The sequence below is a fragment of the Schistocerca nitens genome, chromosome 2 (assembly GCF_023898315.1).
Source record: "Schistocerca nitens isolate TAMUIC-IGC-003100 chromosome 2, iqSchNite1.1, whole genome shotgun sequence".
NCBI classification, from domain to species: domain Eukaryota; kingdom Metazoa; phylum Arthropoda; class Insecta; order Orthoptera; family Acrididae; genus Schistocerca; species Schistocerca nitens.
In genome coordinates, this window is record NC_064615.1 from 297,322,427 (window position 1) to 297,610,784 (window position 288,358).

General features: G+C 43.7%; 1 protein-coding gene, 1 non-coding gene and 2 pseudogenes across 2 annotated transcripts; 2 read left to right on the forward strand and 2 right to left on the reverse strand.

Annotated features, from left to right (window-relative positions):
• Positions 1-27,675: 27,675 nt before the first annotated feature.
• Positions 27,676-27,750, forward strand: Trnat-ugu (transfer RNA threonine (anticodon UGU)). Its single transcript has one exon. It is a non-coding gene; the product is annotated as a tRNA-Thr (tRNA).
• A 57,054-nt stretch (positions 27,751-84,804) lies between these two features.
• Positions 84,805-239,896, reverse strand: LOC126234374 (cysteine-rich protein 1-like). Its single transcript, XM_049943062.1, has 3 exons — positions 239,739-239,896; positions 96,982-97,134; positions 84,805-85,197 (listed from the first exon to the last, which is right to left on the reverse strand). The coding sequence occupies exons 1-3, from the start codon at positions 239,776-239,778 to the stop codon at positions 85,154-85,156; spliced, it is 237 nt and encodes a 78-aa protein (XP_049799019.1). The 5' UTR covers positions 239,779-239,896; the 3' UTR covers positions 84,805-85,153.
• LOC126237861 (5S ribosomal RNA) lies at positions 230,477-230,594 on the reverse strand (annotated as a pseudogene).
• On the forward strand, positions 235,776-235,893 carry LOC126238690 (5S ribosomal RNA; annotated as a pseudogene).
• Positions 239,897-288,358: the final 48,462 nt, after the last annotated feature.

A 288,358-nucleotide genomic window follows, 5' to 3' on the forward strand; every position in this document is an offset into this window, starting at 1 on the left:
CAGAGACAGCAAAGGACTTGGAAGAGCAGTTGAACGGAACGGACAGTGTCTTGATAGGAGGGTATAAGATGAACATCAACAAAAGCAAAACGAGGATAATGGAATGTAGTCGAATTAAGTCGGGTGATGCAGAGGAAATTAGATTAGTAAATGAGACACTTAAAGTAGTAAAGGAGTTTTGCAATTTGGGGAGCAAAATAACTGATGATGGTCGAAGTAGAGAGGATATAAAATGTAAACTGGCAATGGCAAGGAAAGCGTTTCTGAAGAAGAGAAATTTGTTAACATCGAGTATAGATTTAAATGTCAGGAAGTCGTTTCTGAAAGTATTTGTATGGAGTGTAGCCATGTATGGAAGTGAAACGTGGACAATAAATAGTTTAGACAAGAAGAGAATAGAAACTTTCGAAATGTGGTGCTACAGAAGAATGCTGAAGATTAAATGGGTAGATCACATAACTAATGAGGAGATATTGAATAGAATTGGGGAGAAGAGGAGCTTGTGGCACAACTTAACTAGAAGAAGGGATCGGTTGGTAGGACATATCCTGAGGCATCAAGGGATCACAAATTTAGCATTGGAGGGCAGTGTGGAGGGTAAAAATCGTAGAGGGAGACCAAGAGATGAATACACTAAGCAGATTCAGAAGGATGTAGGTTGCAGTAGGTACTGGGAGATGAAGGAGCTTGCACAGGATAGAGTAGCATGGAGAGTTGCATAAAACCAGTCTCAGGACTGAAGACCACAACAACAACAACAACAACATGTGAAATATGAAATAAATGGGACACTCTTAGGGACAATGTGTAGGATATGTGTTACGTAAAAGATGGAGTGCTTTTGTACTGTATGGAGGTTTACTGTGGGAAGCGTAAAAGATGGTTTGGGTTTTTGGCGCGCTTTCCTGTAGCAGCCTCGGATGACGACTGCCGAATTATGACGGCTTTGGTACAAGTTGTTGAGCTGTGTCACGTTCGTTCAAACGACGCCAAGAAGGAGTAATTAGTCCATACTTCAAGAATCTTGTACGACGTACCATGGGTAGTTTAGCCCCCATTACAATCCATCACGTCCAACGACTACAGCCAACATGTTACGAACAGTATAACTAGAATTGCAGACGCGTGAACCGTTAATTCAAAATTAACTTTTTTTTTAATAATTGTTGTGCTAAACATAAAATTTGGTTCACTCTGTTATTTTGTTCCAAATCATTCACCTATGTAGGGTCGTTTCGTGGTATATGATTACTCCGAGTAAATCTGTTACAAAAACATTTGAAGTGCTTTATTCAGTATCTACAAGCATTAATTTTCATCTTCGAATAAATGTCTGAAAATAATGTTGTGGACTAACTTTTAAAGTCCACGTAAAAGTACTGTATGATTTACGCAGTAGAAGCGCTGAAGCGAAATTTTGCTTAGGTACCGAAGTAGATGTTTTCAGACCAATTTAACGATTTTAATATTCTTACAGGGTTGTAGCCTATCCCCGATGTCATTATATCAGTGTATTGAGCAAGCAGTAAAGGAACCAAAAGAAAAAATCGGAGTAGGAATTAAAATCCATGAAGAAGAAATAAAAACTTTGAGCCGGCCGAAGTGGCCGAGCGGTTCTAGGCGCTACAGTCTGGAGCCGCGCGACCGCTACGGTCGCAGGTTCGAATCCTGCCTCGGGCATGGATGGGTGTGATGTCCTTAGTTTAGTTCGGTTTAAGTAGTTCTAAGTTCTAGCGGACTGATGACCTCAGAAGTTAAGTCCCATAGTGCTCAGAGCCATTTGAACCATTTTAAAAACTTTGAGGTTCGCCGATGACATTGTAATTCTGTCAGAGACAGCAAAGGACTGGGAAGAGCACTTGAACGGAATGGACAGTGTCTTGAAAGGAGGATATAAGATGAACATCAACAAAACCCGCGGCCTCTCCCGCCGCAGGTTCGAGTCCTCCCTGGGGCAAGGGTGTGTGTGTCGTTCTTAGCATAAGTTAGTTTAAGTAGTGTGTAAATCTAGGGACCGATGATCTTAGCAGTTTGGTCCCTTAAAAATTCACACACATTTGGACACTGGAACATCAACAAAAGCAAAACGAGGATAATGAAATCTAGTCGAACTATGTCGAGTGATGCTGAGAGAATTAGATTAGGAAATGAGACATTTAAAGTAGTAAATGCGTTTTGCTATTTCGGGAGCAAAATAACTCATGATGGCTGAAGTACAGAGGATAAAAATGTAGACTAGCAATAGCAAGAAAAGCGTTTCTGCAGAAGAGAAATGTGTTAATTTCGAACATAGATTTAGATATTAGGAAGTCTTTTCTGAAAGCATTTGATGGAAGTGAAAGATGGAAGATAAACGGTTTAGGCAAGAAGAGATTGGAAGCTTTTGAAATGTAGTGCTACAGAAGAGTGCTGAATATTATATGGGTAGGTTACGTAACCGATGAGGAGGTACTGAATAGAATTGAGGAGAAAGGAAATTTGCGGTACAACCTGACTAAAAGAAGTGATCGGTTTGTAGGACACATTCTGAGGCATCAAGGGATCACAAATTTAGTACAGGAGGGAGACAAAGAGATGAATACAGTAAGCAGATCCAGAAGGATGTAGGTTTGCACTATTTATTCGGAGATGAAGAGGATAGAGCAGTTCGGAAAGCTGTATCCAACCAGTCTTCGGACTGAAGACCACATCAACAACAGGAAGAAACCTGTAAGATAAGCACTGTTCAAGTAAAACATTCAATATGGAAATGGTCGGATAATTTCAAATAACTCTATGTAGCACTCAAAAGAATATATAGTTACAGCCGAACATTATTATCTGAGCAGGTCTTTAGGCCTCATTCAAAACTTCGCTGTCACTGATGTATTTCCCTGTTATTTCCAAACAGTTGTACTGTTGCTTCCCCCTCGGCGTGTGTGGGAATAACGCCATTACGGGCACGGAGTCGGAGGAACTGATCGGTGACAATGAAAAAGATGTATTTATTTTATTTAAAAAGTAATCCTTCTACATTTCCTTCCTGGCAGAATGGAGAGGTTCAGTAACTAACAGTGACTAAAGCTCCCGAAATGCGGAAGTTGATAGGGCTCTGGATATAGGAGGTGGGGTGGTGAGCCCTCTGGAGCAGACATTCTGTTGGCTCGTGTTACTGTTTTCTGGCATTGCAGAGTCATTCTGCTATTACGGCAAGCTTAGAAAAATTCGCAGTCGTATTTCACTCAGCGGGCGTAAAGTTTTGATCAGCATTTTTCCGATTTTTCCCGCAGATGGGCATGTGAAGGCTTTGAATTAGGTCGTGAAGCCATTAGCTATCCGAAGTAGTTGACTAAGACACGGTATTCACGGTATTCACGGTATTCACGAGGCATATTTATTGTTAACATATTTCATTCCTTTCTGTGGAGATTTGAGGTGTTTTAATTTTGGTGAGACTCTCGAGCTATTGTGACTCTGTGATATGTTATTGTGATTCGTCTTTGTGGAGATTATTGCAAGGCACCAGTTGGAGGCGCTGTATGTGGCTGTTAATGGCGTACTTTTTACAGTCAACTTCTCGAATTTCTGAATCTTTTTGCAGTGAATTGAGATTACTACAGGGCATATAACGTTACTAGAAGGAGTTGTAATGGTTTTGATCCTGTTTTGACACATAAAGGGAAGCTGAACAACTTTAGTAAAACGGATTTACCAGTTGTGTGAGGAAGCTATTCATCTGCATCAACATTTACACCTGAACTTCGTAAGCCACCCTACAGTGTGCGGTGGAGAGTACTTCCGGTATCACGAGATTAACCCCCCACCCCCTCACTGCTCCATTCACGAATGGCACTTGAGCAGAATCACCTATATTCTAATATACCACACGTATTTACAAATCTTAATTTTCAATTATGAAAGAATTAACCAAATGGGATAGTTCTCGTATATTGGCTCCAGTTTTGAACAGCACTAGAGAATAGGTGGCGAAATATTAGTTTTCACGTATCAGTTACTTGAAAAATTAACAAATTTATCTTTGGCTTCACTTTGATGACGTATTTCATTGTAGTTCCATTCCCTGGGACAGATTGAAATTGCGCTTGGGTTCCGTAAAAGTTCAATACGTTCTTTGTTTTGTAAAGTGGTAGGACAATTTTTGCCACCTAACATAATTTTTATGTCAAGAAATCGATTGTACACATCAAGCCAATGATGAATTTGATACCCCACAAGCCATACATTGCTTAGAGTCACGTTATTTGCATAGTACAGAAAGTAATTAATTCAAGCGTGGCTCACATGAATCGGTACTAATAAAATGTATCTAATTTGCATGTTGATAGACAAGTAGCATTTCCGTAGCAGTGGCCTGAAGTGTAAGCGAGGCTTACCAGCGGACCTGGACACAGCAACATGGAACTCAATTTAGGAAGGCCATAAACCAATTAACTCTACCCCCGGGAGATCAATAAGGTGCGCGACACGTGGACCACACCTGGTATTTTTGGCAGACACAACCCCACAACAATGAGTCACCGTTGGGTGAGTCGTCTGACTCACACCTGTGCTAAAGTAAACGTTTTAAAGCAGCAGGGGATCCATTTGATTGGTCTCAAAGGGGAACACAGTCTTTCGATTTACTCGGAAACGTAATATCGCAGAAAGTGCGTCATCAGTTTGACATAAACAACATTCACGTGACACTCACATGTACAGGACGTGAGACCCCCACTGGCTCTGCGGAATCCTTTTAACTTAAGAAAACAATCAGGAACACAGCGGGAGGCCATTTTTGAGATGCAGAGAAAATGACAACAGTGTGAAACACTGGTATTTTCGTAAACATTCGAAAGTCATTTAGTAGATAACGTCGGTAGCACCGAGATGCTATTCGCTGAAGATGCTGCTGGCTTTAAGAAGGTTGCAAAGTTAGTGCTGAAACGCAGGAAGATCTGCAGAAGATCAAGTATTGATGCAGGGCCTGGAACTTGACCCTGTAAGTAACTGAATGTGACATATTGTGTATGAAAACGGTCGGAGAGTCCCAACACTGTTAGATTACGGTATTGGTGACAAATCTTTGTAAAGAAATACATCCCCCCCCCCCCCATAGGTACCTAGAATGGGCTGACCACAGAAATCAAATAGTAGGAAAAGTAGATGCCAGGCTGCGGTTCTTTGGGGGAATCTTGAGGAAACGTAATTTGTACACCAAAGAAGTGGCGTCCAAAGCACTTGTTGGACCAGTTCTTGAGTACTACTCATTATTAATCCTCACCACGTAGGATTAATAGAAGAGAGAGAGAACATCCGATGAAGAGCAGCAATTTTCGTCGCGGGATCGTTTGGTGGGCGCGAGAGCGTTACAGAGGTGCTCACCAGACTCCAGTGGCAGACGTTACAAGAGATGCGTTGTTGAAAATACGGGACCATATGTACCAAAAACATTCGGACAACGTACTACTACTCCCAAACACATCTCGCGAAATCAGCACAACGAGGAAGTCTGAGAAATTACACGTCATAGTATAATGGAACTCGCCAGTGCACCTTTTCCTTCGTCATGTATTTCAGAATCCGACACACTTTAGTCCACAACACGATCCAATTGGATCAAAAGTGTAACTCTGCATTTTCTGACTTTGATGGCATACTTACAATTATTGTACATTTTTCTTTCATAAACAGGTGAAATTAACATAAAACTTATTTTCATGAAACTGAATTATTTTTCACACTCCCAATTCAATTCGAAATTATAATCACATTTGAAATTATTAATACTGTTATATTATTTATTCTGAGTAATGATTTTACAGTATTTGTAAACGAACTGTGTATTAACGTCTTTTCGTGTAAAATCGATGTTGTATATAGTCGACATACTGTGATATCATTCAATATCTTTCTTCTTCTTAATGTATTTTGCCAGTTGTTGGAGAAAAAGTCGGTTGTGAGCAATTGTTATGTGAAGTCGTATGTTGGCAATGGAGGAAATATTTTGCTAACAACGAAGAATCTTGAGAATAAATTCGTCGTGTTCCGCAGATTTCAAATAAGTGTTAATATTTTACCACTACGAAGCTCTAACGTATTCGTCCGGTTTGGTATGACCTGTCTTTACCACTTACCATGCACGGATAGCTCTGACAAGTTCCGAGTGCCTGTGATCCCAGGGCTTGCCAGGTAAGGAGATCCCGAGCACAGTGACGTTTAGACATCAGAATAATAGTTTTTATACGTGACCTAAAATATGTCAATGAGGAAAAGGTAACCTGTAACAAACGAACTATTAACTGTAATAAATATTTTTATTATCATAATCACCATACACAGTGCATTCAGGCTGCATATTTGGCGATGAATCCCATAAAACTAACGCAGGAAAATCTTAATGAACCAAACTTAGAGCAAGATAAACACATGAAAATTTACCCAAAACAATTCTTACACTCGCGTAATCTCAAGAGCAAAATAAATACTAATGTAACTTCAAGCTCACTGGACACAAGAAAATTAGAGCACTTTCCCGCAAAAGGCAAAGATCCCGAGTTCGAGTCTCGGTCTGGCACATAGTTTTAATCTGCTGCAGAGCGAAAATCTCATTCTGGAGTGCGTCGTTGTCTACAGCGTTATGGAGGAACGGAAAGAGCTGAGTTTCGCAAGATTTCTGTCTGTTGATTTTTCTAAAGGAGATTTCCGTTTTCCAAAAAGTCGTGATTTGAAAGGCAACCCTTGTGAGACTATTTAATTGACTGAGAATGTAGGCAAAATGTAGTGTACTAACAACATTATTTTCCCAAAACGGACATAAATTATGCTAAACAAGTTACTGATTGACTACCACAAACAACTAACAGTTGGTGTAAGAGTAGAATGGACAAGGATCCTGGGTGGCAGAAGTGAGAGAAGTACTCTGGCTCTAAAAATGTGGATAACGCAATCTGAATTGATCTGCCGCTGAGCAGACTATGATTGATCAAATCTATTGTAGTTTCTCTACATAGGTGCAGCTGAGAGCAAGTAGCGATTGAGATCTGTACACCCTCACAATGCAGGAGTGGCAGCACGTTACCCTGTTTGCTTCGTGGGGACTACGTGACTTGCAGCTGGCGAGAAGTGCGTGACTGTGGCGAGACGTGGAGGTGACATGTGTGAATCGACCATGGCCACGAAAGAATTGCAAAAATCTCACGATCTAGCGATGAGGCAGACGGATCGTAATTCACTACCAGAGTCCACGGTAGATGCCAGTGTGTGACACACCCGTTCACTGGTCATACCAAGGATCAATTTGGCTCACTTATATGACAGAGCACACAAGGATACCAAGCGTCAAGACTGGTAAACCAAAAACGAAGAAGTGTGCCCTCGGCAAACAAGTAGTTTAAGACCTTTGAAGTCAGTAAGAACTTCACCACAGGCTCCCCAGTTTAAACAACTCACAAGTGATGTCAGTCTCAGGACAGGTCCCAAGTACCAACCACACATGCCAGAGGTTCAACCAGAAGTGCTTACCGGACCAAAGTCCTGCACCCAAATGCTTCGCACCTCTCCAGAAAAAATATCCGTTTTCCTGCAAAGTGCACAAACGACACGCCCTTCACACCGTTTTGAGCCGATCACAGAGCTCTAGAGGCGCTAAATCTCCCCTCCCACATGACAGCACAAACTCATGTCGAACCAGATCAAGAGTTAAGAAATCTACATCTCTGAGAAACAAGAGAAACTGTCAATTACTGGCTTTTTTAAGTTTTTGCAGAGGGGAAAGATGATGTTTTTCCGAAGTCGTGTCTCTTCCCATGGCAACAAGTGAACAGATACAATCTCAAATATCTTTATCTAAATCGCCTGTGCCTTGGAGCTTGTTAGTTCTAGCTATGAGGAGTAATAAAGATCTCCAAACGTTTCTCAGATGCCAGAAGTGGTTCACTGGCCTATTTGCACTATTGGCAAACACAAAAACAGGTGAATTTTCATTACATGTGGCTGTGCACACAATGCCCAGTTTATGACTCCACTGTGTAAACGCTTTCCTTCAGACTGTTGGTCCCAGACCAGGCTTCAGCTGGCGCCACAGCAGGTAGCTTGGCATTGTTCTGCTAGAGACCTGTCTCGACAAGGGGCTGCCCTGTTTGCCCTGTATGGCTGTGGACCTGTCCGGCAAGATTTACTGTCGGATGGGCTAGCCGCCAATTGCATTCAACTCCCAACATGCTGTTTCTACGAACTAGAACCAATAAAATACCCCATGCTTTTAGCGCCCTACCAGATTCCATCAACGTCTGCTCAGGCCGTTAACTTTCTAGAGACTCACTCATGGTGTGTCAGGTTGTAATGAAATTTTTAATTAATTTTTCATATGCGAAAAATAGGTGAGAGAGTAACTCATCCTCTCTCAAATTCTTCAGCATAAAACAATTCCATAATTCTACAACAGAATGATGCCAACGATATAGGTCTATAATTGTGTGCATGGTCCTGCGTTCCTTCTTGAAAACGGGAATGACCTGCACTTTTTTCCAGTCGCTTGGTACCCTTCGTTGTTCCAGAGATCTACGATAAACTGCTGCTAGAAAAGGTGCAAGCTCTTTCTCGTAATCTTTTTAAAATCTTATGGGTGTCTCATCTGGTCCTGTTGCCTTTCCACTTCTAAGCAATTGTAGTTGTTTTTCTACTCCGCGATCTGTTGTCTTAATATCTGCCATTTCAAAATCGCACAATGACTGAAAAGCAGAATTATGTTAAGATCTTCCACGGTAAAACAATTTCGGAATTTGGCCTTTTCATTGATATTTTCTGTTTCAGTGACTGTACGGTCACTGAGTGAGTGAATAGATGATTTCGAACCATTTACTCATTTTCTATAAGACCAAAACGTCTTAGGGTTTTAGCCATATCGACTGATAAAATACTACTTTCAAAGTCATTGAATGCCTCTCTCATTGCTCTCCTTGCGCTCATTTTCGTTTCGTTTAACTTTTGTTCGACTGGTAGGTTTTGACTTCTCTTGAATCTGTATGAAGCTCTCTATGTTTACGTAGAAGTTTTCTAACGCGGCTGTTAAACTACGGTTGGTCTTTCCCATCCATTAAGGCCTTACTCAGAACATACTTGTCAAACTATGAAATATCCTTTTGAATTTTTTCCATGTCTGCTCCACGTCTTCGTTCTCAGCACACAGTATTTTATGTTTATTACTGAGATACTCTTCAGTCTGCAGCCCATCACTCTTGCTAAGCAAGCTGCTGATGTATCTTCGATTTAGCCAGTACTTTTGGCAATTGATCCTCGTCTTCTTCAAATTTTCACATTTACATTTGTTAAGCAGGATGTGATTGCTCTCCCGTCCTCACACTTTCTAATCGTCTTTTAAAATTTCATCCAGTTCAATTTCTTTCCAAATTTCAATTACATCCAGTTATTGCCTTTCTTCTCGGACTCCTCTCAGGAAGCATTCGTTTTTCACTCTGTCTACCAATTTCATTTGTTTATCCTTCTAATTATACCCCTTAACATTCAGTAACGATATCCAAGTCAAACCGCAACTGACGTCAGATATTATTTGCAATCATTTACATGTTCATACTCTGAAAGATTTCAGTCTTCGGAACTCTCCAGATATCTGGTTTACACATTTTATGTTTCTCTACAAAGACGGCAAGATAATACGCAGGAAGACTACTCTGTTAGTGGTTTTCAATTAGACGTCGCAGCGGGAAAGCCTGCGCCAGTGTTTACAGACAACCACCCGTACCAAACTGATGAGCGGGTAATCTACACTGAATGCAGGAGGCGCTGCATGCTACAAGATGAGAACGTCAGACACTACTGGACATCCTAAGCTATCTGGCCGAGCTATTAATCTGTTTCAGGTTACTTGGTTATTTTACTTATGGGAGATGTGATTCGAAATTAGGGGTCCTAATGTATAAAAGACGACGACTAGAACCTATCGTTTATTGCTTGTGTAGCCCTTGTATAATTAATAAAATAAATTAGCTGTCTGGTCTGATATTATTGGCCTGTTAGCGGATACTAGAGATCTTACGTGCAAATTTGACCACTCATCGTGCAGACACCGTTCCCCTACCTTACCACAGGTACTTCTGCTGGCAGAATAAGTGACATAATTGGGGGCTTCGGTGAAGCTACAGACAAATAACAGATAAACAATACATTATAGGAATCTATGTACACTGGTGTACAAAACTTAAGGACGAAAGCAAATTTCGCGTGATGCGTCACCGCCAAGAAAAATAGCTCGCTGAAACTTGGACCATATGTAGAAAGAACTGCTACAGTCTAGAACAGAAGGTAGCTGAAAGAAATACCCCATGAGACGAACAAAAATGAAATTTTTATTCAAAGACAATAATTACAGTGAAGTCACTGCCGTTCATGATTGTCCTCTGGACATTACAAAAGGCGGGACATGTTTCTTAACAGGGTATGTGATCACTGCAGCCGGTCGAGGTGGCCGAGCGGTTCTAGGCGCTACAGTCTGGAACCGCGCAACCTCTACGGTCGCAGGTTCGAATCCTGCTTCGGGCATGGATGTGTGTGATGTCCTTAGGTTAGTTAGGTTTAAGTAGTTCTAAGTTCTAGGGGACTGATGACCTTACGAGTTAAGTCCCATAGTGCTCAGAGCCATTTGAACCATTTCATCACTGCAGACAACAATGTGTGCATTGGACTGTGCCACCATGCCACAAGGTTGGTAAGAAATTCACGTGGTAGGTCGTTCTACTCCTTCACCAGCGCGGTTGTCAATTGCTGGATGGTGTTTAGTTGATGTGAACGTGTCCATCACGCCTCTGAATGCATCCCACACGTGCTCGACAGATTTTAAGTCTGGGGAATGGGCAGACCAGTTCTTTCGCTGAATATTCTCAATATCCTATCGTTCCAAGAGCGTCTCCACGTGCGCTGTTCGATGCAGCCTTGCATTGTCATCCATAAAAATGAAGTCAGATCCGAACGCACCCCTAAAAGATGCACATTGGAAAGCAGTACAGTGTCACAGTAAAGTTTATCTTTGTGTGTACCATGCTGACAGATTTGGAGGTCAGTACGCCCATGCAACATTATGCCTCTCCAAACCACACCGTCCGGACCACCAAAACGTCCATGATCGACAATGCTGGACGTAACTTCATATTGCGAGAGGAGGAAAGACTCAGTGCAGCCAGGAACATTTTAAACATTACTGTACGCAGCTTGCCGTGCCTCTTCGCCATACTTCCGCCAGTCCGTCAGTACAATGTTTGTGATCACCGTTTCTGGATTTGGTCGTTAACGTTACATACGTCAACCAGACCATTCACATCATAACTTGTAAGTGGCGTGAATAAAAGGACGCTATGTGCAAGAAGCATGAAGCGCCCTTTGAATGTATCCTGATAGCTAAAAGAGCCACGCACACTTTGAATAAGAAAATGCTATTTGACACTGAAATCAATATAAAAGATAGGGTCGCCACCAACTCTAGCCACACGACAAAGAAGAGGTAGCACTGAGTCGGAAAATTACTTAATTTATTAATAAGAAGAACTCACAAAAGAACATTCATTGTAAAGTCATTGATAAAGAATGGGATGTAGTTATTAATATGATCCAGGCATTCTTCCCGTGAATCAAATATTGAGTAAAGTAAAGAGGGCGTGAACACCATGCGTAAGTGCAGCCTGCAGCAAGATTCGTGAAAACACGATCTATTCCAGAGCATTTGTTTCAGATAAAAAAAAGGGACACTAATCACTACACCTGTGCACATGGAAACGCTATAGGTGGGCCAACAAGGAAACTACAAGGTAAATGGCGAAGGTAACGGCGACGTAACATCGGTACACAAAATAAGATTGAAGGCAAAATTATTTATTCCTTAAAACATTGATGTAGTGCATCTATAGACTGCTGTTGCATGCTAACTATGTACAATTGCTTGTGAAATACTACACGTTTCATAACAGACTCGCGTGCCCACTCGGTCCGCGGAGACAATTTCTATGGACCGTGGCCAAAATTTAATCACATGAGACAAAGAAAATTCACAAATACACAAAAATTACCAAGATCCGGAAAAGATTAGAAGCATACACACACAGTTGTAGGCACATAAACATTCACACTGAACCGAAGGCACTTCAACATATGCAACTCCTTTGTGCTGCGTTCCTCTCACGGATAAAAGTCAAGACTGCATTGGGAATCAAACTGAAAGTCTACAAAAGCCTTGCATTCCCTGCTGCAACCCAGCAAATAAATCTTTATAAGACGAAATTCGAGACCAAAAGCTAAAAGCTCCCCTCTCTATGTGACAACGCGCCACGCGGTCAGTCCAACTCACCCTTCCTCGACTGGAGCACAGCTGTGTACGCTTCCCGTACCGGCGGCAGACTTCCTCCCGCTTCTCCAGCCTCTTCCACGCTCCGCGTGGACCGGAAAACCCCCGGATGCCATTTCCGCCACCAACCTAACGCAGGTGGATTTCTCACAAGTAGCGGAAACCTCTTTGCCGACTTGACCACTACGAGAGTTGGCAATGAAAGTTGGCTACAGGACCCTTTCATCACCCCAAACGTCCCGGAGAAGACTTGCCGCGAATTTTCTCGCCATGCTAGGAGATTCGCCAACAGCTTCGAAACAAACATACCCTACCGAGTAACAATTGCAACAGTAAACAGCAGCACAAAGGAGTTGATTAAACTCTTATATCCAAGTGAGCTTTATCTGACCTTAGTCAATAATTGTGACCTCATGCGGTCCGCAAAGCAAACAGAACAAATTAAATTAAGCGTGATATACTAAGCTAACATCATGTCATCTGACCTACTACGACCACAACCATGAGATATTATTTTAAAATTGCTTTAACCAACTATCAAAAGTTAACATAGAGACATAGGTGAACAGGTACATAATATATATAAATATGTAAACAAATACAATGATGCAAAATCATTATCACGAACCAAAGCAGTATCATCTGGTGCTGACATATATAAAAACATGCAAGTGAAAGTGCAAAATACAATATTCACAACAAATACAGTGATACAAAATCATTAATGAACCCAATGGTATGACAGCTGGTAAATAATCACCTATGGAAAATAAGACATGAGTACAAAAACACATCCAGAAATCAACTCGTTGACACGCTGTCATTTTTCAGTTTCGCCACATGGTTGTTTCACTGGGTATTCTCTTTAGGTGCTGGGGTGGGCGTCTCTTCTAAAGGCGACTTGGAGGATAAGCTACTAGGGGACCACAACACTGAACTGGGGAGTTCGCAGCGGCGTTGATTGTAACGTCCGTTGTAACCCAGGTTGTTCATCCTAGACAGCACCCCGCTACGTTGCCTCGTGCCCGTTTCCACCCTCTGCGTCCATACTGTGGGATGGTTCGGCGTTGCAGATTTGCAGGACATCGCCACTTGTGGGCCCTGCCTCATCATCGAGAAGGCGGCTTGGCGGTCGTCGTCCGTGTGTTGTGGAGGAATGTGTTTTACCGACACACGCCCCCGTCTCCTGTCGTGTCAATGGGGAGACACGCGCTCTTCTGCGTCGCATCGAGGTCGACGTAAACTCGTGCGGGTGTCCGGCTTGAGACCCGCTTATCACCTCTTTGCACCGTCTCAGCTGATGCGTCAGTGGTGGGACCCGCGTCCCTCCGGGCAGTGGGCGTTACCTCACCGCAGCAGCCGTCTGGACTAGCGGCGCTCAGGGATCGGCGGCCTCGCCTGGTATGCGTCATACGAGGGCAGTTCAATAAGTAATGCAACACTTTTTTTTTTCTCGGCCAATTTTGGTTGAAAAAACCGGAAATTTCTTGTGGAATGTTTTCAAACATTCCCGCTTTGTCTCGTATAGTTTCATTGACTTCCGACAGGTGGCAGCGCTGTACGGAGCTGTTAAAATGGCGTCTGTAACGGATGTGCGTTGCAAACAACGGGCAGTGATCGAGTTTCTTTTGGCGGAAAACCAGGGCATCTCAGATATTCATAGGCGCTTGCAGAATGTCTACGGTGATCTGGCAGTGGACAAAAGCACGGTGAGTCGTTGGGCAAAGCGTGTGTCATCATCGCCGCAAGGTCAAGCAAGACTGTCTGATCTCCCGCGTGCGGGCCGGCCGTGCACAGCTGTGACTCCTGCAATGGCGGAGCGTGCAAACACACTCGTTCGAGATGATCGACGGATCACCATCAAACAACTCAGTGCTCAACTTGACATCTCTGTTGGTAGTGCTGTCACAATTGTTCACCAGTTGGGATATTCAAAGGTTTGTTCCTGCTGGGTCCCTCGTTGTCTAACCGAACACCATAAAGAGCAAAGGAGAACCATCTGTGCGGAATTGCTTGCTCGTCATGTGGCTGAGGGTGACAATTTCTTGTCAAAGATTGTTACAGGCGATGAAACATGGGTTCATCACTTCGAACCTGAAACAAAACGGCAATCAATGGAGTGGCGCCACACCCACTCCCCTACCAAGAAAAAGTTTAAAGCCATACCCTCAGCCAGTAAAGTCATGGTTACAGTCTTCTGGGACGCTGAAGGGGTTATTCTGTTCGATGTCCTTCCCCATGGTCAAACGATCAACTCTGAAGTGTATTGTGCTACTCTTCAGAAATTGAAGAAACGACTTCAGCGTGTTCATAGGCACAAAAATCTGAACGAACTTCTCCTTCTTCATGACAACGCAAGACCTCACACAAGTCTTCGCACCCGAGAGGAGCTCACAAAACTTCAGTGGACTGTTCTTCCTCATGCACCCTACAGCCCCGATCTCGCACCGTCGGATTTCCATATGTTTGGCCCAATGAAGGACGCAATCCGTGGGAGGCACTACGCGGATGATGTAGAAGTTATTGATGCAGTACGACGTTGGCTCCGACATCGACCAGTGGAATGGTACCGTGCAGGCATACAGGCCCTCATTTCAAGGTGGCGTAAGGCCGTAGCATTGAATGGAGATTACGTTGAAAAATAGTGTTGTGTAGCTAAAAGATTGGGGAATAACCTGGTGTATTTCAATGCTGAATAAAACAACCCCTGTTTCAGAAAAAAATGTGTTGCATTACTTATTGAACTGCCCTCGTACTTTCCCTTTCGCTTGTCAGATGACTAGCGCATGGGGTGGAACGCCGGCCATCAGCTGGCGCTGCCGTGGTGACACGCCTGCGGGCTCCGGTGTGAGCCTGCGCCTGGGGGAAGACCAGCATCCCCTCCCCTCTGACGGGGAAACAGCTGTGACCGCTCGCCGCATCACTGCTTCGCCGTTGATACCAGGGTTCGGCAACGCCTGCCGGTGGACAAGCCCTGTGCTTTCTGATGCGGAGGCTCCCTAGGCGGCCTTGCACCCACTTAAGAACTGCGCTCACAGGGATCGTTACAAAATATCATGTGTACAGATTACCACAAAATCTTCGGAGTTTCTCACTCCTGATCAATACATGGAATAGTGCCCAAAATTAACTTGACAAAAAGGGCCTTCTTAACATTACTAATAAAAAACAATGAAGAAAATTAAATAACCAATATTCAAACAAACAAAAAATCCTTTTTATAAAATATAGTTCCAGCATTACATCTGCTGTCAATCATTCAGGGTAGATCTTGTACAAGGTTTGGTCAGGATTTGGATAGGATTTGGCGCCGCTGCTAGCTACAGACACAAAACTCTACCTGCTCCTAACTACGCTCTCACACACAATCTACACAGCTCGTACTAGTCACCATCACCATATAGCCCGACTACAATTCCCACATATAAACAAAATATTCCTTTCAACACCAATACCCATATCGTTGTTCATTGACTGCTCCTCCAAGGTTTGCAGAACATGTTTGCTGATCTGTGAAAAATTTCCGAGACTTCTTTTCTATGGACATTGCATAATAAAAGTTATGATTAATGAGACACAGAAGGTTCATTCAAGTCACATCTGGAATGGTAAATGTTCCAACATCTATTCATCAGACTAATGCAAAAGGTCAGTGGGCATAAAAATGAAAATAAAAATCATCCTATCCTATTAGCAAACACATAAACACTTCGTCCTATAAGTACATAAAAAAATACTGTCAAAAGAAATCCATTGTCCAGGGCCATGAGTACCCAACTTACTGCTATCATAAGATACTCATAATGATTACACACTTACTCACCACATGTCCCCAGGGGTCCTCACCTACCGTCATGTTATTTTAGCTTGGAGGTAGTCGCATTGATTCTCTATTAAATATCAAGCTGCTTGAGTTTATAAGCTGTTTCCATATACATCTTCTGGGGTTTCACACCCTGGTGTCCTCAACCGTACCTAGTAGTATGTGACGGCAAGTTACACTTTCCAAATATCTTATAAGATGGCAACTCTGAAAATCAAACACTATTAATCTCCCTTCATACACAAGTCCTTCACCCACAAGTCACCAAGTTGCTTCATTAACATCGCAGTACATTTGAAAAATCTCACTGAATCATGCTCACCTAAGGGGAATAAGAACACTAAAACTGTAATTTATCATCAAGAATTACCTTACGACCATTGACTCGCCACGCCAACACACCCGATACCTTTTTAGTCATCAAAGAACGAAAGCCATCTTACTGTAATAGGAAACGCTTCATATGAGCCTCATAATCATTCACATTCAGATGTTTTGAAACTGCACAACACTACTCCTTTCTGCAGACAAGAAGAAATAACTAGACACATATTGGGGGACCCTTTACAATACACAGAAAATATACACTTTAATTTTAACCACACCAGTGTGAATCAAAACATAGGAAAATATGCACTGTAATTTTACTCACAAAAGAATGAGTGCGAAAAAGCATATGGGCAATACGTCATTCCGACCTCCGAGGGGCAAGATCTTCTGCTTCTTATTCAATGTAAGGTTTTACGTTGGAGATGTGGTGCAGGCCCTTCGATTTTCGAGAGCGGAGTGTTTCTACTTCAAGCGCATTCGGATGTGGAATCCGCTTGATTCTGTACGGCCCGTTGAATAAGAAGAAGAACTTCTTTGACAACCCAGCCCGTTTATTAGAGAGCTTGTGCGAGCGTACAAGTACTTTCTGGCCCACGTGAAAAGTTATATTCCGCACCTTCTTTTTGTAGGTTCTTATCCGAGCCTCGGCGGCACTCTTTATATTTTTCAGGGCAAGCTCCACAATTGCAGATCTTAGTAACCTGGGTTCTACTGGCCAGGGAACCACCTCTTTTATTTTACTCGGAGGCTCCTTGTTTTTCAGGACCAGAATCGGTGGCAACGTCGTCGAGGAATTTGGCAACTCATTTAGTATGTTCTGGAAACCGGCTAGTTTCGTGTCCCACGTCCGGTGGTCACGGTGGCAGTATAACCTACACAATTTTCCAATCTCCTTCATCCACCTTTCACAAGGATTTGCTGAAGGGCAAAAAGGGAGATAAAGATCGGTTTCACTCGCTTTCTCCGAAGCATATGCTCCCAGTGACGGGACCTGAATTGTGGCCCGTTGTCCGAAATCACACGCTTCACAGTGCCAACCTCCCGTAAGAAGTGATTTGCGAACGCGGCAGCTACTGCCTTCCCGGTGGCCCTACGCAGCGGGGTGAGGCAGACGAATTTTGACGTCAGCTCTACTGCCACAAAAATGTACGCAAATCCGTTCCTAGAACGCACTAGCGGACCGAATAGATCTACTGCTGCGAGATCCCTGAGTTTATTGGGAACGATCGGGTGTATTGGTGCGGCAAACGACACAGTGGGCGGCTTGGCTTGCTGACAGGGCTTGCATACCCTAATTACTTTACGTATACGCCAAAGCATATTATTAAAGTAACAGGTTTCCCGCAGCTTCTCCAAGCATTTCCTCGCACCAAAGTGACCGTAGCTCAAATGCACGTACCACACGAGCTTGTTCACCAGTTCCTCCGGAATCGCTAACAGCCACCTGGAGTCATCCAGAGCTCGCCTCTTAATTAGGATGCCATTCCGGATAATATAATACTGCCTGATGGCCGCGTGGTATTTATCATGCCATTTCTCTTTGATGTCACGCAAGACTTCGTCCTTGTCTTGTTTTGTTTGCATAAGCCCTTGCTCTCGCTCGAGAGCTATTATCGCCTGGCTGAGGGTTTCTACCTGCGCGCTAAGGTAGACCGGGCACTTAGCCGCAGTGTCCTCTATTCGGGACACAAGAGCCACGTGGTCACTCTGGCATTGTTCTGCTAACGCGCGGAGATCCCTGGCGGAATTTCGTCCTACTCGGGACTCAAGAGCCGCTTGTTCACTCTGGCATTGTTCTGCTAGTATACGTATATTCCCAGCGAACCTTTCTTCTTGCTCCATCACCTGCTTGCTAATGACTTGGTGCCCCTCTTCTAAGGCGGAGATGCGTTGGTCAATGTTCGCCAGTTTCTCCCCAACACCCTGTACTATTTCACTAGTCAATCTTTTATTCGCTTCCTCGATATGCCTCCAATTTCCTTCTGCTTGTTTTTTATTCACTTCCTCGATATGTCTCCTACTACTGTCTAGTAATTGTCGTAGCATAGCCTGTAATGAATTTGCATCTATCGAATGATTCGAAATCACTATGGCGGGCTCAGGATGGACAACACTTGTACTTGCGTTTTCCGCGTTTCGTTCCTGGTTCGTCCTTGTTCAGGGTTATTGTCTGGCAGGTTTTTCCGATCGCGGCTCCCTGAACAGCTACGCGTCTCCATCATAAGGATAGTTACTCCGTGCTCCAAAATACAACAAGAATAATGCCAAAGTCTCCTAATGGACTCACAGTCCCCACAAAGCACCCAAGATTTACTATATGACACCGATACACGCCACAGGACAAGAGTCAACCCACACTTGTAACACAATTGATTACTAAATCACAATATCTATACAGTAATACGTATACAAGATAAAACATGTAAGAAAATGCACACCTATATCATAAATTCACGTAAATTCTGTATCACAGAAAGACAATATACCAATTAGCACATCCAACCGAAAATAACTAATCCTCACTGCGCATCAGAAGATCTCTGGTTTACCGAAATCCGTGAGCAGGGTAAGCCATGTGTAAGTGGCGTGAATAAAAGGACGCTATGTGCAAGAAGCATGAAGCGCCCTTTGAATGTATCCTGATAGCTAAAAGAGCCACGCGCACTTTGAATAAGAAAATGCTATTTGACACTGAAATCAATATAAAAGATAGGGTCGCCACCAACTCTAGCCACACGACAAAGAAGAGGTAGCACTGAGTCGGAAAACTACTTAATTTATTAATAAGAAGAACTCACAAAAGAACATTCATTGTAAAGTCATTGATAAAGAATGGGATGTAGTTATTAATATGATCCAGGCATTCTTCCCGTGAATCAAATATTGAGTAAAGTAAAGAGGGCGTGAACACCATGCGTAAGTGCAGCCTGCAGCAAGATTCGTGAAAACACGATCTATTCCAGAGCATTTGTTTCAGATAAAAAAAAGGGACACTAATCACTACACCTGTGCACATGGAAACGCTATAGGTGGGCCAACAAGGAAACTACAAGGTAAATGGCGAAGGTAACGGCGACGTAACATCGGTACACAAAATAAGATTGAAGGCAAAATTATTTATTCCTTAAAACATTGATGTAGTGCATCTATAGACTGCTGTTGCATGCTAACTATGTACAATTGCTTGTGAAATACTACACGTTTCATAACAGACTCGCGTGCCCACTCGGTCCGCGGAGACAATTTCTATGGACCGTGGCCAAAATTTAATCACATGAGACAAAGAAAATTCACAAATACACAAAAATTACCAAGATCCGGAAAAGATTAGAAGCATACACACACAGTTGTAGGCACATAAACATTCACACTGAACCGAAGGCACTTCAACATATGCAACTCCTTTGTGCTGCGTTCCTCTCACGGATAAAAGTCAAGACTGCATTGGGAATCAAACTGAAAGTCTACAAAAGCCTTGCATTCCCTGCTGCAACCCAGCAAATAAATCTTTATAAGACGAAATTCGAGACCAAAAGCTAAAAGTTCCCCTCTCTATGTGACAACGCGCCACGCGGTCAGTCCAACTCACCCTTCTTCGACTGGAGCACAGCTGTGTACGCTTCCCGTACCGGCGGCAGACTGCCTCCCGCTTCTCCAGCCTCTTCCACGCTCCGCGTGGACCGGAAAACCCCCGGATGCCATTTCCGCCACCAACCTAACGCAGGTGGATTTCTCACAAGTAGCGGAAACCTCTTAGCCGACTTGACCACTACGAGAGTTGGCAATGAAAGGTGGCTACAGGACCCTTTCAAACTTTAGTATAGCTCAGCAAACCTGAAGGTGTACTAAGAACTAAATCGGTAGTACCACAATAAACGTGTAAAATATAGATGAGGTGGGTTTCATTAATCATTAAAATTTCGTCAGAACATATATCTATTGGGAAATTAAGTGTGATGTTGATTACTCTATAGAACTTTCTAGATCGAAAGCTGCAAGGACATTGTTACGAACGCTGAAATCAAATAGGACTACAGTGTCAACAGCAGATTTAAATTGCGTAGAAAATGGAGAAAATGTTATATGAATCTCATAAGAAAAGCGAATAAATTATGACCTGTTACGAAACAGACGAACAAGTTAATGATCTAACGCTACCAGTGCGGAGCGGAGCAGAAAAGTTAAAAATATGAAGGAGAACAAAGCGTCTGGTTTTGGAGGAATATCCATAGAGCTACTGAACAGTTCCTCTGTAGTGAATTGCTTGCAGTTGTCTTTGACTACTGGTTGAACGTAAACGACATGTCCGTGAAAAATAAATTAACCTTTCTAAGTTTGAAAAGTGGCAAGCCATTCCTCCCGTCTCTTCGTTTATTTGCCGGCCGCTGTGGCCGAGCGGTTCTAGGCGCTTCAGTCTGCAACCGTGCGACCGCTACGGCCGCAGGCTCGAATCCTGCCTCGGGCATGGATGTGTGTGATGTCCTTAGGTTGGTTAGGTTTAATTAGTTCTAAGTTCTAGGGGACTGATGACCTGAGATGTTAAGTCCCATAGTGCTCAGAGCCATTTGAACCATTTATCTTCGTTTATTTGTGAGTAATAATAATCCGACTGGACGGGAGTTGAGTTAGTTTATATGGATTAATGAGATTACGGTGATTATATGCACTGGTTTCGTTTCCTATTTTAAACATTCTTGAATCTAAAATGGTACTGGGTGTGTCAATTACTTTTCTTGAATGAAGTTTAGAACTGAGGAGCACTGCGTGTGGCGACGCGGGTTGTTCTCTCACTATACTTTAAAACAATCTGTCCACCTGCCTGGATTGGCTTCAGGTTGTCTGCCCCTTCACTCTGGATGGTAGATACTGGTTTAGCCGTGAAATGGAGCGTTGGCAAAAGTTTGACTGGATACCTACCACGCAAAGGCCACATCATTTCAGTCCATGGGCAGTAGCTGAAAGTTAGTTAAACTACCTTTGTTCATTTTGAAAAAATGTCTAAAACTTCCTTTTAGTTGGTTTACTGTCTCTAAAACAAGGAAAATGGCTATTAAATCCGTATTTAATATCCCGTCATTACTGACCTTCTGAGTAACAAGTTCTCTCCCAAAAGCAGCCAGAAGATATTTAGTCCGACCCGATATTTTAAACGTCCTAATCAGTCACTGACCCACGACTGCTTGCGAGTTGACACACTCAGTCGTTCAGTAGACTTCTTGTACAGAAGTTCTCGTCATACTATCTCGTAATCTGCACGAGACACGCCACGTCGAGTTTATGTGCGATTTGAAATGCTCACAAGCGAAATCTCCTAAAATAAACCACTCACAAAGCTCAATCTTTCACAAAATACTCAACACTGTAGTGGCTTTTCGTCAACGACACGAGAAGCGATCAAACGTGTGAATTTATTCATTGTGGTACAAATTTGATCAGCGTGGCTTAACATGGTTTTTACTAGAAGACGGGTTCCGAGCGACTCTGTCGAGTCGTAGATCCGAGGCAGGAAGCCCTGATCAAACGCGGGGGAAATGTTGAATTCCTATTGGCTAGTATGTTAAGCAGCCAATCAGATCATCTCAAGCACTTCTATATTCGCGGTATTTCTAATGTCAGCCAATCAACTTATTTAGACTAGAAATCTCGTAATTCCGAAACCAGAACAAATGTAATGAAAACAAAATACGATTCCTTTTCATAAAATAAATTACTAATAAATTTAATAATAAACGCCCCTTGTGGCTGCCTTTTACAGAATCAGTCTCACCCTGACATACATCACAAAGTCCAATATTGCTCAACAACTTTCTCACGCATACATTTACATTGTTTTCATAAAATACTACATTTTCACTTTACGTATGTCCTACATTCACTCTCTCACTCTCTCCAAAACACTTGCACAACCAAAGCACAATGAAATAATAGTTTTTCAAAGCACTTTTTATTATGTCAGATATCTGTAGTAATGAAACTAAAGAGCAGAAAAATTGGATTATACGAACCTACACTCTTGGTTGTAGTTTCATTTCATAACACAGATGAATTTCCTAATTCGGTTTCACAATGCCAGAACAGTTGTTACGTGTTATAGGTGAAAAATTCATATCTCCGAAAATATTGCAGTTACTGATTTGAAATTTTAACAGTATCGTTGCGTTATCCATAGAATTTGGTATACTAAGTGTGAAAAAGATCGATTAATATTTGATAGTACTTCTTCAGATTCATAGAGAGTACGTGTAACGCATTGCACGCAGCGTTAGGCAAGCACACGGCTCGCTCGGCCCAGTAGCCAGCGTCAGCCGTGCCAGGGTGAGAACCAAAATCTGTTCTCCTGCCGGCTCTATGGCAAGCTACGGTTTCTATGTAAGATTACAGCCGGCCGCGGTGGTCTCGCGGTTCTAGGCGCGCAGTCCGGAACCGTGCGACTGCTACGGTCGCAGGTTCGAATCCTGCCTCGGGCATGGATGTGTGTGATGTCCTTAGGTTAGTTAGGTTTAAGTAGTTCTTAGTTCAAGGGGACTGATGACCACAGCAGTTGAGTCCCATAGTGCTCAGAGCCATTTTTGTAAGATTACAGCTCGTAATAATTTGCTACGCTACATGCGAATAAGAGAGAGGTGTTGTGTAGCGAGGCGGTGAAATGACCCTCAGTGAGCCGAGAGAAAGCGGCGCTTCGCAGAACTGCGAGCGGGGGACCGGCAGGTACAGCTGCTCTCGTGTCGTCTTAGGGAAAGGCGCCTCGGCCAGTGTCATGCTAGTGCTGGCCTATCGTACAGTTTATTGCACATACACCCATTTGAATTCAATCAAGATGATGGAACTCTGCTAGCAGGAGGTAGGAGCTCAGACGGCGTTAAGGAAAATGCTTTCAGCAAGTAAACGTCTCCCAGTTTTCCAAAAAAGACATGGCAAAACAGTTCTGACACACTACAGACTCACGAGATGTCACTGAATTGTCGGTTAGCCTCAAACACAGTTTCTTTAGCTTTTCCCGAGATCTATAATGAAGCCTAGCTGCTGGCTAAGAGGGCAGTAACTGGTGAAATAAAAGTGATGTCAGGAGTACGTAACACATGGTAGGAAGTTGTTTTTTTTTTTTTTTTTTTTTTTTTTTTTTTTTTTTTTTTTTTTTAAAGAGGAGAGGAAACTGAGAAAATTGTCTGTTTTTGTTTCGCGTCGTATAGGCGGGATATTTTTTGAAATAGTTACATAATTGGTGGACCAGCATAGCTTTAGAGAGGATTGATGATAGAGTTTTTCTTGGCAGGAAGAAAGGAGCAGTCAGTTCTTTGCTGAGTTAGAAATAAAGAATTCGTCTCTGAGCTTGACACTGAACACTTCGCAGGCTGCACTCTCAACTGGAAGACCTGAATGGGGTCGAATGCATGAGTCCTCAGCAGAGCGGTCCTAGAGACAAACTTTATGGAAGTACGAAACATTGTTACCACTCTATTCGTATTATACTGAATATTATGGTGAGCATAGCTACCAGCCTTGGCACGTTAGAACAGTCAAGGCTTTGAAGTTCAGATTCACGACAGGGTTCACTGCCCTACGTTTGTCAGTGCATCCTCAAATTTATGGTTTCTTTGATTTCCTTTTCAGTTTGTAATCTCTACGTAGTCAGGTTGAGATAAATTTCACAAAGTCAGATACGAGATTATTACGCAAATCTGATGCCATCAAGTAACCTTCTCAACCAGTAGTTTTAGTTTTGTAATTTTCATGGTTAATTCTGTGATTGAAATTTAAGTATTTTCAAAATTGTTTTGGCTTTTTTTGTAATAGACTACAGAATTCATTTAATTCTTGTGTTTATCATCATATTTAATACTTTTCAGTGATAAAATACAAATCCCCCCTCCATAAGATTCACTGATAAGACCACAGTGTTTCGTAGCGTTAATCATTCCATTGCGTAGACTGCCTGTTGCCAACATTGGGTCTCAACGGCGTGTCTGTATCGCGATTAATTCTAATTCAGTTAAATTCACTTACACACGTATGGACTTTTGCAAGTTTAGCAGGTAAAAAAGGAAATAAACGAGTTTCCAATAACTATATGGGAGTAAGTGTTAAGTCCTCCGTTTATAGGCTGTATTGATGAATCATGAAAGAAAGACTAGAAACCATATAAAAGATTCGGAAGAGCAAAACGGGGTTTAGGGTGGAACACCAGCCAAAGGCTGCCTAAAACATCTAACAGAAAAAATAGCGCCATATGGTAGGGAGATGCATATAACATTTATTGAAATTCCGTACGGGAACAAAAAGTAATTTTTTTTAATGTTATGGTTGTTCTTTATTGGGTGCGGTGTAAGCATAACTTGGACTACCAGACGAAGTAAACTTTGTTACCCAATCAGTTTCAATCTCAAACCGACCAGCATCAGATTGTCTGCGTCAAATAACAAAATAAAACAGTCAACAGCGTACATGGATTGTAGGAAGTAACAAAATCTTCGTACATGAAACTGAAAATCCACACATTGAGACACGTGATCTTTTGTAAAGATTCGACGTACTTAGCTGAGTCCCACACATTTAATGGTACGCTTAGTATGAGTCCAAATGTCTAAAGAGGTAATGTATAAAAATATTTAGCATGAATTTTACATTCGAAACATTAGTATAAACTGAAATAAGATATGTGCATATGATAAGCTGCAATTTTTCCCGTCAACATAATGCGTACCATGTATGCATGAAAAGTTAACGTATGATGAACAAAAACCGACAGATTAACTTCACATTGCACATGTTTGCTCTCTGTACGTTATTTATACCCTTTTATTTACGCTGTGTTGTCACGTAGCACAAAGAATGGATACTACATGCACTTTTTAGTGTATGGTTGTTCTTCATTATGAATTTTCCGCCATTCCAATGGACTAAATTCCACAAATATTCCGTTTCCGTTTATGATGATATTTTTCTAATATTCGTCTTACCAGTGACTGCTTTGTTTTGAGATATTCGATGAAAGTCAAAAGTTATGACTTCGTTTTATGAGCGTGTTTATCGATGTTGCTATACTTACAGCATTCGACATACGTACCTGTTTTGATATCAGAGATAATGGCCGCAACGAACTTTCAACACTACCATAAAGTTTTCCTGCGACCACTATTACCGCTAGCAGCAGTGTGAGTCCGTAAATTCTCAGCAGTAAGGACGCACGCTTCAGCATAGAGAACGACACTAGTACACTACAGGGTTCCTTGGACTATTGTTTATTATACAGGTATCCATGCTATTTTTTTCGACCTCCAAACAATTTCTGCGCAATATAACCCGTTTTCTCCTTCACAGTAAAGCGACTATGAGACTTCGTTTGCACTTCCTGGGTGGAAGATAATTCATCTCGTCTTCATATTTCTAAGCGGGTGTATTACAAAAAGAGATAACTGGGAAAACAGAATTCTAAGTAACTTCTAAAGCAGACTGAAATATTATTCAGTTACTATGTTTAGGTAGTGTAGAAAGTTTGAGGCTCTGTATTGACGTCATAAATACAGGGCTATTACAAATGATTGAAGCGATTTCATAAATTCACTGTAGCTCCATTCAATGACATATGGTCACGATACACTACAGATACGTAGAAAAACTCATAAAGTTTTGTTCGCCTGAAGGCGCACTTCAGGTTTCTGCCGCCAGAGCGCTCGAGAGCGCAGTGAGACAAAATGGCGACAGGAGCCGAGAAAGCGTATGTCGTGCTTGAAATGCACTCACATCAGTCAGTCATAACAGTGCAACGGCACTTCAGGACGAAGTTCAACAAAGATCCACCAACTGCTAACTCCATTCGGCGATGGTATGCGCAGTTTAAAGCTTCTGGATGCCTCTGTAAGGGGAAATCAACGGGTCGGCCTGCAGTGAGCGAAGAAACGGTTGAACGCGTGCGGGCAAGTTTCACGCGTAGCCCGCGGAAGTCGACGAATAAAGCAAGCAGGGAGCTAAACGTACCACAGCCGACGGTTTGGAAAATCTTACGGAAAAGGCTAAAGCAGAAGCCTTACCGTTCACAATTGCTACAAGCCCTGACACCCGATGACAAAGTCAAACGCTTTTAATATTCGGCGCAGTTGCAACAGCTCATGGAAGAGGATGCGTTCAGTGCGAAACTTGTTTTCAGTGATGAAGCAACATTTTTTCTTAATGCTGAAGTGAACAGACACAATGTGCGAATCTGGGCGGTAGAGAATCCTCACGCATTCGTGCAGCAAATTCGCAATTCACCAAAAGTTAACATGTTTTGTGCAATCTCACGGTTTAAAGTTTATGGCCCCTTTTTCTTCTGTGAAAAAAATTTTACAGGACACGTGTATCTGGACATGCTGGAAAATTGGCTCATGCCACAACTGGAGACCGACACCGCCGACTTCATCTTTCAACAGGATGGTGCTCCACCGCACTTCCATCATGATGTTCGGCATTTCTTAAACAGGAGATTGGAAAACCGATGGATCGGTCGTGGTGGAGATCATGATCAGCAATTCATGTCATGGCTTCCACGCTCTCCCGACTTAACCCCATGCGATTTCTTTCTGTGGGGTTTTGTGAAAGATTCAGTGTTTAAACTTCCCCTACCAAGAAACGTGCCAGAACTGCGAGCTCGCATCAACGATGCTTTCGAACTCATTGATGGGGACATGCTGCGCCGAGTGTGGGAGGAACTTGATTATCGGCTTGATGTCTGCCGAATCACTAAAGGGGCACATATCGAACATTTGTGAATGCCTAAAAAAACTTTTTGAGTTTTTGTATGTGTGTGTAAAACATTGTGAAAATATCTCAAATAATAAATATATATGACGGTAGTACCTGTTCTCGAAAGAACACATACCGTGGATGACCATGCAGCTTTGCTAGAAATGAAATGATAATTAAATAGACACCCTAGCTGCAAACAGGCGTTGGTATACTTCACTGGGGACATGTTGAAAATGTGTGCCCCGACCTGGACTCGAACCCGGGATCTCCTGCCATTGACCTTCTTGTGTGAACGCACACGCTATGCCCGAACTCGTACGGGACTTGGTAGATTAATCTGCCACGAGTAATGAGTATGATGGGCAAACATCTATTAGGCGCACTACGAATGTAGTGGTGTGGACATGTTGGGAATGTGTATCTCACGGGGAGCGTGCAAGGGATAAGCCCCTGCAGACGCACTATCCTCTGTGCCCGCGGTGGCTCAGATGGATAGAGCGTCTGCCATGTAAGCAGGAGATCCCGGGTTCGAGTCCCGGTCGGGGCACACATTTTCAACATGTCCCCAGTGAAGTATACCAATGCCTGTTTGCAGCTAGGGTGTCTATTTAATTATCATTTCAAATAATAAAGTTATTGTAGAGCTGTGAAATGGCTTCAATCATTTGTAATAACCCTGTACAAGCTCACGAGGTGCTGCTGCTGACTGTTACCGCAATCGATGTACCAAAGAGAAGACACTGAAGAAGGATTGTTCAGCTGTCCTGTAGGGAATCCAGAAGATCGAAACACAGAAATGGGCAATCCCTGCGGGATCGAGGTTATGCGACCCTCTGAACCTGTGTGCGCTGCGGGTTGCGAGGAGACAGGCGTAAGCTGTCAGATGGAGTCGAGGCACGAGCATCATTTCGTTCATACAGGTTATAAGTACGTTCGTCGCATTAACACACACACACACACACACACACATTGACGAGAAAATGACAGGTAATTAGTGACGCAAATGGAGGAGACTACACATTCACTGTGGAAGTATAGAACCGTTCAGACGGATAGATCTCCTGAAGCCAAATTTCCCAGGTTTTCTCGACGTGGTCGTTATGCGAGATTTAACATGTTGCGTGGTTCTTCTTGGAACGTACACTCTCATTATTCCGTGGTGCACAAAGCCACTCTTGTACCATTTGCAACTGGAGTTGGATAAGCACCTCCGTAACACTCTCGCGCTTTCTAAACGATCCCATAGCGAATCGCACAGTTCCTCTTTGGACCTTTTCTATTAATCTTACCTAGTAAGTTCCTAGACTCACACGAAATTCGCAAGAATCTATTGAACCAGTCTTCCGTAAGCCACTTATGAGCTGCGTTCTTCTGACAAACATAATACAGGAATACCTGAACACGTCACCTGACAAAAGGAATCGATCAGCTGCCTTCGGAGGTTGGGCAAATGTACGATCCTTTCTATTGCTTCCTCGTTATCCGTCGTTCACTGTATATTTATGCCTTGTAGCTATTGTAGCTGATACTAAATAGGTTACATGAGTGATATTGGAGTCGAAATTCTAAGAATAGTAAGTTGGTGAATTAGATAGTCAATAGTTGTGAAAAATCCCATAGGATCGATAATGGTAAGCTATACTTATGGCATAAGTTTTAATGAATTGATTATTTATTCATTCATTAAAAAGACGATAAACGGAATGGTGGTCATCAAAAAGCGTGTAGATATATCGCCAAATAAACTGACTACAACAGAATATGTGCAGTAAAGTGCAGGCAGATTCCTTGAATCAAGTATTCATTGCAAATGCGAGTAAAATAATGTCTCACAGCACATTAACTGTTCATAAAGCAACTATTAAACCACGTGATAAAATCAGTAGATGGTTAAACAAATTATAAATTTCCTTAAGCATTAATAAAGTTTTTCAGGCTAGCCAGTAACAGTTGTCAGAAGTAGTAAATATATTTCTAAGTTCTATGCCTCTCACAGTACGACATTCGCAAAAGTTGCAGCTCTAACGGGGTGACAGATTATAAATTCAAACCCACAGTCTCTTTAACCAAGCCTCTTAAAGTGTCGAAAGGCTTCTTACCTCCCAGTTTCTATCGCAAATCAACACGTACAAGTTACCGTATCGACGTCCCAGAACAGAATGAACTTTAGCGCACCTGATAGCCGCCTTGTATGCTGTGAGCCCACCTTATTGCAATAAATTCAACAAACAATTCAAACTGGAAGTAGCTTGCACCTGAAATTATATACTGAGAGAAGCTCCCCTCTTCACCAGTACTTTCACAACCTCACGCATAACTTAAGCATAATAGCTCAATGATAAACAATATAAGAACATACAGTATTATCCTGCAACGTAATTGGCGTTTTAAGGCGGCAGATATATTGTGAGAACGATCGTCAGCTGAAATCAGTTTGCTGCTACCTAAGTACCAGAGGACGAGCACACAACCTTAGATCTGTTTACAGCTCGTTTGCTAACATGGGGGTTCGGTTGATCACTCTGTTAAAGAAGCATCAATTAGTTATATAAGGTCAGCTGTCAGTGAACAACACGTAAACGAATATGAAAATCATACTCCAAGGCAAAAAAAAGAGCGACGCACTACGAAGGAACTATCCGAATGGAACGGAGATCGACATGTGATGTCTATGTAGAGACAAACAAATGATTATAATTTCGCTATAATTGAATGATTTATTCAAGAGAAAAGGCTTCACAAATCGAGCAATTCAATAAAGAGATGGGCCGTCCGCTGTGGCCAAGCGGTTCTAGGTGCTTCAGTCTGGAAACGCGAGACAGCTACGGTCGCAGGTTCAAATCCTGCCTCGGGCATGGATGTGTGTAATGTCCTTAGGTTAGTTAGGTTTCAGTAGTTGTAAGTTCTAGGGGGCTGATGACCTCAGATGTTAAGTCCCATAGTGCTCAGAGCCATTTTTGAACAAAGCGATGGCCCTTATGCAAGCAGTCATTGTCTTAGAATTTATGAACAGAGTTGTTGGATGTCCTCCTGAGGAATATCGTGCCAATTATGTCGAATTGGCGCGTTAGAGCTTTAAAATCCCGAGCTGATTGGAAGGCTGTGCACATAATGCTCTAAACGTTCTTAATTGGGGAGAGATCCGGTGACGTTGCTGGCCAAGGTGGAATTTGCGAAGCACGAAGACGAGCAGCAGAAATCTCGCTGTTTGCGGGTGGGAATTATCTTGCTGAAATGTAAGTCCAGATAGCTTACCATGAAGAGCAACAAAAAAGGGCACAGAATGCCGGCAAGATACCGCTGGTCGTCGGAGCTCAGTTCGAAACGGGACTCACCACTGAAGATAATTCTACTCCAATCAATGATGTTCGGAAACGTGTCTGGAGTGGCCCCGACAACGGCGGGATACCAACATGACTGTCGCTACCATACGGCTCGACAGCCAGGAGTGATGGTCTGGGATGTCATTTCTTGTCGTAGTTAGGTTGACAACCGCTCTGGTTGTCGTCCGAAGCACAGCGGTACATCTATGATTTTCTAAGCCCCGTGTTGTTGCCCTTCATGGCAGGCCAGCCTAGGCTTATATTTCAGCAAGATAATGACCGCCCGTACACGGCGACAATTTCTAGGGCAGTCTTTGTGCTTTCTATGGCAGCCTTCGCGCTTTCCAAACTCTACACTGCCCAGCAAGGTCACCGTAGCTCTCCCCAATTGAGAACGTTTGGAGCATTATGGACAGCACGCATCTCGTGGTCGTGCGGTAGCGTTCTCGCTTCCCACGCCCGGGTTCCCGGGTTCGATTCCCGGCGGGGTCGGGGATTTTCTCTGCCTCGTGATGGCTGGGTGTTGTGTGCTGTCCTTAGGTTAGTTAGGTTTAAGTAGTTCTAAGTTCTAGGGGACTGATGACCATAGATGTTAAGTCCCATAGTGCTCAGAGCCATTTGAACCATTTGAAGCCATTATGGACATAGCCCAAAAATCAGCTCACGGTTTTGAAGAGCTTAGGCTCAAATTGGCCAGATTTTGGCATGATGTCCCTCAGGAGGACATCTGTAAGCTTTCTATAAAGGGAATAGCCTATATGTGGGAAAACTGAACACACTGATTTCGAAAACTTTCTACTCATGTAACGTGTATTTAGCTATCGTATTCTGTTACTGATTAAAACCGGCTGTTCGTTGGCCCTGCGTTGTACATGTGAACAGTATCGTGAAATAAAACTTTAGGAAATGAATCTAATTAAATGCCAAAAGAAACTAATTGAGTGCTAAATGAAAACTATATAACTACGACTTTGCTGCTGTAAACCTTTCTGGGTATAAGATAGTAGACCACGAAACTCTTCTCTTCCCAACGTTTCGTACAGAACTGCGCTGGACGTCTTCAGAGGCGTTGTTCCTGCGTTGAGTCTTGTAATGGACGTGCAACACCTCTGAAGATGTGCAGCGCAGTTCTGTCGAAACGTTAGGAACTGAGGAGTTTCGTGGACCACGACCTTATACCCCGAAAGGTGTATAACTAACACTCAGGGAGCCGTGCTGCGGCTCGCGTTGGTGCTGTTTCTGGGTTTCTGTCCTCTGTTGGAGGCCAAACCGTATGGTTTAGTTGACGTGGTTGCAGTTGTTTGTCTTCTTCTCGAGTTAACTGGCGCCACTTGGTTTCGCAAGTGTTACCTGTTCGCTAGTGTCAGCAGTGGTGGTTTTCGATATGTAGTAACTGTGGCCCTATCTATGGGGAGACGACGGTGGTTCTTCCGGGTCGTGTCAGTGAGCAGTTCGGTTGGGGACTTAGGAGGAGCCAGGTCCGCGCAGTGCCAAAACACATCGGGACCACTGGCAGCAGGCATGGACTGCCGGATCAGAGGCCTGTGGTCACAAAGGTGCACGACCTCGTCGTAAACCGGATCCAGCAAGTTTTAAGTTGAGTGCATTTGGATTCAAGTAGAGAAACCTCCACCATTGTGAGATCTTGCGATTCTCCAGTAACTTGGGTTCATGTTGCTCCTCGTAGTGTTGACGAGGTGAAGAGCAGTGAGCTGAGTGCTTGGGAAAGGTGGGTCTGATTAGCTTTCCTAGACTTCTCATTACTATTTACTGCGTTCATTTAGTAACTATTTGTTGAGTTGAACCAGCGGTATTTTTCCTGCCTCGTGGCCACTAACGCTCCAGTTACCTGCCCTGGGGATTAGTGTATGCAACGGCAGTGTACGTTTCCTCGCCTTGCCGTCAGGTGAGGTGTCTAGTTTTGACAGCTTTCTTGATTGTAGGTTGGTTGGCGATTCTTCTACTCTGGTGGTAGTGATTCCTTTCTCGTTCCGGACGCTCTAAGCACAGTATTCTGCAGGCGGAGTCCAGACCGCCGTTTCTGGCTTTGGTGTATTTTTACATCTTTTCATTTGGTCTATTGGACGTCAGGTAACCTCAGCAAGATTATCATTAGTCATTCATTAGACTGCCACTAGTCTGAGTTACCATCTTGTGAAGTGAATGCAACTCTTGGCTGCCTATCTCATCGCTCGCGAAAGTGTTTTTTTGCCAGACCCACCCAGAGGTCGATTCATGCTGCACCATCTGTGGCTGGCCCTTGTGTTTTATTATTGTATTTGCTGTTTTATTGTATGTTTCTAAATTTTTTATATAATTGGTGTTCTTGGCGTTAAAGGCCTTTAGCCATGACTGTGGTTACTTGCCTTAAAATTCTAATTGGGATCACATTAGCTTGTTTTTAAAACATTATTTGCCGTGTCTGTATTTTATGCTCATTTAGTAAATTGTAACGCACTGAAAGCACTATTAATTACGCAGTTGTTTATTCCTTCATTAATAATGTGTGATATATTTAATTATTGCTGAGTCTGGAATTATCGCTTCAAAATAAATGTGGGTAATTGCAAAATGTAGTCAACAGTAACTGAATCTTGCCTTTCTTGACTTCCAGATTTCACTCAGTACCGGTGTACATTATAACGTTGCGTGATATGAATTGCAATGTTTGACTTGGAATGTACACAAAGTAAATTATTGCTCTGCTTGGAAGAAAATAACTGAAATTACCAGTTTATGACTACCAATGTGCTTGCTAGGACGACACCTGACTATCCCGTTCGCACACTGTTTGCTCAAGAACGCAAGGTGGAGATCTGCTCTGAAATAAAACTGACTTACCTCTTTCTAAGCTTGCTGTCTTTCTCGAAAGCAAGTGCAATTCAGCAGATTCAGGAGCTAAAGATAAATAACCTACACTAAATCTGTTTGTCAGAAACGATATGCGACTTGGGTATGGCGAAGGGTGCAAGCCGGCCGAAGTGGCCGTGCGGTTAAAGGCGCTGCAGTCTGGAAACGCAAGACCGCTACGGTCGCAGGTTCGAATCCTGCCTCGGGTATGGATGTTTGTGATGTCCTTAGGTTAGTTCGGTTTAACTAGTTCTAAGTTCTAGGGGACTAATGACCTCAGCAGTTGAGTCCCATAGTGCTCAGAGCCATTTGAACCATTTTTTTTGAAGGGTGCAATTCATACACAACAAGAATCTCCACAACTTTATTATGAATCACGGAGGTTAGTTTATTCTAAAGAAAATAGTTCTTGAGAAATCAAATTTTAATTATTAATAAAAAACAGAATAACATAAGAAGACTCTCACAATTACAAAATTCTCTAATTACAAAAATAACAAACATACTTTTAAAATTCATCCAAAATCTTCTCCGTAAATATAAAGAACAAGGAAGTATCGCCTAATTAATTTTCCTCTCCATAATAAAGTATTCCAGATAGCTTCTGCCTGGCTCACAGAAAAGACATATCATTCTCTGAAAAACTCAACTGCAGGCAACTATGCCTCAAATAAGAATGCCCCAGCGGTGCCCTAGCAAGTCAACCACAGACAAAACTAACAAAGAGTCAAAGATCTTATTCACCAGTACAGCAGAAAACACGTGTTAGGGTTTAGATTTAAAAATGTGCAAAACAATGTTCTGAACGATGCTTTACATAAAAATACTGCCTTTGCACAGGGAGGAAACACACACACTATTTGGCGAGTTCTGTAGATTTTAGGTAAATACTGCATCACTCAAAATCAACGAAGATTTGCTTTAATGTCTCATATCATTAATCCTGCGGCTACCGAGTAAACACAATTGAAAGTAAAATGTTGCATCACTTAGCTCCAACGAAGATATTTTTAATGTCTGTTCTCATTAATCTTGTGGCTAAGAAAAGGAATGAAAGTAGCACAATACTTAAGTACGGCAACCGATGAGGTCGCTGACCCTGTAGTATCGAACTCATGGATGAACAACGCAACACATGGATGAGCAACGCAGATGATTATGAAGAATGTTTCCGGATTATTGGCAACCAGTAAGGCAATTGAATGTCCATCACCGATTACATTCTGACGATTTACAGTAAATGTGGAATCAAATATGAGCAGATTCAGGATGTAGGTTTCCACTGACGGCTCATACGTGCAGTTGGAGCCTAATAGATAACTTTGCTCTCAGCAGTACTATTTCCTTTAATTGTGTGAAAACTTAGTTAAATCCCTGGCAATTTCACTGAATTCCTTGTTTTGTACAATACAAAACAAAATGTGAACTGCTCATGCAGTATTGTTACTCTAAGAAATGACATTATTCCTAGCAAATAAGTGAAATAGTACAAGAGCATTTCATGAAAATGTAAAATGAAGCTTATGTACAAAAAAATGAATATTTGTAGATTACAATAGTCAATGTGATCAGAAAACATCCACTTACAGAAACAATTATGCAGTATTCTGTACCAGTTAACAAGAGAAGCAACTAACAAAATATCATTACCTTCTAGTTGAGACAAATGGCCACGAAAACCTACAAGAAGATCTAGTCTGCACACAGTACGAGATATTATGTTACAGACAATGTTTAGTTACTCAGAACTAACATCTAACATGTGAAACATAGGAACAGTGGAGAACTTACACGTACCTCTGCGCTAGGCTTTGCACGACGTGTCGCATCAGCACCATCTGGTGGCCGTCCGCGCGATTAACCAAATACTGCGACATTTTGCAAATAATTGCGTCAATTAATTATAACGAGTTTTTGAGCCCAAATTAAATACTGCGCTGGAAAGCGAAAATTTAATTACCGCCGCACTGATTCTGCATTTACCGCGGGGCCTCGCCGTCCCATTCTGGCTTTTTGGTCAGAGCTATCTTTGCCAAATATTAATATTTGCAATGACAGTATCGCGATTTTTTTATCGTAATCTGCAGCACGGCTCGCATAATCATTATAACAGGAATGAAGTGTGCTGATTTAAACGGACAGCTGGGGATGTAGCAACAAGGGCGTCAAATCCAGAGTGACCTTTCAAGACGCAAGTTATTGCAGATCTCGTGCTCTGAGCTCTTTACTCCATTGCAGCACCTTTAACACTGGCATGCTGTAAATTTGTCAGCAGCTGAGTTCGTTTCATATTATGTGAACTGTCACGTATGACAAAAACATTTTTCAGAACGTTTTCCAGTGAAAACAGGTATTACACAACCAACAAACTCAGTAAATTGAATAATGAATTGAAGTACCCTAAGCCGGGCCCTGTGGCCGAGCGGTTCTAGGCGCTTCAGTCCGGAACCGCGCTGCTGCAACGGTCGCAGGTTCGAATCCTGCCTCGGGCATGGATGTGTGTCATGTATTAAGGTTAGTTAGGTTTAAGTAGTTCTAAGTCTAGGACTCTGATGACCTCAGATGTTAAGTCCCACTGTGCTCAGAGCCGTTTGAACCATCCGAAGTACCCTAAACACTCCGTAGCCAATCACTGAAATTTTCTTTAATAAGTTGTTATTATCAGTGAAACCAGGGAACAAAGCTTATGCGAGGGTTGTCCAGAAAGTAATGCACCGCATTTTTTTCTTCAATACATCTTTATTGAACTTATTAAGAATTACACACACAAAAGCATGGTGTTCTTCCTGCACACCTATTTTTCCACGTAATCTCCATCCCGTTTTATGGCTTTCCTCCTGCGCGAAACAAGGGCGTGTATGCCCCGTCTGCACCAATCCTTGTCCTGGTGGCGGAGCCAGTGCTTCACTGTGTGAATCATCTCCTCATCGTCCTCAAAATGTCTTCCATGAATGGCATCCTTAAATGGCCCAAATAAGTGGAAGTCCGAGGGGGCTAGGTCAGGGTTGTAGGGTGGATGGGGTAACACTGTCCAACACTGTTTTGTGATGTGTTCAGCAGTCCTCAGATTAGTGTGAGCCGAGCGTTATCGTGTTGCAGCAAAACATCTCCTGGGTTGCTGTCGTGACGAAGTCGCCGAAATCGCTTCTTGTGTTTTGTTAATTAATGGCACCGCCTTTCGGCATCACATCATTGAGAAGCACACCTTCACAGTGATCATGACATCACCAGCGGAAGCAGTTGCTTTGAATTTTTTCTTCTGCGCGGAGTGGGAATGGCGCCATTCCATCGACTGTTGTTTTGTTTCGTACTCAAAACGGTGAACCCAGGTTTCATCACTTGTCACAGTCCGGGACAAGAAGGCGTCTCCCTCAGCTTCAAAACGTTGCAACAAATCAAGACACATTGTGCGATTTGTAATCCACCGTTACACACCGCGGAACCCATCTTGCACGCACTTTTAAATATCCAAGAGTGCAGGTGGTTGCATCCACATTTCCCTTGATGATTGATAGATGCAGCATGAGTAGTTACTCGAACTACTGACATACAGCAAGCGCCAATACTGCCAGCTAAATAAAAGATTCTAACTACTGAAGGCACTAACTATGGATAGGCATACTTACCAAATGAAAGATTTTGATAGAGAACAAACAATGTATTTACCTTAATAATATTCAAAAGTTATCATATATACACTCCTGGAAATGGAAAAAAGAACACATTGACACCGGTGTGTCAGACCCACCATACTTGCTCCGGACACTGCGAGAGGGCTGTACAAGCAATGATCACACGCACGGCACAGCGGACACACCAGGAACCGCGGTGTTGGCCGTCGAATGGCGCTAGCTGCGCAGCATTTGTGCACCGCCGCCGTCAGTGTCAGCCAGTTTGCCGTGGCATACGGAGCTCCATCGCAGTCTTTAACACTGGTAGCATGCCGCGACAGCGTGGACGTGAACCGTATGTGCAGTTGACGGACTTTGAGCGAGGGCGTATAGTGGGCATGCGGGAGGCCGGGTGGACGTACCGCCGAATTGCTCAACACGTGGAGCGTGAGGTCTCCACAGTACATCGATGTTGTCGCCAGTGATGGGCGGAAGGTGCACGTGCCCGTCGACCTGGGACCGGACCGCAGCGACGCACGGATGCACGCCAAGACCGTAGGATTCTACGCAGTGCCGTAGGGGACCGCACCGCCACTTCCCAGCAAATTAGGGACACTGTTGCTCCTGGAGTATCGGCGAGGACCATTCGCAACCGTCTCCATGAAGCTGGGCTACGGACCCGCACACCGTTAGGCCGTCTTCCGCTCACGCCCCAACATCGTGCAGCCCGCCTCCAGTGGTGTCGCGACAGGCGTGAATGGAGGGACGAATGGAGACGTGTCGTCTTCAGCGATGAGAGTCGCTTCTGCCTTGGTGCCAATGATGGTCGTATGCGTGTTTGGCGCCGTGCAGGTGAGCGCCACAATCAGGACTGCATACGACCGAGGCACACAGGGCCAACACCCGGCATCATGGTGTGGGGAGCGATCTCCTACACTGGCCGTACACCACTGGTGATCGTCGAGGGGACACTGAATAGTGCACGGTACATCCAAACCGTCATCGAACCCATCGTTCTACCATTCCTAGACCGGCAAGGGAACTTGCTGTTCCAACAGGACAATGCACGTCCGCATGTATCCCGTGCCACCCAACGTGCTCTAGAAGGTGTATGTCAACTAACCTGGCCAGCAAGATCTCCGGATCTGTCCCCCATTGAGCATGTTTGGGACTGGATGAAGCGTCGTCTCACGCGGTCTGCACGTTCAGCACGAACGCTGGTCCAACTGAGGCGCCAGGTGGAAATGGCATGGCAAGCCGTTCCACAGGACTACATCCAGCATCTCTACGATCGTCTCCATGGGAGAATAGCAGCCTGCATTGCTGCGAAAGGTGGATATACACTGTACTAGTGGCGACATTGTGCATGCTCTGTTGCCTGTGTCTATGTGCCTGTGGTTCTGTCAGTGTGATCATGTGATGTATCTGACCCCAGGAATGTGTCAATAAAGTTTCCCCTTCCTGGGACAATGAATTCACGGTGTTCTTATTTCAATTTCCAGGAGTATATATATATATATATATATATATATATATATATATATATATATATATCAGTAGTGATATACAGTATTACAAATTTACTCTTTCTGATGGACACACGCCCAGATCGTCCGCTCTCAAAATTCTGCCATCTCTCTCCCCACATCCACCACTGCTGGCGGCTCACCTCCAACTGCGCAACGCTACGCACTGTTCACATCCAACTGCCCAACACTACAATAGCAATATTCCAACAATGCAAATCAGTCCAGACTGCACACAGCACACTCAGTGATTTTCATACAGTTCACTACGTGGCGTTACCAACATTAAAACCTAAACAGCCTACTTACAAGCTGTGCAGTTACTAGTTTATTTTTGTAATTTCTTGCGTGTTTGAGTGCTTATTAGGCACAACCATTTATTTTAAATAACTGTGTAGCGTACGTTACCGACGTTGTTATCGATCCTCGTATCGTACAGGCTTTTGTTTGTTTTGGTTAGTGTAGCTCGGTGTCGGTTAGACCATCAGTGAGAGAGCACTTCGAATTCCTGCTGCTAATAAGCCGAATATACCGTTCGTTTCTTACATATTTTTACGAGCTTCAAAGAGGAGCGATTTCAGTAGTGGATAGGACCTGTAATTGCTGTGTCAGGTGCGAGTTGAGTTCGTGACCCTTCGCTCACAGCTCCAGGCTGTGTTGGCTCCTGTCACACAGCTTGAGGCTGCTGCCAAAGGGCATCACTATGCGGGGTCGGAGGCTAGGATGCGAGGGATGTTGAGCACGTCCCACGTGTCCCCCCGATCGTTCCACTGCTGTGGCCGCCACGTGTACTGCCTGCACTGAGGTTGACCCCTCACCCGTGGTCGAGTGGGAGATCATTCCAAAGTTTGGCACGCAGCGAAAGACTTTCCGAGGGGCCGATCGTAGGTCCTCCCCGGTTCGTTTGACGAACAGGTTTCGGGCGTTATCTGTGGCTGACGAAGTCTCTAACCCGGATGCATTCGTCCATCCTGTTCCAGAGGAAGCTTCTCGGCCCGCAAGATCTGGGCATTCACAGAGGATGGGTTTACTGGTAGTTGGGACATGACTATCAAGGAGGGGAAGGAAGCCAGTGTGCGCTCCGTGTGCATACCGGGGGGGGGGGGGGGGGGGAGTCATTCTGGATGTGGAAAGGGTACTTCCAGAAGCCATGAACAGTACAGGGTGCAGCCAACTGCAGGTGGTGTCTCGTGTCGGTACCAATGACAGGTGTCGCTTTGGATCGGAGGAGATTCTCTCTGGTTTCGGGCGGATAGCGGAAATGGTGAAGGCTGCCAGTCTTGCTGGCGAGATTAAGGCGGAGCTCATCATCTGCAGCATCGTCGATAGAACCGTCTGTGGTCCTTTGGTGAAGAGCCGAGTGGAGGGTCTGAATCAGAGGATAAGGCGGTTCTGTGACCGTGTAGGCTGCAGATTCCTCGACTTGCGCCATCGGGTGGCAGGTTTCCGGGTTCCGCTTAATAGGTCGAGAGTCCACTACATATAGGAAGAGGCTACATGGGTAGTGAGGGCTGTGTGGGACTGGGCGGTTTTTTAGGTTAGAGGGTCTCAGAAAACAACAGAGAGGGCGTCTGTCTAAAAGATGGCAGGTAGAACACAGTAAGGTAGTTGGAGAAACGATCGGTACTGTAAATCGTCGTAGCTGTGTTGGAAAAGACCCAGAGCTCCAAGCCCTAATAGAAAGCACTGAAGCTCAAATAGTTATAACTGGCTAAAGCAGGAAATAAATTCACCCGAAATTTTTTCAAACGACCTAACAGTGTTCAGAAAGGATAGATTAAATACAGTTGGTTCAAATTCAAATGGCTCTGAGCACTATGGGACTTAACATCTATGGTCATCAGTCCCCTAGAACTTAGAACTACTTAAACCTAACTAACCTAAGGACAGCACACAACACCCAGCCATCACGAGGCAGAGAAAATCCCTGACCCCGCCGGGAATCGAACCCGGGAACCCGGGCGTGGGAAGCGAGAACGCTACCGCACGACCACGAGATGCGGGCTACAGTTGGTAGTCTAGTATTTATTGCTGTCAGACGTAGTTTACCTTGTAGTGAAATTGAAGTATATACTTCCTGCGAAATAGTATGGGTAGGGGTTATACTTGACAATTGGAGTAAACCATTAATTGCATCGTTTTACCGACCCCCCCGATTCAGAAGATATGGTTGCTGAACAGTTAAAAAAAAATTTGAGTCTCATTTCAAATAGGTACCCCGCTCATACAGTTATAGTTGGTGGTGACTTCAATCTGCTCTCGATGTGCTGGAAAAATTATACGTTTAAAGCCGGCGGCAGACGTAAAACGTCATCCTAGATTGTACTGAATACTTTCTCAGAAAATTATTTTGAACAATTAGTGAAACGTCCCCTTCGAAAAATTAATGAATTACTGTGCTGATAAACGCCTTACGTTATTTGATTTTCAAACAGCTGAGCAAAACTGAACGTACTCAGACATTTCTCTCTTTACTTATTCTGATCATTACTAAACTGACACACGATATTTTTAGCGCAACGCAATCTGACTTTCAAAAATCCCTACAAAAGAATGGCCCTGACTAACAATAACCTATACCTTTCATGAATCACTTACCTCACAAAAATCTTCGTTACTCGAACTACTGCAATACAGCGTGTGCCAATACTGCCAGCTAAATAAAAGATTCTAACTACTGAAGGCACTAACTACTGATTGGCATAGTTAGCAAATGAAAGATTTTGATAGAGAACAAACAATTTATTTACCTTAATAGTGTTCAAAAGTCATAATATATATATCAGTTCATGACATACAGTCTTACAAATTTACTGTCTATGATGGACATACGTCCTGATCATCCGCTCTCAAAACTCCGCCATCTCTCTCCCTACATCCACCACTGCTGGCGGCTCACCTCCAACTGCGCAACGCTATGCGCTGTTAACAGCCAACTGCCCAACACTACAATGGCAAATTCCAACAATGCAAACCAGCCACAGACTGCACGCAGCACAGCCAGTGATTTTCATACAGAGCGTTACGTGGCATTACCAATATAAAAACCTAAACAGCTTACTTACATTAGTTCATGAGCACACTCGAAGAGTAAATGGTCGCGAAAGCATACTTGACCTCTTAGCAACAAATAACCCTCGACAAATAGTGAGTATCGTGACGAATACAGGGATTAGCGACCACAAGGTAGTTGCTGCTAGACTGAATATTGTAACACTCACAACCAACGAAAAGAAATGCAAGGTGTGCCTATTTAAAAAAATCTCTTAAAAATGCTCTTAACGCCATTTTAAGAGACAGTCTTCACTCCTTCCGATCTGATCATGCAAGCGTAGAAAAGATCTGAAATCATTTCAAAGAAATAGTATCGGCAGCAATTGAGAGATATTGTTCTGTTGTTGTTGTGGTCTTCAGTCCTGAGACTGGTTTGATGCAGCTCTCCATGCTACTCTATCCTGTGCAAGCTTCTTCATCTCCCAGTACCTACTGCAGCCTACATCCTTCTGAATCTGCTTAGTGTATTCATCTCTTGGTCTCCATCTACGATTTTTACCCTCCACGCTGCCCTCCAATACTAAACTGGTGATCCCTCGATGTCTCAGAATATGTCCTACCAACCGATCCCTTCTTCTAGTTAAGTTGTGCCACAAGCTCCTCTTCTCCCCAATTCTATTCAATACCTCCTCATTAGTTATGTGATCTACCCATTTAATCTTCAGTATTCTTCTGTAGCACCACATTTCGAAAGCTTCTATTCTCTTCTTGTCTAAACTATTTATTGTCCACGTTTCACTTCCATACATGGCTACACTCCATACAAATACTTTCAGAAACGAATTCCTGACATTTAAATCTATACTCGATGTTAACAAATTTTTCTTCTTCAGAAACGCTTTCCTTGCCATTGCCAGTTTACATTTTATATCCTCTCTACTTCGACCATCATCAGTTATTTTGCTCCCCAAATAGCAAAACTCCTTTACTACTTTAAGTGTCTCATTTCCTAATCTAATTCCCTCAGCATCACCCGACTTAATTCGACTACATTCCATTATCCTCGTTTTGCTTTTGTTGATGTTCATCTTATACCCTCCTATCAAGACACTGTCCATTCCGTTCACCTGCTCTTCCAAGTCCTTTGCTGTCTCTGACAGAATTACAATGTCATCGGCGAACCTCAAAGTTTTTATTTCTTCTCCATGGATTTTAATACCTACTCCGAACTTTTCTTTTCTTTCCTTTATTGCTTGCTGAATATACAGATTGAATAACATCGGGGATAGGCTACAACCCTGTCTCACTCCCTTCCCAAACACTGCTTCTCTTTCATACACCTCGACTCTTATAACTGCCATCTGCTTTCTGTACAAATTGTAAATAGCCTTTCGCTCCCTGTATTTTACCCCTGCCACCTTCAGAAATTGGAAGAGAGAAATGTACCATATAAATTAACAAGTGATGGTACTGATCCCCCATGGTACACAAAACGGGTCAGATCGCTGTTGCAGAAGCAACGAAAAAAGCATGCCAAATTTAAAAGAACGTAAAATCCCCAAGATTGGCAAAGTTTTGCAGAAGTTCGAAAGATAGCGGATACTTCAATGAGAGATGCTTATAATAATTTCCACAACGTAGCTCTGTCTCAGAATCTGGCAGAAAGGCCAAAGAGATTCTGGTCATACATGAAGCACGCCAGCGGCAAGACGCAATCAATACCGTCACTGCACGATAACGACGGTGAAGTCACAATTGCTAGTGCCACTGAAGCAGAGTTATTAAACACGGTTTTCCGAAATTCCTTCACCAAAGAAGACGAAGTAAGTATTCCTGAATTCCAATCAAGAACAACTGGCAAGATGAGAAACATAGAAGTAGATATCCTCGGTGTAGCAAAACAGCTTAAATCACTTAATAAAAGCAAGGCCTTCGGTCCAGATTGTATATCGGTCATGTGCCTTTGAGTGTATGCTGATACAATAGCTCCTTATTTAGCTATTATATACAACGGCTCGCTCACAGAAAGATCCGTACCTAACGACTGGAAAATTGCTCAAGTCACACCAATACCCAAAAAGGGAAGTAGGAGTAATCCGCATAATCACAGGCCCTTATCATTGACGTCGATTTGCAGTAAGGGTTTGGAACATATACTGTGCTCGAACTTTATGAAGTACCTCGAAGAAAACGATTTATTGACTCATAGTCAGCACGGATTCAGAAACTATCGTTCTTGTGAAATACAACTAGCTCTTTATATTCATGAAGTAACCAGTGCTATCGACAAGGTATGTCAAATTGAATCCATATTTTTAGATTTCCAGAAGGCTTTCGACACCGTTGCTTACAAGCATCTTCTAACCAAACTGCGTGCCTACGGAATATCGCCTCAGTTGAGCGACTGAATTCGTAATTTCCTGTCAGAAAGGTCACAGTTCGCAGTAATAGACGGAAAGTCATCGAGTAAAACAGAAGTAATATCCGGTATTCCCCAAGGAAGTGATATAGGCCCTCTATTGTTCCTGATCTATATTAACGACATAGGAGACAATCTGAGTAGCCGTCTTAGATTGTTTGCAAATGATGCTGTCATTTACCGTCTTGTAGTCATCAGATGACCAAAACGAATTGCAAAATGATTCAGATAAGATATCTGTATGGCGCGAAAAGTGGCAATTGACCCTGAATAGAGAAAAGTGTGAGGTTAATCACATGACTATTAAAAGAAATCCGTTAAATTTCTATTACACGATAAGTCACACAAATCTGAAGGCTGTAAATTCAACTAAATACTTAGGGATTACAATTACAAATAACCTAAACTGGAATGATCACATAGATAATGTTGCGGGTAGAGCAAACCAAAGACTGCGATTCATTGGCAGAACTCTTAGAAAGTGCAACAGATCTACTGAAGAGACTGCTTACATCACGCCTATCCGCCCTATTCCGGAGTATTGCTGTGCGGTGTGGGATCCGCATCAGGTGGGACTTGACGGATGACATCGAAAAAGTTCAGAGAAGGGCAGCTCGTTTTGTATTATCGCGAAATAGGGGAGATCGTGTCACAGACATGATACGTGAATTGAAGTGGTAATCATTAAAACAAAGGCTTTTTTCGTTGCGACGGGATCTTCTCATGAAATTCCAGTCACCAGTTTGCTCCTCCGCTTGCGAAAACGTTCTGTTGGCACCCACCTGTGTAGGGAGAAATGATCACCATGATAAAATAAGAGAAATCAGGGCTCGGACAGAAAAATTTAAGTGCTCGTATTTCCCGAGCGCCGTTCGAGAGTGGAACGGTAGAGAGACAACTTCAAGGTGGTGCATTGGACCCTCTGCCAGGCACTCTATTGTGAATAGCAGGGTAATCACGTAGATGTAGATGTAGCCAAACAATCACTGGCATGGCGACTGAAAGTTGTCACGCTTTTCCACAACACAAAAGTTCACGAGAAAATAAATGAATTAGAAAGCACTGAGTTTTCGGTTACTTATTCTGAAATACTAAATTTTGTAAATAAAGTTAAATGAAGTTGCAGGTTAAATAGATGACTGGCAGTAGCTGAAACTTTGTTACGTAAAAAAGTGACTTTCAGTAACCTCAGCGCAACGTAAGGCAAAATTTGGGAAAAGGCAAGCAATTTACTTAAATTATTGAAAGATTGAATCGAATTTACTTTAAGTGAATGAGAAAGTGATTTACTTTTAATATAAGAACAACAAAATACGTAACAAGCCATGAGAAATCCCTCGGTAAGCTAAATACAGAATAATTGAAATGCGCACTCTTAATTTGTGCTGTATCTTTAGTCATTAGTTTAGCCAGCGAAATTTAACGTTGCTTTAAGTAAGTGAAGTTAATGTTCAAAATTGCGAATTAGTTAAGCCTCTGTTCTGGAATACAAGAATGAACAGTTTCGGAAGCAGAAAATTTAGACTGAAACTGGTCATTACCATGAAACAAAACGGACAGAAAATAATTAATCAGTTTTCATACTTTTACGGTACTCGGTGATTCCATGGAAAGGAAAGGGATCCTCCTTGGTAATAATGTCTGAGGACAAGGAAAACACAGGTGTTCTATAAGTTTTATCCATTGTAGATTATTATTGAAGAAAGTTAGTTATTAAAGCTTGTGAAAGAAACGCCATTGGTTAATGCCTGTACAGTATTAGTTACACTTTGTCAGGTACCAGTCTAACGATGTTGGAACTATTGGGTAATGCCTGTACAGTATTAGTTACACTTCGTCACGTAACAGTCTAACGACGTTGTAACTATGTGGACGACGAAGAGTGTAGCCGACGACAATGATGAGCTGCTGCTGTTGCTGCTGCTGCTTATGGAGAACAACGAACTGTTTCCAGAGGCATGGATAATTATGATACAGGCAATAGAACTGCGTCTTCCTCCGTCTGTCCGCTCCGACCATGCTCTCCATACCCGCGGGTTAATAAAGTAGGTGCGCCCACATTGACGCGATCATACCTGCACACCACACTCTTTCATGACTAAACTGCTCTGCTTCCTCTCTGCTCGCTGCGCAACAGAGACTCTCCGTACGCAAAGATAAACAACAGCTTAGCTACGACCATTTCGTCGTTGTTATAGACACATTTAAATAATGTTCCCTTGGCTGTTACCCAGCAATTTACAATATTTACATTATAATTACAACGAATTATATAAATTCACAAATAAGTACACTATCACATCAATTACGTGTGAAATATAGTGTCTGTAGTGAAGTTTACAGATTCAGAATTAGCAGTATATTACAGTTTATCAGCAGATACTGACGGCGAAAAATTTTGTATGGTACAGAGCCAAAGAAACAGGTACACCTGTCTTATATCGTGAAGGGGCCCCGTGAGCACGCAGAAGAGCCTCAACACGACGTGGCGTGGACTCGACGAATGTCTGAAGTAGTGCTGGAGGGAATTGACACCACGAATCATTCAGGGTGTCCTTAATCCTCAAGACTACGAGGAGGTGGAGATTTCTTCTGAAAAGCACGTTGCAAGACATCCCAGATATGCTCAATAGCCGCGCGGGATTAGCCGAGCGGTCTTAGGCGCTGCAGTCATGGACTGTGCGGCTGGTCCCGGCGGAGGTTCGAGTCCTCCCTCGAGCATGGGTGTGTGTGTTCGTCCTTAGGATAATTTAGGTTAAGTAGTGTGTAAGCTTAGGGACTGATGACCTTAGCAGTTAAGTCCCATAAGATTTCACACACATTTGAACATTTTTATGCTCAATAATGTTCATGTATGGGGAGTTTGGTGGCCAGTGGAAGTGTTTAACCTCAGAAGAGTGCTCCGAGAGCCACTCTGTAGCAATTCTGGACGTGTGTTGTGTCGTATTGTCCTTCTGGAATTGCCCAAATCCGCCAGAATGCACAATAGACATGAATGGATGCAGGTGATCAGACAGGATGCTTACGTACGTGGTCACCTGTCAGAGTCGTATCTTGACTTATCAGGGGTCCCGTATCACTCCAACTGCACGCGCCCAACATTACAGAGCGTCCACGAGCTTGAACAATCCCCTGCTGAGATGCAGGATACAAGGATTCATGAGGTTGCCTCCATAGCCGTAGACGTCCATCCGCGCGATACAATTTGAAACGAGGCTCGTCCGACCAGGCAACATGTTCCTACTCATCAACAGTCCAACGTCGGTGTTGATGGGCCCAGGCGAGGCGTAAAACTTTGTGTCGTGCAGTCATCAAGGGTACACGAGTGGGCCTTCGGCTCCGAAAGCCCATATCGATAATGTTTCGTTGAATGATTCGCACGCTGACACTTGTTAATGGCCCGGCGTTGAAATCTGCAGCAATTTCTGGACGGGTTGCAGGTCTATCACGTTGAACGATTCTCTTCAGCCGTCTTTGGTCCCGTTCTTGTAGGATCTTCTTCCGGCCGCAGCGATGTCGGAGATTTGATGTTTTACTCGATTCTTGATATTCACTGTACACTCGTGAAATGGTCGTACGAGTAAATCCCCACTTCATCAATATCTCGAAGATGCTGTCCCTTCGCTCGTGCGCCGACTATAAAATCACGTTCAAACTGACTTAAATCTTGATAACCTGTCATTGTCAGCAGTAACCAATCTAAAACTGCGCCAGAGACTTGTTGTCTTACATAGACGATGACGACCGCAGCACCGTATTCTGGCTGTTTACGTATCTCTGTATTTGAATACGCAAGCCTATACCAGTTTCTTTTGCGCTTCAGAGTAAAAGCGCGTTGCAGCCACGCGAAGCAGATGCGCCCAGTCGTACAGAAGCTGTCCAGGATATTATTCTACGAGCACAATTTATTTTTTGTTTTCGTTTGTAATAGAAAATCAACAAAGTAAACACCCGGGTAATGCCGTCTTTGTCAGTTTTTCTATACGACGAGTCAGTTTTCAGCTTGAAATTACTGTTTTTTAACTCCAGTATTGTTGTAGTTACGCGGAATTCTTCGTCAGTGTATATGTACGCCTGATTCTGCTTAGCCGATTTATGAGTTCTCGATTTTTTTATTTTTATTTTTTTTTTTTTTTTTTTTGCACTCTCTGTGCCGCCTTTTGCATCGTCCACGTTTCACTCTGCGTGGATGAGACGCCCTGGCACTGCTGTGGAATCACTTTGCTTCATGGTAGTCGCCGTTGTTGCTGACGCTTCTGCTGTCTCCGCAGTTGTGACGTCACACGCCTCCTCAACCGCCGAAGCCGATGTTCGCAGTAGCCAGCCGGCAGTGTGTTAGCTGGCTCTGCTCTTCTGTTAGACGGAGCGCTAACGCTTCACAATCCGAGGCGCCGCGCCACAGGACACGAAGGCGGAACCAGAAAGAGCTCTCACACGCCTCTGATTATCACAGTATCATCCGCATGGACGAAACTCACTCACAGCAGTACTGGCGCCATCATACGCACTCTCTAACCGATCGCAAATGTTAGCGGATACCGTTTTCCACCACCAATGGGTAATACGACCGGAACGGACATTAACCCACTACCGATACGGCGGCCATCTTGAAGAACAACACGTTTTGGGCCACTTTCGGCAGACCATAGATTTAAACGTGAGTTAGGGAGAGGTGAAGAGACATTCTGCACAATGGCGTCAATAGAATCTTCCACGGCATTTGGCGTAACCAATTAATAATAGCAGTTATAGAAGGTGAGGACATGAAGAGAGAGCACTAGTTGAGAAGAGAGACACGATTTTAGCCTATTCCTGATGTTTTTCAAACTGTAAACTGAGCAAGTACTAAAAGAAACCAAAAAGAAATTTGGAAATGGAATTCAGGGAAAAGAAGTTAAAAAAAGCTTGAGATTTGCCGATGACACTGTAATTCTCTCACAGCGAGTAAAGAATTCCCTAGAGCAGTTGAATGCAATGGATTATGTCTTGAAAAAAGGATGTAGCGGTAATGAAATGTATTGGAACTAAATAAGGTGATGCTGATGGAATTAGTTTAGCAAATGAGACACTAAAAGTAAACGATGAGTTTCGTTACACACTCAGCAAAATGAATGATGGTGGCCGAAGTACTCAGGATATAAAATACAGGCTGTCCAATAGCAAAAAACGAATTTCGAAAAAAAAAACGAATTTGTTAACATCCAAGATAAATTTAAATGTTAGGAAGTCTTTTCTGAACATATCTGCCTGAAGTGTAACTTTATGGAACTAAAACGTGGACGATAAGCAGTTAAGACAAGAAGGGAATAGAAGCTTTTGAAATATATTGCTACAGCAGAATACAGAATATTTGATGGGTAGATCCAGTAACTAATGTAGCGGTATTGAATCTAACGGAGAAGGAAAAAAAATTATCGTATTCCTATACCAAAGGAGGAATTGGTTGAAGGGTCGCTCACTGAGACATCAAAGAGTTATCAATTTGATAGCAACGCAATGTGTGTGTGTGCGTGTGTGTGTGTTGGGGGAGGGAGCACAAAAGTTGCGGAGGAAGACGATGGTTTGTTTACAGTGAGCAGGTTGAAACAATGTAGGTTGGACTAATCATATTGCTGGAGTTAGAAACTTCTGTTGACTTTTCTTGCCGCCCTTGCGTATTTAATTAGGGATTTTAAATTCTGTCTTCTTAAAAATATAATTTATTTCATTTTTCTGTCAATACAAACATATTGAAACACGTATGTATCATCCTCCCTGGTGCTCAATTTCTGTAAATATACAATGCAAGGTTGATGGTTGTTTTTTTTCTACTTTAGGCACAAAACTGCAACATGTGAATTTTTTTATATTTTGTTTTGTTTGGACACCTTAATTTGTTGCTGAAACTACATTAAATGCGGAAGATGATTTGCACAGGTCGGTTTGTTTGTAAGCCTTTTATGGCTTGACAGTATGTGATCTCCATAGTAGTTGTTTAAAGAGTTATTAATTTTTAAATTCTGTTGCTGACTGTATTGATGGTGTATGTCCTCTGCTAAATATTTTCCGCCTTGTTGTAGTTCCCTATATCTTTGGTGAGATTCCTTTCCGTATTGTAATTACGTACACTGTTCTTCACATCTTTATGCTTCACTTTGACCTGGTATCACTCGTTTACACAAAATTCGATATGGAAAAGAATCAAATGGCTCTGAGCACTATGGGACGTAACATCTGAGGTCATTAGTCCCCTAGAACTACTTAAACCTAGCTAACCTAAGGGCATCACACACATCCATGCCCGAGGCAGGATTCGAACCTGCGACCGTAGCAGCAGCGCGGTTCCGGAACGATTTTTAACATAACGTACTTTCCAGTGAACAGACATTCTTTTGAGATTAAATTGACACCAGACAGAGAGGAAACGCTATTTACAGCCAATGTTGTCCGATAGTTCGGTTTTCAGAGAATATCGATGCCCCACTTCGAGAAGAAACTTTGCGCTGCGAGTAACTCGGCTACAAAGTTTGGGCTCCGGTTGTTTCCAGGAAGGAGTCGAGTTTCAGATAACTTCTGCAGTTTCATGTTTTCAGGTAATTCAGCTTCCTACTTGTGTGCGGCAACTCCCTGAAGTAACAGAAACCTGCAACAATCTAAAGCGATCCATCTCTGTAATACCTACTAGGGCGACATAGTACCAAACACGCCGAGATTGTATATTCAACTGCGAACGAACTTCTAAGGGATTTATTTTTCTTGACGAATTTCCTAGAGTACACGCATACATGAAACCCGCCTGTATCCTGGTGGATTCATCGAAAGCGTTAGAAACGGCGAATAAACGTGTGTGTGTGTGTGTGTGTGTGTGTGTGTGTGTGATTTTCATCTTGGTTTTTAGGGAAGGACATTGAGTCACGTTGAAATTTGTATACAGGGTTAACCAGACCTCCATTGACAACATTTCAGAGTTGGGAAGGTAGGAGACGAGGTACTGGCAGAAGTAAAGCTGTGAGTACCGGGCGTGAGTCGTGCTTCGGTAGCTCAGTTGGTAGAGCACCTGCCCGCGAAAGGCAAAGGTCCCGAGTTCGAGTCTCGGTCGGGCACACAGTCTTAATCTGCCAGGAAGTTTCATATCAGCGCACACTCCGCTGCAGAGTGAAAATCTCATTCTGGAAACATTTCAGAGGTTGTTCATGGATACATCCTGAGTATTTTACTATAAGGAACGCACGGCATCCGACAGTACGTTACAGAGTGATAATATGACTACGAATTTTTCGGTTTGTTCTGCAACAACCCACAGACGAATCACTGTGCTGTGACGTGGTTGCCGTCAGTGCGGGAACATCTCACTATTCCGTCGTTGTGCCGTTCTTCCACTGTTTTCAGTGAACCCACACACGAGCTGCATGTCGGCTAAGTCTTCAACAGTAAACCTGTCCTTAACGACCACTGTGTATCACTGTTAACGTACGGCTAACACTGTTGGACAAATAAAGCGCCACACAGGATCGACCAGTACTGAACGAAGATTTGAGGGCAATGAGGTACGAATGGCGTATTACTTCTGTCAATAGGAGGGGCCGTGGACGAACGAAAACAACACACACCGGATACGGTCGTTATGTGCACTGTTGTGCACTATTTTCAGCGCAATATAGGTGCAAAGCTAACTGGCTCAAGAAGCCAAACGAATTGCAGTAAGACTGTAACAAGCCGCTGCAGACCGTGGGTCCCTCATAACCAAAATATACACAAGATATTCTTGAACAAAATATGACAATTTGTCTGTGGAGTTCTGGTTCACCCTGTGCTTTTAACATTTACATCAGTACTCCTCTAATAGTTTAGTGCTCGGTCACCGCGACCTGTGTATAAAGAAACAATTTTCCGGATACGTTACCGGGTGGTCACATTCTTTTGCAGGACAACGGTAATGAATGCAACTAGCAACAGCAACCGAAACGTTGATTTGTAGCAGTGCTTCTCAAACTGTAGCGCGCGGCCCCAGGCTGGGGGGGGGGGGGGGGGGGGGGCGGTAAGGCAAAGAGGGCGGGACCAACACGAATGGCGTGTAAGGGGAGCGCATATATTAAAAAAACACTCTTAGTAACAAACAGTTACCTTTATCTTTCGTTTCGTTGATCTAGACTGAATTCCACCCGAGATGCCGTAACTACGGCGCGCTGTGCTCGTGTATCTCGACACCTCCTTATATAGTCTTCCAGACTTCGCAAGGAAGTCTTGACCGCAGCATGGAGACACACAAGAAGACACGAGTGCTCCATTATCTGGAGGAGGGGAGCGAGATATTCAAAGGCTAAAACGAGGATGTATGAACTATTTATTGCTAGGCTTCACGAAAACTACAATCAACAGTGAAGAACGTCCGTAATGTGTATATTTGTTTAACCATTTTAGCTGCTGACAGCATGAAGCCTAAGAAATAAGTTCAAATCAAATTGCTCTGAGCACTATGGGACTTATCATCTGAGGTCATCAGTCCCCTAGACTTAGAACTACTTAAACCTAACTAACCTAAGGACATCACACACGTCCCTGCCCGAGGCAGGATTCGAACCTGCGACCATAGCGATTGTGCGATTCCAGACTGAAGCGCCTAGGATCGTAAGAAATAAGTAAAATCAAAGTCTGAATTAACGGAAAGTTCAAAAGAAGTTGTCATGAAACCCAGAAGATCTTGGCTAAAACGACGAATATGACTGCTAAGATCCTTCTAGCCTCTGACCAGATTTTGCATAGGATTGCTAAATACAAGAAACCATACACGGTTCCAGAAACTCTGGTTTTACCAGCATCGATTCATATACCAGCAAAAATGTTTGGTGACTTATTTGCTCGACAGTTGAAGAATATTCCTGTGTCCAATGACTCATTGCGCAGAAGAATTTTAGACACGTCTGACGATTTATTCGAGCTTTAATCGATAAATTTGCCCACCACTGTTTTTATTTCAAGTGGACGAAGCGACTGACACTCATAAATATCCTCAGTTGATCGCTTATGTTCGTTTCGTTGGCGAGTTTAACATTCGAGAGGTATTGCTTTCCTGTGAGCCGATACTGAAAACAGCTTCAGCTCAAACCCTTTTTGACACGAGCAGTACATTTTTTAATTAAAACTGGATTTCATGGAACAGTTCATTGGAGCAGGCACAGATGAAGCGCACTCAGTGTCTGGAATTCATGGTGGATTGCAAGCGAAAGTTAAAGCTCTAGCTCCTTATGCAGTATGGACCCACTGCATGATACATCGGGAGGCTCTGAGCGCTAAAGAATTCAGCGTACCCTTCACGATGTACTGCAAACGGTTATAGAAACAGTTAACAGTGTTACGCAAATCTATAAATTCAAGGCTTTTTAAGTGCTATGTGAGAAGACGGATTCTGACACTGCTCTTTTATAGTACCTCTGATGCTCGATGGCGTTCAAGGGGCAAAGCACTTAAAAAATGTTTGAACTGAGAAATGAGGTATTCTGCTCCTTGAAGGAGAGAAGTCACTCTCTGGCAGACTGTTTCAGCAACGCAGATTTTCTATTGAAAATGGCTTACCTCACTGACGTTTTTGAGAAACTAAATATTCTTAACAGTTCATGGTAATGACGCAAATGTATTATCTTGAAATGAAAATGTGAAGTCGTGCTTAAAGAAATCAGAGCTGTGCAAAACCGACCGGAAGGTTGAATGCTGTATATGTTCCACACTCTTGCGGATAGCGCGATATGTCCAATGGAGATAAAAGCCTGCTCTCTTCATCATGTTTGCCCGCATCTCGTGGTCGTGCGGTAGCGTTCTCGCTTCCCACGCCCGGGTTCCCGGGTTCGATTCCCGGCGGGGTCAGGGATTTTCTCTGCCTCGTGATGGCTGGGTGTTGTGTGCTGTCCTTAGGTTAGTTAGGTTTAAGTAGTTCTAAGTTCTAGGGGACTGATGACCATAGCTGTTAAGTCCCATAGTGCTCAGAGCCATTTGAACCTTTTTTTTTTCTTCATCATGTTTATTTCAGTGACGATTCTAATAAATTTAGTTGTATTTCAGATCTATCCAAAACGCTTCAGGACCTTCAAGCCTAAAAATACGAGAGCAAGAACAACTTATTTATTTCACTTGTGATACTTCACTGAAGATTAAACTTAATGAAGTGTCTTTTTAGAGTTTTGGATACATATTTGTATTAGCGAGGAATTCCCAACGCTGAGAAAAAATGCGTTGAAGATCCTGATTCCTTTTGCAAGACTATACGTATACAAGCCTGGGTTTTCAGCTTTAATACTTATGAAGTCGAACTACCACGTAAAGTTAAGGAAAGAACTTTGAATCGCTGTTTCCGCTATTACACTACGTCCTGAGAAACTTTCTTCTCAAAAGCAAGCTTATCCGTCACCTTGAAATTTGTAATTTAAATTGTTAATGCTCTTGTAATCCTTGTTTGCTGTATTTTTAAATATTGATCATTTCATAGGTTTTGAATAAATGAAAATGTGATAAACAGTTTCTTCCGTATTTTCTTTATAATAATTCATGAAGTTTTGGTTTCTGTTCCGTAAAATCCTTCGAAATTGAATTTGTGGAACAGAGAATAATGCAAAAAACATATAAAGATGACTATTTCCGTTAGTAAAAAAGGCTGTTGGTGGGGGCGGGAGGCTGATAGTACTTTTCCTCGTGAAGGGGGGCCAGAGGAAAAAAGTCTGAGAACTATTGTGTAGGGTAAGATGCCGATGCAGTCAGCTACTGTAACGGTTCGCCTATGTCGATCATTCATACGCTTGTTTACCCCTCTAACGAATATCAAAAATAGGAGAATGTGCAAAGAAAACTTGCAGAGCGACAAGGTTAAGTCACAAGTGAGGAATAAAACATATATTAATTTGTTCTAAAAATGTTCTAGAAAGTACTGTTATGACAACACGCAGCAGGGGTGACAATGTACGGAACGCCAAAGAGCGTCGGGACCCCATTGCTGCTGCTCAGGAAGTGAAGTTACCCAGATGTAAAACGCCAGTCGTTGTCTTGTGTAACTTGCTGATTCACGTAATGCTTTATGTTGCACCAGTCCAGGTTATGATTTGAAGTTAATGTATAACTGATTTCACATTTAAAAGAATAGACAGGGAAATACGAGGCGATTTAGTTTGTGGTGTGTGCTATCGTCCAGTAGAAGATGCGTAAACGGTAATTAAAAGTAACACCAGAACTACGAAGTACAGTAAAACCGTATATTTGGAGTTGACTGAGAAGATCTCTGGTAGATGAATTGGTAGAGCGTCAGATTGTTGTGCGAAGGGTGTAAAGGACTAGAACTAAAACAGAATCACAATACGACAATAAATCAGTTCGCAAGCCAACAAAATAATTTAAAGAAAGAATTTTTGTGTACAGCAAACCAAACCACAGAGAAAAAAAAAAGAGTTTAGATAACAATACGGAAATTGTACCCATGAAACTTAAAGGTCTCTTCATCTGTACCAATGTGTTTGTTAACATACAAATAAAAGTTTGTTACGTTACAAAAAAAGTTCGAAACCCACTGATGGTGGTTCTTTTTAACAGATTACGCGTGAAATTGTTATATGGGAGAACATTCTCCTGCCATGTAAAAGGACGTTTCGGAGTTTGGAGCAATGCTATTTTGGCACTTTGCTTTCGCTTCGTTAGTTGAAAGTAGCAAACCTATAGCTTACATTTGTATAGATAGGTGTGGTGTTATCCATACAAATGTATAGTTTTGTAAACCTACAGTGTACAGGTATATAGATACGTGTGACGTTATCTGTATAAATGTATAGGTTTGCTACTCTCAACTAATTAAGCGAAAACAGAGTGCCAAAAGAACATTGGTACAAACTCCGAAACGTCCTTTTACATGGCAGAAAAATGTTCTCCCATACAACAATTTCACATGTAATCTATTAAAAAAAAGCCATCAGTGGGTTTCGAAGTCGTGACCTTTAGTTCAATGATCTGACGCTCCACGATCTTTTTCTTTTTTTTTAAATCTTATTTTGTTCGGTATTATTCGTTGCGGATGTCCCATGACACACGTTGAAGTTCATCGTTGATCCATTTACTCAGTTTTCTTATTACAGAGGGCAGATAACGATCTGACCGACCCCGCTGAGCTCACTGTTACGGTATTTCTATACTAAGTAGCTGAGGTGATACTTTTAATTGCTGTTTACGCATATTCTACTGGACGACAGCACACAGCACGAACTAAATCGCTGTTTTGACTGATTCTCTTCCGACACACAACATTTGTTACAGATCTGAGTGTCTGGCATCTGGAGGTTTGGGTGCAAGAGCTATAGCAATACCATCAAGCACTTAGAGCGGACAAAGCACTTTACAGAGGAAGAAGATATACAATTCCAGTGCACAAGCGTGCTTCTGCTTACTGAATACTTCTGGCACTTGGAGGTGGAAAGGGGAATCTGGGTAGCGGCCGCTACCGTAAGCCGTCCGATACTGCAGGACTCTCTCCTATTTAATCTTAATTCTATTTTTAAACATTTCACACTTGTAAACAGCTCCTGAACTATTGATTTCATCATCACAAAATTTTATTCTAAGCCAATTTTTACATCGTGGGCATGAATTTGTAATAAAAATGGGGGGTCGTCGTAGAATGCTGAAACGCCAGTGCATTCCTTAACTCTGGGGCAGGGAAAAGACATTGACAGCAGCAGTGGATGACAGAAGTCGTCTTTGTCTTGGAAAGCAACCTTATTTTGTTTACTAGTGCACCTAGCTGTCTACTAGTTCAGTGGTCCGAAAGCTAGCTTTACTCTCAAGCATCTCAGCAGAATCAGCTGAAGATCGTATGACATCTACATGCGTTCCATGGATAGCTTTCATTGTTATGCTCCTTGACGGTGGTGGGGACTGACATGAGATAATTTGCTACTTATAATCAACCCTCTTCTGATTGACAGAGTATCTCAGTTACATTGGAACATCTTTGCTTTCGCTGCTGCTGTTGCAGTACCGCCGCTGCTGCGAGTTAAACGAGGAGACAGACATTATAGGAAAAGTTCACAATTTGTTATAACTCTTGCTGTCTTCAGTCCGAAGACTAGTTCGATACAGCTCTCCATAGCACTCTATTCTGTTTTAATAACTAGCCTTGTAATAACGTTGAAGAACCTACTCCTACTTTCTTTATATTTCCTTCTCCAAGAACTAATCATTGTAATTGTTGATTACAAACTCTAATTCAGTCATGTGCTAACTGCAGTAAGCAGTTCAACGAATTAGTGGATTAATACAGTTGATAGATTCTTACATGCTACTTTACCCATTAAATACCGATCTCTTCCTATATGCGGAGGAAGTGCACTACCCTCACCTTGAGCGTCGGCAACGGAAGGGGGGCAGGGTGCCAGGGGGCAAGAGGGGGCACTTGCGCCCTCCTTGAATCCCGAGTACAGGCCTTTTATTCACCAGAAAATTATTGATAATGTCTATCAATTATTGTCTGCGACCCTACTAAACTGCGAATTTAACACTGCCGAGCACGACGTGAAATACTGTGGCTTTAGCAGTCACTAGATGTACGGTCTAGTCACATTAATGTGACCACCATCTAGTTCAACCTCAACGTCCAATAACCACTCATAGACGGCAGGTGGCGCCACTAGCAGTGGAGGATATATAAAGCACGAACAGTGCAGTCATTGTCGTAATGCGGGAAATTAGCGATTTATCTGACACCCAAAAGGACATGATCATTAGCAAAAGATGGTTAAAATGGCTCTGAGCACTATGGGACTTAACATCTATGGTCATCAGTCCCCTAGAACTTAGAACTACTTAAACCTAACTAACCTAAGGACATCACACAACACCCAGTCATCACGAGGCAGAGAAAATCCCTGACCCCGCCGGGAATCGAACCCGGGAAACCGGGCGTGGGAAGCGAGAACGCTACCGCACGACCACGAGCTGCGGACTGATCATTAGCCGGCCGCGGTGGTCTAGCGGTTCTGGCGCTGCAGTCCGGAACCGCAGGACTGCTACGGTCGCAGGTTCGAATCCTGCCTCAGGCATGGGTGTGTGTGATGTCCTTAGGTTAGTTAGGTTTAAGTAGTTCTAAGTTCTAGGGGACTTATGACCTAAGATGTTGAGTCCCATAGTGCTCAGAGCCATTTGAACCATTTGAACTGATCATTAGCTTTCAGCCCAAGGGTGGAAGCATTTCCGAAATGGTTAAGTTTGTATACTGTTCGTGTGCCTTCGTGGTTAAAATATACCGTGTATGGCAAAATGGCCCTAAACAAACCCGACGCCGAGAAAACGCTAAACAAACCCGACGCCGAGAAAACTGTTTTGCACTATGCACCGGAGATGCCAAGAGAGGACGGTGGTTGCAGAGATGTGCACGGGCGAATAGACATGCAACTGATGAACAAGTGGCTGCCCAGATGAGCCAACTGTGTCTCCTCGACGACTGTCGCTGCGTATGAGCCTCCTCAGCAGACGCCTGGTTCATGCACCCATGCTGATTACTGTTGTTCGCATCGACGACGAAGGCTGGAATTTGCACGCCAATACCGCAACTGAAAGACAGGTGGCCTTTTCAGATGAATCACGTTTTATGCTTCATCGGGCAAATAGCTAATGACGTGTACGACGTGAAAGATCTGAAAGGAATTGTCGGAAGGTTCCAGGGCCGCAGGCGGGAGCGTAAAGGTCTCAGGAATGTTTTCGTGGCATTTCTTGCATTATCTTGTCATTCTGTAAGGCACAGTGGGTCAACACAAAAATGCATCTATCCATGGGGACCATGTCCACCCCTACATGCAGCTTGCCTTGTCTTTGGATGATGTCACCTGCCAGCAGGACAATGCATGGTTCGAAGAGCACCAAAATGAGTTTACCGTAGTTCCCTGGCCACCAGACACGCCAGATGTAAACCCAGTCGAGAATCTGTGGGACCACCTCGATCGGGCTGTTCACGCCGTGGATCCTCGACCATGAAACCTGGCGCAGCTGGCCAGGACACTGGTTGTCGGCATCTCTGTCGGTACCTTCCAGAACCTCACTGAGTCTCTTCCCGCACGTCTCGCAGTGGTCCGTCCGAAACGTGATTATTCATGCTTTTGACAGATAGTCACATTAATGTGACCTGTCAGTGTACGGTATGGTTTACTACACTACTGGCCATTAAAAGTGCAACACCACAAAGATGACGTGCTACAGACGCGAAATTTAACCGACCGGAAGAAGATGCTGAGATATGCAAATGATTAGCTTGGCGCCGGTGGCGACACCTACAAAGTGCTGACATGAGGATCGTTTCCAACAGATTTCTCATACACAAACAGCACTTGACCGGCGTTGCCTGGTGAAACGTTATCGTGATGCCTCGTGTAAGTAGGAGAAATGCGTACCATCACGTTTCCGACTTTGATAAAGGTCGGATTGTAGCCTATCGCGATTGCGGTTTATCGTATCGCGACATTGCTGCTTGCGTTGGTCGAGATCCAATGACAGTTAGCAGAATATGGAGTCGGTGGGTTCAGGAGGGTAATACGGAACGCCGTGCTGGATCCCAACGGCCTCGTATCACTAACAGTCGAGATAGCAGGCATTTTATCCACATGGCTGTAACGGATCGTGCAGCCACGTCTCGATCCCTGATTCAACCGATGGGGACATTTGCAAGACAACAACCATCTGCACGAACAGTTCGATGACGTATGCAGCAGCATGGACTATCAGCTCGGAGACCATGGTTGCTGTTACCCTTGACGCTGCAGCACAGACAGGAGCGCCTGCGATGGTGTGTTCAACAACGAAACTGGGAGCACGAATGGCAAAACATCATTTTTTTGGATGAATCCAGGTTCTGTTTATAGCATCATGATTGTCGCATCCGTGTTTGGCGACATCGCGGTGAACGCACATTGGAAGCGTGTATTCGTCATCGCCATACTGGCATATCACCCGGCGTGGTGGTATGGGGTGCCACTGGTTACACGTCTCGGTCACCTCTTGTTCGCATTGACGGCACTTTGAACAGTGGACGTTACATTTCAGATGTGTTACGACCAGTGACTCTACGCTTCATTCGATCCCTGCGAAACGCTACATTTCAGCAGGATAATGCACGACCTGTACGGGCCTTTCTGGATACAGAAAATGTTCGACTGCTGCCCTGGTCAGCACATTCTTCAGATCTCTCACCAATTGAAAACGTCTGGTCAATGGTGGCCGAGCAACTGGCTCGTCACAATACGCCAGTCACTACTCTTGATGAACTGTGGTATCGTGTTGAAGCTGCAAGGGCAGCTGTACCTGTACACGCCATCCAAGCTCTGTTTGACTCAATGCCCAGGCGTATGAAGGCCGTTATTACGGCCAGAGGTTGTTGTTCTGGCTGCTGATTTCTCAGGATCTGTGCACCCAAATTGCGTGAAAATGTAATCACATGTCAGTTCTAGTATAATATATTTGTCCAATGAATACCCGTTTATGATCTGCATTTCTTTGGGTGTAGCAATTTTAATGGCCAGTAGTGTAGTTGGTCACCTCTACTGCTGCGTCTCTTTACCGACCAATATCTGGGTCACAAATGGCGGAGTTTACAAGAGTCTGTCTGGAGCGAGTTCATTTTGGATTTTTTTTTGGTTATGAGTTTCACGGGAAGTAATACCAATTCCTTGGTGCAGCGTCTGTTTGGCATCGTCCTGCAGTTAAGGTGGATGCGAACCTCTACAGAATACTGCCGAGGTGATGTCCTTAATCTTATCTTTTCTCTGTCACTTCCTCATAACGCCGGCCGGAGTGGCCAAGCGGTTCTAGGCGCTTTAGTCTGGAACCGCGCGACCGCTACGGTCGCAGGTTCGAATCCTGCCTCGGGCATGGATGTGTGTGATGTCCTTAGGTTAGTTAGGTTTAAGTAGTTCTAGGTTCTAGGGGACTGATGACCTCAGATGTTAAGTCCCATAGTGCTCAGAGCCATTTGAATCATTTTTTCCTCATAGCGCGCTTATCGATCTGCAACGAGGCACCAGTCCAACACCATGACGTGCGGATTCCCAGCACAACTTAAACATGTCAGCCTCATTCGTGCCTGTCATCTATCCCCAATATCATTACAGGGAATAGTAGAAGGCACGAAAATAAAGTAATAATAAATCCTGTAACGTGATCACATATGAAGCTCTGTAAGCAAAGGAACTATTGCAGATGGCATTAAAGCTGTGCTGTCTCAGAGTTTATTCGAACTACTCCACTTCGAGGACTAAGCGAACGCTGGAATCTGCACGACAATGCTGCAACTGAACGTCCACTGAGCGGCGACAGGTGGCATTTCCGATGAATCACGTTTCATGCTCCATAGGACAAATGGCCACTGACGTGTACGGCGTGAAAGGTCTGAAAGCAAACAACCTGTAGCAATGGTCGGAAGGTTTTATTTTTTTTATTATCCTTGTCTTTTATTTTTAAATTTTTTTAAAAATATCCAACAGTATTTTCTTACTCGTTCTAACTTGTTTTTCTATTTCACGTTTTTAATGTTCAGTTGCAACCTACGTTATAGGAAAATTATTAAATAGTTTTGTAATTATTTTCTAGCTTTATTTCATAACTGGTTGGGTACCAAGGGTATAATCATGAGCATGTTAATTCAGATTGTTGAATTGAAAAAGTGACACCCATATTCACTTTAATAAGACAAAATGAAGTACTTTGTATATACTGTTGAAGTTCACTTATGGTTTATGCATCAAAGTAATTTACATTAAAAATGCTAACCGGTTATCAATAATTTGAGATGCAATAAGTTTTGGGCGCTTCTTATCAAATTTAGTCCTTGGAGTACGTCATGTCTGAAGACTTACCGAGTTACTTACGTCAAAACTGGCAATTTGAGAGTCTTGGCCCCTCTGAGTAAAATTTTTGTGGACATCCATAATCATGATTTTTGACTGTACAGATGCAACAACTTTAGTAAGAACTAACTCTCCCATTCTGGTCCAAGGAGATGAAAAATTTATAAGATCACAGTAAGTAAGCCCCTACAGTGATGCTGATAACTGTTGTCCAAATGATGGATTTGATGAAGCCTCCCACACTACTCTATCCAGTTCGTGTCATCTACTCTCTGTACCGGAATATTCCTCCATTTGTAAATGCTTATGTTTTCAAGCCTTGCCCTCTATCTACGATTTTTTACCCTCCACCCTTCATTCCATTACCAAATTTTTCATTCCTGGATGTCACAGGATGTGTTTTATCAACCTAACCCCTCATTTGGTTACATTACGCAATTAATGCATTTCTAAAGCTACTGTTCTCCTCTTGTCTGTGGAAAAAAGCGTTATCTCATATTCCTTTTTCTTTCTTCACGCTTATCAACGAGGAAGACGAGGAGGAGGACCACGGGAAGATAATGATACAGGAGGGTTATATTTGTTGTTGTGGGACCAGAAACATTGAAGCTAACTTAATTTTTATTGAAATTTATACTGGTCTAGGGGTAGAGTCTTTAAGTAGTAATCATAACGTCCTCTGTCCCGGGTCTGAACCCCGCCACCGCTCAAATATTGAATAATAATCAGCATTGACGGCCGAGGACTGCCAGCATAAGAAGTAACCCTCATCCTGCCAACGGTCTTGTCAAACAGGGCGGAGGAGCGGAAAGAAGTCCACGGCTCTCTCTCGCCCTTTAGGTGGGAAACTACCCCTAAAGGCTCGAGAATCAGCAATGATAAATGACAAGAGCATACAGAAGGCAGTGGGAACCACTGCATTAAAGACACATAACAGTATCCACGGGACACGTGGCCTGTAAGTGAAAAAGTGTCATGATGACCTCTCCATTGGAAAAAAATTCCTGGATAATACTCCATTCGGATCTCCGGGACGGGACTGGCAGGAGGGGTGGGGGAGTGACCATGAGAAAAAAAACTGAATAACCAACGAAAGTATAATTTTCTACGAGTCGGAGCTTGGAATGTCAGAAGTTTGAATGTGATAGGGAAGATAAAAAGTGTGAAAATGGAGATGTAAAGGCTCAGTCTACACATAGGGGGTGAGTGAAGTGATATGGTAAAAGACATGGATTTCTGACCAGATGAGTATTGAACAATATCAACAGCAGCAGGAAATGATATAACAGGAGTAGGATTCAGGGTGGCTACACGAACTTGAAAAAAAAATCCCTTAGAATTTCTCATATGTCATCATTACAGAAATTAATAAGCAATGGCCGTTGCCTACAAGGGAATTGAACTTTTTATAGTATAAAAAATGTTTTAAGTGTTGATTCTACCTATAGTTTAGGGAAAAACAATGCTGTTATAGAAGGTTTACAACGAAGTGGTCAAAAATTGTTGATAAATGGTCACCCACTACTAAACCAAAAATATTAAATTGATAGAAATCTGTTTAAAATTAAAAATGTATATAGAACATAATACAATTTTCTGCAAAAAATCAAACATTTTAAGTAGACGGTGTACATCAAGTCCGGGAACACTTTCAATTATTTATTGCACAAGAATTAACCGTTGTACAGATGTCATACATATTGCATTTTGAAGAGAAACTCTGAACTTTTTTTTTTTTTTTTTTTTTACAAGCATTTGATATGCGAACCATGAGTGACCCGGTAGACGTCAATACAGTAATCGAATTCTTGCCATACCCGTCCCAGCATGGCATCGTCGACTGTGGCAGTCGCTTCCCGTATTCTCTGCCGGGGCTCTGCTGCATCACGTGGTAGAGGCGGTACATACACCAGATCTTTAATGTGTCCCCACAGAAAAAAGTCATACGGAGTGAGGTCTGGTGATCGGGGAGGCCATTTCGAACCCCACCACACAGAAAGCTCGCTCCGCACTTGAACTCGCCATGTTTGCGACTAGCGCTGACTATCGTCAAATTACCAAACTACGCTGTGGCGGTATAGATGAACAAAGCTTTCAGGGTTTCTCTTCAAAATGATGTATGATATCTGTACAATGTTTGGTTCTTGTGCAGTAAATAACTGAATGTGTCAAACGGTTCAAATGGCTCTGAGCACTATGGGACTTAACTTCTGAGGTCATTAGTCCCCTAGAATTTAGAACTACGTAAACCTAACTAACCCAAGGACATCACACACATCCATGCCCGAGGCAGGATTCAAACCTGCGACCGTAGCGGCCGCGCGGTTCCAGACTGCAGCGTCTAGAACCGCTCGGCCACTCAGGCCAGCTTGAATGTGTCCCCGGACTTTATGTACACCCTGTACTATCTCCAATAACAAATAATGTCTACTTACAAAGCAATTATAATTTAAAGTTTCATTAATATCGCTCCCAAGGATTTCTTGAAACATTCAAATCCTAACTCGAAACACATAAAATGTCTATTTAGAAATTGGTAGAGGAGCAATGGTTTGAATTTTTCAGATATTGTCACTGTTTATGAAACAAATATATTGTCACAATGCAATTATCGAATTTTTTTAAAGCCTTTGTTTGTTCTTCAAGTGCAAACACTTCTTTTGTAGCACTTACTAAAATTTTCAAATGCTTTGTTTCCAGTTCTTTCACTTCCAAGTCTTTCTCCCTTTTTTCCTAAAGTGCTCTGTTCTTCTTCAAGGTGTTGTTCTTTGAGTTGATTACGATATTCTACATAACGTGAGTGTACATGTCTTGTGCTGAATAAGGGATTTTGGAATATCCAAGTTGTCAGTGCCTCTTATATTGGACACAGCATCATATGTTTGTCTACGTGTAGCAGCTGATTTCTCCCTCATGTTTTCAAAGAGGCGTTCATCATCAACCAAAAAGCCCCTTTCAGTGGGAAAGACTGAAAACTAATTTCACGACAACCATCAAATTTTGATATTTATCACTAAGGGTACGCTGCCCGAAATGATCAGCTCTTTTTTTCAGAATGGCTGTATTCTTTAAAAGAATTGATGACATGTGGTAGAGAAGTCAGATCCTTGAATTCATGCATTACGTTATTTGCCGTGTTCCACTTCGGTGATTACATTCTGTGAGAATACAAAGCAGCTTATCAATACGTGATTTTGCCTAACATGTTTGACTCAATCAAATCTGGGTCAAGGTAGGCAATAGTAAGTGTCAACAAGTAGCTTAACGGTGACCTGTTATTAAGTTTCAAGACAAATGTTTGACGACTTGTTTTACATTCTTGTCGAAAATTTAGAATGTCGACAGTTTTCTTTAATTCTATACGGGTATCAAAACTTAGAATCATATTTTTCAGGTAACAGATTTCTTTCTTCTTTGGTAGCAGCTAACTTGATTGATGCGCTTTTTTCTAATATCTCTGGATTCATAAAATGTCCTGATACTGCTTTCACTGTAGATATACAAGTTATGTTGAGAAAAGGAGTTAACGGAGCATCTGTCTGGAACTGTGTTTGGAAAGTTCGATATCGCAGACTAAAGACTTGAAAAAAGCAAGCTTGGCAAATGTCAATAGTTCATTTACTCACCAACTTTCACTCTTTGGTTCATTCTTATCTTTCTTAAAACCCTCTAGAAATTTCTTTATGTTTGGTTTTATATCGATTGCTCTTTGAGCAAGTGAGGAAATCTCCAGCCATCAGATACACAATTTTTTTTAACAGTGGAACTTGAATAATGAGCATTAAATGCTCTGCTTGCTGGGGCATTCTTGAACAAGGTATACAAAACTCTCAAAAATAATGTAATGTCGCAATGTGCTGCCTTGATTACATCTTTGAAAGCGTTATGCATGTAATGAAGCCTACAGCTTCCAATATCTAGCAGTTTCAACGCTACTGAACGTGCTTTATATATTTTTTTTGAGAAACAGCAAATTCACATTTGGCCCTTCCATTGAAATCTGGAGTATCTTTCACTTTTGTCCCATCAATGAAAGATGACAAAATGTCAGATGCTCTGGAATGACCAATAAAACAGGAAATGACATATATTGTTGTTATCTCTCTTTCATCTTCATCTCAAATCTTGTATTTACATCAATTTGTGTGTATCACTCAGTTTTATTTAGTGATTCATCAAAACCAAGTACAGTATAACTGCCTTCTATCAGCAAGCCAAGCGACTGTTGATTAAAATAAGGCGCAATTCCGAACATAAGAGCATATCCTATCTTATCTCGCTCAAGTTGCATCTTCTTAGCTACAGTACTATCTTCGCATATTCTTAAGATTACAGCAACAGCCTTTTCAGTCTCCCAAAGTGACTTGTGTGTCATAACTGTTTAAACACATCAGAGACTTTCCGCCGTCGTTAAGTCTTCTTTTAACACAAATTCTGCAAGTCTGCACGGACGATTTGCTGTTGAAGGTAACAGAGATAGTTTAGATTCTGAAGACGTTGATACTGGAGTGTGTGACTCAGAAGTACTGCATGAGGAGAATAGCAGTTGACTTTTTTGGCTGAAAAACCACTTCAAACTGAGATGGCGTTCTCTTACCTACAGAACGTTGTATATGTTTTCTACCCTTCCTGTGGCTAAAAAGCGCCTAACGTCCCATATTACTTAAAGATATTTGGCTATAGCATTAACTGCAATAACTAAAGCAGGTTGACCAGGCACAGGTTCAAGTCAGTCCTTTAAATTTGTATGACTTTTACAAATATCTTGATAAAATGTCTTCAAATTAGACATTGTAGCATTAATAATCTGTAAAAGAAGAACAAAATACACTATTTTAAGACACACACACACACACAACACAACACACACACACACACACTACTTTACCGTATGTAAACTGCGTACACACTGTCACAGGAAACATATTAGTGCTCGAAACATGTTTCCTGTGAAATTTCGTGGCATGTTTCCATCTTTGTTTCTGGTTTCTGTCCACACTGGTGGAAATGATTTCTTGCAGTGTATTCCCATGGTCTATAACGCTGTTTGTCGTACAGTTTTCGTATCGTCTGCTGCGTTGTCTGTTGAGGAGGAACCTGTAATGATACGTTTTTGCAAACAAAGTAAGAGGCCTCGTCGTTGTCGGCGGACGAAAACATACTAGGAAAAAAATGTCAGGAATAACTTGCTACAGGAGCTGAATATGGAAGACGGCTCTGGTTTTCGTAACTTCACTTGTATGTCATCCACTGATTTTGATTTCCAAATAGTACCTGAAATTAAGGGGAGTATTGGTGGAAGGCCTTAAGGTTTGTGTAACGGTAACTGAATGAAAAACATCGTTAAACACACATATAATCAAATTTTTACTCAGTTGGTATGATTCCACAAAAATCATAAAAAATTACTTCCTCAAAGTATCGTTACTTTCCGGGATGCTCATGAATGTGACAGGGTAACGAACGTAGCAGCAATTCTCTGCAGAGCGTCTTTTTTGTGCTGTTCTTTTTCTGCTTGCTTCACACGTTCAACAATCATACCTCATCCTGGTATAGCGATATGTAACAACTCAACAGTCTTCTGCATTGACTATTCCATTTTTTCGGAAAAACTCACTAGAGCAAGCGAAAAAACAACACGGATCAGTTCTGCACACCAGACACAATGCGAGATATAAACATGCGCTAGTGCCGTGCAACGGTGAGCCATTGACATATATTAGCCACCTGAAAAATTGTTTCATTCGATCCGTACCGACACTGCTACGGATATTTGCCTCCGTATTTCAAAAAATGTTTCGAAACGATCTCCACCAGCAGCAACCGGAAATGTATTTTGAAAACATTTTTCAAGCTCAGTGTATGCGCAGTTTCAGAACTCATAATGACGAACCTTACCTACCAACCTCCCTTTCATTAACCGCAGAACAATAACGATCTTTTAACGTCAACAGTTAAAACAAACTTTTCCAAAAACATATTTAACCGCAAGCAGAGAACTTAGTAGTGGATAACCAACTAAACACTGAAAAAAAAAGAAAAGAAAAAAATGTAAAATAAGTTCAAATCATCATGAATGACATTTAAATACGAACTTTGAGATATGTGTCCGCGGATCTAGCTAGTTTCGTGTTTGTATAGAGTAGAATGCTTTATCAGTTTTAGTTTACATGAGACGCTTAATGCGTTTTATGTTGACTTCTGATCATACGTTGTGAACGCGTATTTGCAAAAGTTGGCTGTGAAAACATCACGTAAACACGTAATAAATGTTGTAATGAAAACAATATTTTGACCTTACCTTTCTTGTAATAACTGAAATTTGACAATTAAACTTAACCACTGGAGCATATTAACTCTATGAAAACAATTACTGAACAACACACTTGCTACGTGTCAAACAATGTTGCAACGCAAGTCTCTGTTCCCTTCGACCGCACATTGGTGCCAACATTGGCCAGAAGTTGGTGGGCTGTAAGACTTCACATTTTTTGAAATCAGCAAGTTTTAAATAAAGTATAAATCGTACACAAATACATCCATTAATTTATTTCTTGCTGGTAAAGTCCCATGAACTCAAGAACTCCTGTATCCCTGAGACGGTGATTTGAAGATTCCTATCTGGAAGTACAAGCGACGTACAACCAACCTCGGATTTCGAAACGAGAACCAAATCTACGTTGGCAACAATGAGTGGTCACCTTATCGATACTGGTTACAGCGCCCTTTGATGTTTAGTTGAATACTGACAAGAAACAGAGTTGTACCAAGATTGGGACAATATTCATATAAGTAGTACGCTTTGAAATATTAGATATTTTAAAATTTGTGGCTTATAAAGCTCACAGAAACTTAAATTACAATGCTAAGTTAAATTTCCTGACATTTTATGAAATTTCTGAAATTTCCTGATATTTCCCTGCTTTTTCGAGGTACAATGTAATTCCCTGAGAATTCCAGGTTTTCCAGAAGAATCGCCACACACGTTATAAATAGAAAGGTAGGGCAGAGACTGTGTTTCTGTGAACTGTTCACTGATAGGGTTGTTCTCATCAGAATCAATAGCAAACGAATACGGACAACGATAGTTCAGGTATACATGCTGACGTCGCAAGGTGACGATGAAGAGATAGAAGAAGTATATGAATATAGAGCGTGTGACACATACATAAAGGGAGATGAAAATCTAATAGTCATGGGTGACTGGAATGCAGTTGTAGGGGAAGGAGTAGAAGAAAGGGTTACAGGAGAATATGAGCTTGATGTTAGGAATGAGAAAGGAGAACGGCTAACTGAGTTCTGCAATAAATTTCAGCTGGCAATAGTGAATAGTCTGTTCAAAAACATAAGAGGAGTTATAGTTGGAAAAAGGCAGGGAGATACAGGAAGATTTGTTAGATTACGTCATTATCAGGCAGAGATTCCGAAATCAGATACTGGATTGTAAGGCGTATACAGGATCAGATATAGACTTAGATTACAATGTAGTAGTGATGAAGAGTAGGCTGACGTTTAAGAGATTAGTCAGGAAGAACCAATATGCAAAGAAGTGGGATACAGAAGTACGAAGGAATGACGAGATACGCTTGAAGTTCTCTAAAGTTATAGATACAGCAATAAGGAACATCTCAGTGGGTAGTGCAGCTGAAGAGTAATGGACATCTATAAAAAGGGCAATCACAAAAGGTGGAAAGAAAAACGCAGCTTCAAAGATGATAACTCCGGAGAAACCATGGGTAACAGAAGAAGTACTTCAGTTGATCGATGAAAGAAAGAAGTATAAAAATGTTCAGGGAAACACAGGAATACAGAAATACAAGTCGCTGTGTAATTAGATAAATAGGAACCGCAGGGAAGCTAAGACGAAATGGTTGCATGAAAAATGTTAAGAAATCGAAAAAGAAATGGTTATCAGAACGACTGACTCAGCATAGAGGGAAGTCAAAACAACTTTCGGTGAAATTAAAAGCAAGGGTGGTAACATTGGAAGTGCAACGGGAATTCCACAGTTAAATCCAGAGAAAAGAGCTGATAAGTGGGAAAAGAGTACATTGAAGATCTCTATGAGGGGGAAGATTTGTATGGTGTGATAGAAGAAGAAACAGAGGTTGATTTTGAAGCAATAGGGGTTCCAGTATACAGATCAGAATTTAAAACAGCTTTGGAAGACTTAAGATAAAATAAAGCAGAACGGATAGATAACATTCCAGCAGAATTTCTAAAATTTTTGGGGTAAGTGGCAACAGAACGACTATTCACATTGGTGTGTAGAATGTATGAGTCTGGCGATATACCATCCGCAAGACCTGACAAGTGCGAGAATAATCGCACAGTCAGCTTAACAGCTCATGCATCCAAGTTGCTGACAAAAATAATATACAGAGGAATGGAACAGAAAACTGAGGATGTGTTAGATGACGATCAGTTCAGCTTTAGGAAAGGTGTGTATGGAAATGAGCATCTGGCGTCATTGGCTGGGCGGCCCCTTACGGGCAGGTCCGGCCGCCTTGGTGCAGGTCTTATTACATTTGACGCCACATTGGGCGACCTGCGCGCCGGATGGGGATGAAATGATGATGAAGACAACACAACACCCAGTCCCTGAGCGGAAAAAATCCCCGACCCAGCCGGAAATCGAACTTGAGCCCCTTAGGATGGCAGTCTGTTACACTCACCATTCAGTAATGGGGGAGGACTTTAGGAAAGGTAAAGGCACGAGAGAGCCAGTTCTGACGTTGCAGTTGATAATGGAAGCAAGACTAAAGAAAAATCGAGACACGAAACTTCCTGGCAGATTAAAACTGTGTGCCGGACCGAGACTGGAACTCGTGACCTTTGCCTTTCGTGGGCAAGCTTGGGAGCTCAGATGGTAGAGCACTTGCCTGCTAAAGGCAAAGGTCCTGAGTTCGAGTCTCGGTCCGGCACACAGTTTTAATCTGCCAGTAAGTTTCAAATCAGCGCATAGTCCACTTCAGAGTGAAAATCTCATTCTGAAAATCAAGGCACGTTCATAGGATTTGTCAACCTGGAAAAAGCATTCGACAATGTCAAATGGCGCAGGAAGTTCGAAATTCTGAGAGAAGTAGGGGTAAGCTACAGGAGGAGGCTAGTAATATACAAAGTGTACAAGAGCCAAGAGGAAAGAATAAGGGTAGAACGTAAGGAATGATGCGCTCGGATTAAAAAGGGTGTACAACAGGGATGTAGTCTTTCACACCGACTGCTCAATCTATACATCAGAGACGTAATGAAAATAAAATAAAACTTCACAAGTGGAATTAAAATTCAAGGTGTAACGATATAAATGATAAGATTCGCTAATGCCATTGTTGTCCTCAGTGAAAGTGAAGAATTACATGATCTACTGAATGGAATGAGTAAAAAATATGGACTGAGAATAAATCGAAGAAGACAGAAGTAATGAGAAGTAGCAAAAATGAGAATTGCAAGAAGCTTAATATCAGGATTGATGGTCACTAAGCAGATGAAGTTAAGGAATTCCTCTACCTAGGCAGCTAAACAACCCATGAGGGTCGGAGTAAGGAGTATGTAAAAAGCGCACTAGCAATGCCAAAAAGGACATTCCTGGTCACGGGAAGCTACTAGTAACAAACATCGGCCTTAATTTGAGGAATGTACGGTTGGAGCAAAGCATTGTATGATGTAAAACATGAACTGTGGGAAAACTGGAACAAAAGAGAATCAAAGCATTTGAGATGTGATGCTACAGACGAATGTTGAAATTAGTTGGACTGACAAGGTAAGGAATGATGAGGTTTTCTTCAGAATTGGAGAGGAAAGCAATATGACGAAAACGCGGACAAGAGGAAGAGAGCAGGATCATAAGACATCTGGTAAGACATGGAGGAATGACTTCCACAGTACTGGAGGGAGTTGTAGAGGGCAAAAACTGCAAAGGAAGACAGAGATTGGAATACATCCAGCAAATAATGCAGGACATAGGTTGCGAGTGCTACTCTGAGATGAAGAAGTTGACACAGGAATTGAATTCGTGGCAGGCCGCACTAAACCAGTCAGAAGACTGAAAACAAAAAAAAGTTCACAACTTCTTTATATTACTAAGATTGTGACTGGAAAATGAATTGTCTCATGATTGTTCGTTCTTTACAGTTATCAAACTTACAAACGATGACGATGTCGATAAATATCTGGATGAAGATGAAATTGGTGAATTCATTAATGAACTTATTAGGCAAGCACTCAAGAATCAGAAAAAATACATTTGCTTTAGAATGATGTAATCTTTTTAGGATAAAATTGTTTTATGTAGATAATTTTTGTTTCGAGGCTTTTTGCGTCCATCAGAGAGAGATTTTGAGGATTATTCACTTTATACAATTCAAAATGACAGTTCATTAACAAAAAACTCGAAAACTACATACTATGACACTAAGTCCATGTTTATCACTTTGTAAGGTGGCGTGGTCTCCTGACCCTCATTTCTTGCATATTCCGACCTCACCATCGTATTCTGCTTATCAAGACGTTTCATCCGAGCCCAAACTCGATAGGGTAAAGTCAATTTTATACTTTTTCATTTAATCGATATGCAAATCCAACAAATAAATCGCAAGTGTGCACCGAGATTAAAAAGTCGAGGCTGGCGTACACAGACATTCAAGACACGATGGCCACAGGAGTTTTTGTTCGGCGGAGGCAACCAGCCCGCTGGAAAGTCCGTAGGAGGGTGAGTTAGCAAGCAGCTGTGCCAGCCGGCTGATCACCCACGGACCAAAACAGTTTTTGCCAGAGAAAAGGGATAATAGCCTGCATGTTCACCTTGAAAGCAAAACCCGTTGTATTGTTTGGGAGAGTACCAGCACACACATTTTTTTGACAGACCTAGTGCGAAAGTCAATCCAGATAGAACGAGATAGTTTTGTTATTTTTCAGCGGTGAACGGTGCAGGCAGCAGTCATCGCAGCTCACGGTATTGTGCGCTACAGGATAGGCGAGCCCTATCTTTCCTCCATTAGAAATAACATACTCCATTCACGTCACTCCATTACATTTCTCATGCGACAGCCTCGACCGTACTTAGAAAAATTCAATCGGATAATTATTCAAGTTGAATGGGTGTGGCTCTCAGCCATTCTGTCAAGTAAATAACATTCTTAAAGAAAAGGGATAACAGAGCTTTCCCACACTTTATATATAAATGTCATTAACAGGATTCCTATCCATAAGAGGTAACCTCCTATTCCGAAAAGAACCCAGAAATTTGTGTATCACTTTATAAATAAAAGTTTCATTTGATTTTTCTTAAATTTTGCAATAAATAATATTTTCTGTTCGTTTAATGTTTTTCTTACACTAACTAGCAATACTCCAGTACCCAAGTATCCCACTAGTTACGTAAGAAAATAGAATATTTTTGGGTCTTTCCTTACAGCGGACGACTCCAGAAGATATTTATAGCTGAAAGGTTTACAGGCATTTCTTTTTGGTACGTTAGGAGCGTCTGTCTGACTTCTGTAGTAGTGTGGGGTGGATGCAGGAGCCAAAGGGTACTTGTTGGATCAATCCATTGTGCAACTCGTCAACATACTGACAACTTGCAGTTAATCCCACATATCAAATTTTTGCATCCGAAGTTCAGCAGTATATACAGGGTTTCTCAAAAAGAATGATCTGACTTTGGGTGGTAATAATTACGAAACATGGAGTGCGTCGGCAAGAAATGCGTGAGTAGTAGGGAGTTGGGGGTGTCAGCACACTTTTGATATCAAATTGTTATGTAAATTAATTAAGTTGATCAATTAATAGCACACTTTTTATATCAAATTGATATGTAAGTTAATTAAATTGATCAATTAATAGCACACTTTTGATATCAAATTGATATGTAAATTAATTAAATTGATCAATTAATCACCCCCAACCCCGGATGACGCTGAGTTAATGCGACAGAAGCGCGTTTTGACCACTCGGTGGAAAAGGGAACACAGTGTCATAGCTCCGCCAACTGTGTACAGTCTGTAAAGCCAGCGCCAAACGAAGCATTCCCCTGCAACATTAGATAGTAGGAGAGATGGTACAGGCAGTTACAGTGGTGTTTCTTTGGGAAATTAGGAAGACTACACATCATACATGGCATGGAGAAAGGATGAAGGTTTTGCGACACATCTCCAAACTACATACAGATATCTGAAGGAGATTTGTGTCTCTCAGGGTGCATTCCTGTCTATCACCCAAATATATGTGGCGATCCTATTAAATATACAGCTATTTATCCATTGGAGCAGGTGCTTCGTGATCAAAGTCGCTTCCACAGGCCGGTGTAAAGTGCCGTCACCTGTACTGTAGGATTACCATATCCAACAATCAATCGCACTAGAGAGAACCTATATTGCTCCTTCGTATAGGTAAGAAAAGGGGTTCGCTACGCTTTCAACTACCTATTTTCATATAGGTAAGAAAAGGGGTGCACTAAGCTTTCAACTACCTAGTTTCTACTACTTTTCAAGGTCATCCAGCCACTCACTTTCACATCTGAAATACAGGCACATAGATCGATGCAAATACTCCAACACATGACCAGTTTCCATGGCTGTATACTGTAAATGCAAATATTTTGTATTCCCCCTTCGTAGTCTGATTTTTCCATTCAGAATGTTTAAATCCGCAAGTAAACCTGGCCTGCAAACAGCCGAATTTTAAAACAGCTATCTGGAGCGTCCTCTGGATGTGTGGGGTTATGCTACTTAATTTCCCTTTTGTGTTGTCTAGGACTGCCACCTGAAGGCATGGTGCATATCGCTAGTACCGCGGAGGATCCGCAGCTGTACGAGGGTCGGCAGAAAAGGGCGCCGGACACAATTGCTCTCTGTCTAGGACGGGTGGTGCGTGGGGGCTCCGTCGCCATACGAGGGTATTTCGGAAAGTAAAGATACACCGTACACCAGAGGAACAGAAGAATTTTGGCGAGCAAGTTGGCAACATTGGTGTTCACCTTGAACCGTTAGCTTTCTCCTCGCGGTCGTTCGGCAGTTGAACGTTGCTTCTCGTTGGAGTAGGTCGTGTTTAAAATGGCTGCGCCGATTCAGAATCCCGCCAAATGCGAAGTGCGCTCCGTCATACGTTTTCTTCGTGCAAAAGGTCAGCGACCAGCGGATTTTCACAAAGAAATTGTTTCTGCTTATGGGAACATTATGAATCGACAAAATGTAACGAAATGGTGTCGTCATTTCTCTGAAGGTAGGACCGATGTTCATGACGAACAAAGAACAGCTCGGCCATGATCTCTGATGCCCTTCTTCGGAGAACGGAGGAAGCAATTCGTGCGAATAGACGTCTCACATTGAAAGAATTGCTTCAGATCATACCGGACGTGTCAATGACAACTCTTTATGACTTTGTGACTGTCAAGTTAGGGTACAGGAAATTGTGTGCACTCTGGGCTCCAAAACTGTTAACGGAAGAACACAAAAAGAAAAGTATGGGCTTTGCACTCAACTTCCTTAATCGCTATGCTGAAGCAGGTGATGAGTTCCTTGATCACATTGTGACAGGTGACGAGACGTGGGTTTATCACCATATGCCTGAATCCAAGCAACAATCAATGCAATGGCGCCATTCGAATTCACCAAAAGCCAAGAAATGCAAAACGTCGATTTCAGCGAAGAAAATCATGGCTTCTGTTTTTTGGGACAGACAAGGCATTCTTCGGTTGGAATTTATGCCTCCTGGAACGACAATTAATGCTGCTGCATATTGCCAGACTTTGAAAGTAGGGCAATTCAAAACAAACGCAGGGGAATGCTGACAAGTGGAGTCCGCTTGCTTCATGACAACGCTCGGCTTCCCACAGCACTTGTAACCAAAGCACTACTCAAACAATTCAAATGGGACGTATTGAACCATCCGCCATACAGCCCGGACCTTGCGCCCACTGACTTCCATGTCTTCCGTCACCTGAAGTTACATCTTGGTGGAAAATCATTGCACGACGATGAAGAGATCAAAGATGAAGTTGAAATGTGGTTCCGACAGCAGGCTGCAACCTTCTATGACTGTGGAATACAAAAGCTTGTGCACCGACTTAACAAATGTTTGGATAACGGGAGTGATTATGTCGAAAAATAACAAATAATCCAGTTAGTAAGATGTAACTGGCGTTTTCTAAATAAATTTTCTGTTTAAGGACTGCGAGCCATTGTATCTTTACTTTTCGAAATGCCCTCGTATTTTAGACGAGAAAGTTGCTCTTGAGGCGGTCGTCCTTTTGTCTCCTATCGTTTAGTTGAATAAACACGCTACTGGTAGAGGAGCGTCGCCTTAAGGTGGCGGGCAGATGGTGGAAAGCCGAGTTTTGCTGGCCAACTGTACCATTCCTCGGATGGGCAGGGCTATGCTGCTTAATTTCCCTTTTGTGTTGTCTAGGACCACTGCCTTAAGGCAGCGACCAGATGGTGGAAAGCCGAGTGCGCCGAGCGACCACAGAGGGTGGCAGCAAAGTGCGGACAGCGGCATGCCCGCGCTGCGACGCGGCCGGTGGAGCAACTGGCCGTTTGAAGGAGGCTGTGTCCCCCATACGTGGATGAAGGGAGGGGAGGAGGGAGGGAGGAAAAGGGCCTCGATTTTCGGCACTTTGTGGACGCCTATTGAGGAGAACGCATGTTCAACTACCACTGCCTGTGGAGTCTTTTAGGATGACGATCCCCCCCCCCCCCCATTACTTGTGCTGCATTATGACCCATTCATTATGATTTCTGGTTTTTTCATGACAATTTTGAAGTATAATTAGAACTGTGACGCATTTTTTTACGTCAGTTGTGGTAGTGTGTATTGCCTTCGATTACCTGGGCTGCAGGATGGTTTTTGAACAGGAATCTGTAGCGAACTCTGATGTCGAACAGCGATAGATACTGTATGCTTACAGGTCATATATACTTTCTAAACTCCTCTCTGTCCAACAGCAGCATCTCGTCAGTTGAACGTATTTCCCACCAAAACAAATAAAGATAGTACCTTACACCCTAGCCTTTTTCCGCCAGCTTCTTGGTGTAGGGTAGACTTAGTGCGTCTTTCGCTAGTTTCGAGTGGTATTGCGAAATTTTTTTTTTCCAACAGGATAACACCAGTTGTACATAGGCCGTTCAAAAAGTTTTGCGCAGTCGTCTCTAATTTTTTTTTTTTTTTTTTTTGCAGGAGGAGACTGAAATTTTTTGTGAACATACTTGGATCATTTAGCTATAAGTTGGTATATAACAGAATCTTCTTTTATTTACAGGTGAGCCATAATGGACCGTGAAGTAGATGTCAGGTTGCAACAATGGTCGGTGATGGAGTTCCTCTTCAAGACCGGCAATGACTTCGCCACATCGATTCACTGGAAGTTGCTCCCTGTTTATGGGGAGAACACAGTGGATCGCAGCAGTATCCAGCGGTGGTTGCAGAGGTTTAAAGAAGGTGATTTCTCTCTACTGGAAAACCCACGATGTGGTAGACCACTGACGGCAGTGAGTGATCTGAATAAGGAGTCCATTGATCATATCATCCAAAATGACAGATGTTTGATGACACCACAGCTTGCTGAAATGACTCGTTTGTCATTGGGTAATGTGGTATCACTGGTACAGTCACTGGGGTACAAAAAAATCTTTGCACGTTGGGTGCCTAGATTATTGACAAGAGAAATGAAAACGATGAGGAAGATGTGTGTCAGGGTCTCATGAAGAACTTAACTGAGGAGTGGAAACAGTGTACTGACGGCGTCATTGCCCAGGATGAAACATAGTTGTTTTTGTACGAACCTGAGAGCAAAACCCAATCCATGAAGCGGCAGCATCCAGGTTCCCTCAGAAGAAGAAACCAAGACTTTCATGAACAGCAGGCCGAAAGGTGATGGCCTTCTTCGTCTGGGATCAGTGTGGTGTCATTTTCATTGACTTTTTGGAACCTGGCTCCACACTTAACTGGGATCGCTACTGTTTGTCATTGGACAAGCGGCGACGTGCCATCAAGGCCACAGCTTCAGGATGGGCTTAGACTACACCATCATGACAATGTCAAACCCCATACAGCCCTTTTGACGCAGGAAAAAATCAGGAAAATGGGTTGGAAAATTGTTCCTCTTCCTCACTACAATCCGGACTTGGCTGTCTGACTTTTACCTCTTTGGTCGTCTGAAGGCCCACCTGCACGGTAAAACATTTAATAGTGAGAAAGACCTTATTTCCTGTGCCAAGCGATGGTGTAAAAGTCAATGCCCTGAATTTTACCAAAGTGCATTTACATCGTGGAAAGAACGTTGGGCCAGATGCGTCACAGCTGATGGAGGCTACATTGAGCAGGCTCAATGTATACCTAAATGTTCCAAGTATGTTCACAAAAAATTTCATTCACCTGATGCACAAAATAAAAAAAATTTAGAGACGACTGTGTCAAATTTTTTGAACGCCCTTTGTATGATATCGTCAGTTTTTGCAGTACATTGCGCTTTTGTGCCTTCCTTGTGTAGCGCTATGCATATAGTTGTCTAATAAGGCCCGATCTTTGTGATTAATTACGTAATTAGAATCGATATTTGTGTCAGTTGCGCGACCAAAATAAGTAAAGTATACTAACCAAAAGTTCCTCTCCCGCATCTGGGCAGTTTCCATGTGTTGGGGGTGCACTTGGGCTTTCCATCCAGTGGAATCAATTCCAAGCGCCTCTGGTGGTTTAATTGCGTTGGGAGGGAGGGGGGGGGGTGCAATTGGGCTTTTCGTCCAAGAGGACCAGAGCTCGAGTCCCGGAAAGGGAACCGCCAATTTTAATTTCCCGCCAATTACCGGGTGGGGAATTTGCATGTCAATTTGATATCTATAAAAGTGTGCTGACACCCCCAACTCCCTACTACTTGCGTGTTGTTCGAATGTTTCAGAATATTGCCGTTAGATGTCAGACAATGCGTCTTCTCACTTTTTGGTCTGTCAAAAGTTAGATTACGTCCACTCAACAGAGGGCGTTTTGTGTGCTGCAGTTTCGATCCAGCGTGCTTTTCGTCGGAGTTTTGCTTTGATCCAGCTGCAGTCAAAAACGTTGGTGTCGCCAGTCCGATGAGTCAGAATGCTTATGCAAAGGTAAGAGTCCAGCCCGACTTCGCACTTCTGACGATATGGTAGAATGAATTCGGCAAAGGTTTGAGCAGTGACTGGGACTCCACCACACTGGCACAAGTTAAGTTAGTTTCTCAAATACACTCTGCCTCAACACTGAATAGCGAGCACGTTTTTGTCCTCCAAGATCGCCAGACGTGACCGCACGTGATTTTTTCTTGTAGTGATGTGTGAAGGAAAGTGTGTTCGTCTCTCCTTTACCTCATGACATAGAAGTGAAGAACAGAATAACAGAGCCATAACGTCTGTAGCAACAGACACATTATGTAAAATTGTTCAAGCTTCTGTTGGTGGACACACAGAGCATTTGTAACACCATAGCTAAAACTTTAAGATTTTGTGACTGGTTTGCAATTCATCCCATGTTTGTAGTACCTTTTTATCAATAAATGTGGAGTTCTGAAATCAGGTGGGTCTTTTTGAAACACCCAATGAAATAGCAATTCCAGTTTTAAAGATTGGTCATTTGTAAAAATCTCATGAACTACTGCTTCCAAGATCATAAATGTTTGTGCTTCATGCATGTAAGCATTACACAGAGAGAGAGAGAGATGAAATTCGACATAATAGTAGCAGAGCTGATATGCGGCATCACCTAGCAGCTAGCTGGGCATAGAGCAAGCGGAAGCAAGCGTGTAAGGAGTACAGTATGTGACATGTGAAGATATGAAATACAGAGATGTGCCGGTGTGTACAAAATTCATGATTCCATTTTACGCAATTCAGAGGCAAATCTCTTTGAATATGACGCTATTTTTACGCAATTACAATGAAGCTTACATGATTTGTTTTTCGAAATACAGTATATGTTTGAACTCGGCGTCATTTTCAAGTGATTCACAGCCTCTTTACAACGACCGCTAAAATACTAAGCTGTTGTTGGATGTTTCACTTTAATACTCGCTAAAATACTGCGCTGTTTTTGACTGAAGAGGAAAAGTGGGGAAAGGGCGAGGGAACTGATGTGACTTGTCATATGATGTTGATGATGATAATGATGATGATGATAATATTGATGCAGAAGAGGTCATTGATAAGTGGACGGGACTGGTAAGATTATGGATAGTGGAGCTATGGTGTTTCTAGAGCACAGTTTGCAGCCCTGCCTCTGCATATAGGCAAACCAAATCTTAAGTGATGTTTTCTCAAAGACTGGCCAAACATTCTGTTTGGTCCTGAGTTGCACAGGTTTCCTGCTTATATGGTTTGACAAAAAATATGTTAAACAAGAAATGCACATCTACAAAAACTAAAACTAAAACACTATACCACAGTGATAAGACCAGAAAGTTTATATGTATGTGAATGCTTTACAATGAATGAAAGATGGCTGCAATACATCTACACAGGGTAGAAAAATGAGATGTAATGCAAAGATCTAGGAATATATAGAGAAAATACCAGAAGAAATGGCAAATCAAAGATTAATCTTCTTAAGATACTTCTACTGAATGAATGAAAACTGTTTAATGGAACTAAAATTCCAGTATTTCTGGAATAAGAAATCAACAATTATAAAATTAAAAAATAACTAGAATGAAACAACACCAAAGAAACAGAAATAAGAGAAAGAAACTCCATGGTGAGAAGATGGAGTAGTACAGAAAATTAGGAAACTACAAAGAAAGAAGAGGCACTGAATTTGTCATGCGATCCTAGCCAATAAACACAAAAAAAGAAGAAGAAGAACACTATCACAATATCCACAGTTCTGCTTCTTCGTTGTCACATTTTGGGATTCAAACAGCACCCCCTTTGTTTAGGATAGCTGTAGTTCCAGAGTGGCCTGGTTGAGTCCTGTTTAAGTGGCCATCAATTCTTCCTGGGTATACGGGTATAATGGTGTCTTTGTAACCACTATGATAGAAACCTTCATTCGATTTCCATCTCTTGTTTCATGCTTCCTTCTGTAGAAAGGGCAGATGCTGCAACAGGGCATCATCTACATATATAGATATGCATGGAGTATTATGCAGCACAGTATGGACTGGAAATGTTTTTGAGAATATAAGAGCCTGAAGCTTGTTACTTTCTCTGACTGTAGCCTATTCTCATTTCAGATGTCTGCAAGGGCATAGAGCCGATGCATCTGTGTATGCCTCAGTGTCCCAGTTGTAATGTGCATTGACTCATTTAGATAGCCATCTACTTTAGTCGGTGTGCCTTATCTTGTACAGTACCGGTGAACAATATCCTGCAGCAGAGAAGACTATGAAAACAAGGAGGGTTGTGTAGTGGTGCTGAGATCTACTTATAGTTTAATTTAAATTGTGGTAATTCGAGCCTCCATTTGTAACATATATTGCCGCAGTACAGAAGACTATGGAAACCAGGAGTATTGTGTCGTGGTGCTGAGATCTACTTACAGTTTATTTTAAATGGCATTAATTCGAGCCTCCACTTACAACATATATTCCTAAATGCACAACTCCTTTGGATATACTTATGGTGTTTGGTTGTCCAGGGTTGATGGTCCACGGATTCATTTTTACGTTTAAGACAATCTTTAAACTTTATTAATGACAAAAAAGGCTTTACATAATGTTTATTTATCTTTCAGAATAAAAACAACAATACTAGTTACATGCATTAAGATACCTAGCTGTATTAGTGTTGCCAGCTTCATCCTGGGCAAAAAACATACAGCACCATCTTGAAAGAATATGAAGATATGTAGCTGTCAATTGTGTGCCATGACTCTCAGCACAACACTGCCCCGCACTCCCTCCCCAACCGCACAAATGCTTTGCTTTCCCTTCAAAAAAGGCTGCTTTTGTTAATTCTTGTTCCCTGTAATATCATTACCATGTCAAACAATCCCTACAACAAAATTGCGATGTGTCTTATAAATCAAATTAAGCTCAAGCAAATTTAACTTATGCTGACAGCTTATTATATAGATATTTCAGTGCATCCAAATGAAATTAGGAGTACCTTACAAATTGCTTGTATGAAAATTGTATTGCTAATATGCTCATTGAACGAGGTTGAATCATCAGAATAAGCCTATAAGAATCTCTAAAAGCAAACAATATGAAACATAAACAAGAACTATAAAAATAATAATAAAAGGATGTGGCTACTTCCCTTGCAGTTGTGTTTTCTTAGGACATGCATCCACATCACCATCACATCATAAAATAGACTAAAATTAAATACTATATGTTGTACTGGCAGTGTCACAAAACAGTCATATGCGTACAAGATCCATGTACCTTCCTGAAAGCTGCAGCCCACAGGGAAACACAGAACTAATGTGAATGAGCACTTCATGAATGTAATCATGAAATCTAGAGACAATGTCAAAGAATCAAAGATGTTTCTCTATGCCAGACAGTGTGGAAATTCAAATATTGTAGTGAACAAAAAGCTGTAAAGTCACTAAATAATTAACAGGTATTAAAAATATCTGAAAAGTTTCTGAAGAAGTTGCTTTTGTGACCTGTAAGAGCTGTTTAATGTTTTATGATTTCTCATGCTATGTACAGTAATCTCCAGTTGTTCCAGTAGATCAAGATTCTTGACTTTATCTTTTGCATGCAAAATTGAAAAATGCTGATCTGTTCCCACATGGGAAGGCTCATTTCATGAATATACATGACTAGGGCTGACTTCTCGAAATTTTTAAGGTGAAACACATCCCTATGTTCTTTCTACCTTAACTTAAAAGGACCTACTTTAGCCTGCATCGTTCATATTACAGGTGTATTGAATTTTGTAGACATCAGCCCTCTCATTTTTGTCAGATTCATGTTGTAAAGTTTTTCTTAGCTTAAACTGCAGTGTGTTGTTGGTCAGAAATATGGCATCAACTTTAAAAGATTTGAAAATATTAACTATTTTCGGAGAAAGATTACCGAAGTATGGAATTGTGACTCTAAGCATTCCACATGGCATTCTCCTTTACATTCATGTGCTGCTTCTTGGAAATTAATTTATTCATAGTGCTTTTGTGGTAAAGTTAGCTCTGGCTATCAGTTATATGATGTTTAGCTCTGTCATTCTATCTTGCTCATTCATCGGAAATTTAGATATTCTACAAATTAGACAGCAAAAGGCAGAGAGTTTTTGGCTATTTAGATGAACTGGTTTACTGTGCAGTATAGAGTACCGCTGACAAAATTTCAATTTCCAAGCTGCCTGGCATAGGTATACATCTTTGTTTATTTGGTACTGTATTCAGAGTTAAATTTTTCAGTACTCTATCTGGATTTCATGTTTACAGTCACAAACTACTCACTTGGATTATCTCTGTTTTTGCCTGCAGAATGTGGCTTTCAGGAAGATACATGGGCTGTTACAGTGACGTCAAGGAGAATTCAGTTTTCATCTATTTTATCAGTTGACAAAAGATGTGTATGTATACCTTAAGAGGACATGGCTACGAGGGATGTGCCCATGTTATTTTTATTACTATTTTTATTTTTCTTGTTTATGTTTTGCATTGGTCACTTTTAGAGACTGTTGTAAGGTTATTCTGATGATGGTTTGACCTTTGAAACACGTAAATTCTAGTTTTTTACATTATAAATAGATGGCTGAGCTGACATTCTAATATTAAAAATAACTAGAAAAATTACAATATAAAAATAAAATGTTATCATGATATATATGAAATGATGCACTCTGTCGTTAAGCAGCATCTGTGAAGCAATGGGCTGTGGACAACAACGTTTATGTAGTGGAGTGGCGTTCCCAAAGTCAGTGGAACACCCTTTGGGATATGTGTTAGAACAAAACTTCACTCCAGATCTCAGGGTCCAGAATTACTACCTTCACTGTTTTTCGTTCTTGAGGAAGAATAAGTCGCCACTCCTCCACAGACATTGAGACACCTCGTTCAAAGTGTCCCCAGCAGAGTTCAAACCACCATAAAATTCAAGGGTGGCCACATCCCATATTAGTGTCCACTAATAGGTGTCTGGAAACTTTTAATCTCAGAATGTATCAGCTTGGAAAATGACAACATCTTAAGCACTTACAGCACAATTCATTAAGTAGTATGATTTGTTACTATGTGTGCTGTTTTATGTAATGTGGGGTTGTTGTTGGTGACTGTGTTTCCAGTGTTTTGTTATTATTTGCATTATAATTTGGTTGCTCAATTTTTGTAACAAAGTTAATAGTGTACATGTTGTTTTGCAGCAACTTATATCATGGCACTTCATTATTCATGATTCAAGTCTGTCTTGAGTGTTAACTGTGCTGAATATATCAAATATGTCACCACTGCTTGTTTGGAATAGTGATGTTGATTTGCTCTTTATTGTAAGATTATGTTACTTTTGTGGAGTTACAAACAAATCAGAACATGGGCTGTTTTGTTTTTGTTGTATTTTATACTCTTCTGTAATGAATATGAACTCTTTTGCACTCTGATTATTCAGTAGCCACTTGGTCTATTTTTCTTTGTTACTAGTATATTAGGTATAAGATCCCATCCACATGTGCTACTCAGAACAAAAGTTTCTGCTGTTTTGGATACTCTTAATGTTAATATGATGTGTTCAATGTGGCTCAGGTGTATGTTCCCTAATGAAGCAGAAACTCGAGACCCTGTGGTAGGCCCCCCTGCAAATTCCCAGAAGTCATTGCTGAACTTACAGTAATTATGTTATTGCAGTGTTGTAAGCAAGTTCTCACTATTGGCATGAGCAAGATAGACAGTTGTCTTTCGAATTTTCCACCATGTCAAGAGACGTTACTGGTTTGCTCCAGAGCATGTGTTCTAGGTTCAAGAGGAGAAGTAAGTAGCGGGTACATCTATTTACATATTTTGCACACTGTGTTAATTACCATAATTGAGTACTCTGAATTCATATAGTATGATGCTCTGATATGTTTCCAAGTGCACAATACCAAAAGTCAAACTGCATATGAGGAAAATGGTAAGGGTAACAGAGGTTAGCAACCAAAAGTGACATATTATCGTAACATTTATTAAAAATAAGTTAATGATGGAAATCACATCTGAAAAACTTTCTCTACAGTAATTATGTTAAAAATGCTACTTAATTACATTATGTGTAACCAGTCACATATTCTTCAAAATCTTACTATAAAAATACATTCCTCCTTTAAATTTCAGGCAAAATATGAATCTCTTAATTAGTACCCAATTAACATGATGAATGTTTTTTATGTGAGTCGCGGGGCTGGCGGCCGAGGCTGTGCACAAGATGCAGTTTGTTCTAGAATCTAGAGTGTGAAGAGGTGCACACTGGAAGCCTCTGTGGTGGTGGAGCCGTCAGACCGGGGTCCCAGCGCCTACTTCTTGTAGACGTAGCTCTCAGCACCGCCGCGCCCGAAGCCTGCAACAGATCAGGGAAACACAGTGCTGGCGTTATTTTACTTCATACATACATTATGATTAAAAATAATAAACACTCTAAAACTGGCTATAAAATCAAGCGGAAAGTAACAGAAGAATATATGGCATTGGGAAGAGAACCTGAACGTGAGTGTAGACAAATAAATCAAGAAAGATGAAAATGACTTAGACAATGCTAAGAATTTTCAATCTGTACAAATAAAAATGTAAATCTTGGTTCGTTCAAAACCGGAAATCTCCGAATGTTCTTCACCTATTGCTTCGAAATTTTGACGCAGTGTAACATTGAAACACACGTGTTGTCGTAAATATGTAATATATAAAGGGGAAACATTATTACCAAGAATCTGAAAAGTTCTTGATCAATTTACTTCAAATATTGAAATGTTGTTAGCAAACAAGAAAGTTGTATTTTTGGCTTACTACCACAGAATTTCAATTTGCAGAAGGGGGAAATGAACACAGAAAGCGGAAAGGAGGAGAGAGGGGAGCAGAAGATCATGGAGAGATAGGGAGGGGAAGATGAGCATATAAAGGGAGGAAGAGGTGATGGAAGGGGAGAGAGAGGGAGCAAGAGGAGATGGAGAAAAATGGGGGAGGAGGTGATGGGTGCACAGAAGGCAAAAGAGTAGGCAGGAGGAGATGGAGAGAGAGGAGAGCGGAGAAGATGGCCAGAGAGAGGGAGAGGAAGAGATGGACAAAGGGAATGAGATTAGGATGTATATCCAGTTCCCCTACAGATTAGAATCGTGTGCTTTCCTTTTCTTTCTTTTCCATTTAACTACACTGAGCCACAGCAACACGTGGCTGGGAACAGCTAGTTAAAAAAAATGGTACAGCTAATTAGAACTTAAATGTCATAAGCTAAGGTCAATGGTTAGATTACAGCTAGTTTTAAAAAATATGGTGCAGCTGAGTAAAACATAAATGTCATAAGCTAGGGTCAGTGGCTAGATTATTACACCAGATTGGGGAAATAAGATCGAAACTGCACGCAATGCTTGTAGTAAGATATCGAAACGAAAACCACGGAAATATTAATAGAGATGAGGGAACATGGATCAACAAACGAAGATGAAAAACGAAAAACCTTGAGGAGATGCCACAGCAGAATATGGATTAACGGTAAACCAAAGGAAACAAAAATATTGAGCAGCAGCAAAAATAAGATGACTGACACAAACGTGACATCAAAATTGGGAATCAGTTGGTCGATGAAATGAAGGGATTCTTTCCGCTTGGGGGGACGAGGTAAAGCGAGCATAACAAGACCGGCACAGGCAAAGAAAGCGTTCCTCAGCGAAATAAGTCTTCTAACAAGTCTACTAATATCAAACATGGATCCCAATTTGAGGAAGGAATTTCTGAGAATGTACATCGGGAGCACAACACTGTATGAAAGTGAATCATCAACTGTGGGGAAATCCGCGCAAGTCATACACAACGTTTCCTATTGAAAGAGTCTGTCACGATCCCGTGAAATTATGCGGGTCGTGTGGACGTGAATCGGCCTTCCAGACAATACAGTTATGTTTAGCGTGGTCGAAAAATAGCTACCATGGCAAATGGCAACTTGGTAATGAGGACAGTCTATTTTTTGTTACACCTATATTCTTAGCATCCTTTAGAGAACTAGATATTATTTCACCTGTTATATAGAAACGTGTGACGTTCAAACACTCATGCCAGGCGGGACCATTCTGGAGTTCGATAGGCTCACAGTTCTACAATGGAGCGTCAACCAACCAGAAGGTAATAGTTGCCCTTAATTGGTCGTGCAACAATAAGGTCAACAGCTCTTAATTGACCCTCGTGCTTCTTGTTGGGAAAATAATTGTTCCTCAGCTAAAGGAGCAGTAAGTCAGACTTGCGGTGACGTCAGTCCACATTTACGAACAGTGCAGATCATTTCCACTTTTGACGGAGAACTTAAGACTTAGCCTTTGAGACGGACAATTGCTTACTGAAGGCTTTTCAGTGTGAGAAGAGTCTAGAACAAAAATCCGTACATCCATTATCCAAAATACGCTGTGTTACGTGTGCTTGGATTCAACCGTTGGCGAGGTCGGGAACGCAGCAATCAAAGCAGTTTTTTTTATTTCCTTTTTTCAACATCAAAATCTAAATATCCAGCATGTATGACAACTCATCCAGCGTCGCACTGAGACCTACTGCGCTACAGCACGTAATGGTTAATACGCTTTCTTTATTATCACGACATATCTGTTATAATAGCGATAATTATTACGAGCAGCTAAACAGTAATGGTTCACCCTTCAAAATGTAGATAATTACTAAAGTACTGCCCTCTTATTGTCAAAGTATTCAAGCTGTTAATGATATCGGAGTAAGATTCAGCCATTATCCTTTCATTTATTCCAGAATTACGAGTACATTCACTATTGTCTCTCTCTTTAGAGCACTACAAATATATGTCATATGAACAAAAGCGACCAATGAACGTGCTTAGGAAACTAAAACGAGAATTAAAGACGTAGATTTTTTTTTTAAAACATTAATTTGCTAAGACCTAAATATAGGAAGCAGTGATTACTAGTTTCAACCAGTTAAACGGTCATCTGATCAGCAGACAAACATGTAGTTTATACGTGAAGAGAATAGATAGGACACTTGCTCATTTCAGTGTTAAAGTCCTGAAGGAAGTGTCTACTTACAATCGTATTTGCAATGTACAGTCGTGCTCAAAAGTATCCGAACGACCTGAATTGCATTTCGCCTGATTCTAATGCAACCCACATAGCGCAGCTGTCTAGCAGGTCCTCTAAGCGCCCTTCGGTACAGTCGTCAGACTATTGAAAATGGTTCCAACAAGTCACCACTAGAAAACACTGCTCTGTATCGCAATAACTCAAGATGTAAAGTAATACCAAGGTACTACAAATATCAGGGAACATCTTATCACAGATAACACGGTTCTTCAGGCTTGTAAGTTCACATTTATTACAATAAGTGACATACATGAAATGTTACCACTCTCATTATTACGTCAGATAGGTAATTCACATAGTAAGTTCGTCGTATTCATGATTTCCTCTTCAAAATAACATAACGTACTTATTATTTAATACAAAAAACATTAAAAATTTAAGTTATTCACGAGCAGCTAGTTGAGAATATGTATGAACTTCAAATGACACGACGAACCGTCTCGTTCTGCATATGGATTCAAACCCAGGTCATACAGACTAAGCAACGACTTTCGTGACTGACGGAAACTAACAGTCATTCCTGACTAGGCATACAGAGAGTGGTATACCTCGATTTTAGACAGTATCAGTTAGCAAATATAATCTTTAAATTACATAACATAAACATTGTTAACGGACGCGAATTCCTACCCAGTATCTATTGTCCTTGTTAACGAACTACGAGAGATGTTAAATATTGCTTCTTCACAAGTAACTTTCTTGAAATGCCGTGAGGTAAAGCTTTGTGTTGGACAGGGATTCGAACCCAGAACCTAATTGGATTGTCATCGAAGCACAATCAACTGTGACGTATCGGATTTTCTCGGCAGTAGCTAGATGTTTTAACTGAAATGACGAGACGAAACATTAATTTTTTCTTTCCCAGGACTCCAACCTGGCACCTATCGCTGTTATGTGAGCATGTTTGAACTAGAAATAATATGACGAAGAGTTCAGTGCTGACTGGGAATCGAGCCCCACACATATCGTTAGTGTTGACGACGAATGAAAATACATTAAAAATCAAAATTATTACCCACCAGCAAATAGGTGTTCTCATGCTAGAGCTTGATAATACATAATGAAAGCTTTAGTGCTGGGCCAGGATTCGAATCCTTTCACGTGCAATATGTGGAGATGTTGAGGAATCTGCAGTTTTGAACAAACAACAAATTGCAGTCGAGCTGTATTGTCACGAAGGGATCAAATACCGCGTTAAGGGCGGTCTGGTTGCATTCCCAGATCAGAACCAATTTTATCGACATACAGAATCTCAAATAAAAGATGGAATAAGTGTCCTGTGACCCTACATAGCGCTTGTTTCGTCACTAGAAATAAATAACTAGTATAAGAAAGAGTTTCTACGTGTCGCGACTCCGGACTTTATTGTGGTTCAACCTAACGTCTACTTGGTAGAGAAGGAATATCATGTTTAACATGAATGTCAGACCACAATGCCATTATACTTTCTTCACTTGGCGTAGCCAGAAGAGAACAGAATCTGTCTCTCCTTATCAAAAATCATCAGCAGAAGTTGGAATCGAACCCAGACCAGAAGTGTATGAATTTAGCATCAATCCAAGAGACCACCAAATTCTCTTCTCTAAAACTCCTTTTTCTATCATAACAATGTTGCGCCACACTGGATGAGAATTCTGACACACAGACTCCCTGTAGTGGTTTGCAGCATGTTCAGCACATTCATTTACTTGGTTGACCGAATCGCCATGAACTAGCTGCCTCGGCTGCCCAGTGCATACATTCGACTCTATTTTGTAATCACCAAAATAAAATCACGTAACTGACACCTACACGGAACTGCCAACAGTGTAGGATGCAGAAATTTAAACAGGAAGTGTTCCTTTCGACTTGAGCTACACTATTGCGCTATCTGTTTGTTAAAAACGTCGTGCAGTGCAAAAGAAAAGCTGTAACTCTCTGTCTCTCAGAAGTCTAGATCCGGCCATATGCATTATCTCGCAGCACTGTGCAATGCGTGAGTTCTGGAGGTGTTCAAAGCTATGTGTCAGCTAGTAGCGTAATGGTATGCTTCGAGCGCTGTTGATACCACGTCGCGAGTTTGGCTACATTCACTGCTACATTTTTTACAACGCCATACTGCTGTCTGCTGAAGTTATCGATCTAATGGAACTTTGAACATAATTCCCTTCACTTCTCAACCCAAAATAGTCGCATGTGGTAAAAGGGCTAACTTCTGCGACATTTTGTTCTTTTCAGGTTTAATAGATGGCCAGGCTGCAGATGCATCTCGAAACTTTTGTATTATGTATGGGGGGAGGGCATCGTGCCAAAATACGTCAGAAAAGTATTTTCTACATTAGCTGTCGTGTGGCAGTGGCATTTTATTCTTCATAAAACCTTGTTTGACAGCTTTAACTCCAAACAAGTTTTCTACATGCATGTAGTCAATAAACTGCATGTACATTGTCAGACTGTTACAGATAACATCAGAGAATTCGCATATATCGTTGATGATTAATTTCTCTCTCATGTTAACTAATGTTTTAACAACATAAAAGAAACCGTACAAAACGTGTGCACTGTATTATAAGAAATGAAATAAAACTACCCACGATAACCTTACGACGAAAGTCTGTTTCAATAAAACTGAGTATCTGTACACAAGCGTGCCTCTGTCGGCACGAATTAGTAAAATAGTAATCACTTAGATTTCGATTGGGTCTGTGTTTGATTGGTATGCTGTGTCATACTCAAGTGGTATGCAAATGTGGCATTTCGTAAATAAAGTTATGTATTCCTAGAAACACAAAATTTGTTTGTCAGCAGCGGAAAGAGGCGTTACCTGTTGTGCAGCATTGTAAGTTTTTCACCATTGCACTATGAGCCGAAAGTATTTTCTTGCGATTTCCTTATCGATGTGTGATCTGACTGCTTGTAGCTCTTTCACGGAATGGATTAAAACGTCACAGTCAGCAAGACTGGAACCGCAAACCGTAACAGACGTTTTCTCTCAGGTTAGCACGTTTCCACAGAGCTAGGGAAGTGACATGCGTCTAGGTCTCCTCTTACGAGAGCAGTAGTGGCTAGAACTCACAAACCGCTATTTAAAGGGCGATATTAGATGCGATTTTCACTTGCAACAACTTTCCTGGGCTGAAAACCGTAAATTTATAATCATTTGTTACAGCTAAAGCGATATTAATAACTCAGATTAATCAATGGAAATGAGAGCAAAAATCAAGTGAACTTTGAGGCTTAATTCCGTGCACACCAGGAAGTAACTCGTCGATCACAGAGTTGCCAAATATACCTTGCCTTGTTGCCAAATCTCGGTTACATTACCAGCAGGAAGAAGACGAACCGATGTGATACTACAGTGTGTAATAATTTTGATTTTTAATGTATTTTCATTCGTTGTCAACACTAACGATATGTGTGGGGCTCGATTCCCAGTCAGCACTGAACTCTTCGTCATATTATTTCTAGTTCAAACATGCTCACATAACAGCGATAGGTGCCAGGTTGGAGTCCTGGGAAAGAAAAAATTAATGTTTCGTCTCGTCATTTCAGTTAAAACATCTAGCTACTGCCGAGAAAATCCGATACGTCACAGTTGATTGTGCTTCGATGACAATCCAATTAGGTTCTGGGTTCGAATCCCTGTCCAACACAAAGCTTTACCCCACGGCATTTCAAGAAAGTTACTTGTGAAGAAGCAATATTTAAGATCTCTCGTAGTTCGTTAACAAGGACAATAGATGCTGGGTAGGAATTCGCGTCCGTTAACAATGTTTATGTTATGTAATTTAAAGATTATATTTGCTAACTGATACTGTCTAAAATCGAGGTATACCACTCTCTGTATGCCTAGTCAGGAATGACTGTTAGTTTCCGTCAGTCACGAAAGTCGTTGCTTAGTCTGTATGACCTGGGTTTGAATCCATATGCAGAACGAGACGGTTCGTCGTGTCATTTGAAGTTCATACATATTCTCAACTAGCTGCTCGTGAATAACTTAAATTTTTAATGTTTTTTGTATTAAATAATAAGTACGTTATGCTATTTTGAAGAGGAAATCATGAATACGACGAACTTACTATGTGAATTACCTATCTGACGTAATAATGAGAGTGGTAACATTTCATGTATGTCACTTATTGTAATAAATGTGAACTTACAAGCCTGAAGAACCGTGTTATCTGTGATAAGATGTTCCCTGATATTTGTAGTACCTTGGTATTACTTTATATCTTGAGTTATTGCGATACAGAGCAGTGTTTTCTAGTGGTGACTTGTTGGAACCATTTTCAATAGTCTGACGACTGTACCGAAGGGCGATTAGAGGACCTGCTAGACAGCTGCGCTATGTGGGTTGCATTCGAATCAGGCGAAATGTAATTCAGGTCGTTCGGATACTTTTGAGCATGACTGTACATATGTGAAACATACTGTGCAAACATTTTTGTATCAAACTGAATGTAAGGTAAGTCATCATGTCCGGCACAATGTCGTCCAAAATTAACAAGATCAAGGCAGCAAAAACTCCAGCAACTGGAGGGGTCTATCAATTAATGAAATACGCAGCTGCAGAACAATAGCTTTGTCCAAACAAGGAGGAACAGACAAGTAATTATAAAATGAAAATCTTCGGAAGAAAGGTGACGTTGATTTCATGACAGCCTTTTGAGTATATTAGAGCATTTGAATTCGAGGAATACTGTGAACAGTTCCGCTGGCTCCACCGTAAACCTCGCGTAGAAACCATCAGAAATAAGGTACAAGAGCCCCCTACTAAGCCATGCAGATTGTCATTTTCCTCTGCTTCATGCGAGAGTAGAATAGGACAGAAAATCAACAATTTTGGTAGGAAGAAACCCTGTACTATGGTTTGTGGAGTTTACATAGGTTGTCCCAATCCGTAGAGCCAAAATAACGCGGACAGAGCACGCTAAGCCGATTATTTTGAACCAGTGGCAGAAATAAGTGTTTCAGGCATTAGGTCTTGAATGAACGATGCTTGCGAGACAGGCCAAAAGGACGAGAAAGATAATATGGAGAGCTAACTATAAGAAAGATTTGTGCAAAATGAATGTAGCATCAACTGAATGTTGACCAAAAGGAAAGGCGAAAACGAATATTTCGATCTTAATAAGAAAATTCGTCAATAGAACCGACTGACAAGTGCGGCGATTTTCTTGTGTGAGTGAGACGTGGGACAACCACTTGATGCCAGTAGCTAGACAGCAATAAAGGCAACTGGGTGGAAACCAATGGACGTACATACAAAAAAGCACAAAAACAATAACTGAAAAATGACATGGAAGTCTCCTAAAGAACTCTGACGAAAGAAAACACAGGTCTTAATAGACCTGGATGGCAAAACAGGAAAGTCATCTTTCGTCAGGACAGCACACCCGTCCACGGAGTTCCACAACAGTGAAGAAACACAGAGGCGTAAAGTAAGAATATGTGGGGACATTCACAGTATTCGACATTCTCTGACTTCCTTTTATCCTCACATCTACAGTAATTTGTGGACGGACAATATTTCGGGTCCAGTGAAATTGGAAATCTGTGGTAGGTTCCTATGGGACCAAACTGGTGAGGTCAACGTTCCGTGGGCTTACGCACTAGTTGATCTAACTTAAACTATCTTACGCTAAGGACAACACACACACCCATGCCCGAGGGAGGACTCGAACCTCCGAGGTGGGTGGGGGGGGGGGGGGGGCGGGAGCGTTGAACCGTTGAAAGTCGCACTAGACCGCGCGGTTACCCCGCGCCGCGGGTCCAGTAAAGAGCTTAGGTCATCTGTAGGTGGATGTTACATACTCATCCAGAATCACACTTCAATTGCGAAATCTCAATGATGGAAAAACATCACATTTGACCTACAATGGGGACACGTCGAAAAATAAAACAATTATTTTCATATATACAAACATGGGCATTAACTGAAGTTAACACTTATGTGTTCCGTAGTTCATATTCACGATAAACTTTAGGATGGGGAACGTGTCAACATAACAAAAGTATAATATTTATTTAAATATTTAAAAGAAGGTAAAAATGGCTACTATGCTACTTCGTTTATTGCGTGTTGAACTATCTGCATTGGCAGTTTGGATTGTCTGCTGTGGCTATTTCCGAGCACCTGTATTTGACTGTATTGTAATTGATTATGAATACGGATGGTTTGAAAATAGAGATAATGTACGAAACTAGTCACCACAAATAAATAAAGGATGCTTCTTAACGAAACTTTTGGAGATCTCCGACCATTTATTTCAACTTCACTAATATAGAATTTATGACTGACAGAATCAAATGTCTTGTTTAGGTCACATCAAGTCCCAACTGGTAATATTTTATCACTCAGAAACTTTATTGTGTGTTCATATATGTATAAACAGTTGACTCAGTAGAACGGCCCTTTTGAAATCCAAACTTTAATTGGCTAAATATCCCATTACCTTCTCAATTTTTTTTTTAGAAAATTATGTAAGGAGTGACACTAGATGGTAGTTATTAACATCTACGCATAATTTAACCTGTCTGAGAAAATACCCTGCATTAATGATGCATTACAGAAGTGACTAACAACATTACACATTATGGGGCCACAACTTTGTAGTGTCTTATTGGAGATGTTACCACGACGTAGAAACTTTATCGTAATAATCTTCCATATTTCAGATGGTGATGTGTGATTAATTTTTATTTCACTAGATGTCCTCTGTTTTCTTTATTAGTGTCCCGTTTTGCTTTCTCTTCTGAATTATTTGCATCAATTTTCCAACAGAGGGAAAAGAGAAAGTTAAAGTAGATTGGGGCGGCAATGAGAACGTGGTTACCGGCGGGAGGTGTGCCAGGATAATCCGTGCAGCTGTGTGAACCGCTGAGCCACGGTGATTTAGTGGCTAATGCGCTTGCCTCGTAAGCAGGCGACCCGGTTTCGATTCCCGGCCTTGCTACAAATTTACCCTCGTTGTCTCGATCTACGGGGTGAGGCGCTTAAATCTGAACAAATTTCAGTTCGAATTTCTCGCTATATCGTAATTCCGCCGGAGGTAGCGACTGGCTTTCTTGAAAGCCATAGGCATCTAGTGAACAGTCAAACTGGCAGAGATGTGACGGACAAGTGCGGAGTACAACCGAAGAGCCGCGATTATCGAAAGTCTTCACAGCCGGCCGCTGTAGCCGAGCGGTTCTAGGCGCTTCAATACGGAACCGTGCGCCTGCTACGGTCGCAGGTTCGAATCCTGCCTCGGGCATGGATGTGTGTGATGTCCTTAGGTTAGTTAGGTTTAAGTAGTTCTAAGTCTAGGGGACTGATGACCTCAGATGTTAAGTCCCATAGTGCTTAGAGCCATTTGAACCATTTTTCGAAAGTCTTCACTCTTGGCCTTCGCCCCCTCAAATAGTTAGATTTTTCGGGTACCCGAGATCAATTGTTTAAGATACTGTGGCCAAGTATAATACTTCGGAGAAATCTGGGGAAGGTTCCGCTAACCCCGTGAGGGAACCTCATTCGAGGAAACACGTGTCACGAACTGCGGTAGTCATCGAAATTGTCAGGCGCTGATTTCGGAAGACCCGGGTCAATAACTGAGGAAACTAGCGTCAGTATTGAATGTCAGCGAGCGAACAAGGCGTCGGTCGGCAGGGAAGGACTTAATACGAGTCATTTAGTCCAAAATGGGGATAACGCTGACGTGTTCTGATCAAAGGAGTTCTGGCCACCAAATAGCCTGCATTTAAACCCCCTCGACTACTATGTTTGGAGCGCAGTCGAAAGAACTACCGATAAGACGAGGCACCCTAATGTCGCACTTGTGCGGACCGCTATCGAAGCAGCATTCGCGAATATGGACGGCGCTGTTTTAAAGAGTGCGTGCGATCGCTTCAGGACAAGACTGGAGGCGTTTGTTAGGGCTCAAGGAGGTTACATCGAGTAATCTTAGTCCTCAAAGATACCACCACTTACATGTAAAAGGATTTTCATTTACATTTGTATTTTAATTGCAGGATGTATGTATGTATAGCCACCTCAATTGCACAAAATTATTGTCAAACTGGCCATGATTTGACAATAATTTTCTGCAACCGAGGTGGCTATACATACATCCTGTAATTAAAAAACGTACGGTTGTTGGATCTCAGCTAATAAAAATGTTTATCATTTGTATTTTGTTTTAATAAATTTGTTTTAAGTTTCTTCTGTCCGGATTTAAGCGCCGCACCCTGTATATACATGAAAAAATTAATTTATCCGTTGGTAGATAAATATGGGGTGTTGTCGGTGTAAAACCATGTAAATATTTAGAGATGGAGACGTTCATAGTAGATAGAGAGTAGGCCAGTGAGTGCGAGAGAGAGAGAGAGAGAGAGAGAGAGAGAGAGAGAGAGAGAGAGAGAGAGAGAGAGGGAGGGAGGGAGGGAGGGAGGCAGAGTATGTAAGTCCGCAGGATTTCGTGGCCCGCCCGGTTAGCCGATCGATCTAACGCACGGCTTTCCGGAGCAGGAAGGAGCGCATGGTCCCCAGCACGAATCCGCCCGGAGGAATTGTGTTGAGGTCCGGTGAGCCGGCCAGTCTGTGGATTACTTTACCACGCAAACATAGGGGTTACACTCGTCTGGTGTGAGACGTTCCCTGGGGAGGGGGGGGGGGTCCACCGGGGGCCGAACCGCACAATAACCCCGGGTTCGGTGTGGGGCGGCGGAGGCGTGAAGTGGACTGCGGTAGTCGTCGTGGGGTTGTGGACCACTGCGGCTGCGGGGGGGGACGGAGCCTCTCCGTCGTTTCTAGGTCGCCGGTTAACATACAACAACGTTAAACTCATCTGGGTTGTTAGACCGCGTCGTATTTCCTCTAAAATAATCGACGTCTCGACCCCTCTCCTGGGACCTTCTTCAGGATATTCCGGTGTTCTAGCAATAGTGGACACCGTAAGATCCTGAAGAGGATGCAAACAGAGGGGCCGAAACGTCGATTATTTTAGAGGCCTAACAACTCAGAAGATTGTAACTTTAGAGAGAGAGAGTAGTTGGTCAGTAGTGTTTTTTTGGCTCACCTGTGGGCCCGAAGAGCGCGTTGTAGCAGGGGTGGGTACAGTAGGGCTTTCCCTCGTGCTCGGCGTGGCTGCCCGGGGTCAGCGTCTTGTTGCACTTCTCGCAGCGCAGGCACGCCGAGTGCCAGTCCTTCCCCAGCGACGTCTTCCGCTCCGCTGCAACACACGCACAAAGCGCACGCACGTCAGTCATCAGCACGCAGCACACACAACGCATCACGCACCTCGCAGCGCTGCAATGCGGAAGGCGAGCCCTCCTCTGCACACACCGCGTGCATCTTAAGGACAGGCAGTGACAGCAGGTTCTTTATTTGAATCTGTTTCTACTTTTTAACTTTTTATTAGCATTGCTGCATACACCGTGCACAGAAAACGTGTAGCAAAGCTTTCAGAACACGTTGCTTCCATTATGCTGTATACATTTTTACACACACGCGCGCAAACGCGCATGAGCGCACATACCAATCTCCCACTCAGCTTTGTATTCTGTTTCACTTATTTCCAATCGATTTCGAATCCTTTTTATGGATCCACATTCACACTTACACGCCGTTATCGAAATTGCAAACACGAAAAGCGCAACACATTACTATGTCTAATACAACGTAGGAAACCAGTTGGCATTCAAAACAGCTTCCAGTCGTCTCGAAATGGATAAATACAGGTCCCGTACGGTTCTCAAGGGAATCGTACACCGTTCTTCCACCGAGCGAGATGGCGTAGTGGTTAGCAAAGTGGACTCGCATTCGGGAGGACGACGGTTCAAACCCGCGTGCGGCCATCCTGATTTAGGTCTTCTGTGATCTCCCTAAATCGCTTCAGGCAAATGACGGTATGGTTCTTTTGAAGGCCGACTTCCTTCCCCATTCTTCCATAATCCGATGGAACCGATGGCCTCGCTATTCGGTCCCCTTATCCCAAATGAGTTTTGCTATTTGGGGAGCAAAATAACTGATGATGGTCGAAGTAGAGAGGATATAAAATGTAGACGGACAATGGCAAGGAAAGCGTTTCTGAAGAAGAGAAATTTGTTAACATCAAGTATAGATTTAAGTGTCAGGAAATCGTTTCTGAAAGTATTTGTATCGAGTGTAGCCACGTATGGAAGTGAAACATGGACGATAAATAGTTTGGACAAGAAGAGAATAGAAGCTTTCGAAATGTGGTGCTACAGAAGAATGCTGAAGATTAGATGGGTAGACCACATAACTAATGAGGAGGTAATGAACAGAATTGGGGAGAGGAGAAATTTGTGGCACAACTTGAAGAAAGGATCGCTTGGTAGGATATATTCTGAGGCATCAAGGGATCACCAATTTAGTATGGGAGGGCAGCGTGGAGGTTAAAAATCGTAGAGGGAGACAAAGAGATGAATACACTAAACAGAATCAGATGGATGTAGGCTGCAGTAGGTACTGGGAGATGAAGAAGCTTGCACAGGATAGAGTAGCATGGAGAGCTGCATCAAACCAGTCTCTGGACTGAAGACCACAACAACAACAACATCCTAAATCAACCAACCAACCATTCTCCCTACAAAATAGAGGCAAGTTCGGATAAGATGAGGGAGGCGGGTAGCGATAATGCACACGTCTATCTGAAGTAGACCATAAAGGCTTAATAATACGCGTTCTGGTCACTGTGATGCTCAGGGAAGATGCGACGATTCATCCTCATGTACACAAAACCAGTCCTAGACGATGCGAGTTGTGTGAACAGGGGGCCTGTTGTCTTGGAACACAGCATCCTTACTCAGGAACATTTTTTTTTTTCCATAGGGTGGACCTGACCAGCCAAAAATATCACATAATGGTTCAAATGGCTCTGAGCACTATGGGACTCAACTGCTGTGGTCATCAGTCTCCTAGAACTTAGAACTACTAAAACCTAACTAACCTAAAGACATCACACACATCCATGCCCGAAGCAGGATTCGAATCTACGACCGTTGCGGTTGCACGGTTCCAGACTGAAGTCATCCGAAGACCAGTATCAGTTGCAAAGCGATTTAGAAAAGATTGCTGTATGGTGTGGCAGGTGGCAGTTGGCGCTAAATAACGAAAAGTGTGAGATGGTCCACATGAGTTCCAAAAGAAATCCGTTGGAATTCGATTACTCGATAAATAGTACAATTCTCAAGGCTGTCTATTCAACTAAGTACCTGGGTGTAAAAATTACGAACAACTTCAGTTGGAAAGACCACATAGATAATATTGTGGGGAAGGCGAGCCAAAGGTTACGTTTCATTGGCAGGACACTTAGAAGATGCAATAAAGTCCACTAAAGAGACAGCTTACACTACACTCGTTCGTCCTCTGTTAGAATATTGCTGCGCGGTGTGGGATTCTTACCAGGTGGGATTGACGGAGGACATCGAAAGGGTGCAAAAAAGGGCAGCTCGTTTTGTATTATCACGTAATAGGGGAGAGAGTGTGGCAGATATGATACGCGAGTTGGGATGGAAGTCATTAAAGCAAAGACGTTTCTCGTCGCGGCGAGATCTATTTACGAAATTTCAGTCACCAACTTTCTCTTCCGAATGCGAAAATATTTTGTTGAGCCCAACCTACATAGGTAGGAATGATCATCAAAATACAATAAGAGAAATCAGAGCTCGAACAGAAAGGTTTAGGTGTTCGTTTTCCCGCGCGCTGTTCAGGAGTGGAATGGTAGGGAGATAGTATAATTGTGGTGTGATGAACCCTCTGCCAAGCACTTAAATGTGAATTGCAGAGTAATCATGTAGATGTAGAACCGCCCGGCCACTACGGCCGGCCTATCACATAATCCTTGGCAGTAATGTGACCTTACAAAGTAACCACGGTGTCCTTCGAATACCACGACATGCCCAAATCGTCACCGAAACCCTCCAACACCCCCCCCCCCCCCCCAATATTTCAGTCTAGGGACATAAACTCGGAAAGAATTTGGAAACCGCGAAGGAAGACTAAGCCGACCAAATAACTTTCTTTCATTGCTCCATAGTACAGGTTTTATGGCTTTGAGTCCACGTTACGGGCATATGCATCAGTGATGAATGGTTTTGTAATTTCAGCTCGCCCTGCAGTGCGCTGCTTATGGAGCTCCCTTCGTGTTGTTTCTGCAATGACTTTTGCAGCTGTCGTCATCTTATTTTTCGCCAGAGTTCGCGGTGTAAACTTCGATAAGGTGCCTCTTGAAACACCAAATACTTCGGCTCTTTTGGTTATGGAAGAATCCACCATTACGAGCATCAACCATTTCCTACGTTCGAATGTATAAGGGGGCGATCAGTAAGTTTCCGTTAGAAGAGTGTACAGTACAGAATCGGAATGCCAATCAGGTATTCCTCACACCGACGCACTAGGTTGAAGAGGCGTGTTTGGTAGAACACCGTGCCTTGCTGCGTGAAGACGTCCATAACTGCCTGCTGGACATCCTCGTCCGACAGGAATCGTCGACATTTCAAGACCTTTTTTAAGGGACCGAAGGCGTAATAATCATATGGGGAGAGATCAGGACTATAAGGCGGGTGCTGGAGTGTCTTCCATTTGAGTTGGCGTAGCTTCTGCGTTACATCTGCGACACGGAGACGTGCGTTATCGTGAACAGTAGCATCCCTTGTCGGATACCATTCCTCAAGAGTGGTTTTCGACGGACATGCTGCCCGATACACTTTCTTCATTCTCCGAGGAATGTCTACCGGTGTTTGTTCTCCGGCAGCCAAGAAAAGAATAACGCAGCACATTGCTCCTGGTTGGACGCATGTGGCAATAACGTCGCCGTTGTTCGCGTTTGCGCGTGTACCGCACGCAAGTCGGAAAGACACGAATGCCACACTAATCCCTTAACTACATGTCGGTGCTTGTATACCCGCATCGAAGTCGCGCTACGTTGAATATACGCTGCAGCAATCCCTCAAACGGAAACTTTTGGATCGCCCTTTATTCTTGGGTCCGACAAAATGCACTCATAACTGCACAGAACACTGGTCTAACGACGACTGACACTTGCGGCAACGAACCAGTATTCAGGACACTGCATAGGTGGCGTTCGTGGTCAAATACAACAGCGCAGCTTGCAGGCTTGGCTTGCATCTGTATTTACGTTCAAGCATAAATTGCTCGCAACGTTCCCATATTTTTGCCCACCTCTGTACTTTCGAGTGTACAACATTTCCATGACTGTGCCTATGTGACTGAAGATAAAGTCATAAAACGCTTATTAATAGATGGCAAATAAAGTAAATAATAAGCACAGCTCAGTGGAGAATAGGCTGTGAACTCCATAACAGAAAAATTACAGAACACGTTTCACACAAAAATGTTGTTCCTGTTTTCGAAGCAAGGACTGGTTTGCTGCAGCTCACCATCTCCACCTCTGCATACCTACTGCAGCCTACATACATTTGAACTGCCATTGTAGTCAGGCCGTGGTCCTTCTATCCACTGTTTACCCCCCACCCCCACCCCCACGCTTCGCTCCATTACCGGATTAATTCATGCTTCGGGTTGCGTCCTTGAGAACCTACCAGATGTGGAATTATGAAATCGAAATTTGGTTGCAATAATTACACGTCTGTTGTTTGAAACTGATAAACAATATTTTATTCAAATTAGTCAGCGAGCCATTTTCGTACATTTTCATACGAACTGAAGCGTGGTTCAGCGACAGCGTGTCCGAGCGATGCAAACAGATGGTAATCGGACGGAACCAACTCTGGCGAATAAGTCGCATGCCCTAGTATTTCCCAACTGAACGCCTCGATCGTTTCCCAGATCCGTTTTGTTGGATGTGAGAGGGCGTTATCATGGAGCAATATGACTTTGTGCTGCCGTTACCGGTTTCACCAGGTTTCAGCAGCTCATAATAGATGACACCCTTCTGATCCCAACAAACACAGAGCGTTGTCTTCTTTCCGAAGCGATTTGGTCTTGCTGTGGATGTCGATGGTTTGCCTGGATTCACCCGGGATTTACGACGCTTAGCATTCATAAAATATATCCATTTTTGATCACCTGTCACTATTCGATTTGCTTGCTGTCTTTCATTCAGCTCATGCGGTACCCATTTTCCCACTCTTTGTACCTTTCCCATAGCTTTCAACGCACAGAAACGGCGTTCTGCGTCACATTCAATTGTTACGCGAGTGCCTGTTGAGGATCATCTTCATCCCATAAGGCCTGCAATTCATTGTCTTCGAACTTTTCGGTGGTTTCCCGCGCTCGTCGTATCTCACATCAAAATCACCACTTTTGAATTTTTTGAACCACTCGAAACACTGTGTTTTCCCATGGGCATGTTCGCCGAAAGCTTTGACAAGCATTCGACGCGATTCTGGAGCAGTCTACTTCAAATGATAACAGAAAACTAATGCTGCCCGCAAATCGTAGTTCGTAGGTGCAAAACTCGACATGTTTACAGGTTTGAAACAGATACCGATGTATGGAACTTGGGTTACTGTGCTGACATTCGTCGTCAGGCGTTACAGGAAGCAGATGGCGCTGCAGACGCCGTCTCACGGGGCCTACACTGACGACCAGCACCATCTATAGGGAAATCCCGGTTTCATACCTCTACATCTGGTATACCTTCTCTCTGTTTTTCTCCGCGAATCGATTTAGTATCTCTTCATCAGTTCCTCCACTTGCCTATCTTATCTTCAGCATTCTCCTGCAACACGATATTTCAACAATTCTTTTCTTGCCTGCACTGTTTATCATCAACGTATTTCTGATTTTAGGCGTCTTACCGAGGTTCCTTGGCCAAAATGCTTCCACTTTTAATATAGACCTCACGGAAGTAGATCGTGCCACAGGGCGTTAACGCTCGAAATACTTTGCTGAGCCCCGCGACCTGCGTTCAACGCCTACGGCCGGGTGACGCTTAGTTTTGAAAAGTCTGACACGCATCACAACAGTTTACTCGGTCCCGCTCAACATCATGTCTGCGTCTGTAAGCGGCGTGACTCACTCACATTCGCCTAATGTACCTGTCATATCGTCCACACACTGCTCAATCCAAATGCGATGAGGGATTTTTTTTAATAGAAGGGATGCTAAACATCTGGGTCCTAAAATAGTGAAAGACGGTTGTGGTTAAACCGTAAAACGTTAAAAGTTTCTACTATGACAAATACAAAACTCTTTGTCCTACATTCGAATCCACACAAACACGCACGAAAATAAAAACTTGAATTAAATACTTTCTTAAAACAAGAGCTGCAAACCTTGAAGACGGTATAGGAGCGACTAAATTACACTGCAGGCACACATCACCGGTTGTTCACCCCACTACACATTCTAGGTAGTACTCGGAATACACTAATAATTGCCTCATCATTATATATATATATATATATATATATATATATATATATATATATATATATATAAATAAAGAAGGTTGTTAGAAATAAATAGTATCAATGTGTCACTTACTGACTAGTCTGTGATTTAGCGAAACATCTACTAAAAATAAATACGAATTACTTTTCCTCATTTCAAAAATAAAATTGTTCAAAGAAAATTATGTTTCTTTATAAACATTAGTTAGGCGTTAATGTTGATATAATGATCCCCCCCCCCCCATTACCATATAAACATTAGGGGGCATATTAGCCAGTACCTGATTGCACTCAGGGGTAATGGCCTCAGAAAGACCGGGTTCAAATGGCTCTGTGCACTATCGGACTTAACTTATGAGGTCATCAGTCCCCTAGAACTTAGAACTACTGAAACCTAACTAACCTAAGGACATTACATTCATGCCCGAGGCAGGATTCGAACCTGCGACCGTAGCGGTCGCGCGGTTCCAGACTGTAGCGCCCAGAACCGCTCGGCCACCCCGGCCGGCAGAAACATCGGTAACCACTGGACTAAGGTTTACCCATTCGCCTGGATGTGTGTCCCAGACACCTGCATTCCATTTTCAGTACAATAAAAATGAAATCATTCTCTCCCTGATCCAAATGCTCGCTTTCCCGTCCCTCCCAGTAATTCACAACATACAACTCCCCTTTGCTCGTTGTGCAAGCCTCAGTTTTTGAATGGCTTTATTGTACTAAACTTTTCTCGATCTCCAGTCGCGTCAAGTGGATGAATATCCACGAGCTTTCGGCCAAGTCCTCCTGGGCCACTGTCAGGTGGTGACACTTGAGTGTTTTCCGCTGCCGTCTTTAGGCAGTGACGTGACTGGTGCCTACCCCAGCGCCGTATAAGGCAGCGTTTTCGTTGCGTGCGCCCATCACCCACTTCAGCCTTCCGATGGCCAGAAAAGCTGTGCTTAGCTGCAGGCCGCTGTCGTTATCGAGTGTGTTGTCAGAAATTCGATCGCTTCTTTTACAGTGCTGTCGCAGAAACTATCTGTCCGTTTCATTATGTAAGTCTTGTCGAATGTAATTCGGTTTCCATTTCCGGACCACGTTCCGCTACCTCTCATTTCTCGGGATAAGGTAGGCGCAAATGTCGACACATACAAAAGTTGGTAGAAATTCGCTCGTCCGTAAGAAGATCAATGCGCGAAGCGCACAACTTCCACCGTCATACCTTGACAATTCTGGTCATACGTAAAATCACCAGCCGGGTAGAAGCCTTCTATCCAGTCACTCGTTGAGCAGACTACTCATTCACGCAGGAAGATCGTACTACCATACCGTCGTTTGACTCACGCGCAGACTCCCTGGCGTAGAGAAGGAACTGGAAGAGCTGAAAGCAAATAAACTACCAGGTTCAGATGGACTTACACCTCGGTCTTACAGAGAATACTCTAACGCACTAGCCCCTTATTTAGCTTGCATTCATCGTCAACCTCTCGCCTAGAGCAAAGTCCCAAGCGACTGGACAAAGTGCAAGTGACTCCTCTAAATTTTTTTTTTTCGTCATCAGTCTACTGACTGGTTTCATGCGGCCCGCCACGAATTGCTTTCCTGTGCTAACCTCTTCATCTCAGAGTAGCACTTGCAAACCTACGTCTTCAGATGGTTCAAATGGCTCTGAGCACTATGAGACTTAACATCTATGGTCATCAGTCCCCTAGAACTTAGAATTACTTAAACCTAACTAACCTAAGAACATCAGACAACACCCAGTCATCACGAAGCAGAGAAAATCCCTGACCCCGCCGGGAATCGAACCCAGGATCCCGGGCGTGGGAAGCGAGAACGCCTACGTCCTCAATTATTTGCTTGACGTATTCCAATCTCTGTCTTCCTCTACAGTTTTTGCCCTATACAGCTCCCTCTAGTACCATAGAAGTCATTCCCTCATGTCTTAGCAGATGTCCTATCATTCTGTCCCTTCTCGTTATCAGTGTTTTCCACATATTCCTTTCCTCTCCGATTCTGCTTAGAACCTCCTCATTCCTTATCAGTCCACCTAATTTTCAACATTCGTCTATAGCACCACATCTCAAATGCTTCGATTCTCTTCTGTTCCGGTTTTCCCACAGTCCATATTTCACTACCATACAATGCTGTACTCCAGACGTACATTCTCAGAAATTTCTTCCTCAAATTAAGGGCGGTATTTGATATTAGTAGACTTCTCTTGGCCAGAAATGCCTTTTTTGCCATAGCGAGTCTGCTTTTGATGTCCTCCTTGCCCCGTCCGTCATTGGTTATTTTACTGCCTAGGTAGCAGAATTCCTTTAACTTCATTGACTTCGTGACCATCAATCCTGATGTTAAGTTTCTCGCTGTTCTCATTTCTACTACTTCTCATTACCTTCGTCTTTCTCCGATTTACTCTCAAACCATACTGTGTACTCATTAGACTGTTCATTCCGTTCAGCAGATCATTTAATTCTTCTTCACTTTCACTCAGGACAGCAATGTCATCAGCGAATCGTATCACTGATATCCTTTCACCTTGTATTTTAATTCCACTCCTAAAACTTTCTTTTATTTCCATCATTGCTTCCTCGATGTACAGATTGAAGAGTAGGGGCGAAAGGCTACAGCCTTGTCTTACACCCTTCTTAATACGAGCACTTCGTTCTTGATCGTCCACTCTTATTATTCCCTCTTGGTTGTTGTACATATTGTATACGACCCGTCTCTCCCTGTAGCTTACCCCTACTTTTTTCAGAATCTCGAACAGCTTGCACCATTTTATATTGTCGAACGCTTTTTCCAGGTCGACGAATCCTATGAACGTGTCTTGATTTTTCTTTAGCCTTGCTTCCACTATTAGCCGTAACGTCAGAATTGCCTCTCTCGTCCCTTTACTTTTCCTAAAGCCAAACTGATCGTCACCTAGCGCATTCTCAATTTTCTTTTCCATTCTTCTGTATATTATTCTTGTAAGCAGCTTCGGTGCATGAGCTGTTAAGCTGATTGTGCGATAATTCTCGCACTTGTCAGCTCTTGCCGTCTTCGGAATTGTGTGGATGATGCGTTTCTGAAAGTCAGATGGTATGTCGCCAGACTCATATATTCTACAAACCAACGTGAATAGTCGTTTTGTTGCCACTTCCCCCAATAATTTTAGAAATTCTGATGGAATGTTATCTATCCCTTCTGCCTTATTTGACTGTAAGTCCTCCAAAGCTCATTTAAATTCCGATTCTAATACTGGATCCCCTATCTCTTCTAAATCGACTCCTGTTTCTTCTTCTATCACATCAGACAAATCTTCACCGTCATAGAGGCTTTCAATGTATTCTTTCCACCTATCTGCTCTCTCCTCTGCATTTAACAGTGGAATTCCCGTTGCACTCCTAATGTTACCACCGTTGCTTTTAATGTCACCAAAGGTTGTTTTGACTTTCCTGTATGTTGAGTCTGTCCTTCCGACAGTCATATCTTTTTCGATGTCTTCACATTTTTCCTGCATCCATTTCGTCTTAGCTTCCCTGCACTTCCTATTTATTTCATTCCTCAGCGACTTTTATTTCTGTATTCCTGATTTTCCCGGAACATGTTTGTACTTCCTCCTTTCATCAATCAACTGAAGTATTTCTTCTGTTATCCATGGTTTCTTCGCAGCTGCCTTCTTTGTACCTATGTTTTCCTTCCCAACTTCTGTGATGGCCCTTTTCAGAGATGTCCATTCCTCTTCAACTGTACTGCCTACTGCGCTATTCCTTATTGCTGTATCTATAGCGTTAGAGAACTTCAAACGTATCTCGTCATTCCTTAGTACTTCCGTATCCCACTTCTTTGCGTATTGATTCTTCCTGACTAATGTCTTGAACTTCAGCCTACTCTTCATCACTACTATATTGTGATCTGAGTCTATATCTGCTCCTGGGTACGCCTTACAATCCAGTATCTGATTTCGGAATCTCTGTCTGACCATGATGTAATCTAATTGAAATCTTCCCGTATCTCCTGGCCTTTTCCAAGTATACCTCCTCCTCTTGTGATTCTTGAACAGGGTATTTGCTATTACTAGCTGAAACTTGTTACAGAACTCAATTAGTCTTTCTCCTATTTCATTCCTTGTCCCAAGCCCATATTCTCCTGTAACCTTTTCTTCTACTCCTTCCCCTACAACTGCATTCCAGTCGCCCATGACTTTTAGATTTTCGTCCCCCTTTAATACTGGATTACCCTTTCAATATCCTCATACACTTTCTCTATCTGTTCATCTTCAGCTTGCGAAGTCGGCATGTATACCTGAACTATCGTTGTGGGTGTTGGTCTGCTGTCGATTCTGATTAGAACAACCCGGTCACTGAACTGTTCACAGTAACACACCCTCTGCCCTACCTTCCTATTCATAACGAATCCTACAACTGTTATACCATTTTCTGCTTCTGTTGATATTACCCGATACTCATCTGACCAGAAATCCTTGTCTTCCTTTCAATTCACTTCACTGACCCCTACTATATCTAGATTGAGCCTTTGCATTTCCCTTTTCAGATTTTCTAGTTTCCCTACCACGTTCAAGCTTCAGACATTCCACGCCCCGACTCGTAGAACGTTATCCTTTCGTTGATTATTCAAACTTCTTCTCGTGGTAACCTCCCCCTTGGCAGTCCCCTCCCGGAGATCCGAATGGGGGACTATTCCGGAATCTTTTGCCAATGGAGAGATCATCATGACACTTCTTCAATTACAGGCCACATGTCCTGTGGATACACGTTACGTGTCTTTAATGCAGTGGTTTCCATTGTCTTCTGCATCCTCATGTCGTTGATCATTGCTGATTCTTCCGCCTTTAGGGGCAATTTCCCACTCCTAGGACAAGAGAGTGCTCTGAACCTCTATCCGCTCTCCGCCCTCTTTGACAAGGCCGTTGGCAGAATGAGGCTGACTTCTTATGCCGGAAGTCTTCGGCCGCCAATGCTGATTATTTATCAAAATTTAGGCATTGGCGGGGATCGAACCCGGGACCGAAGACATTTTGATTATGAATCAAAGACGCTACCCCTATATCACGGGTACCAACTCCTCTAAATAAGAATGGTAAAAGAACGGACCGCATAATTACAGACCAATACCCTTAACATCGGTTTGGTGCAGAATTCACGAACACATTCTGAATTCGGATATAATAAATTTCCTTGAGACAGAAAAGCTTAGCCGGCCGTTGTGACCGAGCGGTTCTAGGCGCTTCAGTCTGGAACCGCACAACCGCTACGGTCGGAGGTTCGAATCCTGACTCGGGCATGGATGTGTGTGATGTCCTTAGGTTAGTTAGGTTTAAGTAGCTCTACGTTCTAGGGGACTGATGACCTCAGATGTTAAGTCCCAAAATGCTCAGAGCCATTTGAACCATATATATATATTTTAGAAATGCTTATTTTCACGTATAAGCATGGATTTAGAAAGCAATCGCCCGTGCGAAGCAATCGCCCGTGCGAATCTCAGCTTGTGCTTTTCTTACATCCTATCCTACAAACAATGGATAGAAAGCAACAGACAAATACTATATTCCTAGATTTCCGGTAAGCGTTGGACACGGCGCGCCGCTACAGACTGTTAATGAAGGTCCGAACATACCGAACAGGTTCCCAGATACATGAGTGGCTCGAAGACTTCTGTAGTAAAAGAACCCAGCACGCTGTCCTCGACGGCGAGTGTTCATTGGAGACAGGGTATCGTCAGGAGCGCCACAGGGAAGTGTGACAGGACCGGTCTCAATCTCTATATATGTAAATGATCTGTCGGACAGGCTAAGCAGGAATCTGCGGCTGTTTGCTGATGATGCTTTGGTTTACGGGAAGGTGTCGTCCTTGAGTGACTGTAGCGGGATACAAGACGACTTAGACAAAGTTTCTAGTTGGTAAGGTGCAAAATGTAAGTTAATGCGGATTCGTAGGAAAAACAATCCTTTAACGTTCAAATACGGCATTAGTAGTTTGCTGCTTGACATAGTCGCATCGATTAAATATTTAGACGTAACGTTGCAAAGCGACATGAAATGGGAACAGCACGTCAGGTTGATGGTCTATTCGCAACATAGTTTGCAGACAGCATGCACATATACCAATGAACGTACCTGCAAAATTACATCATCGTACGACACACAGCTCAGAAGGTATGACGTCATAAACATTCAGATGCGTGAAAAATTAGCTTTTCCTGGAAACCGACTGTAGCTCACAGCGTGCGAATTATCCAAACTGTGTCTGCCCGGTAATGAGCGCACTTTGCGACTTCCAAAAACTTTGAAGCATCATTTTAATTATTTCCTCAACCTTCTCTCGCTCACTTGCTCAAAGTCAAATTTTTAACACATTATTTCTTTTCTAAAGTAATTAGACGTTTGAAGCTATTTTGCACATGGGTTTTTGACTCTTTTAAAGTATCGGAGGTTTTCCGGTTGGGTAATAAAAGAGCGAGCTAGGTAGGTGAAGGATGTCGTTATCAGGAGAAAGAAAACTGGCGTTCTACGGATCGGAGCGTGGAATGTCAGATCCCTTAATCGGGCAGGTAGGTAAGAAAATTTGAAAAGGGAAATGGATAGGTTAAAGTTAGATATAGTGGGAATTAGTGAAGTTCGGTGGCAGGAGGAACAAGACTTCTGGTCAGGTGACTACAGGGTTATAAACACAAAGTCAAATAGGGGTAATGCAGGAGTAGGTTTAATAATGAATAGGAAAATAGGAATGCGGGTAAGCTACTACAAACAGCATAGTGAACGCATTATTGTGGCCAAGATAGATACGAAGCCCACACCTACTACAGTAGTACAAGTTTATACGCCAACTAGCTCTGCAGATGACGAAGAAATTGAAGAAATGTATGATGAAATAAAAGAAATTATTCAGGTAGTGAAAGGAGACGAAAATTTAATAGTCATGGGTGACTGGAATTCGAGTGTAGGAAAAGGGAGAGAAGGAAACGTAGTAGGTGAATATGGATTGGGGCTAAGAAATGAAAGAGGAAGCCGCCTGGTAGAATTTTGCACAGAGCACAACTTAATCATAACTAACACTTGGTTTAAGAATCATGATAGAAGGTTGTATACATGGAAGAACCCTGGAGATACTAAAAGGTATCAGATAGATTATATAATGGTAAGACAGAGATTTAGGAACCAGGTTTTAAATTGTAAGACATTTCCAGGGGCAGATGTGGACTCTGACCACAATCTATTGGTTATGACCTGTAGATTAAAACTGAAGAAACTGCAAAAACGTGGGAATTTAAGGAGATGGGACCTGGATAAACTGAAAGAACCAGAGGTTGTACAGAGTTTCAGGGAGAGCATAAGGGAACAATTGACAGGAATGGGGGAAAGAAATACAGTAGAAGAAGAATGGGTAGCTTTCAGGGATGAAGTAGTGAAGGCAGCAGAGGATCAAGTAGGTAAAAAGACGAGGGCTAGTAGAAATCCTTGGGTAACCGAAGAAATATTGAATTTAATTGATGAAAGGAGAAAATATAAAAATGCAGTAAATGAAGCAGGCAAAAAGGAATACAAACGTCTCAAAAATGAGATCGACAGGAAGTGCAAAATGACTAAGCAGGGATGGCTAGAGGACAAATGTAAGGATGTAGAAGCTTATCTCACTAGGGGTAAGATAGATACGGCCTACAGGAAAATTAAAGAGACCTTTGGAGATGAGAGAACCACTTGTATGAACATCAAGAGCTCAGATGGAAACCCAGTTCTAAGCAAAGAAGGGAAAGCAGAAAGGTGGAAGGAGTATATAGAGGGTCTATACAAGGGCGATGTACTTGAGGACAATATTATGGAAATGGAAGAGGATGTAGATGAAGATGAAATGGGAGATACGATACTGCGTGAAGAGTTTGACAGAGCACTGAAAGACCTGAGTCGAAACAAGGCTCCCGGAGTAGATAACATTCCATTGGAACTACTGACGGCCTTGGGAGAGCCAGTCCTGACAAAACTCTACCATCTGGTGAGCAAGATGTATGAAACAGGCGAAATACCCTCAGACTTCAAGAAGAATAATAATTCCAATCCCAAAGAAAGCAGGTGTTGACAGATGTGAGAATTACCGAACAATCAGTTTAATAAGACACAGCTGCAAAATACTAACACGAATTCTTTATAGACGAATGGAAAAACTAGTAGAAGCCGACCTCGGGGAAGATCAGTTTGGATTCCGTAGAAATACTGGAACACGTGAGGCAATACTGACCCTACGACTTATCTTAGAAGAAGGATTAAGGAAAGGCAAACCTACGTTTCTAGCATTTGTAGACTTAGAGAAAGCTTTTGACAATGTAGACTGGAATACTCTCTTTCAAATTCTAAAGGTGGCAGGGGTAAAATACAGGGAGCGAAAGGCTATTTACAATTTGTACAGAAACCAGATGGCAGTTATAAGAGTCGAGGGACATGAAAGGGAAGCAGTGGTTGGGAAGGGAGTAAGACAGGGTTGTAGCCTCTCCCCGATGTTATTCAATCTGTATATTGAGCAAGCAGTAAAGGAAACAAAAGAAAAATTCGGAGTAGGTATTAAAATCCATGGAGAAGAAATAAAAACTTTGAGGTTCGCCGATGACATTGTAATTCTGTCAGAGACATCAAAGGACTTGGAAGAGCAGTTGAACGGAATGGATGGTGTCTTAAAGGGAGGATATAAGATGAACATCAACAAAAGCAAAACGAGGATAATGGATTGTAGTCTAATTAAGTCGGGTGATGTTGAGGGTATTAGATTAGGAAATGAGACACTTAAAGTAGTAAAGGAGTTTTGCCATTTGGGGAGCAAAATAACTGATGATGGTCGAAGTAGAGAGGATATAAAATGTAGACTGGCAATGGCAAGGAAAGCGTTTCTGAAGAAGAGAAATTTGTTAACATCGAGTATAGATTTAAGTGTCAGGAAGTCTTTTCTGAAAGTATTTGTATGGAGTGTAGCCATGTATGGAAGTGAAACATGGACGGTAAATAGTTTGGACAAGAAGAGAATAGAAGCTTTCGAAATGTGGTGCTACAGAAGAATGCTGAAGATTAGATGGGTAGATCACATAACTAATGAGGAGGTACTGAATAGGATTGGGGAGAAGAGGAGTTTGTGGCACAACTTGACCAGAAGAAGGGATCGGTTGGTAGGACATGTTCTGAGGCATCAAGGGATCACCAATTTAGTATTGGAGGGCAGCGTGGAGGGTAAAAATCGTAGGGGGAGACCAAGAGATGAATACACTAAGCAGATTCAGAAGGATGTAGGTTGCAGTAGGTACTGGGAGATGAAGAAGCTTGCACAGGATAGAGTAGCATGGAGAGCTGCATCAAACCAGTCTCAGGACTGAAGACCACAACAACAACAACAGGTAGGTGAACCTTGGAGACCCTTACTAGTGCCAAGGTAGACTTTTAGTATTGATACTTGGTTAAGCTATTCCAAGTTCCTGTGCACATTCGTGTAGGAGATACAGCTCTGTGAAACCGAGTGATTCTTTCGGAAACACGCAGTTTAGCATGAACAGCAAAGATCACTTACACTTCCCTGGGGCACGCCAAACATTATGTCAGTGTCCCGAGATGACTCTGTGTTCAGTACAACGAGCTGCGTCGTGTCTGTCACTGAGATTTGAACAAGTTGCGAAACCTGGTTAACTATCCCAAAGGATCATATTTTCTTAATGACACAGGGTACTTTCGAACGATGGAAAATTGATTTTTTATAACTTTATTAACTGTACGTGCCTGAGCATTGTCTTGCAAAATGATGGTCAGGTCCTGCAGAAAGCGTCATCACTTCTGTCTCTAAGCTGGTAGTAGGTTGTGTTCCAAAAGTGAACAGCATAGAGACAAAAGTGATGACACTTTCTGCAGGACCTGACCATCATTTTGCAGGACAATGCTTAAGCACGTACAGTGCAAGCTGTTACTGATTTCTTTGCCTGATTGGGCTGCTAAGTGCTATACCACCTACTGCACTCCCCTGACTTAAGCCCTCGTGAGTTCAACTCGATTTCTAAACTGAAGGAAACACTTCACGGCATTCGCTTCAGAACTGCTACAAATTCGTCGGGCAGTAGACCGTGTTGCTCGAACTGTCAACACAACTGGCACTGCTAAGAGTATCCTACGACTTCCATGTCGCTGGCAACGGGTTATACACAATGCTGGTGACTCCTTTGAAGGTCAGTAAAACTTTGAAACACGTATCTGTTTTGTAAGAGCTGTAAATAAATAGTTGCCACTATTAAAGTTCCAACCCGCGTACATAAAAATGACCGCTATATTCTAAATTTCAGATTCGAGGTCATGTATGGTGCCCACTTTATTTCAATTACAGAAAACCATTATTACTTCGAAACACAGCTAGAAAAAGTTTGCTTCCAGCTATTTTGTTTGGTATATATTGCATACGTTGGTAACACTACTAGTTTCCAGGGTCTGTAAATGATCATCTTTGCTTCTGTTTAGTTCTGCTTTGAGTAAATTTGTTTACGTCCTCCTAACAGTTCGTTGCTTCTGGGCTACAGATATTTGTGTGTATAGATATTCTTTTGCATGCAGTGATACGTTTCAGTGATCGAGTGATAGCTAGATTGGCAGTGTCGAAAAATTTGGGCATAAGATCTGGCTCTTAATAGGAAAGACTAATTGCTTGTCCGTGGCAGACTAAAGGTGCAGGAAGATGAAAGATGCGCTATTCAAATGACAAAGTCGCAACAAGTACTAAAAGAAAATGCGAAGAGGAAGTTTGAAGATGAAGAAAAGGAGCAGAATAAAGACTACGCTTCAGGAACGTTCTGTCAGGCACAATTTAATAGACCCATACACTCCCAATTTCTGACAAGTTGAATTTTTCAGAATTTTGCTATACATATGTTCGTAGGTTTATAAAGCATCGTTCTATTTTTTTTCTGTAACTTGAAATTATCCACACGTAACTAGCAGACCTAAACTTTACTGCGGTTTCAGCTAAATTATAGAGAAATAAAATGTTTAAATTCGGAAAAAGATTCTACAAATTAAAATATAAAATATAATAAATATTTTTTTCCGAATAACATATAGCTGCAATATGCGTAACTGATTTTTCTGGTTAACATACAGCTGCAATTTGCGTAACTGAATAGTCTCGTATCTCAACCATCGTGTCACACACCTGATAAAATATTTAGTCTCCTTCACATGTGTATTATGGGATTAAAGGTATCTGAATTGGGCCACGCACATTATAAAATTTTGTTCATCAGGTTTTTTTTGTTATTGTTTTCTCTAAACATCAATATATTCTAAACTGCTGGAAATACTTGTAAAATGTTTAGAGACCTTTCTGCATTAACTGTAAAAAAACTGCAGAGACGTAAAAATTACACAAAATAAATAGTAGATGAAAGAAATAGGTGCTGAGTTTCAAATAATGTGGAGCCGGAAAGGTACCACGTGCCCTGAAAGTGTCGACGTGGTACTGGTTACGGGTATTGACCAAGTTTATCAGAACATACTGCGTAGCTACAATTTGTGCGATGGACCTGGCGCACAACATACAGAGCAGTTTTTTGTCTGTAAGCAGACAGGAATACATGTCTTAGCGCGAGAGTAATGCAGAAGAATCAGTTCTGTTTTCTTTGTGCCACTGAAATGGACACGTGTTCTTGCGTCAAACTTTACACGTCAGGTACACTGTACATCATGTAAACGTACAGCGGGAATTATAGAACAGCCTGGTTATTTAGCACGGTTCACATCCCCAGAGTCGCTTCGCATTTCCGGGTGACGGACGGAAGGCAGAACAAGGGGCCTTGTTAGCGCGTCTGTTTGCAGGTAGCTGGCGCGTGCAGCCCACGCACGAGCCGGTCAGCTCGGTGCGTGCACGTGTGGGCCGCGTGTGCTGTCTCGCGAAGACATACAACACGCTGCGGCGACCGTGTAACACCGCCACTGCCCTAGGCTGGCCGGCGTTAACGTATTGTCTGCAGCACTCTCTCTCTCTCTCTCTCTCTCTCTCTCTCTCTCTCTCTCTCACACACACACACACACTACTACATTAGTAGTGACAGTGCGTGGCCACATGCTGACGTAATTACGCTCCACACACGGCTGCCCTGCGCTCGAATGCGACAGGAGACACTTCAAACCCTGATCCGGCCGACCAGTATGAAATTTTTTTTCTCTCATTCGTTTCTCTATACATGTGGGACAACTGCTTCAACTAGGCGATTACTTGATGGATGATACCGCGTTTAACGCGCACGGCATCTAACACATTAGCGCACATGAATCCCCGCTATCATTTAAAAAAATCGTAACTTGGAAAGCATTAGAGACAGAGAATCGTGGTTTGTTGTAAAACGTTCACAAGTTCTCAAAGTTTTTTTCCTTCTTCCTTCGTTTAAGACTTGTCTTGAGAGTGCATCAAAATGGCGACGGACCAGAAGAAGGCCCAAAGTGTCATCTGACATGCAGAATTCAAATCTTTGACAACGGTACTGCGGATTTAATGACGCCAGTATCTAAGGGCACAACTTCCAAAGACAACCACAATGTGAGGCCTACAGTCTTCAAGTAACTTACGGTAATGCAGCCGGTGACAATCGACGACATTTCGACAGGTGATAACGCTGTCATTTTCAAGACGACTGCACAGCGCTTACTTACATGAGCACAATCATAATGAGTTAAAACTTTAAAGAGACGGGCAATGCCAAAGACCTTCTCGAAGCGGACGACCCCCTGTGTGACCTGCCGGCCGTTGTGGCCGAGCGGTTCTAGGCGCTTCAGTCCGGAACCGCGCTGCTTCTACGGTCGCAGGTTCGAATCCTGCCTCGGGTATGGATGTGTGTGATGTCCTTAGGTTAGTTAGGTTTAATTAGTTCTAAGTATAGGGAACTGATGACCTCAGATGTTAAGTCCCATTGAGCTTAGAGCTATTTGAACCATTTTTGAACCTGTGTCTCCAGCACGTGTTGACAGAGTACAAGCTGAGATTCTGCGCAGCCACCAGAGGTCAGATCGTCGTGCACCACGCCAATTCCAGGAAGCAAGGCCAATTATACACAAAGTACTACATAAGCGGTTACGCCTTTTTGTGTACAAAGTTCAAATGGCCCATGCATTGGAGCCAACAGACTGTCCTTTGCAGTACGCATTCGCGTCTTCCATATTGGTCTCCACAAATGTTGACGATGACTACCTCAATAAGTGCCTGTTTTCAGATGGAGCCACGTTCCGTATTTCTGGACAAGTGGATGGCCACATTTAGGCCTCCGAAAACGGACACGACACATGTGCAAACATCCGTTATACACCGAAACTTAATGTTTCGTGTGAGCTTATGCACGACTGGGTGATACACTCATTTTTCTTCGCAGGGAAAACCACAAGGAGAAATGATTGCCTGCACATGTCGAAAAGTTCCTCCTACGACAGCCGTGCATCATCTTCCAGCATGGTGATGCACCCCCACGTTGCAAGTTGAATGTGCAGGATGTGCTGAATGGCACATTTCCTGAGAAGGAGGACTGGTCGTTTGGTCGTCATGGTCCCATCGCAAGGCTCCTGCGCTCTCCTCATGTCACGCCATTACACTTATTTTGTGGTGTTACGTCATGGTTTGCATGTACACTACACCATTCGGTGAAACTTACAACTGTGGCATATATTGACAGCTACTAAACGTTTTACATAATGCAAGACGCTCTATCTCTAATAATTTCCAAGTTAGCATTTTCTGAAAAGTTAGCGGGGTTTCATGGACATCCTGTATTTTCACGTGGTGCGCGTACCCTAGTACAGTAAAGGGGGGAAATATATTGCTACTAAGCCATCGTAAATTGTGCTACTCCTAATTTATTCCAAATTAGTCACACTTTATAGGTTATGCAATAGTTAATTACACTTGTTAGCTGTCCAATGGTATATTACATAGCAAAGTAAGTACAAAATATCCTGTTTCACACCCTGTTGCAATCGAAAATTTTACGATCGTTTAGTAATCTAGGTTAAATAACGTAACATACGAGATATTATTTGCGATATAATTCTCATCCTATCAGGATTTAAAGAAGAATAGCGGGGCACTCTGTCAATATCTGAATTGCTCCTGAAAACTCTTCTTTTGACCAAAAAACGGGAGACGGAACTTCTGTAGGGGAAAACTGCCATAGAGCCGCAACACCACGATATCAGATAGCGTCGCTGGTGCCACATACTAGTTATACCGGGTGATCAAAAACTCAGTATAAATTTCAAAACTGAATAAATCACGGAATAATGTAGGTAGAGAGGTACAAATTGACACACATGCTTGGAATGACATGGGGTTTTATTAGAACCAAAAAAATACAAAAGTTTACAAAATGTCCGACAGATGGCGCTTCATCTGATCACAATAGCAATAGTTAGCATAACAAAGTAAGATTAGCATAACAAAGTAAGACAAAGCAAAGATGATGTTCTTTACAGGAAATGATCAATATGTTCACCATCATTCCTCAACAATAGCAGTAGTCGAGGAATAATGTTGTGAACAGCACTGTAAAGCATGTCCGGAGTTATGGTGAGGCATTGGCGTCGGATTTTGTCTTTCAGCATCCCTAGAGAAGTCTGTCGATCACGATACACTTGCGACTTCAGGAAACCCCAAAGCCAATAATCGCACGGACTGAGGTCTGGGGACCTGGGAGGCCAAGCATGACGAAAGTGGTGGCTGAGCACACGATCATCACCAAACGACGCGCCCAAGAGATCTTTCACGCGTCTAGCAATTGTTTTTTTTTTCTTTTTTTGTTCTAATGAAACCCCTTGTCATTCCAAGCATGTGTGTCAATTTTTACCTATCTACATTATTCCGTGGTTTATTAGGTTTTCAAATTTATACTAACTTTTTGATCACCCGGTATATACCTTATCTTACCTCACGACCCTTCCTTCCCACATCATGCGCAGTTACAAGACGAACCATATCGAGCAGCGGGCGGTCTAATAAAGCGCTTTACGACTTTTCGAAACTAGCAGCGGAGCTGTGCCACAGGAAGTACAGCACGATAGTGCCATCAAGATCTTGAAGAAACTTGGGGGGAAACTGCATTGCGCCCGCATCTCGTGGTCGTGCGGTAGCGTTCTCGCTTCCCACGCTCGGGTTCCCGGGTTCGATTCCCGGCGGGGTCAGGGATTTTCTCTGCCTCGTGATGGCTGGGTGTTGTGTGATGTCCTTAGGTTAGTTAGGTTTAAGTAGTTCTAAGTTCTAGGGGACTGATGACCATAGATGTTTAGTCCCATAGTGCTCAGAGCCATTTTTGAAACTGCATTGCCTTACGCCGCAGTGGCAAGGTGGGTAAAAGCTCTCAACGAGGGACGTCAAAATGTGGCGGACATTCGTCGGCCAGATCGTCCTCTTGTCAGTGGAGGAGAAATGTCCGCCTGTTCTTAGCGGGTTACTGGACAGTGATCGACGCCAAATGATCCGTGAACTGGCCCGGGGCGCAAGATTACCAATTACGACTGTCTTGCAGATTCTGAATAAACGCTAGGGCATGCGACGGATTCCGCACGATTTGACGGAAATAAAGAAAGAGCTACGATACGATACGGCTCATAGCCTCTTGGTACGCTATGGTCACGAAGGAGACGCTTTCTTACGCCGTATCATTACGTTGCTGTCCGTAACGTCTTAATCCCTACAACAGAAAGAACTCTTCTTCAAATTTACAGGGAAAATATGATTCAGGGTGTCCAACGTCGATCTAAATAAGCCCTCTTGATGATGAGGTACAATCATCCGAAACAGGTTGTGAGAACGTGAAGAGATGTGACTAGTGACAGTTATTTGTGTTTATAAGCGAACGACTAATGTTGGACGAATAATATACCGAGCTCCTGGCTTTCGGTACTTCCAGTAAGGCGAGGACTGTGATGGCGACTGATTCGCAGCTGTTCGATATTAGGAAAGAGTACAGGAAGAAGGGCGGTGGTGGAAACACCTGGAAGGTTTAAGCCAAATTAGCTCGTCAGCGGCGCGTTGCTAACCCAGAGGGCACCGAGGGACGAAGGCCCTCGCCAGTCATTTGGCTAATTCGCGAGTCCTGGAAACACCTCGGCTCATCTCATCAGGAGCTACGCCGCGCTTCGCATCAACGACCAGATTAATCATCGTCGCATTTCACGGTCGACCCCGCCACCGAGTCCCACCAGCACTATACGCCACATAACACCCCCGGCGCAACGATCACCGGCACGCGCAAAAAATTGGGGATTTAAAAAAATACCGGCGAAACAAAATAAAAAAAAAGGAAGTTGGGCGAAGGTCCCTAGAGCGCGAGGGGGCTCCGAAAAAAAAAAAAGTGCGCCGCGAGGAAAAACAAATATGTGGGCGGGGACGGGGATGGGACCTGTCGGTGTTTGGGAAACAAAACCCCCGATGAAGCGCGTTAACGCCGGCCGCGGGGGGCGGAGAGGGGATTGTCGCCATCGCGCCGGCCGCGCGGATAGCCTATTTATTAGCGGCGCAAGGCAGTCCGGCACCCCTGGGCCCTTCCATTAGGCTAATTAGCTTCTAATTATCGCGCGCTCATTATTGTAATAGCGAACGTCCCGCGCCCTCGCGGCCGCCTTCCGAATTAAAAAGGAAAAGGCGGGCGGGCGAGCAGGCCAAGAGCGCCGTGGGCCGAGCTGCAGCGGCGGGCCCGGAGCGTGGAGCATGTCATTAGCGGAGCCAGAGGTTAATTTGCAGACCGCGCTGCGCGAGCCGAGGCGAGGCGAGGCGAGGCGCAGCGTCTCCCCTGGAGACTCCGTCGACACTGTGCGGACGCGGGGCCAGTGTTGGTGCGACGCCTAGAGACGACGCGCCGCGGCTAATTGCTGCTGCCAAATGGCGCCCGTCCGCCGCTTCCCTGCAGGCGACGGGTCTTTTCTTTTTTTCCCGAATGGCGCGCTGTTTTACGAAATTACACTGCCTGCCTCACCTGGTTACTTGCAAGAGGCAGTACTGTACATACGTACAGTCCACAGACTACGGATAGGCTAAACTGCTACTTACGACAAATAACCTACAAAGTTCCAAGATACCCAGGTAATAGTTTCCAGAACATACTAAAAATTTAATAGCTTCCGCATGTAACGGGACATCCTCCTCTAACATTACTTTTCCTCAACAGTGGTTGTCGATACCAGTATTATTTTTCGAATTTTGAACAGGTCAATAGTATTTCAGTTGCTTTTCTGAAAACTTTCATGAAATTTTATACGCAGTATTTTCGGGGTGCACTCAGCCTCGTGATGCCAATTGAGGAGCTACTCGACCGAATAGTAGCGGCTTCGGTCAAGAATACCATCATAACGGCCGGGAGAGCGGTGTGCTGACCCCACGTCCCTCCTATCCGCATCCTCCATTGAGGATGACACAGCGGTCGGATGGTCCCGGTAGGCCACTCGTGGCCTGAAGACAGAGTGAACTATGTTATACCATGAAAAAGAATAACTCTATAAAATATTTTATTTTCGATGTTATAATCGATAAGTACTGGTTCTGTGCCGGCCGGAGTGACGGAGCGGTTCTAGGCACTTCAGTCTGGAATCGCGCGACTGCTACGGTCGCAGGTTCGAATCCTGCCTCGAGCGTCGATGTGTGTGATGTCCTTAGGTTAGTAAGTAGTTCTAAGTTCTAGGGGACTGATGACCTCAGAAGTTAAGTCCCATAGTGCTCAGGGCCATTTGAACTAGTTCTGCATAGTTAAAATTATTTTTTTTAGAAACATTTGAAAATACGAAATATTGGCTCACTTAAAATTTCTATTATTAATTACGCAATCATGTACTGTTTACTATGATTATTTCTGGATTCATTTATGAAACAATAATCGAAATTAATAATCTAACGAAGACTAGTAGGAATTCATTTATTTAGAAACATTGCAAACCCTTTGGAACATTGTTTTTTTTCCGCAGAGAGCGAGAATCGTAAGCTTGCCTCTGATGTGATAGGCCGTATTCTTGTATAATCGGTGCGAATAATGTAATTTCGGCTTTGTTAATGTGAAAAATCAAATGACTGTACGATATACTAAAATGCGAGATAATATATTTAGATAAAAAAATTTATTTAGTTCAAACCACCCATGAGGACCTGATGTGATATTTTCAGAATCAGAACGCTAGACAAGAAGAACTGGAGCCATCTCATCCATGACAAGCTAGCCGCGCGGTCTAAAGGCACCTTGTCACGGTCCGCGCGGCTCCCCCCGTCGGAGGTTCGAGTCCTCCCTCGGGCATGGGTGTGTGTGTTGTCCTCAGCGTGAGTTAGTTTAAGTTAGATTACGTAGCGTGTAAGCTCAGGAACCGATGACCTCAGCAGTTTGGACCCATAGAACTTACCACAAATTTCCAACATGACAAGCTAAGTAAACTTGAAAGTTTATTACAACCTTCAAATGGTTCAAATGGCTCTAAGCACTATGGGACTCAACTGCTGAGGACATTAGTCCCCTAGAACTTAGAACTAGTTAAACCTAACTAACCTAAGGACATCACAAACATCCATGCCCGAGGCAGGATTCGAACCTGCGACCATAGCGGTCTTGCGGTACCAGACTGCAGCGCCTTTAACCGCACGGCCACTTCGGCCGGCTGTAACCTTCGTTCCTTTCAAAATATTCATAAAGACTATGCTTATTAATTACTTGGACTGGGCATTGTTTAATGTATACAAGTGGACAATAGCTGGAAGAAGGAAGGAGCGGGGAGATAACACGCGTAATTCTTTGAATTCACAAAATAGTTTACTTTACTGTACTTTAAGGACAGCATTCTCAATAAAATTTGATACTGTCAAACTGCAGAACGCGATCTACACTCCTGGAAATTGAAATAAGAACACCGTGAATTCATTGTCCCAGGAAGGGGAAACTTTATTGACACATTCCTGGGGTCAGATACATCACATGATCACACTGACAGAACCACAGGCACATAGACACAGGCAACAGAGCATGCACAATGTCGGCACTAGTACAGTGTATATCCAACTTTCGCAGCAATGCAGGCTGCTATTCTCCCATGGAGACGATCGTAGAGATGCTGGATGTAGTCCTGTGGAACGGCTTGCCATGCCATTTCCACCTGGCGCCTCAGTTGGACCAGCGTTCGTGCTGGACGTGCAGACCGCGTGAGACGACGCTTCATCCAGTCCCAAACATGCTCAATGGGGGACAGATCCGGAGATCTTGCTGGCCAGGGTAGTTGACTTACACCTTCTAGAGCACGTTGGGTGGCACGGGATACATACGGACGTGCATTGTCCTGTTGGAACAGCAAGTTCCCTTGCCGGTCTAGGAATGGTAGAACGATGGGTTCGATGACGGTTTGGATGTACCGTGCACTATTCAGTGTCCCCTCGACGATCACCAGTGGTGTACGGCCAGTGTAGGAGATCGCTCCCCACACCATGATGCCGGGTGTTGGCCCTGTGTGCCTCGGTCGTATGCAGTCCTGATTGTGGCGCTCACCTGCACGGCGCCAAACACGCATACGACCATCATTGGCACCAAGGCAGAAGCGACTCTCATCGCTGAAGACGACACGTCTCCATTCGTCCCTCCATTCACGCCTGTCGCGACACCACTGGAGGCGGGCTGCACGATGTTGGGGCGTGAGCGGAAGACGGCCTAACGGTGTGCGGGACCGTAGCCCAGCTTCATGGAGACGGTTGCGAATGGTCCTCGCCGATACCCCAGGAGCAACAGTGTCCCTAATTTGCTGGGAAGTGGCGGTGCGGTCCCCTACGGCACTGCGTAGGATCCTACGGTCTTGGCGTGCATCCGTGCGTCGCTGCGGTCCGGTCCCAGGTCGACGGGCACGTGCACCTTCCACCGACCACTGGCGACAACATCGATGTACTGTGGAGACCTCACGCCCCACGTGTTGAGCAATTCGGCGGTACGTCCACCCGGCCTCCCGCATGCCCACTATACGCCCTCGCACAAAGTCCGTCAACTGCACATACGGTTCACGTCCACGCTGTCGCGGCATGCTACCAGTGTTAAAGACTGCGATGGAGCTCCGTATGCCACGGCAAACTGGCTGACACTGACGGCGGCGGTGCACAAATGCTGCGCAGCTAGCGCCATTCGACGGCCAACACCGCGGTTCCTGGTGTGTCCGCTGTGCCGTGCGTGTGATCATTGCTTGTACAGCCCTCTCGCAGTGTCCGGAGCAAGTATGGTGGGTCTGACACACCGGTGTCAATGTGTTCTTTTTTCCATTTCCAGGAGTGTATTTTGGAGCATACTTATTTATTTATTCACAATTGTTTTGTTAGCTTTGGATGGACTTGCAACAGTTTCTGCTCTTACGAGTCATCATCAGGATCTGTATCTGATTTTATCCTTGTGCACACTGCACGAGATGGACGCTGAAGTCATAGCTAGTCGACGCTAATCGAAAAGTTAACTTCGCAAATCGCTAATCCTTAACTAAAGAAATTAACTTCGTCAAAAGTTAAAGCGTTACTTGACAGGAGATTTATCGGAAGTAGAAGTTAATCGTTAACTCGCAATAGTAAACTTTACGTTGTGGGTGTAATGAAATGAATAAGTGAATAAAACGTATTACTGTTGTTTAAATAAAAATGCCAATTATGCCAAAAGACCCCCCAATGCTTTTCTGCCGTATTCTTTTAACCGGATTAATGCCACTGGCTACGCTGACTGTATCTAAATGTTGAATGTTGATTTTTCTTTTTGCCTTTTTACGATCGGATCCTGCCTTCACTGATTCTTCAAGCTGTCACACCGCCGTTTCATACGCTTTCTTATGTGTTGTTTAAGGCTCGAAGTATGAGTCCTAATGGTTGATTTGTTTAGGCAAGCACTGTTTGCAACTGAAAAGTATTTGTTCTCCCGATCTAGACACAAAATTAACGTAAACAAATACGGCCACGGATTTTCACCAACGTAGATCTAGAATCCGACTCCAGTCAGTCCTCTAACAAAAAGTAGCATAGCCTACTTAACGGGAACTCAGTAAAGGTACCTTCACACTGAAAACTAACTCCAACAAACTCGGTTGACAACTGTTTTCAACTCGAAGTTTGACTTAGTTTTCAACTGTTGTCGACAGTTGTTTTAAGTCGCTAGTCTGAACAACTAGTTGAGGGAAGTTTTGTTTCGAGTTTTTAGTTTATGGTCAGTGAGGATAAAAACGGCGGAGTTGTGTGACTTGCGCATGCGCATTTGCCGTGTCGTCTTCTGTGTTTCTTTCTTCGTCTGCTGTGTTTCTTTCGACAATAACAACTCACGAGTCGTCAACTAATCCAACAATTCAGTTTTTGTTAGAAATTGGAATGAGGAAACTTCTGTAGGATCCTTCTGATTCTGCACATAAAGACAGATATAAAAGGAAAGATTTGTTGAAAGAACTTTCGGGTAAAACTGGTGCACCGCTTGTGGAGTGTGAAAGGAAATGGAGAAATATGAAAACACAGTACAATCGAGAGCATTGTAAAATGGTCAAAACAAAAAAGTGGGTCTGGAACAACTGAGATCTACGTTCCGAAATGGATATTTTACGAGCATACGAAGTATTTGGAAGGCGTGAACAAGCCAAGGAGAAAAATATTTACAATCGCATAAGTAAAATGTCATTCACTACCGTAATTGAAGCTGTAAGACTTCTGGTCTGAGATTTTGTAATTACAACTGTATTTTCACAGGAAATTTATTTATTTTTCTTGCCGTATCATTTTGTAAACATCTGAAACAAACTAGGTTGTAAATTAATGACTTGCATTGTTAATAACTAAAGCTATAAGGGTTTTGTTCGGAAGTTTTTATTACATTTGTCTTTTCAGTCGATATTTCTTTATTCATATTTCTCTTGCCATTTCGCTTTACCAACATTCGATACGAAGTAGATTGCAAATTGATCCCTTATATTCTTTGCGGGTCTTCCTGCGTTGCCTCCATTTCTCTGAAGACATTTATTTTGCGGAGACATCTTCCAACTGCCATCCGAAACCCTGCCTGTTTCTGGATCTTCCACATCGAAACTTTTGCTTTTTCAGGACTTACGTGCATAGTTGTTCTAAGGCATCGAAAAACTGATTACAATATTCCAAAAAAATTCTCAACAATTCTTCTAGCGCGAGATATTCGGTGGAATCCATTACCATTGCTTTTCTGTAATAAAAAATAAAAACACCGAACGTGTATTTACAAGTGTTTGAAACTGTTGTCAACATGTTTCAACAGTTTAAGTAACAGTTGCACGTTTGCCAAACTTACAACAATTGTATGTTATTGTTTGGTCGAGTTGGTTTTCGGTATGGAGGTACCTTAAGCAAACAAGAGTAAACAGCCAGCACTAGGTTATTCACCCTCGCACTCGATTGTTTACATCAATTGCGCGCATACCGGAGTGGCTGCACACCTACACGGTTCGAATTTGTCAGAACCTGACTTCCGCGGGCAGCGTGGTGTAATTTTTGCCATAAATATTAAGTACCTAATCAACAATTCATGGATTCTAAAGGTTAACGGAAATTAAAGAATCCGTTAAGGTATTTTTAAAAATTAACTTGAAAGTTAATTAGTTACGCGAAAAGTTAATTTCGTTAATTAACGATTAACGGTCTTGCATCTAGCTATGGTTTAAGTGCGTAATATGCTTTTTGACTCTCAAGGGAAGCCGGGCTTTCAGAATTTTGTAAAAATTGCCGCGTTTTCCATCATAATTTGTAGAATATTTTCGTAACGACTGACCGCGACGAAGCCCTCAACTATGCTCTGTGATCTATTACTATCTCCTCCGAAAATCCGACTTGGTGGAGGTCTCGGGTAATGGAACGATACTTACGACTTAAGGATCGCATATGAGACCTCCTCTTGGGTGAATTACATTTCCTTAATAGTCTTCCGGTGATTCTCCAGCTGCCATCTGCCTTCCCCATGGATACGTTTATGCGGTCGCTCCACCTTAAATTGCTTCGGCTGTAAACTCCCACACACTTCTCGGTTGCGATTGATTTCCAACACTGATCGCCGTGTCTGTCAAGCGATGTCGATTTATTCCGTCTGTTCAACCTCGTTTTATTTTATCTGTGTACTAATAGCATATTTTAAATACTTGACGGCAGATTAGCCAGTCGAAGTGCGGAAGGTGACCGTCTCAAACAATGTGGTTGTACTGGCAAATGGACACGCTACACTCATAAATTGACAATAACCGGGAACAATAAAATGTTCTGAAAATACTTAATTAAAATATTTGATTTTATTACGTTTACTTACGCAGCAGATAACTCTTGGACCAAGCGATCATTACATGAAATTATTTCTGGGTTTCAAGTTTCGTAAATTGTCGCCACACTGTCTTCAGCTGTATATATTACCTCCATATCTCTGTCAAAGGAGGTAGCACAGAGGTAACACACCAAAAAACTTCGCATATGGGAAGTGTGCGGTCCAATTGCAGTCGGATCATCTAGGTTTAGGTTTTCTGTGGCTTCTTAAAATAGCTTAAAGCAAAACCCGAAGGGTTCCTTCGGAAAGAAAACCAGCCGATTTCATCCGCAGTCTGAGCTTGACTGCGTCACTAATGACGTCGACCTCGACGCGATGTTAAACTCTACACATTTCCTCATTTTCACTACTAAGTAACATAGCCTAGACAAAGTAATCGACAAGCTATTTCCATTATTGCCAGTGTGAAGAGATTAGCAGTATTTCTTGTTAGTATTCTTTACAAGAAGCAGTGGTTCATTGTGTCTGTTAATATATTAGGGACGATGTTTTTTTCCACAGTGCCCCAGGGGAGGGTGGTAGGACGCTATAGGATGTGTTACACACAACTTTTGGTTGGAGTGATAAATGGCACCTAGCTCTAAACGTGTACGACCAATTCTTGAGTATTGTTGGACTGTTTGGGATCCCCGCCAGGTCGAATTAAAGGAAGACATCGAAGCAATTGAAGGCGGGCTGCTATATGTGTTACCAGTAAGTTCGGTCAACTTGCGAGTATTACGGAGATGCTCCGTGAACTCGGATGGTTAATCCCTGGAGGAAAGACGACGTTCTTTTCGCAGAACACTGCTGAGAAAATTTAGAGAATTGGCTTTTGAGGCTGACTGCAGAACGATTGTACTGCCAGAAACATACATTTCGCTTAAGGACTACGAAGATAGGAGAAATTAGGGCTGGTACGGGGGCATGTAGATAGTCGTTTTTGTGGAATGGGGAAAGGAAATTACTGTACCAGAGACCTCCGCAAATGCGATCGGCAACCCTTCGGGTACCTGGGGCACGCGTGTAGCCTACATGGCCCCTGCACACGTCACTGTGTCGCGCACTCGCCTTGTCGCAGTTAACGGACGGGCATCAGATAGCGCTACCAGCGTTAGCAGAGGCCGCCACTTCCAAGGGACCTATTCGCGTCCGCCACATACGTGAGCAGAAAATATTGCTGCGAGTATTCCGCCGCCGGCCGCTATAAAGGTCGACAACCAGATCTACACAGGTCATGTTACGGCCACTAAAAAAGTGCCAGACTTGATATGACCACTCGATATGTTACGTCCATAATACGACCACCAGATTCAGTACCTGTGTAATTGTGTTCCCTATTGCCTGCTACTCTCAACTTCCACCGTAGGAGGATCGCACGGGACATCAAGCTCCACCACCACACTTTCAACGTGCTCTCAAATGTTGTCAGCGGAATGATGTCACTGTAGGATAGAACAACTTTACAGTTCAACAAAGACTGTAAGACCCAGATCCGCCTGTGATGCTTTACCTTACTCTACCACCAAAAGAAGTGCACAGGTAAGTTCTTCTGGCTTCGAAAGCGTCTCCGGGTGGGCGGTACTCACACAATCGTCTTAGATCGCTCTCCACGTCCTTTCATGGACCGACGCCCCTGTATTCACCATTCATCGTTGTTTCCCTAGGTGAAATTAGACTGTATCCAGGATAGAATTTCCTGTTCCTATGCTGGTGTAATTCAGGGATTGTGTTACTTGTCAGACTCTGCAATCGCCATTCTCTCTTCATACCTGTGTGACACTGTAATTGTGATTTTGTTATTATCGTCAAGCAGCAAGCGTTTCTTTTCTCAGTCAATAAACTTATCTGAACTGTGATCACTGTCTTCACTGTGTCGGTGTGAGCGACACATCAGAAATGACTAGTAGTGGTAGCTTACGGAGTTCTACATCATTGAAAGCTGTCCGTCATAATGTGGTTCATGAAACACGACGAGTAAATGAATTGAGTTGTTAACACAGGCGACACGCGAGCACTTGGACGCGACGCACAAATTTCACCCACCTACAGGCTTGTCGGTCAGTACGACCACCGCCTTCGCTGCCAGGTGTGGCCCAAACCGTTGCATTCCACGCAGATAAGCAGACAGTACACGGATCGGCGCTTATCTGACAAGCCAGCCAACACGTCACCGTATCAGCAGGCCGGCGGGACAGGCAGCGCTTATCCGTGTCTGTGAGTGATTTATTGTCACCGGTCGACGTTCAGATAACGCCTCTCCATGAAGGCTGATCTGCACAAGAACCACGACCACGTACTGCTACGGGACTCCGCTTCTGCGGTTTCCCCGGCGTTATGCATTAGCAAGTGTTCAGCTGGGTTGAAGACATTCCTGCACAATAAGGGTGATTCAAAAATATGTGGGATAAAGACTCTGTCTTCTAGGTACCCCCAGAGAAAAATCGGAAGGTGTGAGGTCTGGTACCTGTGAGGCCAAAAGATCTTGCAGTCCACTTCTTCCAACCCAATGTTGTGGGATCGAGTTGTTAAGACAACGTCGCAGCTCCAAGTGAAAGTGAGGCGGAGCGCCGTCACGTATAAAAAGGAAGTCACTGGAATCTTCGAGCGGTTGAGGAAACAACCAATTTTACAACATGTCAAGGTACGACATTTCTGTCACAGGTTCCTCCGCAAAAAAGAAAGGTTAGTAAACTTTGCGAATTGAACGGCACAAAACACATTCAGTTTAGATGAGTCCCTTTCGATGACAAAGACAGGATTTTGTGACCTCCAAATCCTTACATGATGGGGGATCAGTGTACCTCACAGACGAAACATCGAATCGTACGTAAAGATGAGTCTTTCGGATCCGGAGAACTGAAACGCAAATTTTGTACCGTCTGTTCCTGCAGGAACTGCCACTTATAAGGCTCCATATGCAGGAGTCGTTTCAGAACAAGCCCATAGTTGTTTGAGGAAGTTTAAGGTCCTGGCCTGCCCGTCTTATGGACTTCCGAGGGTTCCGTGTGAACACATCTCGGATACGCTCGAATTTTCATCAGACGTGCGTGGCCGGTCAGTATATTCCCTTTGGACAGGAAACCAATTTCGAAGCATTCTTTATGCCACTCATAAATCTGCTTGTGCAGAAACAGCTTCTTGCTGAATCAACGGCGGAATGTACGTTGCAGTTGCACGATAGATTGACTTCGCACAAAATCCAAAACACAAAATGATTTCTCTTGTGGTGCAGTCGCCCAGTAGCTGCAAACAACATGGCAGCTGTGTAAAAGTCTGAGCCTTCCTTTACCAGTGACTTGCGCGATGTGTTTCTATCTTTTTCAATCACCCTGTAGTTCTACAATGGCACTCGTAGTCGTAGTTGAGCTATAGTTATGCACGAGGGCAATGCTAAAAGTTGTGAGCAACCGACTGCCAATACCACAATACCATTTCCAACGCAAAAAAAAAAAAAAAAGCAGGATCTTAATCTACAGACTCTACACTGTGTGTTGCCATACTGTGACGTCATCAGCATCTATCACGAGACCACATTTACTATTTTAACAATGGCAGACATCAACGTTTGGTTTCGACAGCGAGCTGTGATTGAACTGTTGAATAAAGAGGGAAAGTGTGCTGCCGGTATCGGCGATAGCAGTGTTAGGAGACGGGTGAAACATTTTAAAGATGATAAATACGAGCATCCTATATGACCACTGCAGCCGTCGCCCTCACACTGCCTCGATGGAACTCAAAAAGAAAAGAGTGGGCAAGGTCATTAGAGACGACAGGCATCTCACAGTGGATGAAATCGGTGTACAATTTGCTGTAGGACACAGTGCAATGCAAGAAATGATTCAAAGGTTACGTCACTAAAAGTTTCTGCCCATTGGGTTCTACATCTACATCTACATTTATACTCCGCACGCCACCCAACGGTTTGTGGCGGAGGGCACTTTACGTACCACAGTCATTACCTCCCTTTCCTGTTCCACTCGCGTATGGTTCGCGGGAAGAACGACTGCCGGAAAGCCTTCGTGCGCGCTCGAATCTCTCTAATTTCACATTCGTGATCTGCTCGGGAGGTGTAAGTAGGGGGAAGTAATATATTCGATACCTCATCCAGAAACGCACCCTCTCGAAACCTGGACAGCAAGCTACACCGCGATGCAGAGCGCCTTTCTTGCAGAGTCTGCCACTTGAGTTTGCTAAACATCTCCGTAACGCTATCACGCTTACCAAATAACCCTGTGACGAAGCGCGCCGCTCTTCTTTGGATCTTCTCTATCTCCTCCGTCCTCCCGACCTGATACGAATCCCACACTGATGAGCAATACTCAAGTATAGGTCGAACAAGTGTTTTGTAAGCCACCTCTTTTGTTGATGGACTACATTTTCTAAGGACTCTCCCAATGAATCTCAACCCGGTACCCGCCTTACCAACAATTAATTTTATATCATCATTCCACTTCAAATCGTTCCGTACGCATACCCCCAGATATTTTACAGAAGTAACTGCTACCAGTGTTTGTTCCGCTATCATATAATCATACAATAAAGGATCCTTCTTTCTATGTATTCGCAATACATTACATTTGTCTATGTTAAGGGTCAGTTGCCACTCTCTGCACCAAGTGCCTATCCGCTGCAGATCTTCCCGCATTTCGCTGCTATTTTCTAATGCTGCAACTTCTCTGTGTACTACAGCATCAACCGCGAAAAGCCGAATGGAACTTCCGACACTATCTACTAGGTCATTTATATATATCGTGAAAAGCAATGGTCCCATAACACTCCCCTGTGGCACGACAGAGGTTACCTTAACGTCTGTAGACGTCTGTCCATTGAGAACAACATGCTGTGTTCTGTTTGCTAAAAACTCTTCAATCCAGCCACACAGCTGGTCTGATATTCCGCAGGCTCTTACTTTGTTTATCAGGCGACAGTGCGGAACTGTATCGAACGCCTTCCACGCTTATTGACCAAAGACAACAAACTTCAGAGAAGAACCGTCACCCAAAACCTTCTTCAGAGATTTCAGACTGAAGGCGATGAGTTTCTAAAGAGAATTGTGACAGGCAATGAAAACTGTTTCCATCACCGAGCCTGGAACAAATCGCCTCTTGGATTCGCCATCGAAGAGAGAGCGACGGCAGTGCTATCTGCTGGGAAAGTTATGGGCTCTGTCTTCTGGACTTCAGAGAATTGCATTCTTCTTCCATTTCTTAACCCTGGGCAAACCACAGACTTCAGAAGCTCCGTCGAGCGTTGCGCGATAAGCACTCTGAGAAGATCATTCTGCAACAAGATAACACGCATTCTCACACGGGCCGTGTCACTGTGCGGCAGATCAGGATATTTGGGTGGGAAGCTCTTCCAGATCCTCCACCCTCCGCCTAAGATCTTTTCGGTTCTGTGAATTAATATATGCGAGACCAACGCCACGAGACGGTGGAGGAAGTCCGGAAAGTGGTGTGTCAGTGCCTTCGAGAAGCTGGAACGGAATTAAACCGTAACAGTATTTTCAAAATTGCACAATAATACGAAAAATTTGTGCAAAGGAGTAGGACCATGTTGAAAAGCAGCGGAAATTATTTAGATTAAGGTGATGTACTTGGTTTGTCTAATAAATAAAGATTAAGATTTTGAAAGTCGTTGCTTATTGGCCCTCTATTTCAATTGTTTTACAGCTGGTTGTTCGTCTACCGCTGCTCAGTCTCCACTTCTCTTTATCAGCCCAAATATCTTTTTCTCTTTTTCTTCATTCCTGTCCATTTACACTCTTTTCCCGCCTTCCTTGAGGTCTCCATTCCCGCACTTTCCGTGATGTTCTGTTACAATCCATTCGTCTCATACTTTTTCTTTTATATCAGCTGTACCCATGTTGAATCCATTTGTACTGACCACTTAATGACTTCGCTGCTTATTCTATCCTAATACGAGGGTTGCCCAGAAAATAAGTTCCGATCGGTCGTGAAATGGAAACCACTGGGAAAATCCAGTAAAGCTTTGCACAGATGTGTTGGGCAGTGTCTCTATCATGCCCGTCGAACAACGCGTCGCTCTTTTCAGTTTTGATTGGACAGTGAGCACGTAACGATGCGTAGGGAATAGCGTCTCCAGCCAAGTATCAGGGCTTGGTTAGAGATTGCCTGCACGGTAGCTCAGCATGTTCGGTCAGAGAGCTGATTGGCCTCTGTAATAAAAAAGCTGAGTGGAAGGATCAACAAACGAACTTTATCGGATGTCATGTGACGTCCGCAACGACCAAACACAACAATCAACAACGATATTCCGCCAGTGTGATGCAGCCCACATAACACAACTGTCGAGCAGTTCCTTCTTCATGCCAATTCTCGGCCGCACACTGCAGGGGCAATGAAGACGCTCCGGTAGCGTTCCCGATGAGAAGTGTTTGATCACCTACAATACAGTCCGTAATTGGCTCCACCTGTTTCTCATCTCTGCTAACAAGAACCGCTGGTTATGAAGACAGAATTTTTCTACAGGCAATGAGCTGCAGACAAGTGCAGATAACTGGCCGAAAGCACAGGCGGCTGCTTTCTATGACAACGATATTGGAAAGTTGATACAACACTACGAAAAAACTCGAAGTTGGAGCGGCGACTATGTGGAGAAGTAGGTGGAAGGTGTACCTAACTCTTGCAAATAAAAAGTTTCCTGTCTTCACTGTGGTTTCCATTTAGCGGCCGACCGGAACTTACTTTCTGGACAGCCTTCGTATTCTGGTTTTGAAACACCTTCTCCGATACGTAATTTCCATAGTGTCGAGTCTTTCCTTTATATTATTTGTCAGTAATTACACATTTCCCCCAAATAACACGATCGATGACGCCTGTTACAACCATGAATTTGCTATTGTCCAGTGTAGCGGAAGCTGTAATAATGACGTGTGTAGGATGGTTCAGCAAAGTTCTTCATCTCTAATATTTCCGGAACCGTTTAAGGTATCGCAATTCTGTTTTCATGCAGCTTGTTATGAGGAAAGTCCAAATGAACGACGTAATAAATTTTAATTACAGATTTATCATTATGAACTTCGAATTTTCAAGCGGAACTGTAGTTGTTCTAGTAATAACGTACTTCTAAAAGAGACGGATTCAGCGTGTTTCACTACTCAAAAACCGATTGTTGATTTCGAAGAAATTACAATATTTAGAACTTAAAATGTATCTGGTTTGAACTTGAAATCGTTTACTGTCATAGCGGAAGTTCATCATTTCACACCCAAGTAGGGAAATACATTACATCGTTTAAGTAGTAGGGAGAGTTTGAAATTAATTATAAATTATAAAACTGTCTAGATCGCAAAGGCACGGTTATTACAAGATGGGCGGTTTCGATTACCACATGATGATCTTTAGACCTTCAAAACTGTAATATGATACAGGATACAAATTACAGGGCAACGTATGCACAACGAACGCGATGTTTATTAGCCGGCCGATGTGACCGAGCGGTTCTAGGCGCTTCAGTCCGGAACCGCGCTGCTGCTACGGTCGCAGGTTCGAATCCTGCCTCGGGCATGGATGTGTGTGATGTCCTTAGGTTAGTTAGGTTTAAGTAGTTCTAAGTCTAGGGGACTGATGACCTCAGATGTTAAGTCCCTTAATGCTTAGAGCCATTTGAACTATTTTTTTGCGATGTTTATTTGTTTCCTTTTTAAAGTTCTTTGTATATTTATTTGACAATACCTGCATTAATAAGCTATTTCTTCTTTATTAAAAATTGTTATACGTAATTTTCGCGTTCTATTTACTAATAAGTGCATCTCTTTGTACATAACTCTTCCGATCTACACCCGACCGGTTACCGCTGGTATCATGCTGTCAACCGTAGGCGGAGCCTCAAGTATTTCAGAAATAGGCGCGCTGCTCTCTCCAGCAGTTTTGACTATCTTCATGCAGCGGTTTGTGCTGCGTATACAGCCATTATCCATAAATAAGTGTTTATCTATGTTTTGTAATTTTATAGCTATTTTTAAGTTCTTGTTATGTACTCCTCTAATTTACATCCAGGATCATATTACAGTTTTGAAGGTCTGCAGTTGATCATGTGATAAATTCTGTGCAAAGAACTTGTAATAAACTTGCCTTTGCTATCTAGATTCTTTTACAACTAATTTCAAATATTCTATTTTGATCGCTGACTTTGTCCAGCGATGTTTTCAAAAATAAGTAAGCCGAGTACTTCAGCGCCGCGATACAACAGGAAATGTGGTTTTCATTCTGTGACGCCACGTGTATCGAGTGCTGGTTAATTTGAAAAATTAAATGCCTTCCACAAACCAGGAGAAACTAGATACAAGTATGCTACTTCTTTACATTGAATGCAAAAGAAACGGGAAGAGAACAGTTTAGTTGTGTGCATGGATGTAGGCCGACAGAGATTGTCCAACAAGAAAGACAATCCAGCGAATGTGCAAAAATATGGTAACTGGAAGAAGACTGGAACACTACGCAGAAGGTAAGAAGCAAGATTGCGGCGAGCGTAGAGAACGAAGTAGACGTTCTGGCAGCTGTTGCTCATAAGCTACACGCCAGCTCCACAGAAATTGCGAGTGCCCCTGCAAAAAGTCAGCCACGCGTTGTTTGCATTTTGCGCGCAAACAGCTTCCATCCGTATCCAGTGTCACTTCAGTAGCAGATGAGCACTGGGACTGCAGAAGACTCGTGGAATTCTGTCACGACATCAGAACAAAAGAGTTCCTTCTTTAGAGGATTATTTTTACCGAAGAAGCCATCTTTAGAAATCATAGAAAGCTGAGTGTAAGGGATACGCACCTGAGAATCCGCAATAGCAAAGACCGGATGAACAACAGACGCGGTCCTAGAGAAGGTACCACTTGAAATACCCGTGCGTAGATGTACGTGGTACCAGCATGATGGATGGCGACTCAGTGCTCGTTTGTGGCTATGAGAACACTCACCTAGCTCTCTCCTCGTCGCTGGGCAGGACGTGAAGCCGTTACCAGTTGGCCTGTACGTACGCCTGATTTGACGCCATTGGCCCTTTTTATCCGGGAAAACTCAAAGCGTAAGTGTATGTATACGTTCGACGACCCAGAAGGATTGAAACCTCTGCAGGAATCTCTGGAGTCTGTCCAGATGACTGAAAACGTTTGTAGCATAGCCGCTGGGCATTTCGAACACTTGACGTCATAAATGGAATTTTAAGAGAGTGTTTATGACCACATTGTTTTGTGATGTTTTTTTGTTGCTGTTGCTGATGTACTTCTGAAATGTCTTGAAATACGAGGGGCATTTGAAAAGTAGGTGCAAAGTCCGAGAGATGGCATCACCGGCGCGTATCGAGGTCATGTTTAGTTAGTAGCATCTTTGGAAAGAATGCACACCAAGTTTCAGCCATATTGTTCTATTTCTTTGTGTTTGGCATTCGATTGAATCAAGGATGTCCAGTGATTGTCAAACAATGGTGATTAGACATTGTTTTATGAAAGGCAAAAAGCCTCAGGAGACTAAAGAGAAGCTTTATTAACATTACGGTGACTCTGCAACTTTGATTAGAACAGTTTATGTGTGGTTTCAAAATTTCTGAGTGGCCATATGGGCACAAGTGATGCTGAACGTTCTGGACGCCCTCTGGAGGTTACGACTCCACAAATCATTGATAAAATCCATGATGTGGTGATGGATGACAGAAGAGTTAAAGTGCGTGAGATTGCTAGTTCTGTGGGCATCTCGAAAGAAAGGGTACATAATATTTTGCATAAACATTTGGACATCAGAAAGCTATCCGCAAGATGGGTTCCGCAATTGCTCACGCTTAATCAAAAACGGAATCGTGTGAAGTGTTGCAAGGATGGTTTGCAGCTGTTCAGGAAGAATCCGCAGGACTTTAAGCGCCGTTTCGTCACTGTGGATGAAACATGGATACATTACTATACCCCTGAGGCCAAACAACAATCTAAACTATGGGTTACCAAGGGAAAATCTGCACCAAAAAAGGCGAAGACAATTCCTTCGGCCAGAAAGGTTATGGCGACTGTCCGCCGGAAAGGTTATGGTGACTGTCTTTTGGGTTTCGCAAGGGATAATCCTCATCGACTATCTCGAAAAGGGTAAAACTATTACAGGTGCATATTATTCATCGTTATTGGGCGATTTAAAAACCGAGCTGCAAGAAAAACGCCAGCGTTTGGACCGCAAAAAAGTCCTTTTCCATCACAACAATGCACCAGCACACATCTCAGCAGTTCTGGTCGCAAAGTTATTGGAAATAGGATTCCAACTCGTTTCACATCCCCCTATTCTCCAGACTTGGCTCCCTCGGACTACTATTTGTTCCCCAATTTCAAGAAATGGCTGGCGGGACAAAGATTTTATTCAAATGAGGAGGTGATTGCAGCAACTAATAGCTATTTTTCAGAGTTGGACAATTCCTATTATCCGGAAGGGATCAACAAAGTAGAACAGCGCTGGACGAAGTGTATAAGTCTGAAAGGAGACAACGTCGAAAAATAAAAAAGGTTTACCCCAAACACGAAAGTAGTTTTTATTTTTGCGCAGACTTTTCAAACGCCCCTCGAAAATGCGTAGTGAAGTTATTATTAAACGACCTTTACGTCTAAATTTCCTGTCTTGTGGATTTCTTAAATTTTTGACTTGCACTTTTCCTTCAAGGTTATGGCAGGAGGAAGAACAGAACTGTTACCGCAGTTAACTGACGACTAATTCTTAGACGCGGTGTCCTTTGCCTTTCTGTTGGTTTGTCGGCCCAGTCAGATTTGGGCAACTGTGATTAATATCACTTTCGAATTAAAAAATAACGGACGCCATATATATATATATATATATATATATATATATATATATATATATATATAAAATTAAGGCGAGGACGGCCAATGACCTCTTCAGAGCAGATGCACAACAGGTTTGAACTCTTACGAGAATCGGCGAAATGACGCAAGTAAAGAACATAATGGGCAAGGGCACTACATTCGTTGTGTGTGGGTTAGTTGAGAATTTGGATCTGATGGGACGTGTGCTACGGTAATCCGTGCAGGTGCCCGGATGGCTCAGTGATCAGAAAATCTCCCTTTGTAACCAGGAGACCCGGGTTCGAAACCCGCTCTGGCACAAATTTTCAACATTCCCCATTTATATAAATCAATGCCCACTCGCAGCCAATGTATGTAATTCCTCTGTGTGTTAATTTAGACTCTCTCACCTGCGTCAGGCTTGAGTGTCCCAACAAACGGCCGCGATAGTTCCCTGTAACAACACCAAATTCTGCAAAAAGACTGCAGTCGGTTTCAAGCACATCACTGATAAATCCAAGTTGTAATTATGTAACATCTCCAACACTACTGATTAAATTTTGAAGAGTGAAACGACGATGAATTCGTCTGTTTCAGAACCCTACATTAGTAGCAGAAATTACTGTATTTCTATCAGAAAAAACTAAGTTGATATTGATATCTCTGCAGTTAACGTAGTTACGAAACGAGACTATATATGTCATTTAACGAAGATTTTTTTTTACAGTTTATTTGTGTTGGCAAATTAGCTGAATCACCCCTGAGCACGCCTACTCTTAGGTATACTGACACAGTTTGCATCGGAGGCTATTAGTATAGATACAGCTGTTAGCTCGAGTCGAAACCTTTCTTAAGATCTACGAAGTTTCCAGCATTGTGGCGATTCGCACTCCTGCTCATCTGTTCATTCCTACAAGGTTGATATGCCCGTAATGTTTTTTTCCTGCTATTAAAATCTCATCTCCATGCGCTTTCGTCCTAAGTCACATGACTTTGTACATCTCATCTGCCATTACTTCCGAAATGGTTTTATTATCAGTAATAACAGTTTTCTAATTCAGATTTTGAAACAGGGCTTAATTTGAGCTTATGCAACAAGTCAGCGTGTTGAGAAGTGGACCTTCCATGTGGCGCTAATGCCTCCGGTCGACTCGTGATATTTAATTTTGTGGACGCAGACAGAAGCTCCATCGTAAGTCAAAGCGATTAAGTGCTCTTTCAAAAAATCATACCCTAGACCTACTGACTCTGCTTTAAATGTTCTTGCAAGATACTAAATGCTGTTGTGTCATTCACCGAACCGCTCCGCAACTGATTGAACGTTGGGCTTGGCAGCAGTTGAAAACATGACGTCATAGTCGCGAAGATTACCGGCTTGTGCCGACATACAGGGTGTACATAAAGTCCGGGAACACTTTCAGTTACTTTTTTGCACAAGAACTAAACATTGTACGGATGTCATACACATTGCATTTTGAAGAGAAAGTCTGAAAAGTTTCTTTTTTTTTTTTTTCAAAATATTAGATAGGCGAACCATGAGTGACCCGGCAGACGTCAATGCGGTAGTCGAATTCTTGCCATATCCGTCCCAACGTGGCAGTAGCTTCCCGTATTCTCTCCCGGAGCTCTGCTACATCACGTGGTAGGGGCGGTACATACACCAGATCTTTAATGTGTCCCCACAGAAAATAGTCGCACGGAGTAACACCTGGTGATAGGGGAGACCATTTCATGAAACAGCTGCCCTTCTGTAGCACGGCCGATCCATCGATGCGTCGTCGTCATTTGAGCTTGTGCACTAGCTCCGATTTGAATGGTTTCATAGAAAGCTTCTGTCGTAGGACTTACGACACTGTCATTGGAACCATTTCGAGTTCACGGGATGCACGACGCACCGATTTCTTTGGACTCCTTATGAATGTCTCTCGTACGCGCTGCACATTCACTTCACTCACACTGGGAGGTCCGCTCCTCTTTGCCTGGCACAAGCAACCCGTCGTAACGGAGTTATTGTGTCAGTGGTAAATGGCCTTCCTTGTTGGTGACTTCTTACCATACTTGGTTCTAAACATCCGTTGAACAGCTGTAGCACACTTGTTTTTGTCGAACTCCAACACGCAGAAAGCTCACTCCGCACCTGCACTCGCCATGTTTGCGACTAGCGCTGACTACCGGCAATTTACCGAACTACGCTGTGGTGGTATACATGAAAAAAATTTAAAAAATTTTTTAGGGTTTCTCTTCAAAATGACATATGTATGATACCTGTACAATGTTTGGTTCTTGTGGAATAAATAACTGGAAGTGTTCCGGGACTTCGTGTACACCCTGCTGTACATAAAGTCAGAACTAGTGTGCAGAGTGATACTGCTGCGGGGACAGACATGGCACTTGCTGTTTGTATTACACCTTATTTCTTTATGGATTTGATTATAAGAAATGATGTTTTAATAAGCTGAATTTCAGAGCAGTATTTTGTAAAAGTATTTCAAATTGTAAATTTTAACACAAGCTTTCAAAAATCGAAACTTGTTTTAATGGCTGGGGGGAGGGGAGGTGTGTATGTTTGAAGAGTTGCGTTCTAATTTTAGACATTTAGCATTGTCTTTAAACACAAAAATATTTAAAGTAACCTTGGAACACGTGAGGCAATACTAACCTTACGACTTATCTTAGAAGAAAGATTAAGAAAAGGCAAACCTACGTTTCTAGCATTTGTAGACTTAGAGAAAGCTTTTGACAACGTTAACTGGAATACTCTCTTTCAAATTCTGAAGGTAGCAGGGGTAAAATACAGGGAGCAAAAGGCTATTTACAATTTGTACAGAAACCAGATGGCAGTTATAAGAGTCGAGGGGCATGAAAGGGAAGCAGTGGTTGGGAAAGGAGTGAGACAGGGTTGTAGCCTCTCCCCGACGTTATTCAATCTGTATATTGAGCAAGCAGTAAAGGAAACAAAAGAAAAATTCGGAGTAGGTATTAAAATTCATGGAGAAGAAGTAAAAACTTTGAGGTTCGCCGATGACATTGTAATTCTGTCAGAGACAGCAAAGGACTTGGAAGAGCAGTTGAACGGAATGGACAGTGTCTTGAAAGGAGGATATAAGATGAACATCAACAAAAGCAAAACGAGGATAATGGAATGTAGCCAAATTAAATCGGGTGATGCTGAGGGGATTAGATTAGGAAATGAGACACTTAAAGTAGTAAAGGAGTTTTGCTATTTAGGGAGTAAAATAACTGATGATGGTCGAAGTAGAGAGGATATAAAATGTAGACTGGCAATGGGAAGGAAATCGTTTCTGAAGAAGAGAAATTTGTTAACATCGAGTATAGATTTAAGTGTCAGGAAGTCGTTTCTGAAAGTATTTGTATGGAGTGTAGCCATGTATGGAAGTGAAACATGGACGATAACCAGTTTGGACAAGAAGAGAATAGAAGCTTTCGAAATGTGGTGTTACAGAAGAATGCTCAAGATAAGGTGGGTAGATCACGTAACTAATGAGGAGGTATTGAATAGGATTGGGGAGAAGAGAAGTTTGTGGCATAACTTGACTAGAAGAAGGGATCGGTTGGTAGGACATGTTTTGAGGCATCAAGGGATCACAAATTTAGCATTGGAGGGCAGCGTGGAGGGTAAAAATCGTAGAGGGAGACCAAGAGATCAATACACTAAGCAGATTCAGAAGGATGTAGGTTGCAGTAGGTACTGGGAGATGAAGAAGCTTGCACAGGATAGAGTAGCATGGAGAGCTGCATCAAACCGGTCTCAGGACTGAAGACCACAACAACAACAACGTAGGTTGCAGTAGGTACTGGGAGATGAAGAAGCTTGCACAGGATAGGGTAGCATAGAGAGCTGCATCAAACCAGTCTCTCGACTGATGACCACAACAACAACAACATGGAGCGTTTAACAAATATAGCTCTTCCGACATGGTGCGTGGAGACGTGTCTCTTGGGTTCTCTGTTGTTAGTTACTCTCCCATCTGCAATCGTATCTCAAGGTTCGTCCACCAAAAACAAGTTCCGCTTTTGTTTCCCCCATACAATCTGTTAATTGTTTTCAATTTCTTATTACCACATGAATTCGCTAAAGGTCCGTGCCACTGCAAACATTCACAGCGACCAGAACGTCAGACAAGATTTTGACGCCAGCCAAACGTGGCTTTAGAGCCAACACTGTTCTCCAGTTCCGACGCAGAGCTGCTATCGCTGTTTACGTCTGGGCACTCGTGGTGACGTGTGTTCTGTTTCCACACAGCGCCCGCCAGTCCATTGGCACGTACTGGACACATGTCCCAGACTGGCGAACAGTTGCCAAGTACAAACTGGCACACATCAGTCTCGCCTCGGCTTCCTAGTCTCTGTCCACACGTAATAGTCACAAGTGTCAAGAATTTGTTATTCGGTGCGTATACAACACAACTTTCGCGACGAATGTCAGCACTGAATTTTTTAGCCTTTATTTACCGTAAGATGGAATAGATTTCACTATACAACGCACCTTTTGAATTGTTGCGGTGCGTGAGCCAGGCGCAATGTCGCATTCTCGCTAACGCAGCTCTAAGCAAACCGACCTACTGCGGTACGGAGTGTAGCGACCGGAGGTTATTTCCACCATAATCCTCGTGTAGCAAAACTTATTTTCATCTCAGAAACTTTACTTAACTGAAAATGATAGTGGTACCAGAAGTACCTCCGTCGCGCACCATGAGGTGGCTTGCAGGGTATACAGGGTGATTTTTTCCACCGTGTATAAACGCTGGGGATTGATCGATGAGAGGGTGCGGAACAAAAAAGGTCTAATGAACTTATGTACGAAAAGGCATGGTTTCCATGCTAGAGACCATTTATTCAATCACACTTTGTAACAGAGACTGCGGTCTAATACGCACTGTAACATGTAGCCATGGGTATGGGGTTGTTGTATGTTCATAGCTTGTGTACGAGGCATTTTCAAAGAGTAATTGAAATTTTGTTATTTCGCGTCTTGTATTAGTCGAATTCGCATAATTTTTAAGCTGCTGTGTTGATAAACATGTCTGAAGCGTATTTGTACAGTGTTGGCAATGTCGGATATTTAGCCTGCTTTCAGCTGTCAAAAAGTTTACACGTGTTTTGGTAGTACCGCCGATTAGTAAAAGGTGTACAATTTTGCTTCCGCCGTTTGCCGATAGGTGGCGAAAACGGTAAGTAGCAGTGGAAAGAAACAGATCGCAGACGTCAGGCAGTTAGCTTGGACCTCGGTCAACATAACCTCATTCAAACATTAGTCGATTTGTGTCTGCAGCACAAAGTTGTTCTTGACTGGAAATGCCAGTTTACGAGCCTAATTCTCGTCATTTGCGGGAAGTGTTACTGTTTTGTATCAGTATCAAGAAAACAGCGGCTTAGCCTCATCGAATGCTCTCACGTACGTTTGGTAAGGACGTTATTAGTGAAAGAACGTGTCGTGAGTCGTTTCAACGCTTCAAGAACGGTGATTTTAACGTAGTAGACCGGCATAGTTGTGGAAGACATTGCTAAGTGAAGACTCGCGTCAAACTCAAGAAGAATTGGCACCATTAGTGGGAGTGACACAGCAAGCCATTTCAAAACGTTTCAAGGCTATGGGCATGATCCAGAAAGAAGGAACTTGGGTCCCGTGTGAGCTGAAACCAAAGACGTTGAACGGCGTTCGTGTGTTTGTGAACAGTTGCTTCAGATGCAAAAAAGGAAGGGATTTCTGCATCGCATTGTGACCGGGGACGAAAAATGCGTTCATTACGATAACCCTAAACGCAATAAATCACGGGGATATCCCGGCCATGCTTCCACGTCGACGGCCAAACCGAATATCCACGGCTCTAAGATCATGCTCTCCATTTGGTGGGACCAGCTCGGCGTCGTGTACTATGAGGTGTTAAAACGATGTGAAACAATCACAGGTGCTCGTTATCGAACGCAACTAATGTGTTTGAGCAGAGCATTAAAAGACAAACGGCCGCAATACAGCGAGAGGCACGATAAAGTGATTTTGCAGCACGACAACGCTCGACCCCACGTTGCAAAAGAGGTCAAAACGTACTTGGAAACGTTAAAATGGGAGGTCCTACCCCACCCGCCGTATTCTCCAGACATTGTTCCCTCTTACTCTCACGTGTTTTGATCAATGGCGCACGGCCTGGCTGATCAACACTTCCGATCTCATGAAGAAGTCACAAATTGAATCGATTCGTGGATCGCTTCAAAAGATGAAGAATTTTTTGGACGCGGGATTCGTACACTGCCCGCAAGATGGGAGAAAGTAGTGGCCAGCGATGGAAAATACTTCGAACGATATATGTGTAACCAATTTGTTTCATTAAAGCCTCAAATGTTGGAGAAAAACGGCTGAAGCAAAGTTATACATCATGTATTTTGTATGAAAATGGATCAGGGAATTTGTATTAAATTTTGATGCAGTGGGTGAATAAAGAGCAGAAAAGTTTTACAAATGTTACATATTGTTTTTGGTGAGACTGGTATGAGTACACAAGGGTGTACGTACGTCGACCCCCTGCTACCCTCTAGGGCTTTGGACACGCAGTCCTTGTCGAGTCCATTGACGACAGAATCTGGTCGTTCCGAAGAAAGCCGTGAAGACGTAGAAGACGATAAGCACCGGCGAACTCCCAGCACATAATTTATCGATGAAATCGTGGAAAATGTGAAAGAAATGAAACGATTATGAAGGACACACAAATCGTAATAAGAGAACTGCATGCCTTTTTTCAATGTAATGGCTATGGAACGTGTGACAGCATTATTCGTTCCACAATTTTTAAATTTTGAATAAAAACAGCGGCCAATGTAGATCTCTCAAGAGTCGCTACATTAAGTCAACAACGACGCAGAGCTACCTGCATATGTCGAAACAGCTAATGAAATGCGGGTTTATGGATATGGCCTCGAAACCACGGCTCAATCGCCCCAGTGGAAGCAATGGGAGACAGTTGTGGCCAATGTGAAGTTCATGCTCGATGTGTTCGTCGATCTTAACGACACTGTGAAGCACGGGTTCTTGCTAAAAGGTCAGCCGATCGTTAAGGAGAACTACTTACAACTACACGACGCTTGCGTGATGGAACCCGAAATAAAATGTCCTGGATTTGTGGCGAATAAATTCTTGGGTTTTGCACCACGATAATGCACCTGCCCGCGGTTCATAGCTTTTTCGCGAATTTCTGGCAAAAAAAAAAAAAAAATGTGACGATACTTGAGTCTCCATATTTGCCTGTTACGGCGTCATGTGTGAGTTTTCTCTATTTCCAAAAACAAAACAAAAAGTCGAAAGGGCCGCTGTTTTACAAGCACAGACGAGATTAAAAACGCATCGCAAAGAAATCTGTCAGCTATCCCAAAGAGAACCGGAGGTGATTTGGCGATTGCAAAAAGCGCTGGCATAAGTGTATGATACAGGGTGGCAATTATTGAGCTATATGAAAATAAACGTAAATTAGTTACAAACTATGGCATGCACACACTTTAATCAACATGTAAACGCCACTACAGATATGCGTATCTAGGTTACGACATGTTCGATATGCCTGCTGTCATGACGTGGCGAAGACGAATAGCGAAATTCTGCATCACCCCCTGAAGTGTCGGAATATCGATGCTGTCGATGACCTCCTGAATAACTGTTTTTCGATCAGCAATGCTTTTGGGGTTATTGCTGTACACCTTGTCTTTAATATAGCCGCACAAAAGAGGTTGAGTGTGTCGAGATCCGGAGAATACGGCGGCCAATCGAGGCCCATGCCAGTCGCCTCTGGGTACTCCAGAGTGAGAATGCGGTCTCCAAAGTGCTCCTCCAGGACATGAAACACTCTCCCACATAGATATGAGAGTCACTTTGGATAATAGGGATGAAATCATCTTCAAAAACCTTCACGTACCGTTCAGTAGTCACCGTGTCATCAAGGAATATCGCACCGATCATTCCGTGACTGGACATTGCATACCACACAGTCACCCGTTGAGGGTGAAGAGACTTCTCGATCGCGAAATGCGGATTCTCAGTCCCCCACATGCTTATTGACGAAGCCATCCAGATGAACGCGGGCTTCGTCGCTAAACCAAACAATACAGCGCACACTAGTTCCCATCACGCCCCGCGGCCAACCGTGCAGTTTGAACATGTTAATGCAAAGCGCTCAGAAGTTAAGGCGATTTTATTTCGTATAGTTCAATAATTGTCATCCTGTATTTAATGGTGACTATTTTGAAGAGGATGACATTGAGATAGGGAAATAATATAACTGTTTGAAAAAAAGTATGGTTATTTTTTGAACGCATCTCGTATAAAATAATCAGAGTTTTGTTTCGTGTCATGTTTCTGAATTTGGGTTTAAAACGAGATAATCTTACTTAAAATCCATCTTGATTGCAATTTTTTTTTATTCATATGACCGGTTTCGGTTCATTCAGAACCATCTTCAGATCTGTAAAAATAATGACACTAATTTACTATTTCACGGAAGCAAATCTTTTTCATCCTATCTAATCAACATCAAATGAACCAGAACGTACCTGATATTTCAGTTACAGGAGTAACCCGTCCAAATCCAGCAACTTTCACATGCTACGTCACATAAAATTAGTTGGCAGAGTGTACGTCATTTATATTAATTATAACACTATTACCGACAGGTGGCGTCTGGTACATTTGTTACATTCCATTTGCACATATTGTATTCAGTAGATCTTTTTTTATATATATTAAAATACGCAATTAAAATATGTAGATGTCAAGGTTAAAATCTGTACTTATCAGAATTAAAAAACAGTAAAATTATTATTTTTATACGATCTAAAAAACATAGGGCGATTTATATATCTATGGTGCTGGTGTGAATTTGTTTTCCTCTACGGTCTGCTTCCGCGGTTCCCGCCACTTCGGTGTTGTGCCGCGGTCCGCTCAGTCGTCTGATGTCCATCGCCGCGGGCAAGAGGGCCGCGCAGGAGGGCCCCGTCAACGACGCCAGGCGCTGCACGCGTCTTCCGGTTTCTCCACCGCGCACCATCTCTCAACCCTCGGCCTGGATCTCCACACGCAACAGTTGTCATCTTAGTAGGTCGTCATAAATGCTAAAATAGGCGTTATGATTGAATTCGCTTTGCTCATTGAGGATTAAATCCGGATCTTTATTTTTGAGGGTGTATATTTCAATTTCTTCCAAAATGTTAAGAAACCGTCCCTTATGAGCTCTATGCAGGATGTCTAAATTGTGTTCAATGTTCGTGACTGTGCTTTGTCGCAGCCATATGCGCCCCAAAAGCTGTTTTGTTTTGAGAGTAGGTGTGCTCCCTGAATCTGGTTTCAAAGTTCCTACCAGTCTGCCCTATATATTGTTTACAGCAGTCATTACATTTGATCTTATATACATCTGAATCCTGAAATTTATTCCTACTATTACATATTCTATGCCGGAGCTTCAATTTTAACGTGTTATTCGTTCGGAACCCTATTTTAACGTCGGATTTACGAAAGCATCTTTCAATTTTATCTGTAATTCTTCCATTGTAAGTGAGAGCTACATATTTTTATTTATTTTTTTATTTTTTTTTGTTCCTCTTAACTGCGACTTGACTTCATTCTATTTGTTCCATTTGCCTCTTCTTTATCTTCCTATAAATATTCATCACCTGCTTACACGTATATCCGTTCGCTACGGCCACTTGTTTTAAAATACTTAACTCTTTTTCTACTTCCTGTTGGCTTAGTGGCAATCTTAGTAGCCTGTATACCATTGAAGTAAAATATGCCCATTTGTATCGCGGTCGGTGACAAGAGCGGTCATCTGTACACGTAGGTTTTCTGAATATGCTAAATTCATGCTTCCCATCTGTCTTTATTAGTGTTAAATCTAATCTATATGGTTGTCTTCTTCAAATGCCGGCCGGAGTGGCCGTGCGGTTCTAGGCGCTACAGTCTGGAGCCGAGGGACCGCTACGGTCGCAGGTTCGAATCCTGCCTCGGGCATGGATGTGTGTAATGTCCTTAGGTTAGTTAGGTTTAATTAGTTCTGGTTCTAGGCGACTGATGACCTCAGAAGTTAAGTCGCATAGTGCTCAGAGCCATTTGAACCAATCTTCTTCAAATTCCATGGTGAATCTAATTTTCGGGTGTTGAGAGCTTATTTTTTGTGCTAAGTTTTCGATATCATTTTTATCTCCTTTGTATAATAAAATGGAGTCGTCAACATATCTCCTGTAATATACAATTTTCTCAGCGATATTAGGATTTTCATCAAAGAATTTGTTTTCTAAGTGATTTACAAAAATGTCAGCCAGCGTCCCAGCTAAACTGTTCCCCATTGCCGGCCCGTCTTTCTGTTGATAAATTTTACCATTGAAAGTAAAGTAATTGAACGACAAGACTTGTTCCAACATTTCCACTAGTTCAGTCACTTCCCCCAGTGCCAATTTACCACGAGTGAGGAGATTGTTCTTAATGATCTCAATTGTTTCTTTTATGAGAATGTTTGTGTACAGATTGGTGATATCCAATGAAGCTAGTGACGCATTCTGAGGTATAATTACGTCTTTAATTTGCTCGGCAAATTCGTAGCTGTTGCTAATGCTGAAAGTCCGACGATATGTATATGCCGCCTTCAATCTGTTATTTAGCTCTTTATTTAATTTATAACTTGGGCTGCTGGTATTATGAACGATTGGGCGAATCGATTTTTCAACTTTATGGAGCTTTATTTGTGACCGTAATTCGGGGATTCGCGGATTCATTACTTTCAGTTTAAACTTTTCCTCCTCTGTGAATAGAAACACACTGTTATCTATTTGTTTCCTTATTTCTGTTTGAAATTTCTTGGTCGGATCTTTCTTGACTTCTACTATTCCGTTTTCCATAAAGAACTTTTCAGTTTTCTCTATATAGTCTGTATCATGTATTAAAACCATAGTGCCGCCCTTATCTGCCTTTGTGACGATAGCCTTACGTGATTTTAACTTCTTATTCAAGCCCTTAAGAGTTAGTAGTTCGTTTCTGTTCTTGTGAGCAGAGTGGATTTCATCTATAATCGACTTCTTTACTTTAACTGCCGTGTTGGTCTGTTCGTATCTATTCATATTTGCGATATCTTTTTATTGTATTTGAGTTAATTGCGAGATTTAGGTTATATTGCAGCCCTTTGTTTAAAAGGTTCTGCTCATCCTTTGTTAATTCTATCTCAGTTAAGTTCACGACCCTCTCACAAAAAGTATGCAACTTTTTATACGCCGTTTCGTTATCAATATTAAAATCTACACCTAGGTTACTGAGGTAACTGAAATATCAGGTACGTTCTGGTACATTTGATGTTGATTAGATAGGATGAAAAAGATTTGCTTCCATGAAATAGTAAATTAGTGTCATTATTTTTACAGATCTGAAGATAGTTCTGAATGAACCGAAACCGGCCATTAGAATAAAAATAATTTTGCAATCAAGACGGATTTTAAGTAACATTATAAAATCACTGATTGCTATTATCCCATAAGACATTATGCCTGTTTTTGCAAAATGAGATAATCAATAAAAATATATGTGCCGGCATTCTGCTACATCTCCCTCAGTCCATTAAATTTCCGTGTTCCCACTCGAGTGGTCCAGTTTCGGCTGCGAATGGACGCACGGTGAATTCTGGGAGCAATAATCGTGGAGTCGGCTTACTTGATCGGTAGAGCCTGCTAGAGGCCTGTTACAAACAAGAGGGCGGTGCACATAAAAAAAAGGAGATAGAGAGAGAGAGAAGAAAGAGAACGGCGCGAGCCGCATTAGCACTCGTGTCTGAAGCCGCCGCGGCAAGAGGGCTAATAGAGCCACGGCCGGCGGGGGTGGGATCGAGTGCGCCAAGTACAGCGGGGGCGGCGGCGGCGGCGGGGGCGGCGGCAAGTCGTTACGGTAATGCGGCCGGGCCGGGCCGTTCCATTAGCAGTTATTACGGGGCGCAGCGCCTTGCCCCTCGAGTGGCGCGGATCTCAGCCTAATGACACGCACGCCACGCACATACGTGCTGCGCTCCGGTCCCTGGTTTGTGCCTGGCGACAGACCGCGACGCGATGACGCACACGGCTGGGCGGCTTCAGGGGCAGACACGGGGTGCCAGCGCCTTCCACAGCTATGCAACACTACATCTACATCTGTACTCCGCACGCCACCTTGCAGTGTGTGGCAGAGGTTATCTTCGTTGTAAAATACACTGGTGAGCCAAAACGTTATGACCACCTGCTTGTCCACTTTTTTTTAGAACGGAATACAGCAACGATTCTGCGTGGCGCGGATTGTACTCTGTCGTCATATCTACCACAACTCGCCGCCTGCCCAGGTTTACAGACCGGGCGGGCCTCCAACCTACACGTTCTGTGGTGAGGCGTGCGCGTCCAACACTTTGTCGCCTACTCACAGTTTCATCATCCTTCATTCACTTCTATAGATCTCTGGTTGATCCACCATGGACAGCGGACATCAGCTGTCGGCCGAACTGGCCGTGCGGTTCTAGGCGCTGCAGTCTGGAACCGCGAGACCGCTACGGTCGCAGGTTCGAATCCTGCCTCGGGCATGGATGTGTGTGATGTCCTTAGGCTAGTTAGGTTTAACTAGTTCTAAGTTCTAGGGGACTAATGACCTCAGAAGTTGAGTCCCATAGTGCTACGAGCCATTTGAACCATTTGGACATCAGCTGGTCAAGTGACTATAATTGAAATTCGCCAACAGCCGTGTAACTGAGATGTTATTTTGTATCATTTTGACTACCAGTTTCGGCAATCCACTACGCCATCTTCAGGCCCGATATGCATCTCTAAAAAATAAACGATACTGTCATATAGTGCCATATATTCGTGAATTTAAAACCGTATTCCAAGTGCTTCATTCGGAGACGTGTTGGCGCATAGACGGCCAATAACATCCATGTTGCTGACAAGAATTATATACAGAAGAATGGAAAAGAAAATTGAGGATATGCTAGATGACGATAAGTTTGGCTTAAGAAACGGTAAAGGCAGGAGAGACGGAATTCTGATGTTGCGATTTATAATGGAAGCAAGACTAAAGAAAAATCAAGACACGTTCATACGATTTGTCAACCAGGAAAAAGCCAAGGACAATGTAAAATGGTGCAACATGTTCGACATTCTGAGAAAAATGGGGGTAAGCTATAGGGAGAGACGGGTAATGTACAATATATACAAGAGCAAAGACGGAATGATAAGAGTGGACGACCAAGAACGAAGTGCTCGGATTAAAAGTGTATAAGACAGGGATGTAATCTTTCGCCGCTACTGTTCAATCTGTACATCGGAGAGCCAATTATGGAAATAAAAGAAAGGTTTAGGAGTGGGATTGAAATTCAAGGCGAAGGACATCAACGATACGATTCGCCGATGACATTGCTGTCCTGAGTGAAAGTAAAGAACAATTACATGATGTGCTGAATGGAATTAACAGTCTAATGAGTACAGAATACGACTTGAGAGTAAATCGAAGAAACACGAAAGTAATGAGAAGTAGCAAAAATGAGAACAGTGAGAAACTTAATATCAGGACTGATGTTCAGGAAGTAAATGAAGTTAAGGAATTCTGCTACCTAAGGAGAAAAATAACCAATGACGGACATTAAGAGGACATCAAAAGCAGACTATCAATGCCAAAAGGGCTTTCCTAGCCAAGAAAAGTCTACTAGTATCAAACTCAGGCCTTAAATTGAAGAAGAAATTTCTGAGAATGTACGTCTGGAGTACAGAATTGTACGGTAGTGAAACATGGACTGTGGGAAAACGGAACAGAAGAGAATCGAAGCATCTGAGACGTGATGCTACAGACGAATGTTGAAAATTAGGTGGACTGATAAAGTAAGGAATGATGAGGTGCTGCGCAGAATTTGAGAGGAAAGGATTATGTGGAAAAACTGAAAAGGAGAAGGGATATGATGATAGGACATCTATTAAGACATGAGGTAATGAGTTCCATGGTACTAGAGGGAGTTGTAGAGGGCAAAACCACAGAGGAAGACAGAGATTTTAATACATCGAGTAAATAAGTGAGGACTTAGGTTGCAAGCGCTACTCTGAGATCAAGAGCTTGGCACAGGAGAGGAATTCGTGGCGGCCGCACCAAACCAGTCAGAAGATTGATGAAAAAAAAAAAAAAAAAACGCGAGCAGCTGACCAGCTTCGTCGCTCCCGAGATGTCCGGTCCCAGGCGCCGCATCGTGACGATCTCCCCTCTGTCGAAGCCGCTTATATCAGTCGATTTCCCCATTTGTGGTCCATGCCACTGCTAGAACGATTCCCTATTCGTTTCTCCCCTCCTATCTTTGCATACTCTTTTTAACACCTCACGCCCCCGCTACTCCAGCAGGCGGCTTTTAGCTACTTCACGGTGGGCAATCACGTTTTCAGCCGAGTGGTGGATCGGATCAATGAAATTCGCCAAGAAAGCGTGCATTCCCACATGGTGGTCACAATGTTTCTGCACAACAAAAAACATTGCTCTGCAAAACTTAAGACGAGCTAGGAAAAGTACCGTAGCATATTAACTACTCAATGGAAATGAATGGAAATGCAGGAAGATTTTGCTGCGAGTCTCCTTGTCGTGCACAGAAATCTGGACGTCACATGTGGCGTGAGGTAAGCGTGGCTGTAGCGCCAGATGGGCCTGGTCCAGTAACAGGAGGCAGTTCAAGGGACGGCAAAGGGCAGTGTGTGTCAGTCAGACAGCCGGTACGGTCTACTACGATGGTGTTCTTCATCACATCACGGTTCGGAGACAACATCTGGATGACGCCACACGGGGAAGATTCATCGGAAAACTGGACGCAGGTCACACGGGGAAGATTCATCGGGAAACTGGAAGCAGGACGAAGTGTGACGAGTGTAGCCCAGGAGTTTGCTATTGCTCACATCGTTTCACGCACATGGGGAGCGTTCGGAACCACAAGCACTGCTATCAGAGTGAGACGAGGTGGTCGACCACGGTCAACTACAACAGCAGAACCACGGTCAACTAGCCGGCCGGGGTGGCCGAGCGTTTCTAGGCGCTTCGGTCCAGAACCGCGCGACCGTTACGGTCGCAGGTTCGAATCCTGCCTAGGGCACGGATGTGTGTGATGTCCTTAGGTTTAAGTAGTTCTAAGTCTAGGGGACTGATGACCACAGATGTTAAGTCCCATAGTGCTCAGAGCCATTTGAACCATTTTGAACCACGGTCAACTACAACAGCAGATGTCTGCTACATGGTGCAACAGGCAAGAAAGGGCCCACGTCAAGCAGAGGGTGCTGTTGCAACCACATATAACAGGACTGCAAGGCACGCAGTCTCACGCTCCTCGGTGGCTTGGCGACTGCATAGGTGTGGACTCTTTGTACGATGGCCAGTACGTTGCGTTCCCTTGACATACGCACGTCGGCGGTGGTTTGTGATGATGCCAAAAGCACTGGGCCCGAACCGACGAGGAGTGAGGCCGGCCGCGCGCTCTTTTGGGATAAGTTCAGATTCAGTATGAGTACTGATTTTCGACGTACCTTGATACGGCAAGAGATCGCCTACTGCAGCCAGCAATACGTTCAGAGACGAACATTTGCTGTGACACAGTGTCTTCTCCCCATGTGCGTTTTTTCACAGGTGCATTCGTCCCTGAATTCATTTTCATGGATGACAATGCGCGATCGCTTCGAACTGCGCAGGTGGACGGCATCTTAGAACGAGAGATATTCGGTGAATGAACTGGCCTGCCCGTTCCCCCGACTTAAATCACGTCGAGTAAGTGTAGGATGCGTCGGGAATACGTACTGCTGCTCGACTACATGCACCAACGACCATCCGGCAATTGTCAACCGCTCTGGTGGAGGAACAGAACGCCCTACCCCACAAGACCCCCTTGACGACCTTATGGCCAGCATAGTAGGACGCTGCAGAGTATGCACGGCCGTCCGTGTCGACGACGAAACATATTAACACTTTGCTGTCCGGCGACACCACAGTGGTGTCGTGCGCGAAACAGCGGTCAGTGGCCGGCGACACAACAGTCGTGTCGTGTGCATAGTGTAGCTCAGCGGCCGGCGACACCACAGTAGTATCGTGTGCATAGTATCGCTCAGTGCCCGGCGACACCAGAGTGGTGTCGTGTGTATAGTATCGCTCAGCAGCCAGCGACACCACAGTGGTTCAAATGGTTCAAATGGCTCTGAGCACTACGAGACTTAACATCTGAGGTCATCAGTCCACCACAGTGGTGTCGTGAGCATAGTATCGCGCAGTGGCCGGTGACAGCGCTTTTGTATCTTTTTCTCTGTTGGTGTTTTGTTTAGGTAACAATAACTTATACACATCAACAAGTTTTTTGTTTTTTTAAGTACGTGTGCACTTTCATCGTGGCAGACGAAAGAGACGATACGATTATTTACGATGAATGCGCGGACGTCTTGTCTGACGTTCCAGACGACTTGGCCGATTAGGAAGAAGACACTGGATATAAAAAAAAAAAAAATGAAAATGAAGCAGAATCGTCGGAAGACAGTGAAATACGTCCAAGAAGAATCCGGCGAACGCTACGGTTGCCAACTGATTCGGATGAATCAGACGAAGAAGACAGACTATGATTTACTGAGGACCAATAATAAATTTGGAGGATCTCCAGGTCCACACGTATTTCCCAAAGATACACAGACCGTCGTGGATATCGTAGAATTATATAATGGGAACTATCTATTTGAATATATTAGCGACAAAACCAACAAGTATTACAGTCAAAAATGCAACAGAAGGAAACTGCATTAAAAAATGCCAAATTTGTCGACATTATACGGGACCCGAACTTAGAAAATGGTTTGGGTCTGCTATCCTTATGGGAATCGTAAAAAAAAGCAAGGATCGGTGATTCTGGTCAACGAATCCATTGATAGACACACCGATATTTCGCAAACCGATGTCTCAAAACCGATTCAGACAAATATTATATTTTTACATTTTCCCGACAATAACAATAAACTGTATAATGCTGACTAGCTATTAAAAGAGCAATTCGTAATCGATTATTTTTCCAAAAAGTTTAAAGAAACGTTTAATCTAACTCAAAACATCTCAACTGATGAAGGAATGAGACTGTGGCGTGGAAAGTTGAATTTTAAAGTTTACAATCCGTCGAAAATTACTAAATATGGCATACTCATTCGGATGCTGTGTGATTCGAGTACGGCATACATTTCCTCATTCAAGATATATTCCCGCGCTGGACAACCTTTAGCAAAAACAGTGATGGAGCTATTGACACCTTCTTATGGAAAGTGGCACCACCTCTACATGGATAATTATTATAACAGTGTAGAACTTGCAGAGAAATTACTTGAAAAGAAAATTCGAGTTTGCGGAACGATACGGCAAAATAGAGGATTTCCGGAAAAATAAAAGCGCGCAAAAGTCAATGTGTTTGAAGCTTGTCATCAACGGAAAGGTGACAAGCGGCAGGCGACAAGTCAAGTAATCCGAATTAGCGCTGCTGGCGCCAAGCGAATAAATTGTACGAGACGTGCGGACGGCAAAGTGTTAAGAACCATGTCCCATCGTGTCCAGGGGATGGAAGGAAAATTGAGATTAACATCGCGTCGACATCGAGGTCATTGGAGATGGAGCACAAGCTCGGATTAGGGTAACGATGGGAAAGGAAATCGGCCGCGCCATTTTAGAGGAATCATGCCAGCATTTGTCTGGAGCGGTTTAGGGAAATCACGGAAAACCTAAATCTGGGTTGCCGGACGCGGGTTTGAACCGTCGTCCTCCCGAGTTCTGTTCGTGTCATTCCATATTGCATCCTCTTAGCTTCTGCACTACACTGTAGCAGATGGACCATACATTACGGTTCAAGTTTTATCCAGCTGTGTTAGCTGGGACACATGATGCGGAAGTTTCCAGAATGAGATTTTCGCTCTGGAGCGGAATGTGCGCTGATTTGAAACTTCCTGGCAGATTGAAACTGTGTGCCGGACCGCGACCCGAACTCGAGACCTTTGCCTTTCGCGGGCAAGTGCTCTACCATCTGCGCTACCCAAGCACGACTCACGCCCCGTCCTCACAGCTTCACTTCTGCCAGTACCTCCGTCTCCTACCTTCCAAACTTTACAGAACCTCTCCTGCGAACCTTGCAGAACTAACACTCCTGAAAGAGTCTCGGTCCGGCACACAGTTTTAATTTGCCCGGAAGTTTGATGCGGAAGTTATTTTCGTCCGTTAAGTTTTGCACACCAGGGTAGTAGAGGACGTTGCGTGTTAAGTGCTAGAGTAAGATGAAGAGCTTGGCACAGAAGAAGACGTGTCAGGTGCATACAGTCATCCACGAGCATTCATTCACGGCGATAGATTTGACGGGCTGGTTTTCTCGCTACTGAACGTAATTCTGGTAGGAGCCGCAGACAGCTAGGGTGAGGTATGGAGGTACGTGTCAGTGTGAGGGTGGTGGGAGGGAGTTGGGTGGTGGGTGCTGCGACCCCGGAGGCGGCGGGCAGCCATCGATCCCGGCTTCCTGTGCGCGGGGGCCGTGGCTCGTGCCCCGCCGCCGTCGCCGGCGCGGCCCCGATAAATAGCTGCGGGCGCGGCTAATTAAAAACGCGGCTAATTACCGGCCGCGCGGAAGCCACACAGTGAGAGAAGAGCAGAGAACTGAAGAGAAGAGAAGGAGAGACGGCGGCTGCCGCCCCCAGAGGACGGGGGCGGAATCCACTCTGGCCTGCCCTGTGCTGCTCTGCTGTGTTCCGATGTGATGTCACGGCGAGACCCAGAGATCCGCCCTGCCTCCCAGGTCGCAGCCACACCACGCGTCCCAGAGTTATTTCTCGCATCTCGTGCTCGCTCGGCCCTAAAGTTCTTACAGTCGAGCACAATTTTGTGGTGCTAATGAGACTTGACATTACTACTTATATGAGTTATTGTTGTTTACAGTGAGCGTTTAAAGGGACGTCGTTTATTAAAAGCAGAAATACACAGTATTGATCCACAATAATATTTATCGTTTAATTCGTTCTGAACCAGCTTTCGCATTTCTAGGCTAGGCAGAGGCAAGACTAAACAGATAGTGAACACAACATCAGCGGCTGTGAATAGCTGTGTACTTTTTTTTTTTTCAAATATATGTGATCGTTTAGGACTATATGTACACACGATGAGTCAGGAGGAAAGGTAGGGCCCACTTGCTTTTAGGAGTGATAGTGATTCTGAACAAAAAAACGTCGTATAAACATACGTTCTGTTCTTAACGGTTTTTGAGGGAGCTAATGAAAACAGTGGCGAACATGACAAATGTAGGTGATAGTAAATGAAACATCGCGATCTAAAGTTTTGTTTGGTTTTGTACATTTCCTCACAAAAGATGATCAAAAAGTCCGCCGTCAACAGCAATGCATGTTGCAGCTCTCGTAGACAGCTAATGTGTTAAGGGTCTGAGGTCATTCTTGCGGCCCTTTACTAGAGCACACGAACGTAAAATACGAGTGAGAAGTTCTTCCTTTGTGTCCGCTCTGCACTTGTAAACTTCGCCCTTAACCCACTCCCTCAAACAGTAATCTCATGGAGTGGCCTCGGTGACCAAGCAGTGACTCCACGTCGACCGATCCACCGCCCAGGATACGTTTCAGTCAGGTACTGTGCTGTGCTACTGGCTGTACGATTTAAGTGCAGGAGCTCCGTCGAACTGAAAGTACATACGCCGTCGTGTTGCCGAAGGAATATCCTCCAAGTATTCTAGTAACACATTTTGAAGGAAATCAAGATACCGCCCTCCAATAATACGTTTATCTAGAACAACTGTTCCGATAAGCTAGTCAAGTGAAGTACGAATTGAAATGGTCAGTGAAGACAATACTACGTTGCCTAACGCCGCTTTTACTGTATTCGCCTATCAGTGCTAGTGAAGAAGGATACGCGACTCACGTCGGTGAGTTTCAAACAGCTGTATGTCAGACACGGTTAAGAAAACGGCATGTGTTCACTTGAACTGTTTTGTTCGGAACCACCGTGCCATCACCCCTTAAAGCATCTACCTTTCCTCCTGACTCACCCTGTACAGATACACCAAAGGGTATTTCTTTTTACCCCGAAAACGACGCATCGTACGAAAAAAATGTTTTCGCTGAAAAGTTAATGTTAGTAAACGTGACATTTGTCTGTGCTACTGAGCACCTCCTAACCACACCTCCGGCGTGGGCGGCATCAAGTTTCTATTTTCATACAGGAGCCCCCTCACATTTATTCCATATTCAGAATATACGCCAAAATAATGTACGGTTTTCTCAAACCATTGTTTTCCGTTCGTAGTAGATGGTGCTATGTTGTTCTTGTGGTCTTCAGTCATACTACTCTATACTGTGCACGCTTCTTCATCTGCAAGTACCTACTGCAACCTACATCCTTCTGAATCTGCTTAGTGTATTCATCTCTTGGTCTCCCTCTACGATTTTTACCCTCCACGCGGCCCTCCAATACTAAACTGGTGATCCCTTGATGCCTCAGAATATGTCGTACCAACAGATCCCTTCTTCTAGTCAATTTGTGCCACAAATTCCTCGTCTCGCCAGTTCTATTCAGTACCTCCTCATTAGTCACGTGATCTACCCATCTAATCTACAGCATTCTTCTGTAGCACCACATTTCGAAAACTTCTATTCTCTTCTTGTCTAAACTATTTATCGTCCTTGTTTCACTTCAATACATGGCTACACTCCATACAAACACTTTCAGAAAAGACTTCGTGACACTTAAATCTATACTCAATGTTAACAAACTTCTCTTCTTCAGAAACGCTTTCCTTGCCATTGCCAGTCTACAGTTTTATCCTCTCTACTTCGACCATCATTAGTTATTTTGCTCCCCAAATAGCAAAACTCATCTACAACTTTATGTGTCTCATTTCCCAATATAATTCTCTCAGCATCACCTGATTTAATTCGACTATATTCCATTATCCTTCTTTTGCTTTTGTTGATGTTCATTTTTATCCTCCTTTCAAGACACTGTCCATTCCATTCAACTGCTCTTCCGAGTCCTTTGCTGTCTCTGACAGAATTACAACGTCATCGGCGAAACTCACAGTTTTTGTTTATTCTCAGTGGATTTTAATTCCTACTGCAAATTTTCCTTTTGTTTCCTTTACTGTTTGCTCAGTATGTAGATTGAATAACATCGGGGATAGGCTACAACCCAGACTCCCTCCCTTCCGAACCACTGCTTCCCTTTCATGCCCCTCGACTCTTAATTTTCACTACTGTCAACACCTGCTTTTTTGGGATTGGAATTATTACATTCTTCTTGAAGTCTGAGGGTATTTCGCCTGTCTCATACATCTTGCTCACCAGGTGGTACAGATTTGTCATAGCTGGCTCTCCCAAGGCTATAAGTAGTTCTAATGGAATGCTGTCTAGTCCCGGGGTCTTGTTTCGACTTAGGTCTTTCAGTGCTCTGTCAAACTCTTCACGCAGTATCATATCTCCCATTTCATCTTCATTTACGTTCTCTTCCATCTCCATAATATTGCCCTCAAGTACATCGCTCCTTCCACCTTTCTGCTTTCCCTTCTTTGCTTAGGACTGGTTTTGCACCTGAGCTCTTGATACTGATACAAGTGGTTCTCTTTTCTCCAAAGGTCTCTTTCATTTTCCTATAGGCAGTATCTATCCTACCCCTAGTGATGTATGCCTCTACATTATTACATTTATCTCTACTACTTAAACCTAACTAACCCTGCTCAGCCATTTTGCACCTACTGTGAATCTCATTTTTGAGACGTTTGTATTCCTTTTTGCCTCCTATAATCAACAAATATCGAGTGTGCCTGTTTTTGCAATTAAGAACAGATTGATTTGATTCCACAGTCCATTTGCGATGTAAATGTGAACCTTTGCGTTCTAACGGTTCAAACTGATGTTCAAACATTACTTCAGTATTGCAAATGTGATTGTACAGTACAAAAAATACGGTTAGACACTGATATTTCTGGCAAATAAGTTACTTGTACAGTACCATAGTCTTCCGTTCTCTATGGGGTTGATCGTGTGAGTTCCTAAACCATTGGAATGCTTGATTTCCGTGGCCGCCCCAGAACCCTGCCATCAGGGTGGCTGATTTCTGTGTGTGTCTCCATCTAACCGCCATAACACTCGCGCTGACGCTACGCAGCTTCTGGCGAAATACAAACCACAACCACTCTAATAATGTCAAATGCCCATGAAGTGATAGCGACAGGCGCACCTGCAATGGATGCTACCCGAAATCAAGCATCGCTCATTAGAGGCAAGGCAAATCACCAAAATCAAGCAGCCGGATGGTGTGAGGCAAGGCGAATCGCCGAAATCAACAACCCAAATGGTGTGAGGCAAGGCGAATCACTGAAATCAAGCACCCGAATAGTGTAAGGCAAGGCGAATCGCCGAAATCAAGCACCCGAATGGTGTGAGCCAAGGCGAATCGCCGAAATCAAGCACCTAAATGGTGCGAGGCAAGGCGAATCACCGAAATCAACAAGGTGAATCACCGAAATCAACCATCCAAATGGTGTGAAGCAAGGCGAATCACCCAAATTAACCAGCGGAATGGTGTGAGGCAAGGCGAATCACCGAAATCAAGCATCCAAATGGTGTGAGGCAAGGCGAATCACCGAAATCCACAAGGTTAATCACTGAAACCAATCATCCAAATGGTTTGAGGCAAGGCGAGTCACCAAAATCAACCACCCGAATGGTGTGAGGCAAAGCGAATCACCGAAATCAAGCACGCGAATGGTGTGAGGTAAGGGGATTCACTGATATCAAGCATCCCGATGGGAAAACAAAACTTACACACTCCTCGTCGTTTTTGGATCACGCTAAACAAAGTTTCTAACCAAACACCGAAACGGCTAACCATATTGTACTGTACGTTCAAATTAGCGACACTAAAGTAAATTTCGAACATCAATATCAAACGTTAGAACTCAAAAGTTTACATTTACGTCGTAAATGAAATGTGGAACCAAATGCATCTTTCGTAACTGTAAAAACAGGCACTCTTTATATTTATCGATTACAGTACCATCTACCACGAATGGAACAATGGTTTGAGTGAAAGGTACGTATTTGTTTGGCGCAGAATCTGAATATTCAGTAAAAATGTGGGTTCTCATTTGACCACCCGGATGAATGAAGCGGCTACCAACTGTGTCTCCTAGTTCATGCACCCGTGCTGAATGTTGTTCATTGGCGACGAAGGCTGGAATTTTCACGCCAAACTGAGTGGCGACAGGTGCCCTTTCCAAATGAATAGCGTTTTATGCTCCATCGGACACACGGCCGTTCAAAGCAAACATCGTGCGACAATCTTCAGAAGGGTCCAAGTAGAAGAAGAAAGCCTTAAGCTCAGGAGAATGTTTTCGTCGCATTCCTTGGGCGATCTCGTCATACTGGAACTAACAATGAGCCAAGACAAGTATAAGTCTATTGTTGGGACCATGTCCACCCCTACATCTGACGTGTTTTTCGTCAGCACGACGGCATCTACTAGCACAACAATGCAACGTGTCACACAGATCGCTGTGTACGTGCGCGATTCGAAGATCATCAGGGTGGGTTTACCGTACTCCTCTGGCCATCAAGCTCCCCGGATGTAACTCAATCGAGAATCTGTGGGGCTCTCTCTATCGGGTTATTTGGGCCACAGATCCTGAACAAAGAATCCTGGAACTAGAGTCGGCATGGCTCCACATCCCTGTCGGTACCTTCCAGAACTACAATCAGTTTCTTCCCGCACGTCTTGCAGCGGTCCACGCTGCAGAAGGTGTTTATTCAGGCTTTTCACAGGTGATCACATTAATGTGAGTGTTTAATGTACCTACTGCTACATCAATTAATACTATCATAAGGAGTCATTATAAAGTTTTATGCTCCATCGGACAGACTGCTGTTGAAAGCAAACACCCTAACAATCGTCGGAAGGGTCCAGACCGAAGGAGGAACCTTAAGGTCTGGTTAATGTTCAAAAAATGGCTCTGAGCACTATGGGACTTAACATCTGAGGTCATCAGTCCCCTAGAACTTAGAACTACTTAAACCTAATTAACCTAAGGACAACACACACATCCATGCCCGAGGCAGGATTCGAACCTACGACCGTAGCAATCTCGCGGTTCCGGACTGAAGCGCCTAGAACCGCTCGGCCACGGCGGCCGGCCTGGCTAATGTTTTCGTGGCAAAACGAAGTTAAATGATTGAGGTGTCGTTGCGCCAATCAAATACTATAGGGATTTCACGGCATCCCAGCTCTCGCCCGAGAACCATTTCTAGAAACAAAAAAGTAACTAAGTCCCACGCATTAGGTATCTATCACATTCGAATATCAACTCGTGTACGTTCTTCTGATTGACGTTCACACGTATTACGCCGTTAAACATTAATTCGTGCTGCACACGATTCCTGTGTAACGATTTGGCTTTGTGAGATCATTCAGTAGCGGAGCTTCAGATATTAGTGTCGCTAGGGTAAATATGGGAGCCGTGTCCAGACACCAGGCCGTGACGAAGAACGTTGAGCTCGCGGCTGGTAGCTGCACAAAACAACGTGCATCTGGTCCGAAACGGCACACCCCCGGACAGCAGCTCTCATTAGCGGGGGACGGCTAATGGCGGCCTCACTCACATGGCCGCCTGCATTCACTCCGCAGCAAGGCGTAACAGGTGTGCGCGCCTCGCTGGGGCAAACATTGTTACGCGGACCGGTAAAGACATTGTTGTACCCGAGGACGTCGCATGTTAACGTTTAAAGCCGTGCACGTCACTGTGCACGAACTTTCTCGAGAGGATGCGCAAAAACCGTTGTCGCAGTCACCAGCCAGAAGACTGGTGCGATGCAGGTCCGTAGAAGTCTATTCTGTGCAACTTCTGCATAAATACTGCCACCAACAACCATTAAATACCGCTACCTACAACCATTTGAACCCACGTACTACCATCAGGTCTTGGTCTCCTCATACAATTTTCACCACCCATATTTGTCTCCTTTATCAAATTAACGATTATACACTACTGGCCATTAAAATTGCTACACCAAGAAGAAATGCAGATGATAAACGGGTATTCATTGGACAAATATACTATACTAGAACTGGCATGTCATTACATTTACACGCAATTTGGGTGCATTGATCATGAGAAATCAGTACCCAGAACAACCTCCTCTGGAGCTGCCCATGCAGCTTCAACACGATACCACAGTTCATCAAGAGTAGTGACTGGCGTATTGTGACGAGCCAGTTGCTCGGCCACCATTGACCATACGTTTTCAATTGGTGAGAGATCTGGAGAATGTGCTGGCCAGGGCAGCAGCCGAACATTTTCTGTATCCAGAAAGGCCCGTACAGGACCTGCAACATGCGGTCGTGCATTATTCTGCTGAAATGTAGGGTTTCGCAGGGATCGAATGAAGGGTAGAGCCACGGGTCGTAACACATCTGAAATGCCACGCCATGCGGATAAGATGCCTGTCATCTCGACTGCTAGTGATACGAGGCCGTTGGGATCCAGCACGGCGTTCCGTATTAACCTCCTGAACCCACCGATTCCATATTCTGCTAACAGTCATTGGATCTCGACCAACGCGAGCAGCAATGTCGCGATACGATAAGCTGCAATCGCGATAGGCTACAATCTGACCTTTATCAAAGTCGGAAACGTGATGGTACGCATTTCTCCTCCTTACACGAGGCATCACAAAAACGTTTCACCAGGCAACGCCGGTCAACTGCTGTTTGTGTATGAGAAATCGGTTGGAAACGTTCTTCATGATAGCACGTTTTAGGTGTCGCCACCGGCGCCAGCCTTGTGTGAATGCTCTGAAAAGCTAATCATTTGCATATCGCAGCATCTTCTTCTTGTCGGTTAAATTTCGTGTCTGTAGCACGTCATCTTCTTGGTGTAGCAATTTTAATGGCCAGTAGTGTATGAGGGATGTTCGGAAAGTAAGGTCCGATCGGTCGCGAAATAAAACCACAGTGAAAATCAAAAATTTTTTATTCGCAACAGTTAGCCACATCTTCGAGCTACCTCTCTAAACATTCGCCGCTCCGACTTCGAGATCAGTCATGGCGTTGCACAAACTTCCCAGTACCCTCGTCTCAGAAAGCAGCCGCCTGTCCTTTCCGCCAATTCTCTACGCTGCTCTGCCTTTCGTTGTTTGTGCCAAAATGTTGTTTTCGTAGCCAACGGGTCATGTGAGCAGAGATGAAAAACGGAGGGGGCCAATTAAGGGTTCTATTGTGGGCGATCAAACACTTCCCATCGAAAACGCTGCAGGGGCGTCTTCATTGCCCCTGCAGAATGCGTCTGAAAATTGTCTCGAAGAAAGAGACGCATGACATTTATGTTATGTTTGGGCAGCATAGCTTCGGGCGAAATCTCGCATCAGATTCACGTACTTGGCGGGAGGCACTGTTGTTTTAGGCATTTCTACGAGATCACTTTCCGCTCTCAGCCGAAAAGAGCGACGTGAAGCGATCGACAGGCACACTAAAGACACTGCCCAACACATCTGAGTAAAGTTCCATCGGACTTTCACAGAGGTTTCCTTTTCGCGCCTAAGGAGACCTTACTTTCCGAATATGCCTCGTATAATGCCTCAGGATGTCTCTAGTCAACCTATGCCTTCATTAAGTCAGGTTGTACCATAATTTTCATTTCTTCCCGATCCACATTTACCACTACAAATATACACTACTGGCCATTAAAACTGCCGCACCACGAAGATGATGTGCTACAGACGCGAAATTTAACCGACAGGAAGAAGATGCTGAGTGACATGCAATTGATTAGCTTTTCAGAGCATTCACACAAGGTTGGCGACTGTGGACGTTACATTTAAGATGTGTTACGACCCGTGGCTCTACCCTTCATTCGATCCCTGCGAAACCCTACATACATTTCAGCAGGATAATGCACGACCGCATGTTGCAGGTCCTGTACGGTCCTTTTGGATACAGAAAATGTTCGACTGCTGCCCTGGCCAGCACATTCTCCCAGATCTCTCACCAATTGAAAACGTCTGGTCAATGGTGGCCGAGCAACTGTCTCGTCACAATACGCCAGTCACTACTCTTGATGAACTGTGGTATCGTGTTGAAGCTGCGTGGGCAGCTGTACCTGTACACGCCATCCAAGCTCTGTTTGACTCAATGCCCAGGCGCATCAAGGCCGTTATTACGGCCAGAGGTGGTTGTTCTGGGTACTGATTTCTCAGGATCTATGCACCCAAATTGCGTGAAAATGTAATCACATGTCAGTTCTAGTATAATATATTTGCCCAATGAATACCAGTTTACCATCTGCATTTCTTCTTGGTGTAGCAATTTTAATGGCCAGTAGTGTAAGATGTTTCTAAAATGGGTTCCAATCCACGCTCGGTGCCTGCTACAGCAACCATTTATCAATTTCTTGCAATAAGACGGTCTTTGTTGCAAATTGTTTCGCCCTTGTGGGGCACCTTCAGGTTACTCTAGTGGTGTAAAATAACAGTGTGACACATAGGAACATTAAAAACTGGAGGATTGGGGTAGTGTGAAGCAACGTTCTAGACTATGTAGCCGTCTCTACAACTAACAATAAATGTGAACTTAAGCAAGAAGCAATGTGGTGAGCCAGCACCCGCTCTTTAATGCAACATATGGCATTAAGATAAAACAACATCGTCCTGTAGTTATTAGACGATCGTCCTATCGTTATTAGGCAAATAAAAGCATAAGGGGCATGAAACCAGAAATAAAACTCCAAAGTGTAACTACAATATATACTGGAAAAAATATTTAAAAGAGCTTACGTAATAAGGAGCCAACAGCGTAGCGTACACAGAATGGAGCGTCGTGTAGAGCTACGAAATGTAAACATAATGCGGTCGAGAACACAAGATACGTCGGACCGCGCTGCCGGCGACACAAACACGGAGTCGTAAGACAACATTGTACAACCGTTTTCCTTCAAGTAGGTTTGTTAACCAAAGCCTTCGTTTATGAATTTGGTTTTGCCTTCACGCTTATGTACATCTGCGGTATTTACCGCTTCTGCATTGTGGATAATTGAACACGGCTGTGAGTTGACTGCAAAACGGTGTTTAGCGTGCAGTCAAGTTCAATTTTCTTACCTTCTTGCCAAAAGGTGGAATATCAGGGCACGTGTCACAAGGCCGTGTCGTATACGACACTGTTAGTGGAATTCAGCCAGGCCCTTTTGGTTTTAATTTACTGATACATTTTCACCGTTGCTCACTTTTTTAACTTCTTTTTTTTTCCTTACTTGTAAAGTTGGCCGCAAGTATAACTGTAAAGTGAATAGTCTTATCTCAGTACTTGTTATCAGTTGGGAGTCATCCTTTGAATATTTCTTCTACATGTTATCGTTCCCAAATTCTCATATAGTGTGGGCCTTTCCCTCAAGTTAATTACTTCTGCCCACATGGGTTACTGCAAACAGTGGGATCTCACTTGGTGGATTGTACTTGCAAATATTTTTCAATGCCTACTGTTCATATAGTGTTTTGTAATTATGGCTCATTGTCTGCACTGAGTCGGGGGTCAAGTTCCTTTTTTTGTTGGTTTGGTCAGTATGTACAGGCGGAACGATAAACTGAGGCGACAAAAGTCATGGAATAGCGATATGCATGGATGCAGATGTCGGTAGTATCGCGTACACAAGGTATAAGGAGATGGCGCATCGACAGTGCTGTCATTTGTACACAGGTGATTCACGTGAAAATGTATCCGCCGTGAATATGGCCACATAACGTGGAACTGTAGGTGGCACAAGATTCGGAAATCTTGAGGGAAATCAGTGACCTTCACTTAACGACCGAGAGCAGCGGCGTTTGGGTACAGTCGTCAGTGCTAACAGAAAAGCGACGCTGCATGGAATAACAGCAGAAATCTATGTGGGACATATGATCAACGTATCCTTTAGGACAGCGCGACGAAATTTGGCGCTAATGGGCTATGGCAGCAGACGACCGAGGCGATTGCCTTTGCTAATAGCACGACATCGTCTGCAGAGCCTCTCCTGAGCACATGACTTTATGGGCTGGAATCTAGACGACTGTGAAAACCTTCGTCCGTTTAGATGAGTCCCGATTTCGGCTGGTAAAAGCTGATTGTAGAGTTCGAGTGTGGCGGAGACCCCAAGTTATCAACAACGCAGTGTGCAAGCTCGTGGTGGCTCTATAATGGTGTGGGCTGTGTTTACACCGAATGGACTGGGTTCTATGGCCCAAATCAACCGATCAATGACTGGAAATGGTTAATGTTTCGCTCCTTAGGGCCATTTGCAGCGATTCGTGGACTTAATGTTCCCTGACATGTCACCAGGCCACAGTTGTTTGTGAGGGGTTTGAAGAAGATTTTGAACAACTCGAGGGAATGATTTGGTCATCCAGATCGCTCGACACGAACACCTTCGAACATTTATGGGACATAAACGAGAAACCAGTTCATGCACAAAACCCTGCACTGGCAACACTTTCGCAATTACAAAGGCTGCATGCCTCAATATTTTTGAAGACGACTTCCAACGAGTTGTTGAGTTGCTGCAGTCTTACCAAAGAAGAAAATATATCGGCCTTGAACTTGCACTGAACCTTTAAGAATAAATGTCACATTTTATTACCCGGCGCGTTACTGTTCACAGCTCCTCATTAGCTACCCTGTTTCGGTTTAAAGATTGTCTTTCCATTCAGACGCAGCCACTAGAAATCTCACCCGTAGTACATTCACATCTGTTTGCCTCGATCTGCCCAGCTTCCGCATCAGGACCTCAGGCGGACGTAGAGGTGCTTGGACGTGTTTCGGCAGACGTGCCCCTCATCAGGTAGCTCATCAGGTGCGGAACACACACACACACACACACACACACACACACACCTGCCCACGCGTGTTCCGCGCCGGGCCAGCTAATCAGCCCGTCTTGGCGCCGTTCTCCGCGGGTTCGCGTTACTTCCGCACCGCGGCGCCACCGCCCCTCCTTTATTAGCGGCCGCGAACAATGGCGCCTTTCTGCGGCGCCTTCTGCGTCTTTATCTTGGTGCGCCGCACCGGAACCGCCTGCGTCCATTGTTGAACCACCGCCCTGGGTGCGTGAGTGCGTACACCGCCGGCGCCGCAGAGGAGCGAAAATACCGCATGCCTTCAATAACGCCCCGCCGAAACGTATACGTCTGCTTACAATAACACTTTCCGCGAGGATTGAAACGAGTTCATGTTTCCAACGTTTGCATTACTTAATACGAATATCGTTCCATAAATAATGCTCCACATTTTTTTCTTAGAATGTATTTATTCTTATGAGTTACACTTTGGGGACTAACTGCATCTATGTATATACTCAGCAAGCCATTGTAGTTGCAGGCAGTGGGTACCCTTTACCACTACTAGTCATTTCTTTCCTTTTCCACTCGGAGTAGAGCGTGGCATAAACGACTGTGTAGGCTATATGACTCTGTATAAACCCTAATTTCTCGTATCTCATCTTCCTAGTTTTTACGCGAAACGTTTGTTGGCAACACTAGAAATGTTCTGCAGCCAGCTTCAAATGCCAGTACTCTAAATTTTCTCCACAGTGTTCCTCGGAAAGAATGTCGCCTTTCCTAAAGGGACTCCCATTTGAGTTTCCGAAGCATCTCCGTAACAAAAAAAAAAAAAAAAAAAATAAGACTCTGAGCATTATGGGACTTAACATCTGAGGTCATCAGTCGCCTAGAATTTAGAACTACTTAAACCTAACCAACCTAAGGACATCACACACATCCATGTCCGAGGCAGGATTCGAACCTGCGACCGTAGCGGTCGCGCGATTCCACACTGAAGCGCCTAGAACCTCTCGGCCACACGGCCGGCATCTCCTAACACTTGCTTGTTGTTCGAACCCACCGGTAACAAATCTAGCAGCCCGCCTCTGAACTGCTTCTGCTTCGATGTCTTCCTTTAACCCGACCTAGCGCGGATCCCAAACACTCGAGCAGTACTCAAGAATAGGTCACACTAGCCCTATATGTGGTCTCCAGTACAGATGAACCACATTTTGCCAAATTTCTCTCAATAAAGTCGACCATTCTCCTTCCCTATCACAATCCTCACATGCTCGTCCCATTTCATGTCGCTTAGCAACGTTACGCCCAGATATTTAAACGACGTGACTGTATCAAGCAGACCGAGCGAGGTGGCGCAGTGGTTAGCACACTGGACTCGCATTCGGGAGGACGACGGTTCAATCCCGTCTCCAGCCATCCTGATTTAGGTTTTCCGTGATTTCCCTAAATCGTTTCAGGCAAATGCCGGGATGGTTCCTTTGAAAGGGCACGGCCGATTTCCTTCCCAATCCTTCCCTAACCCGAGCTTGCGCTCCGTCTCTAATGACCTCGTTGTCGACGGGACGTTAAACACTAACCACCACCACCACTGTATCAAGCAGGGCATAATACTAATGCTGTATCCGAACATTACAGGTTTGTTTTTCTTCCAACCAGAACAATATTACTCAGCATTTCTTTTACATGTACTGTCTTTCTGCCCTAACACGTACTGTAGTCTTATGCCAGCGTTGTGTGGAGATCACATATTCCTTGTTAGCCCTGCACGTTTCCGCTGAATGAATTACGCTCTCACCATCTTCAGAGTGTGTCCCTCACAGAGAAGATGTAAATGGCCGAAGCAGACAGGAGTCCGAGGGCGCCAGGTCTGGTCTGTAGAGGGATGGGGCAGCGATGTCCGACCCAATTTTGCGATGTTTTCCCAGATACTGTGTGTGTGTGTGTGTGTGTGTGTGTATTGTGTTGTGTGGACGTGCAGTGCCCTCGTGGATCAAGAGTTCCTTTGGATTCTTGTCAGACCGAATGCGTCGGAAGCGGTTTTTGAGCTAGTTCTCAGGCTTCACACTTGCCTCTCAGTGGTCGACCCTTTTGGCAACACTTCCACGAAAATGACACCACCATTACCCCCAAAAGACTACCGACATGCCTTTGTCAGCAGAGGGAGCTGCCCTGAATTTTTTCCCCCTAGTGATTGAGGTGGTGCCAGTCGAGTATTGGGAGAAGTGCCTCTGACAAGGCGTCCTGAACATTACCGACAATGGTGTTCACTTTCTGCACTTCCTCTTGCTTTAACTCTAACCACTGCCCAACAGAACTCCTTCAACTGCATCGTTATCATATACTGCACACCAAGATTTTTGAATGTTCACCACAGTTACTTTTTCCGTGCCCAAGAATTCAATTACAGCACGTTGCTTCTAACGAGTGTCTTCGAGGCCCCGAGAAAGACAGGCCGCGGCGCGTACGTCACGAAGGTATTCCTGAACTCGCTCGCTCGCTCAGCTCACGAGACAAAATGCGTTTCTAAACCTGTTAACTCGCAGCTGGGCGTGTAAGTACTAACGAGAATTGCATCTTCCACTGGAATCTGCAATTATAAAGTCTTACTGATTAACAGTACTACAGCCGGCCGCTGTGGCCGAGCGGTTCTAGGCGCTTCAGTCCGAAACCACACTGCTGCTGCGGTCGCAGGTTCGAATCCTGCCTAGGGCATGGATGTGTGTGATGTCCTTAGGTTAGTTAGGTTTAAGTAGTTCTAAGTCTAGGGGACTGATGACCTCAGATGCTAAGTCCCATAGTGCTTAGAGCCATTTGAATTTGAACAGTACTACAGAAAAATTTAATTCAAGATCAATACTCGATATAAATGGTATAACGGCCTGTTTGGCTCAAATGGCTTTGAGCACTATGGGACTCAACTGCTGTGGTCATAAGTCCCCTAGAACTCAGAACTACTTAAACCTAACTAACCTAAGGACAGCACACAACACCCAGCCATCACGAGGCAGAGAAAATCCCTGACCCCGCCGGGAATCGAACCCGGGAACCCGGGCGTGGGAAGCGAGAACGCTACCGCACGACCACGAGATGCGGGCAACGGCCTGTTTATAGCACTTAATCTCTTCTGCTTAACAGTACTCATTACATGCTGGAAGGAAGTCGTGCCTGATAATCACTTTAGCATTATTTTATTTTATTGTACGCCAGTACAGCCGTAACAAATTACAAGTAGGCCCATGGACTTCGCATAATTATGGGACTAATAACAGTAAGATTTCATAATAGCGGATTCCAGTAGAAGATTCAGTTTTCGTTTGTACGGACACGCCTAGTTACGAGTTAACAGCTGTAGAAACGTAGTTTGCCCGCTGATTTGAGCGAGCTAGCGCAGGACTACCTTCGTGACGTACGCGATTTCTTGTAGGCCTCGGAGTGTCTTGCTCAGACGTCATCTGATGGTTCGCTAAGGCTCTGCCATCTGCCGGAAGCATTCGAAACATGGCACACGTGCAGAAGAAACGTCAAAACTGAAACATCTAGAAGAGCTTTTTGTATATACACGATGATTCCGTGATGATATTACGAACTTTCAGGGAAGATGGAGGCGGGTAAATGTATCAACCTGAAATAACGGACCCTGGACCGGAAATGACAGAGTCGAAAGTTATAGGCGACAATCGTTCTGGTACCTCTTGACAGTGGGATACATGTGCCGGTACTGTTCTTGCTGAGACTGTAGGGTAGGCAACTTTCGGAGGTAGAACGGGGGGCGTTCAATACGTAATGCAACACTTTTTTTCTCAGCCAGTTTCGGTAGAGAAGATGCGAAGTTTGTTGTGGGACATACTCCTAAAGGAATATTCCTGCTTCAAACCCTATAGTTCCAGTAAGTTTCGATAGATGGCAGCGCTATAGGTAGCCTTCAAAACGTCGCCTGTAACGGAGTTGCGTTCCAAGCAGAAAGCTTTTGGCGGAAAACCAGAACATCGCAGATATTTATAGAATGTCTACAGAGATCAGTGACCAGAAGCACGGTGAGTCGTTGGGTGAGGCGTCTGTCAACATCCCAACAAGGACGCGCAATTCTGTCCGATCTCTCGCGTGCCGGCCGGCCGCACACAGCTTTGACTTCCGTAATATTGGAACGTGCGGACAGTCTCGTTCGAGGTGATCGAGGGATCACAATCAGACACCTCGCTGCTGAACTGGACGTCTCTGTTGGTAGTGTTGACACACTCGTCCACCAGTTAAGAGTACTCAAAGGTGTCTGCCCTCTGGTTCCTCGCCCGTAATAGAAGACCATACAGAGCAACGAAGGACTATCTGTGCGGAATTGCTTGCGCGTGACGAGGCTGACCGCGACAGTTTTTTGTCGAACATCCTCCCTGGCTCCGACGTCGATCAGTAGAGTGGTTCCGCGCGGCCATACCGGTCCTCCCAGTAAGGCCATCGCATTGCACGGCGATTATGTTGAAAAATAGGTTTCTGTAGTCAAAAGATAGGAAGTAATGTAGTATACTGGATTCCTGAATGAAACCACCTTGCTTACAAAAAAAAAAAAAAAAAGTGTTGTATGGCTTATTGAACGTCCCTCGTAGAATGGACCAGAACAAGAAAAACAAAAGTCCGGTAAACATGGGCTCTAAAACGGATATCTTAAAAGCTATGAGCATTTCACAGTATCGAAGATGAAAAATACGTGTTTACTTGTTGTGTTATTCAATCTGTATATTGAGCAAGCAGTAAAGGAAACAAAAGAAAAATTCGGAGTAGGAATTAAAATCCACGGAGAAGAAATAAAAACTTTGACGTTCGCCGATGACATTGTAAATCTGTCAGAGACAGCATAGGACCTGGAAGAGCAGCTGAACGGAATGGACAGTGTCTTGAAAGGAGGATATAAGATGAACATCAACAAAAGCAAAACGGGGATAATGGAATGTAGTCGAATTAAATCGGGTGATGCTGCGGGAATTAGATTAGGAAATGAGACACTTACAGTAGTAAAGGAGTTTTGCTATTTAGGGAGTAAAATAACCGATGATGGTCGAAGTAGAGAGGATATAAGATGTAGACTGCCAATGGCAAGGAAAGCGTTTCTGATGAAGAGAAATTTGTTAACATCCAGTATAGATTTAAGTGTCAGGAAGTCGTTTCTGAAAGTATTTGTATGGAGCGTAGCCATGTATGGAAGTGAAACATGGACAATAAATAGTTTAGACAAGAAGAGAATAGAAGCTTTTGAAAAGTGGTGCTACAGAAGAATGCTGAAGATTAGATGGATAGATCCGATAACTAATGAGGAGGTATTGAATAGAATTGGAGAGAAGAGAAATTTGTATCACAACTTGACCAGAAGAAGGGATCGGTTGGTACGGCATATTCAGAGGGATCAAGGGACTACCAATTTAGTATTGGAGGGCAGCGTGGAGGGTAAAAATCGTAGAGGGAGACCAAGAGATGAATACGCTAAACAGATTCAGAAGGATGTAGGTTGCAGTACGTACTGTGAGATGAACAAGCTTGCACAGGATAGAGTAGCATGGAGAGCTGCATCAAACCAGTCTCTGGACTGAAGACTACAACAACAACAACAACTTGTTGTGACATAGAGGGATTTAATAGCAGGGCTTGCAAAACCAGCAGCCGACATTCACGGAGAAGCTACGGGACTTTTACAGTGTCATCAGTTGCGCCTTTGCGAAACCTAAGTGTGTCGGCTCGCCCTGACATTAAGGCAACCCACCGCGCTGGCGCCTGGCTACCGGGAGCGGCGGACGGAGAGAGTGGCGGTCCGCTTTGGCCGATGACGGAGCGGGCGGTGACGTCACCGCCGCCACAGGCGCTCCTGCTGACCCAGAAGCGGCGAGGCGTCCCAAATCATCAGAACCCCAGCACCTGCATGCTCTGGCCGATCTCATCTTCTCGGGAACGCACATACTTCCACAACGATCGGTGAAATTCAGATCTGTTTGTTTTCTTCGGTGCAATCGACGCCCTCATACTCGAAATATCGCCAGCGAAGACTGATAAGTTTAGTCCAAGGGAGGAATAGCCTGTGGCACCCAGAGAATGAAAATATCATAATTAGGACATAGATCGAAACTGAAGCTTTAATCGAAAGTACAAGTAGGCAAAATCTTTACTAGAAATTTTAGGCGTAAATGATAACCTCAAAAATAATTAGGTGGACATTAGCTGTCTACGAATTATTACTACTGCTTATTGAATTTTTTATGTCAGCAGGATAGCGATTCTGTTATTTGAGGTGTTTGCAAATGTGGTGTGCACGCCTCCACTTTTGATGTTCTGAGTATATTATTCTAAAATTTATGGTTGTCTTTCACACATATGCTGAATACAGTCATTGAAGGTTAGCTCTCATATGTCTGTTTTGCTGATTTTATTTTAAGTTGCACAGAATGTTTCTAACATTGCTTATCAAGGTCACCACGAATCATCTCGAGTGTGTAACAGAATTTTTCTTCCTTCATCTCATGCTTTCGTAAAACTTGTCTCGTTATTCCAATAACTGAGAAAAGAGTGTACAGTACTCGCTAAGTTGTTTTCGAAACAGGTATAGCTCATCCAGATGCATTCGCCGTCTTTTTAATGACAAAAGTGGCAATGTAGCACTCCTCTCCAAGCACGCAGGTGTCGTAGCATTCATCCACTCCGCCCGAGGTGACCGTTAGAACAGATTCTAACTAACAGAGTTGCGCTCCACCAAAGCTACGGTTCGGTACTTTTGGTACAGCAACATAAAAGACATAGTAAATGGTAGGTTACCGGTAGTATTGGTAGAGAAAGAAACATAAATGAATGTGTGAGAGAGAAACTGGAATCTGACAACTTTTCCTTGTTTTTTGTTTGTTTGTTTTGCCCATACTTAGAACCGCACATCATCCAGTGTTAGTCCAGTTGTGTATTTTATATCCTTACAAAACATTATTTCTATTTTATAAGTAATAAATATTAGTTTATCGCATAGCTTTTGCGCTTTTATGTAACCAAAGCAATTACTTTTGATGCAGGTACCGTTTATATACACAAACATAAAAATCTGTATAATTATTCTTCTCTCAAAAGAACGTTCTTCATCATGATCAAAGGTACGAATTTCCTATTATTACTGAAATTGCGTTTTCTAACGCTATATGACAAATCTGTATTGTTTTTATTATTTTAACTACATCATTGCTCGGTTTCACATGACAAATCAACAGTTATCGAATAAAATTTGAATTAAACACTGACAATTTCAATTTTGTTATTAATTCTGTTTATTTTTTTAAGTCACAGACAGGAGGCTAACTATGCAGGTCAAAAATGTTATGTAGATTATGTGGTCATTTATATATCTTCACTCAAGTTTCTAGGCGGTTCACCTCTTCCCGTTTCTACTGCAATACAGTAAGAGACTGATCGCACCGCGGGACTGCTACGGTCGCAGGTTCGAATCCTGCCTCGGGCATGGGTGTGTGTGATGTCCTTAGGTTAGTTAGGTTTAAGTAGTTCTAAGTTCTAGGGGACTTATGACTTAAGATGTTGAGTCCCATAGTGCTCAGAGCCATTTGAACCCAACTGATCGCAAACGCAAACAAACGCGATCGAAATGAGCTAACCAGTCGAAAGGAGTCACTCTGAACACAGCCTAACGGCGTGAAGAACACTATGGCATCGCTCTGGAACCCCAGTACCGGAACAGTAGCTTTCCGTCGCTACATACGCCCTCTGACCTCGGCAGCTATAGTATCGGTTTTAGGCGAACTAGACGAGGCCTTCGGAAAGTGTTCCAAAAAATCGTTGATCCATTTAGCACTTTATAATGGTGCGTCAGTGTATGGCTGAGGTAGTGCCACACTAACTGTCGTTTATAGTTTACAAGAATGTTGTGCCTCGCATTGTCAATGTGTCATTAAAATGGGGCTGCACTAAAACGCGGTATAAACTTCCTGTGACTGCCTGGTCTGCTCCCCTGCTGACTCGCATTTGCGTACGGTCGTATATATACTGCTTTTTCGTTCAAAATAGTTCAAATGGCTCTGAGCATTATGGGACTTAACATCTGAGGTCATCAGTCCTCTAGAACTTAGAACTACTTAAACCTAACTAACCTAAGGACACCACACACATCCATGCCCAAGGCAGGATTCGAACCTGCGACCGTAGCAGTCACGCGGTTCCGGACTGAAGCGCCTAGAACCGCACGGCCACCGCGGCCGGCTGCTTTTCCGTTCTTTTCAGTAGCGTTCGTTCTTTTCAGTAGCGTGTGTAACGCTTTTGGCAAGGAACGCTTCTGGCAAGGAAAGACCGCATTATTTGACCGATGCCTGGTTCTGAAAGTCATACGGTTGGTGACGAATAAACGACAGCTTGTAACAGCGTTGTTGGCAGGTTGTGAGGTTGTATGTGGCATACCGCTTGTACTTTCCCGTTGGAAGGATTGCATCCTCTCTGTCGCACACATCCAGATAGAAAGTTAACGATGACTAGCAGGCAGTCGATGACTGTCATCATCATCTGCAGCAACTTGACATTACTGGATAAAGGCCTCTTCTAACTTATCCATGCACTCGCGATAAGCTTTTCGCCAGAAAAACACAACTACTTATCTTATCTGGGGAATTTCTCCAGATAAGACTGTACTTTTCCCGGATGGACTCAAGCGGTGTCTCACCACCTAAGAGACGCCGCCATATGTTCACAAACATGTCTGACATATTTTCGAGCGATATCGCCCTCAAAAGCAAATTGTAGCAGACTATGCATTCGCTTAAAATGAAACAAAGATTTCACACAGCCAGGTTCCATGTAGATGACTGACCACCTGTCGTGGTCATAGGTCTTTCTGGCGCAAGTTTGATGGATGTGACTTTGTTCGAAATTTCTATGCAACATTGTGTATTTCACCCTTAATATATCCCGCTTTCAAAGCTTTTCCTCGCCAATTGCTTGTCTCAATAATGATGTCTATAGAACAATTTCCGGTAGAAGAGCAGCGTCTGTAAATGGTAGATGTACAGTCCTAGAGAGTGCGCTGTCGTAATTCACTTTCTGTGGCTCTTACATGTGTGTTCAGAGGATTCATTTTTATTGACTGATATTCTGAGTGTCTTTTACGAACGGTTTCTGTCTGGTATTGTTACTAAAAGTAATCGGTTTTAACACATTTTGCGTCTTCCGTGACTCCAGCAATTTACCTCAACTTTCATGCCGCGCGCTACTTAGCTCTGCAACTGCAAACATACCTAAATTGATCTACGTGTTTTATTTCTACATGATGTAATCGTTGTAGAATGCTACACACCGTTTTTCGCAATTTTTCAGAGACAAAAAATCAGAGCACAAAGTTACAAGTACTCAAAGATATTTAATGCATCGGTGCTTCGAAGCACTTCATTTTCGTAAGACGTAATGTATAAAAAGAAAACTACCAAATACGGTATTTTATCTTCAGAACGATGCAGAGGAATACAGTCTCGAGTCCTCCCTCGGGCATGGGTATGTGTCTCATTCTTAGCATAAATTAGTTTAAGGTAGTTTGAGTAGTGTGTAAATCTAAGGACCGATGACCTAAGCAGTTTGGTCCCTAAAGAATTCGCACATTGTTCAATAGCGTCTGTTTTGTGACGTCATTAGTTGTTCAGAGAACTCATTTTTATTGACTGTGATTTTCTGAGTGTCTTCTACGAACGGTTTTTGTCCGATATTGTTACTAAAAGTATCGTGGAAATCGGCATTAATACATTTTGCGTCTTCCGTGACGTTGAAAGGTTCCCTTGTGGCACTGTCCTTCCGTTCTGTCCGGTAGTTCATTGCAACAATTACGTACTTTACTATCATGTCGGCGTCATGTCACGGATTGCGCGGCCCCTCCCGCCGGATGTTCGAGTCCTACCTCGGGCATGGCATGGGTGTGTGTGTGTGTTGTTCTTAGCGTAAGTTAGTTTCAGTTAGTTTAAGTAGTGTGTAAGTCTAGGGACCGATGACCTAAGCACTTTGGTCCCTTAGGAATTCACACACATTTGAACATTTTGAACTATCATGTCATAATTAGTCGTATCCTCTCTCACAATTCTTTCCGCGTTTTATTAATGTCTTACTTTCTTTTGTTTATGATTTTTCTAATCGGCATTCTGTAAACGATGTACTGAATCTTTGCAAGATCTAGTAGCTTTAGCTCACTTGGTCCCACTGAACCTGATAAACAAATAAAATAAATGCATAATATGACAAGGTTTGTCAGGTAACCAAGTACGAAGGTAATAAGTTTTTCCGCTACATTCTTCTAGAATGTAGACTGCACCATGTTGGAAAATGATGTTGTACAGACATTTCTCAGTATTGCAGGTTGCCTTCTTCAGGGTATACAAAAGTAGCATTACGTACGCCGCTAAAGGCAACCTGCAACACTGGCAGAAACGTTTGCACATCATTCTACTTGACAACACGGTCGTATAACCCTAGGAATGTGAAACCGTGATACGGCTCCAAACTGTCAATTGCAGCGCAAGCGCAGTAGACCACGCACAGCAGATCAGGTCTCTTCTCGAAAGCACGCTACAGAACGTAAATCACACACGGCCCGCGACACTCTCGTGTCAAACAGGTCCAGATGCCTTGTGACCCTTGGCAGACACTACAGCGGCGGCCGCGTCGTCATGTTTACGTTTAGGCGACAGCTGTCACGTCACGTGGCGGCCTGGCCTTCGCTCGGTTACCTCACCGCCAGCGAGGACAAACCAAGCCCAGTGAGGCGTAGCGACGGCGCCTGCGCAACGGCCCAACACAGCGACTCACTGACTCACCACCGCCGCCACCCACGCTTCGACAAGTGCCGACCCGCTCCACAAACAGCACGGCCGCCCACTAGACCAGCACAGCGGCCCGACCACCCACCACCACATTGTGCCGGATAAGAGCACCGAATAAAATGTTAGTCACTCCACGAATACCACGAGATGCAATGCTCTCAATACTGGCAGGAGGGAACTCTACAACTTTCTTCAGGTATGCCTCACCCAGCTGAAGAATTGGCGATTAAGTCCTGTAGAAGTAAAAAACTGCACAGATGTAGCTACGCTTCAACTGCTTTCCCAGGAGGAGGGATGGGTCTGAGAACATTTAGCAGGTAGTCAAGAGGCTATAGGATGCCTATGTGTTAGCTGAACCAGGAACGTACGAAATTTGATCAAAAGTATCCCGATAGCTATAGTGGACAATAAACGGTATGTCCGCCCTTCGCATTCGGGAGGACCACGGTTCAAATCTGTGACCGGCCAATCTGATTTAGCGTTTCCGCGATTTCATTAAATCGCTCCAGGCAAATGCCGGGATGGTTCCTTTGACAGGGCACGACCGACTTCCTTCCCCGTCCTTCCCTAATCCGATGACACCGATGACCTCGCTGTCTGGTCTTCCCCCCTAAACCAACCCAACCCCCCCCCCCCTACCTCATCAAAGATACCATGACCAGAATTTAATAAAGTCACTACACAAGTGAAGTGACAATTTTTTGTAACTGTTGTTGTGGTCTTCAGGCCCAAGATTGGTTTCATGCAGCTCTCCACGCTACTCTTTCCTGTGCAAGCCTCTCCATCTCCGAGTAACTACTGCAGTTTGCATCCTCCTGAATCTGCTTACTCTATTCATCTCTTGGTCTCCGTTTCTTCGATTTTTACCCCCCACGCTTCCCTCCAGTACTAAACTGGTGATGATGCCTCAGATTGTGTTCTACCAACTGCTCCATTCTGCTAGTCAGGTTGTGCCACAAATGTCTTGTCTCCCCAATTCTATTCAGTACCTCCTCATTAGTTACGTGATCAACCCATCTAATCTTCAGCGTTCTTCTGTAGCACCATTTTTCCAAAGCTCCTACTCTCTTCTTGTCTGAACTGTTTATCGTCCATGTTTCACTTCCATACATGGCCACACTACATACAAACACTTTCAGAAAAGACTTCCTCACACTTCAATCTATTTTTTGCATATCTTTAAATTATTTCAAAGACTCTCCTCCTATTCTCTCCTTATGATGTTGATCAGTCCTCAGACTCATTTACCTTGTATTTCATTTGGTACCCGTCGACGTGAATGAGCTAAGAATTTAATGAAACTAAATGTAGAGACGAGAAGAGAACAGAAGTTTCAGGAATGGGCGCAACACAATAATGCGAAGGGTTAGATGAGTAGATCGAGTACCTAATGGAGAGATACTGAATCGAATCGGGGAGGAAAACGCTCGGCTCGGCTAAATAAGGGATGGGCTGATTTCGAGGCATCAAGGAATACTTAATTTGGAAATGACGGGAAGTGTGGGGAGTAAAAACTGCAGAGGAAAACCGAGACTGGACTGCAGTAGGCTGCAGCAGTCGTGCAGAGATGAAGAGGCATGCAATGGACGACCTAGAGGGGAGAGACGCATTAAAGGAATGTTAGGACCGAAGAACAGAACAACAACAACATTGGACAAATCAACTCAATGTGGCCGGACGGTAATTCCACCCACAATCTTTCTGCACACAATAACATGACCTCATGAAACAATATTATGACATTTCTATAGTGCGAAAATCTCCTCCAGAGGAATCCACGTGGGATCGGAGAACAACGATCGTGTGAAACCAAGTTCACTCAGTTAGTCCACGAGACTCAAAAGGCGGTAGATACAGGCGCCCGCGATATTGCTTGTCTGCCGTAAAGCATTCGATACTATTCTGCACTGCCGCCTAATGAACAAAATACAGGCGCCCGGAACATCAGACCAACTGTGTGATTGGACTGAAGTGCTTCTAGCAAATAGAGCACAGAATGTCATTCTCAGTGGAGCGAAGTCTTCAGACGTAAAAGTAACTTCGAGTGCAACCCCAGAGGATGTAATACCTCCATTACTTTTCACCATATGTACAAATGACACAGTACACAACAGCAGAACTTTCATGAGGCTTTTCGCTGATGATGCTCTTCTATACAGGGAGGCCGTGACGCATGAAAACTGTAGCGAAAAGCAGGAAGACCTGCAGAGGATCGACTTTAGGCACCTTTGAGTGTCAGTTGACCCTCAACACAAACAAATATAAAGTACTGCGAATACATAGACAGAGAGACCCATTATTGTATCATTACAGGATTGCAGAACAATAATTGACAAACCCTCGTCCGGGCAGTACTTGAATATTGGCTCAAACGGCTCTAAGCACTATGGGACTTAACATCTGAGGTCATCAGTCCCCTAGATTTAGAACTACTTAAACCTAACTAACCTAAGGACATCACACACATCCATGCCCGAGGCAGGATTCGAACCTGCGACCGCAGCAGCAGGGCGGTTCCCGACTGAAGCGCCTAGGGCAGCACGGCCACAGCGGCTGACTCTTGAATATTGCTCGTCAGTATGGGATTCGTACCAGATAGGATTGGTAGAGGAAACAGAGTAGATCTAAAGAAGTCCAGCGCGTTTCGTTACAGGTACATACAGTAAGCACGAAAGCGTCACACACATGATCAACCACCTTCAGAGGCAAACGCCGCAACACAGGCATTCTGCACCTAGAACAGTCAACGAAATATTGCTTCCTCCTATGTGTATCAAGCGAAAAGGTCACAAAGATAAAATCAGAGACATCCGAGCCCACACGGAGACTTACCGGCAATCTTTTTTTCCCGCACACCTTTGGCGACTCAAACAAGTTGCATCGATTGATTTGGGCGAGTGGACCAAACAGCGAGGTCATCGGTTACATCGGATTAGGGAAGGACGAGAAGGAAGTCGGCCGCGCCCTTTCAAAGGAACCATTCCGGCATTTGCCTGGAGGCATTTAGGGAAATCACGGAAAACCTAAATCAGGATGGCCGGACGCAGGTTTGAACCGTCGTCCTCCCGAATGCGAGTCCAGTGTGCTAACCACTGCGCCACCTCGCTCGGTGCGCCTCGAACAGGGAAGGGGGGAAGTAACAGTGGTACACGAGGTACGCTCCGCCATACAACGCAAAGTGGCTTGCCGAGCATAGATGTAGCTGTAGATGTAGATATAACTTCTACATGTATATATAACTCCATCGGCATTGTTCCGTCTATTGAACAATGAAGCAATTCACATCAATGACGGCTGGCTGTGCGTCAGATGTTTCTCAGCTACAACAGCTGATCTTTAGTCGTCGACTGGCTCTAAGACCAACCAATGACGCCAGCGAATTCACTGCTTGTGGACGGCCATTTTTGGAGATGATGACGTCCAGAAAGTGTACGGGGGTTCTTCAAATCGCACGTAGGATCGTAAGGTACCATTTTGGACACTTTGCGAGTCCTCGAAATTCCAGAGCGGCTCCGTGACAGGCAAAAGCGCCGTCCGCGCCGCGAAATGGCGCGCCCCCGCCTCCAGGCTCCCAGCCAGAAATTAGCCCCATCGTCTGTCCGCCCCTTTTATCACCCATTCACTGCGCCGGGCGTGGATTCCAATTTAAGCGGAATATTTCAGGTTTTTTTGCCTCCCCCTCGCCTGATCTCCGTCGCTGCTCTCGCCCCTCCACTCTTCCGGTCCCCTCCCCTCGATGTCTGCCACCCCCCCCCCTCCACCATCTTTTCAGCGAGCCTCTCAGGGAGCAGTAGTGCCAACCCCCCAACCTCACCCCCCGTGTTGCGAATGTTAATTACGCCCAGTAATAGAAGAGAGAGGGGAGGAGGAGGAGAGGGGGGAGGAGAGAAGGACAGGGCGCCATCGCCATCGCCGGCTGTTGTGTTGTTTTTGTGTGAGGGGGTGCGACCGGATGAAATGGAAAGATTAATTAACGCGTAATTATTTTTTGAGAACACGCGCGCCCCGGCAGGCAGGCAGCGCCATGCCGGCTAGCGCCGTCGGAGGAAACTAATTAACGCGGCTGCTAACGAAGTTTGCCGGGACCGTACAGCACATTGTCTTGTCACCGGCTAATTGACGATACGGCGAGGCGAGGCGCTGTTCTGGGGGGTTGGGGCAGTCGCCACCTCGCCAACACCCCCACCCGCCGCCTTCCGACACGGTCCCGGAAACAGCACGCCCTCGCAGCCCAAAACACTCTTCTCCCGCGTCCCGCCACTCAAGATGACGCAAGCACCCACCGTCTCGCTCGACCTGCAGGCAGCGCTGTGTGTAGGCCAAAATGGCGTGGACAAACTGCTGCCCAACGAGCTACGCAGGATGTAACCCAAAGCTACGGGCAAATTTTCAAGAAATATTCCTGTTATTTGGTGGGTCCGGAAACGCTTATTTCGACGTTAGAGCTCATTTCCCACTTCTCTTTATGATCACATTTATCGTGCGCAACAAAAGTGTACCAGCATTATATGAAACGTTTGTTGACGAGAGGCAGTCAAATAAAAACTGAACACCCGCCACAATGGGACCATGGAATGGTTCCATTCAGAAGTAATCACCACACGCGTTAACACACTTATTTCACTGGGAGGCGAGACGATCAGTTCCTGTTTCGTAGAACGAGGTCGGTTTCTGGCGGATTCATAACCTACCCACTCTTGCACTTCCTCCTCCCACGGAAAACGATGTCCACACATGTCTTTCTTCAGGTTACCAATGATGTTAAAATCACACGGTGAAAGATCCGAGCTGTACGGAGGGTGTTGTAGCTTTCCGCAATCAAATAGTTGAAGAGTAGCCCTCGTCCGACTGGCAGGCGTGCGCTTTGAATGATTCCGCGGCACTTTGTCTTTATGGGGCGTCGCAGTTTCTGCAAAGTGTCTCCAAAGCGCTGCTCAGATTCATGGGAAGAATCTTACGGAAATGTAACTCATCCACGAAAGAAGTGTCTTTTAAGGCGCTTGTTCGACCAATTCTTGAGTATTGTTCATCTACATTATATGATAAAAAGTATCCGGACACCCCAAAAATATACATTTTTCATATTAGGTGCATTGTGCTGCCACCTACTGCCAGGTACTCCGTATCAGCGACCTTAGTAGTCATTAGACATCGTGAGGGAGCGGAATGGGGCGCTCTGTGGAACTCACCTACTTCAAACGTGGTCTGGTGATTGGGTGTCACTTGTGTCATACGTCTGTACGCGAGATGTCCACACTCCTAAACATCCCTAGGACCACTGTTTCCGAAGTGATAGTGAAGTGGAAAAGTGAAGGGACACGTGCAGCACATAAGCGTACAGGTCGACCTCGTCTGTTGACTGACAGAGACCGCCGACAATTGAAGAGGGTCGTAATGTGTAATAGGCAGACATCTATTCACACCATCACACATGAATTCAAAACTGCGTCAGGATCCACTATACAAGTACTGTGACAGTAAGGTGGGAGGTGAGCAAACTTGGATTTCTTGGTCGAGCGGCTGCTCATAAGCCACACATCACGCTAGTAAATGGCATAGTACCCGTGGTCTAGGGATGCCGGCACGGTAGCTCAGCGTGTTCGGTCAGAGGGCTGCGTGCTCTTCGTAATAAAAAAACTGAGTCAAGGAACCAACGATCAATTTGAACGGCTGTCTTGTGACGTCCGCCCCGATCAAACGCAACGAACTATATCGAACAAAATGAGTAAAAAAAAAGGGGGGTGGCGTCTTCGATTCATAATCAAAACGTCTTCGGTCCCGAGTTCGATCCCCGCCACTGCCTAAATTTTGATAAATAATCAGCATTGGCGGCCGAAGACTTCCGGCATAAGAAGTCAGCCTCATTCTGCCAACGGCCTTGTCAAAGAGGGCGGAGGAGCGGATAGAGGTTCAGGGCACTCTCTTGTCCTAGGGGTGGGAAATTGCCCCTAAAGGCGGAAGAATCAGCAATGATCAACGAAATGAGGATGCAGAAGGCAATGGAAACCACTGCATTAAAGACACGTAACGTGTATCCACAGGACAAGTGGCCTGTAATTGAAGAAGTGTCATGATGATCTCTCCATTGGCAAAAGATTCCGGAATAGTCCCCCATTCGGATCTCCGTGAGGGGACTGCCAAGCGGGAGGTTACCATGAGAAAAAGATTGAATAATCAACGAAAGGATAACGTTCTACGAGTCGGGGCGTGGAATGTCAGAAGCTTGAACGTGGTAGGGAAACTAGAAAATCTGAAAAGGGAAATGCAAAGGCTCAATCTAGATATAGTAGGGGTCAGTGAAGTGAAGTGGAAGGAAGACAAGGATTTCTGGTCAGATGAGTATCGGGTAATATCAACAGCAGCAGAAAATGGTATAACAGGTGTAGGATTCGTTATGAATAGGGAGGTAGGTCAGAGGGTGTGTTACTGCGAACAGTTCAGTGACCGGGTTGTTCCAATCAGAATCGACAGCAGACCAACAACAACGATAGTTCAGGTATACATGCCGACGTCGCAAGCTGAAGATGAACAGATGGAGAAAGTGTATGAGGATATTGAAAGGGTACTGCAGTACGTAAAGGGGGACGAAAATCTAATAGTCATGGGCGACTGGAATGCAGTTGTAGGGGAAGGAGTAGAAGAAAAGGTTACAGGAGAATATGGGCTTGGGACAAGAAATGAAAGAGGAGAAAGACTAATTGTGTTCTGTAACAAGTTTCAGCTAGTAATAGCGAATACCCTGTTCAAGAATCACAAGAGGAGGTGGTATACTTGGAAAAGGCCGGGAGATAGGGGAAGATTTCAATTAGATTACATCATGGTCAGACAGAGATTCCGAAATCAGATACTGGACTGTAAGGCGTACCCAGGAGCAGATATAGACTCAGATCACAATATAGTAGTGATGAAGAGTAGGCTGAAGTTCAAGACATTAGTCAGGAAGAATCAATACGCAAAGAAGTGGGATACGGAAGTACTAAGGAATGACAAGATACGTTTGAAGTTCTCTAACGCTATAGATACAGCAATAAGGGATAGCGCAGTAGGCAGTACAGTTGAAGAGGAATGGACATCTCTAAAAAGGGCCATCACAGAAGTTGGGAAGGAAAACATAGGTACAAAGAAGGTAGCTGCAAAGAAACCATGGGTAACAGAAGAAATACTTCAGTTGATTGATGAAAGGAGGAAGTACAAATATGTTACTGGAAAATCAGGAATACAGAAATACAAGTCGCTGAGGAATGAAATAAATAGGAAGTGCAGGGAAGCTAAGACGAAATGGCTGCAGGAAAAATGTGAAGCCATCGAAAAAGATATGATTGTCGGAAGGACAGATTCAGCATACAGGAAAGTCAAAACAACCTTTGGTGACATTAAAAGCAACGGTGGTAACATTAAGAGTGCAACGGGAATTCCACTGTTAAATGCAGAGGAGAGAGAAGATAGGTAGAAAGAATACATTGAAAGCCTCTATGAGGGTGAAGGGTTGTCTGATGTGATAGAAGAAGAAACAGGAGTCGATTTAGAAGAGATAGGGGATCCAGTATTAGAATCGGAATTTAAAAGAGCTTTGGAGGACTTACGGTCAAATAAGGCAGAAGGGATAAATAACACTCCATCAGAATTTCTAAAATCATTGGGGGGAAGTGGCAACAAAACGACTATTCACGTTGGTGTGTAGAATATATGAGTCTGGCCACATACCATCTGACTTTCGGAAAAGCATCATCCACACAATTCCGAAGACGGCAAGAGCTGACAAGGGCGAGAATTGTCGCACAATCAGCTTAACAGCTCATGCATCGAAGCTGCTTACAGGAATAATATACAGAAGAATGGAAAAGAAAATTGAGAATGCGCTAGGTGACGATCAGTTTGGCTTTAGGAAAAGTAAAGGGACGAGAGAGGCAATTCTGACGTTACGGCTAATAGTGGAAGCAAGGCTAAAGAAAAATCAAGACACGTTCATAGGATTCGTCGACCTGGAAAAAGCGTTCGACAATATAAAATGGTGCAAGCTGTTCGAGATTCTGAAAAAAGTAGGGGTAAGCTATAGGGAGAGACGGGTCATATACAATATGTACAACAACAAAGAGGGAAAATAAGAGTGGACGATCAAGAACGAAGTGCTCGTATTAAGAAGGGTGTAAGACAAGGCTGTAGCCTTTCGCCCCTACTCTTCAATCTGCACATCGAGGAAGCAATGATGGAAATAAAAAAAAGGTTCAGGAGTGGAATTAAAATACAAGGTGAAAGGATATCAATGATACGATTCGCTGATGACATTGCTATCCTGCGTGAAAGTGAAGAAGAATTAAATGATCTGCTGAACGGAATGAACAGTCTAATGAGTACACAGTATGGTTTGAGAGTAAATCGGAGAAAGACGAAGGTAATGAGAAGTAGTAGAAATGAGAACAGCGAGAAACTTAACATCAGGTTTGATGGTCACTAAGTCAATGAAGTTAAGGAATTCTGCTACCTAGGCAGTAAAATAACCAATGACGGACGAAGCAAGGAGGACATCAAAAGCAGACTCGCTATGGCAAAAAAGGCATTTCTGGCCAAGAGAAGTCTACTAACATCAAATACCGCCCTTAATTTGAGAAAGAAATTTCTGAGGATGTACGTCTGGAGTACAGCATTGTATGGTAGTGAAACATGGACTGTGGGAAAACCGGAACAGAAGAGAATCGAAGCATTTGAGATGTGGTGCTATAGACGAATGTTGAAAATTAGGTGGACTGATAAGGTAAGGAATGAGGAGGTTCTACGCAGAATCGGAGAGGAAAGGAATATGTGGAAAACTCTGATAAGGAGAAGGGACAGGATGATAGGACATCTGCTAAGACATGGGGGAATGACTTCCATGGTACTAGAGGGAGCTGTAGAGGGCAAAAACTGTAGAGGAAGACAGAGATTGGAATACGTCAAGCAAATAATTGAGGACGTAGATTGCAAGTGCTACTCTGAGATGAAGATGTTAGCACAGGAAAGGAATGTGATGCAGCATGTGAAGGTTGCTGTGTGTGGACGGGGTACTCCTGTAACCGAAATTGCAGATCTGAAGATGGTTCTAGAGGAACCGAAACCGGTCATGTGAATAAACATTTTGGCAATCAAGACGTATTATAAGTAACACTGTAAAACTACTGATTGCGGTTATATCATCGGACATTATATCTGTTTTTGCAAAGAAAAGAATTCTGTCTATGGACCATTGGCTCTGAGCACTATGGCTCTGAGCACTATGGGACTTAACTTCTGAGGTCATCAGCCCCCTAGAACTTAGAACTACTTAAACCTAACTAACCTAAGGACATCACACACATCCACGCCCGAGGCAGGATTCGAACCTGCGACCGTAGCGGTCACGCGGTTCCAAACTGAAGCGCTTAGAACCGCACGGCCATACCGGCCGGCGGACCATTGGCAATGAACGCTGTATTCCACGTATTCTGTTCACGTATGAGTCAACATTTACCCGCAACGGCATCAATAACAGGCGCAACCCTCTAGTGAGGGGATATGAAAATGTCCACGACACTGTGGAAACAAATTTTCACCTTCGTTTCTCAGTGAACGGGTGGTGGAGTATTATTGATGAGCAACTGACCAGTCTAAATTGTTTCAGATAACCGTACCAACTGAGTACGGTGTCTTGATTTCCCTCAAAATGTGTTAGCAGAATACCTGGAGAATATTCCTTTGGAAACACCATGTCGTACGTACTTACAGCATGACGGAGCTCCTGCACATTCCGTACGGCCAGTGACACAGTACAGTACATCAGTGAAATGAGTCCTGGGTCATGGATCGGTCACCGTGGAGTGATTTCTTGGCCACCAATGTCACCCGATCTCACTCCACTGGATGAGTGTTTAGGGGGTTGGCTTAAGAGCTAAGTCTACAAGCGCGGAGTGGACGCAATGGGGTAACTTGTCACTCCTGTTTTACATGCGTGTGCTCAAGTAAAGGACCACACGAATGACCTCGAATCAGTAACAAAGCAGCTATCTAAAAGAGCTGAAAAATGCGTTACTCTTGACGGTGGCTACTGTTGGCGGTGGACTTTTCGATCACCGTCAATGTACACAGCTTAAAACAAGCATTAGATCACAATGTTTCATTTTCCATCACTTGCATTTGTCATGCTCCCCATTGTTTGCATTAGTTTCCTCAGACACAGTGAAGAACATGACATACGTTCATACGACGTTTTGTGTTCAGACTCATTAATACTATTACCCTGATGGCATGCTCCTGACTCACCCTGTATTCGCAACAGGCCGAGTTTCACTGTTCAGGGTACAGATCGCGCATCGTAGGCGGAATTACGGCGAGACGGCGGGAGGTAGGGCAGAGGGCGCCCGTGGGAATGACACGACGGGCCGTCGCTATTCCAGGACGCAGCGCTCTCGTGACGTCACTGCATGGCGGCATCATCAACAACGCACGACACGACACGGCATTACTCAGCGCACGCCAACGCCTGACTACCGTCCGGTTCTCACCGTCTGAGAATCCGGCGGATTGTCTCACCGCTATTTTTGTTCTCTACTGCGAGTTCTGTGTCATACACACTACTCCGGCAACTCTTCGGTTGCGTTTATTTCACATCTTAATCCAGCAAGAACTAACCTATGCGCGAAAACTTTCCTTCTCAGTAGACACTTAGCTGCGTTGCGCAGTGTTTGAGACATTCGTTTAACAGCTGGTGTCAAATCAAAATGGCTCTAAGCACTATGGGACTTAACATCTGACACCATCAGTCCCCTAGACTTAGAACTACTTAAACCTAACTAACCTAAGGACATCAAACACATCCATGCCCAAGGCAGGATTCGAACCTGCGACCGTAGCAGCCGCGTGCTTCCGGACTGAAGCGGCTAGAACCGCTCGACCATAAAACTGATAAAGAAGAATTCTAGATTTTCCGTAAAACTGATAAAGACGAATGCTGCGGTGGTTTCTTGCCCTGTCCGAGTTTGTGCTCCGCCCCTAATGCCCTTGACAGCGAAAAGGTTGAATGCTAATCTTCCTGCCCCTCCTTCCTTTGTTCCTTCCTTCCTACTCATTATACAGGGTGTTTATTTTAACTTGTAAGAAATAAATATCTCGAAAAACACTCGTCATATAAAAAACATGGTCCAAATGAAAAGTTAGTATCTGCAAGGGGGTTATTTGTCTGTGGTGAAACTGGCGACCTCCTACCCTGTACCCCCTCCCCCATGGGAGCAAACTTCCTGTTTTCAAATTGTAGGTCTCCATTTTTATTGCAGAATCGGATTCTAAGCCAAAAAAATATCTAGAGATTACTGAAAACATTATTTTCAATTGATGGTAGATGACGCTGTATTCAGTAACATCCAGTTTTTGCGGTTGTTGCAATAACGACTCATTTGACTCTAAATAGTTGACATTATTATTAAAAATTTAATTTATTTTTGCAAATTTGATGGCACATTAGAACTTTTACATAGGCATTTAAAAGGTTGCAAATCAGCTACATTTAAAGCAATGCAGTTCCCTCTTCCCTACACCATCAGGATGCTTGATTTCGGTGATTACTATCGAATATCACCATCAGGCTGATGATCTTCGTGGCTCTTCTGTCCAACTGCCGTAATTCTCGCGTCAATTAAAGCGCCATCTACCACGAATGGAAAAAGAAATGTTTCGGACAAACCCTAGGTATTTTCTACCGTAGAATGCGAATCTGCATTTAAAAAAAATAGGGGGGGGGGGTTATAGAACAGACAGATGTCCCCTTTGAAAATATTAACTTTCCATCTGGAACACTTTATTCATACGATGTGTGTTTTTCGAGATATTTAGTTTTACAAAGTTAAAACAAACGCCATGCATACAAACGATTTACCAGGCAGGATTAGCAGCAATCACACTGCTCGCTGACTATGCTGCAGTCTATAGGAAAAGCCGTCACTAGTTGATCGTAAGAAAATACACAACTATTTCGACATTATTTCAACTACTCCACTGAATGACATGAAACGGCATACAAAACTCTGCTACAATACATTCAAGAGCTGTGTTCCATCGTCCATAGACTTTATCGAGTAGGCATGACAACAGACAGCCGGACGCTGTGACCGAGCGTTTCTAGGCGCTTCAGTCCGGAACCGCGCTGCTGCTACTGTCGCAGGTTCGACTCCTGCCTCGGGCATGGATGTGTGTGATGTCCTTAGGTTAGTTAGGTTTAAGTAGTTCTAAGCCTAGGGGACTGATGACCTCACATGTTAAGTCCCATAGTGCCTAGAGCCATTTGGACCATTTGACAACAGACAGCGACAATAGTCGGAGTCAAAAGTAGTTGCTCAGCTGAACTTAAACGGTGATTCTTCAAGGAAAGTCCAAGATTTCGGATACATTTTGACAACCGATATTTGAAGAAGACTGATTATTGAACGGCCTTCGTACTGTATCTCACGAACGGATCATTGAGATTAAGATAAGAGAGATTATGGCGATTACCCAAGCATACACGAAGGAAACAAGACACAATGTGGTTCAACACTTGCACGTGGCACTCTTCTGCCGCGTACTGTTGCACAGCGTGTGCGTAGATGTAGCTGACTGGCATACTATAATTTGTACAAGGTGATCTTCTTTTTTAACCGTTCAGTATTCCGTATCAGTAAGATCATTATAACGACTGCTTGGATTTGATAATAATCGGGAGTTACCCAGTCACCTTCCACAGCAAATAGCCATCCTGTCGCGAGGAACATAATTCTAGGGACTGTGCAGGAGGTCAGCCACACTGGAAGGAGGGCTTTGCCACCGTAGTTCTCCAAAACATAACCCTCCAGCGCTCGCTAGTTCGCTGCAAGGGAGTGACAATAAAAACGTAAAGTGAACAGTTCTTCTCAACATCGTATGTGGAATCGGCACTCGAACAACACGCGAACCACTGTCAGGTAAAACGCAAAGTAGCATTCTAAGTGATAATTCGTCAGTTAAATCTGTTGAACTAATAAGGAATGAATTCATAACGGCCAAAACAACCAGCTAATCTGGTACTATTTGTTCAGCTTTTGTTTCTGTTGAACGAAGTTTTGTAGGACCGACTCTTGCTTGCTCTTTCTAATGTCTGTTCTAAATATCGGATAGGGAAGCTGTCGTTCCTTATATAATATGGCGTGTACAGGTTGTAGAGAGATATCTCGCTACTGATACATCTTTCACGTGAACTGCTTTGAGTAAAGTAGTGCGGGCAAAAACAAGCACGATGAACAAATGACTGGCGTCGCATGCATGACATCTCTCGATGCGTGTGGCGCCTTTGGACATTCAAAAAGGTAACAGTGAAGCTGGAGAAAGTGTGGAAAATAGTGCATATGATTATATGCCACGAAATACATCAAGCGTTCATAATACGACAAATAAACGTGAGCACAGAGCATCAATTAATCTGCCGCCAACATCGTTTATCTCGCATGAAAATAATGAGACTAACATGAGACATATTAGGGTCTGTACAGAAGCACATGAGGATGGCTAAAGGAATGGGAGAGAATATCGCTAAATTTTGTTGCGAAGTAATGCGCGCAATGCTCTATTCAGTGGCTTGCAGAGCAAGGGATGAGTCAGCTGCCCTACTACTGAGTTTTATGCAAACCGCAATGCCTTCAAATATCATGCGCAAGATTTTTCTATGCTCTGGCTAGCTACGCCCAAACTATTGTCCTACAGAAAAAAATTAATAGGACATTTCTATAGTAAATTTAATGTAGGTAAATTTTGTACTGGGGTATGAAAGTGACTTCAAACGCGTTTTTCTTGAATAACTCGAAAACTGTGTCTCCTAGCGAAAACGCATCCCAGTACAAAATTTGAGTATATTAAATTTTCTACAAAAATGTCCCGTTCATTTTTTCTGTAGCACTAACAGTTTGGGTGTAACGAGCGAGAGAATATGAAAATCTTGCACATGATATTCAAAGGCGTTCCGGGTTGCATAAAACGGTTTGGAAGGGGCAGCTAAATCACCCGTCTATACAGGGTGTTTCAGAAATACCTTCACAAACTTTGGGGGACAGATTTCTTACACCAATAAACGAAAACATGTCTCTGAACATTGGTTCCAAAATGCGTACCTTAAGGGCTATGAGTATTAGTTGAGTAGAAGAGGGGGTAAGCATTGAAGGGCACATGTTTGCTTCACATTTTTTTGTTTTAGTGTAAGGAACCCCTCCCCATATTGAAATGAAAAGTCAAATCAGCTGTCACCAAAGTTTTCAACCACTCGCTAACACCCCCCCCCCCCAGAAAAAAAACCTCGGCGGCTGTATCCCCCTCTCTCTCTCACTCAACACATACGCACGGTATAAACAACATAAATATTAGTTAGTCTCGAACATATACTTCGTTTGGTTGGCAACAAATAGGTAAACATACCAAAGAAAATGAAACACGTAATGGAGTCGCAACATATACGTTGTGAAAAACAGTGTACGATGAAATAGTTGTGTCGAGTGACAAAAGAATAACAGTCCACCACAAAAAAAGAGTGAGAAACATGGTGAACAGAGTGTGGAAGGCGAGAACACAAAGGTGTGATTATATAGCAGTGATAAAAGTGGTAGTGCGACCTCCCGACCAGATGTGAGGAAACGCAGATTAGCAAATCGTTAATTACTTTCTTTTACAAAAAAATCGCGAAGTCAACTGTTTAATAATCTAAAACTAACAAAACTGCATCGTTATAAATCCCACTGATGATGCCTTAGAACAGGAGCAGACGAAACGCGTATGGGATTAATAAAGTAACTAGCAGCAGGAAAAGGTAGTTTTATTTACAAAACAAGTATAAGGAATCTGTCCCCTAAGTTTGTAAAAGTATTTTTGAAATGCCCTTCATATAAGGTGCTTCAAAGTCTTTGCATCAAACTTCAAGTGGTCATAGATCATGTCATGCAGAACAACTTTTGTTAGAGACGGAATCTTCGCTGAGGCGTCCCCCGACACTACATGTCTTTTTATTAAATTCGCCGGCCCTGGGACGACACATTCCATCGAATTACCAGGGTCTGCTAACCAGGTGTGCTGCATATCCATACTACCTACCCTAGTAAATTGATAACATTGGTTTTGAACAAGAAAACATTACGAAGAAATGTCTCTAAGTGGAGAAACGTATTTTATAAACGAATCAGAAGCTTTAATTTTGCATTGTCTACCCGCTTTCACGAGAAGCAGATGAGTGGATTATAGGCAATACACATTGCACACTCACGCCGCTGGATGCCTACACCCTGCAACCTCTGAGGGCCACAACCAGTTATAAAAGACACCTAGCGACGCCAGCGAGCATCAGCGGAAATTTTGTCTGTCACAAATGGTATTCTCCATGACGTAATACCTCACGCCCATCCGTTTGTTGCTCAAGGGTCCAAACTACCTTTATAGAGAAATACCGATTTTATACTTGCAATGTAACTGTGTTAGAACCAAACTAGAAACCTATATTTGCATCACTTTCGGTGACAGGTAGCATAAATTGCATATTTTACGACGTTTCTCTCGTGTCATTGCGCTTTTGTTTGCAGTTGTGGATTGAAAATGCTACCGCGGAGTGGTATAGTCTATCACTTTGTAAAAACTTCGCCGCAGTAGCATAGGACAGAAGGCTTTGTAGTGTATTAGGAACAGGAGGTAGATGTAAGAGCAGGGCGGTAACTGCCGTTGGCTTTCTCAGCACGGCAGCTGCAAACACGGAAGTGGGGGAGCCGTTCCGGCTCTTGGCGGGCTTCTTCAGGGCCCGACTGCCGGCGACGGTTCGTGCTCTGACCTGGGGACTCCCTGTCGGCAATACTTCGAAGCCAGGCCTGCGAGCACAGGCAACGGGCACTTCCAAAGCAAGCGATGCCGCAGAAAAAGCGCAAGTTACAAGACACGTGTGAAGAGGGGAACGATGAGCTACGAAGTACACTGACGGAAAAACAATCACAGCACAAAGAAGAAGTTGTGCAACATAAACGAAGGTCATCAGGCGTGTTTCTACATCTGAAAGATGATGTCTATTCTATTCTATCACATCTACATACATACTCCGCAATCCACCGTACGGTGCGTGGCGGAGGGTACCTCGTACCACAACTAGCATCTTCTCCCCCTGTTCCACTCCCAAACAGAACGAGGGAAAAATTACTGCCTATATGCCTTTGTACAAGACCTAATCTCTCTTATCTTATCTTTGTGGTCTTTCCCTGAAATATGAGTTGGCGGCAGTAAAATTATACTGCAGTCAGCCTCAAATGCTGGTTCTCTAAATTTCCTCAGTAGCGATTCTCGAAAAGAACGCCTCCTTTCCTCCAGAGACTCCCATCCGAGTTCCTGAAGCATTTCCGTAACACTAGCGTGATGATCAAACCTACCAGTAACAAATCTAGCAGCCCGCCTCTGGATTGCTTCTATGTCCTCCTATAGACGACGTGAGTTGATGTTGGTTAAGAATGCCTTTAAGGCGACAAAGACGCCGTTATCAACTACTCAGGGCGTATGATAGAGCTACGAGAAGCTGGATGTTGCTTCTGCGATGTTGCAGCAAGACTTGGCATGAATGTGGTCACTGCACACGGTCGCTGGCAGCGGTGGTCACGAGAATGTACGACCCGACAGGGATCCCAAACGCTCGAGCAGTACTCAAGAATAGGTCGTATTAGTGTTTTATAAGCGGTCTCCTTTACAGTTAACCACATCTTCCCAAACTTCTTCCAATGAACCGAAGACGACTATCCACCTTCCCCACAACTGCCATTACATGCTTGTCCCACTTCATATAGCTCTACAATGTTACGCCCAAATATTTAATCGAAGTGACTGTGTCAAGCGCTACACTACTAATGGAGTATTCAAACATTACGGGATTCTTTTTCCTATTCATCTGCATTAATTTACATTTATCTATGTTTAGAGTTAGCTGCCATTCTTTACACCAATCACGAATCCTGTCCAAGTCATCTTGTATACTCCTGCAGTCACTCAACGACATCTTCCCGTACACCACAGCATCATCAGCAAACAGCCGCACATTGCTATCCACCCTATCCAAAAGACCATTTATGTAGATAGAAAACAACGGCGGACCTACCACACTTCCCTGGGGCACTCCAGATGATACCCTCACCTCTTATGAACACTCAGCATCGAGGACAACGTACTGGGTTCTATTACTTAAGAAGTCTAGCGTAAGTGTGGCGCTAGTAGCGTCACTATGAGGACGCAAATCAAATTTGCTGTAAATACATGATGCAACGGCCGTGAAAGTTAGTTACGTTTGAGAATAGACGAGGTGAGTTGATGTTGGTTAAGAATGGCTTTAAGGCGACAAAGACGCCATTATCAACAACTCAGGGCGTATGATAGAGCTACGAGAAGCTGGATGTTGCTTCTGCGATGTTGCAGCAAGACTTGGCATGAATGTGGTCACTGCACACGGTCGCTGGTAGCGGTGGTCACGAGAATGTACGGCCGCAAGAAGACTGGTTTCCAGATGGCGACGTGGCACTACCGAGAGGGAAGACCACCGCGTTCGGCGTGTGGCTCTGACTCATCGTACTGCATCCGCAGCAGCAATTTGAGCAGCAGTTGGCACCACAGTGACACAACGGTCTCTTATACGTCGGTTACTTCGTTAGAAGGAGGCCCCTTAAGGGCCTACAACCAACCTGTCTGCGTGCTAGATTCACTGGACCTACACCTGGAGTCATGGTCTGGTGTGCGATTTCGTATAACAGCAGGAGCACTCTCGTGAATGCAAATTTTTACGTCAATCTGGTAATTCGACTTGTACTGCCATTCATGAACAGTATTCCAGTGGATGTTTTCCAACAGGACAACGCTCGTCCACGTATGGCTGTTGTAACCGAACATGTTCTACAGAGTGTCGACATGTTGCCTTGGACTGCTCCATCACCGGATCTGTCTCCAGTCGAGCACGAGTGGGACATTACCGGATAACAACCCCAGCGTCATCCATAAACAGCATTAACCGTCCCTGTATTGACCCACCAAGTGTAACAGGCGTGGAACCCCATCTCACGGGCTGACATCTGGCACCTGCACAACACAATCGATGCACATTTCCATGCTTGCATTCAACATTCTGGCGGCTACACCGTTCATTAATGTACCAAAATTTCACAGTTGCAATGGCGTATCTCGTGCTTACATCAAACTGTGATCTTGCAATGTTAATGACTTAAATACGTTACCTAGACAAATGCATTCCCAAAATTTCATTAGTCTACATTAGATATTTTTTTGGTGTTGCGACTTTTTTTTCGTCAGTGTTAATGTAATGATCTTGTTGCTGCGCAATCTCCGTCCAGGACAGGCCGAACTTCTTCATGTTGTAAATGGCTGCAGAAATAAGACAGTCCCTGCGAGTGCCAGTTATAGGTCAGTGGTCCAACCGCCAATCACGAAACAGCGTAGCGCGGTTGAGAGCATAATTAATTGCGGAACACTTAACGTCAGCAAGAATGAAGGGCAAGGTAAGCATAAGTAATGTTCTGTTGGAATTGCCACAGGGCGCGTTTATAATTTGATTTATTATTACTGATTAGCTCGTCAGATGCGGGTACCTTCAGACAGTCCGGCAACTTACGTCCGAGGAATATTGTAGTAAGATCCAGTTATATCTGGATAAAATATCAGACTAACAAAGGCTGGAAACTTGCTCTTACTTTTTAAAATGCGAGAGCATACGATCCATGAAGAGTCAAGCAACATATTACCTCCTCCCACACACATATCGTGAGCTGACCATTATACTAAAGTCAAGAGACTTATCGACAGCCAACAGTCGTCCTTCCAGCCCACCATTCACGAATGAAATAGTGGGGGAGGGTAGCGGGAGGGAGGATCGGCGGCCGGCCAGGGGGGGGGGGGATAACTGTAGGACACGAAGTACGCTCCATCACACACCACAGGATTGTTCTTCAAGTACAGACATAGATGTGTACGTACAGTGGTGAGGATTTTACATGTGCTTTTATTAGATCAGATTTGTGTTAGCGATGTAAGACGAAGGTGATACTAAAGTGAGGTGGACTGCCTTGCCAGAGAACCCGTGTCTGTGAGTATTACTACTGCGAAAGCCGCATTCAGAGACGTGGATATTTGATACCTTTGGGCCATTTCAGTGTAGCTCCATATCTGAAAAAAGTGCTGTGCAGAGAGAAGACGTATGTAATGAGTCGTGCTATTTTTCTGCCACGATACTTTACACGTGGTAAGCAGTATGCCTCGAGTGTCCAGTAAACTATCTTACTGATGGTTACTCCGTGGTGTTCGAATTTTCACAGTCAACAGCGTACTTTCGGGGATGACATCGGTTTTAACTGTAGCAATTTGAACTTCACTTTGACGCATAAATCTACGTGGGCCGAAATTCACGCGATTCGTATGACATTTGCACGTATAACACCATCCAATAAAAAAGACCAAATATTTTTTCTTTTTTTATAGTGCGCAGATGTGTTTTGCTGTTATATGTGCAGTCATTCCTCGGCTCTGTTTATTTCTCACAGTGAATTACTTAAAACACTGATACTTTCGTGCACTTTAGTGATCTGAGCAAGATTTTTTGTCTTTTGCTGTTTTGCACACCCTTGTCGTGTCGTATTTGTATATTCTTAAGCTCTTTTGTCCTAACACGACACTACTAATAATTGTAGTGTTATGTTGTGTAGTCAGTTTGCGACGGCAAAGTAGGAAGACATTGTGCGACACACACAGAGAGGTACGTTACGCAACGGCGCGTAAGAAATCGGGAAGAAACGTGGGTAAAAGAGATAACAAGAGCTTTAAAACTCAATAAGATTATTATTACCAAACATCTGCTTCAAAAGCAACGAATATGTCGTACCAAATCCATTAAAGGTAAGTGTGTTCAAGTAGTCGCTACGTCAACACTCGTATTATATCATATCATATATATAGTTTCCGCCTACTTGAGCATGCAAGAAAGCAATCTGAAAAGGCAGGTCGACACAAACTAGAAGGAAAAACTCATTGCGGCGAGTATGAGAACCTGTCGGATTAAGTGTGATGTACAGCATTCAAACATGACACGAAACGCGACGGTAATCGCAAAGGAATGCTACGGCTTAAACAGAGACATTAAAAACTACTGTAGACGTTCCCACGTGCATCGATAGACTTTTCCTAAATATTATGTCTTTCAAGAACTGAAGTACCTCATCAGTTTCTGAACGCCGAGTTTTATTAGTAATTTATCAAACGCTTACATATCAACTTCATTCCAGCTTTGCGTTTTCTTATCAACTTCTCTCCCCTCTAACAGCTCATAAATTTACCAGTAAATCCCAGATTCTCTGTAGAATCTAACTCCCACGTAAACAGCTTCAAACGTCTGAATACAAATGAGTTAATGTTTTAATATTTGACGCGAAATATGTAAGCAAGTAAATGTTTAGAAAAACACACTTGAAAATGGGAATCACTTCCCGAAACGTGTCGCGCTAAATATAAATAAAAGTAAATCGTGACTGGTAACAGAAAAGTTATTTATAAACAAATCCGTCTTTCAGAAAAGTCTTGAAATTATGTTTAAAGTTTGTTAGAAGCCGCTAAGTGCTCTCATTATGAAAAACTTTATGAGCACATTGTAAGGTGATTTGCAATCCGTTTTAATCAAAGGCATCTGTGAAGGTAATTTTTAAATCTTCTGTTTAAACGTTGTTATATTAACGTAGTACTTACAGAGCTTGTTCACCATACGACAAGTAGGTTTGGACTTAGGTAAGACCTGGAGGGAAGCCCCTTCGCTACGAAACCTGCATGGAAGCAGCAGATCAGGTGATTTGGCGGTGGGACCGCAAGGAATCTTTGTGCCAAAAGTACCCAAACTGAATACTAATGCCTCGGATGTGGAAGATAACTCGCTAATTATTCACGTTATTTATTGTTTGGCTCTGAATCGCAAAAATCCACCACCAATTGACAATTTTCAGAGACTTAATACACCGAGAGCCATGAGTAAGTGTGGCGCCTGTACTTCAGCCGCAGAAGACCGCCACTGCCACCACCTGCATTTCAAGCCAAAGTTTAGTACCGTATTTACTTGCATGGACCAATTATTTGCTTAATTTGCAAACAATAATTGTTTTGAGTTCAAATTGGTGTGGAGAACCTTGAATTACTCCTTAGTCGTTTACCCAGAGAGGATCCTTTGCTTAGTGCTTCAATGTATCTAAGTGTCCTCGTTTATTGAACTCAAAGTAATTCTTGTTTTAACTGTGTTCGTTAACTTTTGTGGAACAGTAAAACTCTTTGAGTGTTCAGTTAGTTCTGATTCTGAAACACTGCACGTAACTTTTCGTAAACAAATAGTTAAAGTTTTGTAAAAGCGTAGATGCAAATAAAAGAACTAATTGCTTCACTTAAAAGTCATCCTTACTAAAATCTATTCAGTATTAAAAGTAGTTGAATAAAACAGTGACCGAAACGAGTGGTTGTTGGCCATTGCCGTTTACGGGCCAACATAGTGAATACCTGCCGCACAGGTCTGTAAAAGCATTTCTATTCCTCTATTTGTGTTTATAAGTGTTCCCTCATTGTGTCTTTTCAGAAGTGTTTGGTTCGGATCTCTGATGATAGAACAGTTTCCAAGGCGCCTTGTTAAGTGTTGAGCCAATGTAATAATTAATATTAGAGTAAAAGTATTTAAAACGTGTAACATCAATTTTAATAAGATTTATGTTCTTAAGGATTAAATGACTGCAGCTGTTCAGACCATGACATTCAGGAACCCATGCTTTATTTGTTGAATGCTCCCTGAGAAAACATGTAGTAGTCAGATCAGTTAATATAACTGTTTAAAGATCATTTCTATGTCAGTGTTTTCAGTAACTGAATGGTAGAAGCTCCTCATGTCCAAACTACAGTAGTTGTGCTCCTTCCCTATGTAGCTACATTGTGCAATGAATATTAGCTCTCTTGCTTTCAATACAGAAAGAATAGGTTAGTGAGTAATTTGTTGCCACAACATTTTACGTTTACATCTGTGTTGATCATGACAAACTACTGTTCCAATACTTGCTAGATTGTAAAGCCCTACACAGTAATTGCTTTTCTTAATGAACAGTATAATTTTCGGTACCACTTTGCCTAATTAGGCCAGAGACTGTTTTTTCCCTTTAACTACAGTTTACTTTACAATTACCACAACCACGGTTCGATCGCACTAGTTGAAGTATTACTCTCTGTCAAAACATTATCTTTCAAGTAACAAAAAATAAATAGTTCTATACCTTGCCCATTAGCGTAAGTTTACAGTCAAAATTTAAAATTCCTGTCATAGAAGTAACATTACCGGAAACGTGCTCTAGTAGCGCGAAATAGTACAGAGAAAATTTTGAGAACCGGCATTTGATGCTGACTGCAAAACGATTCTACTGCCACCAACATACATTTCCGTTTGAGAGCGTTGTTGCAGTGTATATGCAACGTAGCGCGACTTCGATGGGGGTGTATAAGCACCGACATGTAGGCAAGGGGTTAGTGGTTCAAAATGGCTCCAAGCACTATGGAACTTAAAACATCTGAGGTCATCAGTCCCCTAGAACTTAGAACTACTTAAACCTAACTAACCTAAGCATATCACACACATGCATGCCCGAGGCAGGATTCCAACCTGCGACCGTAGCAGTCACGCGGCTCCGGACTGAAGCGCCTAGAACCGCTCGGTCACATCGGCCAGCAAGGGATTAGTGCGGCATTCGTATCTTTCCGACGTGCGTGCGGTGAATGAAATATTGCGAAGTTATTACCAAATGCGTCCAAACAGGACCAACGTGCTGTTGAACTTTTTTTGGCTGCCGAATGACAAACACCCGTGTACATCCATCGAAGAATGAATAATGTATTTGGGGCAGCATGTCTGTCGAATACAACCGTAGTGGAATGTTGTGAAAAGTTCAGTGCTGGTCGCGATTCGACGCAAGACGCCGGTCGATCTGGGAGGCCAGCGAAGGAAAAATGGGAGACAGTGGACACCCGGTTTCGCCTTCGGTCCCTTACGAAAGGCCTTGAAAGGTCGACGATTCCTGTCGGACGAGGATGTGTAGCAGACGGTTACGGACTTCTTCACGCAGCAGGGCACAGTGTCTTCAATTCTAACTTGACAGTATTTACGTCAAAAGCAATTTACATCCCAATTTATATATTTTTTCTCTTTCAAACTACAAGTTTTGAGTAAACTACATAATTTTTTTCTTGGGTCACTACTGGGAGGAATGAGTTCATCCTTCATGAAGGGATGAAAACAGAACACTGTTCAGACTATCCAAGAGCTCGATGCCAACTTCAAAAATGACCGCATACATATACGCAAGAGAGTATAGGACTTACTAGATGACTATAATATGGCTCTGTATTGGTGATATTGTTGTAGCTCAAGCTATTGCTACTTACATGGTTCGTACTTCCAGGAATTTTTGAACATCTGACACAATACTAATCATAATGAAGCAGTGTATCACAAACAGTATTGGCCATTGGCAACAACAATTGCTAACTGGAATCATAAGAACGCAAAAAAAAAAAAAAATAAAATGGTTCATATGGCTCTGAGCACTATGGAACTTAACATCTGAGGTCATCAGTCCCCTAGAACTTAGAACTACTTAAACCTAACTAACCTAAGGACATCACACACATCGATACCCGAGGCAGGACTCGAACCTGCGACCGTAGCGGTCGCACGGTTCCAGACTGAAGCGCCTAGAACCGCTCGGCCACACCAGCCGGCCCATTAGAACGCAAACTGAGCCTTTTTTTCCCTTCTTCTTCTTCACCATAGCGCTTTACATTTCCGCCGGCACAAGTAGAGGCAAAAGACTTCGGTAAAATATCATTTTTACGTAACTACTAATAAACTGGCGTGAACTTATAGTGCATTAACACGGAGTCGACATTGCCACGCTGGTTCGTCCGTAAGTGAAGTTGTTAAGAACAAATACAATACAAAATAAAGATTGATAATGGCAAGACAAGCTTTCTTGAAAAAAAAGGGAGGTTACACGTTAATATCGAACATAAATTTAGATGTTGGGAAATATTTTCTGAAAGTATTTACATTTCTTTATGTGGGAGTAGAACGTGGACAATGGTCAACACAAAAATGAAGAAGACAAAAGCGTTTGAAACGTGGTGCTTTAGAAGAATCCTGAAGATCAGGTGGATAGATCGAATAAATAATGAAGAGGTAGTGCATCGCATCGGAGAAGAAAGATCTTTACGGTAAAACTGGACTAAAAGAACGGATGGGGTGATAGGACTGATCGTCAGGCATCAAGGACTATTTAATTTGATAGTGGAGGGAATTGTGGTGTGCAAAATATACTGTCCGACCATCCGATCTCTGTACAGCATTCCGCCTCTGAGGTGCACATCATTCTCACTCTCAAAAGTCACAATGGTCTGGGGAACACTTCACTACAAACTGGGTACGGAAACTCAATCCGCAGTGTGGCTCAGGGGAAGTAGTGTATTACCACTGATTTGTTTATTACGAGATTTAGTGTTTATTTAAAACAAAATACACTGTGATCAAAAGTATTCGGACACCCCCAAAAACATACATTTTTCATATTAGGTGCATTGTGCTGCCACCTACTGCCAGGTACTCCACGTCAGCGACCTCAGTGGTCATTAGACATCGTGAGAGAGCAGAATGGGGTGCTCCGCGGAACTCACGGACTTCGAACGTGGTCAGGTGATTGAGTGTCACTTCTGTCATACGTCTGTACGCGAGATTTCCAAACTCCTAAACATCCCTTGGTCCATTGTTTCCGATGTGATGGTGAAGTCGAAACGTGACGGGACACGTGCAGCACATAAGCGTACAGACCGACCTCGTCTGTTGACTGACAGAGACCGCCGAAAGTTGAAGAGGGTCGTAGTGTGTAATAAGTAGACATCTATCCAGACCATCACAAAGGAATTCCAAACTGCGTCAGGATCCACCGCAAGTACTAAGAATGATGGCCGGAGGTGAGAAAACGTGGATTTCATGGTCGAGCGGCTGCTCATAAGCCACACATCACGCCGGTAAATGCCAAACGACGCCTCGCTTGATGTAAGGAGCGTAACATTGAACGACTGAACAGTGGAAAAAAGTTGTATGGCGTGACGAATCACGGTACACAATGTGGTGATCCGATGGCAGGGTGCGGGTATGGCGAATGCCCCGTGAACGTCATCTGCGAGCATGTGTAGTGCCAACAGTAAAACTAGGAGACGGTGGTATTATGGTGTGGTCGTGTTTTTCTTGGAGGGCGCTTGCACCCCTTGTTGCATTGCGTGGCACTATCACAGCACAGGCCTACACTGATGTTTTAAGCACCTTCTTGCTTCCCACTGTTGAAGAGCAATTCGGGGATGGCGACTGCATCTTTCAACACAATCGAGCACCTGTTCATAATGCACGACAATAACACCCCTGTAATGGACTGGCCTGCATAGAGTCCTGACCTGAATCCTACAGAACACCTTTGGGATGCTTTGGAACGTCGACTTCGTGCCAGGCCTCACCGAGTGACAACGATACCTCTCCTCAGTGCAGCACTCCGTGAAGAATGGGCTGCCATTCCCCATGAATCCTTCCAGCACCTGATTGAACGTATGTCTGCCAGAGACGAAGCTGTTATCAAGGCTAAGGGTGGGCCAACACCATACTGAATTCCAGCATTACCGATGGAGGACAGCATTAACTTGTAAGTCATTTTCAGCTAGGTGTCCGGATACTTTTGATCACATAGTGTAGATTATAGATAACTGTCGTACACCCATTGTCTTTATTGAAAAGCGGAACACAAATTCATTTCCTAGAACGTACATCACCCAGATGGCTTCCATCGTTGGCGATGTATTACTCAAGAAGTCCGCGAAAGCTCCTCATTAAGCTGTCATTCACTTCTTGCGCAGTGGTCTCCTATTCCCGTTCTGCAGCTTTCAGTTTATTAGTATTTTAGAACCGCAGTGCAAAAACTTTGTTCTTCAGAAGACCTCATCAGGAACCGAAACAGCAGGTGATCTCGCCAATTAACAACAGTCCACTTTATTGCAACCGAGTTCACAGCTCGGCTAGAGACAAGAGAATCGTGACGCCAACTCCCGTTTTAATCTTTTATCGCCGGTGTTTCGCAATCGCTATAACTAAGCTTATCTGCGCAGCGCACTTCGTAGTGCCGGCGTGCCGTTTGTTCTGAAGCGGGGCAACGACTGCAGAAAAGTTTCCCGTGAGTCGGTACCGGCCCAGTGCAAGAAATGTGCTAAGAGCGAAATTTGTGTACTGTGGATCTGGATGCAGTGAATTGCCCCCCCCCCCCCCCCTCCTCCTTCGGGCCTATAAAGCCACCACACAAAGACTATTCACCTATCTATGGCAGGAATTAACTTCACTCGACTGTATAGAACGTCTTCCAAACTTGTACGCTCAAAGGTCGTTGTCTGATATGCTACAGGTCAGTCCATTTTCAGGTTGAGCCATATTTTTAAAGACAACAGCTAGCCAGCCCATCCTAGCGATATGTGGCCATGATTAACAATTTCTTCATTCCGCAGCTTCAGGGACATTGCTGTCTAAACGTGACAGCAGCCCATACGACCCTGAGACGGCAGTTTTCGCATCGACTACACTCACTATTCGGTGATATCCCTTGGCAGGAGAGAACACAAGATCTTTAATGCGCTAATGGGGTCAACAGCAATTTTTTTTTTCACGGCGACTGTACAATACTGATGAAGTGAGTGCCGCAGTCCAGGAAGAGACAGAGGCCATTCCTCAAAAAATGATTGAGAGCGTAATGAGAAGATTCCGTGGATGTCAGAAGCAAGGAATCGCCAAACGTAAACTTGTGTTTGTCTTTTCAATAACAGACATGTGTATACCACAGTTGTGAACAATCTAAGTGAAAAAAATACGCACCGCGAAGGAATTATCAGAACGGGATAGAAATCGGTACACGTTACCTACATGTAGAAACATATGATTACAATTTCAGAAAAACTGGATGATTTATACAAAAGAAAGAGCTTCCAAATTGAGGAAGTCAATAACGCGTTGGTCCACCTCTGGCCCTTATGCAAACAGTTATTCGGCTTAGCATTGATTGATAAGAGTTGTTGGATGCACTCCTGAGGGATATCGTGCCAAATCCTGTCCTACTGGCGAGTTAGATCGTCGAAATCCCGAACTGGTTGGGGGCGGGGGGGGGGGGGCGCCCGTATGCTCCGAACTCTCTCGGTTGGGGAGACATCCAGCGACCTTGCTGGCCAAGGTACGGTTAGACACGCACGTAGAAAAGCAGTAGGAACTTCCGCCACGTGGGGGCGGGCATTATCTTGCTGAAACGTAAGTCCGGGATGGCATGCCATGAAGGGCACCAAAACGCGATGTAGAATCTCGTACTGCTGATCTGTAAGGGTGCCGCGGATGACAACCAAAGGGGTCCTCCTACGCAATAAAATGGCACCCCAGACCATCTGCCCAGGTTGTCGGGTCGTATGGCATCAGTCAGGTTTGTATCCCACCTCTGTCCGGGACGTCTCTGAACAAGTCTTCGCTGTTCATCGGTGATCAGTTCGAAGTGGGAATCATCACTGAAGACAATTCTACTACACTCAATGAGATTCCAGGCCCAGATGACCAGAGAAGACGTGTCTGGAGATGCTCCGGACAATGTTGGGGTACAAAGTGACTGCTGCCCACCATACGGCCAGACAAATAGGAGTGATGGGTGTCATTTCTTTCCACAGGAGGACCCCTTCGGTTGTCATCCAAGTCACCCTTACAACACAGCGGCAAATCGACGTTGTTTTGGTACCCTTCATGACATGCTGTCCTGCGTTTGCATTTCAGCAAGATAATGCTCGGCTCCACGCGGCGAGAGTTTCAGCTGCTTGTCGAACTCTACCTTGGTCACCAAGGTCCCGAGACCTCTCCCCAAATTAGAACTCTCAGAGCATTATGGGCAGAGTCCTTAGACTATCTCGGGATTTTGACGATCTAACGCGCCATTTGGACAGATTTTGGCACTATATCTCTCAGGAAATCCAATAACTCTCTCGATCAATGCCAAGCCGGGTAACTGCTTGCATACGGGCCAAGAGGTGGACAGAAGCGTTATTGACTTGCTTAATTTGTTAATCTCTCTCTCTTGAATAAAACATTTCGTCCCCTGATGCCAAATACCTAGGGGTCCGGATGGATAAAAAACTGCTCTTCCATCGCCATGCAGAATATGTAACCCAAAAAGGACACAAACTTATAAAAGCGTTGTACCTTATGTTCACCAGCAGGGAACTGAACCTCGACACCAAGCTCCGGCTGTACCAGATGGTTGTCCACCCTTCCCTTACCTATGGCTCCACTGCCCGGGCTACAATTAGTGCCTCCCGGATGCAGACCCTCCAGTGCCTGCAGAATAAGGTGCTTCGGTGGAGCATGCATGCCCCTTCCCTCACGATGAAAATGTAATCATTTGTTTGTCTGTACATGTACGTCACAACTACCGATGTCCGTCTCATTCGGGTAATTTCTTCGTGCTACATCGGTGTAAATATATACTAAACCTCATAATGATCAAATGGAAATACACTACTTCCCCTTGGGCCAAGCTGCGGATTGAGATTCTTTACTGTCTTTGTAATGAAGTGTTCCCCAGACCATTCTGACTTCTGAGAATGAGATGCTACATTGTTGTGCATGTCACACGCGGAATGCTGTAAGCGCCGGCCGGACAGTGCATTTTCCCATAACACTTCCCTCCATTATCAAATAGTTCTAGATGGTTCATGTTTTCTAAACATATCCCTTCTTTTAGTCGAGTTTTACCGTGAAGATCTTTCTTCGTCAGTAATATCCGATCTATCCGCCTAATCTTCAGCATTCTTCTAAAGCGTCATATTTCAAAAGCTTCTTTTCTCTTTATGTCTGAAGTGGTCATTGTTCAGCCCGACGTCAATGTGTAAGGCATTAAAGAAAAGCGTATCTTGCCATTTCCAATCTTCATTCTGTATTCTATTTATTCTGAACTTTCCACAACTTCCCAAAAATATGATATTACGAACGAACCAGCAAGGCAATATCAACTCTGTGTTAATGTACAAGTTCACATAAGTTTATTATTAGTTATATAAAAATGCTAGTTTGCCTAAGTCTTTTGCATTTACATGTGTCGGGGGAGATCTACAGAGCTCCGATGCAAATGAAAAATGCTTTGTTTGCGTTCTTACGTTTCCAACTAGCAATTGTCGCTAGCCACCAATACTGTTTGTGATACACATCTTCGTAATGAACAGTATCGTGTCAGTTACTCAAAAGCCCCTATAGCTGCAAACCATGTAAGTAGCAATAACTTGAGCAAGAACAATAGCACCACTACAGAGCCATATTACAAACTAGACAAGTCCTGTATTCTCTTGTGTACATGTACGCGAGTATTTTGAAGTTCGAATACACTTCTTAGCTAATTTGAGCAGTGCTCTGTTTTATCGAAATGAACTCACTACCCTTTCAGCAGGGACCTACGGGGAAAAATAGTTTACGCAACACCTGTAGTTTTCAAGAGAAAAAAATGTGTAAATTTTGACCGAGTACGATATAACCCTAGCCGTTTAGACCGACTGCCAACTTAACAAGCAAAATATTAAAGTAAAACTTTTATCCATTATGGATCATGAAACACTGCGACTGTGATGAATAACGGATTTTTGAAATTACTGCAACCAGTCGCCTTTTCTTTGTTCTTCAATTCTTTTATCACCCCATCACCAGTTTCGAACCGCTTAGCGATTCATGATCAAATGAATCAATCATCATCAGACAATCAATAAACATTTACCACCTGATGATGTAGCGCTAGGCGGTACGAAACCGGTAACGAGACAATAAAGGAATTGAAGAAGAAAACAAAAGGCGACTGGTTGCAGTAATTTCAAGAAACCTTTAAAATACTATAGTATTACGAAGAGAGCGTAGCCAGCTTTTCTTTCACACATTTTTTATATTCTGACATTACAAGAATTCCTTTTGACGCAAATATTATCAAGTTAGAATTCTTGGCTCAATGCAGAGGATTACGTAGTAAAGAGAACAATACTACACTTAATTCTGAGGGATCACAAAAAACAACGAGTTTATGTAAGTCTTATCTTCGGATGCATTCCGCGGCAGCGGCAGGACAGCAAACAGAGATAGGTTACGCAAAGCGCTGATAACGCCGATAACGGACAACACAGCTGCACCGCAACGGAGAAAACCGCAGAACGGGCATCTTGCACTCGCGCAATGGAAAATCGATTCCGCGAAACCTTCACATTTTTTATAGACCGTCTAGTACTAACGACTTTTACACTACCGGCCATTAAAATTGCTATACCACGAAGATGACGTGCTACAGACGCGAAATTTAACCGACAGGAAGAAGATTCTGTGATATGCAAATTATTAGCTTTTCAGAGCATTCACACAAGGTTGGCGCCAGTGGCGACACATACAACGGGCTTACACGAGGAACGTTTCCAACCGATTTCTCATACACAAACATCAGTTGACAGGCGTTGCCTGGCGAAACGTTGTTACGTTGTTGTGATGCCTCGTGTGAGGAGGAGAAATGCGTACCATCACGTTTCCTACTTTGGTAAAGGTCGGATTGTAGCCTAATGCGGTCGCGGTTTATCGTATCGCGACACTGCTGCTCGCGTTGGTCGAGATCCACTGACTGTTAGCATAATATGGAATCGGAGGGTTCACGAGAGTAATACGGAACGCCGTGCTGGATCCCAACGGCCTCGTATCACTAGCAGTCGAGATGACAGGCATCTTACCCGCATGGCTGCAACGGATCGTGCAGCCACGTCTCGATCCCTGAGTCAACAGATGGGGACGTTTGCAAGACAACAACCATCTGCACGAACAGTTCGACGACGTTTGCAGCAGCATGGACAATCAGCTCGGAGACCATGGCAGCGGTTACCCTTGACGCTGCATCACAGACAGCAGCGCCTGCGATGGTGTACTCAACGACGAACGTGGGTGCACAAATGGCACCAGGTTCACGAATGGCAAAACGTCATTTTTTCGGATGAATCCAGGTTCTGTTTACAGAATCATGACGGTCGCATCCGTGTTTGGCGACATCGCGGTGAACGCACATTGGAAGCGTCTATTCGTCATCGCCATACTGGCGTATCACCCGGCGTGATGGTATGGGGTGCCATTGGTTACACGTCTCGGTTACCTCTCGTTCGCATTGACGGCACTTTGAACAGTGGACGTTACATTTCACATGTGTTACATCCTGTGGCTCTACCCTTCATTTGATCCCTGCGAAACCGCTGGCCGGAGTGGCCGAGCGCTTCTAGGCGCTACAGTCTGGAACAGCGCGACCGCTACGGTCGCAGGTTCGAATCCTGCCTAGGGCATGGATGTGTGTGATGTCCTTAGGTTAGTTAGGTTTAAGTAGTTCTAAGTTATAGGGGACTGATGACCACAGCAGTTAAGTCCCATAGTACTCAGAGCCATTTGAACCATTTTGAACCTGCGAAACCCTACTTTTCAGCAGGATAATGGACGACCGCATGTTGCAGGTCCTGTACGGGACTTTCTGGATACAGAAAATGTTCGACTGCTGCCATGGCGAGCACATTCTCCAGATCTCTCACCAATTGAAAACGTCTGGCCAATGGTGGCCAAGCTACTGGCTCGTCACAATACGCCAGTCACTACTCTTGATGAACTGTGGTATCGTGTTGAAGCTGCATGGGCAGATGTACGTGTACGCGCCATCCAAGCTCTGTTTGACTCAATGCCCAGGCGTATCATGGCCGTTATTACGGCCAGAGGTGGTTGTTCTGGGTACTGATTTCTCAGGATCTATGCACCCAAATTGCGTGAAAATGTAATCACATGTCAGTCCTAGTATAATATATTTGTCCAATGAATACCCGTTTATCATCTGCATTTCTTCTTGGTGTAGCAATTTTAATGGCCAGTAGTGTAATTATAGACTGAATTCGTACATAGGTTACAGATGTGTTCAGATAAATATCTTCAACCGCATCTGACTGTTAGGTTAAACAATATTTCATACGACGCCCAAATAATGGGCAACAGATTTATGAGATGTCTATGTTGAACCAACGGATACATAAAATTGTGTTTATTTAACCCCCTACCCTGCTCCCTCGCACCCAATGCACCTTCCTTCCGATTATCTCGACACTTTACTTCTCCCAGACATGAACTGCGTTGTGTGGCAGAGCATGCTTCACAACTACACTGTGGGAAAAAAAAAGTTAGTGCACCTGGAAAGAAGATGTCGGTTTCAATACAATGACTGCATATTCCACCTGGCGCCTTGGGGATGGTAGATACACCGGTACTGATAACAGTTTGAACGTCGTCCACCAACATATAGCGTAGTAGCATACCTACAAGGGCGCCATCTTTGTCTATTCTTTAACAGGAAATGCTCCAGCCAGAAGGCTCAGTGTGAAGCCAAGCAGGCAACCATGCCACGGAGATGCACACGTGCGTCTTACAGCCAAGTGAGAGAGTTTGAAAGGGTGAAATTGTGGAGGGATGGTCCTTTCGGAGAATTGCCATACAATTGGACGTGCTGCATCAGTTGTGCTACGATGCTGGTGTCATTGGTCACGTGAACCATTCTCACACCTGCAGACGAGGTTCTGGATGTCCACGCAGCACAGGCGCCCACCAGGACCGTCGTATAGTAAAGACAGCAGAGGCAGATCGTACAGGTACCATAGCTCAGGTACGAGGGCTTGTGAGCCCAGACGCGTGAACACGAGCTGTTGTGAACCGGACACCTGTAGCCCGTCTTTCACTCACGCCACAGCTTCGACGTGCACGACTAGACTGGTGCCCTCAGAGTATCACTTGGGTTTTTCACGATGAAAGGAGATTATGTCTGTACGCAGCTGACGGTCGTTTGCGCTTACGACGAAGACCTGGTGAGCGTTGCCTTGTAGAGTGCATTCGACCAAGACACAGTGGCGCGATCCCAGACATTATGGTCTGGGGCGCGATAAGCTAAGACTGTCGTTCACTTTTGATACTTCTGGAGGGGACGCTAAGCAGCGCTCAGTGCGGGCAGAATGCTATCAGACCGATTTTTTGCCGTTCTTGCAACAGGGTGATGTGCTGTTCCAACAGGATACTGCTCGCCCATACGCTGACCGCAAAACTGATCTGCAAGACGTGCAGCAACTTCCCTGGCCAGCAAAGTCGCCGGACTTGTCTCAAATAGAGGACGTGTGGGGTATGATGGGACGAGAAATGACTCGTACGACTCGTCAACCAACAAGTCTTGCACAACTCTTACAGAACAGGTTGAGCAGGCGTGGCAGAACGAATCCCAGACAGTATTCGCCATCTGTTCCACAGACTGGATGCCAGTGACAGCGCCTGCACTGCTGCCCGTGGAAGTTACCCCACTTACTAATATGGGTGTTTCAGCTCGGTTCGGTACCTGCAACCAACTGTTCAGTAAATGGCGGAGGGTACATTGTATCAATATTCTCGTTATTCTGTTCGATTCCATTCGCGTACTGGGCAGAGGGCTGTTTATATACCTCTGTACGTGCCCTAAACTAAGTGATACCTACGCCAGAGAAATACTAGTGTGGCAGCATAATCCCATCAACATGTCTCTGAATTCGTTCGGTGCCTGCAGTCACGCCTACTTGATATTGACTGCAGACGCTGGAACAGTACTCTAGAACTGGTCGCACCAACTTTTTGTACGTACTTTTCTTTACAGATACACCGCACTTCACCGCAAACTTTCCGACAAATAATTTCATTCGCTCTCCTTAATACGGATATTACGTGATCGTGCCATTTCAAATGGTTCAAATGGCTCTGAGCACTATGGGACTTAACATCTGAGGTCATCAGTCCCCTAGAACTTAGAACTACTTAAACCTAACTAACCTAAGGACATCACACACATCCATGCCCGAGGCAGGATTCGAACCTGCGACCGAAGCGGTCGCGCGGTTCCACGTGCCATTTCATACTACTTCTTAATATTACTCCTAAATATTTATAAAGTCATCAAAAATTTGATATAAACACACAAATACTCGTCTTCTTCTACAATTACTTCCCTTCGCTTCAAAACTGCTACAAATTCGTCGGGCAATAGACCGCGCCGCTCGAACTGTCAACACAACTGGCACTGTTAAGAGCATCCTACGACTTCCACATCGCTGGAAACGGGTTATACACAATGCTGGTGACTACTTTGAAGCTCAGTATAACTTCGAAACAAGTATCTATTTTGTACGAGCTGTAAATAAATAGTTGCCACTAGTTCCAACCCTCGTATATAACCCACCCTTTCAGTTATCTTACGTGGATTATACATACCTCATACTACTGCACGTGTATGGGCCACATTTTATTTTAGAACTATTTTAAAGTACAGCTTCTCAACTAGAAGTAAACTGATTTTTAAAATTAGTGTTTGTAATTTGGTTCTTATATTTCCCATTTTAGTTTCTGAAGATCCGGCCACAAGTACACATTTTGTGACTCCCTCAAACAGAGAGTAAAACTATGATTACTTTCGATTGTTAAAATTTTGGCATGACAGTTCTTGTTCGAGCATCTCCTCTGTTCTTCATCAGTACACCAAGCGCTCGGCATTTCTAGCTGCCGGGGAAGGGAAATCGCCGAGTTCGGGCAGGGGGAATAGTGCACCTTTCCTCGACCTTTTCTATGCGCAAATTTAAATGGGAGCAGATCACAGGGCACCGTTCGTTACAGGTAGTGTTTTTTTGCAGAAGCCGATTAATCGGCTATCGCCCTAATAGCTGCAAGAAATTCTGTTCAAGATGGGCAAAATGTGAATAAAATAATGACTCTTTTAAAATATAATATAAACAATTTAACGAGATGATTAAAATTATCTTGCAACCTATCAGAAATAACACCACCTGAAATAAAGTCAATTATAATACTTATTTACCAACAAAAAGTACTTAAAAATTACAATTGGAGAAACACATACTAACAGCCAAATTAAACTTGAATTTCCATAAGAGTTTCGACAACTATCAATGAAAAAAGAATTAATAAAGTTAAAAAGTCTTACGTTGTAAGTTAAAATAATAATTTGCTCACAATTTCACCAATTAAGTTAGATCGCCTGTCCGCATAAATCTGTCCCGCTGCGTTGAACAGTTGTTCACTAGGAACACTAGTAGGAGGTGCAGATAAATATTTAAGTGCAAATGGGCGTAGATAATTACATGGACCAGAAGCATTACTCAAAAGCCAAGGTTCTTTTAAAAACATGTTAGATGTTCTTCAAAAGGGGGATAGTGATGCTCCAAATCCAACTCGTTACCACTTGTGACCGGTAATGCAAGTTTAACACGTGAATCCCATTAATCATTATCATTTTTTCAGGATGTATTTTCAATATCTGCATCAGACGTGGAACAGGAAGGTCGAGGCTCATCAACATCTACGTCCATACGAGCTATTTGACTCGACCGCGACGCATTCTGTCGTAGAAATGATAATATTTCAGTCTTGGTGTTTTCCGTTTCATCTCCAGTCACATACTTCGTTTTAAAACGAGGATCATTTAGAGTTGCAATAAATAAATGCGGAGTATTTCTTGCGTAAGAAAATCTTCTGTAAGAACCTGTATTTACTGGCGATGGCGGCCGACCGACGCAGCAATCTGCTACAGTCTGCGCCAAGTAGGTGAAAGCTTCGCGACTGTTGCAGTTTAACTGTCGGCGTCCACCGCGCATGCGCAGTTCTAACAGTTACTTCAATTTCGGTGCTTGCTAGACATCTTCGGCTTCGGCCAAAACTTCGGCATATTTTGGCCGAAGCCCAGCGTTTGGTCGAAGCCGAAGGCTTGGCCGAAGTGGGATTTTTGGCCGAAGGTGGCCGAAGCCGAATGTTCGGGCAGACACACTAGTCACAGGCAACATTCGAAAATGGCACAGGAGAACGTTGAGAGAACAGTGGTGGTGGTCGTGGGGCAGTTGGTAGTGCTCCCATATTGCTACAAGACGTACTCTCCGCCGCAAACGGTAAGTCGGCTTGCAGAATACAGATGCACACGTTGTAGTTACAAGCTCTGGCAGCTAGGTGGTGCTGGCGGCGGTGCGGCCGCTCCTTGCAACGGCCGCAGCCACAGAGGAAGCGAGCAGCAGGTGTGCCGGCGAGCCGCACGATACTCCGTCCTCCTCCTCTTTCCCCTTCCGGCAGTTGGGAGCGGGCCGACCTTGGTTCATCGGCAAGGTCGCTCGCGGACTCTTCGCGCCGCCGGCAACTGGCCGGAACCTGCTTAGCGCGGCCGCGTGCCCGGTCCTCGAACCCAGCGCGGGCGCGCAGGGTTACGGGCTTGACTCCTCCTAAAGTCGTCCTCGCACGCGGCGTCAAAACGTTCGTGGACCAGGAGTGGTGACGTCACAGCGTGGAATCCCATGTTGCATTACAACGCGGAGCGTGAAAAGAAGAATGTGTCATTTTGCCTCAGGAGAGGAACATGGCCAATGAGAACCAGCATCGGGTTTACGTCACAAGCAGAATTTAGGAGACGCCATACTGTATGAAATTAAATTCCTTATCTAGCGGTTTTCATGTTATGGCGTGTCGTGGTCTTCAGTCCAAAGACAGGTTTGACGCAGCTCTCCATGTTATTCAATTCTGTGCAAGCCTCTTCATCTCCGAGTAACTATTGCAACTTACACCCTTCTGAATCTGTTTAGTGTATTCATCTCTTGGTCTCCCTCTACGATTGTTAACCTCCACGCTTTCCTCCAGTACTAAATTAGTGATCCCTTGATGCCTCAGAATGTGTCGAACCAACTGATCCCTTCTTCTAGTCGAGTTGTGCAACAAATTCCTATTCTCCCCAATTCTAATCAGTACCTCTTCATTAGTTACATGATCTACCTAACTAATCCCCAACATTCTTCTGTAGCACCACATTTCCAAAGCTTTTATTCTCTTCTTGTCCCAACTGTTTATCGTCCATGTTTCACTTCCATGCATGGATACACTTCACTTCATACAAATACTTAAAAAAAAAAAAAAAAACTCTTCCTGACAAATCCACACTCGATGTTTAACAAATTTCTCTTCTTCAGAAACGCTTTCCTCGCCATCGCCAGTCGACATTTTATATCCTCTCTAATTCGGGCATGATCAGCTCAAATGGTTCAAATGGTTCTGAGCACTATGGGACTTAACTTCTGAGGCCATCAGTCCCCTAGAACTTAGAACTACTTAAACCTAACTAACCTAAGGACATCACACACACCCATGCCCGAGGCAGGATTCGACCTGCGACCGTAGCGGTCGCGCGGTTCCAGACTGGAGCGCCTAGAACCGCACGGCCACCCCGGCCGGCTCATGATCAGTTATTTCGCTACCCAACTAGCAAAACTCACCTATTACTTTAAGTGTCTCATTTCCTAATCTAATTCTCTCAGTATCATCTGATTTAATCCGTTCAACTGCTCTTCCAAACCCTTTGCTGTCTCTGAGATAATGTCATCGGCAAACCTCAAAGTTTTTATTTCTTCTCCTTGGATTTTAATTCCTATCCAATTTTTTCTTTTGTTTCCTTTACTGCTTGCTCAGTATACAGATTGAACAACATCGGGGATAGGCTACAACCCTGTCTCACTCCCTTCTCAACCACTGCTTCCCTTACGCGCACTTCGACTCTTATAACTGCCATCTGGCTTCTGTACAAATTGTAAATAACCTTTCGCTCCCTGTATTTTATCTTTGCTACCTTCAGAATTTAAGAGTGAGTCGTTCAGTCGACTGGCGTATGTCTTATGAAGAAAAGCTGTTTCAAAGTACCGTACACAGAGGATCTATCATAAAGGCGACGTTTTAATACTATTCTATATAATAAAATGGCAGGAAACTATATATCGGTTATTACAGGCTATTCTTATTTTATGCTTTTCGTGTTATAATTTTCATGCTATGAAAGTGCTTTGGCAGAATGATGATCTATCAAAGGCGTGTCGTTTTTGGTGCAATTAGTCATATTTAAATATCAAATAATGGAATTTGCAGCCTTTACACGCTGTATCCCATCTACCTTAGTTGCTTCTTTCATGCTGAAGTCGAAGTGCACTTCACAGTGAAAAGAAAGGGTTGCACTTTCGCATCTAGCTGTTCCCAATTTTTTTTACCTTATGCTTTTTAAAAAATTCTGGGACTTTCTTATTAGTTCAAAGGGAGTACTTTCTGCAGCATTCGATTTTTCTGTATTATGCTTCGTGTATTTGCTGAACTCTATCACTTGAAAATGGCATAAAAGGCCGAAACCTGGGTCGTAATTAGATACAGAACAATACAGTCAAACGGCGGTGTATTCATTTAGAAATTATTGGATGACTGTTCTTCAGCAACATCAAAAACTGTTTAGCCATATAATATTAAGAATTCTACTCTTATGAGGAAAGGCTTGCTAATATTTAAACTTACGTTCGATATTAACAAATCTACCTTTTTCAGACACACTTTTCTTGCTATTGCAACTCTACTTTTCATACCCCCAGTTATTTTGCCGCCCAAATTGCAAAACTCATCTACCACTTTTAGTGTCTCGTTTCCTAATCCAATTCCCTCAGCATCGCCTGATTTAATAATCTACATTCAGTTACCCACGTTTTAGTTTTGTTGATATTCATCTTGTATATTCTTCTCTTTCCATTCCGTTCAACTGATCTTCTAAGCCCTTTTCCGTCTCTTCCTCAGATTAAAGTCCTTCCCCGTCTCACAGCCATGACACACAGACATAAAAACGCGTCGAGAGACTTTATAATACGTAGCGGTAAGTCTCAGTTCCGCTGCCACGTTTCAGAATTTCCTCATTTAACATTCTCAAGGTCCACGATATCTTAAAGTACTCGGCGGTAAATCCCTATCTCGAAAACTTCTATTGATGCTACGCTGTAATAAGGTACCGAAGAAAGGTTTTACACACAATCGTGTCAATTCCAAAAATAAAAGCATTTCTCGTTTAAATTTGAGAAAACAACTGAAGACCTTGTTCAGCGCGGAATTTTGCTTAGTTGTCGGACGTCCCGTCTTCGGTAAAACCATGCGCCCGGACGCTTAAATACGCCGACTCTTTCTGAGTAACACGCAATAAAACGTCGGACACGTACTGTAGGTGGAAATCCCCATATGGGAAGGCGGACTGCTCAGAGACTCAGCGGTGTCTGTCAGGCGTAAAAGGCGACATTCCACTCGGCTGACTTCACACTGCGGAATGTCCGCAGAGGTGTCCACTGTGCTTTCCTACACGTGGCTCCACGGTAACAGAACGTATGTTCCGCTGAACTGCTACTCACTCGACCCGTATGCCTGTTTAGGTAAAGCACCGGACTCTGGGTTCAAATCTCCGGTCCTCGTTCCTCCTGCTCCCTCCAAATCACTTGTCAGTGAGTGCCCGGACGGTTCCTCAGACATATCCAAGACCGATTTCCGCCTCGATCTTTGTCCATGCGACGAACTGTAATGCATATGGGATTGATTGTATAGGTAACCAATGGATAATGTCACATCTAACCAAAAGTAGAAAGTTGTACTTAGTAGTTCAACCAATGTAGCCCGCGAAATTATTCTGGCTGGGGAGAAATCACGTATTGGGGTTCCCCAAGCCTCAATCTTAGGTCCGCTATTGCTCCTCATCTATGTAAACGATCTTCTGTCTAATATATAACAAGCAGAGTTGGTTCTTTTTGGGGGATGATGCTGTTATTCAATTAACACAAGCATAAATATAGCGCTTAAGAGTGTAATTCCGTGGTTTCCTGCGAATGGTCTCAACCTCACTTTTAAAAAGACGCAACATACTCAGTTCTCCACATCTAGTGCTACTGCACCAATGGTTAGTGTAGCACACGATGAGGAAATAATAGATACGGTGGAAACTTCAAAATTCTTAGGTGTGCACATAGATGAGAATTTAAACTGGATAAAGCACATGTTGGAAATCCTAAAACAATTTAGTTCAGCCACACAGGCACTTAGAATCTCTGCAAATCCTAGGAAGAGAGAAATCACTAACTTTATATATTTTTATTCAATAATACCACATGGAATAATGCTCTGGGATAATAACTCCACTTCAAGAAAGAACGTCTTTATTGCTCAAAAACGTACAATACGAATAATATGTGGTGTTCACCAACAGTTATCTTGTAGATACCTGTTCAAGTAGCTGGGCATTATGACTACTGCTTCACTGTATATTTATTCCCTCAAGAAGTTTGTTGTAAATAATTCACTGTGGTTCAAAAGGAACAATGCTGTGCATAATTACAATATCAGAAGAAAATACCACATTCATTATGCCACATTTGTATTTAGCATAAAGTAAATGATCAGCATGTATGCAAATTTACAAAATAATCTGTGATTTGAATATAAAATGACTCGTTCCACACCAGTACGATTTATCTTGCAGGAAGTCCATGTAACATGAAACTTAAGTAATACAAGCAAAAATTATACTCTGTAGGCGGATTCAATGCTGTACCACACCACGTTGGCCGACTGACAGTAAAAACGCAGCTACAACTCATTTAGAGGTGATGGCCTCCACGAATTTCCCTCCCAATATCCTTAGCTGTTGTGCGCATCCTATATGTGGTCCCACTTGTCGCCAATGAATTCTTTCAGGATGACATGTATTTTGCTTAAGCTGTTCGATAGACATGAGGCGCCCCTATTTTCGAAACTGAGGTCACTAAGTGAAACTCTGATACGTCTAATATGACATGTTAGAAAAGCAAGTGTAATGGAAAAGAAGAATATGACGGCTGCAAGTGATGTGACACTGAGGATACAACGATTTAATTTGAGCTTTGTTAATGACGAAGCAGAGAGGAACTGGCGCTCACAGGGAGGCGGTTAACCTATAGATAGGGGCATTTGCGCACAGTGGAAATGTCTACCAGTTCCACAAATGCTTGTAAATTTCCAATGCTGCGGGAAAAAGTGTAGGTCTGTGAAAAATGAGCGAATGAGAAGCCAGCATTTTTAATACTTTGCGTTTTGTCATTAATTTTAAGAGGATCAGCGGTCAATAAACAAAGAGTCTGATACATTTTTCGTGCAGCCATTTCGTCTTAGCTTCCTTGCTCTTCCTATTTATGTAATTCCTCAGCGACTTATATTTCTATATTCATGATTTTCCCTAAATAATTGTGTACTTTCTTCTTTCATCGATCAATTGTACCACACAAGCGGCTTGTAGTGAAATTGCGTGCTTATGGAATATCGTCTCAGTTATGTGACTGGATTTGTGATTTCCTGTGAGAGAGGTCACAGTTCGTAGTAATTGACGGAAAGTCATTAAAGTAAAACATAAGTGATTTCTGGGGTTTCCCGAGGTAATGTTATAGGCCCTTCTCTGTTCCTTATCTATAAACGATTTGGGAGACAATCTGAGCAGCCGTCTTAGGTTGTTTGCAGATGACGCTGTCGATTATCGACTAATAAAGTCATTAGGAGATCAAAACAAAATGCAAAACTATTTCGAAAAGATATCTGTATGGCGCGAAAATTGACAATTCACCCTAAATAACGAAAAGTGTGAGGTCATCTACGTGAGTGCTAAAATGAATCCGTTAAACTTCGGTTACACGATAAATCAGTCAAATCTACAGGCCGTAAATTCGACTAAATACCTAGGAATTACAATTACGAACAACTTAAATTGGAATGAACACAAAGGAAAAGTAGGAAATGTAACAGATCTACTAAGGAGACTGCCCACACAACCCTTGTCCGTCCTCTTTTAGAATACTGCTGCGCGGTGTGGGATCCTTACCAGATAAGGTTGACGGATTTCATCGATAAAGTTCAAAGAAGGGCAGGACGTTTTGTATTATAGCGAAATTATACAGGATTTGGGGTGGACATTATTAAAACAATGGCGTTTTTCGTTGCGGCGATATCTTTTCCCGAAACTCCAATCACCAGCTTTCTCCTCTGAAAACGAAAAATTTTTTTGACACCGACCTATATGGGGAGAAACGATCACCACGATAAAATAATGTAAAGCAGAGCTCTTACGGAAAGATATAGGTGTTCGTTGTTTCCGCGCGCTGTACGAGATTGAAATAATAGAGAATTGTGAAGTGGTTCGATGAACCCTCTGCCAGGCACTTGAATGTGATTTGCAGAGTATCCATGTAGATTTAGATACATTTAGAAGTGTAGAAAAAGTTAACTTTTGATGCAAGTGAACGACAGAAGCAAAACACTGTGGGGAATATCTAATACTCAGAGTGGTCAAGTCTCAATGTGACTTAGTTCGACGTTGACTTATTCTCGATGGTGTGACGCTCTTGTCAATGTTCCTGGCTTGCTGCGAGTCTTTACGCATCTTATACAGTTGTTCACATGCACGATTGTCCGCAGCTCGTGGTCTTGCGGTAGCGTTCTCGCTTCCTGCGCACGGGGTCCCGGGTTCGATTCCCGGCGGGGTCAGGGATTTTTGTCTGCCTCGTGATGACTGGGTGTTGTGTGTTCATCATCATTTCATCCTCATTGACTCGCAAGTCGTCGAAGTGACGTCAACTAAAAAGGACTTGCAATACGGCGGCCGAGGAACCGCATGGGGCCTCCCGGCCAACAAAGCCATACGATCATTTCATTACATGCACGATTAATGGTAATATTGTAGAACAATTCATTTTATACTCTCATTACACAATCACATGTAAATATGGCTATATGCTATTTACACGTACTGCTCCAAGCCAGCATAGTTCTACGCAGACTTTTAAGTAAAAACTTACATTATTGTTAACTCATACCTAACAAGGCTGCTGACCTCAGCTTGCACGGCTGAAACCGAATAAAAATATTTTTAAAATACAGAGATGCGTCTTTTTCACCATCCCTTGAGGTCATTTACCTTTAAAACTCTGCAGTGAGTTTGTGGTATCGATAGCTACGATGCCACGGCGTAGGTTGGCACTACGACACGGATACCGACGACAGCGCACTCTAGACTAGCGGGAGACCTCTACGAGCTCCGCTCCAGATTTTGCCCATTTGAACAACAGCAGACGGCCGGCACACTTCGCTTCAACTTAGCACCTCAGGGCAAAGTTATGTATTACTCTTGTTGCTAAAGTAAAGGTGATTTTAATTCACACTGCAGTACCGAGAGATTTTCACCTATTCCTGCTCCTACCCACGCTCCGTCTTCCAGGCGGGATGCAAAAGTGTTGACGCGACATTTCAAGGTTAACAGATCTGAAGAATACAAAACAAAAAAATCTCTGAAGGAAGGCTACAGTGCAACAGACAATTATGCCCAGCAGACTCGCGAGACTCATAAATGATGTATTTAGACCCCTACATCGCGGAGAAAATACACGCGCAATCTGCGTTGCAAGAAAAACGCTGACTGTGAAAGATGTCACGTCTTTCTTAGCTTTCCTGAATGAAAAAAATATTTGAGGTCACATAAGTAAGTAGGACGGAGTACTTATCGCAGTGTCCAATATTATGAGAAAAACAAGTGTGTCTTCTCAGAAGAGTATCATGTACGCATGAAAATCGAAACAAGATTCGGAAACTAAATGGGATTTTCATAAACGTGTCATTTGCCATGTACCTCACGATAGATAAAATCCATTGAAACGTGAACGGTTGTAGCAGCACTCTTGATGCAGTCTCCTGACAGTTTCCCGTATCACTTAGATCTGTTTACCACTTGATTAAGTACTGATATGTACGCTTACAGAATAGTAACTGACGAAGAACATAAATTAGGATGACCCGTATATCGCGGTCTCAGGATCCACGAGCGTTCGCCTCTATTACTGAGGAGTATAGAGAACGCTGCTTATCCGAGACATGTTTCGGACGGTTCCTCAGGAACCCTAGTGCCCGGAAGAAGGGCTGTTATCAACTGACTGAAGAACGTTCCGCTGTCGCGGCTCAAGAGAGAGAGAGAATTACGAGCAGCAACTATATGTGGGCATGACGCCAGACAAATGGCCGTGAAAATCCGATGACTTCATGCATGAGCGAGCGGGCGATGTCCGTGTGGCAAAGAGAAGCTGTAAAGAGGCACGCTATCACCACAACCCAGCTGTCAGGGGCCAGATTACGAAATGCGGCTGCTCGTAGATCATGTCACTGTCGCTATTCAGCTTCCGGCATGCGTGGATCTAGGTTGGGGGGGGGGGGAGGTGTTGGTACTCATGAACCCCCTCCAAACGACAATTTATCAGAATCATTTACGGCAGCTTGAGTACGACAGTGGGTTTCCAACCTGACCAGCTGAAGGTGCCCACCCACACACTTACTGGTGAGAACTAATTCGACATGCTCGTGAGCCTAACGAAGCTGAGTGAGCAAGACACAAAGGGCAAGACCTAATAGGAAGAAGATCGACCGTTGATGTGTTGTCAGAAACGGTCGAAACAAACATGGTCCCCCCCCACCGACACTCACCTACCAGTTATACGCTTCCAGAGCCCCAGAATGCAGATCGCTTTCACAAACTTCATGCTAAATGAAATGATGATAACGGTGAGCACACACTTAGCTTTCATACCATGTAAATTATGACGTTGCCATAGTTGTGACAATTTTTTTTTTACAATTAGTGTCCACAAATGAAATGTCTGACACATATTTCTCAAATATTTCCGAGGGCGCATTCCTCTGATTTGGACTCTGTTAATTTATACTACAGGGATTTAATAAGGACAGACACAAATAAACTGTTAATTTAACATTAATATATTACAACATTTATACATTGTCATTATTACTATAACAATCCTTGACACCTGTGGTACGTCGATGCAACTTCGTTCATGTACACACTATCAGTGGTTTTCCAAGGTAGTAGCACGTACGGTGATGCGACAGGCGGTCGTTGAGCAGTTTACGAACACGCCAATCACACGCACTGCTCATTCGAGTCCAAGTTCTACCTGGAATATTCATTCCTCAGCATTGATTCTCCACATTAGAATCCTAAGTTTAAGATCCTCTACCAGCTGCATATTTATCTCCCTAAATGACTGAGACGCCGTGTACGCCAGTACACAGTGCACAAAAATGGTTCAAATGGCTCTGAGCACTATGGGACTTAACTGCTGTGGTCATCAGTCCACTAGAACTTAGAACTACTTAAACCTAACTAACCTAAGGACATCAAACACATACATGCCCGAGGCAGGATTCGAACCTGCGACCGTAGCAGTCGCGCGGTTCCGGACTGAAGCGCCTAGAACGGCTCGGCCACCGAAGCCGGCCCAGTGCACAGGCCAGAGTGCTATCTAACGGTCATTCCCCACTCTATTCCATCCACGAATGGAAAAAGAGTGACTGTTAGCATGCCTCGGTACAAGCCATGAATAAGGTGCACTGACCTTCACATTTTTTCTGCCCCATTCTCATCAAGACATTTGGTAGTTAAAACTTCAGTTTGAAGGCAGTCTTCATACACATTCGAGACCTGTCACTAACTCAAAATTTTGTGTCTTCCACCACTGAAATCCAAAGACCTGTTCATAAAACTCGCACATCTTTCTGCACTGTGATGTGTGTACGCAAGCTCATTCGATAGCGTTCGTGAACTGCGTCCTCGTATGGGAGGAAACACTTGTTTGTCGTCAGCAGTTCATCCTGACTTAATTTTCGGAACATAGAAATGCCAACCACCCTTTGCCCTTGAGTCCCTATTTTAGATTTCTTCTCTAAATTCCATTTTAATGAATTCTCATTTCGTGGGCTTTCTCTGCTTTTGTGTTCTCAGCAGGGCTTCTTCATCCTGTAGCCTGGCTAGAATTGTTTGCGTTGTTAGAAGAGGAGCAACGCTTGTTCACCATTCGCCTTTGCAGGCTGCTTACCTTTTAGCTGGTGTTCAGTGTTGTACGAAAACCTCTAATACGAGCTATTTCTGGACAAACATGACGAAACGTGACGTAATATCTCGGCAACAAGGGCGGAAAAGTTGGGACAAATACAGCACGATGTATTAAGCAACAGTTTTATAACATTTTATGGCATGTTTCATTAAGTAAAAGTTTTAGAAGCATTTTATGACTCGTTTTACTAGACACACAGTTTTTCGAAATGTGGTGCGTCTCATACATGCGGAAATACGATAATTAAAATATTGCACAGCTTAGTAGTTCTGCTGAAGCATCGCATCTGAAACTACACCATTGTTCCTCCAGTCGAGATTTCATGAATTTATGTGAATTGTGGTGACATGAGTCATGAAATCATCGAGGTGAGAATACGCAATGCGGTCACTATTTTCAGTGAAGCAACGTTGAGCAGATTAGATAAAAACAACGGCACCACTCATTCCACAATCAAAATGAGAAACACAACTCAGTAGCCGTGTTTTTATTTTTTGAAGTACGCAGCAAAGAAACCATTAGGAGACACACGGCTATCAGCCAGAGGAGTGGCGCCTGTCAAGATACGAGCGGTGATTAGCGGTCCGACGCCTGTGCAGCTGTAAGAGAGGTAAGATTGATGGATCGCTCCACGTGGAGGGATCGGTAAAACACTCAAGTGTAGCAAATTCCAGTAAGGCGCTGATAATACTGCCATAACTATGCACAGTTTTCTGATAGAAAGGAAATAATCTCGGAACTCCAACAGACAGAACAAGCTAAGAGTTGAAAACATCGTAAATAAAATTTTCCGCACTGGCTGTTAAGTACTTTTATTAAAAAAAGTCACTACCGGTTTTGCACCAACAGAGATAGATCTTCATGTGATCTGTACAAGAAAGTAAAACATTAAAAAATTACAATGGCTTGAAAATAAAGCGTCATATATCAACGAGAGCTGTGTAATCACAGGTTTTTTTAAACAGTCACTGTGCGGCAAAGTGATTGCTTAGAGCTAAGTCAATGGTAGTGATTTTAATAAAAGTATTTAAGAGCCAGTGCGGAAGATATTATTCACCATGTGGAATCCTGGCTGCGGTTTCCCGACTTTAAGATAATATTTTGAAAACACGGTTGTTACACGTGCGAACAAACGAAATAAGGAACTGTTTGTGCATCGTCGACGTCGATATCATTAGGGACGGAACACTCATCCAGTTTGAGGAGGAGACGGAATCAGCCAGGGTACTGTCATAAGAACGACATTGGAACTTGACGGAGTGCTCCAGGGATACTTGAGGAAACCGATGCTGGGGTTTGGTCACGTTCGTGACATGTTATATTCACATGTCGAAATATATCTGGTAAACGCTATACGTGCAGGAATGTCGATCTACACAATAACTGAAATTTCTTGTCTTTGCACTCGACTGCATAATCCGTGTTTCACTGTTTCAGAATTTCTGGCCTGCCTGGATAACATTTTTTTTCAAACCAGCTCAAGAAGCGAAACCGCAGTCTGACAGTGGATAACAGGTTCAGGCGCTCAGTCCAGAACCGCGCGACTGCTACGGTCGCAGGTTCGAATCCTGCCTCGGGCATGGATGTGCGTGATGTCCTTAGGTTAGTTAGGTTTAAGTAGTTCTAAGTTCTAGGGGACTGATGACCACAGACGTTAAGTCCCATAGTGCTCAGAGCCATTTGAACCATTTGAAGTGGATAACAGCCAGTGACCCGCCACCGACTCCTGAAACTGAGTACCTTGCAAAACTGAATACCATAACTGGCGAGTACTACACAAGTCCTTTTGGTCAACTGGATAACAAAATACCTGAAATGCGATCAGCGCTGCTGACGAAAAAGAAAAATGTTCATCAGAACGCTGCCCCCGCCCGCAATTGCGCTCAGGTAGTGGGAAAAGTGAGGTGCTGAACTACAAATTTTCGGAATATTCACGTTGTTTGTCATATTTGGCACCTCTGACTACCATCTCTTTCATCACGAAAAAAAGAAGTACGCAAGTAAAATATTTTGGGTCCGTTTTATAGCTTACTGAAGCTGAAGGAACATATTTAGCAGCTCTTACAGAGCCTCGCCTCAGAGAAGGAACAAAGAGGATATAAAATGTTAGTATAATCGTGCCGCTAACGCTCAGCTGTGAAAGTTTCTCTGCTTACGCGAACTGTACCGTCAAGTATTGTGGGTTGTTATCGAGACACTTGTTGCAATTACTTGAAACTGAGCTGAGGCATGTGCACGCGACGGCAAAGAACTTGATTTCCGTGCTTAGTTTGAACTTTTACAAGCGAATTTTGCGACCGTGATCAAATTAAACTGCCTGACAAAGAAGGTGAAGCATTCAGATGTGTCGATGAAACGAAATTAAATTTCCACGGCTTAACAGAGTAGGTGATGTTATTTCAGTGATTACAAAATCGCGTCAAAATCTTTCCAGTATGAACCCACTCATCTGTATGATGTTTTACGTCCTCTGGCCTGGATGCGGGCACTGATTCTGTTGGGAAGGGCGTCCTAAAGTCATTGTATCCTCTCCTGAGGCAGAATGGTTCTCGCTGTTGACACGAGTCTTTGATATCCTGGCACTTGCAGTCTTTGATATCGTGACACTTGCAGTCGGACGGAAAATGAAATGATCGCAGGCATTGATGGTGGGGAGGCCCCATCCGGGGAAGTTCGGCCACATTGGGCGACTTACGTGTCGATGATGATAAAATGATGATGAGGACAACACAATACCCAGTCCACGGGAGGAGAAAATCTCCAATCCGGCCGGGAATCGAAACCGGGCCCGCTGCATGAGAGGCAAACGCGTCACCAGGCGGACAACCGGACGGAGTCGACGTCCGAGCCACTCAGCCACATTTTCTATCGGGGACCGATCTGAGTATCTAGCTGGCCATGGGAGTACGCCAACATCACGCAGACAGCTCATCGAGGCACTTACCATGCGTGGACAAGCATTGTCCTGTTGAAAAATGGCACCCCCTTTTCTGTTTTTCATCAGTCTTCTGACTGGTTTGATGCAGCCCGCCATGAATTCCTCTCCTGTACCAATCTGTTCATCTCCGAGTAGCGCTTGTAGCCTACGTCCTCAATTATTTGCTGGATGTATTCCGATCTCTGCCTTCATCAGCTCCCTCTAGAAGCATGGAAGTTAATTCCTTAAAAAAGATGTCCTACCATACTGCCCACTGTCATAGTTCCGTCAATTCACTGAATGCCAGCCGTGCCCTGAAGTCACACCCGATGGCTCACCACAGCATAACGCCACCGCTATGCCTCTCCATAACTCTTGAAGAATGGTACCTCTCCCCAGGTCATCGCCATACTCGCCGACGAGTCCGCTGGGGGAATGGAGAACCGCGATACATCACTGAACACAACGTGATGCCATTCATCAGCAGACCATGATTCCCCGTCCACCAAACGCGCCTTCTCCGTTGTGGCGTCAGCGGCAGCCTATGCAACGGACGGTAATTTGCCAGTCTCGCTGCTGCAAATGTCCAACCGATGGTGTTGGATGACAAATGAGGGACGTTAAGTCATTTATCTCACTGGGAAACGAGAGAATCAATTCCTGTATCATAGAATGCGATCTTCCGCTGACCGATCCACAACCGCACCCACTCTTGCACCTCCTCGTCCGGCTGATAGCAGCGTCCATGCACGTCTTACTTCAGATAGCCAGAGGTGTGAAAATCACACAGTGGAAGATTCGGGCTGTACGGAGGACGTTGCTGTGTTTCCCAACAAAATCGCTCAGGCCTGGCCTTCGTCCGATTGGCAGTGTGGAGGCGGGCGTTGATGACTTTACAAGACAGTAAATGACAGCATCATCTGCAATCAATCTAATGGCGCTGCTCAGATTGTCTCCTGAATCGTTTATGTAGATCAGGAACAGCAGAGGGCCTCTTACACTTCCATGGGGAATGCCAGATATTAATTCTGTTTAACTCAATGACTTTGCGTCAGTTACTACGAACTGTGACCTTTCTGACAGGAAATCACAAATCCAGTCGCATAGCCGAGACGATATTCGACAAGCACGCAATTTGATTACAAGTCGCTTGTTACGTCAAAAACCTTCTGGCAATGTAGAAATACAGAACCAGAATGAGATTTTCACTCTGCAGCGGAGTGTGCGCTGATATGAAACTTCCTGGCAGATTAAAACTGTGTGCCGGACCGAGACTCGAACTCGGGACCTTTGCCTTTCGCGGGCAAGTGCTCTACCTACTGAGTAGTGCTTGGGTAGCTCAGTTGGTAGAGAACTTGCCCGCGAAAGGCAAAGGTCCCGAGTTCGAGTGTCAGTCCGGCACACAGTTTTAATCTGCCAGGAAGTTTCAATACACAACCAGTTTGAAATCCCTTGTCTATAGCACTCATTACTTCGTGTTTGAACAAACAGTTAGTTGTTTTTCAAAAGTACTACTTTTCTGAATTCGTGCTGTCAATAAGTCGTCTTCTTCGAAGTAATTCATAATGTAGACCACAATATATGTTCGAAAATACGATTGCAAATCGACGTTGTGTTGTTATTGTTGCGGTCTTCAGTCCAGAACTGGTTTGATACAACTCTCAATGCTACTCTATCCTGTGCAAGCCTCTTTATCTACGAATAACCACTGCAACCTACATCCTTCAGACTGCTTCGTGTATTCATCTCTTGGTCTTCATCTACGATTTTTACCCATCACGCTTCCCTCCAATACTAAATTGGTGATCCCTTCTTCTAGTCAAGTTGTGCCACAAACTCCTCCCCAATTCTATCCAGTGCGTCCTCATTAGTTACGTGATATGGGTCTGTAATTCAGCCGATTACTTCTATTTCATTTCATGGATATTGGTGTGACCTGTGCAACTTTCCCGTTTTTTGTTACGGATCTTTCGTCGAAACAGCGGTTGTGTATGATTGCTAAGTATGATGCAGATGTAGTCTGGTACAGACATAAATTTAGGTGTCGTTTAGGGTTAGTTGTTATAAAATGACTCCTCATAAATAATTTGGTGGCGGCCGCAATGTTCGCAAGAAGAAGTTGAAATTTGGGTCAAAAATCAAGTTTATTGCCGTTACTTACATATGGCTCTACGGACGTCCAGTGATTCCAAATGTTGGATGACCTGTCGAACAAAGAGGAAGTATATGCTTATCGTTTTTATGTTAAAGCAGTGACGCGGTCTCCAGTATCGGACACGTCCTTTCACAAATCATAATATTCGAATTATTTGGGCGTTTAATACCCGACAACGAGGCACGATCCGACTGTCCTGAATGTGTGCACACCGTTCGTGGCCCGTATTTCTGGGAAACTAGGTTCTTGCAGACAGGATCCGCGATCCGCGGCAGACGCCGGTGACGTTGGCAGTGACGGCAATCCAATCGGCGCGCGGTCAAGCGTCGGCCCCCGAGCAGGGCAGAGGACACCCACAGCTGGACTGGGACAGAGGCGTGCCTGTGGCTGGAATCCCCGCTCCCCGTGCCGGGCATCGCTCGCTGTCCAGCGGCGCGTGCCTCCGTGTCCTGCCCTGTCCGCCCCCACCCCCACCAGATACCGCCCACTGTGGGCTGCCGTGCGCACTCCAGCTGCTGCCACTCCACGTGTCCCGCATACCGCGCGTATTAGCCGAGCCTGCCACCGCGAAGAAGACAGTGCGGATACCGCCACACGGAGTATCACTGCAAATATGTCACTGTCTCGGTGAATGTATTGGGTGTTTCGAACTCTTTGCGACAAACATCTATGAGTGACAGATGGGGAACAACTTTTGTTAGAGTAAAATGAAGGCTGACGTTTCCCGGCGAGGCCAGGCGTCGTCTTATTGAATTACCCGACCGTAGGACGCCGGGATTTCACCGAACTGGCAGGGCCTAATAACCAGGTGTGTTGCATTTGCATACTTCCCTGCCCTGTAAATTGATAGCGTGGTTTTCAACAAGACAGTCCCAAGAATGAGTGTCTCTAGGCGGAGAAAAAAAATTTTCGAGCTCGGCCTACCGCCTTTCACGCGGAGCAGATGACTGGCTTACAGGCAACACGCAGTGTATACGAATGCCGCAGAATGCCTACGTCCTACCGCCTCGCAGAGGCATAACCAATACAAAACAATGCCTGGCATCTCCGGTAAGTGTCGGCCAGCATTTTTCTCTATCTGTCACCCCTGAACGTTTGCCGCAAGGACTTCCAGACACCCTGTACATTAGTAAATGGCTAAAGCGATCACCCGGTCAAACATACCCAGTCCGCCAATCTAACAATCTCCACACTAGCACTCCGTCTTCAGGCCACGAGTGGCCTACCGGGACCATCCGACCGCCGTGTCATCCTCGGTGGAGGATGCGGATAGGAGGGGCGTGGGGTCGTAAGATGGTATTCTTGACCGAAGCCGTTACTAGTCGGTCGAGTAGCTCCTCAATTGGCATCACGAGGCTGAGTGCACCCCGAAAAATGGCAACAGCGCATGGCGGCCTGGATGGTCACCCATCCAAGTGCCGACCACACCCGACAGCACTTAACTTCGGTGATCTGACGGGAACCGGCGTATCCACTGCGGCAAGGCCGTTGCCTGTCCGGGGATAACAAAAATATGTTTTTCATGGATTTCATATAATTGTTGGCCTAATTTAAAAAACTATCAGCATCTACTCATGGCACACACATTAACCAGACTACAATACATTCATCCACTGTTTGACAATGGGACCACTTAGTGACCACCAACAAACGTAACACACAATTTCTAGCCTTTTAGAAACTTTATCTTCGTTGTCAGCCCCCACAAAATAATGAAAGGATAAAAGTTTATCGCTTACTACATTTTCCTTTTCTATGCAGCCAAAGTTCAACACCAGGCATGACGTTTCAGTTCGTTACTTCTTTCCTGTTAATGCTATCCACACCACAATTTTCAGTCAGTACTGACATATAGCACTGAAGATACGTATAAATAAGATAAGATAAGATAAAATAGTTTAGGAGAAAAACTAGCCATTCTGAAAAATGTTAATAGTTTTCAATACTGGTTGTATAAATGTTTAAAGAATTACGAAAACTGTGTTGGAAGTTAGTTCTCACATACCTCTACTACATGAGCCGAATATTACACAAAAAAAAAAAAAAAAAACACATGAAATTGTACTGCGAGCTAAACTAGTAAAATCAACATAGTTAGGGTTTTACGAATTCAACCATAAGGTTTAACTAGTTATCAAATGCGACTAATTGCACGTGACACTGTTACAACAAATGTTTTGAAAAAATTATACAGTTCCTGCAACTCTCATGGCTATATGTGACCCATTATTACAACCTCTTATTATTGTTAGTCATACAACTAGTTTCGTCTTAAAAAGTCATTTCCTAGTGTTCACACAGAACAAGGAGTCATATACATGAAAATGGCAGTGAACTCACACGATGTGCTATCGTTCATAATGGTAACACGTTACCAGTTCGCTGCCATTTTCATGTGTATGACTCCTTTCTCTGGGTAAACGGTAGCAAATGGCTTTGTAGGCCGAAAATAGTGGTGTGACTAAGAAGGGCTCTCATGAAATGTATCGCCTAAGTGGGAAAATGTCGCTTCACTTGTACTAAGTTTTCTTGTTTTATGACAATACCTACGGCTTTAAGGATTTCCTCATTACAGATCTATGGAACAAAAATTATATTAGTTTCTCTGGTATCTGTTGTATGATGACGACGTGGTGCTGAAATCGAAGACAAACAAGAAATTCCATAGAACTGCATCTACGTCCATAGCCTGCGAAGCTCTGCGAAGTGCATGGCAGACGGTACGTCCCACTGGACCAGTTAATTAGGTTTTCTTCCAGTTCCATTAACTATGGAGCGCGGGAAGAATGGCTGTTTAAATGACTCTGTGCGAGCTGTAATTAATCTGTTATTGTCCTCTCGATTCCTACGGGAGCGATATGTAGGGCATCATAGAATATTCCGAGAGTCATCATTTAAAGTCGGTTGTTGAAACTTCGTAAGTAGGTTTTCTCTGAATGATCTGTGTCTATCTTTAGGGGCCTGCCAGTTCAGTTTCTTCAGCATCTCTGCGACAGTCACCCACGGGTCAAACAATCCTGTAACTACCCGTGCTGCCCTTCTCTGTATACGGTGCACATTTGACCAACATTCGAGTATCGGTCATTCGTGTGGAATCCCCTTTGTACGAGGGTCGGTCAAAAAGTAATGCCTCCCATTTTTTTTTCTACTTAAAGAAATTAAGTTAAGTGAAAAATTTGAATTTGGCGCCATTCCTCAAACCTTCTTCTGCAATCCACTGCAGTAGTAACTTTCTGTGTCAACAGGTGGCAGCACAGCAGAAGTTTGTAAGATGGCCGACATCGATGTTCGTTTGAGACAGCGTTGTGTGATTGAATTCTTGAATGCAGAAGGTGAAACGCCCATACGCATTCATGAAAGACTGAAGAAGGTGTATGGTGTTGTGACAGTGGATGTCAGCACTGTTAGACGATGGGTTCGTCGTTGTAAGGAAGCTGAAGGGCAAACACCGTTGACTGACGAAAAGCGGAGCGGCAGGCCGGTGAGTGCAGTGACTCCACACAACATTTAGCAAGTTGATGACATCATTCGTGGTGACCGTCGGGTGACTGCAGATGAAGTGTGTCGCATTATTTCTCTTAGTAAAGGCAGTGTGATCACGATTATTAAACAATTGGGGTACTCAAAAGTTTGTGCACGGTGGGTTCCAAGAATGTTAACCGATCAGAATAAAGAGGCAAGGAAAACAATAGCCTCCCAACACTTGCAGCGCTTCCGTTTGGAGGGAGATGAGTTTCTGAAAAAAATTGTGACCGGGGACGAAACATGGGTGCATTTTTTTGAACCCGAATCAAAGAGGCAGTCAATGGAGTGGCGTCACACAAGCTCGCCGAGGAAGAAAAAATTCAAAACTGTGCGATCGGCAGGGAAAGTTATGGCAACAGTTTTCTGGGATACAGAGGGTGTGATTCTGGTTGATTTTTTGGAGCAGGGATGCACAATAAATTCTGTTCAATACGTCACAACCCTCAAAAAACTTAAAGCACGTCTTCAGCGAGTTCGCCCAACAAAATCAATGGCAGATGTTCTTCTTTTGCATGACAATGCAAGACCACACACCAGTCGTCACACCTCTGACGAGATTGTCAAAATTGGATGGGAAGTTTTGCCTCATCCCCCATACAGCCCTGACATGGCACCATCAGACTTCCATCTGTTCGGGCCACTAAAAGAAGCTCATCGTGGGATTCATTTTGAAGATGAGGAGGCCGTCAAAACATCCGTGCGTCAATGGCTTAGGAAGCAGAGCTGTGATTTTTACCGTGCTGGGATACATGCCCTTGTTCAAAGATGGACCAAAACTGTAGAGATGGTCGGAGATTACATTGAAAAATGACAAAATGATCCTCAATGTTGTGGTTTTCAACCTATGTAATTGCATTTAAATTTCCTGACAATTAAACGTAGAAAAAAAAATAGGAGGCATTACTTTTTGACTGACCCTCGTAGAATTCTATGAGCAAACCGAAGCTTGCCGTCTGCTCCACCTACGACATGGCCAATGTCATCGTATCATTTCATATGCCTATAGTGTGTTACTCCCAGGTATTTGTATGAGCTGGCCGATTCCATTTGTGACTCTTTGACACTTTGGTCATGGATACTACCACTGAAAAGTAATGCCTCCGAACTGTAGCGTGTGGCATGGCTGCGTGTAACGTAACTATATCGCTGCATGAGAAACAGCGTGTTCTAACAGATTTTCGAATTCAAAGAGTTCGTCCACACACTGAGCACCCTCTCCTTTAGCATTACAATACCAAGCCACACGCAAGCGCTGCGGCATCCGCAAAAATCCGACGCCTTGGATTCACTGTTATCGATCATCCTCCATAGAGTCTCGATTTGGCCCCATCCGATTTTCGTCGTTTCCATAACTTAAAGGACACTTTCGAGAACTTCACTTTGATAGCGACGAAGCGGTGCACGTAGAGGCAAGGTTGTGGCTCCGTCAATAAAGTCAAACATTCTGCAGCGACTGTCATCAACTTGTCTCTCGTTGGGCGAAATGTGTCCGTCGCCAGGGTAACTATGTTTGAGAAATAAGTATGTAGACATGGAGAATAAAGATGCAGGATGTTACAAACGTTTGTTTTATTTAAAAAGCTTAAAGAGTTTTCACGTAATATATTCGGAGGCATTACTTTTTCGTGTTGTGAAACGCACAATTTTACATTTTTGAACATCTTTGAGGATGGAAGAGAATCGTTCGAGGACACTGGTATACGTTATCATCATCAGCAGTACTAAACGGCGAAGAAGATGGGCCTAGTGAAATAAGTTACCCAACTACAAGTTGCGCGTGTGACAATCGTCTCAAAATATTCGCGAGTCGCACGTTACCACACAGTCCAGTGATTCTGCCTTTACTTCAACGATATTCCTCCATTGTTAACAATGGGACATTTACACGTGACAATGGATCTCATTCCGAAATGTCCAATCTGCTACAGAGTAAATAGCGTCTATTTTCTTCGAGATAAGAGCAGCGTTGAAGACAATGTTGCTTGATTGAGGTAAGCAACACAAAGGTTGTCTCAAGTCGCAGAGGGGCTTCAAAACAACTGACGAAGTTGATAACTAAAAACTGGGACCGATGGCCGTAGCAGTCTGGTCCCTTTAATCTCACAAACCAACCAACTAAAAACTAAATTATTTCATCCATAGCGTTTGAGTAGATCAGTTACTAATCTGGTGCCGATAATGTGCACTGATTTGCCCTTATAACGCTCGCCCAGCTGAAGCGATGGAGTGTAGGCAAAACATTGGTATTTTTTATTCGCTACAGGTGGTCGCATTGCCACAATCACAGGTGAAGAAGGTAGAATAATGTCCGCAAGTCCTTTTTATACAATACTGGAAGCAAAATCAAAGATACGCGACCATCAGCGGGTTGACGTTACCTCTTTTCCAGTACGACAACGCCTCTGATATCAGAATTAGTGAAGCACACGCATTTCTCGCCTAGTCGCCAATCCACACATTTACAGCGCACATCTGAATGTCTATTCTGATTTCCCTCAAAAGCAAAATGAACCATTTGTTGAACGTGGTTTCGAGTGCGCGAAATTGCTTATCTCTGCCTACAAAGCAATCCCGAAGAAGCTAGCCGAGGGCCAATATCGCGAATCTTCCACTAAATGCTTTGCAGGATGTGCACTACCTAAAGGAACTAACGCTTGAGAAGACGTGACGTTTTAAGTTCCCTGAAAAACCGGAACCTGCATTAACTCGACAACTGTGATCCAAATCATGCCATGTAAGAGCAAGATAGCGTAAACAGTTTTAGCGTAAGAGAAAGAAAAATAATTGGCAACTATCAGAACAATGCTTTATGTAAGTGTGGCATAAGCACTGATACTTGATATGTCAGTCAAAATATTACATTATTTGCCTCAGTCACAAGTCCTTTTTTATAATTTCTTCGTACACCCATAGCTGAAATGGACAGTGGGACGTCAGCTGGTATAAATTTATATTAAAAATGAAGAAATTCCTCCAGCTGTATTTGAGGTGTCGATTTTATTTTGGCAACTAGTTTCAACGTTGTAACAACGTCATCTTCAGGCCCATACGTTGAAACTAGTTGCCAAAATAAAATCGACACCTTAAAGACAGCTAGAGGAATTTCTGCATTTTTAATATAAATTTTTATAATTTATTCTTCACTGCGTGGCAACGGCCTTGCCGCGGTGGATACACCAGTTCCCGTGCGATCACCGAAGTTAAGCACTGTCGGGCGTGGTCGGCACTTGGATGGGTGACCATCCAGGCCGCCATGCGCTGTTGCCATTTTTCGGGGTGCACTCAGCCTCGTGATGCCAACTGATGAGCTACTCGACCGAATAGTAGCGGCTCCGGGTAAGAATTCCATCATAACGACCGGGAGAGCGGTGTGCTGACCCAACGCCTCTCCTATCCGCATCCTCCACTGAGGATGACAAGGCGGTCGGATGGTCCCGGTAGGCCATTCGAGGCCTGAAGCCGGAGTGCTAATTCTTCACTGCGCATTTCAATGATTACGCCGTTATGGCTGAGTCCACTAATACACAAAATGAACCGATGTGGACAGCTAATGTTACGTGCGCCACCGAAAACAAAATTTCATAACCAAAAAAATTCAATCAAACAAAATACTGTGGGCGAACATTACCGCAGTATCCTTGATACTACAAAATCAACATTCTCTGTCTTACAACCATCTCGTCCGGTAACACCCACGGACCGGTGCAGCTCTCGAATGTCGTAAATGTGTGAACGTGACAAGCCGACATTGAAAGCCTGAGCGCTATGCATGGCCACGTTCGCCAGTTATGCCGCGTGAAGAGATGTCACCGCGCACTGGGTGCGACCACCGGAAGCGGTCTGCTGATTCCAGCTGCAAACGACCACGACTGGAACAGAGAGGCTGTCTCATTACTTCTGCCACGGTTCTGCTTTTCCACGGAATGCTGTTACTGGCCAGAGGAAGGTCCCGACTCTGCAGGGTCACCGCAGAGCAGAATACTTATTATTAGTAGTGCTTCTATCACTATGCTCTCATCACTAAGTTACATACTGGGAAATCGCTTATGAAATCCGTTCCTATCTCGTTAAGTTACTTTTCATCGTTCATTATTTCATTATTTTATATGCTTCAGTTGCAGTCGTGAAATCGATTAATGTTTCGGTAGTTGGGTCACTGCACAAAAAAAAGAGAAAATAACTGCAGTGGTACTTTAATTATACCTCCCTCCATTATATAGTGTTTCTTTTAACTTGAGACAACTAAATATCTCGAAAATGAAGCATCGTATGAAAAAAATGTTCTATGTGAAAAGCTAATACTAGCAAAGGGAGCGTCTGTCTAGGCTACAACTTGCCACCTCCTAACCACCCCTCCTGCGTGGGCGGGGATAACTTTTTCATTTTTAAATGGGAAACGCTCCCATTTTTATTGCATATTCGGATTCAACACTAAAATCTACGTTTGGTTAACTGAAACCATTGTTCCCATTCGTGGCAGATGGCGCTGTAATCGACAAATATCAAGCGCGCCTGTTCTTGCTATTTCATTCTGCATTTCATTTACGATGTAAATATTAACATCTGTGTTATAAAGGTAGATATTTGTGTTCGAAATTTACTTTAGTGTTGCCAATTTGACTGTACGGTACAATATGGTTAAACTACGTTTAACGTGATACACGATTGGGTCGCATAATTTCGGTGAGTATTCGTGGCAAGTGCGCCTGTCACTATAACTTCATGGACATTTTACGTTATAATAATGGCAGCGGCTTGGATTCCGCCGGTAGCCGCGGCGGTTCAAAAATGGCTCTGAGCACTATGGGACTTAACATCTGTGGTCATCAGTCCCCTAGAACTTAGAACTACTTAAACCTAACTAACCTAAGGACATCACACACATCCATGCCCGAGGCAGGATTCGAACCTGCGACCGTAGCAGTCGCGCGGTTCCGGACTGAGCGCCTAGAACCGCTAGACCACTAGCCGCGGCGGTTTGATGGAAACACTCACCAATACCAGCCTTCCCTTATCACCGATATCAGTCACCCTGATGGCGGTGTTCAAGGGCGGCCGCCGAAATCAAGCATTCTGATGGTTTGGGTACTCACCAAAATCAACCCCGTAGGAAACAGAAAACTACGTTACCATACAAGTAGCTTACTTGCCAGAAATGTTAACGTCTAGCCATATTATTTGTACTGTACAATCACTTTTACAACACTCAAGTAACGTGTGCTGATCAGTACCAAACGTTAGAAAACAAATGCTCGTATTTACATCGTAAATGGAAAGTAGAATCAAATGCGTCAGTGCTTAATTGAAAGAACGGACACACTTTTGTCGATTATAGCGCCATCTATCAAGATTGGGAAACAATTGTGCGAGTAAACTACGTATTCTTGGCGTAGAATCCGAGTATGAAATTATAAATGGAGGTCCCCATTTGAAAAGAAAGCTGATCCCGCCGACGCAAGAGGTGTGGTTAGGAGACGGCCAGTTGTAGCACAGACGGATGTGCCCCTATCTAATATTAACTTTTCACCTAGAACATTATTTTTTCCGTACGATGCGTCGTTTTCGCGATATTTAATTGTTACAAGTTACAACAAACATACGGTACAATAGGCTGGATATGAATCACAAAATACGGAATCTACATCTACAAGCTCATTAAACTACTTTATATGATATCATTATCAGGCAATCAAGTTCGGCGCCTAAACTGAAAACTGCCCTTGAATATTCAATGCATTGTCCGCTTCTGAGAGGAAAAAGAAACTTTCTATTCAACATAAACTGATTTTGTAGGTATAGACCATCTTATACAAAAACAGGAAAAATGTTTTAGTCTCCTACTGAAACTACTGAATGGAAGGAAGATTGGAGCGCAACATCTCTCCAATAATTAGGATATTATACGTGGATTACAACCCCGGAACAGACAAAGAAATCGGTCGTAACCCTCACACCTGAACCATATCGGCGCGTGCCAAAATCTATGTACGATAAAGATTGAAAACTAGAACCTAGATGGCTGGAAGAGAGATTCGAACCACCGTCCTCCCAAATGCGAGTCCCTATCGCTGCAGTGCTCAGATTGAGTGTTGCACCCCGTAACGCCAGCCTATATTTCGTATACTAACAATTGCGTAGCGGCATTTATTCATTAAAAAAGTACAGTTATCCAATGCCGCGTCAAAACGAATAACATGTTTTATATCATACAGAAAATAGCTCCTTCAGAAAATATAAATACACCATGGGAGCACAAATGTGTTTTTTGAGTATCTTTAAAAAAAAAAAAAAAGACTCGTCTATAACAAACTCGCGCATTATGCTAATATCCCCTATTGCAATGCATTACAAAAACCAGACGCGCCGTTTATAACACAGGATTTTCCAGTTTTCGTATCTGGCAAAAATTCTGACGGCTTTCAGTTAGTTCGACGAGTAAAACGTACCGAACTATAATTCTTATTCGCATCACACTGCGACTATGTAACAAAACTAGGTACGGATGAACTAAAGCTGAAACTACTTCACAACACCACTGAAACACTTCCAGATTCGCATATCACCTGAGAAAGGAATGGCGACATTTGTTTCGTCATTCATATGTTTAGGCTCGCTACGGACGCAAAATCATAAATGGGAAACACAAACTGTGGAATTCTAAGAGTTTTATACGATAGAAGTCAGGTGACTGAACTTTAAAACTATCACTGCAACGATGGACGAGCAAATATGTAACAAAAAAAAAAAGATCTTGCAGTTTCTTGCACTGCTGTGATCAGTATATATAAAATAAAGCAAGGCAGAGCAATGCAATGTTACAAAATAACAACTGAACACTATCAAGCGCTCGCAAAAAACGGCTAATTGTATGAAAACATTGTTATGTTATACATATTTAAGGAGTTGTATTTTTTAACAAGATAAATAACTATTACTCGTATACTGCAGCAGAAGCAATGTAAAATTCTGTTGCAGGAGCCGAACAATAAGTCACTCTCATCTAAGAAAATATTTTTCCTCGACAAATAGTTCTGCATCGAATTTTAAAACTATACATTTTGCTTCCAAATTTGTGTTCCCTCGAACAACAATTGCTAAGGCTTCTGACTCACCGAAATAGACGGGCTTGTCGCACTTGGGACAGTTGGGCATTGTTGCTGGTCCGTTGCGTGCACAACCGAAGAACTTCGCTCACCCGTCGCTACTCAAGCTCTGCGCTCAGTCGGTCAAGTATTTATCCAGTTATGGTAGAAGCTGCGCTGCTCGAAGACACTCCACACGCGGCGGCAGCGCGCGGAAGAGAGCACACTCGACACGCGACGCGACGCGCGGTCTGCCTACCTGCGGGGCGCAGCCGGAACAATGAGTCCGCTATCTGGCTGGCTAGGCGCAGCGCGGGAGTGCGTAGCGGAACCTCGCATAGGGGCGCTATCTCTTCTCTCTGTGCTTCCTGCCGCCGGGCGAGGTCAAATGCAGCATATTAAGTCTATGTAAACGCTCAGTAAGTCACTTTCTTAATGTTACCTGATAGGCAAGACACATCACGTTATCCTGGATGGGCAAATCATCTACAAGCGCTGAAGTAAATATCTCGTGTTCCTCAGGGGTGTATAGTAGGACCGTTCCTCTTCTTTTACTTGTTAATAACTTATTCGGTAGTATTACTGGCAATCTCGGGTTTTCGGTAGACGATACAGTGATGTATGACGAAATTTTACCCGCTAAAAACTGCAGTTATGTTGCCCGCTCGTGTAGCTTAGCGCCGAATCCGTGCAGCGGTTTACAGACTGTTACTTTGGTACACCTGCTAGCCTGAGTGCCGTTCTTTAGTCGGTTTCCCACACGGCAGTTTTCCACAAGGCGGCTTTCCACATTCACAAATGAAGAGCTGGTTCCCAGCCTCAATCTCAGTTATTACAATGTACAATCAATTAAAATGTACGAACAAATACAACAAAGGAATGCTACACACGACATCTCTGATTTAACTGACGACAGGAAGAGCAAATTTAAAATAAAAACATATTTACCAAATCATGAAAACAGCAGGCACGACACGACGGAACTAAACGCTAGGAAAGAGAGAACAACTGGAGCAATATGTAGTCGGAGCTTGAGAAAATATCAGCCCAGATAGCCGCAAATACCACCTAGTGTAGCGAAGTACAAAGTTATGCACTGCACGAAAGGTAAAAGCATGGTGCCCTTTAACTGCACAATTGACAGGTCACAACTAGAATCAACAATTTCATATAAATATTTGGGAATAACAACAATACACAGTCATATGAAGTGCTTAGTTGTTGGTAAAGCAAATCACAGGCTATGTTTCACTGATCAGGCACTGGTAAACTTCCTCATGTTTTAAACAGAAATTACATGCAAAAACACCTGTACAGACCACACCTGAATGCTGCTCAACTGTGTGGGAGCCATATCAGATGGAACTAACATCTGAAATCGAAAATTGACAAAGAAGGACGGTGCAATGTTCACAGGTTTGTTTGACTGGCGAGAGAGTGTAATAAAATTCCAAAAAATCTAAACTGGCGGACGCCCGAAGAAAAATATCACGAATCCCGCGAGAACGAGCCTAGAAAAATTCGTGAATCTACTTTTAGGCCAGATTCTTCAAATATTTTTTAGCCACCTGGGTACTTACCAGAGCGCAGTGATTGCACAGACAAAATTAGGAAAGCAACAGTTCGCAGAGAGGTTTACAAGCAGTCATTCTTCACAGCCGCATCCTAGAATGGAATGGGAAGAAACTCTAATATACGTTTTACTTTACCACGCAGCTCACAGAGATACGCTGAGTTCAGATGTAGATGCAGTTGTTAAACCAAATCATTTTCTCAAATACTAAAAGCATTTGCCATGAGAGCAGTTATCGTAAATAGGTAGATGTTTACTTGTTGGGGAGAAAAATGCAGGAAGTACTCATTCGTCAACTATATTCTGTTCACTGCAGCTAAGTGGATGTGAAAGACCCTTTTCTCTTCGTGTATAACTCCACAAAGTGAAACAGATAACCAAACGAAAAGCAATGAAAATGTGTAAAAGCGCGGACGTGGAGAGTTATCAGCAGACACTGAAGTAAAATACGGTCCAGTCGAATTAATGTGATCACCACCTATGTTCCATGTCAACATACAACAGCCAATCCGTGGCAACAGGGGAAGCACTGCCCTTAACGGTGTATAATGTGTGCCGCGGGTCCGCGGCAAACAGTGCAGTCGTTACAACGTGAAAACGGAACGACTTGTTGTGCCTTGCCTTGATCATTGGCTTTCGGACCAGGGGTGGAAGCATTTCCGAACTGGCCAAGTCTATAAACTGTTCTCGTGCCGCCGTGGTTAATGTATACCGCGCAGGCCAAAATGGCGCTGTCCAAAATCGGTGCCGAGGAAACTATGGTGCGCTACAGGCCTTAAATGACAGGTCTCAGCGACAGCTGCTCTGACGGGTACAGACAAACAGACGTGAGAGTGCTGAGCAATTGACCGTCCAGGCGAATCAAGGGTCTGCCAACAACGTCTCCTCAAAACATGACAAAAACTTATCTCCAAAATGCCAAGAGTTCGTGCAGCTGTTCTGAGGGCAAAGAGCGGATCCTTTGAAGAGCCTAAAACCTAACCATATTTATATTATATTGTACTCTAAGACCGAGAGAGAAAATATGCTTCTTTTCGGTCTATTGAGGCTGTACAATGTATTTGTACACTGAAATAAAGTATGTAGTTTTTATCATAGGTTATCGAAATTTTTGACCAGCAGTGTACGTTTTCTTTTTTAACTTGTTCTTGTCATTTATCTTCCGATTTAGGTTAAAATTAACAGTCGAGATCGCAGTAATATTTGTTTATTTACTGGTTTTAGTTTATATTGAAGCCATCTTCATAATATTTGGTGCTGGCGGCTGCTCGGTGTAAGAGTGTACGATCGCGGTATAAGTAAATAAACAAATATTCCTGCGATCTCGACTGTTGATTTTAACCTAAACACAGCACCAGATCGCTGCACTCCATAGACAATATTATCTTCCGATTGCTATGGTGCGGCTCATCATAATTTGCTGTCATACACCAATCTCTCCACCTCATAGTAGCAATTAAACCTGACGTCCAGAATTAATTTCTGTACGTATTCCAGTCTCTGTACGTTAAAAAACTTCCGGTCTGCACGGCGCTCTCTACCGCTGCAGAAGTTAATCCCTGATACGTTAACACATGTCCCGTCATCCTGGCTCTACTTCTTGCCACTGTTTCTTACGTTTTCCTCTCTCGTCGATTTTGTGGAGACCTTCATTTAGTATGTTATCAGTCAACTTAATTTTCAGCAAACCACATCTCAAACGCTTCGATTCTCTTCCGTTCCGGTTTTCCCACAGTTAACGGTTCACTTCCATACCACGCTATGCTCCAGACATTCTCAAAAATTTCTTCCCACACTCGGGCCTCTATTTCACAGTAGTAGACTAATTTTAGCAAGAAATACCCTCTTTGGCTCTGCTCCTACTTATGTCCTCCTTCTTTCGTCCACCATGCGTTATTTTGCATAGCAGAGAATTCCTTCATTTGTCAAGTACGTCGTCCCCAGTTTTAGTGTTAAGTTTATAGGTTCTCTCATATCTGCCACTAATTATTAGTCTGATTTCTCTTTGGTTTATTCTCAGTCCTCATTCTGTGCTCAGTAGACTCTTCATTCGTACAGTAGGTCCTGTAATTTTTTCTCACTTTCACTGGCGATAGCAATATGATCAGTGAATCTTCTCATTAATACAGGGTTATTACAAATGATTGAAACGATTTCACAGCTCTACAATAACTTTATTATTTGAGATATTTTCACAATGCTTTGCACACACATACAAAAACTCAAAAAGTTTTTTTAGGCATTCACAAATGTTCGATATGTGCCCCTTTAGTGATTCGGCAGACATCAAGCCGATAATCAAGTTCCTCCCACACTCGGCGCAGCATGTCCCCATCAATGATGAGTTCGAAAGCATCGTTGATGCGAGCTCGCAGTTCTGGCACGTTTCTTGGTTGGTTCAAATGGCTCTGAGCACTATGGGACTCAACTGCTGTGGTCATAAGTCCCCTAGAACTTAGAACTACTTAAACCTAACTAACCTAAGGACAGCACACGTTTCTTGGTAGAGGAGGTTTAAACACTGAATCTTTCACATAACCCCACAGAAAGAAATCGCATGGGGTTAAGTCGGGAGAGCGTGGAAGCCATGACATGAATTGCTGATCATGATCTCCACCACGACCGATCCATCGGTTTTCCAATCTCCTGTTTAAGAAATGCCGAACATCATGATGGAAGTGCGGTGGAGCACCATCCTGTTGAAAGATGAAGTCGGCGCTGTCGGTCTCCAGTTGTGGCATGAGCCAATTTTCCAGCATGTCCAGATACGCGTGTCCTGTAACGTTTTTTTCGCAGAAGAAAAAGGGGCCGTAAACTTTAAACCGTGAGATTGCACAAAACACGCAAACTTTTGGTGAATTGCGAATTTTCTGCACGAATGCGTGAGGATTCTCTACCGCCCAGATTCGCACATTGTGTCTGTTCACTTCACCATCAAGAAAAAATGTTGCTTCATCACTGAAAACAAGTTTCGCACTGAACGCATCCTCTTCCATGAGCTGTTGCAACCGCGTCGAAAATTCAAAGCGTTTGACTTTGTCATCGGGTGTCAGGGCTTGTAGCAATTGTAAATGGTAAGGCTTCTGCTTTAGCCTTTTCCATAAGATTTTCCAAACCGTCGCCTGTGGTACGTTTAGCTCCCTGCTTGCTTTATTCGTCGACTTCCGCGGGCTACGCGTGAAACTTGCCCGCACGCGTTCAACCGTTTCTTCGCTCACTGCAGGCCGACCTGTTGATTTCCCCTTACACAGGCATCAAGAAGCTTTAAACTGCGCATACCATCGCCGAATGGAGTTAGCAGTTGGTGGATCTTTGTTGAACTTCGTCCTGAAGTGTCGTTGCACTGTTATGACTGACTGATGTGAGTGCATTTCAAGCACGACATACGTTTTCTCGGCTCCTGTCGCCATTTTGTCTCACTGCGCTCTCGAGCGCTCTGATGTGCGGCTTCAGCCGAACAAAACTTTATGAGTTTTTCTGCGTATCTGTAGTGTGTCGTGACCATATGTCAATGAATGGAGCTACAGTGAATTTATGAAATCGCTTCAATCATTTGTAATAGCCCTGTACTCTACCATACTGATTTTTAGTCACACTTTAGAAACTTTCCTCTCTTTCCTTCACTGCTTGTTCTTCGATTACGCTTGAACAACAGAGGAGAAAGTCTGAATCCATACCATATGGCCTTTCTAATTTGAGCAGTTCTCTCTTGTTGTTCCACTCTTACTTTGAATGCATCAAAACCAAACACTCATTCGAGCCACACTTCAGCACAGTTCACCAGAATGGAACCCTTAACATGTCGGGTTAGTGGAAGAGATGGACAAGATCCAACTAAGAGCGACGAGTTTCGTCACGGGCTCGTCTAGTCAGGGCAAGAGCATTACGGAAATGATCAACAATCTCTAGTGGCAGACACTTAAGGACAGCATTCACTGTTCAAAGTCCGAGAGCGTACGTTCCAGGAAGCGACTACCAGTATATTACTTTCTCGCGCGTACATATCGCGAAATGACGGCAATGAGAAAATTCGAGAAATTAGAGCTAATAGCTAGTATGGGGGTCTACCGAAAGTCATTCTTCCGCGCATCATATGCAAATGATAAAGGGAAGGAGAGAAGAACACTCCATAGTGCATAATAATGTGATTTGGGGAGTATAGATGTAGATGTACAATGTAACTAATTTTCAGGACAACTTTGAAATTTGCTCAGTCAAGTTATTCCATTAGCTCCTGGAATTTATACACACTTGCAGCAAGTAGTAAAGGTTAACAGCAAAAAGAAGTTGATTTGTGTATTTTCCAATACACCGTATTTCTTCTTCGTTTGCCCAGGGCTATGAAAAGTTGCTCTGTGGCGGCTGACGCCAAATAGAACCAATAACATCTCTCGGTGGGATGTAAGCCTCAGGAAGACAAACGAGGAGCTGCTTTAGGGCAAGAAGCACTTTCTGCTCCAGAGGCGATATTTACGTCCGGGACAGCTGAGCACCAAACACGTTCTCTTGCTATTAAGCCTTCTAACGGTGGCATAGCTCGATCCCGTGAGCCTTATAACAGAGCTGGTTTAATCCTTCCATTTGTATCACCATTAGGTCTCGCACGACATATTTTGTCTATAATTGTTCAGTTCATGATACAGTAATTGTTGGGTCCAACGGCACGAGAGAAATAGCGCCAAAAATGCTTCCCCTTACTAGAGCAATGCAGCGGAAGCCATGATGAATAATATTCCTCGTAACTTCACGGCTGCGTACGACAGGCTCCTCGAGGGACATTCACCTGTCAAAGGCACATGAATTGTGAAGGATGCTCGCTTGAGAATGCTAATGTAGACATTTGAAATGCCGGCGGAACTGACAGAGCGTCATGATACAAAGAGGTATGGACCGGTAGAGAGACAGAAGGTAAACACACAAACTTCCGTTTGCCTATTCTTTGTCTTGGCGAGCGGAAAGTCAAATACAGCGTGGCGCAAAAAGAACGCTTCAATTTCAGACTGCTATGATTAGGTTTATTTTGATCACATATAAAATGTATTTACACCAATACAACCTGCAAGTTACCCAATTTAAGAACAGCAATTTTTTTAAAGATAGCACCGGAAAGATGGGGTCAACTGAAGAACGGGATACAACCCGTCGGCTTTGACCAATGACGTCATAGGGTGCTCATAGATATTAATGTATTTACTTTCGAGCCATAGATAAAAAATCGGTTGTCTGCTGTGGATAAGCGCCATAATTGTAAATTGAAATAAATGAACGTGTTTTTAAAAGTGCTAGACATTGCGTAAGATTGTTTTTTTCGTTTGCATTGATTTAAATAATTGGTTCTTTCCAATTCTTTCGGTACTTAATTTCATTTTTAGTGAGTTTGAGATAATTTGGAAGAATAGTTTTTCATTTAGAAGAACGTTCAGTTTTTCATTTTCGTTTGTAGTTATGGATTTATCTATTCCCATGAATATGGAAGACTAAAGCAGGCTTTGGGCATAGATATGATGGCAACCATTAAATTTTTGCAAACGTCTGGCCTTCTTGCTGATTACGTTCGATGTCGTGAGTGCGGCGAACATATGCGCCTGCGAACATATGTGTCTGTTCGTCGTACTGACGATTTGTTCATATGGAAGTGTAGCAAGGATCGACTATGGCGCTCAATTAGACGAGGAGCATGGTTTGAGAAATCGAAGCTGGGCTTGAGGGATACGAGGGTTGTCCAGAAAGTAATTTCCGATCGGTCGCGAAATGGAAACCACTGGGAAAATCCGGTAAAGCTTTGCGCAGATGTGTTGGGCAGTGTCTCTAGTATATCCGACGATCGTGTCGCGTCGCTCTTTTCAGTTTTGAGTGAACAGTGTGCACTGAAGATGTGTAGGGAACAGCCAGCGTCTACCGCCAAATATGAGGGCCTGATTAGAGATTTCGCCAGTGTGATGCAGTCCACATAACACAACTGTCGAGCAGTTCCTTCTTCATGCCAATTCTCGGCCGCACACTGCAGGGGCAAAGAAGACGCTGCTGCAGCTTTTCCGATGAGAAGTGTTTGATCACCCACAATACAGTCCGTAATTGGCTGCCCCTGAGTCTCATCTCTGCTCACAAGAACCGCTGGTTATGAAGACAAAATTTTTCTACAGACAACGAGCTGCAGACCAGTGCAGATAACTGGCAGAAAGCACAGGCGGCTGATTTCTATAACGAGGATATGGGAAAGTTGATACAACACTACGACAAAATTCGAAGTTGGACCGGCGACTATGTAGAGAAGTTGGTGGAAAGTGTACCTAACTGTTGCAAATAAACCGTTTCTGGTTTTCACTGTGGTTTCCATTTCGCGGCCTATAGGAACTTACTTTCTGGACAACCCTCGTACAAGCTGTTGGTGTTTGAGGTATCCTGTGTGGTTGTGTGAGCATGAATGTCGTGTGAGTGAGCGTACCGTTCTCGATTGGTATTCGTTTTATAGCGAAGTTTGTGGGGAACATATTAAGTATAGGGGGCCTTTGGAGGGGGTCGGGGTGCTATAATCGAAATCGATGATAAGCCTCATTTTGTCAAAACCAAGTACAACAGGGGTAACCTGCGGTGGGATTATGGGTTTGAGGGGCTTTAATTTCAGGTCCACAATATGATGACTTAGTTTTTAAAATAGTTCCTAATCGAACGAAGGAAGTGTTGGTGAAATTAATTGAAGATAATGTTGCAGAGGGCTCTGTAGTTATTTCCGATGGTTTTTCTTCGTATAGGGATTTGGGGAAAAGGAGTTTTCAGCATCTTGTCCTGAATCATAATATTGATTTCAGATCTTCATCAATTGGAGATCGTACCAATAGTATAGAAGATTATTGGTCAGCCATAAAATCTGTTGTAGGAAAGGGGACACGACGCATTTCGACACTACAGAGCCATTCAGATGAATATACTTAACGTACCCGTTATATATTGCCCGTTTAAGTGTGTCCTTTTGCAGTCGCTGCTCTTTTTCCCTTACTTAGTACTAGTATCATTACGGTTTTTTTCGGTTCTATACAAGGACTACTGAAGGCGAAAAGACCGACATACGTAAAATTTGTATCCCATACTGAGTTGACGCATACAGGTCAACTGAAGTACGGGGTACTGGTGCTAGATAGACGAAAAAAGCGACATATGTAACACTGGTGTCATTACCTACATAGGTCAACTGAAGAATAGGATACAAATGTTAGGTATGTCACTTTTTTTCGCCTTCGCTTACACTAGTATCCTATTCTCCAGTTGACGTATATAGGTCAACTGAAATACAGGATACACATGTTATAAATGTCGTTATTTCCCATTCGCTAGTACTAGTATCATATTCTTCTGTTGACTTACATAGCTCAGTTGTAGAATGGAATAAAAGTTTTAATGTTGTCGGGTGTTTTTGTTTATCGTCGCTAGCAAGACTATGATAATTTTCAGCTGATACTATTAGTATCGAAGGAAAGAAAAATTTGTAGGGGGTACAAATTTTATATATGTCGTTTCTTTCCGCCTTCGCGTAGTTGAACTGATGTACTGGATGCCAATGTTACGTACGTCGATTTCTTCGTTTTCGGTAGCAATAGTATCCTATTCTTCAGTTGACCTATATAGGTCAACTGAAGTATGGGATACAAATATTTTGTATGTAGGTCTTTTTGCCTTCGTTAGTAACACTATCCACGTAAGAACAGAATGCTAGTAGTAGCGGAGGCGAAAGAAATTCCACCTGCAAAATTTGTACCCTGTACTTCATTTGACCTACATAGGTCAATTGAAGAACAGGATACTAATGCTAACGAAAACGAAGAAGTCGACGAACGTCAAATTTGTATCGCGTACTGCAGCTAAGCTTTACAAATCGACAGAAGTTCGAGATACAGCTCATATACAGGGTGTAAACGGTATAAGGCGCCAAAATTATACAGATGGTACATCTCGGTGTGCTTGACAAAAAAGTCTAATGACATTTTCTTGCATCATGTACTTTATTTTTGTATTATTAAAACCTAATGTTCGTAGGATAGATAGTATACGCATTTCTGTTTACGTAGTCAACCGACAGTACACGGCGTACCGAGCTTATTGCCTACAATGACGGGGCGGCCAGAGAAAGGCAACGAGCCGACCAGAGGATTGAAATCATTAGACGTGTACAACGACGTGGTGTGATAATCAGGTGGTACCGAAAAAAGGAATGTAAACGGTTTTTGGGTTGTCAAGAATGTGTAATTCGCTTTAAGTGAATTGAATACAACCAGTCTGTTTCTCAACAAGTCGATAACGAAGGTCGTAGTGGTAATGACAAGCTAATATCAAACACAATGTATTTCCATTAGTACAAATTCAATCAATCACCAAGTAGATAGTTGTGCATTAATTACAATCAACTGTTTTACCTTTTTACAGCAATGTCATAACGAATACTAAATTCACATTTTTTTCCTTCTGTACAACAACATCGTAACGAAAAGAAAACCCATTACTTCGTTTCCTCTTACACCAATACTACAATAAATGTTCGAAATGACCACCATTCGCTTCTACACATGCTTCATTACGGCGAACCCAGTTTCGTCGCACTCGTTCACACACATGCACATTGGCCTTTATGGTAGCATCTAAAATCTTCTGCGTCAATTCGTCAACATTATTTACTAGCTCAGCATAAATAAGTTCCTCCATATGGCCCCAAAAGTAAAAATCCAGTGTATTTAAATCAGGGCTGCGTGCTGGCCATCGACGTGGACCCGAACGCCCGATCCATCGTCCTGGAAATCGACTATCCAAAAATCTGCGTACTCTGTGACCAGTAAAACACAGGGCCCAATAATGTTATTATCGAGCATATCCGCCCACACATTTACGGAAAATCGTCGCTGAAAATGTGTTGCCACTACGTGACGAGGATCGTGTACACGCCACGTGTGCATGTTATGGAAATTACACTCCTGGAAATGGAAAAAAGAACACATTGACACCGGTGTGTCAGACCCACCATACTTGCTCCGGACACTGCGAGAGGGCTGTGCAAGCAATGATCACACGCACGGCACAGCGGACACACCAGGAACCGCGGTGTTGGCCGTCGAATGGCGCTAGCTGCGCAGCATTTGTGCACCGCCGCCGTCAGTGTCAGCCAGTTTGCCGTGGCATACGGAGCTCCATCGCAGTCTTTAACACTGGTAGCATGCCGCGACAGCGTGGACGTGAACCGTATGTGCAGTTGACGGACTTTGAGCGAGGGCGTATAGTGGGCATGCGGGAGGCCGGGTGGACGTACCGCCGAATTGCTCAACACGTGGGGCGTGAGGTCTCCACAGTACATCGATGTTGTCGCCAGTGGTCGGCGGAAGGTGCACGTGCCCGTCGACCTGGGACCGGACCGCAGCGCGCACGGATGCACGCCAAGACCGTAGGATCCTACGCAGTGCCGTAGGGGACCGCACCGCCACTTCCCAGCAAATTAGGGACACTGTTGCTCCTGGGGTATCGGCGAGGACCATTCGCAACCGTCTCCATGAAGCTGGGCTACGGTCCCGCACACCGTTAGGCCGTCTTCCGCTCACGCCCCAACATCGTGCAGCCCGCCTCCAGTGGTGTCGCGACAGGCGTGAATGGAGGGACGAATGGAGACGTGTCGTCTTCAGCGATGAGAGTCGCTTCTGCCTTGGTGCCAATGATGGTCGTATGCGTGTTTGGCGCCGTGCAGGTGAGCGCCACAATCAGGACTGCATACGACCGAGGCACACAGGGCCAACACCCGGCATCATGGTGTGGGGAGCGGTCTCCTACACTGGCCGTACACCACTGGTGATCGTCGAGGGGACACTGAATAGTGCACGGTACATCCAAACCGTCATCGAACCCATCGTTCTACCATTCCTAGACCGGCAAGGGAACTTGCTGTTCCAACAGGACAATGCACGTCCGCATGTATCCCGTGCCACCCAACGTGCTCTAGAAGGTGTAAGTCAACTACCCTGGCCAGCAAGATCTCCGGATCTGTCCCCCATTGAGCATGTTTGGGACTGGATGAAGCGTCGTCTCACGCGGTCTGCACGTCCAGCACGAACGCTGGTCCAACTGAGGCGCCAGGTGGAAATGGCATGGCAAGCCGTTCCACAGGACTACATCCAGCATCTCTACGATCGTCTCCATGGGAGAATAGCAGCCTGCATTGCTGCGAAAGGTGGATATACACTGTACTAGTGCCGACATTGTGCATGCTCTGTTGCCTGTGTCTATGTGCCTATGGCTCTGTCAGTGTGATCATGTGATGTATCTGACCCCAGGAATGTGTCAATAAAGTTTCCCCTTCCTGGGACAATGAATTCACGGTGTTCTTATTTCAATTTCCAGGAGTGTAGTTATTCCGTCGCGAGTGAAACACACTTCATCTGTGGCGAGTATTTTGTTGACAAAATCATGCTGCACACTGTGTAACAAAAACCACTCTGAGAATTCACGTCGTGGAGGGAAATCTTGTTCTTCCAATGCTTGTACGCGTTGAATGTGGTAAGGCCGCAGACGCTCCTCTTGCAAAGTGCGATGAACGACAGTGTGCGATATACCCACGTGGCGGGCGATGCTTCTAGTACTCTGAGAAGGATCCTCCTGTATGCGGTCCAGAATTCTTTCCTCAGCTTCCAATGTACGATCGGCGCGTTGTGGGCCTCTGCCTTCTGCGCGGGGCAGTAAAGAGCTGCCCTAGTAACACCTTTTGCCTCGCCATAAATTAAATGCATATCGCATAGTTCAGCTATAGTGAATCTCATTTCCATCCTAAACAGTTAACAGAGTTGCAATAACATCTGCACAGGTTACTCACCTAATGTCCCTCGGGCATGGATGTGTGTGATGTCCTTAGGTTGGTTATGTTTAAGTAGTTCTAAGTTCTAGGGGACTGATGACCATAGATGTTAAGTCCCATAGTGCTCAGAGCCATTTGAACCATTTGAACCTAATGTCGTCGCTCGGTGTATTACAATGACGCAGCCACTCAGGCCGCAGTTGCCCATGTGTTTACGATTTACGCTCGCGATGTCAATACGCGCAGCGGGCAATAACAGGAACCGATTGCTTACGTACGTGCACGGCGAAGTATCTACTTTTCCAAAACCATTATCCTGAGACGAACTATTTTTTCTGGGACAACCGTAGGAAATACGCAAACATGTTACTAGACTTTTTTGTCAAGCATTGAGAGATGTGCCATCTGTATCATTTTGGCGCCTTATACCGTTTACACCCTGTATATGTCAACTGAGATATTGCAAAAAAATGGTTCAAATGGCTCTGAGCACTATGGGACTCAACTGCTGAGGTCATTAGTCCCCTAGAACTTAGAACTAGTTAAACCTAACTAACCTAAGGACATCACAAACATCCATGCCCGAGGCAGGATTCGAACCTGCGACCGTAGCGGTCTTGCGGTTCCAGACTGCAGCGCCTTAACCGCACGGCCACTTCGGCCGGCTGAGATATTGCATGCTGCCGTTAGTTCTATCCATTTTTTATTCACTTTTTACAGAAGTACTAGATGTCAAACAAGCGATAGCCTTAATATTATGTTCTAAATATTACTGGGTGTGATATATGCCTACCATCTGTTTTCTTTCCTGTATTCCTTTGTTTATGAACACTCGCCTTGGCTGTTAAGTCTGTCTAATAAATCATCTCTGGCAAATTCTGACGTCATTGGCCAAAGCCGACGGGTTGTACCCCGTTCTTCAGTAGTCCCGGAAGATGATACAACCTGTAAGTTACCCAATTTAGGAACAGAATTTTTTTTAAAAATACAACAACGGAAAGGTGGCGTTCTTCTTCGTGCACACACACACTAAAAGTGTTTCTTTAAAGTTCTGCGTAACTTTTGTCACAATTATAATATCCCTTGGTCCGTACTAGCAGTTAGGAGTCATGAATCGATCGACTGATCAGTTCAACGATCTTTCTATTGTTATTGGTTCAAAGTTAATAGATTAGATTAGATTAGATTAATAGTAGTTCCATGGATCATGAATACGATATTTCGTAATGATGTGGAACGAGTCGAATTTTCCAATACATGACGTAATTAGGTTAATTTAACAACATACTTAAGTTAATATAACAACTTTATTTTATTGTGTTTTTTTGTTTTTCTTTATTTTTTATTTTTATTTTTTTATTTTTATTTTTTGTTTTTTTTCTTAATTTATATCTAAAAATTCCTCTATGGAGTAGAAGGAGTTGTAATTCAGAAATTCTTTTAATTTCTTCTTAAATACTTGTTGGTTATCTGTCAGACTTTTGATACTATTTGGTAAGTGACCAAAGACTTTAGTGCCAGTATAATTCACCCCTTTCTGTGCCAAAGTTAGATTTAATCTTGAATAGTGAAGATCATCCTTTCTCCTAGTATTGTATTTATGCACACTGCTATTACTTTTGAATTGGGTTTGGTTGTTAATAACAAATTTCATAAGAGAGTATATATACTGAGAAGCTACTGTGAATATCCCTAGATCCTTAAATAAATGTCTGCAGGATGATCTTGGGTGGACTCCAGCTATTATTCTGATTACACGCTTTTGTGCAATAAATACTTTATTCCTCAGTGATGAATTACCCCAAAATATGATGCCATATGAAAGCAATGAGTGAAAATAGGCGTAGTAAGCTAATTTACTAAGATGTTTATCACCAAAATTTGCAATGACCCTTATTGCATAAGTAGCTGAACTCAAACGTTTCAGCAGATCATCAATGTGTTTCTTCCAATTTAATCTCTCATCAATGGACACACCTAAAAATTTGCAATATTCTACCTTAGCTATATACTTCTGATTAAGGTCTATATTTATTAATGGCGTCATACCATTCACTGTACGGAACTGTATGTACTGTGTCTTATCAAAATTCAGTGAGAGTCCGTTTACAAGGAACCACTTAGTAATTTTCTGAAAGACAGTATTGACAATTTCATCAGTTAATTCTTGTTTGTCAGGTGTGATTACTATACTTGTATCATCAGCAAAGAGAACTAACTTTGCCTCTTCATGAATATAGAATGGCAAGTCATTAATATATAATAAGAACAACAAAGGACCCAAGACTGACCCTTGTGGAACCCCATTCTTGATAGTTCCCCAGTTTGAGGAATGTGCTGATCTTTGCATGTTACGAGAACTACTTATTTATTATACACATCGCGAGGCGGCGCGTTTCGCCAGCGCCAGCGAAGTACTAATAAAATAAATAAATATTTATTCCTTGACTTCGCGTTGCTCCATGGCGAGAGAAGAAATGCAAGAAAATCGGTATGTGACTGGACTTGGTTGCGAGGCAGGATAACGAGAGGCCGCGTAAGAAGTGTGTGCAATGAAACAATCATTCTTAGCCGCCATATTGTATAATTTGTGTTTTTTGAGATTCACAAGTGATATGTAACGCTAATGTAGAGTTTAGTAACAGTCATAATACAGTCTGGCCGGCCGTGGTGGCCGAGCGGTTCTAGGCGCTTCAGTCTGGAACCGCGCGACCGCTACGGTCGCAGGTTCGAATCCTGCCTCGGGCATGGATTTGTGTGATGTCCTTAGGTTAGTTAGGTTTAAGTAGTTCTAAGTTCTAGGGGACTGATGACCTCAGAAGTTAAGTCCCATAGTGCTCAGAGCCATTTGAACCATTTTTGAATACAGTCTGCTGCATTTCGAAGGTAATTTCGCGTTTTTATTTTTGATCAAAAATTCGGGTCTAGTGAAGCATGGCATACAATCCGTCGACTTTGACCAACGACGTCATACGTTACTCGTAGATAGTAATGTCTTCACTTCGAGCCATAGATAATAAAACAGTTCTGTGTTTCGGATAAGCGGTATCATTGCACATTAAAATAACTGAATGTGATTTTAAAAGAGATCACTTCATACTGATGAAAATATTCTTCGTGTGCATTTATTAAATTATTTGGTTGTTTCTAATTCATTCAGTACTTAATTTCATTCGTAGTGATATTGAGGTAATTTGGACTATTAGTTTCTTATTTTAGAACATTTTTTAGTATCTCATTTTCGTTTGTAGGTATGGATGTATCTGTTGCGATGAACCTTGATGATTTACGAGAGGCTATGGGCGAAGACATGTTAGCCACGATTTGTATTTTGCAAATGTGTGGTCTCATTGCTGAGCATGTTCGATGTCGTGAGTGCGGCGAACATATGCGCCTCACAAGTGTATCTCGTCGCCATACTACGACTTATTCGTATGGCGCTGCAGCAGAGATAGGTTCTGGCGATCCATTAGAAGAGGGACGTGGTTCGAAAAATCTAAGCTCGCTTTGAGAGACATTATGTGTGTGGGGAGAACATGAAATAAAGGGGGCCGTTGGGGGGCGGGGGGGGGGGGGGTGGGGTGTTATGGTCGAAATTGACGAATCACATTTTGGCAAAAGGAAGTACAACAGCGGGGAACCTCCAGTGGGGGGATTATGGGTTTGGCGGGCAGTAGTTTCAGGTCAGCAGTGTGACGATGTAGTGTTCAAAGAAGTACCCAATCAAAGGAAGGAAGTTTTGGTTGGCTTAATTGAAGATCACGTTGCACAGGGTTCCATTGTAATTTCAGACTGGTTTTCTTCATATAGGGATTTAGGAGAAAGGGGTTATCAGCATCTCGTAGTAAATCACAATACTGAGTTTAGATCATTATCCACAGGGGCTTGCACAAATAGCATAGAGGGTTATTGGTCAGCTGTGAAATCTCTCGTAGGGAAAGAGAAACGCCAGATTTCCACACTTCAAAGTCACCTAGACGAGTATTCGTGGAGACATAGTATTCCCCGAACATATTGCCCGTTTAAATGTATTATTAAACATGTTGGGCAAATGTTCTGTCCGAAATATGTTAGCTAATTTCGCATTACTGCCGTCGGTGGTAGTAATATCTATGTAAGAACAGACTGTTAGTGATAGCGGAGGCGAAATAAACAACACATGTAAAATTTGTATCTTGTGCTTAATTTAGGGTTTAGTGAAGCAGGGGATACATAGTTCAACAGGACACTAATGCTAGCGAAAATGAAGAAATCGACGTACGCCAAACTTGTATCTCGTACTGCACTTAAGCAATACAATTGGAATGAGGTTCGAGATACAACTCATATATATGTGACGTGATGTATTCTATGATACCAGTATTTTCCATCCATTTTTTCCCTTTCATTTTCCAGACAAATAATATGATACAAACATGCGATATCCTTAACGTGAAAATACTACTGGCCTTTATATATGTGAACTGTATTTTTCGCCTCTCGTATTCCTTTGTTTCTGAACATTCTTGTCAGCTCTTTCATCTGTATAATAAATGCTCTCTGGCCAATTCTGACGTCATTGGTCAAAGCCGACGGGTTGTATCCCCTGCTGCACTAGACCCAAAAATTCTTTGATGAACTGTAATGTACGACAAGCTTGTATAGGAAAAAAATTTGGAAATTTGTGTTAAGTTCCTATGGAACCAAACTGCTGAGGTCATAGGTCCCTAGGCCTACACACTACTTAATCTAAATTAAACTAACTTACGCTAAGGACAACACATACCCATGCCCGAGGGAGGACTCGAACCTCGGACGGGAGTCGCCTCAGACCATGTATAGGACTTCGAACATTTGGTGGTCGATGTTTGCTGTAGAACCTGCTTCAATAACACGGTCAAAAGCATAGAGAACGTTTCCTCTGCTAAAACGAACACACTTCACTCGCCGACAATCATCGAATGACCAAATGCGAATGGTAGTATCCCAATTCGATAAGATCCTATAGAAGTTTTCTTTCTCTTACATTTCAAGATTTTATAGGTGCCGGCCTGGGTGGCCGAGCGGTTCTAGGCGCTACAGTCTGGAACCGCGCGACCGCTACGGTCGCAGGTTCGAATCCTGCCTCGGGCATGGGTGTGTGTGATGTCCTTAAGTTAGTTAGGTTTAAGTAGTTCTAAGTTCTAGGGGACTGATGACCTCAGAAGTTAAGTCCCATAGTGCTCAGAGCCATTTGAACCAATATTACAGGTGACCGTCGGAGTCGGCAGCTGCTTCTATACCACGAGAGTAACTTGTCTTCGTGTACGAAATTACGTACGCTGTAGGAGTAGTCGACGCCGCTCTGGAAATTGATATTGTCCTTCACAAACATACAAACAGAGACACTACCCACTCTAGTTCAAAAACAACGAGTTTAATATTACCAGCTTAAAAACATTAATTTCTTCTTCTGAGCCATAATACTAAACAGTGTTCTGTGAAACATCTACAGGGATACTCTGAAAATCACAATTAAGTGCCTGGCAGAGGGTTCATCGAACCACCTTCACAATCACTGTCTATTATTCCAATCTCGTACAGCGCGCGGAACGAACATCTTTATCTTTCCGTACGAACTCTGATTCGCCTTACTATCCCTTATGATGATCGTTTCTCCCCATGTTGGTGGTGTCAACAAAATATTTTTTCATTCGGAGGAGAAAACCGGTGATTGAAATTTCGTGAGAAGATTCCGCCGCAAGGGAAAACCCCTTTGTTTTACTGATGTCCATGCCAAGTCCTATATCATGCCAGCCAGTGACACTCTCTCTCCTATTTCGCCATGATACAAAACGTGCTGCTCTTCTTTGAACTTACTCGATTTAACCCGTTAATCCTATCCCAGATCGCGCAGCAGCACTCTAAAATAGGACGGAGAGTTTAGGATGGATCCGTTAAATTTTCAAAGTGTACTGCCAATAAAACGGGATCTTGGGTTTGCCTTCCCCACAACATTTTCTCTGTGTTCTTTTCAATTTAAGTTGTTCGTAACTGTAATTCCTTGGTATTTAGTTGAATTTAAAGATTTGATTGATTTACTGATTTGGCACTCATGTGGATGACCTCTCGCATTTCATTATTTAGGTTTCAAAAAATGGTTCAAACGGCTCTGAGCACGATGGGACTTAACATCTGAGGTCATCAGTCCCCTATAACTTAGAACTACTTAAACCTAACTAACCTAAGGACATCACACAAATCCATACCCAAGGCAGGATTCGAACCTGCGACTGTAGCGGTCGCGCGGTTCCAGACTGAAGCGCCTAGAACCGCTCGGTCAACACCGGCCGGCCAGACTGTATTATGGCTGTTACTAAACTCTACATTAGCGTTACATATCACTTGTGAATCTCAAAAAACACAAATTATACAATATGGCGGCTAAGAATGATTGTTTCATTGCACACACTTCTTACGCGTCCTCTCGTTATCCTGCCTCGCAACCATTATTTAGGGTACATTGCCAATTTTTTCACCATATAGATATATATTCTAAATCGTTTTGCAATTTGTTTTTATCTTCTGATGACTTTACTACACGATAAACGACATCATCATCTGCAGACAACCTAAGGCGTCTTCTCAAATTGTCTCCTAAATCGTTTATGTAGATAAGGAACAGCAGAGGACCTACAACACTACTTTGGGGGAACGCCAGAAATCACTTCTGTTTTATTCCATCACTTTCCGTCAATTACTATGAACTATGAACACTCTGACAGGAAATCACGAATCCTGTCACATAACTGAGATGATATTCCATAAGCACGCAATTCATTACAAGTCGCTTGTGTGGTACAGTGTCAAAAGCCTTCTGAAAATTTAGAAATACGGACTCAATTTGAAATCTCTTGTCAATAGCACTCAACACTTCGTGTGTGTGTAAAGAGCTACTTGTGTTTCACAAGGACGATGTTTTCTAAAACCGTGTTGACTATGTGTCAATAGACCGTTCTTTTCGAGGTAATTCATAATGTTCGAACACAATATATGCTCCAAAATCCTGCTGCATATCGATGTCAACGATGTGGGCGTGTAATTTGGTGGATTACACCTACTACCTTTCTGGAATATTGGTGTTACTCGCGCAACTTTCCAGTATTTGGGTACGCATCTTTTATCAGCGAGTGGTTGTATATGAATGTTAAGTGTGGAGCTATTGTATCAGCATACTCTGAAAGGAACCTAATTGGTATACAGTCTGGACCGGAATATTTGCTTTTATTAAGTGATTAAGCTGCTTCACTACTCCGATGATATCTACTTCTACAATACTCATTTTGGCAGATGTCTTGATTCGAATTCTGGAATATTTACTTCGTCTTCTTTGAAGAAAGAATTTTGGAAGGGTGTGTTACGTATTTCTGTTTTGGCAACACTGTTATCGATAGTATTTCCATTGCTATCGCGCTTGCATACTTTACACACTTAGCAGAATCTCTTTGATTTTCTGCCAGGGAAAGACAAAGTTTCATTGTGGAAACTATTATATATGTCTCGCATTGAAGTCCGCGCTAAATTTCGAGCTTCTGTAAGAGATCGCCAGTTTCTTCACACACTGAAAACTTCAGGTCACTGAGTGAACGAGATTTGCGGCAATAAAATTTGCATTTTAAATGGCCAGTAAGAAGAAATCGCGAGCGTGCACGCCAGTGCGAATCAGCGAAACGTGAGATCAAGTGTTGAGGAAACATTTCTCGAACAAGTGCCATGGAAGCATTAGCTATGTGGACTGTGGCTCCGTCTTGTTGGAACCAAATTTCTGCTGTGTTTATCCCGAAAGCCTCAAGTTGTGTCTAAAAAAAAATAATAAAAAAAAATACAGGTTACAATAATGTATATTGCAGAAGCGAAGTACCACGACAAAGGGAAACTGATTGTTGTAGCAGTTTTCATGCATCTGGTGTAGTGTACTACCACAAGAAAAAACCACATACAGGTTACAATAATGTATATTGCAGAAGCGAAGTACCACGACAAAGGGAAACTGATTGTTGTAGCAGTTTTCATACATCTGGTGTAGTGTACTACCACAAGATGTCAGGCGTACAAAGAGGAGGAAAAACATATTCTGAAAAGCTTTGAGATATCCCTAAGTTAGTGGGAGGTATGCTTCCCAAGGACCACAAATTACAGATTAATTCTGTGGTAAGTATACTTCCCAAGCCTCTTCCAAAAACTACACAGGTGGTAACCATACTTACAAATAAACATTTAAACACCTTTTTTTGGTAGTACATATACTTCCCACAGTCCTAAAGGCTATATTACACAACAAACAGAAACTACAGCTGGTGTAGCGGACTGCCACTAGATGCCAGAAGCGTACAGAAGTGGTAACACATATTCGTTTAAACACTGCAAAGAAATACGTTTAGTGGGACGTAAATCCTTCACAGCCCGCGAAGGGGTTATATTGCATATTTCATGTGAATTCCTGTGATAATTTCTTTTTCGGACTGAACTGTGTGTATTGATCGAATGATAGCAATTTCCAATTGTATGTTAAATTAACAAGACGTGATGATTTTTGACTTTAGCTCGCAAAATCAATGCTATCAACAATGTTTCCGTTGTCAAGAAATTTATACACTGATGAACAGAAACATTATGACCACTGCCCACCAAGACGTTGGATGCCACCTGGTGGCGTTGCGGGTACGTGACGCGGTAGCAAAAGTATGCAAGCGGAGTAGACACGGTCGGGGGATCACCTGCAAATGGGGCAATCCATTGAGATAAGCGACCTTGATAAAGGGCAGATTATTATTACGCAGAGCCTGTGAATGAGTATCTCGAAACGGCGAAGTTGGTCGAATGTTCAAGCGTTACTGACGTAAGCATCTACGGGAAGATGTAGAAGGACAGTGAAACAGTCACCAGGGCCGCTAAATGGTTGGGCGTTCACGACTCTTCACACAACGCGGTGTTCGGAGGCTTATCTGCTCAGTAAAGTAGGATAGATGGTGATCTGTGGCATCTCTGCCGAAATAGCACAATGCAGATACACACACAGGTATTTTGGAGCACACAGTTCGTGGGACATGGTTGAACATGGAGCTCCACAGCAGACCACTCCTAAGCGTTCACATGTTGACCCAGCGACATCGTTAATTACGATTGCTCTGGTCACGGTAGCATCGGGATTCGAACATCGATCAGCTCTTCAGGTGAACCACATTTTTGCTACACTAGGTCGATGGTCGTCTCCACAAATGCCGTCATCGAGGTGAACGGCGGCTCGAAACGTGCAGCGTGACAAGGCCGCAGGCTGGTGGGAGCAATATTAAGCTACGGGAGACATTCTCCAGCGCTTGCATGGGACCTATGATAGTAATCGAAGACACGCTGACAGCTGCGAACCACCTGCATCCCTTCATGCTTGATGTCTTCCGTGATGACGAGGTCGTATTTCAGCAGCATAACTGTCCGTGTCTCGGAGCCAGAACCGTGCTACAGTGGTTTGAGGAGCGTGATAGTGAACCCTCGTTTATGTCTCGGTCACCAAATTCGAACGATGTAAGTCCTACGGATCTCATCTGGATCGCTATCGGGCGCCATTACTGCATACGCAAATCAGCGGCCCGTTATTTACGCGAATTACATGACCTGTGAGTAGACATCTAATGCCACACATCTCCACAAATCTATCAACGAACTGCGGATCCCTGATAACGCAGAATCAGTGATGTATTTCGTTCCAAAGACGGACAAACAAGCTATTAAGCAGATGGTCATAATGTTTTGGCTGTTCAGTGTATAAGCAATCCGGTTATGATAGGTGTGGCTGTTGTTCCGAATTCCGCGACGTAAGATGTGTTTCACTTTGTGAAATAAAATATTATAAAAAGTTTCTCAGCGTATCCTGAGCTTATTTCACATTGCACGCTATATACACCTAAAATATGAATCTAGTTCTCATCAAGATCTCCAGGACGACGGGCCGATCTCAAGCTAAGTATTATTCATTACTGAGTTACACCACGCACATGGAATGTTCTATTTCATTGAACACGTTACGTTGGAAAGTGAATGGAATGTTTAACTGCAATCCAAAAGGAAATAGAAATGTAACAACGTAGTGGAATGAGCTGGGATCTGAGGTAATGCTGGACAAAGTGCTGAAGTTTTAAGTTTCAGGTTCGCCGAATGTACAAAAATGAGAAAATAAAACAGAAGAATGGGACTCGACAATCACGAAATAAATCAGTGGGATGAAGTGGTGGAACCAAGCCAAGTGGACGGAAATTGAAATTTTGGACCCAAAATTAAACGTGTGACGAACAATAACGAGGACTTCGCAACAAATAAGATAAATATTCTTCAAAACCAGTTATAATCTGCCAGGAAATTCCAATTCATAGTGGTCTGCAGAGTATGAACGTAGATGCAGCTGATTACAGAGTTTGACAGTACCTGCAGAAGGACAGCAAAACCCTTAATGCCGATTTCATTTTGCAGAGAATAATTAGCTTCAGTGTATGTAAATGTTGTTGGCGTCACTGGTCCACAATGAGATCCGCGGCTAGATCCCCGGTGCAGACCTTCAGTTTTGCCAGTGTGTGGTGGTCTGGGATGGCATTCACTTGCGAGTGCAACCTTTGCGTAACGAAGTAGCTTTCTTTGGTAGGAAGTAATTTAATTACATCGGCGCGCAAATCGACAATGTCGCATCCCATACGCGAGCAACTTTCGTTTTGATAGGAAGTTGTATGTGTCAAGGGAACGAATCCATGTGATGTGGGCTTGGCTGCCTTTCCAGGACGGGTTCTGCGAGAATGCAACGCGCCAGCAGGTGTGTGAAGGCAGAGAGGGTGGCCGTGGCACCGATATCGCGGCGATCTTTCCCATGTATGGCCGCCCCTACCCGAACTCCGCTGCAAATAAGGCACTAACTGGGCCGCGCGTGGCGCAACGCACTCACAATTGGAGATCACTGCCCGCCGTACGGGTTTACACAGCTGTAGGCACGGAGCCGCAGCGATGGTTGCACATATGCTTATATTTCTAGACCAGATAACCAAGCTGCACATTACTCGCTTCCCAACGCGACAGGCAAGATGTTCGTTCTGCTGGAAATACGCCGGCCCCGGTGGCCGAGCGGTTCTAGGCGCTTCCGTCCGGAACTTCGCGACTGCTAAGGTCGCAGGTTCGAAACCTGTCTCGGGCATGGATGTGCGTGATGTCCGTAGGTTAGTTAGGTTTAAGTAGTTCTAAGTTCCAGGGGACTGATGACCTCAGATGTTAAGTCACATAGTCCTCAGAGCCATTTGAACCATTTTTTTCTGCTGGAAATACGGTTCCCGCAGTTTTGTTTTTCATATACAGTAGAGCGATGCTTACAAATAAATCTCGTCACACAAGCTCTGTATGTGTGTGCGTGTATGTGTACAACTAACAGCCCAGTCAACAAAACCAAACGAGGGCCATTAGGGGGGAAAATGGTGTAGCAGCAACTATCCGCGCAATGATGTACTAAATAACATAAAATAATAAAACCTATGACGGGATGGGTGTGCGCAGTTGGATGGGGGTTGGTGTAAACGACACTTCTTTTCACGAATAACTCGAAATCCGCTGTTTCTATGCGAAAGTGTTTCCCAGTACAAAATTAAACGATAGTAAATTTCCTGTAAAACCTATTCAGTTTTCTCTAGGAGTAATAGTTTCTGTGTTGAGAGTATGGAAAATATCCCAGGTTATTAAAAACATTGATCTAACGGTAAGAAATTAATGTTTATCTTTAAATCAAGTGAGTTAAAAACAACGATTAAATGTGTTTACCACATCCAAGTGCAGTAAGGCGATATTAACACTCTGCCATCCGGTAACACCACAGTGGTGTCATGCATGAAATAGCGGTCAACGGCCGGCGACACCACAGTGGTGTTGTGTGGATAGTGTCGCTCAGTTGCCGGCGACACCACAATGGTGTAATGTGTATAGTATCGCACAGTGGCCGGCGACACCACAGTGGTGTCATGTGCGCAGTATCGCTCACTGGCCGGCAACACCACAGTGGTGTCGTGTGGATAGTGTCGCTCAGTTGCCAGCGACACCACAGTGGTGTAGTGAGTATAGTATCACACAGTGGCCGGCGACACCACAGTGGTGTCACGTGCATAGTATCGCTCAGTGGCTGGCGACACCACAGTGGTGTCGTGTGCATAGTATCACTCAGTGGCTGGCGACACCACAGTGGTGTCGTGTGGATAGTGTCACTCAGTGGCCAGCGAGACCACAGTGGTGTAATGAGTATAGTATCACGCAGTGGCCAGCGACACCACAGTGGTGTCATGTGCATAGTATCGCTCAGTGGCCGGCGACACCACAGTGGTGTCGTGTGTATAGTATCGCTCAGTGGCCGGCGACACCACAGTGGTGTCATGTGGATAGTGCCGCTCAGTGGCCGGCGACACCACAGTGGTTTAGTGAGTATAGTATCACACAGTGGCCGGCGACACCACAGTGGTGTCGTGTGCATAGTATCGCTCAGTGGCTGGCGACACCACAGTGGTGTCGTGTGGATAGTGTCGCTCAGTGGCCGGCGACACCACAGTGGTGTAATGAGTATAGAATCGCGCAGCGGCCGGCGACAGCACTTTAGTATCTTTTGCATTCTGTTGGTGTTTCGTTTAGGTAACAACAAGTTACACACGTCCACAAAGTCTTTGTTTTTATAAGTACCTGTGCCCTTTCATCATGGCAGACGAAAGAGACGATACGATTATTTATGATGAATGCGCGGAGCAAAACTTGGAGGTTGCTACTACATCGCGTACGTCTCATAATGATCCGGTTGACAGACTTTCCGGTCACATAAAGCAACACCAACTAATAGGCCTGTGTATTTCCGAAAAGAATAAACGAAAACGAAGAAACTGCCATGTATATTCCAAAAACAAAAAAAAGAGCAACAAACTTAATGTGCAAGTCTTGTGGAGTTGCGTTACATCTTGGAGACTGCATATCATATGAAAGAAATTCTAGGTCCCAGAGACAATGCAAATAAACAAATATATGAAACAAACAAATTTTGAATTTATTTACGTATGTATACCTTCGAAATTTCATGAAAGTTGGGGAACAGGGTTGAGAACTTATGAGAACTAACGAGGCGATTAGTAAAACGTAACAAGTTATAATCTCCGGATAATCTCAAGAACGGCCGGCGACAAGCCAAGTAATCCGAATTAGCGCTGCCAGCACCAAGCAAATAAATTTGTACGAGACGTGCGGACGGCAAAATGTTAAGGGAAATATTGTGTTTTGGGGGTGTAACAGGGTGGAAAGGGAACGTGTATTGGGTAGAAGTGCGAGGGAAGGTAGGTCACCGGATTGTGTTCGTGCAATTCCCTCCTTCATAGCTCTGCAAATTGATGACTGAGCAGGTGATTCCCCGCTCTTTCTCCACCACTACGTCACAAGAATCAACTACAGCATGTTTCTCTAAGTTATAGGGGCCCTCCATAGTGCACCTTACGAATTACTGGCGACGCAGTGCCCAGGGAGTGTTTATTTTGCACAAAATGTGTTAACACTACGTGGAATGCAGAGAGGAGTCGCTAATAACACTAACGCTGATAATGCAGTATGGACAGAATCTCTGAACACTGTTCTACAGTGCTAGATGAGAAATTGATTCTTGGTCACCCCGTACGGCAGCTGCAGTGTGGTTCCAGAAAGGCAACTGCCCCCTACATGAGTGCTGCTCGCTTTTCATTCTGCAGGGAGACGGTACTTCCCCAGCATTTCCTGTTGCATTCTGTTACCGAGCTGAATTCGTGTTTGTGCAGTGGAGTTATTTTGAGACTCTTAAAAGAGTAGGCCTACTTACTTGCACTTGTAAAATGTGTTATTATGTCAAATACACCCCTGTGTGTTTAATTTGTAAGTGTGATGTTGTCAGCAACCTATCTAGTGTTGGTGAGAAAGGGAGATTGGACTGGAAAATATGGCACGTTATATGTAAGTTAAAGGGGAATCACTGCTGTCAGGTGCTGTGGAACATTACGGAGAATCAAAAGCGACGAGTGAAAATGTGTACCGGACTTGGATTCGAACCTGGGATATCCTTCTTACCAAGCAGGTGCATTAACCACTGCGCCGTCTGGGACACAGCGTCACCATATCTGTGCGCACTATCTAGGCACACCTCACGGCCGATCCACATTACCACCGAGCGCCACCTATCTGCAGTCCCTGTCCACTGATACCATGTTTGCTACTCTGAGATTCTCACAGGAGATTGGATGTATTTGTACACCTGCACTGAGGAAGGTGGATCCATTGCCCAGCTAGGCATATCAGTTATAAGGTTATGTGATGTCTGTTCTTTTAGACTGCATAACTCATCTCCATTCAGTAATTGCTGGCACTTGCAGAGTGGGCTGTACAGGGTGGAGCCTTTACCACACATCCACAGCATATCTCCCAAGACGGGCACGAATAAGTCTGATGGAATGGGCCTGATTTTGTTCAAGTATAGAACAAATGGTTGCTGTAATGCAGCGTTTGACTTATGCTGAAACATCTGAAGTTCCATAGCACCTGGGTGACCTATTTCTGCTGCAGGGGGAGACAATTTATACTTCTCTGCCTCTCTAGATTTTACGTTTGGAACGAGCTCTTCAGTGTGGCACACACCTTCAGCTCCAGCTGTCGAGCCTTTTTTACATTATAACTTAATTAAAACTGCAAATAAGTACTCATTAATAAACTGAACATAATCCAACTATAAAAACACGAGCTCAGCGACGTTATTTTGTCTAGTCCCACAAAGGAAATGGACAGGTAACACATGGAAAGCATAGTCCGTACAGTGAACAAGTTTTTTTCTTGTTTGTTTTGGTGGCGTGCTTCAGCTGTTGTCTGTACCTGGTACGTTTTCACCGTATTGGATCTGCCGATGGAAGGTCACCTTTAGAAGTTGTTCTGATGGTCTAGCTGCTCTATCCCACCGCCGTGTACGACCTTGCTTTTCTTCTGGACTTCGATCCTTGCTGAGTGATACTGAAATGTTAGAACACGACGACTACTTCGAGCTACTATATAAACTCAAAACTCTCATTTCCATTTCTCTGTATTTAAAATCTTCAGGTTCCTCAGTGACGAATCACAATAGTTAGAACTCAAAGTAGTGTAACCAAACATCACACATCACCTACTGATACATAACAACTGACCTTTGGGCGGTACATCAAAGCTCTCATTTGTTTTGGGTCCCCGTTGATGCTGTCGGCGGCCCTCTTAGTGCGCGCCGTCCATGACACTGCCAACTCCGAAGTGCCAGAGCACGCATGTAGCCTCTTACAGAAAGCGAACGCCGCGCATCACACACCTGTTCGCCCGTGCTCTTTTTGCTATAGCGCACGTACCCTCTGTACAAACACAGACCGGAGCGCACAGTATCTGCTCTTTTCTTACACACTATTTAACGAGTATCCGCTGTCACAATCGTCTTCAGCTGGTACGAACATCAACTCGACCACGTTAATGGATAAAACGCACTGTTACACCACATCTGTCAATAAACTGAAAAGCGAGAAGCGCTCATGGTGGGGGAAGTTACTTTCCCGGAAGACACTATGTAGCGGTTCCACCTGCTTTATTTTCTTCGTTTGTTGTCCTCGGTGTCGGCGTACGGCGTTGCTACGCTGGCTGAAAAATTGGGTTTGTAATTTGGACGCTGACTATTGAAAATAATGTAGCCGACAGTTGTACAGTAGCGTTTCACTCTTTCATTTTGAACAACCCCCCAATAATACACAGTTATATACGTTTACATAAGCCTCATTAATAGTTTGCAGGTGAACCTCCACATATTGCTACAATAGTTTTCTGTTGAACGTCTACGAGCAGTAAAAATATAACAACATAGTTCCGGGGTTCAAACAAATTGAACAGTCGCTGCCATTGCTGTAACACACGGCCTATTGGTGTAACACTTAATTTCACTGTTAAGTTGAAGAAGCATTGTTGTTGTTCTAACCAGCACAGGTTACTCTGAAACTCGGCCGTGGACTGACTGTCTCGGGACCAAAAATCGGGCCCTTACATAATTATCATCATAATAATAGGACCTGAAATTACACATTGTTCAAAGTTAAATTTAAACAAATTACAATTAAAGTTTGACTCATAAAATTAACCGAATACATCGAAAAACTGCGTGTTTTTAAAAGTTTCTTCTACTAAAAGGTTTAAGTCGAATTATTTGTTTACATCGTGAAATTAACAAATATAGTTATGCAACCAATACTTTTGACGAAACTGCTAATTACTTTGGACTTAATGATGGGCTGGTTTTGCTAACATGTTTTCGAATATAGCCAAATAGATCCTTTAAGATTACTGTTAGTTGTTCCTCCGAATGTTTATAATTAGCACAGAATTTATATTTGTTTATCCATCAACAATAGAATTTAATTTACGAAACAATTACCGATTTCACCCTATAACAAAAAATACTAACTATTAATAGTCTAAATAAATTAGAACATCAATTACCCACATAAAACTAAGCACAAAATTAGAACTTGTGTTATATTCTTTAAAACTGAGGGTCAACCTGTCTCTGTTATGAAAATGCAGATTATATTCAAGTATGTTCATGGTAATTAGTTAAAATTGTAAAAACGAATTTAAAGAGGCAGATGGCAAAACTAGAGGGGAATTAAAATTATCCCAGCTTGCTTCTTCAACTACAGCTGCCCGACAGGACTATTAAGAATTATTTCCCTCCAGCATCGTAGAACAGTATGCAGAGATTTGATTAGGTTCTGTCCATGTGCATTACCTGCGTTAGTGGTATTAGCAACACGTGTTCTGCATTTCGTGTAGTGTTAATGCATTTTGTGCAGAATAAACACTCCCTAGATACGTGTGCGCAGTGTGTCGCCAGTGAGACACATACGTGCACTGTGGAGGGATCATATAACTCTGTGAAACATGCTGTAGCTGCTTCTTGTGTCATAAGGGGCTAAATATCTTGTGGAATCATCCTTTCGCTCTTCAGTTTGCAAACCTATGAAGACAGGAATTGCATGAACAGAATCCGGTGACCCACCTACCCCTCCACCCTGTTACACCCCCAAAAAACAGTTTATCATTTTATACGGCTCTACTGCATTTAGATGTGGCATACTAAACTATTCCTTTTTAACCCAATTTATTTAAAGATGGATATCCTGCCCAATTAATGCCATATGATCATTTCATTTTTCATTTAAAGATGAATATTAATTTTATACCATTAGAACAATATTTTTAATAATCTGCAATTTTTCCATCCCCTGAACGCGAAAACTTTTAGACATAGAGAAACAATGTACAGAACCTTTTTTTGTTGGGAATTCAATGTGGTTTAATTTTGTACTGTGAAACATGTTGACCACAAGCCCAGATTTTTGAGAAAAACATAAAAAAGCAGACTTTGAACTAACTCCCAACCCAATGCTCACACCCCACCAGTCAGTTATTTTAGTATGCTGTTCATGACACTCCTTTGTTGACTGAATTTCATTCAAGCAGCTTATACTCAGTTTCCCGAATTTTAAAACTAGACAGTTAACTGTTATTAATCTACCAGACATGACCAAGACATTTACGAACAAAAAAGTGAATTTCAAACAGATCGCATGCTCAAGTTTGACATTACCAAATTTCACAGGTTCATTAGTGCATTAGACATCAAATTCAGCACAGTGAATAAAAAAGTCAAATTTAACATACAGAAAGGGTCTCACATTTTCCTGTGTCCTACATGCGACTGTGACTCACCTGTTTATAAACAACAGTAGTTGTGGAGCCTTCTTTCCTAAAAGAATAAACGTCATTTATGCAAAGTCATATTACATTCTTGTGTGATCAAAACACTCAGGATTAAATTTGGGGTTTGCCTGTTTCAGTGAAGAAACCTGATGAATCACCAGAATTACACCATAATTCACAGGTGGATGGCTAGATTTGTTACCGGTAGCTTTCAACAACAAGCAAGTGTTATGGAGATGGTTCGGGAACTCAAACAGGAATCCCTGGAGGTAAGGCAACTTTCTTTTAGAGGAACACTATTGAGAAAATTTAGAGAACTAGAATCTGACTCTGACTGCCAAACGATTCTACTGCTGCCAACTTACACTATGCGTAAGGACCACGAAGATAAGATACGAAAAACTGGGGTTCATATGAAGGTATACAGACAGCCATTTTTCACAGGCTCTGTTTGTGAGTGGAACAGAAAATGAAATTACTACTACTGGTACAGCGTACCCTCTGACACAGACGGTATGGTGGCTAGTGGAGTATCTATGAAGATGTAAATGTAGATGAAAATAACATAACAGGTGGCAATACATGGCAGAGGTTGATCCGAAACCTGATCTACTCTTTGCAAGCTGGCTTTCCGGGCATGTTACTGATGTTTCTACCTAAAGCATTACACTGCAGTTTAAGCATTCCCGAACGGATTTCACTACTATAATTTCATATCACTGCATTTCACTTCACAAAGTCATCAACAGTCGGCTGTTTGTAAAAAAAGTTTTTCAGGCGTTATATGACCTACCCTATGTGGCCATCCTACATGCCTGTGAGCGAATTTATATCCTGTGTGGTATGACTTCCTCAGAAAGACAATGCTCTGAAGTAACAGAAATGTATAATAGTATAATGAACATGTGTCACACATACCATTAAACATACCAGTCTCCCCAAAGACAACTAGTGTAGTCTCTTTAGAACCAAGCAAAATTTTTCTATTATATCAAATATTATTTGATTAGGGCATGACATATGGATGTCACAAATGAGCACTGTACGAGTAATGGTAGCCTTTTGATACTGCTCATCTGGATAGAGATTTTTCTGTATCCAGTCAGCTGAACACTGGGACTCAAAGTGACTATTCATGATATATGGCCATGAGAGAAATAAGACACATTTATGTTTTTAATATGTATTTAACATATAGATACATTACTTACAGAGTATTACACAAGTATGACACAGGAAAAAGCAGTTTCATTCATTAATATTTTTGAAACTGTGATAGTAAATCACAAACACTTTTCAGTTGTGGAAGTCAAAGAAACATTTTTTTCTTATTGGTGATGCACAGATATACTTAGCATTCAGAGCATAAAAACTTGGTTTTAGCTCTGTAGCCCTTGTACCAGTATCTCATCCATTAATTTTTTACCTTTAATTGGGCAGAGAGGCAAACATCTACTCTCACTTTTCCTAACATCTCTGTTTGGAACATAGATTATCTTTGTGCATTTCCTAGGAGCTACTTCATGATATTCAGTTTGAGAGTCTGATGAGCAAATGTCCTGTCGTACTGCAATTGCATCTAACTCAGGGATTCACCAATATAAATCTTAAAATGCAATACATCCATGATTGATTTCTTGCTAGCACCTAGTGTCAGCTGGTCATTTTATACTCAATCCATGAGTTCACAATTGCCATGTCAATGAAATAGAAGATAATTCTTACAGGCCACTTCTTTGTACAAAGGTGTATTCGATAGCAAGAAATCATTCTGTCACATAGATCCACACCTCCGACTGATTTGTTGTAATCACAGATAAGTTTGGGTTGAGACACTACAATGAATTCTTTTGCTTTCCTGACCCATCTTTTTACTATACTAGTAGAAGAAGCACCAGAGACAGTCGATGCTACTGTGATAGAAAGATTATCGATCCACTTCAACATACTTTCCCTGATGTACTCATCCTAGGAATCTTTACCTCTCTTCTTCAGTTCCTTTTCTCCACTGAAATTTGATATGAGACAAGATGGAATGTGGCTGGCTAAAATGGTTTCTACTGCATATATTTGCATTTCCAGCAGGTATTACAGTAGTGGTATAGATGTGAAATAATGAACAAAATACACAACTTTCTCACTGGGAATCTTGCTCTCTACCAGCTACTTCACAACAGAACCTCCCAAGCTGAACTGCAGCTCTTGTTGCCTGATGGCCAAGTGCTTGCTCCTTGGTAAATAAAAAAGCCAGGTAGCCATCCACAGCAGCTGTTAGCACAAAATTCTTCAAACCAACTGGATTCGGCTTATTCTTTACGTAATGTCTAAGAGACTTTTTGCAATGGAAGGGAATCATTTTCTCATCTATTGAAAGGTATGTAGAAACTGGCAATGACAAACATATTCTCTTCTAAAACTGTTAATGACTGGTTGTACTTTCCATAATTTATTATTTGCCTTGATTTCATCCAAAACACTCAGATTATTTACAAAGTGCAAGTAGTTCCTCAATTTGAACAACAGTTCCTTGGAATTACAGTTACAACAAGGACCCTCAATCTGCTGCAAAAACACCTTCTCAGTCTTTGTAGTTGCACACAACCTCTTATTATGTGAACCCCCACAAATTTCTTAATTTCAGTAGTTGTTGCATTTAGAGGAACCCATCTGTCCTGAAGAGCCCTTATGTTTGTCTTCTCAGCAATGAGATGCCACAAGTAACTTACAAAATACTGTTCAAAACATCTTACTGGTGTCCACTGTTCTCTGTCTCCCACTGACCACTCCTCCTCAGCAGTATTGGCTGTTTGATCAACAACATGTCTTTTTTTCCAAAGCATTTGTCTAAGTATGACCTTCGATTTACCAACAGCCACTTTTCTCATAGCTAAAGTGAAAGGACATTCATATCCTCAGTTCATATCTTGGACTTCATTGTTTACTCTTGAAAATATTGGTGTTATGTTACTACATAGACTGTAACATAATTTATTGATCTATTCACAACAACAGTGACAATACATAATAACAGAAAACTGAGTATGACATTTGTACTTATGTTTCTTTCTGGAAGACATTGCACAGAGATCTCCAGCAGTGGCTGCCATTACACAGTGAGTAGAACACCTCAGTGTAGCCAACAGCACAAACCAAATATCACTGAGAAAAGAAAAAAAATCCAAAGACAGCTAAAATGTCCAGCATACTGGACATGTGGTTTAAGTGTAGAAGAAACTGTAATTACACTTAAAGCAAAATAGATATGTAATGTCCAGCCAGCTGGATGCAGGACTGAAGAGGTTTAGATGGAATACACAGTGATGTTGTAGTGCTGCAGTGTTGCTTAGCCACAGAAGTTAGTGGTTGCTGAAAATGTTTGCTCCAAGGCATTCAACTTTTATAAACATATGACTAGGAGGCCAAGTTGTCAAAAACGTATTACCCAACAACATAGTGACACTTAACAGAAGTTCTTCCTTTCGCTTCATACTGTTTTTCAGAACTAGTCATGGTGTCATATCTGTTTTTTAAGTTGCAGGCTGCTGTCAACACATTAACACATAGAACAAGAAGACCATACTCGAACAAGATTCATCTACTATTGGCAAACTGGAACGCTTTCTACTCCAAGTAGAAGCAGTTGATACTGACACTGTTTTGTCTGCAGAAGATGCATAAATACATTAGTTGCAACACTATTCACTGAACGTGGGCACTTCCTGGTTGGTAGTGTAGGATAATTCCACTTAAAAGCACTAAGAGAGCCAATCAAGACTTAGACAAAAGGATTTTTATTCTCTTGCAAAGCATACATAAAACAGTGAAAAAAATTTAATGAGGACAGCAATAAAAAATGAAGTTGAAAGAATGTGCTGCAAACAACCTGTCCATGACAAATAGACAAAAACAATGATAGTATTACCTCACCTCCCTTGTTCTGAATCTGTACATGTCTGAAGACTTGTGGAAATGGGAGTTTCATTTATTAACACTTTGACTACTGTGTGGCCACCGGCAGCCACAGCGGAACCGCATACCTGTCACTGTCTGCATAGCCTGATCTGCCTGTAAAACATCTGTCACGAAGCATGTGGCAGTCAATGAGTTAAACAGCAGGTATACAGCACAGACAGATTTTTATCTGCTACTTTCTGAAGATGGTTAAATACCCACACACACATTAAATTAAAATGATTTGAAATTTTTTGAAGAAGTATTTATTGTAAGAAATTGTTCTTCCAAAATGTCTCAGATCAAAAATTTATCATTCTCAGTGCTGATCCTTTGATTCCCAGTTCTCCCCTCTTCTTATTAATTTACACACAAATTTGTGTAATAAAAGAAAGCACTTGGTGATAGGCATCCCACTAAGTAACCAGTTTATACATATCATATGACACAGCAAAATCTGAAAACGCTTTTACTATCTGGGAACAGTTAATTTTGCCAGCCACCAATGAGGTTTTAAATATTTTCTACACAAATCTGCTTACAATATACTCAAAATGATACCTTCAATAAATAACACAGTTCAAAGACATATTGTTGAAATGAGTTATGGTTCTGAAAGCATCTTGTGTAGTTACTTGCAAATGACCCATTTCTCCATACAGGTGAATATCAACTCTGCCTGTTAATGAAGCATTTTATTGCTATACACTTGTTTCGTTATGGACCAAGAAATCAATGAAGAACTCTGACAACAGACACTAAAGGTGAATCAATATTTAATGTTCTGAAAGATTGTTGTTGTTGTGGTCTTCAGTTCTTAGACTGGTTTGATGCAGCTCTCCATGCTACTCTATCCTGTGCAAGCTTCTTCATCTCCCAGTACCTACTGCAGCCTGCATCCTTCTGAATCTGCTTAGTGTATTCATCTCTTGGTCTCCCTCTACGATTTTTACCCTCCACGCTGCCCTCCAATACTAAACTGGTGATCCCTCGATGTCTCAGAACATGTCCTACCAACCGATCCTTTCTTCTAGTCAAGTTGTGCCACAAGCTCCTCTTCTCCCCAATTCTGTTCAATACCTCCTCATTAGTTATGTGATCTACCCATCTAATCTTCAGCATTCTTCTGTAGCACCACATTTCAAAAGCTTCTATTCTCTTCTTGTCTAAGCTATTTATCATCCACGTTTCACTTCCATACATGGCTACACTCCATACAAATACTTTTAGAAACGACTTCCTGACATTTAAATCTGTACTCGATGTTAACAAATTTTTCTTCTTCAGAAACGCTTTCCTTGCCATTGCCAGTCTACATTTTATATCCTCTCTACTTCGACCATCATCAGTTATTTTGCTCCCGAAATAGCAAAACTCCTTTACTACTTTAAGTGTCTCATTTCCTAATCTATTTCCCTCAGCATCACCCGACTTAATTCGACTACATTCCATTACCCTCGTTTTGCTTTTGTTGATGTTCATCTTGTACCCTCCTTACCTTATACCTTCATGGAAAAGCCATGCCTTTATCAAATATAATATCACATTCTGTAATAAAACACTTGGTGACAGGAATCCCACTAGTGATCACATTATACATATCATATGACACAGACTGTCCCAGAGGAAAAAGAAATATGGAGGCCCTTACAACAGTTGTGATATGACATATACCAAGCAAGCTTTCAAATGGATTGGCCATGATTGTCCACTCCACAGATTCAAATACAGCAATTATCTTCTATAGTGGTGCACATATAGTAAATAAAGTGTTTTTTCAGCAGAAATGAGCAGGAAGAATTTTGTGAGTGGATAATCATATGTCTTGTGGAGGCCTTTATAGGGATTTGGAATTGTTCCACTTACTTCCCTATACATCTGCTCCTTAATGGTTTTTGTTATTGCTGTTTCAGCACATTGGTGATGTATACATCTACATCTATAAAGATACTCCACAAGTCACCAGACCGTGAGTGGTGGGGGGTACCCTGTACTACTACTTGCCATTTCTCCTCCTGTTCCACTTGCAAATAGAGTGAGGGAAAAATGACTGTCTGTAGGCCTCCTTATGAGCCTTAATTTCTTATATCTTATCTTCGTGGTCCCTATGCGCAGTGTATGTTGGCAGCAGTAGAATCGTTTGGAAGTCAGCTTCAAATGCCAGTTCTCCAAATTTTCTCAATAGTGTTTCTTGAAAAGAATTTTGCTTTTCCTCCAGGGATTCCCAGCTGAGTTCTTGAAGCACCTCTGTAACACTTGCGTGTTGTTAGATCCTACAGGTAACAAATCTAGCAACCCACCTCTTCATTGCTTTGATGTCTTCCTTCAATATGACCTGGTACAGACCCCAAACACTCGAGCAATACTCAAGAATAGGTTACGCCAGCATCCTACATGTGGTCTCCTCTAAGGTGAATCACTCTTTCCTAAAATTCTCCCAATAAACCAAAGTCGACCATTTGGATACCCTACCACAGTTTCCACATGCTTGTTCCACGTCATATCGCTTTGCAACATTATGCCCAGATATTTAAACAATTTGACTGTGTCAAGCAGGACACTAGTTGTTGTGACTCGCCGATCATTCAAAGCGCCGCCGCGCAATTACGCGCGTCCTCTACGTGCGGCGCTGTCTGCCAGCCATGCAGCAGCTGCGCCACCTAAGCGGCCAGCCGAGCAGCGGCCGCTAGACTGGGACTCAGTGCTCATTCGAATGCTAACGTGTACACATGTCTTGCTTGTCAACTTACTCTGTGACTTATATGTGTTGTGTCATTCTGAAATATATTTGTTAAACTTGACGTTATAACAATTGGCGACGAGGTAGTGGATTTTTCCTTTTCACCGTTGACCCACAGGGTTCCATGGCTACTGTCGAGCAACTATTGCAAAATCTCCTTGAACAGCAAACGCTTCTAACGGCGGCGATTCGCAATTTCGTCGCGGCGTCAAATGCGGGGCGTTTGTCGTCGTTGGCTGTACCTCCTTTTCCTCCTTACGACGAGACGGCGGAAGACTGGTCTGATTATGAAAAACGTCTTCGACAGCACTTCTTGGCATTTCATGTCACGGACGAACAACTATGTAAGTCTCTGTTCCTTTCCTGGATTTCACCTCAAATGTATCGGTTGTTGTCGCAATTGGCTCCTTTGAACGATCCTGCATCTTTGTCCTTTGCTGAAATGTGCTGACTTCTGTCTGTCTATTTTCAAAAGCAAACGCATGTGGTGGCCTCTCGTGTTGCCTTTTATCGTTGTCAAAAACAGCCACATCAATTCTATCGCGCTTGGGCTGCTAAACTTCACGGCCACAGTCGAAAGTGTCAATTTGTTACTGACGTTCACAAAGTATCCTATGCCGATTCCATGGTACGGGATGCTATTATCCGGTCGGCGCCCGACAAAGAAGTTCGGCAACGTGCCCTTCAGTTGGCGAATCCGACTCTGGATGAAGTTCTCTCCATTGCGCAGTCTTTTGAAATTTCTCGCGCCGCTGGGGCGCAAATAGAGGCGTGGGGTGATGTCGGGGAAATACATCCTCTGTGCGCTGTTGACGCGTGCGGCGCGTCCCCGCCGGCCGACGTGGCCGCAGTGCGCTCCCACGCGCAGCCTCGGCCTAGCCGTAAACAACCCGCTAAGAAACTGCAGCAAAACCCCCGGCAACTTCCTTCATGTCCGCGGTGTTTTACGAAACATTCACGCGAGGATTGTCCCCAACGTTGGGCTGTGTGTCACAATTGCAAAAAGAAAGGTCATGTGTCTTCCGTTTGCAAATCCGACCGCATACATCATGTTCATGAACATGACGCTGATTCTGATTCTGTGTTGTCTGTCAATTGCACTTCTTCCCTTTCAGGGAAGTTATTCCTCACTGTCCAAATCATTGGTCGAGATGTTCGCATGCAAGTGGATACCGGTTCTGCTGCCACTATAATTAATTCTCAGACGTATCTTCAGCTGGGTTCTCCACTCCTGTCACCTGTCACTCGGCAATTACGGACGTACAATAAACAGAAGATTTCTCTCTTGGGGCAGTTTAATGCTGAGGCATCTTACAAATCCGTCGTTCGCACTGTTCCCATATTTGTGGTCGACCAGAGCAACGCGGAAAATCTTTTTGGTTTCGACGCCTTTCGCGTTTTTGGGTTCTCCATAGATGACTCTGTCAATATTGTCTCTGATGCTATTCCTTGTTCAACTGGATTCCTTGTCGACGACATTTTCGTCCCTTTTTTCTCCTGGGTTCGGCCGTGCAAACGACTTTGAAGCTCATATCACGCTCAAACCCACTGCTCGGCCTAGGTTTTTTCGGGCTCGGCCCATTCCTGTGGCCCTTCGTGATCGGGTAAAACGGGAGTTGGATCGTCTCAATACTTCAGGGGTCTTGCTTCCTGTCACTTCCAGTGAGTGGTCCTCTCCTGTCGTTGTCGTTGCTAAGCCAAATGGTGATATTCGTCTCTGTGGCGATTTCAAAGCCACTGTAAATGCTCAATGCCTCATCGACACTTACCCTATGCCCCGTCCTGAAGAACTGTTCACTAAACTTGCTGGAGGCCAGTATTTTTCTAAAATTGACCTGTCAGAAACTTATCAACTTCCTCTCGACGCTGCTTCCCGGCAGTTTCTGGTCCTTAACACGCCTTTTGGCCTCTATCAATACCAACGCTTGCCATTCGGGGTTGCTAGCGCCCCTGCTCTCTTTCAGCGATTCTTGGAACAATTATTGCTCCCTGTCCCTGGGTGTATCAATTACATGGACGACATTGTTGTCACTGGCTCCACCACTGAAGAACATCTTCAAAATCTCCGCACACTTTTTCATGTCTTACAGACTGCCGGTCTTAAGTGTAATCTTCAGAAATCACAATTTTTTCAGGCATCTATCACGTACTTGGGGGTTTCAACTCTCTCGGGATGGTATTCGTCCGCTTCAGCAAACTGTCGCTGCGATCGATGCCCTTCCTTGCCCTACATCTGTTAAGGAACTGGAGGCCTTCTTGGGGAAAATAGCATACTATCACAAGTTTTTACCGTCTGCGGCTTCGGTGGCTCAGCCGTTGCATCGCCTGTTGCGTAAAAACGTGCCTTTTCACTGATCCGCGTCATGCGATGCGGCTTTCCAGAAATTGAAGACTATGCTGAAACAGGCCCCGTGCCTGGCTACTTATCGACCTGGCCAACATCTTGTTCTTGCCACAGACGCCTCTCAATACGGGGTCGGTGCAGTCCTTGCGCACCGTTTTTCTGACGGTTCGGAACAACCCATTGCTTATGCCTCCAAAACGCTCACGGATGCCCAACAAAAGTATTCTCAAATTGTAAAAGAAGCTTTGGCCATTATTTATGCTCTTCACAAGTTTGGTGTTTTTCTCTATGGCTCAAAATTTCATCTTGTTACGGATCACAAACCACTTGTTTCCTTGTTTCATCCATCAACATTACTTCCCGACAAGGCGGCACACCGCCTACAGCGTTGGGCTCTTTACTTGTCTCGTTTCAATTATGAGATTCATTTCCGGCCAACGGCTCAACATGCAAATGCTGATGCTCTGTCTCGCCTTCCCATGGGTCCTGATCAGGCATTCGATAGGGACGAACTTTTCTGTTTCCACCTGGATGTTGCCGAGCAGCGGGTTGTGGACGGGTTCCCCATCACTGGGGACAGGCTGGCGGCTGCTACGAGTTCTGACCCTACCCTCTTCCGGGTTTTACGCTGTATTCAGAAGGGTTGGCCAGATCGCCCGTCCGCTAAGACTTCTGATCCGTTGCGGAACTACTACGCTTTGCGCTACCGCCTCACGGCTAGGGATGGTGTTATCCTCCTCTCCACTGACAATGCTTCGCCGCGTGTCGTGGTACCTGCGTCTTTGCGTGCTTCGGTCTTGCGCCTCCTTCACCAAGGGCACTGGGGTGTGTCTCGCACAAAATCTCTGGCGCGCCGTCATGTGTACTGGCCTGGCATCGACTCTGAAATAGCACACATGGTCGCTGCCTGCGGCCCTTGTGCGTCACAGGCCGCTGCCCCGAAGTCATCTTTGTCACCGTGGCCTTCGCCTGAGAAGCCCTGGGAGCGCACTCATGCTGACTTTGCGGGACCATTTTTAGGTACTTATTGGCTCCTTGTAATTGACGCCTACTCTAAATTTCCTTTCATTGTCCGTTGTACGTCGCCTACCACCACGGCAAACACCAGTGCTCTCGCCGCATTTTTTCTTTGGAAAGCCTCCCCTCTACTCTTGTTACTGATAATGGTCCGCAACTTGCCTCTTCCGAATTTGCGGATTTTTGTGCTCGTCACGGCGTTATGCATGTCACGGCCCCGCAGTTCCATCCACAATCCAGCGGTGAGGCTGAACGACTGGTCCGCACATTTAAGGCTCAGATGCGGAAACTTCTGACTTCTTCTGCTGCTGATGATGCGCTTCTCCAGTTTCTGGCGTCTTACCGTTTCACCCCCATGGGCCACCCCTGCGGGTCCGGGGTAAGAATAGGCCCGAGGTATTCCTGCCTGTCGTAAGAGGCGACTGAAAGGAGTTTCAACCGTTTCGGCCTTCCATGTGATGGTCCCCCTTGGGGTTTGACCTCCATTTTTCAAAATTCTACAGAATTACGAGCCTTTTGGGGAAGGACGCCTTACGTGGTGTACCACTGGTCCTAAGTGCACTAAGACCTTGGCACTCAGCATTGTACCGGCGTTGTAACCATACCCACTATTCCTCAAATTGGGCCTAAACGCCTGATGGGTTGTACAAGTTACGCCCATAGTGCGTCCCCAACTGCACCTACGATCATGATGGACTTTCCATGGCACCAGAAATCCAGCACGGTAGCCAGCCCGTTGTGGTGGGGTCGTCATGTACCCTCTAGGTTGTAGCCCCCTGACAACACAGGGATCGTACTGCCGATACCTGAGCTGCACCCTCCCCACGTCGGCCAAGGAGTAGATGCCCGTCTCCTTGGGGCATCAGGACTCCCGGCAACGGTCATCCTGCCAGGTGGCCCTTGCTGAGGCTGGGTGGCGCCCGTGGGGAGAGCCCCTGGTCGGAGTGGGTGGTATCGGGGCGGACGTTTTGCAGATGAAACGTCAACACGTATCAGGTCGCTCTGCGGCCGAGTCTTTCAAAAGAAAAGGTACCGTTTCTAGTTCTGGTTCTCCTGCCCTTTCCCCCTTGGCCACTCCCTGGGAGGAGGGACAGGCCCGCTGGCTTGGGGCGAAGTACTTCCCCCGCTATTTGGTCTGTTCTCGAACCGATGGGGGGACGTTCGCCACCTCCAAGCCCATGTTCTTTGTTCAGCACATTGAGGACATCTTCGGGGAAATCGAGGCTCTCAGTAAGATGCATTCGGGGTCCGTTCTTATAAAGACCACCTCCGCCACACAGTCGGTGGCGCTCCAGGCGTGCGACCGCCTAGGGGACATCCCAGTGTCCATTGTCCCGCATCTGGCACTAAATAGGACGCAGGTGGTTATTTTTCATCGGGACCTCCCGCTGCAATCTGATGAGGAGCTCAGGGCCAACCTGGAGCGCAGAGGCGTGCATTTCGTCCGGCGAGTCCAGCGCGGCCCCAAAGACCGTCGCATCGACACCGGGGCCTTTATCCTCGCCTTCGAGGGGGATGTTCTCCTGGAGAAGGTAAAGGTGATGTGCTACCGGTGCGACGTGCGACTCTCCGTCCCGCCTCCTATGCGCTGTTTTCGGTGTTTGCGCTTTGGGCACATGTCGTCACGGTGTGAGGCTGAGCCCCTTTGTGGCGATTGTGGACGTCCTCTTCGTGAGGAACATACATGCACCCCACCACCTCGGTGCGTTAATTGTCCTGGCATCCACTCGCCTAGATCCTCAGACTGCCCTGCATATCAGAAGGAGAAGAAGATACAAGAACTCAAAACTTTGGATCGGCTCTCTTATTCTGAGGCCAGGAAGAAGTATGACCGCCTCCATCCCGTGCCGTTGACCACTTCGTTTGCCTCAGTTGTGTCCACTCCTTCCGCGGTATCCTCACCCCTATCCTGTCCCCCCTCCGCCTCCTCCGCCCATCAGGGGGCTCTGCCTCCGCCTCCCAAATCCCTCCCTTCCAAATCCTCCTCCCCCGTGGCCCCCGCCCCCTCTGCCCCAGGGGCCACCCTTCCTCCTCCTCCTCTCCCCCCGCCACCTGAGAAGCGATCCTCTTCTCAGGCGTCCATCGGGGAAACGTTCCGGACCCCAGCTTCCGAGGTCCGGCGTTCCAAAATGGACCCCGCGCGTGAGGACCTTCTTCGGGTCCAGCCCACCATCCCTGTGCCTCCTCGGCCTTCCAAGAAGGCCTCCAAGAAGAAGTCTCTATCCCCCTCTCCACCCTGGCGCGTTTCGTCTGACGCTCCATCCGTGAGTCACTGCTCCCGGCCGTCCTCAGTTTCGCCGGGACGCTCTGCTGCCAGGCGCTCAGCTGGCCTCTCATCGGCAAATGATGCTGCCCCTCCTACACAACCAGGGACAGCGGCCACGGCTGGCGACGACTCGATGGAACCGGATCCGCCTCCCGCCGGTTGTAGCGTTGTTCCCTCGCAACCTGGCCCTCCGCAGCCGTCGAGGTGACCAGCTCTTCCCCCGTCTCGTTCCCCCAACTTTTTGACTAGCGATGGCCTTGTTACATTGGAACATAAGAGGTATTCGATCTAATCGGGAGGAATTACAACTGCTCCTCCGCCTGCACTGTCCGCTTGTCCTTGGTCTCCAGGAAACTGAGTTGCGCCCGACTGACCGTATTGCCTTTACACACTATACCTCGGAGTGGTATGACCTCACCCCTGTGGACGGTATCCCAGCTCATGGTGGGGTCATGTTGCTCGTTCGAGACGATGTCTATTACCATCGCATCCCATTGACCACCCCACTCCAAGCAATAGCTGTCCGTATTACTCTTTTTGCTTTTACTTTTTCAGTTTGTACCATCTACACTCCATCGTCATCTGCTGTTAGTCGGGCTGACATGATGCACTTGATGGTTCAGCTTCCCCCGCCGTTTTTATTGTTTGGCGACTTCAATGCCCATCATCCCCTTTGGGGCTCTCCTGCATCCTGTCAAAGAGGCTCCCTCTTGGCGGATGTCTTCAACCATCTCAATCTTGTCTGCCTCAATACTGGCGCCCCGACTTTCCTCTCGGACTCTACTCATACCTACTCCCACTTGGACCTCTCGATCTGTTCTACCACTCTTGCCCGTCGGTTCGAGTGGTATGTCCTTTCTGACACCTATTTGAGCGACCACTTCCCCTGTGTCGTTTGTCTCCTGCACCACACCCCATCCCCACGTCCTTTGAGCTGGAACATACCGAAAGCTGACTGGGGACTTTACTCCTCCCTGGCGACCTTTCCGGACCACGATTTTCTCAGTTGTGACAGTCAGGTCGAATACCTCACGGCTGTTATCATCAATGCTGCCGAACGTTCCATTCCTCGTACTACCTCTTCTTCACGTCGCGTTTCCGTCCCCTGGTGGAACGAGGCTTGTAGGGACGCTATCCGTGCTCGACGACGTGCTTTACGCACCTTTCACCGCCATCCTACGTTGGCGAATTGTATTGAATAGAAACGACTCCGAGCGCAATGCCGTAGAGTCATCATAGACAGTAAAAAAGCTTGTTGGGCCTCTTTCATCAGCTCCTTTAACAGTTTTACTCCCTCTTCTGTCGTATGGGGTGGCCTACGCCGGCTGTCAGGCATTAAGGCCCACTCCTCGGTACCTGGCCTGACCTCAGGTAATGCGGTCCTCGTTGATCCTGTGGCTGTCTCCAACGCCTTTGGCCGGTTTTTCGCGGAGGTTTCAAGCTCCGCCCATTACCACCCTGCCTTCCTTCCCAGGAAAGAGGCAGAAGAGGCTCGGCGACCTTCCTTCCAATCGCTGAATCTGGAAACTTATAATGCCCCCTTTACTATGCGGGAACTCGAAAGTGCGCTTGCACTGTCGCGGTCCTCTGCTCTGGGGCCAGATGCCATTCACGTTCAGATGCTGGCACACCTTTCTCCGGCGGGCAAAAGCTTCCTTCTTCGTACCTACAATCGCGTCTGGACCGAAGGTCAGGTCCCCATGCGTTGGCGTGACGCCGTCGTTGTTCCTATACCCAAACCCGGGAGGGATAGACACCTTCCTTCTAGTTACCGCCCCATTTCTCTTACAAGCTGTGTCTGTAAGGTGATGGAGCGCATGGTTAATGCTCGGTTAGTCTGGATTCTTGAATCTCGACAGCTACTTACTAAAGTCCAATGCGGCTTTCGTCGCCGCCTCTCCGCTGTTGACCACCTTGTGACCTTGTCGACATTCATCATGAACAACTTTTTGTGAAGGCGCCAAACGGTAGCCATGTTCTTCGATTTGGAGAAGGCTTATGATACCTGTTGGAGAGGAGGTATCCTCCGCACTATGCACAGGTGGGGCCTACGTGGTCGCCTGCCCCTTTTTATTGATTCCTTTTTAACGGATCGAAAGTTTAGGGTACGTGTGGGTTCCGTATTGTCCAACGTCTTCCTCCAGGAGAACGGAGTGCCTCAGGGCTCCGTCTTGAGCGTAGCCCTTTTTGCCATCGTGATCAATCCAATTATGGATTGCATTCCACCTAATGTCTCAGGCTCTCTCTTTGTCGATGACTTCGTGATCTACTGCAGTGCCCAGAGAACATGCCTCCTGGAGCGCTGTCTTCAGCGTTGTCTAGACAGCCTCTACTCATGGAGCGTGGCAAATGGCTTCTGGTTCTCTGAAGAGAAGACGGTTTGTATCAACTTTTGGCGATATAAAGCGTTCCTTCCGCCATCCTTACATCTCGGTCCCGTTGTTCTCCCATTCGTGGAAACAACTAAGTTTGTAGGGCTCACGTTGGACAGGAAACTGTGTTGGTCTCCGCATGTCTCTTATTTGGCGGCCCGTTGTACACATTCCCTTAATGTCCTCAGAGTTCTTAGCGGTTCATCTTGGGGAGCGGATCGCACTGTCCTGCTTCGCTTGTATCGGTCCATAGTCCGATCGAAGCTGGATTATGGGAGCTTCGTCTACTCGTCCGCTCGGCCATCCTTCTTACGCCGTCTCAACTCCATCCACCTTCGGGGGTTACGTCTTGCGACCGGAGCCTTCTAAACTAGTCCTAGTGCTGAAGCTGCCTAATTACCATTGACCTACCGGTGCGACGTACTGCTGTGTCAGTATGCCTGCCGGCTGTTGTCTATGCCCGACCACCCCTCTTACCAGTCCTCCTTCGCTGATTCTCTCGACCGTCAGTACGGGTTGTATGTGTCTGCCCTGCTGCCCCTCGGAGTCCGCTTCCGTCGCCTGCTTCGACAATTGGATTTTGCCCTCCCTACCACCTTCAGAGAGGGTGAGAGCCCGACACCACCTTGGCTCCAGGCTCCGGTTCATATTTATCTCGACCTCAGCTCACTCCTGGAGGAGGGTACTCCGGCTGCAGTGTATTGCTCACGGTTTGTCGAACTTCGTGCTCGACTTGCCGGTCACACCTTTATTTACACCGATGGCTCCAAAACTGACGATGGTGTCGGCTGTGCCTTTGTCGTCGGGGCCGCCACCTTTAAATACCGGCTCCTCGACCAATGTTCGAGCTTTATGGCCGAGCTTTTTGTTCTCCATCAGGCCGTTCAGTACGCCCGCCGCCACCGCCATTCATCGTATGTACTCTGCTCTGACTCACTCAGTGCTCTTCAGAGCCTTGGCGCTCCCTATCCGGTCCATCCCTTGATTCAACGGATACAGCAGTCCCTCCATTCTTTCGCTGATAATGGTTCTCCTGTCAGCTTTCTGTGGGTTCACGGACATGTAGGAGTGCCTGGGAATGAGGCTGCGGATGCTGCAGCCAAGGCTGCAGTCCTCCTGCCTCGGCCAGCCTCCTATTGTGTCCCGTCATCTGACGTTCGTGGGGATGTTTGTAAGAGGCTCGTGTCGTTGTGGTGGGATGCTTGGTCATCCCTCCAAGGAAACAAGCTCCGAGCAGTAAAACCGCTCCCAACTGCTTGGACAACCTCCTCCCGACCATCTCGGCGAGAGGAGGTCCTTCTGACCAGGTTGCGGATTGGGCATTGCCGGTTTAGCCACCGCTACCTGTTCTCCGGTGACCCAGCCCCGCAGTGCCCTTGTGGTCAGGCATTAACAGTGCGCCATGTTTTATTGTCATGTCCCCATTTTAGTCAATTTCGTGTTGTCCTGTCCCTGCCATCTACTTTACCAGATATTTTAGCTGATGACGCTCGAGCAGCTGCTCGTATTCTGCGTTTTATAACTTTGACTGGCTTGTCCAAAGACATCTAACCTTTTTACTTATTTTATCTGCATCTTTGTCAGGTCTTTCTGGTGTCCCCCCATCCCCTTGAGTTTTACTAGATTCCATGTGCTCTAACAACAGTGACTGGGCGCTAATGACCTCAGTAGTTGAGCGCCCTTAAACCCCACCAAAAAAAAAAAAAAAAAAAAAAAAAAACCATGGGCGACCACAGCTCGGCTGAGCTCTTACATGGCCGACAGCCCCTCACGCTACTTCATCTTCTGCGGCCTTCCACCTCACGGCCGCGGGTGCCTTCACTTGGCTGGTTCACCGCCGACGACCTCGTCTGGGTACGGGGATATGACAGGCGGCCAAAATGGAGCCTGGGCCGCATCTTACAACACCGTGGTAGATGCCTGTATGAAATCCAGACGGACACGGGTGTTGCAGTGCGTCATTCAGACCAGCTTCGGCCTCGTGTGCCAGCAACGCCTGTTCCGAATGCCGCTACACCACCTTCGGCTCTATCTGACGCTCGGGATCTTGGCATCTCTCAATACTCACAACGCGGCCCTCTCACCGTCATCGCGATGCCAGCACAAGAACGGACGCCACAAGGAGACATGCCCATGCAGGAACCGGATGACCATCCTCTGTCAGAGCTAATCTACTCGCCTCCTCCTCCAACGGACGCCGACACATCGTCCATGTCTCCTGTCATATCAACTGGACTTGCCGCAATGGGCAGATTGGTGCATGGGGCCCCAGCAGATTCGACCCCTACATCTCCTGTCATCTTGACCCGTTATCATCGGGGATACTTCCGTCCGTACGGGAAGCCTCCTCCTCGAGACTTTACGGCGAGTCAAACAACGCCTATGGACGTTAGCCATCTCCAGGACACCTGCATCAAGACCAGTGCAACAATTTAAAAGGGGGAAAAATGTTGTGACTCGCCGATCATTCAAAGCGCCGCCGCACAATTACGCTCGTCCTCTACATACGGCGCTGTCTGCCAGCCATGCAGCAGCTGCGCCACCTAAGCGGCCAGCCGAGCAGCGGCCGCTAGACTGGGACTAAGTGCTCATTCAAATGCTAATGTGTACACATGTCTTGCCTGTCAACTTACTCTGTGACTTATATGTGTTGTGTCATTCTGAAATATATTTGTTAAACTTGACATTATAACACTAGTAATATTGTATCTGAACATAAGACGTTTGATCTTACTACTCATCCACATTAATTTACATTTTTCCCCATTTAGGGCTAGCCGCCATTCATCACACCAACTGGAAATTTTGTCTAAGTTGTATCTTCACACTTTCACTCAGCTTTGATGCCTTACCGTACACCATGGCATCATCAGCAAACAACCACAGATTGCTGCCCACCCTGTCACACATCCCTTGTCTCTGATGACATCACCATCGAGAACGACAACATTCTGGGTTCCATTATTTAAGAAGTCTTCGAGCCACTCACATACCTGTGAAGCCATTCCATATGCTCATACTTTCGTTAACAGCTTGCAATGGGGCACTGTGTCAAATGCTTTCTGGAAATCCAGAAGTACGGAGTCTGCCTTTGCCCTTCATCCATAGTTCTCAGTATATCATGTGAGAAAAGGACAAGCACAGTTCTGCACCAGCTATGCTTTCTAAAACCATGCCAATTCATGGACATAAGCTTCTTAGTCTCAAGAAAGTTTATTATATTCAAACTGAGAATATGTTCAAGGACTCTGCAGCAAACAGAAGATAGGGATATTGGTCTGTAATTTTGTGGGTCCATTCTTTTACCTTTCTTGTATACTGGAGTCACCTGCACTTTTTTCCAGTCGCATGGGACTGTGTGCTGGGTGGGAGATTCATGATAAATGCAAGCTAGCTAAGGGGCCAATGCCATAGAGTACTCTTCATAAAATCAAACTGGACTTCCATCCAAACTTGGTGATTTACTTGTTTTCAAATCTTTCAGTTGTTTCTCTCTGCCAGGTATGCTTACTTCTATGTTGTCCATGCTGTAGTCTGTTCGATGGTCAAATAATGATATGTTTGTATTTAAAACTTTGGCTTTCATTTTCCTGTCTTCAACTGCCACATCAGACTGATCAACAAGGGACTGAATGGAAGCCTTAGACCTGCTCACTGATTTTACATACAACCATTATTTTCTCAGGTTCTCTGCCAGATCTTTTGCTGAGGTGTGATGGTGGTATTTGTTGTATGCTTCATGCATAGATCTTTTCACAGATGGATGAAACTC

Bases quoted from the DNA above. Each gene is read 5' to 3' on its own strand.
- LOC126234374 (XM_049943062.1), bottom strand. From the start codon at position 239,778: ATGCCCAACTGTCCCAAGTGCGACAAGCCCGTCTATTTCG. The intron at 97,135-239,738 runs GTGAGTCAGAAG...CGTGTGTTGCAG, and splicing joins CGACAAGCCCGTCTATTTCG to CGGAGCGGAAGACGTCGCTG. The intron at 85,198-96,981 runs GTGAGCCAAAAA...GATCTGTTGCAG, and splicing joins CGCGCTCTTCGGGCCCACAG to GCTTCGGGCGCGGCGGTGCT.